The sequence below is a fragment of the Podarcis liolepis genome (assembly GCF_965112155.1).
Source record: "Podarcis liolepis genome assembly, chromosome: 17".
Taxonomy (NCBI): Eukaryota; Metazoa; Chordata; class Lepidosauria; order Squamata; family Lacertidae; genus Podarcis; species Podarcis liolepis.
In genome coordinates, this window is record NC_139571.1 from 39679121 (window position 1) to 39967478 (window position 288358).

Consider the following 288358-nt stretch of genomic DNA (forward strand, 5'->3'; position numbering starts at 1 on the left):
TCAGTTTCAGTTTATTGGTTAGTTTTTCTAATAAAGCTGTTTCCCATACTATTTGGTACCATTGGTCCATGCTTACTCCTGACAGGTCTCTCCAGAGAAAAGGATGCTTCTGAGATCTCTATAGCTGCACTGGAAGAAACAGGGGGATGGCAAAAGGGCTTGTGCTTGTACAGTGGTACCTCAGGTTACAGATGCTTCAGGTTACAGACTCCACCAACCCAGACATAGTACCTCGGGTTAAGAACTTTGCTTCAGGATGAGAACAGAAATCGTGTGGTGGCTTCAGGAGACCCCATTAGCTAAAGTGGTACCGTACCTCAGGTTAAGAACAGTTTCAGGTTAAGAACGGATTTCCGGAACGAATTAAGTTCTTAACCCGAGGTACCACCGTACCTGGAAACTGCAATTAATCCAGAATGCGGCAGCTAGACTGGTGACTGGGAGTGGCTGCCGGGACCACATAACACCGGTCCTGAGAGATCTGCATTGGCTCCCAGTACGTTTCCGAGCACAATTCAAAGTGTTGGTGCTGATCTTTAAAGCCCTAAACAGCCTCGGTCCAGTATACCTGAAGGAGCATCTCCACACTCATTGTTCAGCCCGGACACTGAGGTCCAGCGCCGAGGGCCTTCTGGCGGTTCCCTCATTGCGAGAAGTGAGGTTACAGGGAACCAGGCAGAGGGCCTTCTCGGTAGTGGCGCCCGCCCTGTGGAACACCCTCCCTTCAGATGTCAAGGAAATAAGCAGCTATCTTCTCTTTAAAAGACATCTGAAGGCAGCCCTGTTTAGGGAAGCTTTTAATGTTTAATAGGTTATTGTATTTTAGTGTTTTGTTGGAAGCCGCCCAGAGTGGCTGGGGAAAGTCAGTCAGATGGGCGGGGTATAAATAATAAATTATTGTTATTATTATCACTAAACTATGGCTTAGCAGTACTTCCCAAACAGGCCACAAGGCTTTGCTTGCTTTCAGTGACATCGTTGTGTGGCCTAAGACTTTGGCTGCTTAAGACTGTGACATCATCTCTTGCCTGGGTTTTCTCCAGCTGGGCGGGATCAGCTACAACCACATCAGCACCATACATTTAAAGCAGTATCATACTACTTTAACCGCCAGGGCTTGCCCCAAAGAATCCTATTGATTGCTAAGGTTGCTGAGAGTTGCTAGGAGACCCCTACTGCCCTCACAGAGCTACGATTTTCAGAGTGGTCTAACAAGCAATTTTGTGCACCAATGCAAAACCATTTTCAGTGCAGTTCATTCTGGCTGCTTTTCACAGTGGCTGCAACAAGTGTCACTAAGTGGTGGGGATGGGAAAGGAACAGAAGAAAACAAAATGCCAGTTCGCAGGCCACTAATTATCAAGAGCTTACAAGTTCACGTTGTCAGCCTTCCTCTGATCCTTGGATTCCTCTGATCCTTGGTATATAAATTTAATAAAGAGTAATGATTACATGGAGACATTTCAAGAAAGGAATCAACCTTTTATCACTTGAAGCACTGCTAGGATCTCTCAGTCGGTAGAGCACGAGGCTTTTAATCCCAGGGATATGGGTCCGAGCCCCACGGTGGACGAAATATTCCTGCATTGCAAGGGGGTTGGACTAGATTATTATTGCTTTGGGTTTGATTTTATATGCTGTGGTCTTGTTTGTGAACCGCCTCGAGACCTCCGGGTATAGGGCGGTGTATAAATTGAATAAATTAAAAATAAATAAAATAATAATAGATAATCCTCATGGTCCCTTCCAACTCTACAATTCTGTGATTCAGCACAGACAAGATCAGATATGCTAAGCCTCAGCATAAACTCTCATTTATCTCAATGTTTGACTTTTGCCAATGTTGTCCAGTCCATCAGCAAATCCTCACCAACCTTTCACTTGACAAGCTGTAGATATTTCTGTTTCCGAGAAACATTCTTTTGATCTTTATTTGGCACAGATGTATATTTCCCCCTGTTACATAGTTAACATTTGGGACACTCAAATCCGTGTCTTAATCCCAGTTTTAAAACATATTTTCCAACACTTTTTGATCCTGAATTACCTAGTGACTTATATAATTCTTCTAATCATATTTTTACACTGAATTTCTTGCTGCAAGATTATGGAAAAAAGAAAATTAAGAGAATAACAGATACTCTCTCCATGTCTATTAATAAATAAATAATAAATAACAAGATGTTTATTATCATAATAAATTACAAGATGAAAAAATATTTTTTTATAATTCCAGTGGCACTTTAAAGATCAACTAAATACAAGCTTTCAAGGTATGAGCTTTCATGCATAATACACATTTCGTCAGATACTGTTTATTAATAGCCCATTCACATTTATCAAGAGTCATTTTATTGACTGCATTTCTCAAAACACTTCCTTGTTCTGGTGAAAGGGGGAAAAATAAAGACAACTGCATATGTAGGATCATCTTACAGAATTCAGGAAGCTGTGCTAATTACCTGAGAACATAATTTGACCCAAACTATAAGAAAGCATTTACATTCATTTGCTTCAATGTGCCACCCTCCGCTATTTCAGAAAGCAGCTTATGGAAATTGAATATGCTAGTGAAGAATTAGAAGACATACTATACAAATCTTGTAACTTTATCATAGAGATTAAATGATCAGTTTGTTCTTTGATCACTGTCCCCTTCACAGGAAATTCTTTAGTGGTTTCTGACTTCCATAGTCATGGATACAAAACCTTATGTAACGGAGTCTTGCAAAGCTTCTATTACACAACCTTCACAACCCCATTAAGTAATTTTTTTACAGAATTACTACAGGGTACTGGTTATTCAAATGCTGTTTAAACATTTTAACAATGAAAACCTGCATTGGTAGTGAGCCGTTCTGTATTTTTTAGCACGTACACACCCATTGAGTAGAACCAAATTCTTGTTTTTTTGGATGCTTTGTCTGTGGACTATTAAACTTGAAGTGAACTCATGCATTCTAACTACGGGTACTTACTGTGTTTTCTACCCTGCATGCTTCAAGGACTACGATCCCTCTCCCTGTTTGTGGAAACACTCATTTATTTATAAATATATTTATATACCGCTGTATCATTAAAAATGCATTAAAGTTATTTACAGCAATAAAACAAAAAACTGTACCATAAAATCCATTAAAAAGTTTAAACAGATGTCAATTCAATTAACCATAGTCAAAGGATGCATTTTTAATTGCCTGGAGGAATAGAAAAGATTTTGGCATGTGCTTTAAAGTTGACACCAAAGGAGCCTGCAGATCTCTATTGGCAGAGCACTCTTGCATTTGCTTCCATAGAATCGTAGTTTTAAAAATCCACTTGCAGCTTTTGATTATGTAATTACATTTCACCAATATCTGTGTGCCAATGTAAAAGCTGCTGCAGTGGATCCTCACCTTCTCACCCATCTGCCCAAATTTTAAAGCTAAAGGTAACTATTAGGTGAAATATTTGGGGATGGGGTGGGGAGACTATTCCATATCCATTTATTTAAAAAATAATAATTCAGGATTTCTCTAAAGCCAACCACTGCTGTAGCTGGTCTCTGCTTGGCCAAGGTGCTCACCTTGCTGCTGCAGTCTATTCTCTCCCCTCCCCACAAAAAAAGTGTTGTGCAAGTAAGGAATGGCTGAAGACTGCTGCCCCAGATATCATTTTCATATATATATATCAAAATAAACATCAAAATAAAAAGGTTCTTTCGAACCTTCAGACCTTCCCTCCCTCCCTGGGTACCATTTTCAATGAAAATAAATTCTTTTATCTTTTACCGTTATCTGTTATATTTTCATACTATCCAAAGATCTTTTCACATTACAAATTTCCAGTGATTTTAACTGTTTACAGTGGTCTTTTAAATATGTTAAAAAGTTAGTCCCGTCTTTAAAAAATACTTGATCTTCCTGGTTTCTGATCTTTCCCGTCAGTTTAGCCATCTCCGCATCCTCCATTAAGTCTGCCATTCTTCTCTGGTCGGCACCTCTCCTTCTTTCCATCTCTGGGCTAGAAGCATTCTTGCAGCTGTTGTGGCATACATGAACAGTCCTGCTGCCCCACATATCAAACAGTGTACTCACTTGCGCTCTCTTTTTTCCTGCTGCCCAAGCAAGAGCCCATACTTCTAATTGCAGTGGGTTCAAAGTGAGGACAATGAATGCCTCCATCTGGATGACTGCTGCGATTGGGATGGTGAGCAGTAACTTCTCCCTTGCCCTAGAGCTTGCAGGGAAATTAGGAGGGCTGTTGCAGAATTAAAGAAATCTTTCTCAAATATCTCAGTCAATCTGCATATGATGGAAAACAAAATCACTGAAAAACACGTCTCCACCCCCATCATTCAGCCCGGACACTGAGGTCCAGCTCCGAGGGCCTTCTGGCGGTTCCCACTCTGCGAGATGTGAGGTTACAGGGAACCAGGCAGAGGGCCTTCTCGGTAGTGGCGCCCACCCTGTGGAACGTCCTCCCGTCAGATGTCAAGGAAATAAACAACTATCTGACTTTTAGAAGATATCTGAAGGTAGCCCTTAGGGAAGTTTTTTATGTTTGATGTTTTATTGTGTTTTTAATATTCTGTTGGGAGCCGCCCAGAGTGGCTGGGGAAACCCAGCCAGGTGGGTGGGGTAAAAATACATTATTATTTTAATGCGATGCACAGATGGGCCACTCCTGCCACCTGCAGTTTCTCTGGCAATCCAAACCTTAAAAAAAAAGTTTGAAAGTGCTTCCTGATTTAGCCCCTTTGTAGTGAAATATATTTGAATTATCCATTTGATTAAACTGATTGACCGCAGAAGCCTATGCATATTTACTTAGATTTTTACTGGGTCCAGTGGAGCTTACAAACAGATTGTGCTGTACATAGAAAGCCCCCTAGACACACTGGAACTGATTTCTGACAAAACATGCAAGGGATTGCACTGTTAGTGTTGTGACCCTATTTATTAGTTTAGGCTTTAATTGATGCCCGGTCATCTGGAAGTAAGCCCATTTAATAAGTGTAGGATTGCACTGTTGGCCACATTATTTTCTATTCTATCAACACACATGATAAAAATGTATTTCATCTGCCCTGGCAAAGACAAGTGCAAACCATTAACAAAACAGAATATCAAGTAGAATAAAATGGACTTACCAAGTGTCACTGCTTGCAGTATTTAAGCCTGTTAGCCCAATCTTCTGGTCGAGCAATCAGTAGTACAGCTGTTGAACTATAATGATCCCCACACATTGTCAAGAGCAGCCAAAGGGGTTGTCTTCTCTCATATTCCTCATTGTATTAAGTGAAATGATCACAGGGATACAATTTTGCTAGCATAGCTTTTTATTTAAGTAACTGCAGAGTTAATAAAATCTGGCTTTCCAAAATGTTATTCCATTTAGAATGCTTAATTTAAATAAAAAAACGCCATTTACAATCCCAACCACATTTAAGAAGTCTACAAGGCAGCTGTTTAAAAATAATTTCAATCTTAAAAACAACCAAGCACAAAAAGCTACCAGCACAGAGTAGCCCTACTCATGTCAACTCATTGCCATAATCATGGTACATAATCAAAGTCTTGTTTCTAAACGGAAGTTCATTTTGCAGCAAAATCCTAGGAGTGTTTGCTTGGAGGTTAAGTCCGACTGTATTTACTGGGGCTTATGCCTTAGGAAGTATGCGTAACATTGCCGTTCTAGATCCCTTGCATGAATTGTAGTCAGGGATCCGGTCTTTTCAACAGAAGGCTCTCTGAATGGTGATTGATAGTGATTGGCAAGACAGATTGTTTCAACATATGGCAAAAAGATATTTCTAAATATATCTGGCAAGGGGAAAAACCGAGAATAAAATATAAAATATTGATAGCTGCAAAAGAAAGAGTTTTTTCCCTGGTGGATATGAAGAATCCTGTCTTTGTTGGTTGAAGCCTCTAACCTAACTAAGACAAGCCGCTGCATTAACATAGGAACAAGTGTTGTTCCCGAAAGACAGTCAGTGCAAAGCATGGGGAGTAAAATTACAGTTTCTATTTAACCTCAGAAAAATGAAGCTTATGAAAGCTTCACGCTGAGCTTTCAATTCTATTATGAACTTAGATGAAAATATTTTCAGGTTTGTCAAGACACCTTGAATCTGACAATTACGGGCTTCTAATAGCTTCAGATTCACATTCCTATTTTTAAAATACTTAAAAATCCAGGGGCGAGGTCATGCCCTAACCTCCCAACCTAGGTATCAAGGCCGGCTTAAGTCTGTGCATCCAAGAGTTCGCTGCTTATTTCCAAAACCACAGTAGTACTGTACACATATGAACCAGCAAGAGTTATCTGGTATCTTTGGATCAGAGCATCTGGCAGTTTCCATGAAGATTCTTTCTGGTTTGGTATGACTGAGGCACCCAGTGTGGTATTGTCTCTTCCTACCACCCAGGGAGACAGGAATCACGTGGGTTAGATTTCAACACTAGCGCAAATGGAGCACAGCAGTTTAAGCGCCTGCATGTAGGACCTCAAACAGAATCAACCATATGTCAGCCGCTTGTGAGATAGATGTGCCGTGGATACGGTTATAAGGAAAAAACCGCTCCTTTTCCCAGATGGGGTACCCAAGGGCCTGTATGATGCACCTTAAGTAGGTTCCTATTGGAAGGAGAAAATAACAGAGGCCAACCAGAGAATATTGAGAAGAAAAGCAGCTAGTAAGCATGATCTTTATTATACTGTTGCAACAGGATGCTCACAACCACATGCTGGAGTCAGGAGGGGAACACCGAACAATGGTGTGCAAGCCCTTATACAGTCATACCTCAGGTTGAATGTGCTTCAGGTTGAGCACTTTCGGGTTGCACTCCGCGGCAACCCGGAAGTAACAGAGTGCGTTACTTCCGGGTTTCGCCGCTCGCACATATGCAGACGCTCAAAATGATGTCACGCGCTTGCGCGAAAGCAGCAAAACGCGACCCGCGCAGATGCGCCTTACGTTCCATTCAGGATGCGAATGGGGCTCTGGAATGTATCCCGTTTGCATCCCAAGGTACCACTGTATAGACTTTTGAAATGCAAAAGTAGCTCAAGACCACCCTCCAAAACATCACACATACATCACTGAAGGGGGCAGTCTACAACAGAAATCCTGTTTGGCAGGATACTGATAATGGTCACTGATTGCTTTACCTGGACTGCCTGGCCATTCCTTTTGAGATGCTAAATACTTAGTTCCTGAATCCAGGTCACAAGCTCACCCTATTCATACACAAATACGCCCTGAAGACAGGATTTGTGAGCAAAGAGACAATGGGGAGGCTTGCCCATTTCCTTTCTCACTGCAGATAATATTTGAGGTTACTGGAAGAGTCAAAATGGCATCAGGATCGTTTTCCTGTACTATTTCAGACACGTGGTTTATAGATTTATATACTTGGCCTTTTGGCTAAGATCAAGTGTAATGTGTGTAATAAAATAAACATTCATAAATGTACAAGGCAAACACATACAGAAGTCCTTAGAATTCCCATAACAATACTTTTGTTTCATCAAAGAAGACAGCATATTCATTGCTACGTGTTCAGTGTTTTGTTCTCTGTTTAGTGTGAAGGAGACATCCAACTGTGGAATCCACACAAGCACACAATGTCTGGGGAGGCAGGGAAAAGGAAAAGTGGCTGAGGCTAGGACAACGCATGTGCTGTAGCACTTTCCCCAAAGGGTGTCTCCATGGAGGGAAACATCTCTAGTTTATAGTGCTTCACGGTCAAACGCATGGCTGCCATACAGATTTATTTGTGGGATATGTTTGTGGGAAAGGCTTTCTTTATGATGCACTGCCATCTGGTGTTCATGATATGAAATTGGACATCACCCTCCCTAGAGGGAGCTGCAACATAGCTGTAATATAGATATGCAATTACATGCAGCAGCCAGGGCTAAAATAGAAGACTCTGTTTGAGGGGAAACCAGGGAAAGAAGTGGGGGGGCCCTGACTCAATGTTCCAATCTAGGTCACACGATCCCTGCTTTCCCGGGCGGTAGGAAGACAGAATTTTGAATTCTGGTGCTGGAGGAGACTCTTGAGAGTCCCATGGACTGCAAGAAGATCAAACCTCTCCATTCTTAAGGAAATCAGCCCTGAGTGCTCACTGGAAGGACAGATCCCGAAGCTGAGGCTCCAAGACTTTGGCCACCTCATGAGAAGAGAAGAATCCCTGGAAAAGACCCTGATGTTGGGAAAGCTGGAGGGCACAAGGAGAAGGGGACGACAGAGGACAAGATGGTTGGATAGTGTTCTTGAAGCTACCAGCATGAGTTTGACCAAGCTGCAGAAGGCAGTGGAAGACAGGAGTGCCTGGCGTGCTCTGGTCCAGGGGGTCACGAAGAGTCGGACACGACTAAATAACAACAAAGTAAGACAGAAGCCCTGTATATTTCACAAGAAAGGGAGAATGAGTAGCACTGGCTTGCCCCTGCAGTCTCCACAATACTAAAAAATGCTTTAGCACATCTGAACCTGAGACAAGGCATGCTGTTCAATTCCCTTGAACTCTTTGCAATCATGATCTGCTATCCTAAAGCAATGAGTGGATAATCTGCCTCTCCAGATGTAACTGATCAGCATCTTCCAAAATCAGATGACTGGGCATGCACGCTGGGGCTGATCAGAGTAGAGAAGCACCTTCTTGGTTGTTTCCCTGCTGGCAGCCTAGAAGAAGACATTCTCTGTAATAGATGAGCTGTGGAATTCCCTCCCCACTGAGGGGCATCTGTGCCACCATATGCTGAAGACAAACCTCTGTACTCCAGCCTGACACCCAAGATACATTTTTTAAGGACCTATCCTATTATCCTAGACAGCATCTTAAAAAGCAGAGACATCACCTTGTCAACAAAGGTCTGTATAGTTAAAGCTATGGTTTTCCCAGTAGTGATGTATGGAAGTGAGAGCTGGACCATAAAGAAGACTGATCGCCAAAGAATTGATGCTTTTGAATTCTGGTGCTGGAGGAGACTCTTGAGAGTCCCATGGACTGCAAGAAGATCAAACCTCTCCATTCTGAAGGAAATCAGCCCTGAGTGCTCACTGGAAGGACAGATCCTGAAGGACAGATCCTTTCCAGTACTTTGTCCACCTCATGAGAAGAGAAGACTCCCTGGAAAAGACCCTGATGTTGGGAAAGATGGAGGGCACAAGGAGAAGGGGATGGCAGAGGACAAGATAGTTGGATAGTGTTCTCGAAGCTACCAGCATGAGTTTGACCAAACTGATTTTAATGTTTTATTTTTATATTATGCCACCTGATGATACACTGGGCGAGGAATTTGGGGCATAATACCCAATGTTTTGATTGGGAAAGTTTATGAAAATGGATTAAAAAAATTCGGCATGTTGTACGTTGAAAAAATATTACATGAAATTGATGTATAGGTGCTATTTGACTCCTACTAAACTAGCAAAAATGTATAAAACAAGAACGAACATTTGTCGGAAAGGTAAAGAACAAGAAGGTACCTTTTATCGTATGTGGTGGACGTGTAAAGTTATAAAAGCATTCTGGTAAATGATATATAATGAAACGAAAATAATGTTTAAAATAACTTTTATAAGGAAACCAGAAGCTTTTTTTATTAGGGATCGTAGGTACAGAGATTCCAAAGGAGCAGAAAAGACTTCTTATGTACACAACAACTGCCGCACGGATGCTTTTGCCCAGAGATGGAAAGAAGATAAAAGTCCTTACTAGAGAAGAATGGCAAATTAAGCTGTTGGACTATGCCGAAATGGCAAAACGGACCGGAAAACTTAGAAACCAAGCAGACAAAAGTTTCAAGAAAGAATGGGAAAGAAATATAACTTATTTAAGAGACCACTGTAAGCAAATGGAAACATCAGCAGGATTTTAACAAAACTTGTAATGTTGGATAATATGGATAGACCTAAAATATGGATGATGAAATAATATGCAGTTGAAAATGATAACAGGACCCATGGAGGGGATGGTGAGAAGTCTGGAGATTCATAGTTTTTATTTGATGTATACTTGTAAGAATTATAACTCACTGAGAGAAGCAAAAGCTACAGGGAACCAGGAAGAGGGCCTTCTTGGTAGTGGCGCCCGCCCTGTGGAACCCCCTCCCATCAGATGTCAAAGAGATAAGCAACTACCTGACATTTAGAAGGCACCTGAAGGCAGCCCTGTTTAGGTAAGTTTTTAACATGTGACATTTTAATGTATTTTTAATCTCTTGTTGGAAGCCTTCCTACACCCCTGGCTTCACCTCCTCCCAATCTTCAGGACGTTAAAGACTGTTCTCACACCATCAAAAAACCTAACAAGAGAAATGGAAGGGGAAGGAACAGAGGCAGGAAGGGTAACCATGGTAGATCACTAACTCCTTGATACATTTTTGTCTTCCGGATGAATTTCCCATACACACATACAGGGGTTCTGTCAAATAAAATAAGGCAAGTTGTCTTTACTGTACTTTGCTTCTGGCTGATGCAAGCTAGTTGAATAGGGCTCCTTGTACTTTGGCTTCGAAGCATGCACACGATTTCTATCAGATAATTGCCTGTTGGACCAAAAGATTATTTACTTTCCGCATCTTGCTAGGCGGTGGGATGTTCACACCTCCTGCAGGTCTTTTAGTAGCTGATTTGGGAGTTCCACATTCATCCCTCTTCAATGACTGCAAAAAAATATGAAATAAATGTTGCTTAAACTCTGTTAAACAATAATGCAATTCTTCAGTAAGTTCTCTGTTGCCTCTTTCTACATTGGAAACAGCAGCTAACAGAAAGAGTCCTACAGCCCTACCGAGCAAAAGCTCCACCCTGATACTTCCAAGAGATGTTCAGTATTTCAAAGGTAGCCCCAAAGGTGGGGCTACCTTTGAAGATGACCCAGAAACTGCAACTAATCCAGAATCCAGCTAGATTGGTGAATGGGAGCGGCCGCAGAGGCCACATAACACAGGTCTTGAAAGACCTACATTGGCTCCCAGTACGTTTCCAAGCACAATTCAAAGTGTTGATGCTGACCTTTAAAGCCCTAAATGGCCTTGGCTCAGTATACCTGAAGGAGCGTCTCCACCCCCATCATTCAGCCCGGACGCTGCGGTCCAGCACCGAGGGCCTTCTGGAGGTTCCCTCACTGCGAGATGTGAGGTTACAGGGAACCAGGCAGAGGGCCTTCTCGGTAGTGGCGCCCGCCCTGCGGAACGCCCTCCCATCAGATGTCAAGGAAATAAACAACTATCTAACTTTATTTTATTTGTATATATTGCTTGTTTTATGTTGCTATGGCCGTTGGCTAATGCGAATAAAGTTTATCTTATCTTATCTATCTAACTTTAGCAGCCTTGTTTAGGGAAGTTTTTAATGACTAATGTTTTAATGTATTTTTAATCTCTTGTTGGAAGCTGCCCAGAGTGGCTATGGAAACCCAGCCAGACGGGCGGGGTGTAAGTAATTATTTATTATTATTATTATTTTCTGAAAGTCCCCAGGGGCAGTAAAAAGAAATGCTGCAAGCATCAAGGTTGCTGGTCCACATACATTTGCAGCCCACAGTTGATAAATGAGTGATCCATAACCAAGAGTATGTTCAGTCCACCCTTGAGAATTTGTAGAAAGTGTGGCACTTATATTTAGTGCTCCAGCACTTGTAAAATAGAACCAGTAGCTGCTTTTCACAGGTTTCTAAGGAGCCAATGCACACCCAGTGATGTTTCAGGGACATAGTCAACTTTTGCATTCCACATATTCTGAACAGTTAAGCAAGTCTTGCTGGCACTGCTATGCTCTCCCCTGACAACCTTATTGTTCTGTACAAGCTCTGTCCTTGGGTGGTGTAATAATGATTGGGGTTACTCGTGCGTAAGTTGCCAGCACTCCTGGCTAGGTTGGCTGGTTAAACCTTTTCTGTCTGGACAGCCCTCCACTTTGTGGCTGTTTCAGTCGCTAGCAGAATCCGTCAGTGGGCGTTTCTTAAACCTCTTCCAGCATAAAAGCTGTTTGACGCCAAGTCTCCTCCTACTCTCCCTGCGCGGAAGTCTTCTGCGCAGGAAGGGTGTGGGTAGCGGAGGACCCGTGCTCTCCTCGCTGGTCTCCGGCGAGGAGTCCTGGAGCCCTCTCGCCGATTCCCCCATCTGCCCCCCTTTATCCCTGGTGTTACGCTGATTTCCTTCCCCAGCTGATGAGCTGCCTCTCTCCTTGCTGGGCCCTTCTCCAGCATCACTTGGGAGCCTTGCCTCCGCCTTTGGCTCCGATGTCAGTTCCCTGACATCCGGCAAGGATCAACATTGGAGTGCACCTCCAGGGGTGAAGCAGCACTGAAATGACCTCCCCAGGGCACAGACCTGGGCAGTGTGTCTGGAGGTCCTGGGCTGCCCAGACAACAAGACCCCGGAAGTCAGTGTGACGTTAATATATATGAGAGAGTGCTGGAGGGGAAATAGTTAAATAGGTTGCACAGACAGGACCCAGGGGGATGGAGTCAGTGGGTCTATCAAACTAGTTCTGGGAGGAGTTTGTTGGGAGTTGTTGGTGGGCAGTTGGTTGGTTTTAGTGGGTTGGCTGGTTGGGAAAGGCAGTTGGAGAAACAGCTGGTAATAGAGAGACAGTTAGGGCAGTGGGTTCTTGAGTGTGGGGAGGCAGAAGAGATAGAGAGAGGAAAATAGGACTAAGAAAGTAAAGAGCAACAACGTTTGGAATGCTGTAAAAGTTTTGTTTGTGTCTGACATAAAACACACACTTCTTTATTAATTGAAAAGCTGACTGAGACTGAAGTGATTTTACCAGGGAGAACCTGGTTGGTGGCAGCGGATTAGTGGTGTACAGGTCAATAGTCCGTGAGAATGACCAGGGACTCCGTACGAACGCCACAGTCAGTCCCCACGGCGAGGAAAAAAATGGGGGGAAAGTGCCCCAGAGGCCGTCTGCTCTCCACACATGGCGGCGGCAGCAGCATCACCACATCCCTGCTGTCAAACTTGCCTCTTCCCACCAGGCACAGGGAAAAAGAAACACTCCTGCAAGGCTGAGAAAGAACGCCATCATAGGCTAACATTCAAGCCCTCCATTGATTATTTTGTGGGGGAAATGTAATGGTTCTGTGCTGCAAGGAAAACGAAAGCTTGCAAATCTAGACCCAACCGATCGTTATACAGACAAGACACACGATCATGGCATGGTCTGCGATGTATATTGAACATCTGCTGTCATTCGGATGGGGGACTAGACTGCTGGATCATGTGTTCCTTCTCCCTCAGTTGTAAACACTGGTGATGAACCACATTTTATGCTAGCCAGAATTAGCTCTGAATTTGTAACTAGCTTCAAATGCTGGCTAGATCCTAGCTTAAGTGACTAACTTTGCAACAGCAACCAGACGAAAGTGAGAGAACACCAAAGAGAACATGGCAGAGTCAATAAGGCACAGTCATTATTTAGTAAAGAATTTAGTAAACAACACATCCCAAACACGGCGGTCACATTTTTATCAAATAAATAATGTGCTGCATTAAGTGACTCACATGCAAAACTTACAATTTTGGGTTGATCTTTCTTAATTTTGTGATGCTGCAACTGAAGGGCCATGGAGTCCAGAAACCTCTGATTATTAACAAGGAAGTGTGAGTTGTTTTCCTTCTCCCAGTCTTCAGTATCTTTCTTCAGTTCCTCCCCCAACTAGTTTTGGCAAATAAGTTTTTTAAAAATAAAAAATAATACTATTTAATAAAAATCTCAATGCAGTTCACCTAAAAATGTAACATTTCCTAAAAACTAAATTAAAAGGGAAATAAAAATAAAGCACAACTTTATATAATTGTTATTATTAATTATTATTATTATTATTATTTATTATTTATACCCCGCCCATCTGGCTGGGCTTCCCCAGCCACTCTGGGCGGCTTCCATAGAAACCAAAAATACAGTAAAATATCACACGTTAAAAACTTCCCTGAACAGGGCTGCCTTAAGATGTCTTCTGAATGTCAGGTAGTTGTTTATCGCTTTGACATCTGCTGGAAGGGCGTTCCACAGGGCGGGCGCCACTACCGAGAAGGCCCTCTGCCTGGTTACCTGTAGCTTTGCTTCTCGCAATGAGGGAACCGCCAGAAGGCCCTCGGCGCTGGACCTCAGCGTCCAGGCAGAATGATGGGGGTGGAGACGCTCCTTCAGGTATACTGGACCGAGGCCGTTTAGGGCTTTAAAGGTCAGCACCAACACTTTGAATTGTGCTCCGGAAACGTACTGGGAGCCAATGTAGGTCTTTCAAGACCGGTGTTATATGGTCTCGGCGGCCGCCCCCAGTCACCAGTCTAGCTGCCGCATTCTGGATTAGTTGTAGTTTCCGAGTCACCTTCAAAGGTAGCCCCACGTAGAGTGCATTGCAGTAGTCCAAGCGGGAGATAACTAGAGCATGCACCACTCTGGCGAGACAGTCCGCAAGCAGATAGGGTCTCAGCCTACGTACCAGATGGAGCTGGTAAACAGCTGCCCTGGACACAGATTTGACCTGTGCCTCCATGGACAGCTGTGAGTCCAAAATGACTCCCAGGCTGCGCACCTGGTCCTTCAGGGGCACAGTTACCCCATTCAGGACCAGGGAATCCTCCACACCTGCCCGCCTCCTGTCCCCCAAAAACAGTACTTCTGTCTTGTCAGGATATCATAATAAAAACTAAGCAGTGTACAAAACAAAAATAAAATAAATCTTAAAAGAGGCAGGAAAGCTTGAGTGAAGCTTGAATAACTCTTGAGCAAGTCCGTTTTCACAAGGCATTCGGAGGTCATTACTGTTTCCATCTCACAAATTACCCAAGGGAGGGCACTCCAGTGTGTGTGCTATCACAGAGAAGGCCAACTTGTCACAATTCACAGGTCATGGAATGACCAGCAGCATCTCCTCTGAAGAGCTAAACAATATGCTCAGTCTATACCAGGAAGGTGGTTTGGACTTAAAATTTCAACCTTGAACTGACAATCAGTTTAGTCAATTTCAGAAAGACTTTAAACTTCACACTGCCACTATTCAAGGCCCTCTTCCAACTCCGTTTGCAGCTGAACAATTCACTTTCCTCTACAATATTAGAGACGTTAGCTAGATCAGCCAAGAAACGATCAAGCATGCTAAGAACCTGGAGTCATTTGGACCTCAAATTTGAGGTGTCATCAGTGTGCTTTCCAGAGGCAACTTTATATGCACAGAAAATACTTCCAAAGTTTATGAGATGAAAGCATTATCTACATGTTAGAACTGCTTTGCCAAGGAGTGTTAGTCAACAAGGGATTACATCTATTGTTTTACTTAGGTGTGCTCATGTGGATCAGGCACCAAATTTCACCCCAAATGGATGGAAACTACACAAAAATGGCCCTGGGACTTACCTTTAACAATTGTTTTTGAAGCTTTGATCTTTCCCTTTCCTCTTTGAGTAAGGTACCCCCTCTGTTTAGAAGTCTGCTTGGATCTGTTGATTTTTTCTGAATACAGAAGGAAAACAGGTTACACATTGTTTACCTATAGTACATGGGTGGACGAGTCTAAAAGCCCAGGAGACAAATTTTGCACAGCCCTCTAGTGGCTATGGTGGCTCATTCACCAGAAGTAATGTATTTAGCATTAACTCTGGAAGCGTTTACACTCGATTCTGACCAAACTAAGCCTCCTAGAGCAAAAACCTGAAGCAGACATTCAGAAGAATCTTGCCATTCCGGGTAAGATTGTGGCTCTTGTTCTAGTACAAGCCCAGGCAGATAAAAGATTATCCTTTCAAAGTACCAAGTATGGGGGTATTTGTGGCTCAGTGGCATATGTCAGTTCCTTTGAAGTCAAGCAAATAACATTGCACAGCTGCTTTATGCATTTATCAGCGAATGATGGGTGGGCTGGTATCATCCTAGTATCCTTGTGTCTATACAGTATAGAAGCTGTACGTTTCTGAGTTGTGTCAAATGGTCACTTTTGAACAAGTGCACTGTTCCGTTGGCTAGCTTTCGCTCATTTGCTCCGTTTGGTGTATTTGCCTACAATTTGGGAGTCTTAATCCACCCTGCAGGGGCCCCATGCCTGCTCATTTCATCCACTTCTGTGGAAGGGAAGCAATACAGTTTTAGATTTCCATTATAATCATAAATGGTCACCCAATCTCTGCTTCAAAACCTCCAAGTACAGAGTGAACAGGTAGAGGTGGGGTGGGTGGCAGTTTCGTTTTTAACAGATCAGTGGTACCTTGGTTTAAGAAAAGCTTAGTTTATGAACAACTTGAATTAAGAACGCTGCAAACCCGGAAGTAGGTGTTTTGGTTTGTGAACTTTGCCTTGGAATAAGAACATGTTCTGCTTCCTGTTGAGTGTGTTCCATTTGTAAATTGAGTCCCCCGCTGCTATGGGAAAGCACGCCTTGGTATAAGAACGCTTTGGTTTTAGACCGGACTTCTGGAAAGGATTAAGTTTGTAAACCAAGGTACCACTGTATCTTGGTCCCAAATAATGAGATGAGTTGGAAAGACCAAAGAGCAGCTCCAAAACAGATTGGGCTCCTACCCAAAGCTTCAGATACGAGTCGAATCTTGTGTCTGGTGCTCACCTAGATTTTACCCATATCTAAAAACAGCTTCATGTTTCCCTCTCTGCAGTGAGATAACATAAGCATTCAGTACTTCTGACCTCCAGTTCACCCAAACGCTCCCCGATGGCATTCCATTTGTGAACATTATCATATAGGTGTTTGTTTTTCTCATAAACCTCTTTTATTCTCAAAAGTTCTTCATCGTGTTGACTCAACAACTCTTCAGAGAAATTATCTAAAGCAAGAAAACAAGAGTTAAGGTTTCATTAGGCACATGGCATGACTCTGCAACTAGAAGATGAGGATCAAATAGCGACTAAGCACTTTCACTGTGACCCAGCTCTAGAAGATTTAACAGAATTTTGCCTCATCAACCAGACATTCCATTTTTTAAATTAAATTATGACAAAAAATAGTTTTACCTGTCTTTAGTCATAAGTAGACACAAAATACAGATTTGTATTTGAAAGATATAAGATGTAAGGAATTACCACTTAAAAAGGGCTGAAACGCAGCTCTTTGTTCCTCAGAATAAAAGCATTTCCCCCAGAAATCATGAAGTTCTTGCCTGACTCTGAAAGTAATTTGTTTTAAACTTTCCTTCTTCAGCACTTCCAGGTTCTCCAACTCCTCTTCCCACTAATGAAAACAAAACAAGTGTCTCATGGTTATTGCATTTGGCAATGGAGATCTTGCTTTCACTATTTCCAGACAATTACTCAGACTTCTCCATGACTACAAATTTGTTACAGCAAAGGCTGTAGCAGTGACGTACGTAGACTGGGGATATTCCTGAAATTGGAGTAATCTGATCTGACTGTCAGTTTGACACCAAGAGGCATTCACGTAGAATACAATTAACTCTTTAGAACTTTTTTTTAAAATGGCCATTTCCCCCACACTTTAAATTTAATGCTTCCATGTCAGCTGAGCTTAGAAGAAGGCCACACGCTCAAAATACATTAGAGCAAGATGTTAGCTCCAGACAGTAAAATGAGAAGGCTCCTTCATTATCCAATTTAAGGTACTACTACTTAACTTTAAAGCCCTAAATAGCTTTGGGTTCAAATGCCTGAAAGTGTGCCTTTTCCTGCCTATGTCTTCTCTGGGCAACTTTTCTTTTAACCCAGCAGGTATTTTAAATGAAGCTTGATTCTATAGCTTTAAGCAAGTACATACATCTCATATTAATGTATCTGAAGAAGAAATATTTTAAATAAACACATGCAGCTGCTATTTCAGAAGCTTCAAAATTAAAATACGACTCACTGCAGGTGAGAGACACAAAACTGTTGAGGGTCTAGCATCAAAGCAGATCCAGTGAAGCAAAACAGACGGTAAAGTCAGTAAATATCAACATCTGGGGGGGAAAACACTGGGTAGTAATCAAGTAAGTTTTACTCAGACTAGACTCACTGAAATTAATGCGCACGACTTAAGCTAGGTCCATTAATTTCAATAGGAGTGCCTTTTACCAGCTATAGCTGGTATGTCAACTACAGGGAAAGTCTGGCCATGGTGATTCATGCAGTGATGACCTCAAGACTTGATTACTGCAATGTGCCCTATGTGGGGCTACTCTTGGACCTGGAGGCTCCAGCTGCTGCAAAACACTATGTCTAGACTGTTGATGGGGAATGTCTATCACCGGGATGTAACTTTAGTGCTCCAAGGTTTGCATGGACTGCCTGAATACTACACAACCAAGTTCAAGGTTCTTGTATTAATTTACAAGGCCCTTAACAATGTGGGTCCAGGATACCACAGGTACTGCCTAATCCCATATATCCTCGCCTGATCATCAAGGACTTGGGCAGAGTCAATGTTAGTGGTAACCCCATGGCTCAGATTCGTGGCTTGTATCCACCAGGAGCTGTGAATTCAGTATTGTGGACCCAATTTTGTGGAATTCCCTTCCAGTTGAGGTCAGGCAGGCCCCCTCCCTGATCTTCCAGAGCCTACAGAAGACTTTTTAAAAATCCGGCACAAATTTAAACTGAAGTCTGATTCTGTAGTTTTAAGCGACTCTTACCTTTCTGTATTGTAAATTACATAAGAGACCATTGTAGTCAGCCTATTATTAATGAACAGTGCCATCAGAATTCTGATTCTATTACCATTTTTATTGCTTCAGAAATAGGGCATCTGCTTGCCAACATTGTGAGTTGCTCCTGCTTCTCTTGTGGCTGTTGAAGTCTGTCCCACAAAACTTGCACCTCTTTCACCAGAGCATCTCTGCTGGCAATTAGAGAGTCTTTCTTGACCTGCAACTACAAAGGCACATCTACATCAGTTCATACAAAACAGCCATATGGAAAAGGCAGCAACAAGGTATGTGAACTGTACCATATAGTCTCAAGAGCAAGTCAAGCCAGATGTAACACTGCATCATCAGCTTCTCAGGAAAAGTGCATGCCAACACTCCATCTTGATCACGGTACCAAAATTAAGCAATGAAGTATTGTGATTACCAGTTCTATAAAGTGGGGAGGTGGTCCGGGGTGGATTGGGCGGGGGGAGAGAATGTTGGTGTTTTCAATTTAACTTGCAGCTTGGAAGCTTAACTGAACATTGAATTACTGTTGGAGTAGAACACACTTTAGCCTGGATATAATTACACCAAGACTCTTGAGTTTGGAAAAAGATGGAAGCTAAGTTTATTGAAGGAAATACACATACAGTCGTACCTTGAAAGTTGAACAGCCTAGTTCTCGAACGTTTTGGCTCATGAACAATCAAAACCCAAAGTGACTGTCCTGGTTTTTGAATGTTCTTTTGGAAGCCGAACGTCCAATGGGGCTTCCGATTGGCTGCAGGAGTTTCCTGCAGCCAATGAGAAGCCACGTTTTGGTTTTCAAATGTTTCAGAAGTTGTATGGACTTCTGGAACGGATTCCGTTTGACTTCCAAGGTACAGTGGTACCTTGGTTAGAAATGCTTTGGGTTACAAACACTTCAGGTTACAAACTCTGCTAACCCAGAAGTAGTACCTTGGGTTGAGAACTTTGCCCTAGGATGAGAACAGAAATTGCACGCCGGCGGAGTGGTGGGAGGCCCCATTAGCAAACGTGCGCCTCAGGTTAAGAACAGACCTCTGGAACGAATTACGTTTGTAACCCGAGGTACCACTGTAGAACTGTATAGGGAAGATGCAAGGATGTTTCCTTTCCCGGCGATGATGTAGAAAAAGAAGGAAATGAGGTCAGAAACCCTAAAAATATGTCTAACACATGATGGAAGGTCAGTACAGGTTAAAGGACAGTCTAGGCAACTTGGAGGTTCTTCCTTCTATCTACAGTGGTGCCCCGCAAGACGAATGCCTCGCAAGACGGAAAACTCGCTAGACGAAAGAGTTTTCTGTTTTGGAGGTGCATCGCAAAACGAATCTCCTATGGGCTTGCTTCGCAAGACGATAATGTCTTGCGAGTTCCTGCGGGTTTTTTCCCCTCCCCCCTTTTTCTAAGCCGCTAAGCCGCTTATCAGCTGATCCGATAAGCCGATAAAAGCGCTAATCCGTCAATGGGCTTGCTTCGCAAGACGAAAAAACCGCTAGACGAAGAGAATCACAGAACGGATTCTTTTCATCTTGCGAGGCACCACTGTACTCTTTCCCATGGAGACAAATCAGCCTCCAGTTCAAACCGAGTTGCATTCCAACAGGGAACCTGTGCTCCACCGTCTCATTTCAAATGGCTGAAGGCAGGGAGTGGGAAGTTAGAATAGAGATGGAACCCTCATTCACTATTACACTGCATGGCCCACACATATCACCTTGCAGCATTATTAGCTACAGAAGACCCATTGGCCCGACTATAAGAAAGCACTTATACCTCCATATTGGAGGCCTTTATTGCACTTTGCAAGCCATGGTTACAAATGGCACACCTGTTGCATTTGCCCAACATCATTTAAGGACCATATTGGTTCTGGTATTCATGTGGGCTAAACAATCTGAACAGCAGCCTCATTCATGTGAATACATCTTTTTTACATTCAAAAGACCAACCTGATGAACAAGCAATTCGAGATCCTCAAGGTTTTTCTTTGTAAGGCAAATGCATTCTTCTTCATCGCTCAACATATCACTTTCCAGTGTCCCATCTGGTGTGTGTCCAATTTCTTTATTATACTGCCTGACCTTTCCCCTTAGTTTAAAAAACTCTTTCAATCTTTGCTCCTAAACAAATAAAATGATTTAAATAGTCAGATCAAACAGCTTTCAAATGTAATGCTGTCATGAGGTCTCAGATATAAAGAACATCTAAAAATCATGTTTAACCCAACAAAACAGATTGACAATATTCTTGACACTGTCCAACTTTAAGTGCAACACAGGAATATCAAACTAGTTTCACCTGCTCAACAAAAAATGAACAGATTCGTTTATTGATTAAGGCTATTTGCTAATTCGGGATAACCAGAATGAATCTCTGATGTGAATTAAATGCAATTTTTCTAGAACAGGCATTCGAAAGCAATTTGCCAGGAGATTAGAAGAAAGCAGCATGCTTAGTAGGCATGTGGAAGCTCCCTATAATTCATTCCAGACTGGCTAAGAAGTAAGTTGAATCACTCCTCCTCTCCCAATGGAAAATATTTATTTCAGAGTGAATTCAAGTTTTAGGGTTTCCATATGGAATTTCCCAGACATATCCGTAATACTGTAGCTGCAAGCAATGTCTGGGTGTGAATTGGAGAAATGTCTGGGAAAATCCGCACACATGGCAGCAGTGTCATTTTGAAGATCTTCCTCAGAAATAGCTTCAATTTCTTTGTGATTTTGCAAAAACAAAACTCTACAACTCTTCTGTCTGGATTATCACTTTGTAAAATGTGGCAACCCTATCTTCACTTCTAACTTTTACACATCTAGAGGCCCCAACAGCAGGTCTCCTGGCTGCAAAAGTAACCATTTAGGGGCTGACTAGAGGGGAGGGGGAAAGTGTAAGTTGCTGAGAATTCTTCTTACATTTTAATTCAAACCAGAGAAATATTCAGAAGCTATACAATGCCTCCATTTGTGGCTCATACCTGGGTCCAAGCCCAGCAAGCCTTATCAGAACCTCTGATTTTTACTATATATTGGGTATATAAATTCAAGAAATAAAAATAAATGCAATGTTTCTGTTTAAATAATGCAAAGGGGGAGGGGTCAGTACTACACCTTCACTTTCAAGAGCTGCCGAACATGTTTGTCTAATTCTTCCAGCTGCAAACAACTTGGAACACTGCCGGTCGGTATGTAGTATGGAGTAGCGTAAAGCTCTGAACATAGTCTCTGCTCCTCTAGCTGCAGCTGTTTCAACTTCGTCAGCCTCTCTTGTTTTTCTTTAAGAGCGCCTTCTAAAGCCAGACGAAACTCTTTTTCTAACTGGATGATGGATAAGCCATCACCAACCTGTAAAGAGTCACAAAGGGTTAGGTGCAGAAATGTACAGATGTCCCCCTCTCTTACACGGGGGTTACATTTTGGTCCCTGCACGCATAACTGAAATCATGTAAAGTGGGGAGCCCCCTCTAAGCCTTTTCAAATGCCATCTCTGCCGCTCTCTTGAGGCATCAGGCATAAGCCTGCATTTTATTAATGTTTGATCAGGACTTGTATATTAGAGAGAGCCTAAAAGATTTTCAAATGTTTCAATGCCAGGCAGAGAAAACCTTGGCCATTCTCCTAAGACAAGGGGCCCCCTTTTTGATTGATAGCAGAAAACAATTCTCAAAGTCATAAAAGCTGAAATTACAGACTAAAAGCAGGACATTGACCCTACATGTTACAGAAGATAACAAAGGCAGAGATAAATATAATTAGGAATGGGCAAATAGTAAAATGATACCATGGGCCTCTCTTAAAACCTTGAGCTGTATTTTCTAAGGCCAGAGGTAAATGGGAGAAAAAACATCTAGCTGGGAAGTCTTTTTAAAGCATCTAGCTGGGAAGTCTTTTTAAAGCTGTTTCTTCCTTAAACAGATAATGGGAAAAGCAGCTTGCTAAAGGGGGGGGGATGTGAACTGAAGAGCCTTCTTTTGAAACTGTTTTAAACTGAGTCCTTTTCTTTCTTTCTCTCTCTACTTTAAAAAGGCCTTATTCCTTTTAAGAGGCTATCTGTGTTGTGTATTAAATATGTTGGCTTAAATGTAATTATGCAAAGGATTTAACAAATGCTAGAAGAGTTGTATTTATCTTGAAATTAAGTCAGCCACCAGTCCAGCCTCTTGCCAGACAAGAAGACGCCATCAAATGCTGTCCTGATATATTAGCTGCCAGACATTTGTTTAGAAACCTTCAAATGAAGGATATCTTTCAATGTTGATGTGAAACTCAAGATCCTTGACATATGTTTAAGATAAAAATTTAAGATTAACCATTTGTTTTAGAAGGCAATAGGGCAGGGAGGGCAAGAGGTGAGCTGGTAATTAAGATTCCTTGTTGAGACACATGTAAGATATATTACTACTTATTTGTCATTTATAGATGTAACAATATATAGCTGTTTGTGTTCCTTATAAGGACAGAAGGATATGGGTGTATCTTTTTGTGATTGGTTATAGCAATCAGCCAATAGGAAATCCAACCAGGCTGATTGGACAGAGGCAGCCCAAGGAGGAGCAAAGGGGGCTGGATTAAGGGAATATAAGTGCTGGCCATAATGGCAGGAGGCCAGGCCAGAGCTTGGTAACCATATACCACTGTGCCTCTCATTTATTTGTCTGACAAATAAATAATTATTTTAAATTCTCTATTGCTGCGTTGAATATTTCATTCCAGCTAAGCGTTAACCACAAGCAGGGTGCTACATTTTATGGTGCCCTGTGACTCGGATAAGTGGTCTGCTGGAACGCAGCCCCTTCGCTCTACTGAGCAGGGTACAAGAGAGAGGATCTCTAAACTGCTTACCCAAGCGCGCACTGGTAAATTTTTCCAGGGGGAACGCAGAAGTCTCGTCTGTCTGATACCCTGCTCACTGGCGGCGACGGACCGGGGGGAAACGGAACCAACCAGGGGTAAGTGCACAAAGGGATTTTTGGCCCTCCAATTAATTGGGAGGAAGAGAAGTCTTGATCAAACTTCTGCGTCTCAGTAAGTGGGAACTGAGTACGCTAGGTGGTTGGGTATATCAGATGGTGGTCTGGTGGGGGAAAAGGGGAAGTTGGGAGGTAGTGTGTGGTGAAGTATCCAGCGCATTGTATGTGTGAGAAAGTACAGAGCAATCTGTAGCTGACCTGAGTGTGGAGTGGGTAGTACTTCGGTTCCCAGTGAGGCGACTCCATCTGGGCAAGAAACCCCACGAAGCGTGTGTGTGAGTGACTGAGTGGATACTTCACAGGGCCATACAATGGGAGTTGGGGGTTCAAAAGGGGAAAATACACCTCTTGAATGTATGTTAAATAATTTTAAGAAAGCCTTCTCAGGGGCGTATGGAGTCAAAATGACGCCAGAGCGCCTGAGAACGTTATGTGAATTAGAGTGGCCAAAGCAAAATACTGGATGGCCATCTCAGGGAACTTTTGATATAAATTTAGTAAGCAAACTTTGGTCTAACATCGCCAAAGAAATTGGAGGGTGCCCAGAACAATTTTCATATATAGATTCCTGGCTGAGCACATTAAATAAAAATCCTCCATGGATAAGGGAATGCAAAGTCCAACGATGCAAATTATTGGCTGTAAAAGCCGAAGCCAGGAAAGGAATCTTGCCAAATAAACTCAAACCCATTTTTGAGGGACCAGAGGAAGAGCTGCTTCCACCTCCACCCTATGCTCCACATCGAAGGGAGCCTAATCCAAACACTCCACCAGTTGTAACCCCAAGGCAAGAAAGTGGAATGAATAATGGGGCTGGAGTCACAGAACTTGATTCCTTGATAGATTATGATAAATATCTTCAGGAGGCATTGGAGGCCTATAATAAAGCCCAAGCAGAAGTGGTTATTCCATCTGTGAGTCCCAGTAGAACTCCATCTACAGTCTCTTTTAGTGAAACAACTGATTGCCTACCCCAAACTCCTGTACATCCAAGTCCTAGAGAATTATTACAGAAGTTACAGGGAGACCTTAATCGGTCAGCAAGCAATACAGCCAGGCGTATAAAGCTGCTAAAAGAACGCCTTGGGACAAATACCATCCCCTATGATTTGAGGCCCCTAGAGCAAAGCGAAGAGAAAGATCACGTAGTAGCCCCTCTCAGAAGAGTATTTGATGCACTTGAGGAGCCTGTGCTGGTTAACGGGCTACCTGGACCAAGGCCACCTCGAACTTCGACCCTGCAATATATTCCATTCACGACTACAGATCTGATGAATTGGAAAACACACACCCCATCTTTCGCAGAAAAACCTCAGGCTATGATGGACTTGGTGACTTCAATAATAAATACTCATAGTCCTACTTGGACAGATTGCCGCCAGCTCCTGAATACTCTGTTCACCACTGAGGAAAGGAGAGACATAATTGAAAAGGCACAGATATATTTGCGTGAGCAGGCCAGAGTGGGAAATATTTTTAATATTGACCGTCATCTCCAAGACAACTTTCCCTTGGAAGATCCTAATTGGGATCCAAACAATGTAATTCACCTGGCCAGACTTACCACCTACCGCCAGACGCTTGTGCAAGGTATCCGCAGGGCATGCCAGAAGCCCACTAATATGTCTAAAGTCTCAGAAGTAGAACAGAAACCAAATGAGAGTCCAGGAGACTTTTTAGAGAGGCTGCAAGAAGCCTATCGTATATGGACTCCTTTTGACCCTGAAGCCCCTGAAAACAGCAGAATGATTACTGCTACATTTGTGGCCCAGTGCGCTTCTGACATTCGTAAGAAAATTCAGAAATCAGAAGGATGGGAAGGGATGCTGATGAGCCAAATTATGGCCATTGCACGCCGAGTTTATCGGAATAGGGATGAGGCTGAGAAACAAGAGAAGAAGAAGTGGCAGAAGGAAAAGATGGTAATGCTAGCCACAGCAGTAAAGCAAGACTACCGCCCCTTAAATGGAGGAAGAGGGCGGGGAAGGAATCCACCACTGGGAAGGAATCAATGTGCAAATTGCAAGAAGGAGGGTCATTGGAAGCGGGAGTGTCCTGAACCCCTGAGGTTGGAAGAAGTACGCCCAGGCCCAGGCCCAGGCCCAGGCTCCGGCCCAAGAAACCAGGGACGGGGACGGGGAATGATTCGAGATGGAAGATATCAGAGACCTGGGCAAGGACGGAGTAGGGACAATGTCATTGGACTGGCAGAGGAGGATTTTACCCAAGACTAGGAAAGACCGGACTCCATAAAGTTAGGCTTCCAGGAGCCCACGGTCACGATCCAATTAGGAAGCCATTTAATAGACTTTATGATTGATACTGGGGCTGAATACTCAGTACTCCCAGAACTATTGCAGAAAAAGGCATCCAAAAGTGTAGTCATTAAAAGTGCCACTGGTCAGTCAGCTAAGAGGTCTTTCCTCCAACCTTTGGAATGCCAGATTGGGGGACATCGTTTAACCCATCAGTTTTTGTATATACCTGAGTGTCCAATACCTCTCTTAGGTAGAGATATGCTGTCCAAATTGCAGGCCCAAATCACCTTCACTCCTCGAGGTCCAGAAATGAAACTGCCATCAAAGGCAGCAGGAATAATTTCCCTCTCAGTACCTAAGGAACAATCATGGCGCCTAATGTCAGCCCTGCAAGTCCAACCTACATTGGATACAGAGTTAAACAAGCTCCTCCGAACTCTACAGGTGCCACCAGGAGTATGGGCCGAAAATAGCCCACCAGGAATGGCCAAGAATATAGCTCCAATTGTAGTAACCTTAAAACCTATGGCTATCCCTGTATCTGTAAAGCAATATCCTTTACCCCGGCGAGCAGCAGAGGGCATCCAGAAACATTTGGACCGCCTATTAAAATATGGTCTGCTTAAGCCCTGCCAATCAGAATGGAACACACCCCTTTTGCCTGTTCGAAAACCTGGGACAGATGAATACAGGCCAGTGCAGGACTTGAGGCTCGTAAACCAGGCTATCGAGACCTTGCACCCAAATGTACCAAACCCATACACCCTGCTGAGTTTGATCCCACCAGAAGCAACATTTTTTACTGTATTGGACTTGAAAGATGCATTCTTCTGTTGCCGGCTGGCACCACAGAGCCAACCTATATTTGCCTTCCAGTGGGAAGACCCTTTAACAGGAACAAAAGGCCAGCTAACTTGGACGAGATTGCCCCAGGGATTCAAAAATTCCCCAACTTTATTTGGCACTGCCTTGGCGAAGGATCTAACAAGTTACCCCTCAATACCTGGAGAAAAGGTGGTTCTGCAATATGTAGATGACCTTATACTAGCAGCAAAGGATTTTGATACCTGTAAAGAAGGTACAGAGGAACTGCTCCACTTGCTCTGGCAAGCTGGCTACCGAGTTTCCCAGAAAAAGGCACAGTTATGTTTAGAAAAGGTCAAATATTTGGGCTTTGACATCTCACACCAACAACGAGCATTGAGGCCAGAGAGGAAAGAAGCTATTTGCCTTATCAAGGAACCTACCACAAGGAAACAACTTAGAGGATTCCTGGGAACAGCAGGGTTTTGTAGACTATGGATACCTGATTTCAGCAGTCTGGCCAAACCCTTACATGAAAGCACTCGAGGTGCAGAAAAGGACCCATTTGTATGGGGACCTGAGCAGCAACAAGCCTTTTTAGTTATCAAACAACGACTTATGGAGGCCCCAGCCCTTGGACTGCCTAATTCGGAAAAACCCTTTCAGCTGTATGTACATGAACAGAATGGGATTGCAGCGGCAGTCCTGACCCAGAGATTAGGAAGTTGGAACCGTCCAGTAGCTTATTTGTCAAAACAATTGGACTCAGTAGCAAAAGGATGGCCTCCATGCCTAAGGGCAGTAGCGGCCACTGCAAGCCTTGTCAAAGAAGCTGATAAATTTACCTTCGGCCAGACGATGTATGTGAATGTACCTCATGCTGTTCTGACACTCATGGAATATAAGGGTAGTTATTGGCTAACGAACCCAAGGATGGCTAGGTACCAAGGCCTATTGTGTGAAAATCCCAGGATTCATCTACGAGTAGTGAATATGCTCAATCCAGCGACTTTGCTGCCCCTACCAGAGGTAGATGATGAAGAATCACATGATTGTCTCCAAATAATGGATGAAGTTTATTCCAGTAGACCCGATCTGAAAGATGAACCATTGAAAAATCCAGATGTTGTATATTATACTGATGGTAGCAGTTACCTGCATGAAGGTGCCAGACGAGCAGGATATGCTGTGGTCACCAATGAGGAAGTTGTGGAAGCTGAAGCTTTGCCTGCTGGCACCTCAGCACAAAAAGCTGAACTTATAGGTTTAACTAGAGCTCTGCAATTGGCAGCCGGATGTAAGGCAAACATCTATACTGATTCTAAATATGCCTTCTTAACCCTGCATGCACATGGTGCTCTATGGAAAGAAAGAGGTCTAATAGGAGCCCACGGGAAGGCCTTGAAATATGGACCTGAAGTAGAAATCCTGTTAGAAGCAGTATGGGCTCCAGAACAGATTGCTGTAATGCACTGCAAAGGTCATGGACGAGGAAGGGATCCAATAACCAGAGGAAATCATGCTGCTGACAAAGCAGCCCGAGAGGCAGCCCAAAAGCCTGTGGGAGGATTTATAGCAGCCCTCATACCAGAGGTAGCTCCAGAAGAAGTTAAACCTCACTATACCCCAGAAGAGAGGAAGTGGGCTGAACAGGAAGGAGCAGTTGTGAAGGACGGTTGGATGATCCTGCCAGACAATAGGATTTATGTACCTCATCATCTAGCAGGCACAATTGTAAGAAATTATCATGAATCTACTCACCTTGGCGGTACTGCAACCAGAGAAAGTCTCAGTCGGAAGTTGTATATTATTAACCTATCACAATTAGCAACTTGCATTTCACAGAAATGTGTTCTTTGTGCTAAAAACAATCCCAGGCAGGGACCGGTACAACCTCCTGGAATCCAACATGTGGGATATGTCCCCATGGAAAGCCTAATTGTGGACTTCACAGAGCTGGTCCCTTCTAAGGGATTCAAGTATCTCCTTGTGTTTGTAGATACTCTTACCGGATGGGTTGAAGCTTTTCCCACCCGAACTGAAAAGGCACGAGAGGTAACTAAGAGACTCCTCACTGAATTGATCCCGAGGTTTGGATTACCTAGATGCATTGGAAGTGACAATGGGCCAGCGTTCATTGATCAAGTAGTACAAGAAGTATGTCGAGTCCTACAAGTGAAATGGAGACTGCATGCAGCCTATAGGCCTCAGAGTTCAGGGAAAACTGAAAGAATGAATCGGACTCTGAAAACCCAATTGGCAAAATTAACCCAGGAAACGGGATTGGGATGGGTAGATGTGTTACCCATAACACTGTTTCGTGTTCGGTGTGCACCCACAAAAAGACTTAAGTTGTCACCTTTTGAGCTCCTGTATGGGAGACCGCCCTCCTTTGTTCAGGATATTCCAGCTGATCTTAAACAAATAGGAGACCATGTGACACAGGGACAAGTGCAATCTCTCTCCCGTGTTTTTGTTTCTCTTAACAGGTGGGTCCTCGAGCGCACGCCGTGCAGCATTGCCGAGCCGATTCATCAGTTCCAGGCTGGCGATAGCGTATGGGTGAAAGAGTGGAAACGTGATCCACTTGCACCTAAGTGGCGTGGACCTTACACCGTCTTGCTCTCTACTCCAACAGCGGTGAAGGTAGCTGAGGTGACCCCCTGGATTCATCACTCCCGTTTGAAGAAGTCCGAAGGCAGTTGGACGTGCAAAGGTGACCCCTCTAATCCTCTTAAACTGACTCTCTCCAAAAACCCCTGTATCTAGCCCTACCGGGAACGGGCTAGGTCACGGGCAACATTAGACGACCGGCCTGCTGCAGCCACAACCTGGAAGCTGGCTGACCTGCGCACGCCTGAAGCTTGAGGAGCATCTGAACCAGCGATTGTGAAAGGAAAGATTCTCTTATACAATTAATTGACTGCCCACCCCCTTGTGGAACAATTATCAGAGATATTACTCATTGGGGATCCTCGGGATATATGTTTTGGTCTTGGTGGTTCCCCATTTCTGTCACTGGGGGAATTATATTGGGACTAATATTTATTTGCTATCACTATAAGGTAATCTTTTGTGGAAGGAATGCATATGCTAGACATCAACATGATTCTATTATTAATCCTGATCCCTTGGGAAGGGGAAGGGTCCTTGAATCTGGCCAAATTGACTAAATATGGATTCCACCATGACCACAATATGTGGGTAGGTTTAGCTGAAATGGTAGCCAATGTTGCAAATAGGACCAATTGCCTTGTTTGCTCTCTTGGGCCAGATGATTCAGAGGGAGGTATGCCCTTATTACCGATACCATTAGATGCCATTGGTATGGTAAGCGAAATACCACACCAAACAGAAGTACAGAATTTCCCCGGATGGAACTCAACTAAACCATTACGAGTTATACCTGTACAAGGGGAATTCTGTGTACATAAATCATCAGATGCAGCTGATTCTACCATGATAGGCTCTTCTCATTGTCACTATACTTGGGATAATATTAAGAATACCTGGGCACACGATACTACCTATCGAACTCGGGATGCCTTGCCCTGTGCACCTCCTTTTATTCATGCATGGAAAGTGGTATGGAACATAACTGTGACAGAAAAAGGCAATCTAACATACTGCACTGTGAACTCTCTACCTCTTTTGCTATTTCGCCTTCTGTACTCCACGTACCAAAGACCTCAGACACGATGGTTGTGGTGGATATGTGGAGAATGGGCATACAAGAAACTCCCCTCCAAATGGAGTGGGACTTGTTTCCTGGGATGGGTATTACCACCAATGTGGATTATGCCTACTAATTTGCCCAAGCGTACACGAAGAAACGCTGATATTTCTCATATAGCAGGAGGAAGTACCCAAAGTTGGAGCGGTACTGATGATTGGCCACCAGAGCGCATTATAGCCTATTATGATCCTGCCTCCTGGAATCCTGGTGAGCTCATACAAGGGGCACGGGATCCTATTTATAATCTAAACAGAATAATTCGATTGCAAGCAGTAGTGGAACTTGTAACCAATGCAACGGCCCGGAGTTTGAGACTTATTGCACAACAATTGGATGAAAGTAGAGCCGCCATTTTGCAGCTGAAAATGGGAATGGATTATGTACTTGCCAAGCAGGGAGGCCTATGTGGAGTCTTGAACTTGACAGGGAATGCCTGTTGCTTTAACATTTCAGATAATGGTGAGGCAATCCGTGTGTTGGCCACAAAAATGGAGAATATAGCACATGTCCCAGTACAAACATGGGAAGGATGGGATATGGGATGGCTCACCAATTGGTTACCTAATGTCACAGGACTCAAAGGGATACTATTGTCTTGCTTGTTTTTCTTGACAGTAGTGGTAATGGTTTTATGTATGATGCCATGTATCATTTCATGTTTTAGAAGTACAATTAGCAAGATGGTTTCAAATGAAACTCTACCTCATATCATGGCCCTATACAGAGCTTTACCTCAGGAATATGATGAAGGTCAAGCTATCAAGGACACTTGGGACGAAGGTCCTTGAGCTTGAAAGGGGGGAATGAGGCATCAGGCATAAGCCTGCATTTTATTAATGTTTGATCAGGACTTGTATATTAGAGAGAGCCTAAAAGATTTTCAAATGTTTCAATGCCAGGCAGAGAAAACCTTGGCCATTCTCCTAAGACAAGGGGCCCCCTTTTTGATTGATAGCAGAAAACAATTCTCAAAGTCATAAAAGCTGAAATTACAGACTAAAAGCAGGACATTGACCCTACATGTTACAGAAGATAACAAAGGCAGAGATAAATATAATTAGGAATGGGCAAATAGTAAAATGATACCATGGGCCTCTCTTAAAACCTTGAGCTGTATTTTCTAAGGCCAGAGGTAAATGGGAGAAAAAACATCTAGCTGGGAAGTCTTTTTAAAGCATCTAGCTGGGAAGTCTTTTTAAAGCTGTTTCTTCCTTAAACAGATAATGGGAAAAGCAGCTTGCTAAAGGGGGGGGATGTGAACTGAAGAGCCTTCTTTTGAAACTGTTTTAAACTGAGTCCTTTTCTTTCTTTCTCTCTCTACTTTAAAAAGGCCTTATTCCTTTTAAGAGGCTATCTGTGTTGTGTATTAAATATGTTGGCTTAAATGTAATTATGCAAAGGATTTAACAAATGCTAGAAGAGTTGTATTTATCTTGAAATTAAGTCAGCCACCAGTCCAGCCTCTTGCCAGACAAGAAGACGCCATCAAATGCTGTCCTGATATATTAGCTGCCAGACATTTGTTTAGAAACCTTCAAATGAAGGATATCTTTCAATGTTGATGTGAAACTCAAGATCCTTGACATATGTTTAAGATAAAAATTTAAGATTAACCATTTGTTTTAGAAGGCAATAGGGCAGGGAGGGCAAGAGGTGAGCTGGTAATTAAGATTCCTTGTTGAGACACATGTAAGATATATTACTACTTATTTGTCATTTATAGATGTAACAATATATAGCTGTTTGTGTTCCTTATAAGGACAGAAGGATATGGGTGTATCTTTTTGTGATTGGTTATAGCAATCAGCCAATAGGAAATCCAACCAGGCTGATTGGACAGAGGCAGCCCAAGGAGGAGCAAAGGGGGCTGGATTAAGGGAATATAAGTGCTGGCCATAATGGCAGGAGGCCAGGCCAGAGCTTGGTAACCATATACCACTGTGCCTCTCATTTATTTGTCTGACAAATAAATAATTATTTTAAATTCTCTATTGCTGCGTTGAATATTTCATTCCAGCTAAGCGTTAACCACAAGCAGGGTGCTACACTCTCTTCAATCCACACAAAATATACTGTATCCAAAAACACCCACAACTATAATTGAAACTTTGGGGCTGGCAGGAGGCTGGAGGACATGCAGGAAATTGCTGCTGCTGCGTTACCCCGCACATCAGCTGTGGGTAGGCGGGGAGGCTGAGCAGCGTAAACAAAGCCCTGCTGCACCTCCAGTCTCTTTGGGGCTTCCTATGCTCTCACTGACATCCTCTTTGGTTTCCAGGGAGGGTCTCCTTGTGAGCCACACGGACTCTCCAGCTCTCTCTCGCCATTTCCAGGTTTGAATCAAATCATTTAATTATTTCCTGGTGCCATGCATAAGTGGAAGGATGCCTGTATTGACACTACAGTGAGTGGCAGTACTGAGCAAAGATCACATTTTGACAGGTCTGTACCGAAACAGAATTTGTATTTGAACAGTAACCTTCCAGTCAGCTGCCAGACCAAATATTTAAAGCCTTAATTCATTACAGCAGTAAAAAGCAGCTCTGAAGAATCACATTAATTACAATTATGCCCGTCAGAGGGCTCTAGAGATTCCAAGTGTTCAATAGAAACCTTACACGTGCAAAGCAAGAGCTCCACATTTTCAAATGCAATGGTAATTACAGAAAACAGTGCTGAGAATAAAAACTCATCATGGTGGCAGATATCAGCCCATTGTCGTTAACATTGTAATTGTATACAAGTCTAATCAGATGTAAGCACCATTGAACTTAATGAGGGTTGCTCCCTGGTATATCAAGTATAGGACTGCAACCTAAGTGACATCTTTGTGCTTTGTTATCCGGAATAAGCAGCAGTGAAGCAACTTGCCTGGTAGGGGTCCAGCTTGAGTTCATATCTCACGATATTCAGCTGAGACTTCTGTATTTCAATGTCATTTTCAATTTTTTCTTTCAAATTGCTTTCTTCCTCAATCATTTCATTCAACAGAGTCTATCCAAAAACCCATACAACAGTAGTGTGAGTACAGTTCCTTATCAGATTTATTAACTGTCAAATTAAAGCATTGCACCCATAGCTAAATTAAGAATTTGTGCCACATTAATGTTCTGCATTTTAAAATACACAGCACTCAAGTCTGTAACAGAAGAAGTGTTTCTGACATATAAACTACAATCTCCCAAACTCAGTAACTGGAGTGTGGTCTGGTAGGGTTCCTGAACCTTCCTGTATTTGAATTATTAGCTGGCTGGCTTTAAACCATGTTTACACACAGCTACTTGTCAGTAGCAAATAACCCCCTCCCAGCCATCAGGAAAACGGGGGATAGAAGTTTCTATAAAATGAGTAGTAATCAAATTCTTTCTTCACATTCCTTTTCATCGACTGATGTGTTTCAGATAACTATCAGCGGACAGCTTGGCTTTTACCTTTTGTAAATACTATAAGGTTGATCGAAAAATGGAGATAATTGATATTTAACCAGGTGCTTTGGGAGCTGGACCATATTTTCTTAAGTCTCTGCATTTAGCCCTACCCATTTTATACTTAGGAAGAGACCAGTCATTGACTGTCTAAGTAAGCCCTTTACATCTTTGCTGCAGGGGTCTCCAAAATCAAGTAGAAACTGTGCATTGGATCAATTGTTGTAAACAATTGAAGAGAACAAAATAAACTGTCACTTCTGCAGAAATAAAAGCCAACTGCTGCAACCCATGTAAGTTTTGCAATGCAAGTTAGTGAGCATTATTTTGTCAGCAAAGATATGAAGGCCTGCAACTTAATCGAAAGATTCAGGATCTGCTAGCTCAAGAACCAGCGTCCCTCCAGATGTTGCTGAAATACAGCTCCCTTCATTCCTTGGGAGAGCTGGGTCATAGTGTCAGGAAGGAGGGTGTCAATGTAAAGACTCACATGGTAAATAGCACAGAACAAAACAGATTTACCTCCCAGCAACAGTCTGAGCACCGGACCTAGAAATTGGAATTTCCTCCCCAAAACTCACACCGCTGCTTTAAAGCAACAAAATATTATTTGGAATAAAACACAGAGGGCCCTAAAACCCATTAATATATAAACTGACAAACAAAATTAAGTCAACTGTTTAAGAGCATTTGGAGTACAAATCACACACACTGCTCCATACCTCAATGTGCGCCTTAGCTGTCTGCATGCGCTCCAGCTGCAGTTCTCTGCCGATACCCATTTCGTTCCATAAGTCTACAAGCTTTCCAAAAGCTTGGGTCACGCTATTCACTAGGGAGGAGGCCAAAACCTCACTGTACAATAATAAAATAGAAAATGGCACATGAGAAACTCCAAGCCTTGCTTTCATTCTATCACGATTTTGTTCCGTTTCCTACATCGGCATCTGTTCGACCATATTACATGACTTGTGCTTCAGAAACGTTCCCTTTATAAGTTTCTGATCTGCCCGGAATGCAGCTGGTTAGTTTCGAACACAGCTCCTGAAAGGTTTAGGATCAGTGTTTTCCCTTCTCCTAGATGGGCTACCTTCCCAGGTTGACGAGCCCCACCTGCCCCTCACTTCCCCCGACAGCAGGTGCAGAAACTCCCTTCTTGCCCATTGGCCTCACTCTTGGTCTTGTCAACGCAATCCACTGGATCCTGTCTTTGAATGCAGGGCAGCTCCTAACTCAATGAGGGTTTGAGACTCAGCGGCTGCCCTCGTCTGGTTTAGGCAGCCAGTCAAAGTCGTTCCTGGGACATGGCCCCCCCATCGCATGCTGACAGCTTGTAGGAGCCACAGGTGAGAGCTGAGTGCAGGGTGGGGACCAAAGGCGGAGAAACGACCCCCAAAGGCGCACAACATGTTCCCATCCTTCCCTAACACTTCATCATTACCTTCCCTGAATTTGTCTAGTCCTGATTTGAAGTCACCAAAGTCAGTGGCCACCACCGCAGTCCTGTGGCAGGGAGTTCCACAGCCTCACTGCACAATTCAAAGCTTTCTTTTTTATTATAATTTTAAAAAGTTCTTTATTACAAAACAATTTACATCAAACATAGACAATAACAATAAACATACACAAACCACTAACTAGCAACATATCCTTTGACATTAGACACACTTTAACTTCCGACTCACCTCATTGTGCTTTTTACACCAAATTATTCTATATGCACTTCTTTATTATTACTCTCTTCCGTTACTTACCAAAATAAATTATTGTTATTAAAGTTTCCTTACCCTTCAAGATGCAATCTAAACCTGTCAGGAGCACTGCATTATCACAGTGCTTTTAAAAGATATTCTTTGAATATTGTCCAATCTTTACTTTCTGATTTGATTTTCCTCTTATTCTCCCAGTCATTTTCCCAAGTTCTAAATATTCTATCATCTTCGCTTGCCAGTCAGTTTTTGTGGGGATTAAATCGCCTTTCCAGTTTTTAGCTATTAAAATCCTAGCGGCTGCGGTTGCATACATAAAAAGTGTTCTTAGGCTTTTTGGTATTTCAATCAACATAATGATGATGATAATAATAATAATAATAATAATAATATATTATTATAAAAAGTGTTCTTAGGCTTTTTGGTAATTCAGTCAACATAATAATAATAATAATATATATATTATTATAAAAAGTGTTCTTAGGCTTTTTGGTAATTCAGTCAACATAATAATAATAATAATAATAATAATAATATATATTATTATAAAAAGTGTTCTTAGGCTTTTTGGTAATTCAGTCAACATAATTAATGCCTAACAGAAAGGCGTCGGGATTTTTTTTTTGAAAGGAGAATTAAACAATCTTTTTAGCTTTCTTCCTTTCGCCCTGAATCTCCCAGCCTTCAGCTTCGGGTCCCCTTGAGGCCCTCGGCTTCCCTCCTTCCCTCAGTTTCCCCTCTCACCTTTCCCTCGCCGGCTTCGCCATCACCGGTAATTAAAATAACGAAGAATTCCGAATAAGGAACCGCCGCCAAAATTCAAAACAAACGGCGAAGGAACCGCCTAGCAACAGGCTCTCGCCACCGCGCCTCTTGATTGGACGTCGGACTGAGCAATCAACAAGCCACCTCCGGTTCCCATTGGCCACGGCGAAGGGCGTTTCTTTCCCTCCCTCCGTGCGCCTCTATTGGAGCTCACGGAAGCTTGGCAAAGCGCTGATTGGCCACACTAAAAGCCAATCAATCAGCAAGAGAGGGAAAGGGGATGGTCCGCTCCGCACGGTGGAAGGCGGTGACGTAATGGGTGTGGGCAAAGCGCTGATTGGCCGCCCTCAAAGCTAAACAGCGAGGGAGGGAAAGGGGATGTAGGTGCCGAGGTGGAAGGCGGAGACGCAAAGGGGCGCAGAAGCGTGATTGGCAGAAGGCGACGTCACTCATGTAAATCCCGCTGAGTTCAACGGGGTTTGGTCAGGGAAAGGCTGTATAGATCAGAGCTGAATTTGGGTAGAAGGTTCGATCCCCCAGTAGGGCGGAGAGAGCACCCCTGTGTGACGTCTTAGGGAGTCAGTGCGGACCAACAAGGGTTTGACTGGGGATAAGGCAGCCTCCCATAGCTGTCAACTTGCAGATTTGAAAATAAGGGACCAGCAGCCTCGAAAATAAGGGACCAGCAGCCAAAATAAGGGATTTTGGCTTGGCTTATACAGAAATCCGGCACTGATGGAGCCCTGCTGCTTTGGCTGCCACTGACTGTGTTTTGCAGGGAGTTGGACTAGATGATCCTAAGGGTCTACAACTCCCACCAAAGAAGAGGGGCAGACAAAACGGATGAACGACGTCGAGATGGCAAAGCTTCCAGGCAGAATTAGAAACCAGGAAGAGGACCTCTTTAATAAAGAATGGGGAAAGCTTATAATTTATTGGAAAAGCTATTGCAAACAGTCACATAAAATTGGTAGGATTGACAGAAAACTTGTAGTAAAAATTTGAACTATGGATGGACAAATGATTTATAAAAGTATGAGTTATGAAAGGGGTGCTGAGGGGGAAATCACTACATTAAGATGCTGCACTGGCTGGAGGGGATGCTAAGCAGCACGTCGGGGATGCCATCCTCTTGGAGCGAGGAGTTCCATTGGCCCTTTCCCGCTCGAGAGAGAGGAAGAGGGACTCTCGCCCAGGCCACCCAGAGCCCGGCATGAGGCGGTTGCGGTGGCCGCTGAAGCGCCGCCCTTCTGCGTCCCTCCCCTCCTCTTCCTCCTCCCTAAGGCTGCCTCCGCTGCTGCTGCCTCCGGCTTCCCCTGGCAGTGCGGCGGAAGTCTCGCAAGAGAGGGGCTGCTGCCACCCGTCTCCTCATGACGCGCCCAAGGGGGAAAAGGGAGAGACGGAGACACGGTAGCTCTTGAGGCAGAGGACCCCAGGCTGCTGCTTCCCTCCCAAGCTGGGCGAGCATGGAACCCGGGAAATTTAAGGGACATCATCAATCCGGGACAGCAGCGGGAAATGGCGCTGGGATAAGGGAGTTTCCCACCAAATAAGGGACGGTTGACAGCTATGCAGCCTCCCGTGTTCCTTATTTTCCTGTGCCATTTTTAAGATCGCAGGGTTTTTACCTGTAAGTAAAATCCCATAATTAAAATGGGCTCCCTTCCTACCCAGATGCTTACCCAGGGGGTTGGACTAGATGACCCTCGGGGTCCCTTCCAACTCTACAGTTTGTACATTTGCAAAGCTAAGCAGAGTCCGGTATGGTTTGAGGTGGGAACCGCGCGTGTTGAGATTCCCGCCTTGCGGGAGCGGGGGTTGGACTAGATGATCCTCTGGGGTCCCTTCCAAAACCTACAATTCTTATTAGTTTGAATGGAACTCCCTTCGAATTGTAGCCTGGGGACTTCCACCCCCACACCGACCGGCACACCGTAATTTTCTGTGCAAACCATAGCTGTCAACCGTCCCTTATTTGGTGGGAAACTCCCTTATCCCAGCGCCATTTCCCGCTGCTGTCCCTTATTGATGATGTCCCCTAAATTTCCCGGGTTTCATGCTTGCACGGCTCGGGAGGGAAGCAGCGGCTCGGGGTCCTCCTCGAGAGAGAGCGTGCGCGCGCATGAGCTGCCGCATCTTTGTCTCTCCCTTTTCCCCCTCAGGGGCGCATCGTGAGGAGACGGGTGGCGGCGGGCGGGTGGACGGGCAGCCCCTCTCTTGCGAGACTTCCGCCGCACTGCCAGGGGAAGCCGGAGGCGGCAGCGGCTGAGGAGGCGGCCTGAGGGAGGAGGAAGAGGAGGGGATGGGGAGGGACGCAGAAGGGCGACGCTTCAGCAGCCACGGCGGCGCAGCAACCGCCTCATGCTGGGCTGGTGGGCGAGAGTCTCTCTCCCTCCCTCCCTCTTTCTCTAACCAGGAAGGGCCGATGGAACTCTTCGCTCCAAGATGACGGCAGCCCCGACGTGCTCCTTAGCATCCCCTCCAGCCAGTGCAGCATCTTAATGTAGTGATTTCCCCCTCTGCACCCCTTTCATAACTCTATTTTTATAAATCATTTGTCCATCCATAGTTCAAATTTTTACTACAGGTTTTCTGTCAATCCTACCAATCTTTACAATAGCTTTTCCAATAAATTATAAACTTTCCCCATTCATTATTAAAGAGGTCCTCTTCCTGGTTTCTAATTCTGCCTGTAAGCTTTGCCATCTCGACGTCGTTCATCAGTTTTGTCTGCCCCTCTTCTCTGGTCGGAGTTGTAGACCCGTAGGATCATCTACTCCAACCCCCTGCAAAACACAGTCAGGGGCAGCCAAAGCAGAATGGCTCAACCAGTGCCAGATTTCTGTATAAGCTAAGCCAAAATCCCTTATTTTGGCTGCTGATCCCTTATTTTCGAGGCTGCTGGTCCCTTATTTTCAAATCTGTAAGTTGACAGCTATGGTGCAAACCGGTCCCTCCCTTAGGGCGGTTTGTCAGGTACGCGTTTTATTATGCATTTTGTGTTCTCATTTTGCATCCCCCCGCCCCGTGTTGTGAGCCATAGCCTGCAGCTTTACCCTCGAGTAAGCCCCATGATCGGACTCGCCTTTGCTTTGGGGAGAAGGCAACTTCCCGCGCCTCTCTTTCGCGGAAGAGAAAAGCAGGAAGTAAAATAAACAGGAGCGACCATGTGCCGTAGAAAAAAAGGGGTGGATGGGGGGGGCCTCGTTGCAACTTGGGAAGAAAACTGCAACAGGCTGCGTCTCTAGGGATCGTCCGCCCCGTCGCTGGGACCCAGGATCACAGATCCAAAGTCGGGAACTTTGAATTTAGGCAGCGTAAAAGTGACAGCCGGGAGAGAGGAGACGCAGCGCCTCCCCATCCCCTGCGCGAGGCATAGATTGCGCCGCTGAGTGCTTTGGAAACACACGATGGAAGGGCGCAAAAGTCTTTGTCTCCTTTGGGTGCTAATTTCTCCGGGTCGGATGAGATCCTGCAGGGCGTGGAGCCTCGCCATACTCCTGGGTCTCACAGTGCAAGTAGCCTTTGGGGCTTTCCTGATAAATGTGGACGTGTCACAGACCGAAAGGGAATTGAAGCACTTTTGGAAAAGCACAGGATATTGGTAAGACAGGAACTATATTTTGTTGTTTAGTTGTCTCCGACTCTTCGTGACCCCCTGGACCAGAGCACGCCAGGCACCCCTGTCCTCCACTGCCTCCCGCAGTTTGGTCAAACTCATGCTGGCAGCTTCGAGAACACTGTCCCACCATCTCGTCCTCTGTCGTCCCCTTCTCCTTGTGCCCTCCATCTTTCCCAACATCAGGGTCTTTTCCAGGGAGTCTTCTCTTCTCATGAGGTGGTCAAAATATTGGAGCCTCAGCTTCAGGATCTGTCCTTCCAGTGAGCACTCAGGGCTGATTTCCTTCAGAATGGAGAGGTTTGATCTTCTTGCAGTCCATGGGACTCTCAAGAGTCTCCTCCAGCACCAGAATTCAAAAGCATCCATTCTTCGGCGATCAGCCTTCCTTATGGTCCAGCTCTCACCTCCATACATCACTACTGGGAAAACCACAGCTTTAACTATACAGACCTTTGTTCGCAAGGTGATGTCTCTGCTTTTTAAGATGCTGTCTAGGAGCTATATTTACTAACGATCAAAAGAAGTCCACTTTATGCAGGGCACAAGCAGTATGCAGCACGTGGTTTTGTTTTGCTCTTGCAAATTTATTTGCTGCAACTCTACTCCATTTTTCCTCCCTTAGCAGCTCAAGGCAACACAACACGGTTCCCTCCCCCTTTGTTTTATCCTCCCAACATCTCTGTGAGGTAGGATAGGTTGAGAGATAGTGACTGTCCCAGGGAGGTTCCTGACCAAGTGGGATTTGAATCCTGATTCCTACCCGCTGTCGTAGACCAACAGTCTTAATCAGTGCATCACTCGTTTTCACGCTCATCATTTCCCCGAGTGATACAGCATTTCAGGGGATCAGCTTCTTAGAAGTCAGAGAGCATTGGAGATTAGCACTATATATCTCTGCGTGTTTTCAAACATGCGCAGGGCATTAGGGAGCAGCAGCACCAGTCTCGGCTCACCAAAAAGCAATAATAATAATAATAATAATAATAATAATAATTTATTATTTATACCCCGCCCATCTGGCTGGGCCTCCCCAGCCACTCTGGGCGGCTTCCATAGAAACCAAAAATACAGTAAAATATCACACGTTAAAAACTTCCCTGAACAGGGCTGCCTTAAGATGTCTTCTGAATGTCAGGTAGTTGTTTATCGCTTTGACATCTGCTGGAAGGGCGTTCCACAGGGCGGGCGCCACTACCGAGAAGGCCCTCTGCCTGGTTCCCTGTAGCTTTGCTTCTCGCAATTGTGCTTTTTGTGCTTGCATACACCCCTTGCAAAACTCAGATTCTAGGTGACAATAGTATATTGCAGAGCTTTCCAAACCGTGTGTTGCGACACATTAGTGTGTCAGCTGCAGTGTGTAGATGTGTCATGTGAACGCTCTCCACGCTCCTCCTGGGGCTGGAAAGGACTTAGTTTAAACTCCAGTTTACTAGTAAAACTGAATTAAAGGTAAAGGGACCCCTGACTATTAGGTCCAGTTGTGACCGACTCTGGGGTTGCGGCGCTCATCTCGCTTTATTGGCCGAGGGAGCCGGCATACAGCTTCCGAGTCATGTGGCCAGCATGACTAAGCTGCTTCTGGCGAACCAGAGCAGCGCACGGAAACGCCGGTTACCTTCCTGCCGGAGCGGTACCTATTTATCTACTTGCACTTTGATGTGCTTTTGAACTGCTAGGTTGGCAGGAGCAGGGACCGAGCAACGGGAGCTCACCCCGTCATGGGGATTCGAACCGCTGACCTTCTGATCAGCAAGTCCTAGGCTCTGTGGTTTAACCCACAGCGCCACCTGCGTCCCTATAAAACTGAATTACTGTGTCGCAAAATGATGCACGTCTAAAGTGAGTGACAACAACATGAAAAGTTTGGTAAGCTCTGATATATTGGCTATAAAAAGGTAAAGGGCCCCTGACAGTTAAGTCCAGTCAGATGATCTGATCGGCAAGCCCAAGAGGCTCAGTGGTTTAGACCACAGCGCCACCCGCGTCCCGCATACTGACTATGCTAGCAAGCAATTTCTTTGCAGTATTCCCTGCCCCTGCGAATGCTGTGTGTACCTTAGCTAGTACTCACCAGCCATCAAAAGCCACTTGTGCATCTTTTATTTTATTTTTTAAATTAGTTTTTATTGAGGATTTTGTTGTGTTACAAAACAAATAAGCAGGCCTGGGAAGAAACCTTACCCCATGAATTCAGTTGGCAAACCCAAGCTGTTCACTGAGCCAATTCAATAAACTGTAACTACTTGGATTTTGAAGCAAATATACACAAGCTTTCTAACCGCATACACAGCTCCTTCTTGCTAGTTGTAATTAAACCAAGAGTCTTAAATTAATCATAGTTTCCTGTTCCATAAGAACAAGCCAGAATATTAAACCAATACAGTGGTGCCCCGCAAGACGAATGCCTCGCAAGACGAAAAACTCGCTAGACGAAAGGGTTTTGCGGTTTTTGAGCTGCTTCGCAAGACGAATTTCCCTATGGGCTTGCTTCGCAAGATGAAAACGTCTTGCGTTTTTTGCAAGTTTGTTTCCTTTTTCTTAACACCGTTAATACAGTTGCGACTTGACTTCGAGGAGCAACTCAGAGAACGCGGTGTGATAGCCTTTTTTGAGGTTTTTGGCGATTTTTGAAGCTTTTCCAAAACTTTCCCGACACCGTGCTTCGCAAGACGAAAAATTCGCTAGACGAAAAAACTCGCGGAATGAATTAATTTCGTCTTGCGAGGCACCACTGTATTTGGTTGTACAAAATGGGAAGCTATCATTAATGGAAAGACTTCCTGGTTCATTTGCTGGCTGCATGAAGGCTCCAAACACAGCCCCCCCCCCATTGCAACCCTCACTTGCAACATAGGGATAATACTGACCCACCTAGCAAGGGTGTTGGAAGGATTGCTGAAATAATATATGTGAAGGCATCAATAAACATTAATAAAGCTTTACAATTTCTTTTGGCCTCTAATCTATCTAATGTGTCAATTATATTCCTAATATTATCTTTCATATGTCTCCCAGGCAGAAATCCTGCCTGGTCTTTATGTATATATTCTATTAAGACCTTTTTCAATCTATTAGCCAAAATATTTGCAAATATTTTATAGACAGCATTAAGTAATCAGATTGCTCTATAATTCTTAACATCCGATCTACCCTGCTCTGGTTTCGGTATCAGGTTTATATATGCATCTTTCCAGGTTTCAGGTGCTTTCTCCCCTATTACTATCTTATTACATACATCTGCCAGCGGATGGATTAACCAATCTTTCAAAGTTTTATAATATTTGCCAGACAAACCATCTGGTCCTGGGGCTTTGCCTAATTGCATTTGGTTTATTGCTGTCTCAACTTCCTGTCTTGTAATCATGTCATTCAGTAAGGATGTTTTATCTCTGGGAATTTTCTGCACTTCATTTACCTTAAGAAACTGCTCAATTTTGTCCATATCTTCTTTACCTCTTTTATACAGTTGTTTGAAATATTTCCGAAAGCATTTCCTTATATCTGCAGGGTTTTCCACAGATTTTCCATCAGATACAATATTTGTAATAGTATTTTGTTTCTGCCTCTTTTTTAATTGCCAGGCCAACAATTTTCCACACTTATTTGCAGATTCAAAATTTCTCTCTTTCATTAATTTTATTTTCCATTCTATTTCTTGATTTATAATTAGAGAAATTGAGTCGGCAAAGCTTTAATTTCTTTTTGTATTTGTTGGTTTTTTGGCTTTGATATTAAACTCTTTTCTTTCTCTTTTATTCTAATTAATACTACTTTCCTCATCTTTTCAGTCCTCCTCTGCCACACAGGAAAGCAGATTTATTTGATCTCAGTAAGGACCAAATAATTAACCTGGCTTATATTTCTTCTGTGCCACACAATGGCATCGAGCAAATTCGAATCCACTGGCTCCTGGAACTTATTCAAGTCAGGTAAGTTAAATTCTGTCTTTCTTTCTTTTTTGCCAAAGTTGTTGAGCTTTTTCGGCAAAATCACCAGGGAAAAAAATGCCGTTTCTGAGCTGTTTTTATGGAAAGACAACACTCCTAACATGAGCTACCGTACGTCCGGATTTTCCCAGAATTCCCCCCCCCCCAAAAAAAATCTGTCCAGACACTGCTGCCGACTGCAGTATTCCGGATATGTATGGCAACCCTACTATAGTCTTAGTTAAACTGGACTGACCTGGTAAATTGCGTGAAGAGGAGATGGTGGAACTATTCCATCTTTGGAGGGAACGCTTAGGTGGAAGGGTATTTTAAAAAGGATTTAACTTTAACCCTTCAAATAAATCCACCGAAGGTACCAGTCATCCTGGCTGGACACAAATGGGATGGGATTTCAAATTTTTAAGGGTTCTAAATGGTGTGCCTTGGGAGCTTATTAATATAAAAATGAGTAGTTTCCACGAGGCTTCATTGGTTCTCTGCTATACTTCAAGGCTTTTCACATGCCTTAGGGTTGTATGCAACACGCAAGGGCTCCGTGGCAGAGAACCATAAGCGTTTTTGACAGTAAGGTTTATTCTGATAGAAACCTGACCACGTGCTGTCTGTTAGAGACCTCTTCTAACCATAGCTGTCAACCGTCCCTTATTTGGTGGGAAACTCCCTTATCCCAGCACCGTGTCCCGCTGCTGTCCCTTATTGATGATGTCCCTTAAATTTCCCGGGTTTCAAAGGAAGCAGCTCCTCTCCCTCCCTCCCTGCTGGCCAGGGAGGAGGGAGGCTCCAACTGTGTTGCTTGGCTGCGTTGCTCACCCAATAAGGAATCTAAGAACGACTGGGGGGTGGAGCTTGCATGCCTTGTGCCGATCAAATCGGCCGGGTTGCCTGGGGACTCGCCATTGCTCAGCGCTTCCCAGCGGAGAGGTGACGGTGGTTTTCCTTGCTGCATCCCCTTTGCCGGGTTGCTGTGCTGTGGGAACCACCGCTTGAGGCTTCATTTGGCTGCTGGCTGGGCTTTCTGCCTTTGGCTCGGAGGGGCTCAGAAGCTGAACATACCTGTGCCTGGAAAATCCCTTATTTTGGCTGCTGATCCCTTATTTTCAAATCTATTCTTCTAACGGTATTGTTTTTCAATGGTATCAAAGATACTTCGTTTTCAATGATATTCATGCATGGTATGTGTCAGGGAACTGCCATCGGAAGGACGGGAGGTGGAAGGGCTCACACAGGTTGGGAGAGACTCAGCAGCGGAAGAGGGAACCAGCAGGGGGAGACGAGGTGATCCGAGGGAAAGTGAGCAGGAGGGATGGCTCAGGGACACTTCCAGCGAGGGTAGTGGGGAGGTTTCAGGACCTCCTGTAGGGACACCCACCCCTCGCCGGAAACTGTCACGCAGAGAGTCCAGAAGACGTGTTTCCGTTAAGGAGCTTTTATGTTGGAAGAGATTTCGAAAGCAACCACTTTCGGAATCTGCCAGCGACTGACGGAGCCATGCTTAAGGGGCTCCGTTACAGACAGAGGTTTGCGGACTTGAGCAAACTCTGAGGGATTTGGATTTTACGCACAAGCAGCTCATCATCCCATCACAGTATGGCATGACAAAGAATGATTATCGCTTGGCTCCCATTCATATGGGATGCAAAGAGGAATCCAGCTTTGCAACTTCTTGCTCAGTTCCACCCTACATTCTGGAAGAATGTGATCTCTTCATAGCATTCAAGAACATAACATGACAACAATACTCTTAAATGTTTTATATTTTCTGCCAAAGTGTACTTTTTTGTTATTGTTGATAAGTCCATCTGAAGGTCAGTTGCTGCCAAGAATACAATACATTATATATTTTTTAAAAATATTAAAAGCACAAAGCACATAGCAGCAGCTCGCTTAGAAAATAACTCCACATCAAGAAATGAACTTGCATATATATGGGCGGCAATCGTTTACTATGCAATGAGCAAAACAAAACCTTTTCATTGTTAATTTTTGCCAAATTCTAAGTAATATTATGATTTGAAAAAGTTCTCCAGTTTAATGTGTATTTAAAAAGCTTTGTCAATACTCTGATTCCAGATTAATTTAGTAACGTTGGTAACACTGATAAATCATTATGTATATTATGGAATAGTTTCCAGGGCTTAAACTGGTTATATAGACAGTGGGCTACTTATTTTGGAGGGTTAAATAGAGGGGATTTAGAACACAAAATATAAGAAATAGCCGAGTTAGTACATTGCAAACTGAAATGTGCTGACCTTACATGTTTTAAGAGGCTGTACTACAGATTACCTGGTGGTGGTTTTGTTGCACACTTGAGTGTTCCTGCAAGTTAAAATAACAACAGCATTCTTCACATGCTCTATTCTGAGGTATTCTAGTTGACTAAGCTAGAACCATTGAATTGTATTCAGCATCGTGCTAAGTAAATAGTTCCATCAGTGCAAGGCTTTCTCATTGTACAATAGAACGTTCCCTCTTCTCCTCCCCTCGTACGCCCCCTAAATCTGTTCTAGGGGTTTTCCCCAACCCTCCAAAGTAGAAAGAGGATAGGAGGAGTCATTGACAGGCACTGCTAAATCCACAAGAAGGCTTTTCAGTGGTTTGTTTAAGGCCGGCAGAACCGAGAGAAGAGCACAAATTTACAGATTGTTCAGAGTCCACAAAGTGCGGATGGCCTGGGTAGCTCCCACCTGCTTCTCCCAACTTCCAAGACCAGGATATACCGTATTTTTTCGTGTATTTAACCCAAAATAAAGAAATTAAGTTGTTTAGCTTTTTTTGGGGGGTGGGGGAGGTCACTTCCAATCTGAAACCATACCTGACCCTGCTTAGCTTTGCAAATTTGCTAGCAGTTGTACTGCTGTACCACCAGGAGGATAGGAGGCAAAGCTCTGCTTCTTAATCTGAGATATGTGGGAACAGGCTGCACTAGCTCAGGATTGAGGAGAAGGCACTTTGCACATGCCTGGAGGCACACTTTTTAATTATTACATCACATATTTCAGACCTCAGTCCTGGTATTCAAAACAAATTCCAGAGTAAGGTAAAGGTAAAGGGACCCCTGACCAGTAGGTCCAGTCGTGGCCGACTCTGGGGTTGCGGCGCTCATCTCGCTTTATTGGCCAAGGGAGCCGGCGTACAGCTTCTGGGTCATGTGGCCAGCATGACTAAGCCGCTTCTGGCGAACCAGAGCAGCACACGGAAACGCCGTTTACCTTCCCGCCGGAGCAGTAGCTATTTATCTAGTTGCACTTTGATGTGTTTTTGAACTGCTAGGCTAGCAGGAGCAGGGACCGAACAATGGGAGCTCACCCCGTCACGGGGATTCGAACCGCCGACCTTCTGATCGGCAAGCCCTATGCTCTGTCTTTTAACCCTCAGCGCCACCCGTGCTGGTTTCTTAGAAGCTCCAAATAGTTTGAGGCACCGACAGATCTGATTTATATCTACTGAGCTAGAATACCTTCAACCTCCACATATCATTCTCTGGTGGAGGAAAAAACCCTCCCCTTCACCCATAGGCGTACATAGAAGAGTGAGATGGGAGGGCGAGACCATTATCTTTATCAGTGCTGGTCCATGCTAGTTCAGTACTGCTGCACTGGTAAAATCAAGTGTGTAGTTTGTTCAGGTTCCATTATCTTATGTGTGCATGTCTCAGTGAGGGATGAGCACTATTTGGATTTGTGTCTGATTCCAGAGTATCTTGGTCCATCTCCTAAAATGCCACATGTTTAAAATATCCATCTTGGCAGGAGACTTGCAAGCGTTTTGCATCACAGTGAGCAAAGAGAGCCCAGTGAAGCTATGATCTATGGCAGAGGTTTTCAACCTTTTTGAGTCCATGGCTCCCTTAGCCAACTACATTCCCTCTGCCGGTACCCCTGTGGGGCTCAGGAGCCCAGTTATGTCACCCATTGCCTGCAGAGCCAGCAGCCTCTCACCCTTTTTAGAACACCCTTGTGGAGTGTTCCTTCAACCTCCTCCCCTCTCCTCTCCCCTCTCCTTGGGAGTCCTCTGGGCAGCCGCTGCTGCTGCCCCTGGTCTCTGAGCTGCCCCCACCCCTTGCCCCAAAGAGTTGCCTACCAGAGGCACCATTCGCCTGAGGAGCTGGTAGCCAGGGCTGTTGCAACAAACTGCTATGCAAGCCTTGGGGAGGCAGAGAGGTGAGAGGGCAGCAGAGGAGGGAGGGAAGGAAAGAGAGACAAAGGCCAGTGTTGCACCCCTGACCATCATTCAAGGCACCCCAGGGTGCCACGGCTCACTGGTTGACAACCACTGATCTATGAGGTTATCTGTTTGATAAAACCTGCTTCCTCCCAGCAAGAAGTTTCGTCAAGGATAGCTCTCAGAACAAAACAGCCTTGCAGTGAAATAAATGTAATCTTGAGGGACCACTATGTCTTGGGTCGGATATAACAATAAACAATGGCATGTCACTATGATTCTGAATCAAGGTTGGTTGCCAAACTAGGATCTGAAACCACACCTTGATCCTGTTTGTTTGCACTTGGAATGAACCGGTTTCCTGAGCTGGTGCAGAACAGAAAATTGGTTTTGTAGATGGAGGAAGAGAAGCACTTCCTGGAGCACATTCCAGGCACGCTAAACAATGGTGTAATGTTATGTCTGAACTGGCGCTATGTATGTTTACTGACCCAGCTTTTAAGATTAAAATACATTGGGTTGCATTTGTAGTACTGGGTATCCATTAAAGTTGAACACTTTGAAAGGGGTCCCATATTTCGCACTGTGCTTCAAGGAGGGCTCCAGGTCTCGGTGTGTTGAAGACCACAACCTATTTGCAGTGAATGCAGAAATCCTCAGCTGCCAGTAGAGGACCGCAGACTATACAACTGAATTGTCCATTAAAACTTCCCTCTCTCTTGCAAACTGGACAGCACTGTGCACGCTGTGAAACAGCAATTCGTGCTTGTCTTTGCTTGCGCTTCCCAAGTAGCCCCCTCTTTCCAGGGAAGCTATCACAGAGGGATTGCAGCAAGCTAGAAGGATGCTGATCTGCAGTTCCTGGTGGTCTTTCAGTGTGTCTTTTAAGGCGCTAACACCAGCTGTGTCCAAAAACGGAATGGAAGAGCAGTCTATGACGACAGCCTGGAAGTCGCTGTGTTTATTAACCAAGCGTGAAGTCGTATCTCCCTGCTCAAATCCCTTTTCAAGACTCTGTTGCCCTTTCCTCTTGGCTTTATTCCGTTTGGCCATTTCCACCGCAGGATCCAGCCCCGTCCTGTTGTGGAGGCACTTCAGGAAGAAATCCTTATTTGCATAATAAAGCGGGGCTTCGAATCGGAATATCTTGACCCTTGGCACAGGAAGGAGGTTCTTGTATTCCCCGTCGTCTTCGTAGAAGACAGTGCTCCCAATCTGCCCCAGCAAGGCAGCGCGAGGGCGCTGGGTGCGGCCGATGACGCACAGGATGGAGAAAACTGCCCCAACCAGGAGCCCCAATTCGGTGCTGATCAAGGCAGAGGAGAGCATGGTGACGCACCACACCAGGGCATCCGTTCGGTCCAGGCGGTAGCGCTGGGGGACGTCCCTGAATTTCCGAAGGGCTCCTCTCAGGCTGACGATGATGATGCACGCCAGAACGCACTTCTGCAAGTTGAAGAAGAGGGGCGCAAAGAAAAGCAGCACCAGCAACACAACCACGGCGCTCACGACACTGGACACCTGGGTCTGGCACCCGGTCGATGCTTTGACCAGGGTTTTCGCCAGCGCCGCGCTGGTGGCAAAGCAGTGGAAGAAAGCCGGGATGATGTTGCAGAAGCCGATGGCAAACATTTCCTGGTTGGCCCTGACGGTGTAGGCGTACTTCTTGGCAAACATTTCCGAGAGCGAAACGGTGAAGGCGAAGCCGACGATGGCGAGAGGGAAGGCGTCGAGGGCGACTCTCTGCATGAGGCGTAAACTGGGCACCTGGGGAGGGATAAATCCGGTGGGGATTTCGCCCGACACGCTGGAGGCGTAGACTTCGTTCAGGCGCCCGTAGTGGGAAACCAAGGTTGCCGCCACAATCACCACCAGCTCCGTGGGAAGAGGGACTTTGAGCCTGTGCTTATACCTGTCTCCCAGTTCCTTGGCGGTCACCAGCACAGCGATGCAGATGGCGCTCGTGACCACATCGCAGAGGTTGGCTTGGGTGATGTTGCGGAAGATGTTGACCCAGGTGGTTATCAAGATCCCGTATCCCTGGGCACGGGGGATTTTTACCCCAATGAGATACTTCACTTGAGCTGTTAAAATGGTTACGGAAGCGCCGGTTGCGAACCCGTCTAGTACGGGTTCGGAAAGATACATCGAGACGAAGCCTAAGCGGAAAATCCCCATCAGTACCTGCGAGGGGAAAAACGAGAGAAAGCGTAAGACACAGCTGTGGCTTTGGTTAAGGACAGGAGGCTGCCCCTGCCCCCCCCCCCCATTTAAGCACAAAACTAAAGACCAAGAAGGAGGGAAGGGGAGATCTATGGAGCCGAGAGTAAAAACCCAGCAGCAGTAGCAGAAGGGAGTGGAAAAAGAAGGAAGACAAGGAACAGTGATGGAAAAATCCCTTCCAAGGTGGCATTCCTGCCTCTTCTCTTTTGCCATGCATTGAGCAGCTGGCAATATAACCTGCAGAGGAGATGGCAGGAAGGAGACAACTGGAGAGGGTTGTCTCAGCCCCCAAGGTGTATTCTCCGAAAGATTTTACTTCCTGCCAGAGGAGAGATGGGCAGAGACAACCCACACAGCATCTTATTTCATCCCTACAGGAGAACGAGAACAAGTGTAAGGTGCAACAGTGGCTTTGGTTAATGGCAGGACGCTGCCCCTGCCTCTGGCATTTCACCTCCCCTTCTCTGTCTTGTACAGAAAAAAATGGAGTTCTGTAAGCAATATCTGCGGTGGCAAGCCTAGACCACCTCATTTTTTAGCGCAATTTTGCAGCTATACTCATACGTGAGAGACAGGTTTTGGGAGTAAATCTCAAGAAAAAATTCATACCCGCTGCCTTGCGGGACATCAACTTTGGTCAATGGGTAGATCACTGCCAGTTTGCAGTCTCTTGGGAGTTGGACAAGGCTGATGTATACAGTACACTGGCTTCAGCAAATTGAGCAGTTGAGACCGATGGTGGCTCCAATGGTCAAGAAGGCAGTTTCTATATGTACTGTAGAAGGAAGTGAGAGGCAGATGGGGCTCATCAACCTGGGAAGGTAGCCCATCTAGGAGAAGGAAAACAGATCCCAAACCTCTGTTGCCTTGTGGGATATCTTTGGGAGAAGAAAAGTCTAAGGAGTATACCCTACACAACTAGGGAGTGGAGTTCCTAAGGGTTGAATGGCATATTGTACACCTCCTTCTGACAACTCCTGCAGCCAAGCTAGTGCCCAACTTATTGCTCTTCTTTTCTTTGGACCCCATCAGTGAGTCTGAGGGGGGTCTTGTTGTCTGGGCAGCCCAGGGCCTCCGACACACTACCCGGGCTTGCATGCCAGGGATGCCACTTCAGTGCCGCTAACACAACGGTTTGACTTCACCCCTGGAGGCACTCCCTGTTGTGTTTCGAGACAGATGCCAACAATGACAAAGAAATACAGTGGTGCCTCGCAAGACGAAATTAATTCGTTCCGCAAGTTTTTTCTTCTTGCGAGTTTTTCGTCTTGCGAAGCACGGTTTCCCATAGGAATGCATTGAAAATCAATTAATGCGTTCCTAGGGAAACCGCCTTCAGACCAGGTCCGGGGACAGTCTGTCCCCCGACCTCTTCTGAAGGCTGGGGGGGGGGAACAAGGGCTTTTCTTCCCACCCCCAGCCTTCAGAAGGCTGTTCTGAAGGCTGGCGGTGGGAAGAAAAGCCCTTCCCACCTCCCGCCCCGCAAGCTCTGGGGACAGGAGGGCTTTGCTGCCGACCGCCAGCATTTTAAAAGCCCCTGCTGTCCCGGGGCGATTTTAAAATGCTGGCGGGCGGGAGCGAAGCCTCCGCTGTCCCGGGGAGATTTTAAAATGCTGGGGGTCGGCAGCGAACGCTTCGCTCCCGCCCGCCAGCATTTTAAGATCGCTCGGGGCAGTGGAGAAGTCTCCGCTGTCCCGGGAAGGCAGGCGGGGGGGAGCAAAGACTTTTGCCCCCCGCCGGCCTTCAGAAGAGGTCCAGGACCTCTTCTGAAGGCCGGCTGTGGGCGAAAGTCTTTGCTCCCGACTGCCAGCAATTTAAAACAGGTCCCCGGAGATTTCCCTATGGGCTTTCGTCTTGCGAAGCAAGCCCATAGGGAAATTCGTCTTGCGAAGCGCCTCCAAAACAGAAAACCCTTTCGTCTTGCGGGTTTTCCGTCTTGCGAGGCATTCGTCTTGCGGAGTACCACTGTACATGGGGCCATCTGCAGAGAAAGGACATGCTTTACCACTAGGCTACGACTCTTCCCCAAATGTGTTTTCTGGTTTTATGCTGTCTCCTTGAATTTGTTGTGCTTCTGGATTTTTACTGGCTTTGGATACTTGTCTAGTTTGAACTGTAGCCTGTGATGGTTGTTCTGATTTTGCCAGCCTCTTTGGGCAGGGTGGATGCCACCGGGGCATAGTTTGGAGGTGCCAGGAGGGCCGTGGCCCTGGGTGCACAGTTTTTGTGGGGGTGCAAACCAGACACCCACAGCACAGCCTGAAGCTCCTGTCCATCCACCAAGGAGTGCATCGGCCAGTCGGGCCCCCCCCTCCCTGTGTGGATAGGCAGGTGGCTCAACATGGCCCCGCTTTGCTCTGGTGAAGGTTGGGTCACGTAGAGGGCTGGACTGGTGCCCCCTCACTGGGCACGCATCCGCACCCCGCCTGCCCATCTGCCCCGGGCACCGATAACTGCTGCTATACCACTGGGGTGATGGAGGATTAAATAAACACACATACAGTGGTGCCTCGCAAGACGAAAAGAATCCGTTCTGTGATTCTCTTCGTCTAGCGGTTTTTTTGTCTTGCGAAGCAAGCCCATTGAAGGATTAGCGGATTAGCGCTATTAGCGGCTTTTAGAGGCTTTTAGCGGCTTATCTGCTGATCGGATCAGCTGATAAGCGGCTTAGCGCTATTAGTGCTATTAGTGGCTTTTAGCGGCTTATCTGCTGATCGGATCAGCTGATAAGCGGCTTAGCGCTATTAGCGGCTTTTAGTGGCTTATCTGCTGATCGGATCAGCTGATAAGCGGCTTAGCGGCTTAGAAAAAGGGGGGGAAAGGGGAAAAAACCCAGCAGGAACTCGCAAGACATTGTCGTCTTGCGAAGCAAGCCCATAGGAGATTCGTTTTGCGAAGCACCTCCAAAACGGAAAACTCTTTCGTCTAGCGAGTTTTCCGTCTTCCGAGGCATTTGTCTTGCGGGGCACCACTGTACAGTGGAACCTCTATTTGCGACCATAATCCGTTCCAGAGGTCCGTCCAGAGGTTGAAATGGGTCGCTGGTAGAGGCGCCATTGTGCGCAGGCAGCGATTGCCCGCTCCTGCGCATGCGCAAACGGCGATTGCCGCTCCTGCGCATGCTCAAACAGCAGCAAACCTGCCAGTTACTTCCAGGTTTGCCGTGGTCGCGACTTGGAACAACCATAAGAAGAGGCGGTGGTAAGTACATACTGTAACTGAGACCTAAAGGGCAGGTGAAGACGTTACCTGATAGATGCCAGCCATCAAGGTCACCGCTGTCGCTACCCCAATGGCATAGCAGTCTTTCCCACATTCGGTGCTCATCACGTCAAGGGTAACATTGTAAAGCGTAACATTCAAGGGGCCTTCCTGAGAGTCGTCGTCGAGGTCGAATCCTGCCAGCAGCAGTTCTCTGTCCACCACCTGCCCGACCAGTAGGCTTAATAAGCTGAAGATGCCAACGGACACGTGTCGCGAGGTGCCCATGAGGAAGTAGATGATGTTGGCAAAGAAGGAGGTGTAAAGGCTATAAATGGGCTTCAGACCTGCCAGCAGGGAGTAGGCGATCGCTTGAGGGACTAAAATGATTCCGATCACCAGGCCGGACATGACGTCCCCCCAAACATACTCTTTGCAGTTGTATTTGGGAAGCCATTGCAGCACAGGGAAGAAGTCCGTGGCTGCCCTTTTCACCCGTTTTGTGCTGCAGGAACAGTTTTTTCTCAGTTGGCTTTTCAGCATGTCTGTCTTCCTCATCTTGACCGGAGTCTTTCTTTCCATGTAAAGCTGGAAAGGAGATCCGTTTTCCAGTCCGCCCGTCTCCATTTCCTTCTCCATTCTAGGTCTGTGTTAATCAGTTCCTGGGATGTAAACAGATTAACATTTGAATGGTCTGGTCGTGAAGCACATTTTCTGTTTCTCTTATCATACTGCAATCAAGCTAATGTATAGTTTAGCATGGAGTTGGTGTTTTTGGAAAAAGAAAATATTATTATTACTATTACTGTGTATACACTATTCCATCACAAAGATTCTGGGCTATTTAAATTAATCATAGAGTCATAAAATCAGTGCTTTTTTCCTGGTGGTACACATACCCCTAAACATTTTGTGAATCTACGTTTGGCCTCATTGAGGGGCAGTATTTCAATATGAGTAGGAAAATGAGAGCACTCCTAAACATTGTTTTAGAAAAAAAGCACTGCATAGAGTTAGAAGGGACCATGAGGGTCATCTAGTCCAGTGTTTCCCAACCTTGGGCCTCCAGCTGTTTTTGGACTACAATTCCCATCATCCTTGACCACTGGTCTTCCTAGCAAGGGTTGATGGGAGTTGTAGTCCAAAAACAGCTGGAGGCCCAAGGTTGGGGAACACTGATCTAGTCCAACCCCCTGAATGTTTTGCCCAACGCGGGGCTCGAACCCACAACCTTAAGATTTAAGAATCTCATGTTCTACCGACTATTTGCTTGCCTGGCCCTGCATATGCTGCTCCCTGTGGCTTTTCCTGTTGCACGCCTGCCCCGTCCTTTCGCCTGCTTGGCAAACGAGCCTTCTGCTTTGGTAAGTCTCGAAACCTTATCCCAAGAGCACTGTGAAAAGGGGGAGCTGTTTAGGTCAGGGGTCAGCAACTTTGGGCCACAAGCGGCCCACGGGGGTCATTTAACCGGCCCCCGAGCCACTCCCGAACTGAGCCGCCCGCTTGGCGAGTCCACGTTGTGCTAAACCGGCGCAGCTCGGTGCAGGAACTCGCTTCTGTGGTGCCGGAAATCGCACATGCGCAGACGCCAGAAATCATATCTACGTAGACGCCGGAAACTGCGGGCGCGATTCGGCCCACGGAGGGATCTCTGCTGGAGTGAACCGGCCCAGGCGAGGTAAACCTTGCCAACCCCTGGTTTAGGTGCTGTATCATACGGCTACTCCTTCCCTTCTTTTTGTGTGCTGTGCTCAAATCATTACTAGTGAACAGTGTGTGGCATGAAGTGGGGGGCTCAAACACCTGCCATTAGGGGCGGCTGGAGACATTACCTGTGGGGCTGGGGCTGCCTCTGCTATGTGGTCTCATAGCATGAGGATACGGGGTGCTGTGTGTCTTGGGGTCAGGGAAGTGTCCTTGTGAGTTCATGGCTTCTATCTTGCGGGGTGTGGGCTGTGCTTCTGCCACATCAAGCATTATGCTATTTTCCGCTTGTGTTTCTCCCCACTCTCTCCTCCTGGGCTATTGTGGCGCTGTGGTCTAAACCACTGAGCCTCTTGGGCTTGCCGATCAGAAGGTCGGCGGTTTGAATCCCCGCAAGGGGGTGAGCTCCCCTTGCTCTGACCCAGCTCCTGCCAACCTAGCAGTTTGAAAGCACACCAGTGCGAGTAGATAAATAGGTACCGCTGCGGCAGGAAGGTAAATGGCGTTTCCGTGCGCTCTGGTTTCTGTCACGGTGTTCCGTTGCACCAGAAGCGGTTTAGTTATGTTGGCCACATGACCCAGAAAGCTGTCTGTGGACAAACGCCGGCTCCCTCAGCCTGAATGCGAGATGAGTGCCGCAACCCGTAGTCATCTTTGACTGGACTTAACCGTCCAAGAGTCCTTTATCTTTTACCAGTGAAGTGCTGGCATCTCTTTCCTCACTAAAATTTCTCTATAGGATTGCTCATTTAAACAAACAGCCCAATTAAAACAGCAAACAGATTTATTGCTGCAGCATATACAGAAGTTTCCAAAACAGATAGAAGATTATGGTTAGTGCTTAAAGCAGCGCTGTACATCCTTTTCTATATTACATGTCCAGTTGAAATAGAAAGTCTACCAGCAGGGGCTGCTAGAGGAAAACGAAACCAGCTTTAGGGCTTTATAGGTTCACCTCACAGCGCCTTTAAACAAGGAATCATGCTCATTTTAAAAAAGACAAAGCATCTGTGCCTTGCTTTTTGTTACTAGAGATCTAAATCTATTTCTATCTGCAGGTCTTTTTTTATAGGAAGTCTCCCTCTCAACGAAGCTCCCACCATTCAGGATTTTAGTTCTTCAAATTCAGTTGCCAGCCCAGAAACTGCTTGCAACCCAGTCTTACAATTTCATTGCTCTGTGGGCTTGGCATGGGATATAGGGATATAGGGAGGCACCTGGAATTAGGAAAGATTCCCCCCCCCCAACTGCAACGAGACCCCAGCCCCATCTCATCCCATCATTTTTATACAGTCAAGTCTGAAATGTTGTTATATCTGGGACTGAGAACATTAGGTAGTCTCCAATGTTAGTCCTACTCAGAGTAGACCCGTTGAAATGAATGGCCATGACTTAGTCCCTTAATTCTAGTGGGTCTACTCTGAGTAGGATTAGCACGGATTGCTACTGCATGATTGCCAAACTGGTGAAAGATCTAACACAGTCACCTGTCTATTGCTACTCCGACTGGGAACTACTATTATTTTATGTATACCAGGCATGTCTACTAGTCGATTGTGATCTACTAGTCGATCGCGGGGCATCCCTGTTCGATTGCGTCATCCTGAGCGATCACCCCAAAAAAAGAAAGCTCAACAACTTTGGATCTCCTCCCCCCAAAAATCTCAACAACTTTGGTCAATCCAATGGGTTGATCACTGCCAGTTTTTTTTTATAGTGGGAGTAGATCGCAGTCTCTTGGGAGCTGGACATGCCTGATGTATACAGTACACTGGCTCCAGCAAATTGAGCAGCTGAGACCGATGGTGGCTCCAATGGTCATAGAATCATAGAATCATAGAGTTGGAAGAGACCCCAAGGGCCATCGAGTCCAACCCCCTGCCAAGCAGGAAACACCATCAGAGCACTCCTGACATATGGTTGTCAAGCCTCTGCTTGAAGACCTCCAAAGGAGGAGACTCCACCACACTCCTTGGCAGCAAATTCCACTGTCAAACAGCTCTTACTGTCAGGAAGTTCTTCCTAATGGTGGAATCTTCTTTCTTGTAGTTTGGATCCATTGCTCCGTGTCCGCTTCTCTGGAGCAGCAGAAAACAACCTTTCTCCCTCCTCTATGTGACATCCTTTTATATATTTGAACATGGCTATCATATCACCCCTTAACCTCCTCTTCTCCAGGCTAAACATGCCCAGCTCCCTTAGCCGTTCCTCATAAGGCATCGTTTCCAGGCCTTTGACCATTTTGGTTGCCCTCCTCTGGACACGTTCCAGTTTGTCAGTGTCCTTCTTGAACTGTGGTGCCCAGAACTGGACACAGTACTCCAGGTGAGGTCTGACCAGAGCAGAATACAGTGGCACTATTACTTCCCTTGATCTAGATGCTATACTCCTATTGATGCAGCAGTTTCTGTACCTGCTGTCGGGGGAAGTGAGGGGCAGATGGGGCTCATCAACCTGGGAAGGTAGCCCATATAGGAGAACGAAAACCCATCTCAAACCTCCATTGCCTTGTGGGATATCTCTGGGAGAAGAGAAGTCTAAGAAATAAACCCTACACAAATCTGGAGTGGAGTCTCTAAGACTGTTGGATGGTGCCTTGTAGGCCTCCTTCCAGCAACTCCTGAAACCAAGCTGGTGCCAAGTTTGATTAGACCCACAAAGGTGCCCTCCATTGTCGCTTGAGGAAAAGAAAGAGTGAGATGGGTGCACTGTACACTGTGGGTGTCAAGATATATATGTCTATATTAAGTATCGTGTCTTAATGGATATATTTAGTTATTCCTCTGTAGCTGTGGTGGTTAGATGTAAGAGAGGTCTCTTCTTAAGGATTGTAAGGACTGTTCACATAATATTTTGAGAGGTGTCATTAGGTGTCTTTTCTGAATGAACATTGTGCTGTCAGAGAGCAATATCTCAGTACAGTGGTACCTCGGGTTACATACGCTTCAGGTTACATACGCTTCAGGTTACAGACTCCGCTAACCCAGAAATAGTGCTTCAGGTTAAGAACTTTGCTTCAGGATGAGAACAGAAATCGTGCTCCAGCAGCGCGGCAGCAGCGGGAGGCCCCATTAGCTGAAGTGGTGCTTCAGGTTAAGAACAGTTTCAGGTTAAGAACGGAACTCCAGAACGAATTAAGTACTTAACCCGAGGTACCACTGTAATTATGTAAATAAGCCTACTAGGAGGTAAGTCACATATAACTTTGTAGGTCACAGAACAGGGTAGTTAACAGGGAATATTACACACACACACACACACACACACACACACATTTTAGCTATTAGCAGCTCTCCCATAATGCATCAAAGCTTAAGGGGAATATTATTTCAGTAAATCAGAGGTTTCAATTTGAGACTCTGAGCAAGACTATAGTTGTTAAAGGTTAAAGAACACTCCTTTTATAGCGTTTTGTTGAAATTTCCGCTTCAAACAACCCGTCTTTTACTTTGTTTAGCCATAAAGGATGTTTATTGCTTTCTGTGAGATGGTACAGCACTGCTTAATGATTTTCTTGGAAGCAGAAATGTACCCAAGTAAACTAGTTAAAGAATCAGGGCAATTAAAAAAAACTCTGAGAAGTTCCCTTGACCTGACCTGCTCCCTCTTTGTCCTGTTTTTGTGTGCTGAATGCTAACTACCAAGTCAAATGTCAGGAAACTGGTAGCATGTAACAGCATTCCAGCTGGCAGAAAATTATTTAAAAGGAAGCCGCTTAGAAGGCTGGAACTTTCAGGTAAGGCTTAGAATACTAACAGTGTTAGGATAACATATCAGTCTTTAAAGAAAAAGTATCATCTTAATGAAAGGGACGCTGGTGGCGTTGTGGGTTAAAAGACAGAGCCTAGGGCCTGGCGATAGGAAGGTTGGCGGTTCGAATCCCCGCGACGGGGTGAGCTCCCATTGCTCGGTCCCTGCTCCTGCCAACCTAGCAGTTCGACAGCATGTCAAAGTGCAAGTAGATAAATAGGTACCGCTCCGGCGGGAAGGTAAATGGTGTTTCCGTGCGCTGCTCTGGTTCCCCAGAAGCGGCTTAGTCATGCTGGCCACATGACCCGGAAGCTGTACGCCGGCTCCCTTGGCCAATAAAGTGAGATGAGCACCGCAATCCCAGAGTCAGCAACGACTGGACCAAATGGTCAGGGGTCCCTTTACCTTTTATCCAAACATGTAAAATATTGTGTTTTAATCTGGTTTTTAGCTTATCGTTGATTTTTTTCGGGGGGTGGGGAGATGATTTAAATATAGTGGTACCTTGGGTTACAGACGCTTCAGGTTACAGACTCTGCTAACCCAGAAATAGTACCTCGGGTTAAGAACTTTGCTTCAGGATGAGAACAGAAATCGTGCAACAGCGGCGCGGCAGCAGCGGGAGGCCGCATTAGCTAAAGTGGTGCTTCAGGGGGTAAGAACAGTTTCAGGTTAAGAACGGACCTCCAGAATGAATTAAGTTCTTAACCCGAGGTACCACTGAAGCTTTTACTTTTTTTTACTGATAATTTTATTTTTTTAATAATAATAAATTTTATTTATATCCCGCCCTCCCCAGCCGAAGCAAATAGTGCAATACTCTTTTTGTAAACCGCTTTGAGGTTTTATTATAATCCAGCTGTATATAAAGCTTGTGAAATAAATAATAAAGTAAAATAATGAAAAATGGAACAAAGCACACTTTTATAGTGTCTTGTTTGACCCATTTTCTCATCACAGACATTCAGTTGCCACCTTGGGCTGACTCAGTCTGATGTCGTCCTAGGCACAAAATGAACCCATTGAAAGGAAATAAGGCCTAAAGGTTTAGAGTGTGAGCGGTGAGCTAGGAAGTAGCCGGGACAGGGTCTCAACTCATCCACGAGCGCACTAGTGCTTCAGGCAACCTGTTCTCCCCACCTCAGTTTCCACATCTGCTGTGTGGGGATAATATTAATTTAGAACATTTTTTAATCTGACTTTTCAGAAGCTCAAGGCAGCTTACAATCATTAAAAACAGAATGAAAACATACACGCATCATGCTAATAAATATGAAGCCATTTCAAATGTCCCTGTGCTTCCAGGCAGACAAATAAATTAATAATGCCAGGAGATCTCCACTCAATAAATCAGTTTAACACAATCACCTAAAGGCTTGCGGGCGGATACTTCTTGCAGAAGGTAATCCCATGGTCATGAGGCCACGACTGAACAGGCCGCCCTCCTTGCCGCAAATGACTGCACCTTCCAGGCTGTGGGAACAGAGAGAAGGGCCCTTAAAAATGTTTTCATTGAACCATATAACCATATTACTTTACAAGGTTATTGCCATCCAGCATTGCCGAGGTCCACATCTGTGGGGAGTCGATCTTTCAATGGGTTGTATCCAGAGTAGCGCTTGGATTTCCGCTTGCTCAACGGAGCGTCCCCTCTCCCTCCTCCCCATGCGTTTCCCCTAGATCTGTTCTAGGGGTTCCCGCAACCCTCCAGAGCAGATCACGAAGGGAGTGTGGTGTGCACAGTGAGAGAGGGAGGGGTGTTCTGTTGCACAAGTCTGAATCATTGTGCTAGCAGTGTTTCATAGAATCATAGAATCATAGAGTTGGAAGAGACCACAAGGGCCATCGAGTCCAACCCCCTGCCAAGCAGGAAACACCATCAGAGCACTCCTGACATATGGCTGTCAAGCCTCTGCTTAAAGACCTCCAAAGTAGGAGACTCCACCACACTCCTTGGCAGCAAATTCCACTGTCGAACAGCTCTTACTGTCAGGAAGTTCTTCCTAATGTTTAGGTGGAATCTTCTTTCTTGTAGTTTGGATCCATTGCTCCGTGTCCGCTTCTCTGGAGCAGCAGAAAACAACCTTTCTCCCTCCTCCATGTGACATCCTTTTATATATTTGAACATGGCTATCATATCACCCCTTAACCTCCTCTTCTCCAGGCTAAACATGCCCAGCTCCCTTAGCCGTTCCTCATAAGGCATCGTTTCCAGGCCTTTGACCATTTTGGTTGCCCTCCTCTGGACACGTTCCAGTTTGTCAGTGTCCTCCTTGAACTGTGGTGCCCAGAACTGGACACCACAGTTTCTCAAACCTGGGTCTCCAGCTGCTTTTGGACTATAGTTCCCATCATCCCTGACCACTGGTCTTGCTAGCTTGGGATGACGGGAGTTGTAATCCAAAAACAGCTGGAGACCCAAGTTTGGGAAACACCGTAAAGGAACAAGTTCATTGACTACTGCCTTATGCGTTGCCATTCCCTGCCTGTTAAGATTCAGCAGGCACCTTCCTTGCCTTCTTCTAGACCTCTCCTAAACCCTTTTACTTATTTATCTCAGCAAGCCTATGCAAACATACAATTTAGTTTACATATACTTGTTTTTAAGTTTTACTGATTTTAGCTGTTTATTATTTGACACTGATGCAAACCACTGAGAGATATTTTTTTTAAAAAAAACACCAAGCCACTTGCAAATTCTTCTAAAGAAGTTAAATACTTGGAACACCCAGAAAAAGTGCTGCATGAATGCCTACTGTCCTAACCAAAGCTGGTTTTCACGCGCCACAAAGAGAGTGCCGAAAGCATTTTGCAGAGAGGAAATGGCATGAGCAAGCACCTTGTGGAATTGAAATTAGTGGCACTATAAACAGTTCTCTCAAACGGGGGCAAGACTGGCTCTGATCGCTAATGACCTGATCAGAGGGATATTCTCTTATTTCAAAGCTACCGTCTTCATCCTCCCCAAAAAGAGCTAAGCCACACATCCTGCAAAAACAAATCAAACCCACCAGCGTTTGACACTGGAAGCACGCTGAAACCTATGGTACCTTCTTGAATGAATGAATATATATATACTATACTATACTATACTATATATATATAAACAAAATATTATATATTATATTATATATTTTATATATTATATATATATATATATATATATATATATATATATATATATATATATATATATATATATAATGCCATTCCCCTTTTCACCTGTGATATCACACAGACATTTAAGCTCTTGCAATGTGAAAGAAGAATATGCTTTTCTTACCTACCTTGGTCAGCAATGCATGTGAAGCAAGTAACAAATGAGAATCACACCTGCCTTCCACAATCTCTGCACCCAGGCAGGTGGATGCTGAGGAGGGAGGTGAATACGCTTTAATACTTGTGGGCTGTACCGTAAGCCGTGCTAGGTAAATATTGAGTGGCGTAAACAAAGGACCACAAAGTACAATCCGAAACCTCCTGTGTTTCCACTCGCCCTGTTCCCAACTATAAACCATTTGACCTCAACTGTTTACTTGTTCACTTTTCAGTGGCAAACATTAGACAAGCTATAATCCTTTAAAGTGTAGCCTGTGTAATAATTGATCCGAGAAACCTTGTCTCTGACAGTAGCAATAACTTAAAGGAGGACTCAGTACAGCTTGTTTTGTTTGGCAGTGGGACTTTTTTTGCAAAATCCAACTATATGTCTTTTTATGGGTGGCTTAATGTATAACTGGAACTATCAGAAACTCTGATGTGTTTAATTTACAAAGATCAGATTATTGTATATTGGCAATGCGGACTACAGGGCAAAACTGGGTGTGCTAAATGCTGAGATAAGGCTTCATTTACTATGAGCTAATAGTACACTAATAGCTAAATGAGCATACTTTTTATACAATAAGGAACTGACGTGACATTCTTTGGCTCCAGGACTAATGGTACCCAGTTGGATCTTGACTTGCTGTTACATGAATGGAAGGGCTCCTTCTGTTTGTGGAAGAGACTCTGATCTAGCAGAGGCTCCTGCTGGAGGAATTAAGAGACAGGCAAGTGTCACCAGTTCTCTCTGCCTCTTCCCCCCTCCCTGGTGCTGTTCCAGTGCGTCCCCCAACCCTTTGGAGCAGCATTAAAGGGGGCTATAGGTGGAAGGAAGAATAAGTGAAAGTTGCCTTCCTCCTCCGTCCAAAAAGGTGTTGCATGAGTGAAAGCGCTGAGCAAATCCTGGATCCAACCCACTGCTTGTCAAAAATAATTTAAAAAAAAACCAGGCAAGAGGTAGCAGTCTGGCTGGCCTCAGGAAGTTGGATGTGTGTACAGTGGTACCTCGGGTTACAGATGCTTCAGGTTACAGATGCTTATGGTTACAGACTCCGCTAACCCAGAAATAGCACCTCGGGTTAAGAACTTTGCTTCAGGATGAGAACAGAAATCGCACCACAGTGGCGGCAGGGAGAAGCCGCATTAGCTAGAGTGGTACTTCAGGTTAAGAACAGTTTCAGGTTAAGAATGGACCTCCAGAACGAATTCTTAACCTGAGGTACCACTGTATTCTGCAAAGCCAGGAGGAAATACAGTCATACCTTGGGAGTCGAACGTTTTTACTCCCGAACGCCGCAAATCCGGAAGTGAGTGTTCCGGTTTGTGAACGTTCTTTGGAACCTGAACATCCAGTGTGGCTTCCAGTTGGCTGCAGGAACTTCCTGCAGCCAACCGGAAGCGGCACTTTGGTTTCTGAATGTTTGGGAAGTGGAACAGACTTCCAGAACAGATTCTGTTCGACTTCCGAGGTACAACTGTATACGTTTTGGAAGTGGAATGGACTTCCAGAACAGATTCCGTTCGCGACTGTATGGCTATCTTGCTGTAGGATTGGCACTGCTAATTCCCTGCTTTAAAATATAAATTAGTGGATTCTCAAGTTATGGCTTCTGAATCAATTTTCAAGTATTCTTTAATGGGAATAATAAAGGAAAAGGGGAGAGGGAGCTTTCTTCGAGGTTTCCATCACATGTTGAAGAGAAAACCCTTAGCTCTAAATAAGGATAGCTCTAAATGTTGTTGTTGTTGTTGTTGTTTAGTCGTTTAGTCGTGTCCGACTCTTCGTGACCCCATGGACCAGAGCACGCCAGGCACCTCTGTCCTCCACTACCTCCCGCAGGTCTAAATAGCTCTAAATAGGGATCTGCATTAAAAAAAACCCAGCTTGTCCATTTGCCAGTGCAAGTGGCTGCAGCAAACTAGAAAGAACCTCTTGTGTGCAGGCCCCACCTCACCCTCCCTGGTGCACTTACCGTATTTTTTGCACCATAACACTCACTTTTTTCCTCCTAGAAAGTAAGGGGAAATGTCTGTGCGTGTTATGGAGCGAATGCCTGCGGGTGGCGGGGGGGGGATCTGCTGCAGTCGTGAGCAGAGGATCCATGATTCCCCTTCCTTCCCTCCTCCGTGGTTACAAAGCATGGATCCACATGGATCCTCAGGATTTTTGCATTGGGCTACTCCAAACTCACTGTCAGATCACATGTCTGTGGCCACAGCATGAACCACAAAAATCATATATCCACTATTTCATTTAGAATATTTTTTCCCCTTGTTTTCCTCCTCTAAAAACTACGTGCGTGTTATGGTCTGGTGTGTGTTATAGAACGAAAAATATGGTAGTCTGTGCTGAATTGCAATCCAAGAAGAAAAGTGCAACAGCTGAGTTTAAAACAGGGCTGCCAACTATTTAATTTAGAGGTGATGGTCTTCAATTTAAGGGAGGTTAAGAACCACTAATGTAAATCACATGGAACAAATTTTATGATGTCTCCTGTATATTTACTAGTGTTTGGAATTATATGCCTGCGCAATTGCCGGTACGTTTCTGTGAACACGCAAGCTTGCATCTGCTGTTTTTCTGTCTCAGGTTTCTCCTGCCGCTGGGGAGCCAAATTGCTCCTCAACCTTATAATTACGAATATAATAACGTAACGAGATGAACGGCAAAACATTAACTCGCCAGGTTGTATCAGACAAGATTCCTACTGACCCATGAGGTAATTGTCTAGCCATGCCCTTTTATCTGTTGTCTGCACGTATTTCATCTCTAGATGTTGATCACTGGCCATCCCGAGTGGGTCCAATGAGCGCTGGAGTCTAACAACATCGAGAGGGTAGCATGTTAGCTACCTCCAATCTAGACTTTGTGTTCCTGCCAAATTGGCCAAACGTACTATACTTTCCCGTGTATAACACGCCCCTGTGTATAAGACACCCCCTATTTTTGGGGACTCCAATTTCAGAAAATGGCCCAAAGTTGTTGAGCTTTTTGGGGGGAGGATTGGAGTTGTTGAGCTTCTTTTGTGGGTAAGGGTAAAGGTAAAGGTAAAGGGACCCCTGACCATTAGGTCCAGTTGTGGCCGACTCTGGGGTTGCGGTGCTCATCTTGCTTTACTGGCTGAGGGAGCCGCTGTACAGCTTCCGGGTCATGTGGCCAGCATGACTAAGCCACTTCTGGCGAACCAGAGCAGCGCATGGAAATGCCATTTACCTTCCCGCTGGAGCGGTATCTATTTATCTACTTGCACTTTGACATGCTTTCGAACTGCTAGGTTGGCAGGAGCAGGGACCAAGCAACGGGAACTCACCCCATCGCGGGGATTCAAACCGCCGACCTTCTGATCGGCAAGCCCTAGGCTCTGTGGTTTAACCCACAGCGCCACCCGCGTCCCTTCTTTTGTGGGGGAATGCAGTAAATCACTAATCGGACGGTTGCAATCGGTTGCGCCGCTCGATGACAATCGCTCGCATCTGCAACAAGCGTCTGCCAGATCGCCAACAACGGAAGTAAATAGCAAGCACAATTGCCACAGTGGCAGCCAATCCTCAGCAGCCCTTGACGCAGCAACCAATCACACACAGATTTATCCACAGCCAATGCAAATAAACCCTTGCCGCAGCCACCAATTGCACACCAAATTGACAATGACAATCAGTAGCTTGCAGCTGCAACCAATCACCCGTCACCCTTACCCACTACCCGTGTATAAGACTCCCCCAGTTTTTAAACCTTATTTTAGAGTGAAAAAACCTAGTCTTATACACGGAAAAGTACGGTATATTTGCGAGCCTCTTGCTTATGATGTTATTCCTTCACTGAACGCATTCATAAGCCATCTTATCTGGATGTCCCATTCAATGCAGGAGTAACCACAGAAGATGTCCTTGGGTGGACGTTCTGCTATATATTTCCACCGGTTTAGTACCACGAAAGGACAAGTCATAGCAAGGCTGGAAAACCCCGCTGCCAGCCAGGGCAGACATTACCAAACTAGATGGACCAATTGCCTCCTTCAGCAGTTTCATTTTTATATACCGTATTTTTCGCTCTATAGGACACACTTTTTCCCTCCTAAAAAGCAAGGGGGAAAGTGTGTGCATCCTGTGGAGCGAATGCAGGGGGGAGGCAGGCAGGAAAAGCCCCGAAGAGCCGCACACAAGCTCTGTGCGGCTCTTGCGGGCTTTTCCCCAGGAGGGAGAAGGGACTGACTGGCCGCATCAGTCCCTTCTCCCACCTCCTAGAAAAGCCCACAGGAGGCACACACCCTTTAAAGAGCGTGCGGCTTCTGTGGGCTTCTGTGGGAGGTGGGGGAATTCCCCCACCTCCTAGAAAAGCCTGCAGGAGCCGCACACCCTTTAAAGAGCGTGCCACTCTTGGGGGCTTTTCCCCGAGGAGGGACAAGGGACTGACTGGCTGCGTCAGTCCCTTCTCCCTCCTAGTAGAAAAGCCCACAGGAGCCGTGCGCTCCTTAAAGGGTGCGAGGCTCCTGTGGGCTTTTGCGGAAGATGAGGGAATTCCCCCACCTCCGGCAAAAGCAGGGAGAAGGTCTGGGAGCAGCGCACAGGCTGCCTGCAGCCTCTCCGCTGCTCCCAGAGCTGGGGGGGGGAGGGGGGGTCATATTTTTTTCCTTGATTTCCCCCTCTGAAAACTAGGTGCGCCCTATGGTCAGGTGCGCCCTATGGAGCGAAAAATACGGTACATAACTGGTGGAGCAAGGGACTCTTAATCTCAGGGTTGTTGGTTGAAGCCCCATGTTGGGCAAAAAGATTCCTGTGTTGCAGGGCTTTGGGCTAGACAGGATGACTTTTGTGGTCCTTTCAAACTTTGCAATTCTATGACTACAAGCCACTGCCATGGGGGTGGGGAGTCTATAGGGCCTCCCTAGATGCTGTTGGACTCCAACTCCCATCAGCCCCAGCCAGCATATTCCCATGCTCAGGGATGATGGGAGATGGAGTCTAGCAATATCTGGAGGGCCACAGGTTCCCCAGGAAGCGATACTGAAGTGAGCCGTCATTGAGAGTGCTGCGCCAATGCAGCAAAGTATTCTGCTGTGAAAAGCATGCTAACAAAAACAAGAGAACTTACCTGGAGTATGTCCAGGCCTATAAGAATAATGGATGTTAGTTTTTGCCCTGTGCATTGATGTACAACCCTGGAATCAAAGAATTGTAGCGTTGCAAGCGTCAGCTAGTCCAACACCCTGCAACGCAGGAATCTCAATGGAAAAATCCAGTAAGTCTAGCTGCCATAAATGGAATTTATTCCCAAGGTAAGTGTATATAAGATTGCCCCATCGTTGTAGTAATTAATTGTGGCATATATCATTTGTTAAATTCTTTGTCATTTTTATTTTTATAGATTTGTGGATGCCCAAATAAGCAATTTGAGCAGTGCTATTTAGATAAAGGCCAAACATATATAATTGAACTTTAAACCCACTCACTGGCTCACTTTTCCTCCATGTGATGCTTCCCTTAGCAGACGATGGTCATGGGTTCTGCTCGCTAGCTGTACAGTTTGTGTGTTCAGCTGGAGCCAATTTGCGGCTAGCTATGCTGGATTAAAAGGAACGCGGGTGGTGCTGTGGGTTAAACCACAGAGCCTAGGACTTGCCGATCAGAAGGTCGGCGGTTCAAATCCCCGCGATGGGGTGAGCTCCCGTTGCTCAGTCCCTGCTCCTGCCAACCTAGCAGTTCGAAAGCACGTCCAAGTACAAGTAGATAAATAGGTACCGCTCCAGCGGGAAGGTAAATGGCGTTTCTGTGCGCTGCTCTGGTTCGCCAGAAGCGGCTTAGTCATGCTGGCCACATGACCCAGAAGCTGTACACCGGCTCCCTTGGCCAATAAAGTGAGATTAGCGCCGCAACCCCAGAGTCGGCCACGACTGGACCTAATGGTCTGGGGTCCCTTTACCTTTACGCTGGATTAGCCCACAAATAACAAGAGGTGAGAGCAGCACCAAAGAGGTTTAAGCAGATGAGGTCACTGTGATGGAGAGTTCGTTAGCAAACTTTTTCAGCAGGGGGGCGGTCTACTGTCCCTCAGACCTGTGGGGGGCCGGACTATATTTTTTGGGGGGAATTGAACGAATTCCTATGCCCCACAAATAACCCAGAGATGCATTTTAAATAAAAAATTCTACTCATGTAAAAACAAGCCGATTCCTGGACCATCCGCGGGCCGGATTTAGAAGGTGATTGGGCCGGATCCGTCCCCCGGGCCTTAGTTTGCCAACCCATGGGATAGAGGTTAGGAAATAGGTAAGGAGGTAGGGAGTGAGAGGAGAGAGAGTTGGTTCTGAGTAGAAACATCCACTCTGAGGAATATATCACAAGCTAGAGAAAGGAGTCTCTGAGCTTAAGTGTGAAGGACCATGTGTGGTGTCCTGTAAGAGTAATATGCCAGGAATTAACTGGGAGGCTGAGGCTGAGCCAGGAGAAGTAGAAGCTGTGAGTCTACTTAGGTCTCATTCCAGTCAGGAGGGGAGAGAGTCTTCTACAAAAAGAGAAGACTCCCAAACCAGTTAAGAGGGGTGTGGTGATCCCTTGGGTCTGTTACTTGGAGTACCTCAGGAGTAGGGTTGTCTAAGGGGTGTGTAACTGAAAGAAAATACCACCTTGTTTAAGAACCAAAGTATTAAGGAGCAACAGCTGTGCAACAACTGAGAAAGAACTGAAGTGAAATAGCATTACAGTCATACCTCGGGTTGCAGACGCTTCAAGTTGCGTTTTTTCAGGTTACAAACCCGCCGAAACCCAGAAGTACCAGAACGGGTTACTTCCGGGTTTCGGGGGTTGCAAATGCGCAGAAGCGCTGAATCGCAATCCTGCTCGTGCGCAGACGCGCCGCTGCGAGTTGCGAATGTGCATCCCGCACGCATCATGTTCGCAACCCGAGCATCCATGTATAATCTGAAGTATCCTATGTTTTACCCACTTGTGTCATAAACTTCCTTTGTTTAATAAAATCTTTCTTGTTTATATGATCAAATCCTGCCTGAGACTCCACATGATTAAGTTTTCCCTCACACAAGTCCCCCACAAGGTAGTCTGGGGTAGTTTGTGGGAATCTGTGGAATTGGGGTTCTGTGAGGTGGGTGCATTATATTTAAGTGAGGGCAGGCTCAACAGCGCCGGGGGAGAAAGTGCCGTCGCACCTTCACAGCTACATATTCAGACCCTCCAAGTGTCCCTATTTTCCAGGGACAGTCCCAGATTTACAGAAGCCATCCCGGTTTCTGATTTGATCTCAGAATGCCCTGCTTTTTTCCTTAGGTCGTCCCTGTTTTCATCAGAGAAATGCTGGAGGGTGTGGAGTTATGCACCCCCGAGCCCAGGAGATAAGTAACTATGCAACCTTTAGAAGACAGCTGAAGGCAACCATGTATAGGGAAGATTTTTAAAAAATGTTTAATGTTTTGTTATGTTTTTATATACCGTATGTCGGAAGCCAGAGTGGCTGGGGCAACCCAGTCATATGGGCAGGGTATAAAATCTGGAATGATCTATCTTAAATGCTATAAATGCTTCCAACACGTGGGGATTCCCAAATCTCTGCTAGGAAGAGTGAGCGATTAAGTCACCGGGTGCCATTTCTGTGTCACTGTTAGCTATACTTGCCTCGCCGATTGATACGTGGTACCGTGACAATGCCTTCATTGATGGGTTCCATTTTCTCCGTGCTGCTTCAGAGTCCCCAGTAGACTTGGCCAGCATTTATTGGCCTTGCTGCTGCGCTTTAAAAACAAGAGACAGTTTATAAGGTGAGGAAATTGAATCTGGTCTGGATAAATCATGAGGAAGGAGTTTAAGAAACCGAGTCTTGAACTATGGCTATGTAAACTCTGCAGAAAAACAAATAAAAATCTCACATCTAGGCAAAGCAAATAATTCAACCGGTCTAAACTTTGTAAACCATAAATTGGGGGTTTCTTTTTTGTTTTGCATGATTTAGTCTACATTTCTCCTCTCTTTTGCTAGCTTTTATCTTAGTTTTGCAAATTATGTGATTGGCAAGCAAAGAGATTCATCTGCAAGGAAGCCTTTTAAAAAACATTTTAGAGACATAAAACCCAAATTCTGCTTTTTAAATAAGTCATGAAAACTAGAATAAGTTTACCCTGAAATTGAGTCTTTTTTGAAACAGCTTGTCCCAAACTGGCAGCATTCACAAGATGGGCAAGACAGGCCAGATTTGTAGGGAATCTTCCTTTCACTATCAATTTGTATATTTGTTTTCAATAATATCCAGAACTTCTATTACTTTGCCCCTTGAACCCATCTGAGGAAACAGTAGATGTTGCTTATATTGTACCTTAGGCCTTCTAAATGAATTGACTTCGGAATCTTGGTTCTAGTCCCAGTTCCTCTTAATATTGTATCCAAATCACATTTGACCCAGTAATTGTTAATATTTAATTAGTGAATCCATATTTATAATCCAACAGTTTCCTTTGCTTTTTAACCAAGAAAAGGGTTGGCAGACAAGTGAACTTACTGGTCAGATATTGTCAATTGATGATCTGGGCTGTGGTTTAATATTGTCAAATATTCAGTGAAGCCAAGAGTTCAGTTTACCATTTTTTTATTTAATTGTGACACAGTTTTGTTTTGTTTTAAGCAGGAACAGGGATAAGGGCTTCCGATTTGTTAGCCTTGCAGCACTCAGGGCCAAAACTAATAGCACAGCTCCTTCTGATCATCTATAAATAACTGGAGGTATCTCAAAACAGGCAGAAAAACAAAGAAAGGGAGGGGAAGGAACAGATGATGATGATGATGATGATGATGATAAGTGCTAAAGGTCAACGGTTTGAAATACAGTTCTGAGATGTTTGCTTTTGTGATGTTTAATGTGTGACCTTAAATTGTATCTTGTAGTTTGATATGTGGCTTGTAAACTACCGCATTTTTCGCTCCATAGGGCGCACCTGACCATAGGGCGCACCTAGTTTTCAGAGGGGGAAATCAAGGGGAAAAAATATGACACCCCCCCAGCTCTGGGAGCAGCGGACAGGCTGCAGGCAGCCAGTGCGATTCTCCCAGACCTTCTTCCTGCTTTTGCGGGAGGTGGGGGAATTCCCCCACCTCCTGCAAAAGCCCACAGTTTGGGGAGAAGGGGACAGAAGTGTGCAGCCTGTGCGCTTCTCCCAGAGCTTCTCCCTACTTTTGCAGAAGCCTGCAGAAGCCGTGCGCTCTTTAAAGTGCCTGCGCGGCTTCTCCTGGCTTTCCTGGGAGGTGGGGGAATTCCCTCACCTCTCGCAAAAGCCCGCAGAACCCGCGCAACGCCTTTAAAGAGCGTGCGGCTTCTCCTGGCTTTTCTGGGAGGTGGGGGGATTCCCTCACCTCTCGCCTGCCCCCCCTGCATTCGCTCCATAGGACACACACACACATTTTCCCTTGCTTTTTAGGAGGGGAAAAGTGTGTCCTATAGAGCGAAAAATACGGTACTTTGGCAAGACTTTCTTGAAAAGCAGTATACAAATTATACTACCTACATGCCTACATACAGTTCTGCATAGAAACATCACAGATGTAATTTCGTCATTTCAAATCTTTTGGCTCAGTGTGTGTGTGTGTGTGTGTGTGTGCGCGCGCGCGCGCGTGCGCACCTCCCATGAATGGATTTTTGGTTTTTACTTCAAGTTCCTTCAAAGCAGTGGCACTCTTAAATCCTACCACAAACCTGCTTGTTGGTGTTGTCATGGAGGGTGATATATTTCCTTTAGCATTTTTAAATCGGTTTGACATTATTTGTCGTTTTAGATTGGATACTTTCTTTGAGCAGTATCAGGAAAGTGGGTGAAAATAGGACAAGCTCTTAAAATTTAGTATCCACACTTCCCCCACCCTACTCAAATGCTTTCTTTTTCAATCCAAGAAGATACTGGGCTGTTGTTTTTTGGTGGAAGCTGGTAAAGCTATCTAGCACCTGTTACATTAATGTGGAACGATGCAAACATTCAGCCCAGATAATATTCAGAGCAGCAGTTCCTTTGCCAGCAAGCAGCACATAAAACAGAAATGCTATCCAGAGTTCACTTATAGACCTGTTCTAAAGGCATATAGATGCTACCCTAAGACCAGTATCTACTAGAAAATTAATATGTCAGTGTATGAAACTAAAGGAAGAAGAATCCATTTTATGTCATCCTGTGAAAGTCTAGAGTGAAATAAATGAATGCAATTAGAAAGCTATCCAGGCTGAAATTGCCTTATAAGCTTGCTATCAAAACTGGGTGATGTGTCACAGTTCAGCATTATCCTGATGCTCAGTTCAGATACAAATTCCCACGCCACCCGCTGCCCCGATACGGAGAGATGATTTATCTAATTTAGGACTGTGCTTTTTCAAGCCGGTTGGCTTTTGCTTCTGTCGCCTGTTTTTCTCCGTAAAAATCACGACAGTCTAGGACTTGAAATACATTTAACGCTCGCCCAGAAGCTCACTCACCTCCATCGAGCAGGGAGCTAATGATTCTTTTGTTTGCATCTCTCTCCTTTTGAAAGCTGCCTCTCACACAGCCTCATTCCTCCGGCACACACACTGCTGATGGAAGCTCCCAGGATCGGCTAACAGAGCAAGGCTGGCTCTGTTAGTGGGAAATCGCAGGCCTCGTATTTTAGCAGCTTGAAGGCTCTCATTGTTGTGCTCGCAGTTCCGTCCCTCGGATGCGCCCTCCTTATTCATAGGCATTTCACAACGGCGATCTTACAATATCGTCGGGCGTTCGGTGGGGAGAAACGGGGAATATGAGCAAATCCTGCGTGGAAAATTAAAACCACAACCTCCCCCCCCTGGCAGTTTGAGATTAAATGTGAGATCTTCCCTTTTGTAGCTTGACCTTTACTCCGTGATTTACTTTTAAAACTACGGGTGGAACAAGCTTTTTGTGTCTGTGCTACTTGCTTTTAGATTAAACATCAGACTGGTTTCCGTTGCCTGAAATGGGTGTGTGTGTGTGTGTTAGACAAGCTGTCAGGTCAGTTAGATTTCAGCACAGCTTAAGGAAAATCCTGCTGTGGTAACATTGTGCTCTTTGCTCATCCCGACGTTCTCCTGTTCCATCTCGCTCCCAAGGCCAGGTAATTCTAACACTGAGGCTTGTTTCTGCTTATCCAAACATCTTCTGATTTCAAAAATACTGGCTCCCAGGCCAGATCCATGGAGAGAGCCTGGGCTAAATCAGATGAATAAGTTTCAAAGATGGGAATGGAGCACGGTAGCATCTGGAGTTTTCTGACTTTTCAGACCCTTGTACTGGTTGCCTGAGATCACACCATTTTTGAGAGGCCACTCTGATCAGTGTTTCTCAAACTTGGGTCCCCAGCTGCAACTCCCATCATCCCTGACCGCTGGTCCTACTAGCTAGGGATGATGGGAGTTGTAGTCCAACAACAGCTGTTTGAGAAACACTGACTTGGATGCTAGTTGGCTGGCAACCCTAAGGCACTGACATTGCTTAATATACTACAATCGAGGGGAAAAGTGTCTGGAAGTTATTATATAGCAGCCCTGGATTTCATGGCTCCCAGCTTTTTAGAACCTGCCAGCTCTCGCCTAAAGAGCAGGGGAAGTTGAACATTGGAGGATGGATGGCGGCTAACAGATTGAGGTTGAATTCTGACAAGACAGAAGTACTGTTTTTGGGGGACAGGAGGTGGGCAGGTGTGGAGGATTCCCTGGTCCTGAATGGGGTAACTGTGCCCCTGAAGGACCAGGTGCACAGCCTGGGAGTCTTTTTGGACTCACAGCTGTCCATGGAGGCACAGGTTAAATCCGTGTCCAGGGCAGCTGTTTACCAGCTCCATCTGGTACGTAGGCTGAGACCCTATCTGCCCGCGGACTGCCTCGCCAGAGTGGTGCATGCTCTGGTTATCTCCCGCTTGGACTACTGCGATGCGCTCTACGTGGGGCTACCTTTGAAGGTGACCCGGAAACTACAACTAATCCAGAATGCGGCAGCTAGACTGGTGACTGGGAGCGGCCGCCGAGACCACATAACACCGGTCTTGAAAGACCTACACTGGCTCCCAGTACAGTGGTGCCTCGCAAGACGAAATTAATTCGTTCCGCAAGTCTCTTCGTCTTGCGAGTTTTTCGTCTTGCGATGCACGGTTTCCCATAGGAATGCATTGAAAATCAATTAATGCGTTCCTAGGGAAACCGCCTTCAGACCAGGTCCGGGGACAGTCTGTCCCCGGACCTCTTCTGAAGGCTGGGGGGGGGGGGGACAAGGGCTTTTCTTCCCACCCCCAGCATTTTAAAAAATCCCGGGACAGCAGAGGACTTCTCCGCTGTCCGGGCGATCTTAAAATGCTGGAGGGCGGCATTTTAAAATCGCCCCGGGACAGCGGAGGAGTTCTCCGCTGTCCGGGGCGATTTAAAAGCCCCTGGGAAGGCAGGCAGGGGGGACAAAGACTTTCGCCCCCCCGCCCGCCTTCAGAAGGTGTTCCAAAGCGGGGCGGCTGGGGCAGGTGTTCCCGCCCCCCCCCCGCTTCGGAGCAGCGTTACGAAGCGGGGTGGCTGGGGCAGGTGTTTCCGCCCCCCCGCCCCGCTTCGGAGCACCGGGAGAAGCGATCTCCCCGCAGCCCCTTGCTTCAAAAGAGGTCCGGGGGCAGCGGGAAGCGCTTCCCGCTGTCCCCGGACCTGGGGCTGCGGGGAGAAGATAGCTTCTCCCCGCCGCCCCATGCTTCAAAAGAGAAGACCCGCTGTCCCCGGGGCAAGCTTCGTTTTGCGAAGCAAGCCCATAGGGAAATTCGTCTTGCGAGGCAACTCGAAAACGAAAAAACCTTTCGTTTTGCGAGTTTTTCGTCTCGCGAGGCGTTCGTCTTGCGGGGTACCACTGTATGTTTCCGAGCACAATTCAAAGTGTTGGTGCTGACCTTTAAAGCCCTAAACGGCCTCGGTCCAGTATACCTGAAGGAGCGTCTCCACCCCCATCATTCTGCCCGGACACTGAGGTCCAGCTCCGAGGGCCTTCTGGCGGTTCCCTCACTGCGAGAAGCCAAGTTACAGGGAACCAGGCAGAGGGCCTTCTCGGTAGTGGCGCCCTCCCTGTGGAACGCCCTCCCACCAGATGTCAAAGAGAACAACAACTACCAGAGTTTTAGAAGACATCTGAAGGCAGCCCTGTTTAGGGAAGCTTTTAATGTTTGATGTATTACAGTATTTTAATATTTTTTTGGAAGCCGCCCAGAGTGGCTGGGGAGGCCCAGCCAGATGGGCGGGGTATAAATAATCAATTATTATTATTATTATTGGCTAGCACTTGTCATCCTTGGGCTGGATGCTGGACCCCGCAGAGAAGGCAACAAGGCAGGTCAGGGGTTGGTGGGCCATGGATAGCTCTGACAGAAGCTGAGAGTTGACTCAGCCTTTTCAAGATTCTGGTTCTAGGCTACCTTGCTCAGGTGCCACTCCCTGGTGGCTAACTTTAGGTTCTTAAAGGGCCAAGCCTCTGATCAGAGGATGGGCACTCCTGCTGGCATGCTCCCTGAACCGCAGGACCATTTAGGTCCATTTGGAGCCTCAGGGGTGGGTGCCTGTGGTGTCTGAACTCTGGCCCTACAGATATGGGAAGTTCTTCTGGGGGCGCATGTTGATGAGGCTGTGGTCCCCTGATCACCAGAAGCAAGCTCGGAGCCCTGCCCCTGGTCTGGCTCCATAGCTGGAGACTCTGCAGCCTCCAAGTCCAAGTCCTAACTGCAGATGACACCACCGCTGCTTGGTTTGGCTTAATGAAGCAAAATCCTTCTTTGTGAGGTGCTCTACGAGGTCCTGGAAAGCCTACCCTCGTTGTTTCCTACATGAACTGGACTTTCCTCAGCTCCCTGTAGCCGTTTCATCTGGCCGGGGAAAGGAGATATGCTGTAACAGGGCCAGCTTGTGAGCTTGTTGCATATACAGTCCATCTACACTGATATAATATTGTTGCTGTGATGCATAAAATATAATGTGCCTGCAGCTCCATCTCACATGCGGGATCAGATGCATGACATCCCTTTGTCCAAATACCAGTGCCGGTTCATTCTTCTATATATACGCATGATATTATAAAAATCCTCTCACAATAGATTTCTTGCATTGCCAAACTCAGTAAGATATTTTGATGTCCTCCACCTCCTTTTGTGATGGCAGCACGTGCTGTATTTGGCTGGCACAAAACTAAAGTTAAATTTTTTTTTGCTTGTTCGCTGTGTAAGTAAATATTTTAATAGTCCATAGGGGAGCATCTGGCAGAGACGCAGCTAACTAACCTCAGGGTACAGAACTGTTTTCTCCCCTCAAAGGTGTACTCTTCCTTGAATGAACAACTTGGAAGTTTTGCTTAGTTACCAAAAGTGGCTCCATGCGTAAAATCATCTATGATCATTTTCAGAAAACTGAGGTCATGTGGTTTGCTCATACAAAAATATTGCATTTAAGACAATATTTATTTCATTTGAATACCACCTTTCTGTCAAGGCACCCAAAGCAGTTTAAAATTTAAAGTAATAAGATAAATGATAACATGTAAAATTGGGGTGAAGGAAATCAGTCGGATTGGAGCATAACCTGATGCTGTCTGTACCTGCCTTCCTTCCACTCTTCCTCCTCCTCCACTGCGAGAAGCCAAGTTACAGGGAACCAGGCAGAGGGCCTTCTCGGTAGTGGCACCCACCAGATGTCAAAGAGAAAAACAACTACCAGACTTTTAGAAGACATTTGAAGGCAGCCCTGTATAGGGAAGCTTTTAATGTTTAATAGGTTATTGTATTTTAATATTCTGTTGGAAGCCGCCCAGAGTGGATGGGGAAACCCAGCCAGATGGGCGGGGTATAAATAATAAATTCTTCTTCTTCTTCTTCTTCTTCTTCTTCTTCTTCTTCTTCTTCTTCTTCTTCTTGACAGGAAAGTCATGCCTATGATCTTGGAAGTCTCATGGGTCATTTGCTCATGCAGGTTGTCATTTTATGAATATGCATGATTGCTCTGGCCCAAAGTCTTCGCATTTAATGGGGAATTGACTTGGTTTGCAATGGAGCTAATCAAATGTTTTCTGCAGGGAGGCCAATGGGACACTTCATTACAATTTCACCAACCTGGATAACTTCATGGATCTTCTTTGGGAAAACAAGCTACGTCCAGGTAAATCTAATCACTTGTTTTTTTATTAAAAAAATACTGCCAATTCTAAGCTCCGTTAAACAATGTATAGCTTAAGTTGTTTGGAGTTCTGTACAGTGCTTTGCTTTCTTTGAGAACAGCAGAAATTTAACACGCCAATGTTAAGTTAAACTTCCACCAACTTTAATGAGCAAGGGGCAAGGGCAAATTGTGAGTTTCTGCAATTTCTGCAATAATGTAAGCACTGAAGTGTAGGCTCCCAACTCAGCTGAATGGTGTCCTTTTACTTCGGAACTCAAGGGAAACGCATGGCTTGCCAGCAGTACATGTGAAAAGGATCTAGGGTTTTTTTTAGCTGAGAAGTTTAACATGAGTCAGCAGTGTAATGCAGCAGCAAAAACAGATAATGCTATTCACGACTGCATCAACAGAAGTATAGTGTTCCGATCAAAGGAAGGAATAGCTCTGCTTTATTCTGCCTTGGACACAGGAGTCCTGTGTCCAGCACTGGATGCGACAATAGAAGAAGGCTATTGACAAGATGGAGCATGTGCAGAGGAAGGCAACCAAGATGGTCAAGGATCTGGAAACTAAGCCTTAGGAAAAACAATTGAGGGAGTTGGGTATGTTTAGCCTGGAAAAGAGACTGAGAGGAGAGATAGTAGCAGTCTTCAAATATCTAAAGAGCTGGAGCAAGCTTGTTTTCTCCTGCTCTGGAGGGTAGGACCCAAAGCTTCAAGTTGCAAGAAGGGAGATTCCAAGTCAACATCAGGAAGAACTTTCTGACAGTAAGAGCCGTTCAACAGTGGAATGGTCTCTAGAAGGTGGTGAACTCTCCTTCCTTGGAAGTTTTTAATCCAAGTTCAGATGACCATCTGTCATGGATGCTTTAGTTAAGATTCCTGCATTGCAAGGGTTTGGACTTGATGACCCTTGGGTCCCTTCCAACTGTAGAATTCTATGCTGTCAGGGGCTGGACTGAGGAGGAATGGTGGGGACCCCCCCGGGCCCCTTCCTGACCTTCCCAAGAATAGGAGGACAGTATAGATTTAGAGTACACAGGTGGTGCTGTGGGTTAAACCACAGAGCCTAGGGCTTGCCGATCAGAAGGTCGGTGGTTCAAATCCCTGCGACGATGTGAGCTCCCGTTGCTCAGTCCCTGCTCCTGCCAACCTAGCAGTTCGAAAGCACGTCAAAGTGCAAGTAGATAAATAGGTACCACTCCGGCGGGAAGGTAAACAGCGTTTCCGTGAGCTGCTCTGGTTCACCAGAAGTGGCTTAGTCATGCGGGCCACATGACTTGGAAGCTTTACGCCGGCTCCCTCGGCCAATAAAGTGAGATGAGCGCCGCAACCCCAGAGTCGGTCACGACTGGACCTAATGGTCAGGGGTCCCTTTACCTTTACCTTATAGAACATTGGTTTGCAGAAGGCCATAGTACAGAGGCTGCAGAGGGGGAAAGCTGGGAAATATTTGGAGAGGAACAGCAGAAAGAAGAAGCACCGGGGGAGAGACAGCTGACAAACTCAATGCCTTTGGAAAGCTTTCCTGATACCCCCTCTCCCAGGACCAGGCGTGCATTGAGAGTAGTAGAACAGAGAGCTCAGAGGCAGAAAGCTCAGATCGGCCGGTGCAGGGATGACGTAGAATAGGAGAGACGGAGCAGGTTGGATTTCAGTCAGAGCAATGCCATTATTTCATAGAGACTGCGTTCCTTCGTCTCTCTCTGTGAATACTGAATAAATTATGTGGTAAGAACTCTTCTCGTTTATCTGCTTCTTGGCTGCCACCAGGGGAGGGATCTGATTCTCTGAAGCCTGACATATACTTATATCCTGCCCCTTCTCTCAAAGGAGCCCTAATCCACTGAGAGTATTTGTATGATCAAATGGAAAGGTGGCATGACTTGGACCCAAAGAGCCGTTTTAGATGCGCCCAATAGATTTGTGTACCTTTTTTAAAAAACCCTGATTGTCTGAACCCGCACCCTGTGCCTTTATCACCATTTGTTTAGCTCTTTCCTTTCTCTCTCTTCTTTGCAAACTGCCAAAGTCATGCAGAGAATGGCTGGGCCCTGCTGCCAGACTCCCCCATCGCCTACCCATGTTCACGGCCACATAGTTCTTTGGCTCTTGGCCATGGCGCCCAAGCGCACACCAACGGATGCTTGGCACTGCTGAATTCAAAAGCACTGAACAGGTTTGTGTGGGTTTTCCTCCCCCCTCAAACTCAGGATTCGAATTGATGGGAAGTCCCTCGGGATACTTCACTGACTTTGAAGATAAAAGGCAGGTGATACTATGGAAGGACCTGGTTACACAGTTGGCCGAAAGATATATAGGTGAGTTAACAAAATTTTGATTTGTCACCTCAGCATGTCCACAAACACGTCTTAAAGGGCAATGTCCAGGGGAAATGCTTTTTTTAAAAAAATAATCCTTGAACCTTTCTTTAAATGACCCTAAGTTAGTGTGCCTCATGGCTTATAATTTACTAAACTGTGTATGATTGCAGTTGGGTGGCCAAAAGAACATCAACAGGGGATTCCACAAGCAACTATAGTCGTACCTTGGAAGTCGAACGGAATCCGTTCTGGAAGTCCGTTGGACATCCAAAATGTTCGGAAACCAAAGTGCGACTTCTGATTAGCTGCAGGAAGCTCCTGCAGCCAATCGGAAGTCACGGAACCTGTGTCGGACGTTCGGCTTCCAAAAGAACGTTTGAAAAGCGAGTTTCGATCGTTCAAGAGCCAATTTGTTTGGGAGCCAAGGCATTTGAGATCTAAGGTATGACTGTATAGGACATCAAACTTCAAGGCAAGATTAGCAACTAGACGAGGATTGCTCTAGAGCAGGGTTTTACAAACTTGGGTTTCTGGATGTTTTTGGACTACAATTTCCATCATTCCTGACCATTGATCCTGCTAGCTATGGATGGTGGGATTTGTAGTCCAAAAACAGCTGGAGACCCAGGTTTGGAAAACCCTGCTCTAGGGCACCTTTTCATTTCTGTGGAAAGACATTGGCCCATGGGGAAATCAATTGGGGGATGGAACCAGAAAAAAAGTGGGGGAGTTTTTTCTTCCTGCCACCCCCTTTGCAACTTATCCTGTAAATCAACATCCAGCCCATACATTGGGCCCTGTCACAGAATACTAATCTGTGGAAGTGGCTTCTGTCCTGGATTGTGGGTGGGTGGGTGTGAATATGCCCCCTCAAGGCAGAAATTCCTCTTAAAGGAATAAGAGGTGGTTTGGGACAATAGCCTTTCCACTGAGATTTCTGTGTGTGGCTAAATGAAAGTCTACCGCTTAATATGACAAAGCTGTAATTAATGCAAATTGGATTTCCAGAACGTTATGGATTGAAGCATGTTTCTAAATGGAATTTTGAGACTTGGAACGAGCCAGATCACCATGACTTTGACAACGTATCCATGACAGTTAATGGTAAGCCTCTTTTGAATCCTCCCGGTTTTTAACTGTGAGCAGAGTGGTGAAAGTTCAGAGATCAGGGCTAATGAAAACAAGATAAAGAAATGTTCCGTTTTAAACCCTGTAAAAAGCTCAGCACAAATTGCCATCTCACAGAGATATTTTTTTAGTCATTCGAGCTCTTAAAAGCTAAATCAACACATGCAAATTACCGAACTGTAACTGGGTTACAGCAGGAATTTGCCTAGGAGAAACTAAGTAAATTATAGAAATGAAGTGTTTTATAGCAACACTGTGGTAATATTCTTTGCTTAGCCGTTTTTCAAAACATAAATCTTTTGACCTACCATGTTGCTGAGAATGGAACTATGGGTACCTCAGGTTGCTGTTGGCATCTGCCTCGAGAGACAATGGAGTGTGCCTTTGGGGGTGAAGTCAAACTGTTGCATTAGCAGCATCAATGAGTCCTCCTTGGCGCGCAAGCCTGGGCAGTGTAAGTTGAGGTCCTGAGCTGCCCAGTTGACAAGACCCACCACTTGGCCCCTGCGATGGGGTCCAAAGGAAAGCAGAGCAATACGTTTGGCACCAGCTTGGCTGCAGGAGTTGCAGGAAGGAGGCGTACAAGGCAACATCCAACCACCTTAGGGACTCCACTCCGAATCTTTGTCTTTTAGGTACCACAATACCCTTATTTGTGTTTGCGCTAGCAGACAAACACGTATACATGTATCCAGGCTCACTACAATTATGACGCGGTGGCGCTGTGGTCTAAACCACTGAGCCTCTTGGGCTTGCCAGTCAGAAGGTCAGCGGTTTGAATCTCCGCAACGGGGTGAGCTCCCGTTGCTTTGTCCCAGCTCCTGCCAACCTAGCAGTTCGAAAGCATGCCAGTGTAAGTAGATAAATAGGTACCACTGCAGCGGGAATTTAAACAGCATTTCCGTGCGCTCTGGTTTCCATCACGGTGTCCTGTTGCGCCAGAAGCGATTTAGTTATGCTGGCCACATGACCCGGAACGCTGTCTCTGGACAAACGCTGGCTCTGTCAGCCTGAAAGCGAGATGAGCACCGCAACCCCATACTTGCCTTTGACTGGACGTAACCATCCAGGGGCCCTTTACCTTTTACAGTTATTAGGGGTAGAAACACGCTTTAAGAATTCTGTGTGTCAGGATTACATTGCAGCTACTGGAATCTTCAATGGGTGTCTATAGCCCATATCATGAGATGCTCAGATAACTAGACCTCCTGCTTATCTAAACAGTCCATAATTTGTTGATTTTTGCAGAGTAAATGCGGTACGTTATGGCCTTCTTTGCCCTGTTTCACTCCAGTATGTTCTGAAGAAACGAGACATTTTCCTCTCCTTGGAGCTAGATATTACTACTGAAACACTAGGCCTATTGTTGACTGTTCAATTTTGCTCCTAGGATTTCTCAACTACTATGATGCTTGCTCTGAAGGTTTAAGACAAGCCAGTTCTCAGCTGAAATTTGGAGGTCCTGGAGACTCCTTCCACCCATTCCCAAAGTCCCCCATGTGCTGGAGCCTCCTGTGTCACTGCCACAATGGAACTAATTTCTTCACTGGAGAGACTGGCGTCCGGCTAGACTACATTGCCATGCATAAGAAGGTCAGCTCCCTGCTCAATTTGCTGTTGAAATGTGCCTGTCCCAAGTTAAGTGTTCACATTTAATTGCCTCTTGTGCACTAAAAACAAAACCACAACTTGCTACGTGGTGCAAAGATTCTGAATTGAATTCAAACGTTGACAACTTCTTCTTGCAACAGTTTGTTTTTTAATTCCACATAGCATCTGTACACCACTTTAGAAAATCCCAAGTGCTTCAATTACATGATCTTGTTGTTACCCTTGTTGGCGCTGTGGTCTACACCACTGAGCCTCTTGAGCTTGCCAATCAGAAGGTTGGTGGTTCGAATCCCCGCAACGGGGTGAGCTCCTGTTGCTCTGTCCCAGTTCCTGCCAACCTAGGAATTTGAAAGCACACCAGTGCAAGTAGATAAATAGGTACTACTGTGGAGGGAAGATAAACAGCATTTCCATGTGCTCTAGTTTCTGTCACGGTGTCCCATTGCACCAGAAGCGGTTTAATCCTGTTGGCCACATGACCCGGAAAACTGTCTGTGGACAAATGCCGGCTCCCTCGGTCTGAAAGCGAGATGAGCACCACACCCCATAGTTGCCTTTGACTGGACTTAACCACCCAGGGGTCCTTTACTTTTTTATAACTGCCTTGTGAAATAGGCTATCTATCAAATAAATAACAACCGCTCTTCCCACAGGGAGCTGGGCGGTCTCTGTACATCTTAGAACAAGAAACTGAAGCAGTGGGACAGATCCAGAAGCTCTTTCCCAGGTTCACCTCTGTGCCTGTATACAACGACGAGGCAGATCCGTTGGTGGGATGGTCAGTTCCGCAGCTGTGGAGAGCGGATGTCACCTATGCGGCCATGGTGGCTAAGGTAGACTTGAGCTGCATTGCTTTCCGCACCTCTACCTTCTTTTCTGTTGCCCTGGTACCCATCCTCATTTGTTTTATCTCTATAGGACTCTGTTTAAACATAGGTGCGATTTCTTTAACGTATCAGCTCTCCTGTCAAGGCCCACAGTTACCGTATTTTTCGCTCTATAAGACGCACCAGACCACAAGACACACCTAGTTTTTGGAGGAGGAAAACAAGAAAAAAAATATTCTGAATCTCAGAAGCCAGAACAGCAAGAGGGATTGCTGTGCAGTGAAAGCAGCAATCCCTCTTGCTGTTCTGGCTTCTGGGATAGCTGTGCAGCCTGCATTCGTTCCATAAGACGCACACACATTTCCCCTTACTTTTTAGGAGGGAAAAAGTGTGTCCTATAGAGCGAAAAATACGGTAATTCCTTCTTCTGCAGCAGCCTTTGAATTTCTCGGCCCAATGGTGTAGCTTATAAACAAATAACTTTTTTGGCAGGTGGAGAAAAAATCTGTGAAGCCTATGAATTTCTTGGTTCAATGAGGTATCTTATACAGTGGAACCTCGGTTGTCGAACGTAATCCCTTCTGGAAGACCATTTGACTTCTAAAACGTTTGACAACCGAGGTGCAAAAGCCATTGAAAAAATGGAGAATCGCGCCACAGAAGCCGTTTGACTTCCAAGGCACGTTAAAAAATGGAAGCATTCATTTCTGGGTGGTTGGCGTTCAGGTTCCAAATTGTTGGCTGCTGAAGTATTCAGCAACTGAGGTTCCACTGTAAACAAGAGCTTTGTTTTTTTTGGTGCAGGGAGGAAATATTCTTGCGAAGGTCTCAGAAAATACCACACGAATAGGCTGAGAATTCTTATTGGACAACTCCCTGGTCTACACGAAGGGCTCTACAGTCATACCTCGAGTTACAGCCGCTTCAGGTTGCTTTTTTTGGGTTACGGACTGCCAAAACCCAGAAGTACCGGAACGGGTTACTTCCGGGTTTCGGTGGTCGAGCATGCGCAGAAGCGCTAAATTGCACTTTGCGTATGCGCAGAAGCGCCAAATTGCAAGCCGTGTGTGCGTAGACGCGGGTTGCGAAAGTGGATCACATTCGCAACCCAAGTGTCCATTGTACTGGAGCTGAACAGGCACTCAATGGGTCTGATGAATATTATGTCAGTACCTCACAAATGGGAAGCGGGTGGCGCTGTGGGTAAAACCTCAGCGCCTAGGACTTGCCGATCGCATGGTCGGCAGTTCGAATCCCCGCGGCGGGGTGAGCTCCCATCGTTAAATCCCACCTCCTGCCCACCTAGCAGTTCGAAAGCACCCTTAAGTGCAAGTAGATAAATAGGTACCGCTTTATAGCGGGAAGGTAAACGGTGTTTCTGTGTGCTGCTCTGGTGCCGGTTCGCCAGAGCAGCTTCGTCACGCTGGCCACGTGACCCGGAAGTGTCTGCGGACAGCGCTGGCTCCCGGCCTCTAGAGTGAGATGAGCGCACAACCCTAGAGTCTGTCAAGACTGGCTCGTACGGGCAGGGGTACCTTTACCTTTACCTCAGAAATATCAATACGTATAGCATATGACTGGTGCACCATCTAATGGAGAGAATGGACACTTGCAGCTAGTGATTTTGCAATCACATTGATATTTAGGCCTCTGAGAGTTGCTTCTCTTCATCCTGTGATCTAATGACGAAAAATTCCACTGGTAAACTTAGCTTTAACTGTGGTATGTGACCTCTGGCTCAGTCCTAGGTGCCGCATCACCACTGAATTATGGGAGAATGTTGCTTTCTGTGAAGCACCCTCAGACCTGCTTATATAGGGCAGTATATAAATTCAATTCATCATCATCAAAAAGAGAGGCCAATTTGTTGAATCTTATACTTGCGCGTTGGAGATTTGTCATTTCCAGACTTTCTGGCAAGCACTGGGGGGGAGCAAGGGTCTCCTGGATGGGATCATTTGACTTAAGGATTACCGTATTTTGCGCCCCATAAGACGCTCCGGCCCATAAGACGCACCTAGTTTTTTTTGGGGGAAATAAAGAAAAAAAATTTTATTTCCCCCCCAGGTGCGGGGCTGGAAGAACCAGGTCGGGGAACAGTGGGAAGGCACGCTCTGCCTCCCCGCTGTCCCCCGAGCTTGTGGGGCTGGCGATGGGGAGAAGTGCACCAGTCCCGGGACTGCAGGCAGCTCTGCGCAACCCTCGGAGCCGGTCTCCCGAGGGTTGCGCAGAGCTTCCTGAAGCCTGGGGAGCGAGAGGGGTTGGTGCGCACCGACCCCCCTCGCTCTCCAGGCTTCAGCGAAAGCCTGCATTCGCCCCATAGGACGCAGGCACATTTCCCCTTCATTTTTGGAGGGGAAAAAGTGTGTCTTATGGGGCGAAAAATACGGTAGGTTCGGGGCCAGCCCAAGGCATTTTGGCACCCGAGGCAAACTGCAAAGTGGTGCTCCCCTCCCTACTAGGGAAGAAGGGGGTAAGTGAAGGTCTACATTGGGAAGACATGGGGAAGAAAGATTTACATCAGGATCTGCTGTCCTTATGGATCCTGCCACTTGAGGGGGATCGCCTGGCCTGGCCTTGTGGGTTAGGATATTCCTCTGCCACAATATCCAGCACATGGACTGCTGATTTCTGGCCTCACAAATGTCTCAATCCAGCCTTGGATGAGTTTGGTTCACACATTCCCCTGAAAGTCATTAAGGGTTGAGTGGGCAAGTGAGGAGAAATCAAGTCATCTACATGCATGTGTGAACTAGCCCTTACTTCACCTCTTTTAAGCCTCTTCACCCCTAAATTTCACCATCAAACCATGCTTGCCTGACTCCCCTAGTAGTAGTAGTAGTAGTAGTAGTAGTAGTAGTAGTAGTAATAATAATAATAATAATTTATTATTTCTACCCCGCCCATCTGGCTGAGTTTCCCCAGCCACTCTGGGCAGCTTCCAATCAAGTGTTAAAAACAATACAACATTAAATATTAAAAACTTCCCTAAACAGGGCTTCCTTCAGATGTCTTTTAAAAAGACGACAGCTGCTTATTTCCTTCACATCTGGTGGGAGGGCGTTCCACAGGGCGGGCGCCACTACCGAGAAGGCCCTCTGCCTGGCTCCCTGTAACCTCACTTCTTGCAATGAGGGAACCGCCAGAAGGCCCTCAGAGCTGGACCTCAGTGTCCGGGCTGAACGATGGGGGTGGAGATGCTCCTTCAGGCATACAGGACCGAAGACATTTAGGGCTTTAAAGGTCAGCACCAACACTTTGAATTGTGCTTGGAAATGTACTGGGAGCCAATGCAGATCTCTCAGGACCGGTGTTATGTGGTCCCGGCGGCCGCTCCCAGTCTAGCTTTCGTATTCTGGATTAATTGCGGTTTCCCGGTCACCTTCAAAGGTAGCCCCACGTAAAGCACATTGCAGTAGTCCAAGCGGGAGAAAACTAGATCATGCACCACTCTGGCGAGACAGTCCGTGGACAGGTAGGGTCTCATCCTGCGTACCAGATGGAGCTGGTAGACAGCCGCCCTGGACACAGAATTAACCTGCGCCTCCGTGGACAGCTGTGAGTCCAAAATGACTCCCAGGCTGCTCACCTGGTCCTTCAGGGGCACAGTTACCCCATTCAGGACCAGGGAGTCCTCCACACCTGCCCGCCCCCTGTCCCCCAAGAACAGTACTTCAGTCTTGTCAGGATTCAACCTCAATCTGTTAGCTGCCATCCATAGTTAACATCATGCGCAGGCCTTTTTGTCCTGAGTCCTTGAGCCGCTGGGAATATTCAGGCCTAGACAGAGTATCTCCATAGCACATTCCTGTTCTCCAGCTTTGTGAGGTTTATGGGTCAATGGAATTTACTTATTTTTCTTACTTCTTTTTTAATATTTTTGTTGACTTTGAGATGATAGGCAGTCAGCGCACTTGCCGACAACAAATATTGAGCAACAGCAAACTGACGTTAATTAACTTGGAGCTTCTTTGGCTCCCGGCTGAGGCGTCTCCAGAAGCATCACTCCAAAAAGAGACATTCGTTTCTGGATGTGTCAGACCAGTGGATAGTTTCTGAGTCGGCAATGTGACGTTTTATTTATTTGAACGAGCATATACTCCTTTCAAGTTTGTGAAGATCTACCAAAATATTTTAACGCAATAAAACCACAAAACACGATACAGCTGAGGTGGCTTATATCTCCTCCAACTGCCACCAGGGGGCCACTGAAGGACCATTTTTGGCCCTGAGAGGAAGGGAAGAGAGCAAAAAGACAGAAGGGCCTAGGGAGATGTTCAGTATCTCTAGCTCCTGGTTTTCCAGCTGAGATGGCTCCATTGAACACCTGCCACCAGAGGGCCATCTTGGCCTAATGGGAGGAAATATCAAGCTCTTTAAAAAAAGGAAATATTGTTTCATCTCTCTTTTCCCTTTAACGTAAACTGCTTTGTGCATGAGGCTCCCCTGAAAAGCGTTATAGTGGTACCTCGGGTTACATACGCTTCAGGTTACATACGCTTCAGGTTACAGACTCCGCTAACCCAGAAAGAGTGCTTCAGGTTAAGAACTTTGCTTCAGGATGAGAACAGAAATCGTGCAGTGGCGGCAGGAGGCCCCATTAGCTAAAGTAGTGCTTCAGGTTAAGAACAGTTTCAGGTTAAGAACAGACCTCTGGAACGAATTAAGTACTTAACCCGAGGTACCACTGTATACTGATACCTTAAATAAATAAATAAATGGAAGTCTAAAGCCACCAGAATGTCCCTGTCTGCACACCCTGTTGCGGCCGCCCTGTGCCCAGGTTACATTTACTAACTCACCGAGGTGCGAGAAGTAGGCGAGGAGACAGTCTGGCTGCCTTTTGCCGAGAGAGCATTTGATTCTCAGAATGTGCCCTTGTCTTTTACCCGTACAGTCATACCTTGGAAGTCGAACAGAATCCGTTCCGGAAGTCCATTCGACTTCCAAAATGTTCAAAAACCAAATCATGGTTCTGATTGGCTGAAGGAAGCTCCTACAGCCAATCGGTAGCCGCGGAAGCCCCATTGGATGTTTGGGTTCCAAAAGAATGTTTGCAAACCAGAACAATCTCTTCCGGGTTTGCGGCGTTCAGGAGCCAAAACGTCCGAGTTCCAGGGCATCCAGGATCCAAGGTACGACTGTATAAGCAAAGGAACGTCATTACAGTGGTACCTCGGGTTAAGTACTTAATTCGTTCCGGAGGTCCGTACTTAACCTGAAACTGTTCTTAACCTGAAGCACCACTTTAGCTCATGGGGCCTCCCGCTGCTGCCGTGCCGCTGGAGCACGATTTCTATTCTATTTTATTATTAAGTTTTTTTACAACACAAACACACACACACTCATAAGACTAAACAAAATAATAATAATAAACAAGCTGCGAAAAACAAAAACGTAAAAAGAAAAAGAAAAAACAATGTCAAAGTACAGTGGTACCTCGGGTTAAGTACTTAATTCGTTCCAGAGGTCCGTTCTGAAACTGTTCTTGACCTGAAGCACCACTTTAGCTAATGGGGCCTCCTGCTGCTGCCGTGCTGCCAGAGCACGATTTCTGTTCCCATCCTGAAGCAAAGTTCTTAACCTGAAGCACTCTTTCTGGGTTAGCGGAGTCTGTAACCTGAAGCATATGTAACCTGAGATACCACTGTAATTCCTGTGGTGAAAAATCAAACGCTGCACTTGGTGGCCTTCACTCCATGGCTGATTCAAGGGCCTGAACCCCATCTGCCAGGGATCCCACAAGAGAAATCAGTGGAGGAGACTCTTGGGTCATGACCTAAAGATTCCTGCGTTGCAGGGGGTTGGACTAGATGACCCTGGGGGTCCCTTTCCAACTCTTATGATTCTATTTCTGTCTACACAGTGTACCCCTAGGATTATTGTAATATTAAGGCCCCACCTGTCATGGCAGCCAGTTTCCTAGCATTCTTTATATGCTAATGTGCAGGAACTTGTCAGACTATAAGAGGATAGTTCGCTGTCCTGCTTTGGCTGAGCTTATCACCTATAATTCATATCTTTTGTCGTCTCAGCAAAAGAGGAGGGCAGTGGAGAGGGGGCTTAATCGGTGAAGGGTATAGGTTAATTTTATTTACGCATAGTAAACTAAGAGCGCTAGAAATTACCAAAAATGGTTTGTAACAATTTTGGTTGTACAGCTCCCCCCCGATCCTCACTGACTACTACTTGAACTCCTCAGTTTCCGATTTTTGAAAGCATCTTTCTGGAACTCCGTTCTGCTCCTTTCAACCCAACCTGCTGCTTTGTGTATTTTGTTACTGAGCGGTAATCCTTTTATATCTGATTAGTTACACCGCTGCAATCCTCCTCTTAAATTCCTAATTTTAGCAAGGCTTGGGAATTAGGTCAGCCAAAGCTACTAGAAAGGCTTTGGAAAGGATCCTGACGGCAAATTATTATGCTGCGTTTCTTGTTTTCAAGATGCGCACAGGACAGCTTCGCACATGGATTTAATTTCTTCCATAGCCAGACATAAACACCAGTGTCTTGTCCTCTGTACTGGGGTAAAATATCGGGGAGAAATGAGGCAGTTTAAAGAAAAAATGTGTTTGAAGATTCATGTACCTAAAAGTTGGGACAGTGTCTATCTCAGCATCTTTTGCAGGAACACAGAGAAGCCATAGAATGTGATCCTGGGTCCAGAATATAACTGAGAATTTCAGCTTTTATTTTTTAAAACAAGAAGAGCTCCCCAGTCCTTATGGTTACAGAGATGTACTTGAATATACATAGTGGACAATGCCTGCTGGAATCCCAGAAATCAAATGGGTTCTCCACCCCCATCGTTTAGCCCGGACACTGAGGTCCAGCTCCGAGGGCCTTCTGGCGGTTCCCTCATTGCGAGAAGTGAGGTTACAGGGAACCAGGCAGAGGGCCTTCTTGGTGGTGGCGCCTGCCCTGTGGAATGCCCTCCCATCAAATGTCAAGGAAATAAACAACTATCTGACTTTTAGAAGATATCTGAAGGCAGCCCTGTTTAGGGAAGTTTTTAATGTTTGATGTTTTATCGTGTTTTTAATATTCTGTTGGGAGCCGCCCAGAGTAGCTGGGGAAACCCAGCCAGGTGGGCGGGGTATAAATGATAAATAATAATTATTATTATTTCCACTGCTTAAAACTTTTACAGTGGTGGGAAGTACCAGAGGCAAAAAGGAGTGGGTCCAGAGGCAAAAAGCGGCTGTAGAGGAGGTGTGGACTGGGGCAGATCCCAAGTGCCGGGTTAAGAGGACGTCCCCAGGCCTGACGTTCCTCGTCCCTGGCTTAAAAGGGTGGATTGTCTGGGCTCTGCATCATCCCCCCCCACCAGCTAAAGCATAATGAATTTATGCCAGGTAGCACAACCAAAGAAACAGTTACTCAGAAAGAGAGAAATGCAAGGCTGTTGAATGCACACAGGTCACAAGGTACGGGCTACCTTGGTACAAAATGCAAATTAAGTGCAGGACACACGCCCCTGTTTGTGCTATACAGTGGTACCTTGGCTTATGTTACCTTCGGATAACGTAACTTTCGGGTAGCAAACGCGGCAAACTCGGAAGTGTATACTTCTGGGTTTTGCCATGTGTGCATGTGCAGAAGTGTTCTATCGTGCCATGCGCAGAAGCGGCGCCTCACCTTGAAGACTTTTCAGGGTACGTACAGACCCCCGGAATGAATTAAGTTCGTATCCAGAGGGTCCACTATATAATCATTGGAAAGGAAAAAGCAAAATTGAATTTTTGGCCTGCCTGGAGTTTGTTGGATCTCGACAACTCCTCAGGAAGTACAAGTCCCACCTATTGTATAGGTGGGGCTAACACAATAACAGGTTTATTTAAGCTTTAAAGATGCTGAACGGAACGGAACATTGTGCTCTGTTGAACATGGCACAAGCTTGCCAGACGGAACAATCCCCCCTCTTCCTCTCTTCCCATGTGCTGCTCTGGGGTCCTCCTGAACCACCACGCCTCAAGCCAATTTGGGCAGGGGGGGTGGAGGACAAAGGGGACACAGCCTTGCTGTGCAAGCGGAAGTCCTTGCGTAGAGTTTGTGCTGACTGGCAGGGCTTGTTTGGTGAGTCCCCTCCCACTGCCCCTTTCGGTAGTGGCGCCCACCCTGTGGAACGCCCTCCCTTCAGATGTGAAGGAAATAAGCAGCTATCCTATCTTTAAAAGACATCTGAAGGCAGCCCTGTTCAGGGAAGTTTTTAATATTTAACGCTGTATTGTTTTTAACACTTGATTGGGAACCACCCAGAGTGGCTGGGGAAACTCAGCCAGATGGGTGGGGTATAAATAATAAATTATTATTATATTATTATCTGGGGAAATTAATCCTGCGTCCAGTCAGGCTTCCCCTGTGCAGCTCTGTTCGGGGAGCTGACCTGGCAGGGAGCAGAGTCGCAGCGGTCCTGCATCCGTGTGAGATGAGGGATAAATCAAGTCCAAAGACAGATCGGTTCTTATCTCTAGAAGCGTTTATTTACAGAGCAATAAATCCATCAGAACATTCCGGCATCGCTGTGCTCTCCAAAAGCACACGCGCAGCTTCTGTGCCAAGCTGCTTGTTCAGTCAGAACCGAAAGCACTTCTCTGAACACACAGAGACTGTGACAGAAGTGCGTCAAGCTCCTCCCAGATACAGGACACCACGGAGTTTTAACCCTGTCAGTTCCAAACTCCACATATTATTCCTTCGCAGGTTATCGCCCAGCACCAAAACCTGCTCCTTGCTCGAGCCAACAACACCGTCAACTACACTTTGCTGAGCAACGACAATGCGTTTCTGAGCTACCACCCCTATCACTTCACGCAGAGGACCCTGACGGCGCGCTTTCAGATGAACAACACCAAACCACCGCATGTCCAGATGGTGAGGAAGCCAGTGCTCACGGTGATGGGCTTGCTGGCTCTCCTAGGTACAGCAAACCACTCGTCCTGTTTCCTGTTTGCAAGAGGAAAAGCAGGAGAGGCCTTTGTGGTGGCGGCGGCTGCGATGCGCTCTCCCATTGCTGGGGTCACCGCAGCTTACCTGGGCTTAGCTGGGGCAGAGTGGCGGCGAGGCCAGGATTGCATAAGATGCATATTAGTGCAACTGCACAGCGCTGACCATGGCCTCACCCTGCCCCTCACCTCTCCCACCACAGGAGCCACCGCTGCTTCAAAAGTCATTTTTACAAAAGAGGATATATGTGCGTGTTACTGGCCACCCAATGTTAACCAAACGGGGGGCACAAACCTGTTACCCTACTTCCCAGTGACATTTGGCGAATTTTTCCATAGAGGAGCAGTTAGGGCCAGAAGCGCCACCTTGCAAGGGCAATTGGGGTGTGTGTGTGAGCATCGTGCCTCCTTCCCTAAGTTTGGCAGAAGGAGGAGGAGGAGGAGTTTGGATTTGATATCCCGCTTTATCACTACCCTAACAATCGGCTAACAATCTCAACAAACACTCTGTGAAGTGAGTGAGGCTGAGAGACTTCAGAGAAGTGTGGCTAGCCCAAGGTCACCCAGCAGCTGCATGTGGAGGAGCGGGGAATCGAACCCAGTTCACCAGATTACGAGTCTACCGCTCTTAACCACTGCACCACACTGGCACACTGGCTCTCCCAGAAACTTCCCAGGCTTTGGGAAGGAGGCACTAGCCTTCTTCTTTTTTAATAAATATTTTTTAAATTAAGTTTTACAGTTTAAAATTCCCATAATCTACATAAGTTATAGAGAAACAAATGCCAAAAAGAGAAACCCCTTCTCCCCCCACCCCCAGACTTCCCTCAACTTCCCCTTTCTGGTTCTTTATACATTTAATACTTCTGCTTACAGTGGTACCTCGCAAGACGAATGCCTCGCAAGACGAAAAACGCGCAAGACGAAAGAGTTTTCCGTTTTTTGAGTTGTTCCGCAAGACGAATTTCCCTATGGGCTTGCTTCGCAAGACGAAACGTCTTGCGAGTTCTTGCGAGTTTGTTTCCTTTTTCTTAAAGCCGCTAAGCCGCTAATAGCCGTGCTTCGCAAGACGAAAAAACCGCAAGACGAAGAGACTCGCGGAACGGATTAATTCCGTCTTGCGAGGCACCACTGTACACTGTTTTATCACCATCTGTCTAAATACATTCCCATTATTATCATTTTGTATCTCCCCACTATAAATTCTTCTTATAATTAATTGTTTTCAAAAACATTATTCCTTGTCTTTTACCTTCATTTTCGTGGTCGTAAGTGTTTACTCAAACCCTGCTAGTGAGTCTATTTCTTTACAATATTTCTGTAGGTACAACAAATATAATTCCAAGTCTTTTTAAAAGTCTCTGTTGTCTTTATCTCTTAACCTTCCTGTAAGCCTCGCCATTTCTGCGTAATCCATCATGATGAAGGAGGCGCCAGGCTTCAATACTTTAATACACTAATTTTCCAGGAACATTTAGGGGACTAGTCTAGTCCACTGCCCACACGCCACCGCCTGCTTCCCAAGGGACTATCGCCTCTCATTTAGACCTGCTATTTGCACGGCTCCACAGAGGCGTCCAGTTAGCCCCTGTGAGAAAAGGGTGCTGTGCAAGCCGGGACTTGGGCCTGATCTAGCAGGACAGCAGCAAAAGGGCAGCTTGGGGAGAGGCGAGACAGCGGGTGGCTGGCTGCGAAAGTGGGTCTGCATTTGAGGTGCACGGTGGGGTGCAATAAAACAAGGCCAAGTTCAAAGTAAGATTCAGGTTTCTCTTCCTCTTGCGTAGGAGAGGAGCAAATCTCTGCCAACATCTCCAGCCAGGAATCGGAAGACCGTGACACTCTTGGAGTACTAGCCAGTGTGCACAGACCTCGAGAGCAGCCACCCGACAGCTGGCAGGCCTCTGTGTTGATCTATGCCAGCAAAGACAGTGAGCCATCTTCCAACGTCAGTGCTGTGACTCTAAACATAACCAATTACCCCAAACACAAAGGTATGGTTGTCACTGTGCTTGTTTTCCTGATGCGTCATTACGCGAAGGCGAGTGATTCTATGATTGTATACAGTGGTACCTTGGGTTACATACGCTTCAGGTTACAGACGCTTCAGGGTACAGACTCCGCTAACGCAGAAATAGTACCTCGGTTTAAGAACTTTGCTTCAGGATGAGAACAGAAATCGTGCTCCGGCGGTGCGGCAGCAGCAGGAGGCCCCATTAGCTTCAGGTGGTGCTTCAGGTTAAGAACAGTTTCAGGTTAAGAACGGACCTCCGGAATGAATTAAGTACTTAACCCGAGGTACCACTGTATTTACTGCAGCTATTGAGTGGCTCACCTTATTTTAAAAGGACAGCTGGCCTGGAATAGCCATTTCATGCAGCCTAAACCATTATGCCATGGTGGCATGACACAATCATATATTTTGATAGTAGCATTCTTTGGTTCCTCTCACAAAAATCAGGCTTTTTCCCTTGGTTTTCAGCTTCTAAAAAGCTTGCAATTGGATCCAGCTTCTTCTGGTCCTTACTTGGACTTCTTACAAGGCTATGGTGAATAAGAACACCGTATCTGAAAGCCTCGGTCTCTGGCCTGATGTTCAACTAACAATCAGAGTTTTAATGTTACGCTCCCTTTGTCTTCCCAAAGGACTTGTGTACATCACTTACTACTTGGATAACTACCTGACCAACCCGTATTTGCAGTGGAGGAAACTGGGAGCTCCAGATTTTCCTTCCCCGAAGCAACTGGAGCAGATAAGAGCTGCTGAGGTACGATGTGTTTGTTGTACATGCAGTCCTCACTGAGTTCAAAAGGGCTTGGTCCTGAGTTAAGTGTGGGCAGAATTGCAGCTATTCCTCCCCATCCCTCTATGTGTTTACTTGGAAGTAAGTCCTGCTGTTTCCAGTGAGGTATTCTCTCAGGTAAGTGGATAGGATCCCTCCCTTAGGAGGTATAGCTCATCATAAGCGTAAGGTTTTTTTGTGGGGGTCGAGAGGTAAAGCAGGCCTTTTCTCATTCCTGCAGAGGTCGTATCTACTCAGGGTCCCTCCAGACCTCTTTTTTTATTGCACTTTTATGACTATTTGTGCTCATGGTGCTATTGAGGTGGGCCCACATGACCGTGATTTCAATACAGTGGTGCCTTGCAAGACGAAAAGAATCCGTTCTGTGATTCTCTTCGTCTAGCAGTTTTTTCGTCTTGCAAAGCAAGCCCATTGACGGATTAGCGGATTAGCGCTATTAGCGCTTTTAGCGGCTTATCTGCTGATCGGATCAGCTGATAAGCGGCTTAGCGGCTTAGAAAAAGGGGGGGAGGGGAAAAAAACAGCAGGAACTCGCAAGACATTGTCGTCTTGCGAAGCAAGCCCATAGCAAATTCGTTTTGCAAAGCACCTCCAAAACGGAAAACTCTTTCGTCTAGCGAGTTTTCCGTCTTGCGAGGCATTCGTCTTGCGGGGCACCACTGTACTGTTTGTGCCTGGAAAATATTTGGGGCAGCCACACCGCTTCATCTCCAACCAGTGCCTATCCCATAACATCCTGCTGTAATCCCATAAATTTCCATACCCCAAATGCTTTGTCCCACCTTTTGTGGCCCTCTGGACAGCAATCATGTGGTAACACTGGGGAAGCATTGCATAGGAAATAATGAAGCAGAATAAGCCCCCCACCAGTGCGCTATTTCTGTGTCAATAGCAGGCTGCAGGATACGCTCACAGTTATGCAGGAGTCACAGTAATTCTCCTTTCCATAGGCTGAACCTTCTGCAAGAAATTCCTGGCCATCTTCTCCCTCACAGACTTCAACTACGTTCTCCTGGGTGGTATTTTTCCGGTTCCCTTACCTCAGACAGTTTGCGCTCCATCCTTGCTGATCACAAAGGCTGCCCTGCCAGATCAGACTGAGGCACACCAGATTCATCATTCTGTTTCCCACAGCAGCCAGCTAGATGCCTCTCTGTGCTCACAAGCAGCGTACGCCAATGGCAGCTATTCTTCTGTTGTTGGTCCCCCCAGCACTGGGCATTCGAAGGTACACTGCCCCTGTAAAAGGAAGTTCCATTTAGCTATTGAGTTGTTTCTGTCCTAACTCTGTTGCCATTCAGCTACATTGAGTGACCTTCAATTCTAGCAACGTGGGACAGCGACAATAACATTCCACAACATACATTATTTTGTAAGTTTCTATCATGCCTTGAGGGACAGAGGTGGTGCTGTGGGTTAAACCACAGAGCCTAGGGCTTCCTGATCAGAAGGTCAGCGGTTCGAATCCCCGCAACGGGGTGAGCTCCCATTGCTCAGTCCCTGCTCCTGCTAACCTAGCAGTTTGAAAGCACGTCAAAGTTCAAGTAGATAAATAGGTACCACTCCGGTGGGAAGGTAAATGGCATTTCTGTGCGCTGCTCTGGTTCACCAGAAGCGGCTTAGTCATGCTGACCACATGACCCGGAAGCTGTTTTGTGGAGTGGGAGAAGCAGAAGCTTGGGAGAGTCAGCACTCTCATCAAACTACAATTCCCAGAGTGCTTGGGGAGAAAGCCTCAGTCATTAAACTGGTATAGCACTGATATACATTTGTAGTGCGGTTAGGGCCTCAGAAGCATCCCCAAAATGAAGGACATGCCCCTTCCCCACCTTCAACCCCATACTTACCTACCACTCGTGCCTCTGGTATCCCCTTCCTTGTGAGTACCTCAGAAGTGAGGAGTTGGTAAAAATTTATGCCGTCCCTTTTATGCTGTCCAGATGTTCGCTTCCTGCTGGATCATCTTTTCTGTTGAGCTGACTCCACAGTACGCTGTCGGCGCTACATAAATATTTGTTGTAAGGCTATCCGAATGAGCAAGGCCAGTGGAAGGGCCTCCACTTTTGCGTTACTTTTGATCTTTAAGCCGCTTCTCCTTCGTAAGCACATACCTGCACACTGGGGGATCCCTGCCCCACTGATCCCCCTCAGGGAAATCTGAACCCTGCCCTGTGGGTATTTTTCTTATAAAAAATATGATGTGGTTGGGTTTTTTTGGGTTGTTTTGACTAAAAGAAGAACTGCAAGTTACCTCATTGCGCACATGCTCTCTAATGTAGGGTCAGGGAGAATTGCAGTGAGGCAGAAACAGGTGTTTTTTTCCCTTCTGCGCCTGCCAATTTTCCACTGTAAATCACAGCAGAAATCCACAGTGGGGATTTTCCGCCACGCCTCTCCAGTTTACTTTTGGTCCTGGATAATCTGAAATGGTCAGTAAGCTACACCATACATTTAAAGCACGCCAATGCCACGTTAACAGTCATGGTTCATCACCCCTCCACCCAAATAATCCTGGGAAACATAGTTTCCTCTCACAGAGCTACAGCTTGCAGACCTTTGGCATTCTACGGTTCCCAGAATTCTTTTTGGAGGCGGGAAGGCATGATGCTATAAATGTACTTTATATGTATGGTGCAATTGGCGTTTCCAAGTGGAAATCTGAAAGCATGGGAAAAGTACAAAGGGGAAACATGTTTTGAAAGGCGGCTGAATGAACAGTCTTAACATCCTGCTTCCCACATGGGCCAAATGGGTACCTCCAATAATCCCAAGAGCAAGTCACGAAGGCAATGGCCCTCCCTGCTGTTATTCCCCAGCACTGGCATTCAAGTAAAATATGCTAACCCCAGATCTCTCCTTCAAAACAACCCACTTCAGGTTTTGCGTTCTAACATGATGAGCTGTGGTTGTGCTCCATCCTATGCACACATTCCCTTCATGAAGGGGAAAAGTGTCCCAAAGAGGCACTTTTTGTTCAAAAGCGCTGTTGCACTTCTTCTGATCTTCTTTCAGAACGCTCCGAATGGCTAACTTGGGCACTGCTGAGTGATGTCCCATCCAAGCTGAGACTTGCTTACCTGTGCAAGTGGATCATGTGCCCTCTGGCCCCTGGACAATGTTTAGCATATCACCATGGTTAATACCAATAGGGTACTAAGCGGCTTAGGGACGCAGGTGGCGCTGTGGGTTAAACCACAGAGCCTAGGACTTGCCAATCAGAAGGTCAGCGGTTCGAATCCCCGCGACGGGGTGAGCTCCCGTTGCTCGGTCCCTGCTCCTGCCAACCTAGCAGTTCGAAAGCACGTCAAAGTGCAAGTAGATAAATAGGTACCGCTCTGCCGGGAATGTAAACGGCGTTTCCGTGCACTGCTCTGGTTCGCCAGAAGCGGCTTAGTCATGCTGGCCACATGACCCGGAAGCTGTACACCGGCTCCCTCATCCAATAAAGCGGGATGAGCTCCGCAACCCCAGAGTCGGTCACGACTGGACCTAATGGTCAGGGGTCCCTTTACCCTTTACCTCTACTAAGCGGCTTAGTCATGCTGGCCACATGACCCGGAAGCTGTCTGCGGACAAACGCCGGCTCCCTCGGCCTATAGAGCGAAATGAGCGCGCAACCCCAGAGTCGGTCACGACTGCACCTAATGGTCAGGGGTCCCTTTGCCTTTTTACTGTAGGGAGGTTTCTCCTCAGGGACCATTAAGCATTTTTATTTTATTTCATAGGACCCTGTGGTGAAAGGGCCATTTTCACTCCCACCAAAAGGCAGCTTGCTGCTGAAACAAGAGCTCCCAGTTCCATCCGTCTTCCTCGTCCACATCTGTGCAAAGGCTCTTGCTCCTCCCGATCAGGTAGGCACAACATCCTGTAGATGTGTGGAACCTCTAATCCAATTTGAAACAAACAATTTTCTTTGGTTCATTTGTTCTTCTGAGTCCAGCTTAGGGCAGTGGCGTAGTGTGGGGGGTGCAGGGGGGGGCCGGGCGCACCGGGCGCAACATCTGGGGGTTAGGGTTAGGGGGCGCAAATTACTTGCCTTGCCCCGGGTGCTGACAACCCACGCTACGCCACTGGCTTAGGGTGTTGGAGTTTGGGACCCATTTTGTTACAGGTAAATACTATTGGCTCAGTGCTTTTGTTATCATAAGCCACTCTTTATTAGCAAATCATATAAGATCACTCTTATTAATAATAATAATAATAATAATTTTATTATTTACACCCCACCCATCTGACTGGGTTAACCCAGCCACTCTGAGCAGCTTCCAACGTATATAAAAACATAATAAAACATATAAGCGAGTGTCTGTTGATTTTGTGTAAACCAATGTGCTTTTTTATTTATTTTTGGCTATGTGTAAGTGGTCAGCCCTACAGACGGCTGCCCTCTTCCCACATCCCACTACAAATACAGCCCCTTTAGAGAAGCTGTTGGCAGCCCTGACTGCAAGGAGAAGCACCCTCTGGTCAGCCACTCTGAAAGCAAGTCCAGTAATTACGGCCTATTCTTCCCTTAGACCATTTGCTTGCATCTCAGTTTTTCTGCTTCTGGCTGCAGGTGGCAGAGGCGGTTTTGGGGTAGCATGACTGGTGTGGTTCAGGGGGCTTTGGGACGGAATGAGAGAGGCGGGGGTCACCAAATTTTAGCATCACACAGGGCACCGCTGCAATTTGGGAGGCCATAGTCCGCCACTGGGTGTGGACACTCATGTGATGAAACACTCTCTCATGAGAAACCATGCCCACCCTTTATCTTTTTGTTTCCAGTTTATCAGCCATCCCTAGTGGCCTCATCATTTGGTCAATTCGATCCGTTTTTTAAAGCTCTCTTACATCTTGCTTTAGTGGGGGAAAATGCATAAAATAATGTAAAAAATAAATAAAAATAAACTCACTCTTTTGATACATGCCATGCTAACCCTAAGCTAATGTGTCTTGTCAGGTGAATGGTGTTCGCCTCATCCGTCTCACAAAGGGACAAGTTTTGGTCGTGTGGGATGACAGCTGTGTGAATTCAAAGTAGGTAACTCGCGCCTAAAGGAATGCAGAACTGTCTCGGCTTTAAATCCACCTTTTTCAAATTCTTTGTGTAAAGCAGTAGCTAAATAGCAAATGTTCATTTCACAAACTGTGAGGAATCAGACTGGAAAATCCAGAGGGCAATGGGTGAATATTGCTGAGCTCTGGGGCCATATGAATTGCTTCTTGCTCACCTCACTTGGAGTCTAATGGCCTAGCGCAAGGCAGGTGCTTTAGAATACCGTATTTTTCGCTCTATGGGACACACTTTTTCCCCTCCAAAAATTAAGGGGAAATGTGTGTGCGTCTTATGGAGCGAATGCTTCAGCAATAGCAATGCGAAGCCTCCGAAGTGCAGAGGGAGCGGTCCCTCTGCGCTCTGGAGGCTTTGTGTTGCTTTCGCTGAAGCCTGGAGAGCGAGAGGCATCGGCGCGCACCGACTCCTCTCACTCTCCAGGCTTCAGGGATAGCTGCCTGAAGCCTCCGGAGCGCAGCGGGAACTCGTGCTGCACTCCGGAGGCTTCAGGTTCCTCTTGCTGAAGCCGGGAAAGCAAGACTCCTGGCTTCAGCTGAGAGGGAGAGCTGCGCAGCGCCCCTTCAGCCAAGCGGGAGGAGAAATGGAAGGGGCTCCGTTTCTCCTGCCGCTTCGCTGAAGGGGCGCTGAGCAGAGAGGGGGAGATTTCCCCCCCCTTGTTTCCCCCCTCTAAAACAAGGTGTGTCCTATGGTCGGGTGCATCCTATAGAGCGAAAAATACGGTAAATAGGTTTGGAACAGTTGTCTTTAATTTCTACTTATTTTCCTCTGAAAAAATCACTTTTCCTTGCAGGGTTACAGCAATAAGCTTGCAAGTCTCTGTGATGTGTTTGTTTGTTTTTCTTCATAGGTGCCTGAAAAAATTTGAAGTGTTTTTCTCACAGGATGGAAAAACATTCCGCCAGATCAGTGTCAAAGACAGTATATTTACAGCATTGGTCTACAGCCCAGGTATCGTCCAGTCCTACAAATGTCCAGTGTCTTTCTTTATTTTTAATTTTAGAACAAAAGCAAATTAAGATCATTTCAATTCTTCCACACAACCTTTTTTAAAAAATTGGCAGCTTCGTTTTTTGAAGCAACCTTGAGGAACTGTAATGTGTCCTTGCTTGATAATGGAGTCTATATGCCACTGTTTATAGATTCAGGTTCCCAAACGCCACTGGTGTGAAGGAAGGAAGCTTTTAATATTTGATGAATTATTCTATTTTAATATTTTGCTGGAAGCCGCCCAGAGTGGCTGTGGAAACCCAGCCAGATGGGTGGGGTATTATTATTATTATTATTATTATTATTATTATATCATCATCATCATGGTTACCTTTGGTTGTAGAAGTTCTTCTGCTCAAGAGGAGCAGAATTTTATAGGAAGATTTAAGGTACATAGTGAGAAGTTCCACACAGGTTTATAAGGGGATGCTTTGTGTACACAGAAGGACCAAAGATTCAGTCTAGGGACCCAGCAATTTTAAAGGCAGACAGCTCTTTTAAAAATTATTTTTCATTCTTGTCAAAACAAAAAAGGTCTTCAATTACTACCACAAAGTACAATTACTTGGTTCCTGGCTTATCTGAACATTTGGCTGCAGAGATAAGCATCTACTTTAAAAACACACACCAAAATATAGGCATTTTGTCAATGTAGATCCCCCCCCCCGTCTTTCTCAGTGTAACCAAGATGTTCAACTAACTATTTGTGTTGGACTTTCTCTACAGAAACAACAGTCTCAGGGTTTTTCAAAGTGCGAGCTGTGGATTACTGGGGCAGAGCGGGGCCATTTTCTCTCCCGGTGTACTACAATGAAGCATCTTAAGAAAGGCCAAGAGCACCTCAAAGGCAAGCCAGAACGTACAGAATTAGGCTTGCACTTTGTCAGGCTACAAGTCCTTAAAGCAGTGGTTCTTCATACTCTTTAAGAAATTTCCCCTTACGATGCTCAGAACAACTCGACTTCCAGGGCGTCAGAGGAGAAATGAGGAGAGCGACTGGAAGCCACTCCAGAGCACCAAAAGTTTCATTTTCAAGAGATAATTTTGAAAAATAAAGTAGCACCCTAAGGCAGGCAACAGAACTGCTTCTCCCCACAATCCAAGGGGCGCCAGCTGCTGATGTAAGCACTTGTTCAAGCCCCTGCAGTAACTAGTTTCGAGAGTTAAATGGATTAGAAAAAAAGAAAAGTGAATCGGCTGGAACAGGAGTTGGCAAACTACGGTCCGCAGGCTGGATCTGGCCCAATTGCCCTCTGGATCCAGCCCGTGAACGGTTCCATTTTCCCCCCAAATTTTTTCGGGCGCCATTTTTTTGCAACCCTCCCCAAACTACATCTCCCAGCATGCTCCAAGGTTGCTCAGACCTCCATGATGCTGGCCAATCCGAAGCCTTAGCAACCTCAGGCCTCCCCTCCATTGGCCAGTTTCACGCAAGCCGGCAGCCAATGGTGACCCTTCCCAAGACCTGCTGCGAGGAGGGAGGAGGAAGATGAGGAAGACTCTTCTGTGCTGCTTGGCGGTGGCACATTAGCAGCATGGTCATGGACACCCCGGGGTAGGGGCACTTCCTGGTGGGGTGGATGTGGCCCCTCCATGCAAGCCAAGATCCAGTGCTGGCGGGGCTCCCCCTCCCCAGTCCAGCCCAGCCCGCTCCATCTGAACGTGGTAAGTGGAGGTATCTCAACCGCTCTGTCTGCAAGGGAAGGCGTGTATGCATGCTCGCGCAGGGTCTGGCCCACCACAAATTCTGAGGGACAGTGAACTGGCCCCCCGCAGAAAAAGTTTGCTGACCCCTGGGCTGGAAGAAGAAGAAGAAGAGTTTGGATTTGATATCCCACTTTATCACTCCCCTTCAGGAGTCTCAAAGCGGCTAACATTCTCCTTTCCCTTCCTCCCCCACAACAAACACTCTGTGAGGTGAGTGGGGCTGAGAGACTTCAGAGAAGTGTGACTGGCCCAAGGTCACCCAGCAGCTGCAGGTGGAGGAACAGAGACGCGAACCCGGTTCCCCAGATTACAAGTCTATTGCTCTTAACCACACCACCACACTGGCTCTCACACTGGAAGAATAGCATGCTGGGAAAAGTGCTCAGGAATGGGAAGATGCCAAGTGCCAATCTTTTGAAGAATTTGGTTTTAGAAGTAGATTTGTATTTTCTATGCTTGCGCAAAACAAAAAGTTGATTGAAGGTACTCGTCTTGAGCTTGGATGCTACATGCAATTTTTGGAATCTCTCATTTGAATAAAGATCTGCTATATATTTCGGAAGGTTCTTTGTCTCTTTGTTTGTTCTGTGTGCGATTGGATACCTAACATAGCATAACCAAATTTTGCATGACGGCTCCTAAGATCAGGGAGCAGGTTTTTTTCTCTACGCTTGCATAGTTTGGACACCATTTTGAATCCAGATGATGGAATGAAACTCAAAACTGCACTGAATCGTTTTAGTTTCTTAGCATTCTTGAGCAATGCTGGGCACTTTCCACTAGATTTAAGTAAATAAGACATTGCATCTCTTTGACAAGGGAGAGTGTCCATGGCGGTTGCTGATATAGGTGCTCTCCCCACATGGATGGGGCAGCATACCTGTGCCATTTTGTGCTCTTTTAGATGCGGCAGCCATTTTGTAACTGGTATCCACAGCACTTTTTCGAAATTCAAAGTACCCATTGCCCAGCTCTCCCAAAGTAGATGGCTTGTTTTTGAGCTTAAAAAACTAAATAAAAGGAGGGCTTTCAATCTCTTTGTGTTTGGTAGACGAAAGATGAAAGCCACAACGTTCCCGAATTGCTCACAGATGTCTCCAACCCCACACATTTGCCCATGTGAACACAACATGAGGAAGCAGTTTAAAAGATTACTTAAAAACATTTATTGACAAACATCAACACAGTTCTTTTGAGTTCAGACAAGCGAGGTGTGTAGCACCCAAGTGCCTTAAAATAAAAACAACAAGCCAACACTTAGATGTGTTTGAGGAAAAGCTCTAATCCAAACACTACATGGACAACTTCAAGGTGCAGAGATCAGGCCTCGGCTCCAACTCTGAAGGAGTCTTGATTTAACAGGCCCCTGTGGAGAGAAGCAAGAACAGCGCACATTAGACCTTGCATTGTCATAACCACGGTGCAAACTAGAACATTTTGCATTGTTATATATTTCAAGGCATGGTTGAGCTCCAGTTTTATTTATTAGCTGCCTCAGAAACCTCCATGCGGAAACCACTCACACATATACACACAAGTGCAATGGTGGAACAAATGCTTTCAACACACACAAAACATCCAAGCAAAGCTGCTTTGAGAGAGAACAATTGCAAGTGAAGGGAGGGAGTGCGTAACTTTTCCCTAATAACTCTTTTCCTGCTCCAAGCGGAAAGTGGAAGCGAGTGGGTGAACACTTGCCTAGAGCTCCCCTTAATCTTGAAGCTGGTCTGGCTTCTCAACTTGTACATGTGTACAAATATTATTTTTTAAGTGTAGAGCTTGTCTCTGAGATTTTGCTTTGAAGCCTCTCCTCATCACTACGTAGCAAAGACTGAATTGAAATTCTGGTTTCAAAACTGCCACCTCCCAGCTATGGATCGAACTCAAAGTGGACAAGTTCCAGGACCAAGCTAGGCAGACCGTGGACTGGAGAAAAACTGCCCCAGCTGAGGAGCAAGCAGCAAGAGCTTTAGAAGGCCTTTGTGCAGAAGGGCTGGCCTTTGGGGCCACTTGACTGACCACTCAGGCAGGCTAGTGTTGCAGCCTAGATGCTGCCCCCAAAAGTCCTGAAGTAGCCATGTGTCCTACTGGACAGAGGGGCAGTCCTAGTCCCAGTTAAAGGTTTGAAAAACCCTGAGAAGGGAGGAGGGGACTGGAAGTGACCCATCAACTGAGCCTCTGGACAGCACAATCAGCAGGAGCACAGGTCCCTGCCTACCATGTTATGATGAGATGCATTTTTATTTAAATTATAGTAATTATTTCAATATATAAAGAAGCTGACGCCAATTCAGTGCAGATTTGTGCCTTTGTGATTCATTTCCTCTTTGTTGGCGATGCAAAACCCCGAGCGGGGCTTGCCACAGAAACATACTGCTGGCACATATTGGTGCCAGAACATACTGGTGCCCAAGGCAGCCTTCACAAAAGAATTCCCTCTTTTTTTATATGCCTTACAGCAGACGTGGCTAACCTGTGGTCCTCCACTTTTACTGGGCGCCAACACCTATCAGCCCCTGCCTACATGGTCAGTGGTCAAGGATGATGGGAGTTGCAGTCCAATGGTGTCCAAAGCACCAGTTTAGCCCAGTCCTACCTTACTCAGATGTCAAGCAGATACAGAACTACGCAAGTTTTGGAAGACATCTGAAGGCAGCCCAGAGTGGCTAGAGAATTGTTATCCTGCCAGAGACAACACCCATGTGAGCTTTTTGTAGATCAGCCAAGAGGGTCATGTGTCACTCCTTTAGGTCGTCTGGTCATAGAATAGAATCATAAGAGTTGGAAGAGACCACAAGGGCCATCGAGTCCAACCCCCTGCCAAGCAGGAAACACCATCAGAGCACTCCTGACATATGGTTGTCAAGCCTCTGCTTAAAGACCTCCAAAGTAGGAGACTCCACCACACTCCTTGGTAGCAAATTCCACTGTCGAACAGCTCTTACTGTCAGGAAGTTCTTCCTAATGTTTAGGTGGAATCTTCTTTCTTGTAGTTTGGATCCATTGCTCCGCGTCCGCTTCTCTGGAGCAGCAGAAAACAACCTTTCTCCCTCTATCTGACATCCTTTTATATATTTGAACATGGCTATCATATCACCCCTTAACCTCCTCCCATGACCAGATATTCTTGTAGGTTGGCTGTCCACACGACTGTTTCACAGATGGTACAGAACAACCCAAGCAACCTTGAACCTTCCCTCGTTCAAGAAAGGAGCAAAATAGTGTGTGTGTGTTTTTACATACCTGACTGTAGCACAGGTTGGAACTGGCCAGACATGCAGATTTCTTCCTGCTTCTGGCGCACAATGCGCTGAATGGCTGGAGGGAGACCACGGGGGTTGCGAGAGAAAATAAGGGAGTAGCCGTCATCGCAGGAGCCATCCTCTTTCAGACTGCGGCAGGCATAGGTGATGGCATAGTTGTCGTAGTCTGTGTCAATCACCCAGTAGTTGTCACCTGAAACCATAACAGTGGTATGTTGTCACCTGAAGCCATACCAAAGTGTTCTGCAGCCAGGGCTGGCTTCAGGCATCATTCCCTCCCACCCCAACTCTGAGTGATGGGAGAATGAAAGCGGGCATCTGTGTGCAATGCTGATGTTGACTATCCGAGCTTGGCTGCATGTTCTTTGCTACTGCATAAGTAGCAGCCATGCCAGTTCAGAACTGTTACGGCTCCCTCCTGGCAGATGGAGAAAGCTACAAAGGTTTGAGGTTAAACCGTAGGAAAGGAAAATCAGTGGATCAGAGTTCTCCTGTGGTTTTATCTCTGGCTACAATCGCTCTACGAGTCTTTGCTAACACTTGGGAGGGGGAGAAGAAGGGAACATTAGCTCCCAGAAGACAAAATAAGATACAAAGCAGACACTTCAGCAGAGCTGGTTGAATTTCTTCAGATTTTAAGAGTGTGTTTCTTAGTGTGTCTGCTCATTGGGAATTTACAAAGCAAAAGCTTCTTTGAGGACTATAGCCAGGGCTTTTTTTCAGCTGGAACTCACCAGAACTCAGTTCCGGCACCTCTCAGGTGGGCCCCATTGCCATTGTAAGAGAACGAGGGAGGTGTTCATGGTGAGTTCTGGCACCTCTTTTTCTAGAAAAATAGCACTGACTATAGTCAAAGGGTGGGATATAAATCTCAGAGGTGGGATTCAATGAATGAGTCCTGTCAGCGAATTGGATCTGGTAGAGGGTGTTGAGAGAACCCCTGGAACAAACAGCATTGTGGTAGGAGAAGGGGGGGGGGTAGTCTGTCTGGCAAGCCAAAATGCTTGTGTTGATGGAACAGTCAACTTGGTGCAATGTTGAATTCCTCAGAGAGCTGAGGCAACATATCCTCTTTGCTCTGGTGAGTATGAAAGGTATATTGTGGGCTCCTCCCAGGTGACCTGAAGTGCAGGGCTTTTCTAGTTGGGGTACCCAAGATCTGGAAGGGAGGTCCACATAGCCCCATTGCTGAGTTCTATTCTTAATTTGTGTTTTAATTGTGTTCTTGATTTCCCCCCATAACTGTTCGTTTTGTTCTTATTACAAGCCACTCTGAATATTTTATATTAAGGTGAGACATATTTCAATAAAGAAATCTAAGCAGTGAAGGAAGGGCTTCCACACTGCTAAGATAACGTCAAAAGGGGCCACAGACATCCAGCTGCCTCATTTGGGATACAGAATGAGGCACAACTCTTTGACATCCCCCTTTTCTCCACATTCTCACCCACGAGCAACAAGGGATATCTTGCTCACCTCCGCTTGACAAATAGCTTGCCAGGCCTTGATAATTCATGAACATTTTAGCTGGAGTGGTGGGGTCAGGCACCGAGTACTGGGCGGCCATGTCAGCGCAGATCACCCAGAACCTGAAACAGGAAGACAGGAAGAGGAAGTCTCGTTAATTGGAGCCAGCTCTAGCTTTAGTCAGAGTGAGGCAGCTGCCTCAGACAGCTGATCCTAGAGACGTTGTGGGAGCCAAATCAGGTCTCTCAACTGCTCCCTTTTGTTGGAGGCCAGAGCTCTGTGTGCCTGCAAAGCTACTTTGCTGCCCTCAAGAGTGGTGGTGTGAAAAAGACTCTATGAATCAAAAGTGGAGACTCTATATGTACTTTTCTTTCTTGTTCGTCTGTTTTTTTTACACAAGACAATCTTTAATAAAAACTAATTCTTAAAAAGGAGAGTGGTGGTGCACGCTGTCTCATTGCCAGTATTGAAGTAGGATTCATCTGCTTCTGAACATGACACCCAGATCAGTATCCTGCTCAGCTCTCATCTGATTCTGCATTGCTATCCTAACCCTTCAGGCCTCTTCCTGCCCACCATTCCCGTATCCTACTTGCCTCCATGCGCATTCCAATCCTACTTGCTTGGTCTACTCTTACAACAGAGCCGGGGAAATCTATGGACATCCAGATGTTGTTCAACTTCAACTTTCAGTAGCCTTAACCCTTGACCATGTTGACTAGGGCTGATCAGAGTTGGGAGTCCAACATGTAGAAGACCACAGATTCCTCCACCCCTGCCTTGCGTAACCATCTTTTGCCTCTCTCTAATAATCTGAATCCAATTTACCCCATCACCAAAATGCTTTTGACCGTATCTCTGGTCTAGTGTATCTCTTCCTGTCTCCTCTCACTGTGTGACTTTTCAGAAGCCGATCTTTCGTTGGCTGTGTAAGGACTTAAATCCTTCCCTTGAGAGGCCCACATCCTGAAATGCGGCCATTCGAGAATCATGTAGACCACACAATGACATTTGGTCCATCGTACGGCAAAATCAAAGTGAGATTATGAAGCATTGACCTTATAGGCTTTCTGATTATGTAGCAAATCAGATTTGGGTATGTGATAACATCACCAGTCTAACCAGAGGAAGGACACTGTTTCTTGCACTATCTATGAATGGATGAACATTTTTGCCCCAATTTGCAGGTCCCCATACTCAACAACTGGTGGAATTGGAGCTTACATTTTGCAGGAGGTGGGGATTCTTTTGCAAAGGCACCTTCACCCCACTTTGACTCAGCCCTACAACCTAGTAGTTGCCACAACACATCTTGATCACAGGAACAGAATACGATGTCAGTAGGAGCAGGTGACCAGGAATACAAGGAAGCCAACTTGAGGTCACCCCGTGACTTACCCGAAAAGCTTCACTCTGCCTTTGGAAGATGCAATCATAGTGCCGTCCTCCTCAATGGTATATTCAGCTGAGATGTTATCTTGTAGAAACAGGCCTTCTGGGTCTTTCTTGGCCAGCGCATACCATTTGCCTGCATACTAAAATGCAAAGGACACTGAAAGTTACCAGGAAGGACAGTGACCACATGGCACCAGGCTGGAGTATTAATTGAAGCTGAGTTACCAGGCATTGCCTGAAAGTTCAAAGCAAGCAGACTTCTATAATCCAAATCCAAATTTCAAACAGTTAAGCATTGGTTCATGTATAAAGCCTAATTCTGGAGCCCTTCCAAGTAGCTGATGTGGCAACATCTGAAGACCAAGGCTCAGTTTATCAGCAGGATCTGCACCGCTTGAGGCTGCAGGTGGGAGACATCACTGGCCCTGCCTGTGTGGTCACCTTTCTGCATATGTTGCCACCAATGACATTGAAACAGCTCCAATACCTTTGCATGCGAGTGGCATGTGTACTAATCCTAACATGACAAGCTGAGGGAAGCATGTTTGGAAGCAGAGACTGAAGCCCAAAAATTGAGAAACACTCAAGGACAGCTAGCAAATTGGAAAGGACGTTTCAGAAACTTACTTGTCATTCCCATCACATTTATACAGTTGTGAGTTTGGTGTGTGTGCGTTAAACTAAGCACCAGACTCTTCTATCCCTGGATCCAGCAAGGGTTAAAAGCTAATCAAACCTTCGAATTCCAGGAAATAGACATACTAGCCTCCTGGTGAGGTATAAAGAGACCAAAGGAAGAGGTTCTGTGCAAGACAGCACAGCAAATGGGTGGGGCCCCAGCCTCAACTCTCAGATAGTGAGGAGGAATAAAGCAAAAGTTTAGAGCTAAAATTTGGCTGCTTGTGAGCTAGAAGCTGGAAGCAAAAGCAGCCAGTTGGAAAGCCAGAGAGGCAAAGCACGATGCTTGATGTTTGTTTGGATCCAAGGCTGCGACTATGAGAGAAACAAGACCCTTATGGGGTGTTGATACAGTGAACCCCTCCACTGTAGGCTCAAGTTGTATATATTTGTAAATAAACCATATATCACAAAGACACCACAGTCTCCACAGTGCCTCATTTCCCAAAAGAAACATGAACCGTGGGAATCTTTCACCGCTTGGAGATTGGGGTGGCTTGCATCAACACCTTTGCAAATGAACTGCATTACACGAGCTCACTGTCACCCTTCATGTTAGAAAGTATTCATAGTTACCCTCTTGGGGTCAAAGTCTTCCTTCACAGAAAAAGATTCCACTGCACACGAAGGCTGCGCCGAGGAGTAATCGATAATGGAGATGATCGTCACCAGGAATGTGTACTGAGCGTATTTCATTCTGTGGAGCAACGCAGTTTGTTCAGCACTGGTTAGAAACCTGGTCAGGGTGGCGCTGAATTTTGGCGTCACACAGGGATCACTGAAATTTGAGATCCCAAGGTCTGCCACTATTGGCGGTGGGTTCAAGGGTGGAACTGGAGACATCCAAATCCTAGGAAATGCATTTAACTAAGGGTTCTTGGCACACTGTGAGTTCTATCCGCAGTAAGGTCTTATGCCAATAGCGAATTCATTTCCCAAAGTGCCAAAACGGCGCCATCCTTTCCCAACAGAGAAGTATAAGCAAGCTCAGGGGAACTTCAGGGATCTCAGAAGTCCAAAAATACTTAGGGGCAAAAAAAATCTAAGGGGATAACAACACAAATCGCTGCCATCTACAATGAGAGAAGCTAAATTATAGAGACTGACTCATCTGCATTTAGCCAGCAGAGATGGCTACTTGAATGTATCAAGCAACCAAATAACTGTCTCACAAGTGATGTCTGTTTACTTTATTGGCTTACACATCATTTATAGTTTGCAAATATTCTGCTGCAAATGTCTCTTGTGCTCCCTTTGCCTCGTTGATTTAATTATGCTTTCCAGTTACTTTCCTTGAAACTTGACATTCCTGAAACCCTTGAAGCCCAATTTCATGCATGTTTACTCCAAAGAACGCTCAATTGAGTTAAATGGACCATAGGTTTACTGCCTTGATGTACGTCCTCATTGCTGGTCAACATCCAGAACCCCAGTCCAGCGACTACTGTGTGCAAGTTGTTACTGAGTTCTAGTTCTCACTAAGGTGGTCAAGCTGTGTCTAGCCTGTGCTGGTTCAATCCGCAGGTGGGGACTTATATGATAGAATGCTCCTCCATAGGAAATCCAGCCAGATGGGCAGGGTATAAATAATAAAATTATTATTATTATTAATGTCCCTGCTTCGTCTTAACGAAACTGAGTCCTAGGCATGCTCTTCCCCCTCTAGCCTCTCATTCCGGATCCCTCCTAAGCAAATGAAGTCTGTGCCAAGGGGGTCAGCTCCACATCTGGGCTTGTCTGGTGCATTGCTCAGCAATGTGCAGGACCCTCCTTGAGTGGAGAGCCAGAGGGGGAGGAGAGCCAGCAGGACTGGGACTGTCTGCACAAACACTGTGACTCTCAGCTTCTAATCTTTCCTGGAGGGCCCTCCTTCTCCTGAACGCCCTTGATCACTCAAATCTCCTGCTTCTATCAGCTCCCAGCTCATCCTTTCGGCTTACTGCTCTTCAATGTCCCACCACCAAGAGCCAGGTTCTAAGGTGTCCTCCTGGGAGGGGGTTGTCTTGGGAGGCAGCCCCCCAGAAGTCTTCTTCATCCAGCCAGTCAGAGCCCTTCTTGGAGGTCTCTTGGGCTGCCGGCTCCCACCACTCCCCCTCATCCAGCTGGTCCATGACAAGGCCTGGCTGTGCATTTTCCATCTCTTCCGTCCAGGAAGTTTCCCTAATCCTACAAGGTGATCTGCCTGCAGTAGTCTGCTACGTGTGTCCATCTCCTTGCCTTGAGCGTTAACAGGCAAGGCAGCTGCCACATGGTTGATCAAGCTGTGAGTATTAAGCAGGAGAGGGAGGTCAAGCTAACCTAAAGTTGAGAGGAATCAGATTTCCAGAATCCAAACCATAAGCAATGAAGCGATAGGTTGGGTGTAACATCCAATTCTATCCCCTAGAAACCTTCCAAAGGATTTGGAACAAAATGACAAAAAGGATTTGGAACAGAATTGGACAAAATGACAGGAAGGATTCGAAACCTGAGGGACCAGAGATTTGCAGAAGATTGGAAGAAGTATGCGAATTATTTGAAGAGCAACTGTAATCAACAAATTACGCTAGTAGGACTACGAGAAGTTTTGTAAGGAGAAATATGCGAAGTGTTACAAAGTAGAAAAAGATAGAGATATTGGTTATGAGTTTGAAATGTAATAGGGAAGATAAGAAATGCATACTGAGAGATTAGATTGGAAAATTTTCAGACAGGATTGATGGAAGTCAAAAATTTGAATAAGATGTAAAAGTATGTTTAATTACTGTTGAAAATGATATGTTAAAAAAACTAATAAAAATTATATAAAAGAAACCTTCCAAAGGATTGATGTGGCATTGCTGAAGGTTAGTAAAGGTAGAGAGGTAAAGGACCTCTGGACGGTTAAGTCCAGTCAAAGGCAACTATGGGGTTATGGCGCTCATCTTGTTTTCAGGCTGAGGGAGCCAGCGTTTGTCCACAGACAGCTTTCCGGGTCATGTGGCCAGCAGGACTAAACCACTTCTGCTGCAACGGGACACTGTGACGAGTGCCAGAGCGCACGGAAACACCGTTTACCTTCCCACCACAGTGATACCTATTTATCTACTTGCACTGGCGTGCTTTTGAACTGCTAGGTTGGCAGGAGCTGGGACAGAGCAACAGGAGCTCACCCCATCACAGGGATTCAAACCGCTGACCTTCTGATCAGTAAGCCCAAGAGGCTCTGTGGTTTAGACCATAGCACTACCCACGTCCCTTGAGGGTTAGAGTACCTAGTCAGCAGACTCAAATGCTGAAGCTTTCCTGGACTCTAACGTGTCAGGATAAAGTTGAAGTAACCGAAATCCCATTACTGGCCTAACTATGTACAGTAATTGCCGTTCTTCAGGTGTTATTGTTAGCAATCTGGAAACAGCCACTTTGCAGTGACCCCCCCTCATATCCCTCCAGACAACACATGTATCAGGTCGAACTTGTTAAACCAAAGGGTGGACATCTTTTAGCCAACACCTTGCTATGAAATTCAGGTATCTGATCTGCACCGTAGTCGAAACCTTATGGAAGCCCATCAAAAGCATCTTACACCATCTGTGTAGTGGATCACACCACTTTACACGGAAGCTGGGCTTCGCCATCAGAGATTGTATTAAAAACTGGCCAAAGGCAACAAAAAACTAATTATCTATGTAAATAACGAATGCATCTCAGTAGATGGAATAAGAAGACACCTCAACGAACCAGGAATAAAATGACACAAAATTGCATCTTCTACAGCTATTGAAAGACCTACCTGATGGATTGTTGAGTCTTCTTGAACTTATTCCAAGCAATTTGTCCTTGTTGCTCTGAAGGGGCCTGACTATGGATAGCACTGTGCAGGCTGCCTTTAAATAAGGTGTTTGGAAAGGCACTAATTGGCTCTTTGTCTCCTGGACCTGAGTAAGATGCTTAAAGATGGATAATCCATTATGTAAACAACTTCACTAGTAATCCCCACACTGGACCATCAGCTGTTACCAAACACACATTGCTTTTACCTAATCCAAGAAAGCATCCCAACCGATGAGCCTAAATAGCCAAAGCAGCAGCACCTCTTCCATGTCCAGCCCTCTGTCTCCTCTGAAGCACATGGCCTGCTAAATTAGAATCTCATGCATCCTAAGATGCACTGGAACTTTCCTCCAGAAATCTCAAATATAGATATCTAAATAAAGACAACTATATATATCTAGGGGTGCCAACTTTGTTCTGGCAAAATACGGGACGGGGCAGTTGGGGGGGGGGAATATCAGTTTTGTGCTTCAAAAGCAATCCATTAGAATCTATTACAGCCTAACGAGTTGGACCCTCTGGAATTTGTCACATGCAGAGACATGAATTTGTTAATCTGTCTGTACGTGGCCACCCAGAGATTAAATGCATGACCTTTCACACACCTTTTCAAACACACAAATCTGGAAAGCATCCCTAACTTGGCAGAGAGAGAGAGAGAGAGAGAGAGAGAGAACCTGAAGCACAGAACAAAACAGTATCAATACAGGATGTAGCATTTTGCACTGAAATAAGGGACAATCCTGTCTTATACAGGACAAGTGGCAACTCTACCTGAAGTCTCCAGATGTTTCTCTGTCCAGGCCCAAACTCACATGCTTAACTTCAGCAAAGAAACACTGAATCGCGTCCCTTTAGATCATTTTTTATAACTTGTTGCCTGAAACCAAGAAGATTTTAAAACTTGCATATATTTTGCATGCACACAACTCAGTGGGAGCTCCATCCCCGAGTGACAGTATTTAAATTCTAAGGACCTCAGAGCAGGGGGCTATCTACCGTATTTTTCGCCCCATAAGACGCACCGGCCCATAGGATGCACCTAGTTTTTTGGGGGGAAATAAAGGGAAAAATTTTTTATTTCCCCCCGAGGTGCGCTGCGCTAATCCCAAAGCTTGGGGCGTGCGGAGCTCAGCGCACCCCAAGCTTCTGGGTGCCGGCAAGCTCTCCGCTAGCCCTGGGAGAGCTGCGTCTCCCACAGCTAGCGGATAGCTTCCTGAAGCCTGGAGAGCGAGAGGGGTCGGTGCGTACCGACCCCCCTCGCTCTCCAGGCTTCAGCGAAAGCCTGCATTCGCCCCATAAGACGCACACACATTTCCCCTTCATTTTTGGAGGGGGAAAAGTGTGTCTTATAGGGCGAAAAATACGGTATCTATCATCTATCTATCTATATTTATTTATTTAATCAATCAATCAATCAATCAATCAATCAATCAATCAATTAATTTGTGTACCATCCTTCATCCGTAGATCTCAGGGTGGTTCACAACATAAAAATACAAGGTAAAATCTCAAAATCTTCATTGCAAAGCACCAAAAACTTGGAGGTTACCATGTTCTTGTTTAATCCAGTAGTTTACTATTTCTAGTATAATTATTTTGAAAGCCTATTAACAGAAACACAGATTAAGACCAAAATAGTCTAACTAAGCAGCGGAGTACTAGTTCATGAGAATTCTGCGTAAGATATTTGGCCAAGTTCAACAATCCTCATTTCTTTGGCTGAGCTCATCTGCTTGCATGCATTGTACTCAAATAATATATACACACATCAGTGGTCTGTGTCATGAAGGGTTGGGTTTTTTTGCCGTTGACTGCCTCCTTGGCTGTTGTGTTGGGATGGGTATCAAGCAGCTGGTGGACTGTTTGAATGCGCACTGATCCTTATCCTCAGTGCTGTGTGAACCCCTGATTACTTTGCTCTAATCGATAAAGTTGTGGCCTGTTTTTAAATACCCACACACAAATATATATGCACACAACAAACTTACATTTGTTTTATACTAGTTTATCTGCTGTGGTTTACCCAAACAACTCTGGAAACTGTAGATGCAGTTTTTTCTTATAACAATTGTATTAAAGTTCCCTAGCCCCCTTGCAGAATTAGAGCTTCCTGTGCAGATATGCCCCAGAGAGTAGACCACTCAATCTTATTCCCCTCAGGGACGGAACAATGCCTTTCCGGAAGTTTCCCCTTCCAACCGGAATGCAGAGAAATGGCCTTCAAGAACCACTCTTTACCGGTTTCAAAGGAAGCTCAACATCTGTCTCTGAGGGCTAATCCACAAGCCACTAGATTGTCATTAAAAGGTCATGGCTTGTACCAGACTTTGGAGATCAGCAGCGACCCTGGGTGGAAACGCACTCCGCTGCCTCACCCATCCCAGACACAGTATCAAGATAAGCTCTCTTAGTTCAAGCACAGCGCATTACATAAGGCCTTGCCACACTCATGAACGCTCGCTCTTCTTGACCCTTCAGTCAACTCTGAATGGTGGTGATCCTCTTGGCATTTCCTTTAGTGACAATATGCAGCCTTCAAGTTACTTTTCATGAGACCAGACCATGACCTCTTCAATCCTAGCCTCCAAATTTGGCAACATATTTACAGCAAGGATCCCCATTAGGAGTTGAACAAGGGCTGAAAGGTCAGGGGGTGGGATGGAAGGATCTGTCCATTTCTGTCCTCTCGGTTTCTCAGTTTCCCCACACTTAAATTCAGTTATCCAGAGCCCCTACTGCTCTTCCCCCTTGGTCTCTCTGCCTGTTCATCTGCCTTTTCTGAATGTACAAACAGTGACAAGAGGGATGAGTTGCAGCAGAATCTTGAGCATGCCTTGCATGCGCCCTCTGGACTGTTGTATGCATTGGGCCCAGAGGAGAGAGGAGGCAAAAGAATAGGAAAGAGTGGCAGCAACAAGAAAGATATTTGGGGTAGGGGTGCTGCTGAGGATATCTTGCCTCAAAACTAGAACCAGTACTCTTTACAAAGGCTCATTTGCTGACATAATTTATGGAACCACTTCTTTTTTATTTTTATTTTATTTCAAAACCAAAAAGAAACAAAATACAAACATCAAATTCAAAATGCATATTCGTTTTCTAACATAAGCCTATTACATAAAGGTAAATGGACCCCTGACCATTAGGTCCAGTCGTGACCGACTCTGGGGTTGCACGCTCATCTCGCTCTATAGGCCGAGGGAGCCGGCATTCAGCTTCCGGGTCATGTGGCCAGCATGACTACCCCGCTTCTGGAAAACCAGAGCAGCGCACAGAAATGCCGTTTACCTTCCCACCAGAGTGGTACCTGTTTATCTACTTGCATTTTGAGGTGCTTTCGAACTGCTAGGTTGGCAGGAGCAGGGACCGAGCAACGGGAGCTCACCCTGTCACGGGGATTCGAACTGCCGACCTTCTGATCGGCAAGTCCTAGGCTCCCAACAAGCCTATTACATAGATTACCTAAATTAAAATATACATGATTACTCTAGGCTTCCCTTTGCTGTATGTAAATACATCGCAGTTAGGAAATTTATATTATAAATAGTATTATAGATTCTCACATGCCCCCCACTCCCCTTCACCCATGTGTGATATCAATATTTTATTTCTTCCATCTTGTTGTGTTGTTATAATTGCCACTTCTTTATTTCATGGGTAAATATAGGTATGGGAACACAGGGCAATACTTTCAGATGACCTGCTTATTGAGCATTTATCCTGATCTGTTTGCTGGGACATGAGATAATGGACTTGATTTCCAGACACAAGTCCGTGATTTGAAGCTCCATGTTGGAGTGGGTTTTGTTTTGTTTTTGTCCGGGCTCTTTCCCTGGGAAGCCCCACATGTGAAAAATCTGATTGCCATTTGTGGTTTTTCCAGGAAACGCTTGGTGTTTGGATGCAGAGTGTTAAAGCCTGGAGCTGTGCCTAAAAATGAGGCACATGGACATGCCCAATGTTGTGCATGAATAGCTGTCACTTGACCATTTGCTGGAGGAAACCTTTTATACTGGGGCTGGCTAAGAACTGAGGTAGGATGAAATCTACCGTATTTTTCGCCCCATAGGACGCACTTTTCCCCTCCAAAAATGAAGGGGAAATGTGTGTGCGTCCTATGGGGCGAATGCAGGCTTTCGCTGAAGCCTGGAGAGCGAGAGGCATCGGTGCGCACCGACCCCTCTCGCTCTCCAGGCTTCAGGAAGCTATCCGCAAGCCTTGCAAGCCCGGCGGGAGTTCCCGCGGGCTCACAAGGCTTGCGGGCAGCAGCCTGCAGCCCCTGCGAGTGTCTGCAAGCCTTGCGCGCCCGGCAGGAGGTCCCGTCGGGTGCGCGAGGCTTGGGGTGGCAGCCTGTCGCCCGAAGCACGGGGAGCCCTGAGCATTGCTTTTTTTAACTGTGGGACGGAGGCATACAAATAAAAAATGATGAAATGATGATAAATGTTCCTGCAGTAAATCTTTTTCTACACAGCATGGCTGCAAGCTTTTGAGTGCAGGTAACATGAATGGGTCGCAATATGCAAGGGTACATATCATCACGTTCCTTACTGCAGAAAGTTTGATATTCTGATGAAGTAAGCCTATTGCACGGGACATGGGTGGCGCTGTGGGTTAAAACACAGAGCCTATGACTTGCCGATCAGAAGGTCGGCGGTTCGAATCCCTGCGACGGGGTGAGCTCCCGTTGCTCGGTCCCTGCTCCTGCCAACCTAGCAGTTTGAAAGAACATCAAAGTGCAAGTAGATAAATAGGTACCACTCCGGTGGGAAGGTAAACGGCATTTCCGTGCACTGCTCTGGTTTGCCAGAAGCGGCTTAGTCATGCTGGCCACATGACCCGGAAGCTGTACGCCGGCTCCCTCGGCCAATAAAGCGAGATGAGCGCCGCAACCCCAGAGTCAGTCACGACTGGACCTAATGGTCAGGGGTCCCTTTCCCCTTTACTTTAATCCTATTGCACAAGATCTCACAGGCAACGTTGATTTCACAAGCTGATTTTGCTGATGGTATGTGATTGGATCCCACCCCAAAATAGCAGCAGCCACAGCTTCACAAACACAGTTACTCTTTGGGTTGCATACATTCAACCCAGAAAGCATCTCTTGAGCTAGTTGATTAAGCTCACGGCATGACCGCTCCTTCCGGGCCATGTGTCTGAGTTCTTTACAGAGCTCCATGAGTTGTCAGCCTGCTATTGGTAAGCTAAGCTTGCTTCTGTCTTTATTGAGGCTGGATTTAAAAAGCTAAGGAGTGAAACTGTCAAAGGCTAAAGAATTCCATCCTCAGCACGTGTCGCCGGAGAGAGGATGCCCTTGGCCAGATGTCTACTTGTGCTAATGGATGCCACTTCAGACACAGTTCACAGAGAGTCTAGACCAGAGAAGCTGACAGGGCTGCCACAGGACAAATGTATTTTGTAGCAGAAGGTTTGATTTAAGGAGCAGCCATTGTCCAAAACTGACATGTAGCATGTTGTTGTTGTTTAGTTGTTTAGTCGTGTCCGACTCTTCGTGACCCCATGGACCAGAGCACGCCAGGCACTCCTGTCTTCCACTGCTTCCCGCAGTTTGGTCAAACTCATGCTGGTAGCTTCGAGAACACTGTCCCACCATCTCGTCCTCTGTCCTCCCCTTCTCCTTGTGCCCTCCATCTTTACCAACATCAGGGTCTTTTCCAGGGAGTCTTCTCTTCTCATGAGGTGGCCAAAGTCTTGGAGCCTCAGCTTCAGGATCTGTCCTTCCAGTGAGCAGTCAGGGCTGATTTCCTTCAGAATGGAGAGGTATGATCTTCTTCTAGTCCATGGGACTCTCAAGAGTCTCTTCCAGCACCAGAATTCAAAAGTATCAATTCTTCAGCGATCAGCCTTCTTTATGGTACAGCTTTCACTTCCATACATCACTACTGGGAAAACCATAGCATGTAGCATCCCCTCCAACATTTCTCCAATGAAAATGGGGACATGGCTGTCCTATTCCATGCCCCCCAACATTTCTCCAATGAAAATAGGGACGTCCTAAGGAAAAGTGGGTCATTCCAGGATCAAATCAGAAACCAGGACAGCTTCTGTAAATCCAGGAGTGCCCCTGGAAAATAAGGACACTTAGAGGGTCTGCATGTAGAATGTCAAAGATACCTTTTCCACGATCATTTAGGGTGGTGGTTTTAGGGCTTGACACACTGGGCAACTGCCTGGGACTCCTCACTTTAGGCAGCCCAAAAATCTTGTACGAAACCCTGCCTGCCCCCCGTACAGCCTGTTCTTAGGCCTTTTTTCCCTGCACATGCACAAACTTCCCAGTTCTCTCAGCACACCAGGAGGAGGAAGCCGCCATTTTCTTTTATTACACGGTGAAGGGAGAAGAAATTCACGATTTCACAGGGATTGTTTCACAACAAAATCTCAGCAGAGCGGAGAAAATGTTGTCTTTCAGTCTTTTCTGCTGGCTGAAGAAGATCTCATTGAGAAAACATTCCCAGAGCTGTGTGTGAGAGAGTAACACAGACTTTACTAGATGAAACATCAGAAGACGCCATTCTTGATCCAAAAGACAAATCTTGCATAGAATTCTTTGAAGTTGTGGTGGACGAAACAATTGCTCACCTAAATGACAGATTTAAGCAGTTAAAGGATAAGCATGGATTCATATTTCATGTTAAATGTATGGCTAAAATAGGAGGTGGTGACCTTACAAAGAGTTGCAAAAATCATCTTTGTACCTTAAATGCTGTGCACCCAGGGGCGGGGCTAGCTGCCTGCGGGGGTGGGGCGAGCACCCCAGGGGGGCGCCACCCGCAGCAAGCATCCCGGGGGGGGCAGCAATGTCACCCCCCCTCAGGGATGACACCCAGGGCGGCCAGCACTCACTGCACCCCCCTTCCTCCACCACTGAACATTCAGTAGAGTTGCTCACTGAAATCAAGTGGGGTGTTTTAGGTTATATAATCAACCTCACCAGAAATGTGCAGCTTGGGCAGCCTTTCAGGCATAATACTTACAGGTACCGTGGGAATAAGTACTACATGTAAATTGGGGTAGTTTAATAATCAACATATCTACCCCAATTTACAACTAGTACTTCACAGTGTTTGCACTGTACTTGAAAGTGAGAGGTTGTTTTCAAGAATTTTTCAAATTCTTTTTGTTTATGACTCTCATTCATGTACTTAAAGTGTGGTGTTGATATAACGTATTAAGCAATGTTTGCCACTCCACTTGTAATAGAAGCTAACCACTGTGAATGTGTTACGATATATCCAGTGCTTTTTTCCTAGGGGTACGCATCACCCTAAACATTTTGTGAATCTACGTTTGGCCTCATTGAGGGGCAGTATTTCAATATGAGCAGGAAAATGAGAGCACCCCAAACATTTTTTTTCAAAGAAAAAAAGCACTGGATATATTTCTCCATACTTCCATGTACAGTGGTACCTCAGGTCGCAAACACCTCGGGTTACAAAGTCCGCTAACCCGGAAGTAGTACCTCGGGCTGAGAACTTTGCCCCAGGATGAGAATGGAAATTACACAGCGGTGGAGTGGCGGTGGCAGCGGGAGGCCCCATTAGTGAAAGTGCACCTCAGGTGAAGAAAGGTTTCGGGTTAAGAACAGACCTCCAGAACGAATTAAGTTCGTAACCCGAGGTACCACTGTATAGATTAAAGCAAAATCGCATGCCTGTCTTGCTTTCATACCTAGAAGGGTTCCCAAATGACTCTCTTCCACAGAGCCTCCCAAATCCCAGGGCCACCATGAAGGTGGGGGAATGCATCTTGTTTCTACCTCATGTGTGTGTAAATACATGCAGGGCCGTCTTTACCCGGGGGTGCAAGGGGTGCGGGGCACCTGGGCACTGAATTCTGGGGGACTCCAGGCGCCCACCACTGAAGCCGCCTAAGCTCTTAACTATCTACCTGTTAAGAAACAAGAAATAATTTTGATCAAGCTAGAAAAGCAAAATACATGTATACCTAGCTATTACCGAAATGTATATCTACTGTTTCACTAAAGGACTTTTGACTTTGTGCACTCATTTACCAAAGACGCACAGCACCAGCGGCGGCGCTTGTCATTCACAACGGCGCCATGCATGCAAAATTTGGGGGCTAAGCTAAATTTGGGGGCATTGGGCAGATCTTTGCACCCCAGCGGCGCACATGCTAAAGACAGCGCTGAATCCATGCCTATGTACACTACAGCATCATGACACATTTTGTCATTTTTCATACTGGAGCTGGTGGGATGCATTTAGAAATGTGCACCATCTTTACCATCTGTTCAGCACTTCAAGGTACAACATATTAAATACTCGGCACAGGTTTAAACTATTGATTATTTGTTTCATAAAATTTATACACTACTTGGTTGTTGTTGATGTTGTTGTTGTTTTAAGCACTCAGAGTGGTTTACAAAAAAGACAAAACCATAAAATCAGGAAAAATGTAGAGCGATAATATAGAGCAATCATGTTTTTCTGTTACCTCTTTAAACAAAGGTCCGAACACTGTCTTTGCTGTAATTCAGAATGAACAAGGAAGGTGCTCTCTCTCTCTCTTTCTCTCTCTCTCTCTCTCTCTCTCTCTCTCTCTCTCTCACACACACACACACACACACACTCACACACACTCATAAGCACCCCCAGTGTCACCAAGATTATGGCTATTACAGTGATACCTCGGCTTAAGTACTTAATTCGTTCCGGAGGTCCGTACTTATCCTGAAACTGTTCTTAACCTGAAGCACCACTTTAGCTAATGGGGCCTCCTGATGTTGCCGCTCCGCCACCACATGATTTCTGTTCTCATCCTGAAGCAAAGTTCTTAACCTGAAGCACTATTTCTGGGTTAGTGGAGTCTGTAACCTGAAGTGTATGTAACTTGAGGTACCACTGTATTACAATACACAGGTCACAATTCCCTGATCAACATATACATAGTCTATTGCTGCCTGGAACACCTCCCCAATGTGCTACAAGGTCATTTTGACAGACACAGCAGCTTCTTGGACCAGTCATTGTACTATGGTGCCATCCAATGGCCAGGTCAAGAAATGAAAGACTGTGAACAAGACACTGTTCTTATTCTGGGTGCAATGTATGAGAATCATTCCTAAGCAAGAAGTTTCACCTATGAGCCTTTAAGCCTCTCTTTCTGTGCACATGTATGAATATGAATATGGAATGGGTTGCACAGGAGCATGATTTTAAATTGACTGTGCATGCTATATAATGTAGATTTTGCAATTGCATAACTTCACCTTTTGAACGTGGATGTATCTCCCACCCCAATGAACAGTTGCAACTGACCCAGGCAAGAGCCTGCATGGGCTGGAGAGTGTTGGGTGGAAGGTGCTTAATTTTTTTCTGAAGCCACAAGCATGGACTTGAAGAAGTCCTAAGGAACTGGGAATCCGGCTTCCAAAAAATGCATCCATGTTCTTTGGTTGCTTATCCAAAGTGGATCAAACTTCTAGGCCAGAAATGACTCGAAACATTTTGGTGCTTTGGGCAGCAAATCCAAATTAGTGCCCCCACTAGAAGCTGGCGAGAATATAATAATAAACTAAAAAACTGTCAGTTTGCATTTTTATGCTCCCCAAGTACGTCAGCCTGAGGTGAGCCACTTCACCTCTGTCTAATGGAAAGGCTAGCTGCTTAGCCAATTGGAAAAATACAAGGTTGTATATACCGTAATGCTTGTCCTACTCAGAGTAGACCCATTGAAATTAACAGACATAATTAACTTAGGCTGCTTACTATTTAAGTAAGCCTATTCTGAGTAAAACCTAGTTGGAGACAAACCATTATGTCCAACAAATATTTCCTCTTGTTGACTGTCTGTACCAGTCTGTTTATGGAATATATATACCTTATTTGATTTCAGGTTTCCTACATGTCCCTTCTGAGAGGAGGAATAATAAGATATTCACCTGGTTAGCTAAGGATTAGAAGGGAGCGGTGTGTGTTTAATTAGGTTTTGGAGAGCTTATTTGACTCTTAAGGACCACTATCAGGAGAGAAAAAATATCACATACATACACAACTTTGAAAATGAGGAAGAGAAGAAGGGCAGTGTGTTGCAGAAAGCTGTTCCTTCTAAATATGAAAATATAATAACTGATCTTACATCTGCGAAGAGGGGGCTGGGAATTATTTGCGGCTTTGGGACAGGTCATCTAATCTGTTTGCTTGAGAAGATCTGCCCTTCCACATACTCAGCTTGTCGGTGGATAATTACCCCTCACAGATCATTGTCTCCATGTTTTACACTGAGACAATTGTCGTGAAAGGGTAACACCCAGAATCAAAGGAACGGTGACATGAGCATTAACGCAGGTGAAGTTGAAAGATTCCTGGACACCCACCCAGATTTTGCTAGGCAGTATTTTGAGAAGAAAATGGGAAATGGCACCCCGGTTGCCACGACAAATAGCCACCAACGCTTGGAAGAGTTCACTGGGCTGGGCCAGGAGGAGGAGAGCGAAGCGTTTTTTGAGCTGATCCAAGATATGCAGGAAAGCATCAACATGGAGAAGGTCGTCTTCAAGACCCTACGGAGAATCAGTGCCCTGATCCATGCCGACCGGTGCAGCCTCTTCATGTTCAGGCAGCGAAATGGGACCCCTGAGCTTGCAACCCGGCTGTTCAACATCCATAAGGAGAGTGCACTAGAAGAATGCTTGGTAGACCCAGACTGCGAAATTGTCTTCCCTTTAGACATTGGTGTCGTGGGGCATGTGGCGCAGACCAAGAAGACCGTGAACATCCCAGATGTTGGTGAGGTAAGGCTGCCAGTTTGTTTGCCAGTTTGTTTCTGGAACCAATTCAAGGTGCTCTCATTAGTACTACTTAAAGACCTAAACGCCTTAGGCTAGGGTTACCAGACATCCCCATTTCCCGGGGACAGTCCCCGGATTTGCAAATAAGTCCCCAGACAAATTCCATCTCCGGATTTCATCTAGTGTCCCAGGGAAATGCAGTCTCAGCAGCCCGGAGCAGTTGGCTCTGGCTGGCTTCAGGAGCTGCTTGGAAGTCCCCATATGATGGTGGTGCAGGGTCTCTAAGATGCAGCTTCCGGGCTGCTTCCACCTTCCCTGACCCCAGCAACTACGCTGGGAAGGGAGGCTCCATGCTGCCTATCGGAGCAGCCTCCCAACTCCTACTTGAGTGCAAGCAGGAGTGGGGCAGGGATCTCTCCCTTCCCAGCCGAGGGATCCCTGCCCCCTCCTGCTTGCATGCAAGTAAGAATGGGATTGGGGCTGCTACGATGGCCTCGCCGCCACCACTCTCGGCCCTCCTTCTCCGCCTTCCATGCCTGACCCACTGCGCACCGCTTCCCCACCACCACTGAAGAACCAACAACTCAGGGGCTGCCCAGGTTCATGGAGAAAGGAGATAGAAGTCTCGGAGGAAGGGGAAATGTGGCGGTTGAGGTCAAGGCGGTGGCCACCCCTCTGCCACTGCCATCACTGAAGCATCAATGTCCCAAATGTGTAGTATTGATTGATTGATTGATTGATTGATTGATTGATTGATTGTGTCCCCGGATTCATTGAAAAAAATCTGGTAACCTTACCTTAGGCCCCAAATATCTGGAAGTCCACCTCCTTCCCTACAGTCCTTCTTGGGTGTTAAGTTCAGCAGAGGGAGCCCTCTTGGTACTTCTACCATCCTCAGATGGTAGAAGTGCCTGGACGAGGGCATTCTCTGTGGCATCTCCTAGGCTATGGAATTCCTTCCCCACGGAGGTGTGACTGGCACCTTCATGGTATAATTTCTGATATATGCTGAGAATGGACCACTGTCCCCTGGCCATTGATACCTGATATATGTGTTTTCAGGATCCACCCTCTTCTTGTTAACTGTGATTTGTCTTAACTGTTTTAACATTTAATTTTAAGTTGTTGTGAGCTGTTGTGAGTCCTGCTAGTTAAAGGCAGGTAATAAACTGAATCATTATCATCATCATTATGTATCATTTGTTGCTCCGTTGGTGGTAGGCCAATGGATAAGACTGTACTATTATTTATATTCGAAAAGAGTTATTAATCGGAAATCTCGACAGGCCATCAGTGCTATCTAGGATTACTTCACTGTTAAGCAATTTTTTATTTTCGTTTTAAAAAAACTCGGTCATTTGCTCATCGCAGATCTATAGGTAGAATAACCAAATAGTCTATCCCACAAATAACCAAAAGCCTATATAACCATGGTATCTTTGTGTTCCCCTTTTCTCCAGTCAGTGGAATGTTCTGGGCCAACATTACTGTATAAACTTCCTTTGGAGAAGAGAGCAGTCTAGGATTACAGGGTCCACAAGACATTATTTACAAGTGTAGAGTTAGAAGAGGAGTTACAGGGGCACAGACACAAGTATACACAAAGGCAGCACTAGCATGCTGCAGTAGCATAACAACGCACCCTTCAATATGCCTCAGATGAAAATAGGAACATTTTCATCCGAGGACTGTTGGAGGTATGTCTGCCCTCTGTGTTTTTAAGCTGTTCTTATATTTATCTGTAAGCTACCTTGAGACCCTGTCTGGGGGGAAAGGTGAGGTACAAATAAATATATAGCAATAATAACAATAATAAATACACAGAATGAAATAAGACTATCCCCTCTGTCTAATACACCCCCTCACCCCCCCTCACAGCCCTTCGCCTCCCTCCGCTCTGGCACCTAGGGCTGACTGCCACCCTCGACTCCCGCCGGCCCTCTTCCTTTGAATCAATTGCACCTCCAGCCCTCCTTTCACCCCACAAGGAGCCCTCATGCTTCCTTCCCAGTGCCCCTGCCAGTGGTTCCCCCAGCCAGCGGCCCCTGACCACTGGCTGGGAAAAATCAGGGCACCCTGGGATCAAGGCAGAAGCTGTAACAGTTTTACTCATTCCAGGGCCATTCCAGCAAAATCAGGACTGTTGGAGGATATGTTACAACCACCATAGAATTGCAAACACTGCCTCTTTCCAGAAACATCTAAGCCAGCCTGCCTTCCAGCTTCAGGGAGACGGGTGGCGCTGTGGTCTAAACCACTGAACCTCTTGGGTTTGCCGATCGGAAGGTTGGCGGTTCGAATCTCCATGACGGAGTGAGCTCCCGTTGCTCTGTCCCAGCTCCTGCCAACCTAGCAGTTCAAAAGCACACCAGTGCAAGTAGATAAATAGGTACTGCTCTGGCAGGAAGGTAAACAGCGTTTCCATGCACTCTGCTTTCCATCATGGTGTCCCCTTGTGCCAGAAGCGGTTTAGTCATGCTGGCCACATGACCTGGATAAATGCTAGCACCCTCGGCCTGAAGCAAGATGAGCACCACAACCTCATAGTCGCCTTTGACTGGACTTAACCATCCAGGGGTCCTTTAACTTTTTTTAAAAAAAACCTTTTTACTGTTCAACTCTTTCACCTTTCAGTTTGCATTCAGACAAAATTTGTTTGAGCCCCCACCTCACCCAGCAGGTAGGTGTGACCTGAATTCTTGATCCCATGAATAATCAATCAGCTGTCTGCCTGAGAAAAGAAGCTTCAAAATAGGACAGTAGGGTTGTACCAGGTCAAAGATCTGTTGTGATTTCAGTATAATTTACTTAGAATCATAGAATCATAGAGTTGGAAGAGACCACAAGGGCCATCGAGTCCAACCCCCTGCCAAGCATATGTATATGTTCTGTGATGAATGGAATGTAGAAAGACTAGCCTATCTCAGACATCTCTACAGCTAGATGGGTTAGTTCAAACTTATAGCCTGCTTAATTTTGTAGTTAATTTTGTAATTATGCCACATCTGCCCTGGAGGGTCCCTCAACCTTCTGGAGTGGATTTAGGAGGTGGGGGCTGCAAGAGGGAGGGGGAATCACTCAAAATTGCTTACCTACTGTTCTGTTGATGAGAGCCTTACTATCAGCTAAGCGACACTGTCGGATATAACTGAAGGTTTTTGAAATAAGTGAAAATCCAGTATTACTGGAGCTCATTTCTAAGACTTTGTAAGCTTTCAGAAAACCGTTGTGATGGGCAAGTTAGACTTGTTCAATTTGCTGTGTGTTTTTCTGCTTCTTTTAAGGTATTTGTGCATCATGTCATTTCTATCTTATTCATTTTGAAAAACCTAAAATATAACTGTTTGTAAAAAAAAAATATTGTAATTTTTAATTAAAATCAACAGTGTGACCATTTTAGTACTTTTGTTGATGAACTCACCGAATACACCACAAGGAACATCCTTGCAACCCCAATCATGAATGGTAAAGATGTGGTTGCTGTGATCATGGCAGTGAATAAAGTCGGAGGTCCATTCTTCAGCAGCGCAGATGAAAGTGTAAGTGTGAATACAACTTGTTAGGGAGAATCTCCTTGCCCATTAACACTGCCTATAAGCATTATAGCATCGCCACACCTTGTTGAACTGATTGAAGCTTTCTTAATGTTCCCAGATTTTCCTGAAGTACCTCAATTTTGCCTCTTTGAACCTGAAAATTTATCATCTTAGCTACCTTCACAATTGTGAAACTCGAAGAGGTCAGGTAAGGAAAAAAATATTTCTGAACGCAAGGTGTCTTTCCCCCACTCGACCTAAACCTTCTTTAGATAAATAGCAACTGCTGTTTCTGCCCCTAATTTGCCTGGTCTTCTTCTCCTACTCTTGCTTGTCTGAGGATGAGGGCCAATATTTTTTTAAGTCAAAAGCTGACATATTTATTTCCTGCACACATACCCAGTTTGAAATTTCAAACAGTGCTCTTGGAATCTGCTCTGTTGTCGAATCAACTAACATGTCGATTTGCTGTTCTGCAGGTTTTGCTGTGGTCAGCCAATAAGGTATTTGAGGAACTGACTGACATTGAAAGGCAATTCCACAAATCATTTTACACAGTGAGAGCATATTTGAATTGTGACAGGTATTCTGTAGGCCTTCTGGATATGAGCAAAGAAAAGGTAAGCTAAGTTTCTAAGATTTTTTAGTAAGAGTGGTAGAGAGCATGCTTTGCATGGAAAAGGAATCTAGTCCAGTCCTTGGCATCTCCAAAATTGTATTCAATGTATATACCTTCTTCTTCTTCCCTTCTTCTTCTTCTTTTGTAATAATGTCAAACCTGGACATATTTAAATCATGGGAGGCATTCACTTTTTGTTTTGTTTTTTGTCTTCATATGGCCAAAACTGACTTTCTGTAATAATATTTATCTCCCTTTCCAGGAATTCTTTGATTTGTGGCCAGTTCTAATGGGTGAAATTCCCCCTTACTCAGGACCTCGGACTCCAGATGGCAGAGTAGGTCTTTAAACTGACAATAAATATCTTGTTTCACCACTTGGTCACTTGGTCCAAAGCAGACGACCCCATGACAGGCAAAGCAAGGTCAACCGGAAAGAGGGCGGGCGGGCAGGTGATCCGATGCACTCTGCAAAGAGAAAGAGAAACCAGAGTGCACCAATATTTATAGACTATGGTCCCACCCACCCAATTTGCAACATACAATTTGCCCCAGCAACCTGGTTACCCAATCATGATGCCAGGCAACAACTATTAACCTGCCTGGCAACAAGAGGCCTGGCTTGGTGGCCCACACGGCAACACGTGCTCTCATTTATTGGAGAGCACGCTTTGCTATGAATTCCCATTTCTGTTCTATTTGTAGGAGATCATCTTTTATAAAGTCATTGATTATATCTTACATGGAAAGGAGGAAATCAAAGTCATCCCGTAAGTAAAAAAGAAATGACCTCATGGGCAATGCAAAACTATTTAAGGTACAGGAGCCTTGTTCTCTTTTTCATCTGGCCACTTTATTTGCAAAATATATTTGTAAGACAACATTAGGAACTCTTATTGAATCATACCCCACAACTGTCACCATTTTTTCCACACAAGAGAACAGCAGCCATTTGGGGTTCTGCAATTTCTCTGTGAAAAGAACACGGGGGGGGGGGGGCTGCGATCTCATGTGGGTTGTGTGACTCGCCCATGAACATGGCCCAGAAAACATGCAACCCGGTTTTTGGCCTGGACATGTTGGAGGGTATGAAATGTTAGAAGGGAAAGTATCAGGAGGCTGGGATTGCAGTAAAGTTCTTTAAGCATTTCAGCACGAGTAATTTAAGTGTGTTCTGTTTGTAGCCAATCCTAATTTGATCAACGTTTTTGTGCATTTTCCTTTCCATTTAGAAATCCTAAGCCAGATCACTGGGCATTGGTTAGTGGCCTTCCAACATACGTTGCAGAAACTGGTTTCGTAAGTATTTACATTAGCATATTTCCATGCTTCATCAAGACAACGTTGGCCAAGAGCTAAAGAACCATGGGATGACTTCCATGTGACCAAAAGAGCTTTGGACTGGTTCTTCTCAAGTAGCCCCTGCACTGTGCCGCATAGCAAGTAGCCATCTTGAAATGAAGGATAGTTTCAAAAGTAGTTTGTGCTATGACCTGGAGGTTGTGCAAGATCTTGGGTGGTCTTCGTAGGATGGCTTTGGATCAGATGACTTAAATAATTCTACTTTAGATTTAATTAACAGCATGTAAAAAATACAGATGGAAACTAAACATTTCTGCATATTTTTTTTTAAGATTTGCAACATTATGGATGCAGCTTCGGATGAGATGTTTACATTTCAGGTACTGTAAGTGTGTGATGGTTTTCATTGCTGCCTCCTGTATAATGTTGCGAGCCTCCATCCATAGTTCTTCAGGCACTCTGTCCACCAAATCTAAATCCTTAAACCTGTTCCTCACTTCCACTGTGTATTCATAGGGATTTGATTTAGATTGTATCTTACTGGCCCATTAGTTTTTCCTACTTTCTTCAGTTTAAGCTTGAATTTTGCTATAAGAAGCTGATGATCTGAGCCACGGTCAGCTCCAGGTCTTATTTTTGCTGCCTGTATAGAGCTTCTCCATCTTTGGCTGCAGAGAATATAATCAATCTGATTTCGATGCTGCCCATCTGGTGATGTCCATGTGTAGAGTCGTCTCTTGTGTTGTTGGAAAAAGAGTGTTTGTGATGACCAGCTTGTTCTCTTGGCAGAACTCTATTAGCCTTTGCCCTGCTTCATTTTGGTGCTCTGGTCCATGGGGTCACGAAGAGTTGGACACGACTAAATGACTAAACAACAACAACAAAGTGTGTGATTGCAGCTGTTCATGAGGGGTCCCCCATTGGTGTATCTTGGGAAGAAGGAATGAATGCTAAATCCATTTAAGTTTGTGATGCAGAGCTATGCTTCTAGCTTAAATATGGTACTGTCCATACGACATCCTCCTTTACCTTGGGTGAATAATAATATCACTATTATATTGGGACAATGTGCAATTTATAGTGACACATACTTCGTATGTTGCTTTAAGGAAAGTCCTGTTGATGAATCAGGGTGGATCATCAAAAATGTTCTCTCCATGCCAATAGTCAACAAAAAGGAAGAGATTGTTGGTGTTGCTACCTTTTACAACAGAAAAGATGGGAAGCCCTTTGATGAACAGGATGAAACACTAATGGAGGTGGGTTTCTTTATTGGAGCTGGAATTGAAAACAGATGTTCTTTTGCCCCATCTTTTTGTGCCTGCCAAACAGCCGTGTCACTCTTATGATAATATTTTATTCTCTTGTTAATTATGCTGTTTTAAATGTGCATTTTATATTTGACTTCACTTAGCAATTTTTGTGTGGGTTTTTTTAAAAAAAGTTTTTTGTTAACTTTGTTTGTGTTAAATATGTATTCTGCAGTTGACCTCCTTTGTAATGTTTCCTTTTGAAATCTTTAAGATAATATTTTAGTTTTCCATTAATTATGTTGCTTTGACAGATTGGTTTGTTGATATTTTATTGGTGTTTTAATATGCTGTAAACCGCTTTGAGATTTTTCTTAAAAATATAAACCGGTGTAGAAATGAAATGAATAATAATAATAATAAAAGACAGTTGATTGCAAAATACTAACACAATTCTGCAATAAACCAACAGAGTTACCGTAATCTTGTACTAGCCTTAGGTTCCTACTCCATGCAGTATGCAAATAAATAGTTACCTGATGTATCGAGCTAGCCTCCATTTCTTAAATGTTGGTCTCCCACTTCTTTTTATGCTACTTCCATCAGTACCCAACTCTGCTACAAACCCATTTTACCTTCAAGTTGTACCGTATGTCTCTCTCACACCTTTAGGCCACTCTTGAACTGGCTTTCTGTACCCTACCGTGCTCATTTAAACCTCCCCCTTGACTTGAGATAGTTACTGATTCTCCCCAGCTATTGTATCATCTTTTGCTTTCTCCGGCTCCTCTTCTCTTTGATTGTCTACAATTAAACCTTGTTCCAAATCCATGGTTTTATGTGCATTTCCCTTAGCTTCTTCTGCATATCATCTTCAAAAAGTCATCAAAATAGCCTTCATCTGTTGGGATATGAGAGCTCGCCAGCTGCGTGATAGCAGCACATTGTTTACATCATGTGATTCTTATGATGTTACTGAGCGTGAGACAGGACGTCCTACGCTGCTCTCAAGGTTGTGTTCTCAGTGTAACTTGAGACCTTCCTGTCGTTGTTTTCTCATCAACCAGGAGCCCTCAATATGTGTTTGGACTGAGTTCCTGAACAACATCTGGAGAGCACTGGGTTGGCAAAAGCTGCTCTAAAGCTTTATCTCTTTCTTCTTTGATTTATCATTCAGAGGCAGATTTAGGGCTGCAAAACCAGTTCCACCATACAGGGTACAGGAGCCAAGGGGGCATCTTCCTGCCTTCTTCCCAAAGGCTAGTAAATGCTGGGCTTTGGGAAGAAGGCCTGAGGGCTCTGACAGGGTCCTCGGGTCCGCCTGTCTCCTTCCCAACGCCTAGGTAACGCTCACCTAGCTTTGGGAAGGAAGCAAGAGGGCTCTAGGACCCTGCGCCTCCCTCCCAAAGCCTAGTGAGCCCTCACCAGGCTGTGAGAAAGCAGCTTTGGGTTGGTGGTGGTGGGGGAGCATCAAATTTTGGCCTCGCACATATTACCAAGGTCCACCTCTGTATCATTCCCTCCAGTAATGGGCTTGTAGTTGTTCTTTTTAATTTGCTGCTGTTTTTTTTAAAAGATTTTTGTTTTTAAAATCATGATATTGCTAGTGTGTTTTTAACCTGTGGTGTTAGCCACCTCGGCCATTTCCTTGACTGTAAAAAGTCAGAATAAAAATCCTAATAATAGTTAATAAACATGTACGTATCACCACCGTATTAGTACTGTTCTTTAAGAGACATCACTGAGATCTGGGAGAAGGAGAAGGGCCAACTCCTGTGCAGCTGTAATAATAATAATAATAATAATAATAATAATAATAATAATAATAATAATAATTTTTATTTATACCCCGCCCTCCCCAGCCAAGGCCGGGCTCAGGGCAGCTAACAAGCAATAATAATAATAATAAATAGTAACTTTTGTTTTATTTCCCAAGTCCTTGACACAGTTCCTTGGCTGGTCTGTGCTCAATACGGATACCTATGATAAGATGAACAAGCTGGAGAATCGAAAGGATATCGCACAGGACATGGTGCTCTACCACGTGCAATGCGACAAGAATGAAATACAAGCAATACTGGTATGGTTTTTAAAACCCTTGGTTTTTTCCCCTCACTCCAAAACCACTTGTTAATATTTTAAACATTCAAATCCAGGCTTCTCCCCATTTCGAATGTTGCCAATCAGTTGAAATTAGTGTTCTAGGACCACCACCACCCAATTTTTTTTACTTTACTCATATTTTTGGGGAAACCAGTGTTGCTTTCATCATGTCACAAAAACTGGCAACACTGAAATAGAAACTCACACATCCATGAGCCCTGATATCTTGCAACCACATGACAAATATCCAAGTAACACACAAATATGTGTAATAAAGGCCCGACAGATTTTTGTTTTCGTTTTTTCACTGGAAAGCAGCATCAGAAGTCTGCGGTTTTGAGCAGAGTAGGGGGAAGTGGAAATGGCTGCCCCTTTCATGTTGGCCATTCTCCTAATTAAATCATCCCCACAAACCGCTTTGCCCCCCAGCCACCTGGGTTCTAGATCATAGCTGTCAACCGTCCCTTATTTGGCAGGAAACCCCCTTATCTATGCCAGCGCCGTTTCCCGCTGCTGTCCCGGATTGATGATGTCCCTTAAATTTCCCAGGTTTCATGCTCGCCCGGCTCGGGAGGGAAGCAGTGGCTCAGGGTCCTCTGCCTCCAGAGAGCTAGAGCGTCTCTGTCTCTCCCTTTCCCCCCTCAGGGGCGCATCGTGAGGAGACGGGTGGCGGCGGGCGGGTGGGCAGTCCCTCTCTTGCAAGACTTCTGCCGTGCTGCCAGGGGAAGCCAGAGGCGGCGGCGGCTGAGGAGGCGGCCTGAGGGAGGAGGAAGAGGAGGGGATGGGGAGGGACACAAAAGGGTGGCGCTTCAGCGGCTGCCGCAGCGCCACAACCGCCTCATGCCGGGCTGGCGGGCAGCGTGGGTGAGAGTCTCTCCCCCTCCCTCTCTCGGGCGGGGAAGGGCCGATGGAACTCCTCGCTCCAAGACGACAGCATCCCTGACGTGCTGCTTAGCATCCCCTCCAGCCAGTGCAGCATCTTAATGTAGTGATTTCCCCCTCTGCATCCCTTTCATAACTCTATATTTATAAATCACTTGTCCATCCATAGTTCAAATTTTTACTACAGGTTTTCTGTCAATCCTACCAGTGTCTGTAACTCTTTACAGTAGCTTTTCAAATAAATTATAAATTTCCCCCATTCTTTATTAAAGAGGTCCTCTTCCTGGTTTCTAATTCTGCCTGAAAGCTTTGCCATCTCCACGTCGTTCATCAGTTTTGTCTGCCCCTCTTCTTTGGCGGGAGTTGTAGACCCTTAGGATCATCTAGTCCAACCCCCTGCAAAACACAGTCAGTCCCAGCCAAAGCAGAATGGCTCCATCAGTGCCGGATTTCTGTAGAAGCTAAGCCAAAATCCCTTATTTTGGCTGCTGGTCCCTTATTTTCAAATCTGTAAGTTGACAGCTATGTTCTAGATGCATATTTACCTTTCCCTAGAACCCTGACATGGGGAAGGCATCTTGGGTGGCCAATTTTGAGTGAGAAAATGGTTGGTGGAGAAAGGGATAAACAACAAGCCCTCCTTCCCTGCTATTCCTCCATTCAAAGTGTACAGGCTTATGAGGCTGCTTTTCAATTATGTGTAATATACTCCTTGAAAAGAATATTTGCTTCAATACTGCAGACGGAAGGATTGAATATACTTCCCAAGTAGGGACGAGGAAGACATGTAGAGGGAGAGAGGGCACTTTTGTAATAATTTGGATGTTTAAATTGCTTTTAAAGGGTTATGTAAGTTTGCATGAGGAAGAGTTGTCAAGTCTCACTCTTTAAAGTACAGTATGCACCCATATATATATATATATATATATATATATATATATATATATATATGCACAAAGAAAGTTGGTCTCTGTGACTGTGTACACATTTCCATTTACTACAGCTCCACTGCCCTCCCACTGCTGTGGACAGATTAAGTTTGAAGCTGTGGACACATGATGTTAGCCGCAACCCATATTTATCCTGTTGTTTCTTGAGAACTTATGTCTTATGTGTTTTCCCTCACACCATCTGATTTGAAAATGTAAGCCACATTCACTTCACAGTTCAGCTGAGGTGTGTACATTTGAGACAGCTGCTGCACATGCTCAGTGGGCTACTTCCTGAGTCAGAGTTCAGGGAGTCTTACAGGCACAGGGAAAACTAATGTGTCCATTAGCCTTTGCATGAGTGGTATTTCAGACACTTGTCAGTAGGTGCCAGAATGACATTTGCTCAGCAGCCTCACACACCCTGTCACCAGTAGCATCCTTGTAGCATTAGATCTGCCTTAGGCACCAAAACGTCTTGGCCCATCTCTGAGTGTTGTCAGCCATAATTCAGCTTGTACATGTCTCCACAGCCGACACGACAGAAACTTGGGAAAGAGGTTGCTGAGTGTGATGAGGAAGAGTTGACTGCAGTTCTAGTGAGTGTCCACATGGCTTGTTCTGGGTTAATACCCTTCTTTTGAAATTTCACAGTTAAACTTTCTCCCCTGCCAAAGTCATACAACACAGATTATAATATAACCAGGGGAAACATCTCCCCCAGCAGAGCTGGGTGTGCAAGGCGTATCAGCAGAGTCCAATATCAAAGAATATGATCGATACTATTGGGGTGGACAATAAATGGCAAAAGTGGTGTTGTCTCCCGGCCCAGCTCCTGGCATCTGGTCAATTTTTATGGTGCAGCTTTTACATGTAAAAAAGCAAAATTGATTTTTAGTGTGTGATTCCCCCAACCAGCTCTGTCAGCAGAAGGACTTCTGCTTGCTTCCTCCTCTCAAAAAACCCTCAAAAATTGGCTTGGGGGATCTGGAAGAATCCCCAAAACACTGTGGGGGGAGAGGGGAGGGTGTGTTGTTCTGTCTTGCAAGATTGAACATTATGCAGATGGAATGATTGGAAGAACGCAACACTGAACTCCATCTGTAAAAAAAGAATAGAAGGGAGGGAAAGTTGTTCCTTACTTTAATGCTACTTCTTGGTTAAGTGTTGGTTTTACTATCAATCTTTTTCACTCACTTGGAGGTTGTGTTGTGTAGAAAACCGCACACTTTGGGCTCCTAAGAATACAGGGTAACTAAACTTTCAGTAGCTACTTCAATTGCTGCCGTCTCTGAATAAACCAAAAGTGGTACTGACACAAAATCTTAAAACAGGAAAGCGGAATGAGTGATATTGCTTAGATCCCAAGACCAGTTTGACTCAGGCTATTAGTATTGTATCTAATCTCAGGCTATCTTAGTATTGTATATATTTATTAATGAAATTGGTGCAACAAACGTTATTTGGGCAACCCCATAACAAAGTTCTCTCGGCAGCCTACAATAAATATCCATTGGCCAAAAGAGAAGAGAATCTTTGGCAATTGATTTAGCTCCTTTGTATAAGCAAAATTTGGCTCCCATCACAGCAGTAAGCAGCGCCAACACAAATATTATTGTGTCAATCACATATGGGCACATAAAAATAATTAGCCCAGCAGCTGCAGTTCGGGAGATCTTTGAGAAATTCTTGGTACTTAGTCAGTGGGACTTGCACCACTTCAACCAATGCTGCAACTCTCCCCCTGCTCCAGAAAGAACAACTTCCAGATCCTGCACAATTTGAGATCTACGCTTTCCACTTTTCTGATTTGGAATGGACTGAACTCGACCTTGTGAAATGTGGCATTCAGATGTATTATGAACTTGGAGTGGTGAAAAAATTCCAGATTCCACAGGAGGTAAGTGACCACTTTAATCTGTAGGCTAATTCTCTCAGTTGTCCACATGAGGATATTGTATACTACATATATTTTCCTTTGACCTGTTGTTTGTCTGTAACATATTTTGGTCCCTTGACTATTAAATCCTAATTGAATGACTGGCATCTACCCACTTCTCCCAAGCTCCAGAAAATCCATCAGACAGCAGCAGCAGCAAACTGCATGAGGAACCCACACTCTGGTAGAGACTTGCAGCCATTTGGAGGCTGCGATTCTTTCCTCTGAGACCTGATTTGCCCCAAAATTTTGCAATTAGAACATCTGAGGTCTAGGGAAAACTTGTATATACTTTCCCCTCTCCTTAGTAATGTTCATTTAATTTATTGCAATGAAAGCTTAGCAGGCAGATTCCAAAAATACAGTGGTGCCTCGCAAGACGAAATTAATCCGTTCCGCGAGTCTCTTCGTCTTGCGGTTTTTTCGTCTTGCAAAGCACGGCTATTAGCAGCTTAGCGGCTATTAACGGCTTAGCGGCTTTAAGAAAAAGGAAACAAACTCGCAAGAACTCGCAAGACGTTATGTCTTGCGAAGCAAGCGCATAGGGAAATTCGTCTTGCGGAACGACTCCAAAAATGGAAAACTCTTTCGTCTTGCGCGTTTTTCGTCTTGCGAGGTACCACTGTACTCCAGAAAGTGAGCCAGCGGTTGGTTGGTTGGTTGGTTTGTTTGTTAACCCCCATCCACCCCTTATATTTTATGACAACTATCTCATCTGTTTCTGAGTGCAGAGTTTTCAAAACCTGTGCTTACTAAAGTTCTGTTTTCCCAGGTCCTGGTGAGGTTCATATATTCCGTCAGCAAGGGTTACAGAAGGATCACCTATCACAACTGGCGCCATGGCTTCAACGTTGCACAAACCATGTTCACACTTCTCATGGTATCTCGGTCTTTACTGATGTTTTTCCTTCCCAAGATGCTCTTTCAGCTGAGATCAACTGCCCTTTCTTTACATGACTTTTATCCTACCATCGCCTTGACTTAGACTGCCTTTGTCCTTAAATGAACAAAGAATAAGTCTTACTAAAGGAAGAGTTATCAGCCTTTTCTGAGACTGTTTGTCTGTTTTTGCAGAATTTTAATCCCACTCTTCAGCCCCAAAAGCTCCCAATGTGGGAGCTTAGAGCCCCTACTGTCAGGTTTACACAGTGCTTCTTCCCCCCCCCCAAAAAATGTTTAGGGGTACTTTCATTTTCCTACTCATATTAAAATACTGCCCCTCAACGAGGCCAAACTTAGATTCATAAAATGTTTTGGGGTATGCGTACCCCTGCGTTCCCCAGGGGAAAAAGCACTGGGTTTACAAACTAAAGGACACACACACAACACAAAAGGAAAGTGGGTTGTGTCTTTTTTGTGAGGGGTGGGGAATAAGCAAACTCCGGTGCAAGTTCTTGGTTACAAGGTCTTCTAATGGCTTGAGAGCAGTACATGTGAAAAGGATCTAGGAGTCTTGGTTGACCACAAACTTGACATGAGCCATCAGTGTGACGCGGCAGCTAAAAAAGCCAATGCAATTCTGGGCTGCATCAATAGGAGTATAGCATCTAGATCAAGGGAAGCAATAGTGCCACTGTATTCTGCTCTGGTCAGACCTCACCTGGAGTACTGTGTCCAGTTCTGGGCACCACAATTCAAGAAGGACACTGACAAACTGGAACGTGTCCAGAGGAGGGCAACCAAAATGGTCAAAGGCCTGGAAACGATGCCTTATGAGGAACGGCTAAGGGAGCTGGGCATGTTTAGCCTGGAGAAGAGGAGGTTAAGGTGTGATATGATAGCCATGTTCAAATATATAAAAGGATGTCACATAGAGGAGGGAGAAAGGTTGTTTTCTGCTGCTCCAGAGAAGCGGACACGGAGCAATGGATCCAAACTACAAGAAAGAAGATTCCACCTAAACATTAGGAAGAACTTCCTGACAGTAAGAGCTGTTCGACAGTGGAATTTGCTGCCAAGGAGTGTGGTGGAGTCTCCTCCTTTGGAGGTCTTTAAGCAGAGGCTTGACAACCATATGTCAGGAGTGCTCTGATGGTGTTTCCTGCTTGGCAGGGGGTTGGACTCGATGGCCCTTGTGGTCTCTTCCAACTCTATGATTCTGTGATTCTATAATGATCAATTAGGGTAGAAAAGTTCAAGGTGCAAAAGTTGCTGGTCTCTCAGCTGTTATGAGTGGTCCTGTATCTGTGCTTCCCCTTTAACATCTGCAGCAGCTTCTAGCTAATGTTTTCTGCCTTTGCTGTCCTATCTATGAAGCACTTAAGAACTCAGAAGGGTCTGTGGAATAAGTTTATACAGCCAGTGGAATCAAGCAGTAAAAAAATTCCTGAGCTATATACTACTTCACACCACAGGTGGAGGGATTAAGGATTGTATATTTGAATGCTTTTCACTTTAAATGCATCTTGCATTCCAAGGTCAAATTTTAGTTCTGTATCTGCCTAGTAGAATAGGTTTTGTGACTACTAGTAAGTAGCAATGCCAAGTGAATTTTCTACTAGAAGCACTAATCAAAACCTGTGATCCTTACACGGTGTAGACAGGCAATCTGAAACAGTACTACACAGATCTTGAAGCGCTTGCAATGGTGACTGCGGCTTTGTGTCATGATATTGACCATCGAGGGACCAACAATCTTTATCAGATGAAGTAGGTTCTATTGTGCTGGTGTTTGATGTGCGCGAGGTTTTTAAAGTATGCAAAGTCTAGCCAGCTTTCAAAGAATTTTAAATATTTGTGTTAATTCTTTACTGTCTGCAGTTTTAGATATGATTTTATTCTTCCTAATTGATATGCCTTTCTGTTGATTTTTGTTGTTGTAAATTGTTGTAAACCTCTCTGGAATTAACAATGAAGCATAGTCTGAAAGTGTGTTGAGAAGAATACATCTATCATAGCTCAAGGGCACAGTTTCAGCTGGCCAGATGGAAGGAGGTGAAGTGTAGGTGGGTTCCCACAAGGCAATACACAGTTATAACAGCAAAGAACCTTTATTGAGCTAACAGAACTGGACAACAGGGGCAAAGCAACTGCTTATATACATTTCTGAAGGCCTGGGCCACTCCCAACGTTATCGGCTGTCTAAACTTCCAATCTGCGAATCACGACTCAGAGTTTAAGGGCCAATGGCAGAGGCCCAAATCCTGAAATGTTCTGTGATAGGATACCATGTATCAAATCAGAACACAGGAGCTCAGAATCCTTAGTCCGGACTCAAGCTCAGGCAAACACAGACCACTGAATACATAACAGGAGGGGTGGGGAGATTGTTCAGCTGCTGTTCTGTGGGTTCTCCAATTTGGGAGGGGAAACCCCATTGCTCAAGCAGAAGTCCTTGCACGGGCTTCCATGGACAGTATTCTGGCTCTTTGTACATAACTTTCACCGTCAAGCTCTTCTTGAAAAGAGCTTAAACTCACAGTTTAAGAAACGAAAATATCTGGTTGCTATTTTTGTTTTGTTTCTCCAGTCCAAAAATAACATTTTGCATGCTAAGCTTTGCTTTTTGTTTCTAACTATCCCCTTTCAATTTTGTCCTTCGGAAATATTTCCTAATAGATCACAACACGCGTTAGCCAAACTTCATGGTTCATCCATTCTAGAGAGACACCACTTGGAATTTGGCAAGTTTCTACTCTCAGAAGAGGTTCGTGGTCCATACTTTTCATACCGCATATTAGGAGAAATGCTGATTAGATTTCGCATAGGTTTTTTTGTTTTTTAAACTACAGACTGATGTGGAAATAAGGAGAGCTGAGCTTAACAGCGGGGAAGTGAGAAACCGAGAGAAACCAAAACTGACAGATTTCTCTCTATGTGAGACAAAGTATTAGGGGGAAAGATGTAGATATCCAAAATGATGCATGACAGACGAATTCTAAATAAAAAATTCCTTCCAGTAGCACCTTAAAGACCAACTAAGTTAGTTCTTGGTATGAGCTTTCGTGTGCATGCACACTTCTTCAGATACACTGAAACAGAAGTTGCCAGATCCTTCTATATAGTGAGAAGGTGGGGAGGGGTATTACTCAGAAGGGTGGTGGGAATGGGAGATTGGCAGATAGCTGAGATGAGCCTGTTGACGACTCTTAATGACTGCAATAGGTCTTACAGGAAAAGGCAAGGGGTGAGAAGGTGAGAAATGGCCTAGTCATGTATAATGAGATAAGAATCCAATGTCTCTGTTCAGACCAGGTCTCTCCATAGTTTTAATTTGAATTTTAGATGAATTCTAGTCTTCCACTCTGATTTATGCATTCCCCCCTCTTTAGTCTCTGAACATTTACCAGAACCTTAACCGGAGGCAATTTGAACACGTGAATCACTTGATGGATATTGCCATTATAGCTACGGACTTAGCATTGTACTTCAAGTAAGTTATTAATAGATTTGCTACGGAAATTCAAAATGGTGGATGTTTTCCTTCAAAGTATTCATTTATATTCTTATGGAGAAGGAAGCAGAACAAACTGAGGGATATAGGATTGGCCTCCACCCTGGCATCGTATCTCAAGTGCCCACACAGTCTATTTAGGAGATACACTACAGTTCTTTTTCTTCCAGGGACAATTGCCCCCCGGCTGTTGCTGGCAAAACAACACACACAACACAAAAAGGGAATGGGAGGGGTGGAAGAGTGATTGCTGAGGCAAAGCAGCAGAGCCACACAGTTCTTTGTATAGAAAGTGGTTTATTTGCTTTGGTTCAAGTTAAAGCCAAGGATAGGAAGACAACTCTTAAAAACTTCCTACGTGCATGCATTTAGCCTGCAGAAAATATCCCGTTGGCTTTCCATTTTAGAGACAATCTGGTCTGGTCTACAACAACAAAGCATATAAAAACAAACAGCAGTAAAACACTGCCATTTACTGCCTTTGAGTAATAGCCAATGTGGTGTAGTGGTTAAGAGCGGTAGACTCGTAATCTGGTGAACCGGGTTCGATTCCCTGCTCCTCCACCTGCAGCTGCTGGGTGACCTTGGGCCAGTCACACTTCTCTGAAGTCTCTCAGTCCCACTCACCTCACAGAGTGTTTGTTGTGGGGGAGGAAGGGAAAGGAGAATGTTAGCTGCTTTGAGACTCCGTAGGGTAGTGATAAAGCGGGATATCAAATCCAAACTCTAATAATAATAATAATAATAATAATAATAATAATAATAATAATTTATTATTTATACCTCACCCATCTGGCTGGGTTTCCCCAGCTACTCTGGGCGGCTTCCAACAAAGTATTAAAATACAGTGGTCTGTTAAACATTAAAAGCTTCCCTAAACAGGGCTGCCTTCAGATGTCTTCTAAAAGTCTGGTAGTTGTTCTTCTCTTTGACATCTGGTGGGAGGGCGTTCCACAGGGCGGGTGCCACTACCGAGAAGGCCCTCTGCCTGGTTCCTTGTAACTTGGCTTCTCGCAATGAGGCAACCGCCAGAAGGCCCTCTGCGCTAGACCTCAGTGTCCAGGCAGAACGATGGGGGTGGAGACGCTCCTTCAGGTATACTGGACCGAGGCTGTTTAGGGCTTTAAAGGTCAGCACCAACACTTTGAATTGTGCTCGGAAACGTACTGGGAGCCAATGTAGGTCTTTCAAGACCAGTGTTATGTGGTCTCGGCAGCCAAATAGTGGCTGAGTAGTGTCCAGATAAGATCTCTGTCCAATGCTAGGACAGTCCCAGGGACAAAACCTTATCTAATACAGTGAAGGGAGTTTTATCTCATAGGTTCTTTCTCATTCTTCTGATCTTTGTGAGTGTATCTTGGAAGAAAGGCGAGAGATAAGGAGAAAATGTGGTATATGAGCTAACTATGGCTATACCCACTGCTTCCCCACCCTCCATAAAAATGAGGTGCCAATATTTGTATACTGATAAAAGTGCCACCAGCACAAAATGGCTCCCCTAGACAGCAAAAACTAATGGCAATCCATACCTGTGAGTATCATCACAAAATATGCACAGGCTTTATCTAAGGGAAGTGAGATAAGCCCATAAGGAAATTCTTTTGGAGGACACCACTTACACGCCCTCTTTACTTACTCAAGGATGTTACTCATCTTCCAGAAGTAACTTGAGTGATTAAAAAAACACACCTTGAAGAGCTTTTGCTCTTAGTATTGGGCTATCGAAAGGTGATATGAATTCATATCAAGGCATAGAAAGGGTTTAACCTTTCATTTCCTATCTGCAACCTTGTTTTGTTTTTTAAAGAAAGAGGACCATGTTTCAGAAGATTGTCGATGAATCCAAAACCTACAACAGTGAGAGAGAGTGGGTTGAATATTTGTCCTTGGAAACAACAAAAAAAGAGATTATCATGTAAGTGATTTTTTTTATCAAATCGAAACAAAAATGGTTTGCCTGAACAAATGAGTGACACTGAGCAACCATGATACCTGTTTCATATGCTAAATATTTATGCTGAGGTAAGCTGTTCAGTGACATCCTGAGATGTTGCAAATTAACAGGCTGAAAGGAAAACAGCACGCTGTTGCGTGAGAAGAACAAAGGAACATTTATTGTCTTCGCTGGCCAGACAGACAGGCTCAGTGGATTAGCATCCAGCAGGACTGAGCACCCTCTGAAGAAGGGGGCTTCCTAATAGACTTTCCCCTTATCTGTTAAGACTATACATATGCATGGAGTACCTTCCAATCATTTGGGAATAACGCCCTACTAATGATTCCATATGGGACGCGGGTGGCGCTGTGGGTTAAAGCCTCAGCGCCTAGGGCCTGCCGATCGAAAGGTCGGCGGTTCGAATCCCCGCGGCGGGGTGCGCTCCCGCTGCTCGGTCCCAGCGCCTGCCAACCTAGCAGTTCGAAAGCACCCCCGGGTGCAAGTAGATAAATAGGTACCGCTTACCAGCGGGAAGGTAAACGGCGTTCCGTGTGCTGCGCTGGCTCGCCAGATGCAGCTTTGTCACGCTGGCCACGTGACCCGGAAGTGTCTCCGGACAGCGCTGGCCCCCGGCCTATAGATGTGAGATGGGCGCACAAACCCCAGAGTCTGTCAAGACTGGCCCGTTCGGGCAGGGGTACCTTTACCTTTACCTTTAATGATTCCATATAAGGACTCTGGTTAATTGCATATTAATTAAGCAAGCAAACAAAGGGCTCTCTGAGCACCTTCAGGCAGCATGTGGGCCTCTTCTGTATTTTGCATACACTTTGGTATGTGGTAACAAGATAAGGAATAAGGCCATTCCTGGTACCTTAAGGACAGAATGTCTCCTGATACAATAGGGCAACTCTTTGGTGCAAGATTAGCTGCAGGTCTCTAATTGCCACAATGGAAGGGCAGATGATGCTCTTGAGACCACATAATTGGTGCTTGCTACAGCAATAGATCATGGGGGGAGGGGGCAGGATCCCAGGAAAATACATTATTATGCTTTGGACCACAATCCCCCCACAGATGCCCTGACAAAGGAGCATCGGTATTGAATCCTTGTGGTAAGGACCTCCGATTTTTTTCAGGAACTAAAGCACAACTTAAACCCAATTTTGTTCATTGGGTTTGTTGGCATTATTATTTACATCTGCTTAAAGAGAACAAGGCGTTTGCTGTTTCATCTTCAGCCATGATCCATCTGTGCTGATTCAGCTGTTCCAGCTGTTCCCTTGAATCTGAAAAAAACAGATTGAGGATACTCCACAAGGTGTCTAAATCTACTCTCCAAAGCTTTTAACGGTTCCCTCCCACTAGGGCCCATGCTCAGAGCAGAGTGTGCTTCTCAGTAATTGAAACCAATTGGATTAGATGAGCCATTTTAGCAGCAGCTAAGGAACCAGGAGCCCTTTAGGAATGGGGATTAAAAATGGAAGCTTTAAAGACATGGGCAGCATGGCTAGCTGCTATATTAGCAACTACACTGCGTGCACGCACACACACACACACACACACACACACACACACACACAGGAATAGCACATATATATAGGGTGGGTTTTGAGGCATGAAAGGAAATAACTGTGCCAGTGTTCCGCAGTGCATCTTATACATTAGATGCCTAGGCATAAAAGCTCACCCCCTGTCTATGCTACTAAGTCTTTTATAGGAACTATAAACCCAGGATTAAGGAGATTTGACTACAAGGTCAAAAGAAGCAATCGTGTTATCTAGACATATGACAGGCTTGCCGCAGCCAACTGTACCATCCCAACTAAATTTAATAAATATGATTTCAGGATAAATTCTGGGGTATAGGGCAGAATCAAGGATTTTTGCCGCCTGAGGCAAAGGACAAGATGGCTTCCCCTCTCCACTTCATGCACAGAAACCATCTGGACTGGTAGTTGAGTACAGTGGTACCTCGGGTTAAGGAATTCGTTCCAGAGGTCCATACTTAACCTGAAACTGTTCTTAACCTGAAGCAGCACTTTAGCTAATGGGGCCTCCTGCTGCCGCCGCGCCGCCGGAGCACGATTTCTGTTCTCATCCTGAAGCAAAGGTCTTAACCTGAAGCACTATTTCTGGGTTAGCGGAGTATGTAACCTGAAGCGTATGTAACCTGAAGCGTATGTAACCCGAGGTACCACTGTATTATCGTTTCAACACTGGTCATGGGATAGTTTCCTTCACAGCAGCTGAGGCAGCAGTCTTGTTTGGGAAATGAGGGTAGACCGGGCCATCATCATAGGTCCTCCGACGGAGAGGAAAGGCTGGGGAGCTTCAGAGAACTGGTCCGGGTGCTGCTGCCACTGCCTGCTAATATTGGCTCTCTCAGGTGGGGCTGGTCCTGTTGGTGTAAAACAACACCAGGACAAAGTAGTTTCTGCAGCCAGGAGAAACAGACTTCTACACTCAAGTCTCCACTCTTTCTCCCTGCCAAACCCCACATTTCTCAGACTGATTCCACTCTGCCAGACCTCCTTGATGCCTTCTTAATGCTGTAACTGGGACTGCTTTTAAGATTGCTCGTAAGTTTAACATGTGCAAAATACAGCAGCAAATTGCTGCCCAGGACAGGGGGAACGGAACTTCTATTACCTGTCTTAACTGCACTGACTCTCTGTTTCTCTTCTGCCCCCCCCCCTTTTTCTATAGGGCTATGATGATGACTGCCTGTGACTTATCTGCTATCACGAAACCCTGGGAAATACAGAGTAAGGTCAGGTGCCCGGTGCAGAGTATCCATTCTTTAATGCATAGACTAAGAGCACATGACTGGGTGGTACTGTGGGTTAAACCACAGAGCCTAGGACTTGCCGATCAGAGGTTTGGCGGTTCGAATCCCCGCGACGGGGTGAGCTCCCGTTGCTTGGTCCCTGCTCCTGCCAACCTAGCAGTTCAAAAGCACGTCAAAGAGCAAGTAGATAAATAGGTACTTGCGTGGATATCATTCCTTTTAGTGTTCCTATCAATACAATTCAAAGGGGAGGCAGCCTATAAGATTTAACAAGCATATATATTTAATTTGAAAGCGTGTGAAAAAGTGTTCCGGGTCTAGTAGCAGAACCCAGAAGATGTAAGGAATTCTTTCCATGCATCAGTAGAGATTGGATTTTTAAAAATATGATTAACTTCAACGAAAGCTGGAAACAAAAAAGTTTGGGGAAAGAAGTAACCACTGAAACATGTTCCCCACCCTAATTATTCTAAAAGTGAGCACTGATAGCAGTAAGGGAATTTATTATCCAGTTTGTAAGCTGTCATGCTGGCCACATGACTCGGAAAAACTGTCTGCAGACAAATGTTAGCTCCCTCTGCCAGTAAAGCGAGATGAGCGCTGCAACCCCAGAGTCGTTCGCGACTGGACTTCACTGTCAGGAGTCCTTTATCTTTTTATGCAAGCTGCTAAACTGCAAATGCCCCAAAGCTTAGGCATTTGTTTTTCCTGGATACAGGTGGCACTACTTGTAGCAGCTGAATTCTGGGAACAAGGAGATATGGAAAGAAATGTACTTCAGCAACAACCTATTGTAAGTTCTCTCCCTACACTTCTTATTATTTTCAAAGTTGATGTAAAAAAAAGAAAAAAGAAATCAGAGTGACTATATATGGAATAATCCAATAAAGGGAAAGTGGATAAATAATGCTATCAAGGATAACCCTCCCCCATATAATTACAAACTAACAATGTAAAACCAAAACCAAATCAGTAACATGGAAACCCATCATGGGAAAGGGTGTAGCTTTCTGAAATACTGCTTAACATGGCACTTTCAAAACTGGATGAGGGTGACTGCATAAGGCAACTGTCTCTCCTTGTTTTGCATTCCAGCATATTTTAAAGGGGGGGCATTCTTGTTAAAACTCATTGCACCCTTTACGATTTATGATTTACTCATAAGATCCATGAGATCTTGCTTAAAATGGCAGACTCCCACAATTTAACAAGCCACTCCTGAATTTTTGAGTGCTGTCTATGTAGAAAGACTGGGCCATTATAAAGAGATTTAGTGGTTCTTAACTGATTGGTGATGTGGTATGTTGTATTGTATTATTTATGCAAATTGATTTTCTCTGGAGTTAAAGATCTGACTGGGAAAAACCTTGTTATGTTGAGCTCGTATTTTGCACAATTTGTATACGGTGTCTGTTTGATAATAGTGGTTTGTTATGCCTAATAAAGGATAACAAGCCACTCACATAGCTGTGCCATTTCCTTCTCCTCTCCCCCAATAATAATAATAATAATAATAATAATAATAATAATAATAAATACTTGACAGAAAGTAGTGCATCCTTGCTGCAACAACCAAATGAAGCAATAATTTCTCTTTGCCTTTTGGAGAATCTTTCAATATATTCATAGAAAATGTTTGGACTCTACACAAATTCTGCAACCCCAAATCATTTTGGGACTGTGTGTGTGTGGATATTTCTTAAAACCTGTTCCAACCTTAGTAGAAAAAATAGTGCAGAGTGCATTGTCTCTATTCATTTTCAGCAGGGAACAGGCAATGGCACAGCCGGGGGTAGACTTGTCAAAACATGAACATCACACCAGAATCATGATTTGAGTCCTTCCATGTGGGATAGCCGTCCTTCCCCCACGCCCCACTTAACCATAAGAAGATGAGGAAAATGAGGGGTGGAGGATCCCCAGCCCTGTTTTAGTGGGAGCCAAATCACAAAAATTTAGTCCCCACAGCATGATAATCCTCCCAGTGCAATACCAGAGCAGGAAACAGTAGCCACCAAATTATATATGAAATAGTAAAGGAGTACATTAAGAGACAGGGATGCGGGTGGCGCTGTGGGTTAAAACACAGAGCCTAGGGCTTGCCGATCAGAAGGTCGGCGGTTCGAATCCCCGCGACGGGGTGAGCTCCCATTGCTCAGTCCCTGCTCCTGCTAACCTAGCAGCTTGAAAACACATCAAAGTGCAAGTAGATAAATAGGTGCCGCTCTGGCAGGAAGGTAAACGGCGTTTCCGTGCACTGCTCTGGTTCACCAGATGCGGCTTAGTCATGCTGGCCACATGACCCGGAAGCTGTACGCCGGCTCCCTCGGCCAGTAAAGCAAGATGAGTTCCGCAACCCCAGAGTCGGTCACGACTGGACCTAATGGTCAGGGGTCCCTTTACCTTTACCCTTTACACCACCTTTACATTAAGAGACATCACTTCATTGACATTGTACAGAATCCTCCTTTACAGAGGACAGATCTCTGTTTGAAGGTGTCCTTCATTTGAAGCTGCCCTGTCTAAGTCTGGTTTAAAGATAAGGAACCATAAAAAGGACAGCAGCCGCCCTGAAAGTGCCTATCAGCATTTTGTAGCCCCTAGGAAGCAGGTGAACAGGTATTCAAGTTACCCAGTGCCTTCTGTACTGTGGTGAGATGAATTTCTATTTAAATTACAATGATTATTTCTAAATTTCCACCTAATGCATATAAACCACCGTATGCAAATTGGTGCCTTCCCTTTTTTTGGTGATGCAAATCCTCTTTTTTGGCAGTGAATACCTGAGTGCTGATCTTGCCCTCTTTCCAACAGTCTTGCTGATTACAGCCCATTTATTTTGACCCACAAAAATTAAAGGAAGCCACTAAGAATAGTGTGCACTTTTATCTGTAGAACACAGTCCTGGCTTCAGTTTCTTGGCCAGGACATTATTACTAGAGCGCAACAGAGACCAAAACAAGTGATTATAATAATTTTTAAAGTTATTGCTGTTTTCCCCCCCTAGCCTATGATGGACAGAAGGAAAGCTGCTGAGCTTCCAAAACTTCAAGTTGGTTTCATTGACTTCGTATGCACCTTTGTTTATAAGGTAAGAAGTTAGTACTCAATATCTACGAGGCCCTTAAACTCTAGCTACTGGTAGTAAAGGTAAATAATTTTTAATTAGAGCTAACATTTTCAAATGTTTTAAAATAATGACACAATTTAGGAAACTAGGATTGCTTCTGCACTAGATGTTTCCTCAACAATTACCATACTTTGTTCACTCACATATTATTGTTGCATTCTAGTACTTTCTGTGTTGTCCTCCCCATTTTTTCCAGGCCTGATTTGTGGCAAATTTTTGCAATGCAACCCAGTTATAGGTAATTTTTCTAAAAAGGTAAGGGACCAGTGAAAGGTTAAATCCAGTCAAAGGCGACTATGGGGTTGTGGCACTCATCTTGCTTTCAGGCTGAGGGAGCCGGTGTTTATCCACAGACAGCTTTTTCTGGGTCATGTGGCCAGCAGGACTAAACCGCTTCTGGTGCAATGGGACATAGTGACAGAAACCAGAGTGCATGGAAATGCCGTTTACCTTCTCGCCACAGCCGTACCTATTTATCTACTTGAACTGGCATGCTTTCGAACTGCTGGGTTGGCAGGAGCTGGGACAGAGCAACGGGAGTTTATCCCATCATGGGGATTCGAACTGCCAACCTTCCAATCGGCAAGCCCAAGAGGCTCAGTGGCTTAGACCACAGCGCCACCCGTGTCCCAGTTATAGAACTACCATGTGTACTATGGATAGGCAAGTTGCTATTGATTCTCTTAAGGGATTCTTAAAGGCTATCCTGAGATTAAGAATCTCATGCTCTACCAACTGAGCTATGAACATATTTAGTAACAGAGCAATGGCTACATAACTTCTTACCTCTCAACTGTCCCTCTCAGCTTGCTCTGGATGAGCTCACTAAGGAACACACCTATGCTGTTAATTTTCTTGAAAACAATCTACCACTTGGTTTAACAAGAAAGTTGGATTGATGTTGTGAATTGTATTTGAAATGTTAAAATATGATCTTTCCCACAGACATTTCTTAGCTACAGACTTACCACTGAAACTGATAACCATTTTAGAAAATGGATGTATTACAGATCTTTTTATTATGGGTAATTCATTTTTAATCTGCAAGAAGAAACAAAAGTGCAGCAATAAATATTTAAACATCACCTACATTTTTAGTGATTGGTTTAAAGAGACAAGACAGCCAGAAAACTGAAAATGCTTTGGGTTTCTGCTGCTACTGCCTTTTTTTGTTTGCACCAGGAATTTACACGGTTCCATTCAGAAATTCAGCCAATGTATGACAGACTACTGAATAACAGAAACGAGTGGAAAGCCTTGGCAGATGAGTATGACGAGAAAATGAAAGCTTTAGAGGAAAAACAAAAGAAAGAAGAAGAGAAAATGGCTGCCAGTAGAGGTTAGAAAACAAATTCCATTTAAAATGTATCTGAAAAGGCTAATTTCCTCCATTTCTTTCCAGCTCCTGCTTTATATAAGCCCCATCTAAAATTCTTGTGTGCTTATTACTGGATGCTGGATAAAACTAAGTAACTAGATACATACCACCCAACTTTTTCAGGGGGGAAAACAAGATGCGCTCCCAGGTGAGTCGCATGACCTGTGCTGCAATCTCATGTGGAAAAAACGGGGTGTCCCTTTTTTCTGGGACACTTGGTGGATATGTAGCTATCAAGGAGTCCTACCTGAGGCAGCTTAATTAGCATATCAACAGAGCAAGAGCATAATTTTGTTTAGGTGTTAAACATGAACTACTAGTTCACACCCAACCCTCTTCAGTCCTGAATTGATTTTCATATGCCCTAGTTTCAAACACCTAATATACTGCACTGGTCAACAAAATATTTTGTTCAACATTAAAAGCCACCTGCCAAAGATATCCCCCACTCAGCAAGAGCTGCCCCTTTCTCGCCCCAGCTCCTGCAATCTCAAAGCAATCTCTTATCATAGCTGTCAACTTTCAGATTTAATAATAATAATAATAATAATAATAATAATAATAATAATAATATCTTTATTGTCATTGCCCCCTCTCGGGGACAACGAAATTACTTGGCTGCTCCATCCACCCAGGTAGGGCACTCCACACAAAATCAAAACAACTATAAAAACACTAATTAAAACAATACAGTATAATACAGCAAGGAAGATTAGATGACTTTCAAAGTCCAGGCTTCCCATTCAGGGCCGAGATCGCTCTGGAGAAGAAGCTGTTCTTAAGACGGCTCATTCTTGTCTTCATCGTCCTGTATCTCCATCCCGACGGCAGGAGCTCGAAGAGACAGTGACCAGGATGCGATGGATCTTTTACTATGTCCAGTGCCTTCCTATGGCACCTTGTGGCATAAATCTGCTCTAAGGTGGAGAGTGGGCAGCCAACAATGCTCTCTGCTGCCTTAACAACTCTGCACAACCCTTATTTAAAAATAAGAGATCAGTAGCCTCGAAAATAAGGGATCAACAGCCTCACCTGTCCCGGGGACAGTCTATGGGATATCTAACAATCCGGGATAGCAGTGGGAAGCAGCGGGAAACGGTGCTGGAATAAGGGAATTTCCTGCAAAATAAGGGAAGGTTGACAGCTATGTCTCTTATGCAGAAATTAAGTAGGTTGTGCTTCATAGCCACACAGCTTTAAAAAAATGATCCTCCTAAAGCAGCTCACCCTAATAGTGGCTGTTTTTTATTCCCGTAGGAATGATGTCAACCTGCAATGGGGAAAGCGTCTCCCCGTCTCCAACTTGTTGCATAATTTAAGTCAACAAAGGTCTGTTTCAGGGATCATGCATCATCTGGCCTGGATTTGCCACAACCAGCAGTAGACCAAGAGTCACAGACATCTTGGCTGCCCGATGACTGCACCAGTATAATATATGTTATATAATATGTGTGTTACACTTTGTTTTTATGTGTACAGTGAAAATATATATAGCTAAAAAGAAATGCCATCAAACATTCTCAGAGTCATTCCCTAGAACATGGTGTATGTGTTAATATCTATCTATCTGATGGGAATTGGTAGGAAGATATATTCATTATGTTTAATCCTCTAGAGACCCACATGTGTAAGTTAACAAAAACAGCTGGATGATTTTAAAACATGAGGCTAGCACGCAGAGAGCCCCAACAGAGGTGTTCTAAGTCTCATAGTTAGGCAGTTAATGAACAGGAATAGGCTATGAAACCTTATTTATTCTGTGTGAAGCCGGTGACTCCCTTTTTCCACTTTTTCCAATGGAACAGACCAAAGACCGCAAAGTAAGTTTAAAATGTTTTATTTACAATTTCTAGGTCTCAGACACACATTTTTCTTATGTGGTTGCAATGGAATAATGCAAGTAAAATACTCCTAGTTGAAATTCAGCAAAGTTAGCTTCAGGCTGTTGTCTGAAGCAGGGAGGTCTTGAGAGACACATCCTACTTCCATGACTGCATCGTGGAGAGGGAGAAAGAGAAACGGGGATGGACGGGGACAGGAAGCAGGCTTTACTTCCTCCCTCTCAAGAGAAGAGGGGGGCATAACCTCACTGAGCCTACTCTAGTAATTGGAACTCTTTGTTCCTTAACCCTTTCATATACAAACTAGCAAACGTGCAGGGCTTTTATTCAGCTGGAAACCACCAGAACTCAGTTCTGGCACCTCTCAGGTGGGCCCCATTGCCATTATAAGAGAACAAGGGTGGTGTTGACGGTGACTGCTGGCACCTCTTTTTCTAGAAAAATAGCACTGCAAATATGTATTGTTAGGGTTGACTGCTAAAATTTCCCACACTATTTACAATATAGGTATGTATATCAGTACAGTCTGTCAGGGAACTGCCATCAGAGGCAAGAGGAGAGGTAAGATGCTCCAATGATGCAGGGGAGGGAACTAGCAAGGAGAGAGAGAGAGCTTCCGCTGGGGAAGGAAATCCAGGGGACACCAGGGAGAAAGGGGAGGCTGAGACTACTGTGGAGGGGAGGCTCCGAGACTCTTCCAGTGAAATCAGCGGAGAGAGCACAGGACCTCCGCTTGGCACGCCCACGCTGCGCAGAAGGCTTCCGCACAGAGAATCTAGGAGGAGACTTGGAGTCAAAGAATTTCTATGTTGGAGGAAGTTTAGGAGACGCCCACTCACGGATTCTGCCAGTGACTAAGACAGTTGCGTTGCAAGGGCTGTCAAACCAGGGAAAGGTTTAGCTATACGACTAGCTTGGAGCAGTTTGCAGTTTACGCACAAGCAACCCCAATTCCCATTACACAATCATACCTTGGAAGTCGAACGGAATCCGTTCCAGAAGTCCGTTCAACTTCCAAAACATTCAAAAACCAAAGCACGGCTTCTGATTTGCTGCAGGAACAGAAGGTCGGCGGTTCAAATCTCCGCGACGGGGTGAGCTCTTGTTGCTCAGTCCCTGCTCCTGCCAACCTAGCAGTTCGAAAGCACGTCAAAGTGCAAGTAGATAAATAGGTAGTGCTCCGGCGGGAAGGTAAATGGCATTTCCGTGTGCTGCTCTGGTTCACCAGAAGCGGCTTAGTCATGCTGGCCACATGACTCGGAAGCTGTACGCTGGCTCCCTTGGCCAGTAAAGCGAGATGAGCGCCACAACCCAAGAGTCAGCCACGACTGGACCTAATGGTCAGGGGTCCCTTTACCTTTACCTATACTTTAACAACCAGCCAGCAATTCTGGATCTCATCCTTGTAAATCCAAATGCCGTATCCTCACCTTCCCCATCAGGGAAAAAAGGGTGAATGAAGATCTGCAACAGGAACAAGGGGGGTGGAATTAATTTCTACATCAGGACCTGCTGCCCCTGTGGATCCTGCCATCTCCACCTGATGCAGTTTCCCTGACCTCACCTTGCCTGCTGAGTGAGACTGCCCTGCCACAGGGTTTTGTCAATAAACGCTCTCCCGCTTCCTTCTTACACACAGAATGCTGTAGTTGTTATATTGCAGAAATTTAGTAACACCAACAACAACTACTGTACTTTGATTTTTTGGAGTGGTTAATTTTTTACCTCTCAGTAGCTTTTTGCTGTTAACAGCCCTGAAGACAGATTTAATGCTGAGCTTTCAAAAGCATGTCAGATTTATTTTACAGATGTATTAAAGATGTCAAAACACATTCTTTTTCTCTCTGGTGTTTATTATATGTAGAAGAACCACAGAAAATAATAGTTTTTAATAGGATGAATATATATGATAGCTCCCTTTCGATCTGCAAAACAGTCACAGTAGTGAACAAGCAATGTTTTAGTCACCGGAAAAGTGACCAAGAACCTGCTTTCTTTAGCAATAAAGACACTGTAGCAATTGGTCAGGCCAGTCAAATGACCACGGAGCAACAGAGAAATAAAGCAAGAAAGTTTAAATTGTTTGCCGGCAGCAAGCAATGGCACGGAGGAAGAAGTTCCAAAGTCCGGAACCCTCCCAACAGGGGAGGCTTCCCTTTATACATTCTTGAATCAGGTCTTTATCCAGTCAAAAGTTACAGCATTACATATACTCTGACAGATGCAATAGATTCTGCTTAGAGACAAGAACTGCTTTTCCTGGAGATTGTGTTCCAGACAGATACATTAGCTTCTTCCTAGAGACTGGGCACGAGGAGTTGGACATTACCCTTCCGTGTCCTTATTTGGTAATCCTTATCAGCCTATCTCTGTGTTTCTCAGGGTAGTGGGTGTCTGAGTGTATTTACTGCATATGAGGGCCTGGCCTTAGATCAACAAAAATGGCTTCCTTGCTTAACATTTTAACTCTCAAAATGGCTTCCCTGAGCACGTTGCCACAACACCATAAGGGCCCACTTCCATGTTGGTGATGCGTATCTGTGATGTTTTACATTTCCCTCTTTAAAAGCATTGCGACATGTTACATTCCTTAGCTTCAGGGCTCAGTTCTGGCACCTCTCAGGTTGGCACCATTGCCATTGTAAGAGAACAAGGGAAGCATCCATGGTGCGTTCTGGCACCTCTTTTTCTAGAAAAATAGCACTGCTTAGCTTAATTTCTTGAGGTGAGTTTGTTGGACAGAAGCATCAATGACCTGAGAAAGATGATGGGGCAGCTCTTCCCCAACCTTCCCCAAGGGAAGACAGGAGTGTGGGAGCCCAGACCAGGGAGCACACATACCATTACCTTCTGACATAAACATCAATTTGTTCTAGTATTTTAGAATTGTAAACCAGCTCATGTGCCTTAGCATGAATGAATCATAGAATCATAGAGTTGAAAGAGACCACAAGGGCCATCGAGTCCAACCCCCTGCCAAGCAGGAAAAACCGTCAGAGCACTCCTGACATATGGTTGTCAAGCCTCTGCTTAAAGACCTCCAAAGAAGGAGACTCCACCACACTCCTTGGCAGCAAATTCCACTGTTGAACAGCTCTTATTGTCAGGAAGTTCTTCCTAATGTTTAGGTGGAATCTTCTTTCCTAATGTTTAGGTGGAATGAATGTGCCATCTATTTCAAGCTAACTTTGTCCATAGCTTAGGAAGCACAGGACGTGCAAAAATCTTAGTAGGGTGAAGAAAAAACAATACACGGGCCATGCAATGTGAAAACTCCAGAAACAAAACAAAACACCTCCAATGGATATGTTTGTAGGGGACCAGAGACAGAGGCTGGGTTCTTCTGGCTTTGGGAGTTTTAAGGTTTTGGGATGCTTGCTAGCCCAAATTGCCCTCCCTCCCTGGGGATCTTTGTGTTTTAAACTTGACTTCTGACACCATGACATGCAAGGTCCAGCCAGGAAGAGTCGGAATAATCTCCAGGAAACTCCTAACAGCACTCAGATACAATCTTTTAGTGCCACCTATGTTTTAAACTATATATCATGGGGGAAGGGGGAACTAAACTGCGAGATGCTTTCCTCTGATTTCAGACAAATGGAAATGCAAAGTCCCGAGAGATTCTTTTTCCAGCATTTCCATTTTCCGTTTGCATAATTGACTTTGGATACCTGGCATGCTCTGTGGTCGCTGTAAACAAATTGCTGAATTTACATGCACTGTATCATCAGCTCACTCCCTGTAGGAAGGTCAGGCCTACCTAGGCAGCAAAGTGAGAGCAGGTTAGGGATAAAGCCTGTTGAGATGGGATGGAGGCAGTCTGAGGAAGAGTCTGGCTGTACCTCTTGCCATGAAATATGGAAAATCACTGAAACCAAGCAAAAAATACCATTGTATTACTACTTTATTGATAAAATCATTTCTATACTGTCTTTGATTCCAAGGTTTAGCAGAGCAGTTTACAGCAGTTAAAATACTAAAAATAAGATAACATTAAAACCAAAAAAGTCAATATCATCACCATCTAGAAACAGTAGAAATTATGGGCCAGTTAAATTAACAATGCTTTTAAGAAGGAAAGAGATTTATAGAAGTCATAAATGAATGAGCTTTGCAATATTGTAAAGGAAGAGTTTGAAATCTTAGGGCAAGGAGTAGATTGGTGTTATTTTAGTCATTTAGTCGTGTCCACCTCTTGGTGACCCCCTGGACCAGAGCACGCCAGGCACTCCTGTCTTCCACTGCCTCCCGCAGATTGGTCAAACTCATGCTGGTAGCTTCGAGAACACTGTCCCACCATCTCATCCTCTGTCGTCCCCTTCTCCTTGTGCCCTCCATCTTTCCCAACATCAGGGTCTTTTCTAGGGAGTCTTCTCTTCTCATGAGGTGGCCAAAGTATTGGAGCCTCAGCTTCATGATCTGTCCTTCCAGTGATCACTCAGGGCTGAATTCCTTCAGAATGGAGAGGTTTGATCTTCTTGCAGTCCATGGGACCCTCAAGAGTCTCCTCCAGCACCAGAATTCAAAAGCATCAATTCTTCGGCGAGGAGTAGATTACATGTTGTTATTTGTCATAATGGTCAACTGATTAGAAAAAGTTCCAATGAACTAAATGATTAGGACAAGTATTTCCAGTATTTACACATATTTACACCTGAGTTTAGTTGAAGGGAATACAGAATATTGCACACTAAGGTGGCAATGTGAAAATACCCTTACTCTAACAGTGGGTGCATCTGAGGGTAGCAGTCTAGGTTGGGGGATGAAGGGGAGATTCTGGGCCACACAGTTCTGCTACCCAAGGCTTCACTCCCCACACCACAACATCTGCATGTGTTAGTGCCAATTGTGAATAAAAATATCCTATTAAAGGCATGAAACTCGATTGGGCAGTCCCGCAGAGGGGTATGTGAAGTCTTCTCCATTTAAAGGCAAACCACATTTGAACCTAAAATAAAGTGGTTTGTTGATGGTGTTAGAGATTTGTGAGGGGGACCCTCCTAAATCCCAGAAATTAATAAATAGTAAGATTTTGTCCATTTGGGAGGTGAAGAGAGAAATGCAAGCCAATATACCTGAGGCAAGTATTACACACACACGCACACATACAGATAGAGCAAGGGGGGAAATGGCTGGTGTGAAAATCTTTGGGGATTTTCTTTTGCACAAGGGATGCACGTCACAAGCCCTCTTTTCTTTATCTGAGCTTCAGAATGTGCACTAAGATTACTTTGAGTTTTGCATTGGACAATATCAAGATTACTGAGTGTGCTGAAAGGAGGGCAGACAACACTAAATCAGAAACTAATAGCATATTTGTGCCAAACATGTAGAAATTAGCCATAGGAATGAGTAAAGCAGCAAAATACGTAATGCCAAAGAACAGAGAGAACAACAAAGACTTCATGACGTTGAGATAGACCTGAGTGCTGAGGTCCTTAATGGCAGAGCCACTCTTTCTTAGATTCCTTATGTGCCTCCAAAGAGAGATGAGGAAAAGCACGGATGCCGTTACGCTCAGGATGAAACTCATGCACATAGAACAGAACTGGAGAATTCTAAAAGCAAATAATGGGTCTTTGCAACCCTTGCTGAGACTGGCATTCTGTGTCAGAGTTCCGGAGAGATTACAGAGCTTCTGATTTTCAAAAAAAAGAATGATTGGAGGAACAGAGAAGAGCATGAGAGCTATGATCACCATTCCGAGCAGTCTAGATACAAGCACATCGATCCTTAGCTTCAGCCAGAGGAACAGGTGATGGGGGAAGTTGGTGACCTTCACACAGTAGAAAATATCAAGCCATGTGGCACACCAGAAGCTAACACTGCTGAGAAACAACCAGAAATATGCACCAATGTCTTTTGTAAAAGTACGCGTATAGTTCTCTGGAAGGCTGTTGTACAGAATATTATTCATCATGACGGTCAGCTGTAGCATAATTCTGGAGGTGCTCAAACCGGTCAAGAGGACGTCGCAAGGGGCCATCTTCCTGTTTTGGAGCCATCGGTGCCCATTCACAACTAGGATAAATCCATTTCCTAAAAAGGCAACAGCGCTCTCAATTGCTAAAATGATCTGGAAAAAGATACCAAATGGAGTAGTTATGCCCATTGTTGTTACTCTCCACAGGAAAAGCCTGAATGGAAGAAGTATCAGAGTGTAATTCTCCTGGTTTGTTTTGGATGTCCAGCAGTGGCAACTCTGGAGACTTGGGCTTTTAAAATGATGAGATCATGGTGTGGAAAGAAATGCAAATCTCAGAAGGATTCTGTTACTAATGACAGAACCAGGTATCATGTTATTCACATATACTTGGATTTCGACATATGCTGACATTTCAATGATCAACCAATCTCTGTCAGTTTGGGTTGGTAGGTTGTAGACTTTCTCTGTGAGGGAAAGAATTGCCTGGGGATGAAATGTTTCTCCCTTGGTGCAGAGAGGTTTATGACCTGACACGCTACAGCTGACTCTGTTTATGTGAGGGTTACATTACAGGAATAGCACATAAAGCCAAAATACCATATAGTCAAAACACTCTCACCCTGCAACTTCGAACGTTCTCCCAAGGTGAGTGTAATGGCAGGTAGGAAGTTGTTTTCTTTTGCAAGATCCACCTCCTCCTTTGGGTCCAAACACCTAAAGCTGAATTTGCTTAAGTTAAATGTGCATAATTTGCAAGTTGGTCATACGGCAATTACTTGGGGCAGAATGAAAATTGACTACACACAGAGAGAGCAACTTGATTAATATGAGTGCAGGAGATGGGCAGAGTGGTTAGCGGGCTGACAGGCAAGGCAATCTATTTGACCTATGCAGAAATCTTTTCCAAAGGACTTAATAAGTCAAAACAAAACAGAACAAAACACCTCCAATGGATATGTTTGTAGGGGACCAGAGACAGAGACTGGGTTCGTCTGGCTTTGGGAGTTTTAAGGTTTTGGGATGCTTGCAAGCCCAAACTGCCCTCCCTCCCTGGGGAACATTGCATTTTAAACTTGACTTCTGACACCATGACATGCAAGGTCCAGCCAGGAAGAGTCGGAAGAAACTCCAGGAAACTCCTAACAGCACTCAGATACAATCTTCCAGTGCCACCTATGTTTTAAACTATATATCATGGGGGAAGGGGGAACCAAACTGCGAGATGCTTTCCTCTGATTTCAGGCAAATGGAAATGCAAAGTCCCGAGAGATTCTTTTACAGCATTTCCATTTTCCGTTTGCATAATTGACTTTGGATACCTGGCATGCTCTGTGGTCGCTGTAAACAAATTGCTGAATTTACATGCACTGTATCATCAGCTCACTCCCTGTAGGAAGGTCAGGCCTACCTAGGCAGCAAAGTGAGATCTGGTTAGGGATAAAGCCTGTTGAGATGGGATGGAGGCAGTCTGAGGAAGAGTCTGGCTGTACCTCTTGCCATGAAATATGGAAAATCATGGGGGGCCGCTAGGGGCGCATTGGAAGATGGCCGACAATACCATCTCTCTGGCTCACACGAGGTAATTAAGAGGCTGATATGGGAGTATGCAGCCTCTCTTGTTACCCCAAGGGAATGGGGAACACTGCCTCGCCTGCGGTTGCCATAAATCAGCCCCGGATTCGAAAAAAGGGGGTGAGGGCACTAGGCGCACAGCCCTTGTGTGGGACAGCTCTCCCTGACGCTGTCTCTGATCGCGCGGCCTGGTTGCAGGAGGTCAAAATAAACAATTAGAGAGAAGCAAATGCACATATTTTGAGTGAAGATCGGGAGTTAAGACTGCTAATTAAAGTGACCTCTGGGAAGTGGAGCGACCGGCTGGATTCAACAACATATTAAGAAGAAGATACATCAAAGGGTCGGTATGTCGGAACGGGACTGAAAGGGGGGGGGGACTTTTCTTTTTTTAATCTTATGTGAGTACCTAACAATCCTCCCCCCAAGAAGAATCGTTGCAATTTCTGATTACAAGCAGGATGATTAAGAACTGTGTGGAAATAAATCACTAATCAAAGGCATGGCTTGTGGAATATCTGGAAAGGAATGAAAGGCCTTTGTGACGCAGTTATAAAAAGAGACTTGTCAGGGCAGGCCTGTCTACAGGATTTATGATCAAGGGGGAGGAGACCATGGCTTGTTATTATATCAGACTGTGAGTTTGACCTGGCAGTACCCCCTTAGAAGATTGAGGAGAGACTGACAGACCTGCAAGGATTAATGGGCAGACTTTATGAATGTTTTGTACGGAAGTGCGGAGATGGGTCTGTCTGTTTGAATATGGCTCTTGGAGAAATGAAAAATCCACACAGGATATAACAACGATTGTTTTCAACCCGCTTGTGGAGCCTATCAGAGGTCACAAAGAAAGGAATATATGACAACAAGAAGATGAGGAAAATAATAAAGAGAAGATTGAACAGAACTGTGAATACTATTTGGACAGAACTCTGAACATTAAAGCAGCAGCAAGAGAGATGTTTGGATCTCTTTCTGAGCTCTAAGCATGGGTACCCCCAACAAAAATTTATAAATTTGGCTGTGTAATTTGGAACTAATGTGATTTGATTGGTTTGTTAATAAAAATTACATTTAAAAAAAATATGGAAAATCACTGAAACCAAGCAAAAAATACCATTGTATTACTACTTTATTGATAAAATCATTTCTATACTGTTTTTCATTCCAGGGTTTACCAGAGCAGTTTACAGCAGTTAAAATACTGAAAATAGGATAACATTAAAACCAAAAAAGTCAATATCATCACTATCTAGAAACACTAGAGATTATGGGCCAGTTAAATTAACAATGCTTTTAAGAAGGAAAGAGATTTATAGAAGTCATAAATGAATGAGCTTTGCAATATTGTAAAGGAAGAGTTTGAAATCTCAGGGCAAGGAGTATATTGGTGTTATTTTAGTCATTTAGTCGTGTCCGCCTCTTGGTGACCCCCTGGACCAGAGCACGCCAGGCACTCCTGTTTTCCACTGCCTCCCGCAGATTGGTCAAACTCATGCTGGTAGCTTCGAGAACACTGTCCCACCATCTCATCCTCTGTCGTCGCCTTCTCCTTGTGCCCTCCATCTTTCCCAACATCAGGGTCTTTTCTAGGGAGTCTTCTCTTCTCATGAGGCGGCCAAAGTATTGGAGCCTCAGCTTCACGATCTGTCCTTCCAGTGAGCACTCAGGGCTTCAGAATGGATAGGTTTGATCTTCTTGCAGCCCATGGGACTCTCAAGAGTCTCCTCCAGTACCATAATTCAAAAGCATCAATTCTTCGGCGAGGAGTAGATTACATGTTGTTATTTGTCATAATGGTCAACTGATTAGAAAAAGTTCAATGAACTAAATGATTAGGACAAGCATTTCCAGTATTTACACATATTTACACCTCAGTTTAGTTGAAGGGAATACAGAATATTGCACACTAAGGTGACAGTGTGAAAATACCCTTACTCTAACAGTGGGTGCCCCTTTCAGCCTATCTGAGGGTAGCAGTCTAGGTTGGGGGATGAAGGGGAGATTCTGGGCCACACAGCTCTGCATCCCAAGGCTTCACTCCCCACACCACAACATCCGCACCTGTTAGTGCCAACTGTGAATACAAATATCCTATTAAAGGCATGAATCTGGATTGGGCAGTCCAGCAGAGGGGTATGTGCGGTCTTCTCCATTCCAAAGCAAACCACATTTGAACCTAAATAAAGTAGTTTGTTGATGGTGTTAGAGATTTGTGAGGGGGACCCTCCTAAACCCCAGAAATTAATAAATGGTAGGATCTTGTCTATTTGGGATGGGAAGGGAGAAATACAAGCCAATACACCTGAGGCAAGTATTACACACACACACACACACACACACACACACACACACACACACATGCATATACATATACAGATAGATCGAGAGGGAGAATGGCTGGAATGAAAATCTTTGGGGATTTTCTTTTGCACAAGGGATGCGTGTCACAAGCCCTCTTCTCTTTATCTGAGCTTCAGAATGTGCACTAAGATTACTTTGAGTTTTGCATTGGACAATATCAAGATTACTGAGTGTGCTGAAAGGAGGGCAGACAGCACTAAATCAGAAACTAATAGCATATTTGTGCCAGACATGTAGAAATTAGCCATACGAATGAGTAAAGCAGCAAAATACGTAATGCCAAAGAACAGAGAGAACAACAAAGACTTCATGACGTTGAGATAGACCTGAGTGCTGAGGTCCTTAATGGCAGAGCCACTCTTTCTTAGATTCCTTATGTGCCTCCAAAGAGAGATGAGGAAAAGCACGGATGCCGTTACGCTCAGGATGAAACTCATGCACATAGAACAGAACTGTAGAATTCTAAAAGCAAATAATGGGTCTTTGCAACCCTTGCTGAGACTGGCATTCTGTGTCAGAGTTCCGGAGAGATTACAGAGCTTCTTATTTTCAAAAAAAAGAATGGTTGGAGGAACAGAGAAGAGCATGAGAGCTATGATCACCATTCCGAGCAGTCTAGATACAAGCACATCGATCCTTTGCTTCAGCCAGAGGAACAGGTGATGGGGGAAGTTGGTGACCTTCACACAGTAGAAAATATCAAGCCATGTGGCACACCAGAAGCTAACACTGCTGAGAAACAACCAGAAATATGCGCCAATGTCTTTTGTAAAAGTACGCGCATAGTTCTCTGGAAGGCTGTTGTACAGAATATTATTCATCATGACGGTCAGCTGTAGCATAATTCTGGAGGTGCTCAAACCGGTCAAGAGGACGTCGCAAGGGGCTATCTTCCTGTTTTGGAGCCATCGGTGCCCATTCACAACTAGGATAAATCCATTTCCTAAAAAGGCAACTGCGCTCTCAATTGCTAAAATGGTCTGGAAAAAGATACCAAATGGAGTAGTTATGCCCATTGTTGTTACTCTCCACAGGAAAAGCCTGAATGGAAGAAGTATCAGAGTGTAATTCTCCTGGTTTGTTTTGGATGTTCAGCAGTGGCAACTCTGGAGACTTGGGCTTTTAAAATAATAGGATCATGGTGTGGAAAGAAATGCAAATCTCAGAAGGATTCTGTTACTAATGACAGAACCAGGTATCGTGTTATTCACATATACTTGGATTTCGACATGTGCAGAGATTTCAATGATCAACCAATCTCTGTCACTTTGGGTGGGTAGGTTGTAGACTTTCTCTGTGAATGAAGGAACTGCCTGGGGATGAAATGTTTCTCCCTTTGTGCAGAGAGGTTTGCGACCTGACACGCTACAGCTGACTCTGTTTATGTGAGGGTTACATTCCAGGAATAGCACATAAAGCCAAAATAGCATATAGTCAAAACACTCTCACCCTGCAACTTCGAACACTCTCCCAAGGTGGGTGTAATGGCAGGTGGGAAGTTTTTTTCTTTTGCAAGATCCACCTTCTCCTTTGGGGCCAAACACCTAAAGCTGAATTTGCTTAAGTTAAATGTGCATAATTTGCAAGTTGGTCATACGGCAGTTACTTGGGGCAGAATGAAAACTGACTACACACAGAGAGAGCAACTTGATTAATATGGGTGCAGGAGATGGGCAGAGTGGTTAGCGGGCTGACAGGTAAGGCAGTCTATTTGACCTATGCAGAAATCTCTTCCAAAGGACTTAATAAGTCAAAACAAAACAGAACAAAACAAAACACCTCCAATGGATATATTTGTAGGGGACCAGAGACAGAGACTGGGTTCTTCTGGCTTTGGGAGTTTTAAGGTTTTGGGATGCTTGCTAGCCCAAACTGCCCTCCCTCCCTGGGGAACTTTGCATTTTAAACTTGACTTCTGACACCATGACATGCAAGGTCCAGCCAGGAAGAGTCGGAAGAAACTCCAGGAAACTCCTAACAGCACTCAGATACAATCTTCCAGTGCCACCTATGTTTTAAACTATATATCATGGGGGAAGGGGGAACCAAACTGCGAGATGCTTTCCTCTGATTTCAGACAAATGGAAATGCAAAGTCCCGAGAGATTCTTTTACAGCATTTCCATTTTTCGTTTGCATAATTGACTTTGGATACATGGCATGCTCTGTGGTCGCTGTAAACAAATTGCTGAATTTACATGCACTGTATCATCAGCTCACTCCCTGTAGGAAGGTCAGGCCTACCTAGGCAGCAAAGTGAGATCTGGTTAGGGATAAAGCCTGTTGAGATGGGATGGAGGCAGTCTGAGGAAGAGTCTGGCTGTACCTCTTGCCATGAAATATGGAAAATCACAGGGGGCCGCTAGGGGCGCATTGGAAGATGGCTGACAATACCATCTCTCTGGCTCACACGAGGTAATTAAGAGGCTGATATGGGAGTATGCAGCCTCCCTTGTTACCCCAAGGGAATGGGGAACACTGCCTCGCCTGCGGTTGCCATAAATCAGCCCCGGATTCGAAAAAAGGGGGTGAGGGCACTAGGCGTACAGCCCTTGTGTGGGACAGCTCTCCCTGACGCTGTCTCTGATCGCGCGGCCTGGTTGCAGGAGGTCAAAATAAACAATTAGAGAGAAGCAAATGCACATATTTTGAGTGAAGATCGGGAGTTAAGACTGCTAATTAAAGTGACCTCTGTGAAGTGGAGCGACCGGCTGTATTCAACAACATATTAAGAAGAAGATACATCAAAGGGTTGGTATGTCGGAACGGGACTGAAAGGAGGGGGGGTTTTCTTTTTTTTATCTTATGTGAGTACCTAACAATCCTCCCCCCAAGAAGAATCGTTGCAATTTCTGATTACAAGCAGGATGATAAAGAACTGTGTGGAAATAAATCACTAATCAAAGGCATGGCTTGTGGAATATCTGGAAAGGAATGAAAGGCCTTTGTGACGCAGTTATAAAAAGAGACTTGTCAGGGCAGGCCTGTCTACAGGATTTATGATCAAGGGGGAGGAGACCATGGCTTGTTATTATATCAGACTGTGAGTTTGACCTGGCAGTACCCCCTTAGAAGATTGAGGAGAGACTGACAGACCTGCAAGGATTAACGGGCAGACTTTATGAATGTTTTGTACGGAAGTGCGGAGATGGGTCTGTCTGTTTGAATATGGCTCTTGGAGAAATGAAAAATCCACACAGGATATAACAACGTTTGTTTTCAACCCGCTTGTGGAGCCTATCACAGGTCACAAAGAAAGGAATATATGACAACAACAAGAAGATGAGGAAAATAATAAAGAGAAGATTGAACAGAACTGTGAATACTATTTGGACAGAACTGTGAACATTAAAGCAGCAGCAAGAGAGATGTTTGGATCTCTTTCTGAGCTCGAAGCGTGGGTACCCCCAACAAAAATTTTAAAATTTGGCTGTGTAATTTGGAACTAATGTGATTTGATTGGTTTGTTAATAAAAATAAATTTTAAAAAAATATGGAAAATCACTGAAACCAAGCAAAAAATACCATTGTATTACTACTTTATTGATAAAATCACTTCTATACTGTTTTTCATTCCAGGGTTTACCAGAGCAGTTTACAGCAGTTAAAATACTGAAAATATGATAACATTAAAACCAAAAAAGTCAATATCATCACTATCTAGAAACACTAGAGATTATGGGCCAGTTAAATTAACAATGCTTTTAAGAAGGAAAGAGATTTATAGAAGTCATAAATGAATGAACTTTGCAATATTGTAAAGGAAGAGTTTGAAATCTCAGGTCAAGGAGTAGATTGGTGTTATTTTAGTCATTTAGTCGTGTCCGCCTCTTGGTGACCCCCTGGACCAGAGCACGCCAGGCACTCCTGTCTTCCACTGCCTCCCGCAGTTTGGTCAAACTCATGCTGGTAGCTTCGAGAACACTGTCCTACCATCTCATCCTCTGTCGTCCCCTTCTCCTTGCACCCTCCATCTTTCCCAACATCAGGGTCTTTTCCAGGGAGTCTTCTCTTCTCATGAGGTGGCCAAAGTATTGGAGCCGCAGCTTCAGAATCTGTCCTTCCAGTTAGCACTCAGGGCTGAATTCTTTAAGAATGGATACGTTTGATCTTCTTGCAATCCATGGGACTCTCAAGAGTCTCCTCCAGCACCAGAATTCAAAACCATCAATTCTTTGGCGAGGAGTAGATTACATGTTGTTATTTGTCATAATGGTCAACTGATTAGAAAAAAATCCAATGAACTAAATGATTAGGACAAGTATTTCCAGTATTTACACATATTTACACCTCAGTTTAGTTGAAGGGAATACAGAATATTGCACACTAAGGTGACAATGTGAAAATACCCTTACTCTAACAGTGGGTGCCCCTTTCAGCCTATCTGAGGGTAGCAGTCTAGGTTGGGGGATGAAGGGGAGATTCTGGGCCACACAGCTCTGCATCCCAAGGCTTCACTCCCCACACCACAACATCTGTTAGTGCCAAATGTGAATACAAATATCCTATAAAAGGAATGAATCTGGATTGGGCAGTCCGGCAGAGGGGTATGTGCAGTCTTCTCCATTCCAAAGCAAACCACATTTGAACCTAAATAGAGTAGTTTGTTGATGGTGTTAGAGATTTGTGAGGGGGACCCTCCTAAACCACAGAAATTAATAAATGGTAGGATCTTGTCTATTTGGGATGGGAAGGGAGAAATACAAGCCAATACACCTGAGGCAAGTATTACACACACACACACACACACACACACACACATGCATATACATATACAGATAGATCGAGAGGGAGAATGGCTGGAATGAAAATCTTTGGGGATTTTCTTTTGCACAAGGGATGCGTGTCACAAGCCCTCTTCTCTTTATCTGAGCTTCAGAATGTGCACTAAGATTACTTTGAGTTTTGCATTGGACAATATCAAGATTACTGAGTGTGCTGAAAGGAGGGCAGACAACACTAAATCAGAAACTAATAGCATATTTGTGCCAGACATGTAGAAATTAGCCATACGAATGAGTAAAGCAGCAAAATACGTAATGCCAAAGAACAGAGAGAACAACAAAGACTTCATGACGTTGAGATAGACCTGAGTGCTGAGGTCCTTAATGGCAGAGCCACTCTTTCTTAGATTTCTTATGTGCCTCCTAAGAGAGATGAGGAAAAGCACGGATGCCGTTACGCTCAGGATGAAACTCATGCACATAGAACAGTACTGTAGAATTCTAAAAGCAAATAATGGGTCTTTGCAAACCTTGCTGAGGCTGGAATTCTGTGTCAGAGTTCCTGAGAGATTACAGAGCTTCTTATTTTCAAAATAAAGAATGGTTGGGGGAACAGAGAAGAGCATGAGAGCTATGATCACCATTCCGATCAGTCTAGATACAAGCACATCGATCCTTAGCTTCAGCCAGAGGAACAGGTGATGGGGGAAGTTGGTGACCTTCACACAGTAGAAAATATCAAGCCATGTGGCACACCAGAGGCTAACATTGCTGAGAAAAAACCAGAAAAATGCACCAATCTCTCTTGTAAAAGTACGCGCATAGTTCTCTGGAAGGCTGTTGTACAGAATATTATTTATCAAGATGGTCAGCTGCAGCATAATTCTGGAGGTGCTCAAACCGGTCAAGAGGACGTCGCAAGGGGCCATCTTCCTGTTTTGGAGCCATCGGTGCCCATTCACAACTATGATAAATCCATTTCCTAAAAAGGCTACAGCAGACTCAATTGCTAAAATGGTCTGGAAAAAGATACCAAATGGAGTAGTTATGCCCATTGTTGTTACTTTCGACGAGAAAAGCCTGAATGGAAGAAGTATCAGAGTGTAATTCTCCTGGTTTGTTTTGGATGTCCAGCAGTGGCAACTCTGGAGACTTGGGCTTTTAAAATGATGAGATCATGGTGTGGAAAGAAATTCAAATCTCAGAAGGATTCTGTTACTAATGACAGAACCAGGTATCATGTTATTCTCATATGCTGAGATTTCAATGATCAACCAATCTCTGTCAGTTTGGGTGGGTATACATTTTTTTTGCAGGGGTATCAATTTTTCAATGCTTGGACTCTAGGTAATTCTGTTCCACTATAAGTGACCTCCCAACTTGTGATAATGTGAAATGTTAAACCTCATGGATAGGATAATCTACTGAACTACAGTAGAAGAGCAACTAAATCAATGAGGTATTTGTGAGATGCTTTTGGGCTGCGTCATGGGGACAAATCTTAGGTGAGCCATGGATTGAAGCCTTGGGAGTCAAGGGAACCAAAGGGGAAACCAGGACTGAGAGCAAGTAAGAAGTCAGGACCAAAAAAAAAAAGAAAAAGAAAAAGTGCCAATTAGGGCGAAGGGCTATCTAGGAAGCAGGACTGAAGAGTAAGCCAGATGTCAGGGCTGAACGGCAACAAAAGAATACAGGAAAGTCAGGTTCACAGGTCAGTCCCAGGCCTGTGGATATTAAGCTGCTTAGGCAGCTCTTGGAAGTAACTCAGAACCTGGAGCATTCACACACTAACCCAAAGCTTCTCTGTTCAAACCTCCACAGGTTTCTGTATATGTAAAGGTAAAGGTACCCCTGCCCGTACGGGCCAGTCTTGACAGACTCTAGGGTTGTGTGCTCATCTCACTCTATAGGTGTGGGAGCCATGAAGTCATGGCAAAGGCTTGTAGCGCCACCTGGTGCCTCGCTGACCTCGGTGACCTGCATGTCCGTGCCTTGCAGTGTATTAAGTGCATAACCTTATATGGCAATGGGTGGGTTAAAGCCATGACCGGATGTAGGTAACGTGAGACATTGGCAAACGGCCATGCGAGAGGAGAGAACAAAGGATAATAAAAGATACCGGAGAGGAGAGAAGTTCGAAAGGAGCTGCTCATACCATCCTGAAAATATTGCTGGCTCTCTGTGTCTTTATTTTATGCTGAGCACCGTTGTGACGGCTGGCTTCCGTCATATAGGCCGGGAGCCAGCGCTGTCCGCAGACACTTCCAGGTCATGTGGCCAGTGTGACAAGCTGCATCTGGTGGGCCAGTGCAGCACACAGAATGCCGTTTACCTTCCCGCTGGTTAGCGGTCCCTATTTATCTACTTGCACCCAGGGGTGCTTTCGAACTGCTAGGTTGGCAGGCGCTGGGACCGAACGACGGGAGCGCACCCCGCCGCGGGGATTCGAACCGCCGACCATGCGATCGGCAAGTCCTAGGCGCTGAGGTTTTACCCACAGCGCCACCCACGTCCCGCTGAGTGAATATATGAATATATACATATTCTGTATATGTACTGTCTCACAATTCTCAATACAGCTCCTTGGGTTGGCCTCATCCATTAGGGAAAAAAGAACCTGCCCAAGAATGACATGGGATGAAGCAGCTGCTTTGGGTGGCACCTGAGAGAAATGGCACAGATGAGGAAGAGGAGGAGGGAGCTGATGCCCCACTGCTGCTTTACGTGGTGGGATTTCCATAGCCACTGTCTGAAGTGGTGGTGGCAGCATGTCAAGGCAAGAGTCAGGGGGATGTCAGAAAAAAAACAGCCGGTGCCAGTGAAGTTAACTCTTTATGCAAGGAAACAGAACAGCTAAGGCCTAGTGAGCCCAGCAACTCTTCCCCAATGCCCAAGTGAAATAGTTGCGGGGAGTGAAGGTCCCTGCCCTCCCACAACTCTCCAAGTCTCCTCCTTGCCAGCAACTTACCCAAGGAACAGGAATATTCTCTGTCTTTCTATCTGTGCTCCACCCTCTTCATACCTCCATGGGTTCTGGGAGACCAGAGGGTGTGGGATGTGAAACACAGAGCAGTCAAATACAACATTCCTAGAGTGGACATAAAAGAGGATGTCTGGACCAGCCAGTCGGAACTTCCTGTTTCCTCCTGGGCTGGGACAAACTTCCTCTACATGTGACCAGATGTGGGTGTGACCTCACCTATGCAGGTAAGAAAATAGCACAGTGGAGGTAGCCATCTCTCTGACTCCATTCCTCGAAGAAGCAAAAATCTTCATAGCCTGAGATGCTCTCTTGGCTTGCAGCCAAGAGAGGACAAAGGAACTATCTCCTTATGGGATAGATTCCAGGTGTATATATTTTGTAACTTAAGTCTGCCTCCTGGGATCCATTTGTGAACAGAATGTGAGTAAACTGTTTTATATACTTTTATACAAGACTGTGTCGCGTCTATTTCTTTTATGAGGGAATAAAAGGGGAATTACCAGGAAACTTATTCTACAGGCTTAAACAAGCCTGGCAAAGATGTTATCCGCTGTACAAGTTTAAAAAGGGGAATGTGAATCTGCTAAATTGTAGAACTTGTTAACACAAGTTGGGAAGGATATAATTAAACAATATATCCTCTCCTGCCTCCCTGATCATTCCCACAAAGGAGAGGGGAGCTGGTCACAGCAGGAGGGGGAGACTCCCTGGCTTCTTTAGCGGCCAGACTTACTGCTGCCACTTGACCCTCTCCTCCCCAGCCTCCTCTTCTGCCTCTCATTCAGGATTACTGTTTCCCACAGTCTCTTCCTGCTCACTAAACCCTGTTACCTCTTCAGCTTTCAACACCTCCTCCTTCTACTTTGCTCCCTCTTCTCCTTCTGACCACACATTGTCATCCCACTACCAATCCCCTGGCTCTAAGCTGTCTTCCCTTTGGGGTTCCCTTACAGGTTCCCCTGCTAGTGCCTCACATCACTTCTCGGCATCCAGGCTGTCACTGACAAAGCAGGGCATCCTATTAAAGGCATGAATCTGGATTGGGCATTCCAGTAGATGGTATGTGCAGGTTTTTTTTCCATTCCAAGGCAAACCACCTTTGAACCTAAAATAGAGAAGATTGTTCATAAAAAGATTGTGGCTGGCATCTGTCTGTCTTGAGAGAGAGAATGAACTGCGCCTTTTGAAGTGGGGGGCGAGGTGAAGCCAAAATGCTATGTCAGCAGCACCGAAGTGACCCCCTGGGGTGCATAAGCTGGGGTGTGGGTTAGAGATCCAGGGAGGGCGCAACCATCCCTGCACTCCCCATGGACTTGCAATATCTCATAGAACCAGAGTTGGAAGGGACCACGAGGGTTATCTAGTCCAACCCCTGCAATTCAGGAATCTTTTTGCCCAAAGTTGGGCTTGAACCCACAATCCTGAGATTAAGAGTTTCGTGCTCTACCAACTGAGCTATCAATATTTTTGTCATACAATAAATAATACAGCTACATAAGAGCAAATGATTTGTTTGTTTTGTTTGTTTTTTAATTGTGTTTATTTACAACACACACTTGTCAAACTAAACGTGAAAACAGTAGTACAGAATCAAAAGAAAAACAACAGCAAAACACAAAACCAAAAATACAAATAAAACATGATAAAGTATGACAACTTTATATTATTTGTTTTGTATATATAGACACACACCATATTTCAGTTCTTCTTTTCTTCTAATTGGCTTATTTTTGGTAAATTGTCTCCTTTTTAGTTTATTATTGCCCCTTTTTCTTTCTGTTTTTAATTTAAGTACCATAAATTATTCTGCAGAAGTTAATCGAAACAAGTCCAAGTATTAATTTGAGGGCACTGCTTTTTAAGATATTCTCTATATTTTACCCATTGTTTTTGGAATTTTTGCTTGGTTTGACCCCTAATTGCCTCTGTCATTCTAGCCAATTCAATATGATCAAATAATTTGTCTTGCCATTCTTTTTTTTTTTTTTTGTCGGGATTATTTCTCTTTTTCAATTTTTGGCAATTAGTGTTCTTGCCGCTCCTGCGGCTTACAGCAATATTTTCTTATTTTCTCTGGCAATATCTGTGTCTAGTATCCCCAATAAAAAAGCTTCTGTTTTCATAACAAAGTTTTGTTTAAACATTTTCTTTAACTCTTCATACACTATATCCCAGAAGCCTTTGATTTTATCACATCTCCACCACATATGTATGAGTGTTCCCTACCTGCAACACAGATTTGATTTTGTTTTATACATTTTACATATTTTGGTTGGTGTTAAATACCGTCTGTAAAACATCTTTATTAAATTTTCCCTTATCGCTTCACAAGCTGTAAATTTTCAACTCTCTTTCCATAATTCTTTCCATGATGATAATTCAATAGTTTTACCTATATCTATAGCCCATCTAATCATACCTCTTTTACCTGTTCATCCTTCACCTCCCACTCCAGTAATGTTTCATAAATTTTAGAAATAATCTTGGTGTTATTTTGTAATAACTCTTTATCTAGTAATGAGATTACCTCTGTAAAGCCTCTTTTCTTGTCTGCCTTGAACACTTCATTTAGTTGGTGATACTGAATCCACCCTGTTAGATGATGTCTTATTTCCTCATAGTCTTTTAATATCAGCTTATTATTATTTTTATTTTAATAAATCCTTATTTGTAGTCCAATTTAGTTGCATATTTTTCTTTTTTACCATTATTGCTTCTAAGGGTGAAATCCACCAGGGTGCCTTTTGTTCTAGTGGTTCTTTGTATTTACCCATACTCTGTATATCAATTTTCTTATTATATGATTAGTAAATCCCCTGTGGACTTTCACCTTTTTGTATCCCATAACCCATAGTGGTTATTAAACCCTTCTAGGTCCAACAATATCCACTTTTAACCAATTTAAACAAACCGAATCGTAATACAACTTTAGGTCAGATAATGCCAATCTACCTCTGTATATTTTATCTATTAAAAGTTTATATTTAATTCTTGGTTTTTTATGCTGCCAAATAAATTTTGATAGGTCTTTTTGCCATAATTTGAAACAGCCCTCCCCTCCAATGATTGGTATGATTTGAAATAAAAACATCATTTTAGGCAACACATTCATTTTTCCTACTGATATCCTGCCACAAAGTTCCAGTTACAGATAGGTAGCCGTGTTGGTCTGCCATAGTCAAAATAAAAAAATTCCTTCCAGTAGCACCTTAAAGACCAACTAAGTTAGTTCTTGGTATGAGCTTTCGTGTGCATGCACACTTCTTCAGGTATCTGAAGAATCTTTAAGGTGCTACTGGAAGGAATTTTTTTATTCTGCCACAAAGTGAAAGTCTTAACTTATTCCAGATTTCCAAATCTCTTGTGACCTCTTTCCAAATTTTTGTATAGTTGTCTTTAAATAGGTTACAGTGGTACCTTGGGTTAAGAGGTCTGTTCTTAACCTGAAACCATTCTTAACCTGAGGTACTACTTCAGCTAATGGGGCCTCCCGCTGCTGCTACTGCTGCTGCTGCACCGCTGCCGTGTGATTTCTGCTCTCATCCTGGGGCAAAGTTCTTAACCCGAGGTACTACTTCCAGGTTAGCAGAGTCTGTAACCCAAAGTGTCTGTAACCTGAGGTGTTTGTAACCTGAAGTATCACTGTACTATTTTGGTATGTCAGCCAGATTCCCAGTTTTGTTTACTATTGCCAATCCTGATATCTTTGTAATTCTTCTTTTTCCTGCATAGTCATATTTTTTGCTAACATATTGGTCTTGTTTTTCTTTAACTTGAGTCCTGCTACTTTCCCAGTGTGGTGTAGTGGTTAAGAGTGGTAGTCTCGTAATCTGGGGAACCGGGTTCGCGTCTCCGCTCCTCCACATGCAGCTGCTGGGTGACCTTGGGCCAGTCACACTTCTCTGAAGTCTCTCAGCCCCACTCACCTCACAGAGTGTTTGTTGTGGGGAAGGAAGGGAAAGGAGAATGTTAGCCGCTTTGAGACTCCTGAAGGGGAGTGAAAGGTGGGATATCAAATCCAAACTCCTCCTCCTCCTCCTCTTCTTCTTCTTCTTCTTCCCGAATTCAAGAATTTTTTCTATTATTTGTGGCACACTTTCTTCTGGGTTTTCGGTTGTTAATATCAGTTCATCTGTGAAGGCCTTTATTTTATGTGATTTTTTTCTCAACTGTTACGCCTTTTATCTTTGTGTCTTTCCTTATTACAATCACTAGGCGTGATTGTACCATGATAAATAATACCGTGATAAATAATAAGGGTGAAAGAGGGCAGCCTTGCCTGGTCCCCTTATCTGCATAAGAGCAAATGAATAAACATACATATATCTAGCTCTGAATTAGAATGTTGAGATAATAGCTCACTAAGTCATGTAAGTCATCATCCCAAAGGATGACCGATCATGGATCATAGAAATCGTCAACCAACTTCTGATCTATAAGTAGGTTTTTCCCTGTTCGTTGATGTTCCTCACCAGCAAATGAATATATATTCAAGGCAAGTGCTGACTCCAGGCATTGACTTAAACTGCTCTAAGGAAATGTTCTGAAGATCTATACTAAATGAATGAATTTATAATTAAAAATGGAAGAATGAATAAATATTTTATTTCCCCCTTACTCATTACCAATATTGCTGTTAGTAATGAGTGGAAGGATCTGTGTAAATAATGATCAAAGGTTGGATTTCTAGGCAGGAATAAAACTCAGGGCAGGTTTAGGAGGAACAGACAAGTATAAAAGGGGGGGGGAGGTTTTTCTTGGATACAAGGAATGCGTGTCCACAGCCCTCTTCACTTTATGATGCCACATTTCTGATGTTTAGTATGCGCAATAAGATTTCTTTCAGTTTGGGATTGGACAATATTAAGATTATGGTATGTGCTGAAGGGATTGCAGACAGCACTACTGTCAAACTGAAACCGTCATATGCTGCATACCTGAAATAACCGCTTACAGGAATGATTAAAGTGGCAAAATATGTAATGTCAACGAACAGAGAGAACAACAAAGACTTCATGAGATTGAGATAGACCTGAGTGCTGAGATCCTTAATGACAGAGCAACTCTTTTTCATATTCTTTCTGTGCCTCCAAAGAGAGATGAGCAAAACCATGGATGCCGATACGCTGAGGATGAAACTCATGCATATAGAAAAGAACTGTAGAGTATTAAAAACAAAGAATGGGTTGTGGCAAACCTTGCTGAGACTGGCATTCCTTGTCAGAGTTCCTGAGAGATTGCAGGCCTTCTTAGCTTCAAAATAAAGAATGGTTGGATGAGCAGAGAAGAACATGAGAGATATTATCACCATTCCAAGCAGTCTGGGTGCAAGTACATCGATCCTTAGCTTCAGCCAGAGGAACAGGTGATGCGGGAAGTTGGTGACCTTCACACAGTAGAAGACATTGAGCCATGTGGCACACCAGAGGCTGACGTTGCTGAGAAATATCCAGAGAAATGTGCCAATATCCTGTCCATAGGTACGCATACCACTTTCTGCAGAGTTGAGGTACAGAATATTAATTGTCAGGATGGTCAGCTGCAGCATAATTCTGGAGGTGCTCAAACCGGTCAAGAGAAAGTCACAAGGGGCCACCTTCCTGTTTTGGAGCCATCGGTGCCCATTCACAACAAGGATAAATCCATTTGCTAAAAAGGCAACAGCAGACTCAATTGCTAGAATGGTCTGCAAAGAGATAACAAGTGGAGTAGTTATGCCCATTGTCGTTAATTTCTGCCAAAAATGCCTCAGTGGAAGAAGTATCAGCGGGTAATTCTCCTGGTCTCTTTTGGATGTCCAGCAGTGGAAACTCTGGAGACTTGGGCTTTCTATAATGATGAGATCATGATGTGGAAACAATGCAAATCTCAGTAGGATTCAGTTACTAATGAGAGAACCAGGTGTCATGTTGTTCAGGTACTGAGACTTCAATGATCAACCAGTTTGGGGTGGGGTTTTTGCTGTGGGTTTAAATTTTACAGTGCTTGGACTCTTGGTAATTCTGTTTCAACATAAGTAACCTCCCAACGTCTGATATTTTGAACTTGCACTTGTGAGATGCTGTTGGGGTTGCATCATGGGCAGGCATGTGGGGCCAGCCATAGTAGAAGGGGAAGTAATAGTAGCAGTGATAATAATAATAACAATAACAATAACAATAACAATAATAATAATAATAATAATAATAATAATAATAATAATAATAATATCATTAATCTCACTCCACATATTACTAGGTTGCCCCAGCTAATCTGAATGGCTTCCAACAAAAATACAGAGGAAAAAGAAAAGGAAAAACATATTGAGCATTAAACGCTTCCCGAAAGAGGGCTGCCTTCAGATGTCTACAAAAAGCTATATAGTTCTTTAACTCTTTAACATCTGCCAGGAAGGTGCGCCACAGTTTGGCTTCACCTCCCAAAAAGGCCTTCTGCCTGGTTCATTGTAATTTCACTTCTTGCAGTGAGGGAACTACCAGGAGGCCCTCGGAAGTAGACCTCAGTTTCCAGGCTGAATGATGATGATGGAGATGCTCCTTCAGATATACAGGATGAAAGCCTTTTAGGGCTTTAAAGGCCAACAGCAATACTTTGAATTGTGCTCAGAAACATCCTGGGAGCCAGTGTAGATCTTTTAGGACCGGCGTTATGTTGAAGCCTTGGGTGTTAACGGAACCTAAGGGGAAACCAGGAGTCAAGGCTGGGGAGCGAGCTAGAAGTCAGGACCATAAATGGCATTTAGGGCCCAGGCATATCTTGGGAGCAGGACTGAAGAGTAAGGAAGACATATTCGCTGAATGGCAACAAAAGGATACAAGAACAACCATGGCATAGGATCAGTCCAAGCCTAGGAATAGTAAGCTGCTTAGGCAGCTTTTGGACGTAACACAGAACTAAGCATTCACACACTAACCCAAAGCTTCTCTGTTCAAACCTCCATAGATTTCTGTATATCACTAAATTATGAATTTATAACTAAAAGAAGAAGGGATAAAAAATATTTTATTCCCACCCCTACTTATCACCAATATCCCTGTCAGTAATGATTTACAGGTAGAAGTGTCTGAGTAAATTATTACTGAGCGGTGGATTCCCAGGCAGTTACATACCTTAGGGCAGGATTAGGAGGAGAGAAAGTTGATATGTTCGATTAGAAGAAAAACCATTGCTGACATTTTCTTAATAACGATAATTAGAGAATCCCTTTTGGACTTTTCATGTGAAAAGGAAAAGGAATTTATTTGAGACATTTGGGTCAGAAGACCAGGAAAATGTTGCCTAACAGAAAAAAGCTCAGTCGGATATCATTCTAGAGAGAATGTTTTTTTTGAGGAAACTCTTTTATGTAACTGACAGGTGGAAAGTCCTTTTACTTTTCTTCTTTCTTCTCTGAATATTTTGTAGCCTTTGCTTCATGTAGGTAGTGGGTGGAGAGGCAGGGAAGAGAAGACCTCCCTGGGTGAGAGAAGGGCAGAAGAAAGGAAAGCTCCCAGGTCAGAGCTGGGAGGGTCCACCACGATCTGTGTAAGACAAGAGTTAAGACTTACTTTGGAGAGGACTCTATATTTTCTTTTCTTTATTTTTCTCTGTTTTTCTTTTCCATAGATTCCTTTTTTATGTGATTGTATTGTGAAAAACAGCAGACAGTACTTCGGAGGAAAGTTAGAGAGGTAGGGAGGGAGAGAATCTTGTCTTCTTGGATTCAAGGGGTGCATATCCACAGCCCTCTTCTCTTTAGGTAGCACTTCGTCTGATGTGTAGAATGTGCATTAAGATTTCTTTCAGTTTGGGATTGGACAATATTAAGATCAAGGTGTGTGCTGAGGGGACTGCAGACAGCACAATCTCAAAAAGTAATTGGCCACTTGTCCCATAACTGAAAAATCGAACCACAGGAATGAGTAAAGAAACAAAATACGTAATGTCAACGAGCAGAGAGAACAACATAGACTTCATGACATTGTGATAGACCTGAGTGCTGAGGTCCTTAATGACAGAGCCACTCTTTTTTAGATTCTTTCTGTGCCTCCAAAGAGAGATGAGCAAAACCATGGATGCCGCTACACTGAGGATGAAACTCATGCATAAAGAACATAACTGTGGAGTTGTGAAAACGAAGAGAGGGTCATAGCAAACCTTGCTGAGACTGGCATTCTGTGTCAGAGTTCCTGAGAGATTGCAGAGCTTCTTGTTTTCAAAATAAAGAATGGTTGGAGGAACAGAGAACAGCATGAGAGCTATTATCACCATTCCAAGCAGTCTGGGTGCAAGTACATCGATCCTTAGCTTCAGCCAGAGGAACAGGTGATGGGGGAAGTTGGTGACCTTCACACAGTAGAAGATATTGAGCCATGTGGCACACCAGAGGCTAACATGGCTGGAAAACATCCAGCAAAATGAGCCAATATCCATCATAAAACTATGCATATATTTCTCCAGAAGGCTGTAGTACAAAATATTATTGATCATGACCGTCAGCTGCAGCATAATTCTGGAGGTGCTCAATCCGGTCAAGAGGAAGTCGCAAGGGGCCATCTTCCTGTTTTGGAGCCATTTCTGTCCTTTCACAGCTATGATAAATCCGTTTCCTAAAAAGGCAGCAGTGAACTCAATTGCTAAAACGATCTGGAAAAGGATACCAAATGGAGTAGTTATGCCCATTGCTGTTACTTTCTGCCAAATATGCCTGAGTGGAAGAAGTATCAGAGTGTAATTCTCCTGGTTTCTTCTGGATGTCCAGCAGTGGAAACTCTGGAGACTTGGGCTTTTTAAAATGATGAGACCATGGTGTGGAAAGAAATGCAAATCTCAGAAGGTTTCTGTTACTAATGACCGAAACTGGTATCATGTTATTCACTTATCCTTGGATTTTGACATATACTGTGATTTCAATGATCAACCAGTCTCTGTCAGTTTGGGGTGGTTTTTTTTTAATGGTTTTTACCGGGGTATCAATTGTACAATGCTTGGACTCTAGGTAATTCTGTTTCACCATAAGCAACCTTGCAACTTGTGATAATGTTAAATGTGAAATAGCATGCACATCGGCACAGCAAGCCGATCGGACACCTGGGGTGGTGCGCCTGGGGGTGGGCCAGCCGTCCATAGGGCGGGGCAAGCCAGGGCAAGATGCTCCATGGGGCCTCCGAGCAGCCTGCCTGCCTCCTCCCACTCAGCCGCCCTACAGCTGAGGGGGAGGCGGTGGGCAGACCATTTAGGGCAGAGCGGAGCCTGCTGGTCCCCAAGCCACCGCGTCACTCCCAAAAGAGATGTGTGACTTGGGTGCGCTGCTGGCCCAGTGATGAGTGACGCCCGGCATTTTGTCACACACACCCCTTAGTGGTGACACCCGGGACTGACCACCCCTGGCACACCTCCCTACTTCCGCCCCTGAGCCGGCAAACTCATGGATAGGATATGCTATGGTGAAAAATGAGAAACGCACCTCAGAATCTGTTTCACTTCCGAGTCGTGTTCAAAAATGGAAGCGTTTACTTCCAGGTTTTCAGTGTTTGGCTTCTGAAACGATCAGCATCCGAGATGCTCAAAAACTGAGGTTCCACTGTACAGTGGTGCCTCGCAAGACGAAATTAATCCGTTTCGCGAGTCTCTTCGTCTTGCAGTTTTTTCGTCTTGTGAAGCACGGCTATTAGCAGCTTAGCGGCTATTAGCGGCTTAGCGGCTATTAACGGCTTAGCGGCTTTAAGAAAAAGGAAACAAACTCACAAGAACTCACAAGACGTTTTGTCTTGCGAAGCAAGCCCATAAGGGAAATTCGTCTTGTGGAAAGACTCAAAAACCGCAAAACCCTTTCGTCTAGCGAGTTTTTCGTCTTGCGAGGCATTCGTCTTGCGGGGCACCACTGTAATTCTGTTTCACCATAAGTGACCTCCCAACTTGTGATAATGTGAAATGTTAAACCTCGTGGATAGGATAATCTACTGAACTACAGTAGAAGAGCAACAAAGTCAATGAGGTATTTGTGAGATGCTTTGGGGCTGCGTCATGGGGACAAATCTTAGGTGAGCCATGGATTGAAGCCTTGGGAGTCAAGGGAACCAAAGGGGAAACCAGGACTGAGAGCAAGTAAGAAGTCAGGACCAAAAACAACAACAACAAAAAGCACCAGGACCAAAAAAACCCACCCCATTTAGGGCCAAGGGATATCTAGGAAGCAGGACTGAAGAGTAAGCCAGATGTCAGGGCTGACCGGCAACAAAAGGATACAGGAACATCAGGTTCACAGGTCAGTCCCAGGCCTGGGGATATTAAGCTTCTTAGGCAGTTCTTGGAACTAACACAGAACCTGGAGCGTTCACACACTTACCCAAAGCTTCTCTGTTCAAACCTCCATAGGTTTCTGTATATGAACTGCCTCACAGTTCTCAAGACAGCTCTTTGGGTTGGCCTCACCCATTAGGGAAAACAGAGCTGGCACAACAATGACATGGGATGAAGCAGCTGCTTTGGGCGACACCTGAGAGAAATGGCACCGAGGAGGAGGAGGAGGAGGAGGAGGGAGCTGCTGCCCCACTGATGCTTTACGTGGTGGGATTGCCACTGTCTGAAGTGGTGGTGGCAGCATGTCAAGGCAGGAGACGGGGAAGTCAGAAATAAAACAGCCGGTGCCAGTGAAGTTAACTCTTTATTCAAGGAAACAGAACAGCTCAGGCCTAGTGAGCCCAGCAACTCTTCCCCAATGCCCAAATGAAGCAGTTGCGGGGAGTGCAGGTCCCTGCCTTCCCTCAGCTCTCCAATCTCCTCCTTCCCAGGGTCTTTCCCAAGGAACCTGAGAATCCTCTGCCTTGTTCTTCTCTGCTCCATGCTCTTCATACCTCCCTGGGTTCTGGGAGACCAGAAGAAGCTAGTCACAGCAGGAGGGGGAGACTCCCTGGCTTCTTTAGCGGCCTGACTTACTGCTGCCTCTTGACCATCTCCTTTCCAGCCTCCTCTTCTGCCTCTCATTCAGGATTACTGTTTCCCACAGCCTCTTCCTGCTCACTAAACCCTGTTACCTCTTCAGCTTCCAACACCTCCTCCTTCTACTTTGCTCCCTCTTCTCCTTCTGACCACACATTGTCATCCCACCACCAATCCCCTGGCTCTAAGCTGTCTTCCCTTTGGGGTTCCCTTACAGGTTCCCCTGCTAGTGCCTCACATCACTTCTCTGCATCCAGGCTGTCACTGACAAAGCAGGGCATCCTATTAAAGGCATGAATCTGGATTGGGCATTCCAGTAGAGGGTATGTGCAGTTTCTTTCCATTCCAAGGCAAACCACCTTTGAACCTAAAATAGAGAAGATTGTTCATAAAAAGAATGTGGCTGGCATCTGTCTGTCTCGAAAGAGAATGGACTGCGCCTTTTGAAGTGGGGGGCGAGGTGAAGTCAAAACGCTACGTTAGCAGCACCGAAGTGACGCACTGGGGTGCATAAGCTGGGGTGTGGGTTAGAGATCCAGGGAGGGCGCAACCATCTCGTGCTCTACCAACTGAGCTATCAATTTTTTTCATAAAAAGAAATAAAACAGCAGCTGCATAAGAGCTAATGAATAAGCATACATTTATCTCGGCTTAAATTAGAATGTAGAAATAATAGCTCACTAAGTCAAGTGTACAATATCCATCTTTCCACATACTAAACACTTCTTCTTCTTCTTCTTCTTCTTCTTCTTCTTCTTCTTCTTCTTCTTCTTCTTCTTCTTCTTCTTCTTCTTCATAAATGGAAGAATGAATAAATATTTTATCCCCCCCCCTACTCATTAGTAATGATTGACAAGTGGAAGCAGCTGTATAAATAATGATAGGTTGGATTTCTAGGAAGGAATAAACCTTAAGGCAGGTTTCGCAGGAGCAGCTAGTATATTTCAGACAAATATTAAAGAGATGGGAGGAGTTTTGGTGTGTTTTTTTGATACAAGAAATGCGTGTTCACAGCCCTCTTCTTTTTATGAAGCCACATGTCTGATGTTTAGTATGCGCAATAAGATTTCTTTCAGTTTGGGATTGGACAATATTAAGCTTAAGGTATGTGCTGAAGGGATTGCAGACAGCATTATCACAAAACCTAAACTGCCATGAGATTCCTTCTGTGCCTCCAAAGAGAGATGAGCAAAACCATGGATGCCGTTACACTGAGAATGAAATTCATGCATAAAGAACATAACTGTAGAGTTCTAAAGATGAAGAATGGTTTTTGGCAAACTTTGCTGAGACTGGCATTCCTTGTCAGAGTTCCAGAGAGATTGCAGAGCTTCTTGTTTTCAAAATAAAGAATGGTTGGAGGAACAGAGAACAGCATGAGAGCTATTATCACCATTCCGAGCAGTCTGGGTGCAAGTACATCGATCCTTAGCTTCAGCCAGAGGAGCAGGTTGTGGGGAAAGTTGGTGACCTTCACACAGTAGAAGATATTGAGCCATGCGGCACACCAGAGGCTGACGTTGCTGAGAAATATCCAGAGAAATGTGCCAATATCTCGTCCATATACACGCATATAGCTCTCTGCAGAGTTGCAGTACAGAATTTTATTTGTCAGCATGGTCAGCTGCAACATAATTCTGGAGGTGCTCAAACCAGTCAAGAGAAAGTCGCAAGGGGCCATCTTCCTGTTTTGGAGCCTTCGGTGCCCATTCACAACTAGGATAAATCCATTTGCTAAAAAGGCAACAGCGGACTCAATTGCTAGAATGGTCTGCAAAGAGATAGCAAGTGGAGTAGTTATGCCCATTGTTGTTAATTTCTGCCAAAAAAGCCTCAGTGGAAGAAGTATCAGCGGGTAATTCTCCTGGTCTCTTTTGGATGTCCAGCAGTGGAAACTCTGGAGACTTGGGCTTTTTATAATAATGAGATCATGCTGTGGAAACAATGCAAATCTCAGTAGGATTCAGTTACTAATGAGAGAACCAGGTGTCATGTTGTTCAGGTACTGAGACTTCAATGAGCAACCAGTTTGGGGTGTTGTTGTTTTTTGCTGTGTGTATACATTTTACAGTGCTTGAAATCTAGGTAATTCTGTTTCACCACAAGTAACCACTCAATTTCTGATAAATTGGTCACATTCCTCCCTGTCATTGTATTACGTTGTATTATGTTGTATTATGAAAAACAGCAGACAGTACATCGGAGGAAAGTTAGAGAGAGAGAGAGAGAGAGAGAGAGGGAGGGAGGGAGGGAGGGAGGGAGGGAGAGAATCTTGTCTTCTTGGATTCAAGGGGTACATATCCACAGCCCTCTTCTCTTTATGTAGCACTTCGTCTGATGTGTAGAATGTGCATTAAGATTTCTTTCAGTCTTGGATTGGACAATATTAAGATCATGGTATGTGCTGAAGGGATTGCAGAGAGCACAAACTCAAGAGCTAATCGGCCATTTGTGCCATAACGCAATAAACCGCCTACAGGAATGATTAAAGCAGCAAAGTACGTAATGTCAATGAGCAGAGAGAACAACAAAGACTTCATGACATTGAGACAGACCTGAGTGCTGAGGTCCTTAATGAGAGAGCCACTCTTTCTTAGATTCTTTCTGTGCCTCCAAAGAGAGATAAGCAAAACCATGGATGCCGCTACACTGAGGATGAAACTCATGCATATAGAACATAACTGTAGAGTTCTAAAAATGAAGAATGGGTTTTGGCAAACCTTGCTGAGACTGGCATTCCTTGTCAGAGTTCCAGAGAGATTGCAGAGCTTCTTGTTTTCAAAATGAAGAATGGTTGGATGAACAGAGAAAAGCATGAGAGTTATTATCACCATTCCGAGCAGTCTGGGTGCAAGTACATTGATCCTTAGCTTCAGCCAGAGGAAGAGGCGATGGGGGAAGTTGGTGACCTTCACACAGTAGAAGATGTTGAGCCATGCGGCACACCAGAGGCTGACGTTGCTGAGAAATATCCAGAAAAATGTGCCAATATCTCGTCCATATGCACGCATATTGCTCTCTGCAGAGTTGCAGTATAGAATTATATTTGTCAGCATGATTAGCTGCAACATAATTCTGGAGGTGCTCAAACCGGTCAAGAGAAAGTCGCAAGGGGCCATCTTCCTGTTTTGGAGCCATCGGTGCCCATTCACAACTAGGATAAATCCATTTCCTAAAAAGGCAACAGTGGACTCAATTGCTAAAATGGTCTGCAAAGAGATAGCAAGTGGAGTAGTTATGCCCATTGTTGTTAATTTCTGTCAAAAATGCCTCAGTGGAAGAAGTATCAGTGTGTAATTCTCCTGGTCTCTTTTGGATGTCCAGCAGTGGAAACTCTGGAGACTTGGGCTTTTTAAAATGATGAAATCATGATGTGGAAAAAATGCAAATCTCAGTAGAGTTCAGTTACTAATGAGAGAACCAGGTGACATGTTGTTCAGGTACTGAGACTTCAATGAGCAACCAGTTTGGGGGGGCGGGTTTGTTGTGGGTTTAAATTTTACAGTGCTTGAACTCTTGGTAATTCTGTTTCAACATAAGTAACCTCCCAACTTCTGATATTTTGAACTTGCACTTGTGAGATGCTGTTGGGGTTGCATCATGGGCAGGCATGTGGGGCCAGCCATAGTAGAAGGGGAAGTAATAGCAGTAGAAGTAGTAGTAATAGTAGAAATGCAACTGGACTTCTCCGCGACCCTTCCCCTCTGCAGGGAGTGGTGCATGCTCTAGTTATCTCCCGCTTGGACTACTGCAACGCACTCTACGTGGGGCTACCTTTGAAGGTGACCCGGAAACTGCAATTAACCCAGAATGCGGCAGCTAGACTGGTGACTGCGAGTGGCCGCCGGGACCCCATAACACTGGTTATGAGAGATCTGCATTGGCTCCCAGTACGTTTCCGAGCACAATTCAAAGTGTTGGTGCTAACCTTTAAAGCCCTAAACAGCCTCGGTCCTGTATACCTGAAGGAGCGTCTCCACCCCCATCGTTCAGCCCAACACTGAGATCCTGCGCCGAGGGCCTTCTGGCGGTTCCCTCATTGCGAGAAGTAAGGTTACAGGGAACCAGGCAGAGGGCCTTCTCGGTAGTGGCGCCTGCCCTGTGGAACGCCCTCCCAGCAGATGTCAAGGCAATAAACAACTATTTTACTTTTAAAAGACAACTGAAGGCAGCCCTCTTTAGGGAAGTTTTTAATGTCTGATGCTGTACTGTTTTTAATATTCAGTTGGAAGCCGCCCAGAGTGGCTGGGGAAACCCAGCCAGATGGGCGGGGTATAAATAATGATAATGATAATGATAATGATAATGATAATGATATCATCTTTAATCTCACTCCACATATCACTAGGTTGCCCCAGCTAATCTGAATGGCTTCCAACAAAAATACAGAGGAAAAAGAAAAGGAAAAACATATTGAGCATTAAACGCTTCCCGAAAGAGGGCTGCCTTCAGATGTCTACAAAAAGCTATATAGTTCTTTAACTCTTTAACATCTGCCAGGAAGGTGCGCCATAGTTTGGGTTCACCTCCCAAAAAGGCCTTCTGCCTGGTTCATTGTAATTTCACTTCTTGTAGTGAGGGAACTACCAGGAGGCCCTCGGAAGTAGACCTCAGTTTCCAGGCTGAATGATGATGATGGAGATGCTCCTTCAGATATACAGGATGAAAGCCTTTTAGGGCTTTAAAGGTCAACAGCAATACTTTGAATTGTGCTCAGAAACATCCTGGGAGCCAGTGTAGATCTTTTAGGACCGGCGTTATGTTGAAGCCTTGGGTGTTAACGGAACCTAAGGGAAAACCAGGAGTCAAGGCTGGGGAGCGAGCTAGAAGTCAGGACCATAAATGGCATTTAGGGCCCAGGCATATCTTGGGAGCAGGACTGAAGAGTAAGGAAGACATATTCGCTGAATGGCAACAAAAGGATACAAGAACAACCATGGCATAGGATCAGTCCAAGCCTAGGGATAGTAAACTGCTTAGGCAGCTTTTGGACGTAACACAGAACTAAGCATTCACACACTAACCAAAAGCTTCTCTGTTCAAACCTCCATAGATTTCTGTATATCACTAAATTAATGAATTTATAACTAAAAGAAGAAGGGATAAAAAAATATTTTATTCCCACCCCTACTTATCGCCCATATCCCTGTCAGTAATGATTTACAGGTAGAAGTGTCTGAGTAAATTATTACTGAGCGGTGGATTCCCAGGCAGGGACATGCCTTAGGGCAGGATTAGGAGGAGAGAAAGTTGATATGTTCGATTAGAAACAAACAACATTGCTGACATTTTCTTAATTACGATAATTAGAGAATCCCTTTTGGACATTTCATGTGAAAAGCAAAAGGAATTAATTTGAGACATTTGGGTCAGAAGACCAGGAAAATGTTGCCTAACAGAAAGAAGTTCAGTCGGATATCATTCTAGAGAGAATGTTTTTTTTTGAGGAAACTCTTTTATGTAACTGACAGGTGGAAAGTTCTTTTACTTTTCTTCTTTTCTTCTTTCTTCTCTGAATATTTTGTAGCCTTTGCTTCATGTAGGTAGTGGGTGGAGAGGCAGGGAAGAGAAGACCTCCCTGGGTGAGAGAAGGGCAGAAGAAAGGAAAGCTCTCAGGTCAGAGCTGGGAGGGTCCACCACGATCTGTGTAAGACAAGAGTTGAGACCTACTTTTGAGAGGACTCTATATTTTCTTTTCTTTATTTTTCTCTGTTTTTCTTTTCCATAGATTCCTTTTTTATGTGATTGTATTGTGAAAAACAGCAGACAGTACATCGGAGGAAAGTTAGAGAGGTAGGGCGGGAGAGAATCTTGTCTTCTTGGATTCAAGGGGTGCATGTCCACACCCCTCTTCTCTTTATGTAGCACTTCGTCTGAGGTGTAGAATGTGCATTAAGATTTCTTTCAGTTTGGGATTGGACAATATTAAGATCATGGTGTGTGCTGAGGGGACTGCAGACAGCACAATGTCAAAAAGTAATTGGCCACTTGTCCCATAACTGAAAAATCGAACCACAGGAATGAGTAAAGAAACAAAATACGTAATGTCAACAAGCAGAGAGAACAACATAGACTTCATGACATTGTGATAGACCTGAGTGCTGAGGTCCTTAATGACAGAGCCACTCTTTTTTAGATTCTTTCTGTGCCTCCAAAGAGAGATGAGCAAAACCATGGATGCCGCTACACTGAGGATGAAACTCATGCATAGAGAACATAACTGTGGAGTTGTGAAAACGAAGAGAGGGTCGTAGCAAACCTTGCTGAGACTGGCATTCTGTGTCAGAGTTCCTGAGAGATTGCAGAGCTTCTTGTTTTCAAAATAAAGAATGGTTGGAGGAACAGAGAAGAGCATGAGAGCTATTACCACCATTCCGAGCAGTCTGGGTGCAAGTACATCAATCCTTAGCTTCAGCCAGAGGAACAGGTGATGGGGGAAGTTGGTGACCTTCACACAGTAGAAGATATTGAGCCATGTGGCACACCAGAGGCTAACATGGCTGGAAAACATCCAGCAAAATGAGCCAATATCCATCGTAAAACTATGCATATATTTCTCCAGAAGGCTGTAGTACAAAATATTATTGATCATGACCGTCAGCTGCACTATAATTCTGGAGATGCTCAAACTGGTCAAGAGGCAGTCGCAAGGGGCCATCTTCCTGTTTTGGATCCATTTCTGTCCTTTCACAGCTATGATAAATCCATTTCCTAAAAAGGCAGCAGTGAACTCAATTGCTAAAACGATCTGGAAAAAGATACCAAATGGAGTAGTTATGCCCATTGCTGTTACTTTCTGCCAACTATGCCTGAGTGGAAGAAGTATCAGAGTGGAGTTCTCCTGGTCTCTTTTGGATGTCCAGCAGTGGAAACTCTGTAGACTTGGGCTTTTTAAAATGATGAGATCATGATGTGGAAAGAAATGCAAATCTCAGAAGGTTTCTGTTACTAATGACCGAAACAGGTATCATGTTATTCACTTATACTTGGATTTTGACATATAGTGAGATTTCAATGATCAACCAATCTCTGTCTGTTTGGGGTGGTTTTTGTTGTTGTTGATTTTTTACCGGGGTATCAAATCAAATTTTATTAAACGGTCACAGACCAGATTAACTCGTACAGCTAGTCAGCGAAGCATAGCACCGGAAAAAACAAAGGACAATTTCAATACAGATTAGGCCATAACAGCAATTTAAAATTAGACAACATACATAGAATTAAGTATTTGCCTTCGCCTGCATATTGACATTGGGAAGCTCTTGTTTCCTGCGCCTAATAGCGGCTACACAGAATTTGGCCACATTGACCGTAATTTCAGGAACCTTATCTTCTATCAAGGCTCTCATACGTTGGAGTTCTGGTTCATTTTTACGCTTTTGTAGAACTGGGGCAATAAAGGTCAGGCGTAGATCCTCGTAGTAACTACAGTGCAGCAATACATGCAGACTTGTTTCCACTTCCGATGAGCCACGTGGGCAAATGCGTGACGCATATGGTTTGCCCTCATATCTGCCTAGCAACAGGGCAGAGGGCAGAACGTTAAATCTGGCCAGGGTAAAGGAGTGTCTGTACTTAGGTATTTGTAAATCAGCCAGATAATTTGCGGGTGAGAACCCTCTCCCAAAGTCTCTAATTGTGGCATATTTATCCATTTTGCCCATATGACATTGCAGCTCTATGTCCCTAATGCGTTGGAGCACTTGACTTCTGGCGACCGGGGTATCAATTTTACAATGCTTGGATGCTAGGTAAATCTGTTTCACCATCAGCAACCTTGCAACTTGTGATAATGTTAAATGTGAAATAGCATGCACCTCGGCAGAGCAAGCCGATCGGGCACCTGGGGTGGTGCGCCTGGGGGTGGGCCAGCCGCCCATAGGGCGGGGCAAGCCAGGACAGGATGCTCCATGGGGCCTCTGAGGAGTCTGCCTGCCTCCTCCCACTCAGCCGCCCTACAGCTGAGGGGGAGGCGGTGGGCAGACCATTTAGGGCAGAGTGGAGCCTGCTGGCCCCAAAGCCACTGCGTCACTCCCAAAAGAGATGTGCCTGGGTGTGCTGCAGGCCCAGCGATGAGTGACGCCTGGCATTTTGCCACCCCCCCTTAGTGGTGACACCTGGGACTGCCCCAGCACACCTCCCTACCTCCGCCCCTGAGCCTGCAAACTCACGGATAGGATATGCTACGGAGAAAAATGAGAAACGCACCTCAGAATCTGTTTGACATCCAAGTTGTGTTCGAAAACGGAAGCATTTACTTCTGGGTTTTCAGCGTTTGGCTTCTGAAACGATCAGCAGCCAGGATACTCGAAAACCGAGGTTCCACTGTAATTCTGTTTCACCATAAGTGAGCTCCCAACTTGTGATAATATGAAATGTTAAACCTTGTGGACAGGATAATCTACTGAACTACAGTAGAAGAGCAACTAAATCAATGAGGTATTTGTGAGATGCTTTGGGGCTGCGTCATGGGGACAAATCTTAGGTGAGCCATGGATTGAAGCCTTGGGAGCCAAGGGAACCAAAGGGGAAACCAGGACTGAGAGCAAGTAAGAAGTCAGGACCAATAAAGAAAAGGGGATTTAGGGCCAAGGGATATCTAGGAAGCAGGACTGAAGAGTAAGCCAGATGTCAGGATTGAACAGCAACAAAAGGATACAAGAACGTCAGGTTCACAGGTCAGTCCCGGGCCTGGAGATATTAACCTGCTTAGGCAGCTCTTCGAACTAACACAGAACATGGAGCATTCACACACTTGCCCAAAGCTTCTCTGTTCAAACCTCCATAGGTTTCTGTATAGAGCCAGTGTGGTGTAGTGGTTAAGAGCGGTAGACACGTAATCTGGGGAACTGGGTTCGCATCTCCGCTCCTCCACATGCAGCTGCTGGGTGACCTTGGGCCAGTCACACTTCTCTGAAGTCTCTCAGCCCCACTCACCTCACAGAGTGTTTGTTGTGGGGGAGGAAGGGAAAGGAGATTGTTAGCTGCTTTGAGACTCCTTAAAGGGAGTGAAAGGCAGGATATCAAACCAAACTCTTCTTCTATATGAACTGTCTCACAGTTCTCAAGGCAGCTCTTTGGGTTGGCCTCATCCATTAGGGAAAACAGAGCTGGCACAACAATGACATGGGATGAAGCAGCTGCTTTGGGTGGCACCTGAGAGAAATGGCACCGAGGAGGAAGAGGAGGAGGGAGCTGCTGCCCCACTGCTGCTTTACGTGGTGTCAAGGCAGGAGACAGGGGGAAGTCAGAAATAAAACAGCTGGTGCCCTTGAAGTTAACTCTTTATTCAAGGAAACAGAACAGCTCAGGCCTAGTGAGCCCAGCAACTCTTTTCTAATGCCCAAGTGAAACAGTTGCGGGGAGTGAAGATCCCTGCCTTCCCTCAGCTCTCCAATCCCCTCCTTCCCAGGGTTTTTCCCAGGGAACCTGAGAATCCTCTACCTTGTTCTTCTCTGCTCCACCCTCTTCATACCTCCCTGGGTTCTGGGAGACCAGAGGGAGCTGGTCACAGCAGGAGGGGGAGACTCCCTGGCTTCTTTAGCGGCCTGACTTACTGCTGCCTCTTGACCAGCGGCGTAGCGTGGGGGGTGCAGGGGGGCCGGCCGCACTGGGCGCAACATCTGGGGGTTAGGGGGCGCAAATCCACGGGTTAGGGGGCACAAATCCACGGGTTAGGGGGCGCAAATTACTTGCCTTGCCCCGGGTGCTGACAACCCACGCTACGCCACTGCTCTTGACCCTCTCCTCTCCAGCCTCCTCTTCTCCCTCTGGTTCAGGATTACTCTTTCCCACAGCCTCTTCCTGCTCACTAAACCCTGTTACTTCTTCAGCTTTCAACACCTCCTCCTTCTACTTTGCTCCCTGTTCTCCTTCTGACCACACATAGTCATACCACCACCAATCCCCTGGCTCTAAGTTGTCTTCCCTTTGGGGTTCCCTTGGAGGTTCCCCTGCTAGTGCCTCACATCACTTTTCTGATTCCAGGCTGTCCCTGACAAAGCAAGGCATCCTATTAAAGGCATGAATCTGGATGGGGCATTCCAGTAGAGGGTATGTCTCCTAAAATAGAGAAGATGGTTCATAAAAAGAATGTGGCTGCCATCTGTCTGTCTTGAGAGAGAGAATGGACTGCATCTTTTGAAGTGGGGGGAGAGGTGAAGTCAAAACGCTACGTTAGCAGCACCGAAGTGACGCACTGGGGTGCATAAGCTGGGGTGTGGGTCAGAGATCCAGGGAGGGCGCAACCATCTCGTGCTCTACCAACTGAGCTATCAATTTCTTTTCATAAAAAGAGATAAAACAGCAGCTGCATAAGAGCTAATGAATAAACATACATGTATCTAGGCTTGAATTACAATGTAGAAATAATAGCTCACTAAGTCAGATGTACAATATCCATCTTTCCACATACAAAAACAATTCTTCTTCTTCTTCTTCTTCTTCTTCTTCTTCTTCTTCTTCTTCTTCTTCTTCTTCTTCTTCTTCAGAAATGGTATGCGAGACATCATGACAATCCCAAATGTTGTTAATAGAGGTTCCTTTCTGGTATTTGATGACCAATCATGGATCATAGAAATCGTCAAGCATTTCTGATCTATAAGTAGGTTTTTCCCTGTTCCTTGATGTTCCTCACCAATAAATAAATATATATTCAGGCAAATTGCTGACTCAAGGCATTGACTTAAACTGCTCTAAAAAAATGTTCTGAAGATCTATACAAATGAATGCATTTGTTAATAAATCGAAGAATGAATAAATATTTTATTCCTCCCCTACTCATTAGTCATGATTGACAAAAGGAAGCAGCTGTGTAAATAATGATAGGTTGGATTTCTAGGCAGGAATAAACCTCAGGGCAGGTTTCGCAGGAGCAGCTAGTATATCTCAGACAAATATTAAAGAGATGGGGGGAGTTTTGGTGTTGTTTTTTTGATACAAGAAATGCGTGTTCACAGCCCTCTTCTCTTTATGAAGCCACATGTCTGATGTTTAGTATGCGCAATAAGATTTCTTTCAGTTTGGGATTGGACAATATTAAGATTATGGTATGTGCTGAAGGGATTGCAGACAGTATTATCACAAAACCTAAACTGCCATATGTGCCATACCTGAAAAAATGGCCTATAGGAATGATTACAGCAGCAAAATACGTAATGTCAATGAGCAGCGAGAACAACATAGACTTCATGACATTGAGATAGACCTGAGTGCTGAGGTCCTTAATGACAGAGCCACGCTTTCTGAGATTCCTTCTGTGCCTCCAAAGAGAGATGAGCAAAACCATGGATGCTGCTACACTAAGGGTGAAACTCATGCATAAAGAACATAACTGTAGAGTTCTAAAAATGAAGAATGGGTTTTGGCAAACCTTGCTGAGACTGGCATTCCTTGTCAGAGTTCCAGAGAGATTGCAGGCCTTCTTAGCTTCAAAATGAAGAATGGTTGGATGAACAGAGAAAAGCATGAGAGTTATTATCACCATTCCAAGCAGTCTGGGTGCCAGTACATTGATCCTTAGCTTCAGCCAGAGGAACAGGTTGTGGGGAAAGTTGGTGACCTTCACACAGTAGAAGACATTGAGCCATGCGGCACACCAAAGGCTGACGTTGCTGAGAAATATCCAGAGAAATGTGACAATATCTCGTCCATATGCACGCATATTGCTCTCTGCAGCATTGCAGTATAGAATTATATTTGTCAGCATGGTTAGCTGCAACATAATTCTGGAGGTGCTCAAACCGGTCAAGAGAAAGTCGCAAGGGGCCATCTTCCTGTTTTGGAGCCATCGGTGCCCATTCACAACTAGGATAAATCCATTTGCTAAAAAGGCAACAGCGGACTCAATTGCTAGAATGGTCTGCAAAGAGATAGCAAGTGGAGTAGTTATGCCCATTGTTGTTAATTTCTGCCAAAAATGCCTCAGTGGAAGAAGTATCAGCGGGTAATTCTCCTGGTCTTTTGGATGTCCAGCACTGGAAACTCTGTAGACTTGGGCTTTTTAAAATGATGAGATCATGATGTGGAAAGAAATGCAAATCTCAGAAGGTTTCTGTTACTAATGACCGAAACAGGTATCATGTTATTCACTTATACTTGGATTTTGACATATAGTGAGATTTCAATGATCAACCAATCTCTGTCTGTTTGGGGTGGTTTTTGTTGTTGTTGATTTTTTACCGGGGTATCAATTTTACAATGCTTAGACGCTAGGTAATTCTGTTTCACCATCAGCAACCTTGCAACTTGTGATAATGTTAAATGTGAAATAGCATGCACCTCGGCAGAGCAAGCCGATCGGGCACCTGGGGTGGTGCGCCTGGGGTTGGGCCAGCCGCCCATAGGGCGGGGCAAGCCAGGACAGGATGCTCCATGGGGCCTCCAAGGAGTCTGTCTGCCTTCTCCCACTCAGCCGCCCTACAGCTGAGGGGGAGGCGGTGGGCAGACCATTTAGGGCAGAGTGGAGCCTGCTGGCCCCAAAGCCACTGCGTCACTCCCAAAAGAGATGTGCCTGGGTGTGCTGCAGGCCCAGCGATGAGTGACGCCTGGCATTTTGCCACCACCCCCCCTTAGTGGGGGGGGGGTGACACCCGGGACGGACTGCCCCAGCACGCCTCCCTACCTCCACCCCTGAGCCTGCAAACTCATGGATAGGATATGCTATGGAGAAAAATGAGAAACGCACCTCAGAATCTGTTTGACATCCGAGTTGTGTTCGAAAACGGAAGCATTTACCTCCGGGTTTTCAGCGTGCTGACTCAAGGCATTGACTTAAACTGCTCTAAAAAATGTTCTGAAGATCTATACAAAATGAATGCATTTGTTAATAAATCGAAGAATGATTTATTGTCTAGGCAGGAATAAACCTCAGGGCAGGTTTCGCAGGAGCAGCTAGTATATCTCAGACAACTATTAAAGAGATGGGGGGAGTTTTGGTGTTGTTTTTTTGATACAAGAAATGCGTGTCCACAGCCCTCTTCTCTTTATGAAGCCACATGTCTGATGTTTAATATGCGCAATAAGATTTCTTTCAGTTTGGGATTGGACAATATTAAGATTATGGTATGTGCTGAAGGGATTGCAGACAGCATTATCACAAAACCTAAATTGCCATATGTGCCATACCTGAAAAAATCGCCTACAGGAATGATTAAAGCAGGAAAGTACGTAATATCAACGAGCAGAGAGAACAAAAAAGACTTCATGACATTGAGATAGACCTGAGTGCTGAGGTCCTTAATGAGAGAGCCACTCTTTCTGAGATTCCTTCTGTGCCTCCAAAGAGAGATGAGCAAAACCATGGATGCCGTTACACTGAGAATGAAATTCATGCATAAAGAACATAACTGTAGAGTTCTAAAGATGAAGAATGGTTTTTGGCAAACTTTGCTGAAACTGGCATTCCTTGTCAGAGTTCCAGAGAGATTGCAGAGCTTCCTGTTTTCAAAATGAAGAATGGTTGGAGGAACAGAGAACAGCATGAGAGTTATTATCACCATTCCAAGCAGTCTGGGTGCAAGTACATTGATCCTTAGCTTCAGCCAGAGGAACAGGTTGTGGGGAAAGTTGGTGACCTTCACACAGTAGAAGATATTGAGCCATGCAGCACACCAGAGGCTGACGTTGCTGAGAAATATCCAGAGAAATGTGCCAATATCTCGTCCATATGCACGCATATTGCTCTCTGCAGAGTTGCAGTACAGAATTTTATTTGTCAGGATGGTCAGCTGCAGCATAATTCTGGAGGTGCACAAACCGGTCAAGAGAAAGTCGCAAGGGGCCATCTTCCTGTTTTGGAGCCATCGGTGCCCATTCACAACTAGGATAAATCCATTTGCTAAAAAGGCAACAGCGGACTCAATTGCTAGAATGGTCTGCAAAGAGATAGCAAGTGGAGTAGTTATGCCCATTGTTGTTAATTTCTGCCAAAAATGCCTCAGTGGAAGAAGTATCAGCGGGTAATTCTCCTGGTCTCTTTTGGATGTCCAGCAGTGGAAACTCTGGAGACTTGGGCTTTTTAAAATGATTAAATCATGATGTGGAAACAATGCAAATCTCAGTAGGATTCTATTACTAATGAGAGAACCAGGTGTCATGTTGTTCAGGTACTGAGACTTCAATGAGCAACCAGTTTGGGGTGGGGGTTTTGTTGTTTTTTGCTGTGTGTATAAATTTAACAGTGCTTGAAATCTAGGTAATTCTGTTTCACCAGAAGTAACCACTCAATTTCTGATAAATTGGTCACATTCCTCCCTGTCCTTGTATTATGTTGTATTATGAAAAACAGCAGACAGTACATCGGAGGAAAGTTAGAGAGAGAGAGAGAGAGAGAGAGAGAGAGAGGGAGGGAGAGGGAGGGAGAGAATCTTGTCTTCTTGGATTCAAGGGGTACATATCCACAGCCCTCTTCTCCTTATGTAGCACTTTGTATGATGTGTAGAATGTGCATTAAGATTTCTTTCAGTCTTGGATTGGACAATATTAAGATCATGGTATGTGCTGAAGGGGCTGCAGAGAGCACAACCTCAAGAGCTAATCGGCCATTTGTGCCATAACTGACTAAACCGCCTACAGGAATGATTAAAGCAGCAAAGTACGTAATGTCAATGAGCAGAGAGAACAACAAAGACTTCATGACATTGAGACAGACCTGAGTGCTGAGGTCCTTAATGAGAGAGCCACTCTTTCTTAGATTCCTTCTGTGCCTCCACAGAGAGATGAGGAAAACCATGGATGCCGCTACACTGAGGATGAAACTCATGCATAAAGAACAGAAATATAGAATTCTAAAAACAAAGAATTGGTCGTGGCAAACCTTGCTGAGACTGGCATTGTGTGTCAGAGTTCCTGAGAGATTGCAGAGCTTCTTGTTTTCAAAATGAAGAATGGTTGAAGGAACAGAGAAGAAGAGCATGAGAGCTATTATCACCATTCCAAGCAATCTGGGTGCAAGTACATTGATCCTTAGCTTCAGCCAGAGGAAGAGGCGATGGGGGAAGTTGGTGACCTTCACACAGTAGAAAATGTTGAGCCATGTGGCACACCAGAGGCTAACTTGGCTGAAAAATAACCAGAAAAATGTGCCAATATCTCGTGAAAAAGTACCTGTGTAGTTCTCTGGAAGGCTGTTGTACAGAATATTATTTATCATGATGGTCAGCTGCAACAGAATTCTGGAGGTGCTCAAACTGGTCAGGAGGAAGTCGCAAGGGGCCATCTTCCTGTTTTGGAGCCATCGGTGCCCATTCACAACTATGATAAATCCATTTCCTAAAAAGGCAACAGCAGACTCAATTGCTAAAAAGGTCCGGAAAATGATAGCAAATGGAGTACTTATGCCCATTGTTGTTACTCTCCACAAAAAAAACCTGAATGGAAGAAGTATCAATGTGTAATTCTCCTGGTTTCTTTCGGATGTCCAGCAGTGGAAACTCTGGAGACTTGGGCTTTTTAAAATGATAAAATCATGATGTGGAAAAAATGCAAATCTCAGTAGGATTCAGTTACTAATGACAGAACCAGGTGTCATGATGTTCACGTACTGAGACTTCAATGAGCAACCATTCTCTATCAGTTTCGGGTGGGTTTTTTTTGTTTTGGGTATAAATTTTACAGTGCTTGGTAGTAATTCTGTTTCACCATAAGTAACCTCTCAATTTCTGATATTTTGGTTACATTCCTTCCTGTCGCTTGCAAAAAATAACAGAGTGGTCTTTCCGGTGGAGAGTATCCAGAAATTATCCCAAGTTCACTACAATGAGAACACTCACAACTTATGGACAAATTGCTTACAGACCTAGACTTTGTTTGAATAAATATGACAATATCCTGAATGTCTTTATACAAAATGCAGCAGGCTATTAATATTTTCATATGTATTATGATACCAATATCAAATTTGTATAAGAATGTATGAGTTAGGGTATTTTTCGTATATTGCATATATTCATGTATCGTTTCTTTCAACACATTCTTGTGCCTTTTATTTTTATTTTCTTCTTTGAATCACTTTTTTTCTTTATAATTGAAAGTTTTTCAATAAAATGTTAATATCAAAAGTCCCCCCACTGTGATTTTATCATGCTGTCCCCTTAATGTGAGCCTCCTACTCATTTGATCTTATTTAACAACTCTTATCATATTCGCAATCACAGTATTTTTCAAAATTGGGATAAAATAGGAATTGTAGCTCTCTTCATCCTCACCTCGCCAATACCCTCCCTCTTTGTTCTGCCAGTTTCTTCAGGCTCCATTGGGCAAATTGTGCACTAAATATTACTCAACATATGTGCCCCTCCTATTCACACCTTTTGTCTCCACGGTGGCTAATGTTTTTGCTACAATGATGTTCCTGGGCTGCCATGTTAAGTGTGAAACAGCCTACAACCCCATGGATAGGAAATGCTACTGAACTACTGTAGAAGAGCAGATGGGTCAATGAAGTATTTGTGAGATGTTGTTGGGGTTGCCTCAGGGCAGGCATTTGAGGTGAGCCATAGTAGAAGCAGTAGTAGTAGCAGCAGCAGTAATCATCATCATCAATTTCTTATATCCTGCCCTTCTCTTTGGTTTCCCCAGCCACTCTGAATGGCTTCCCTTTACAGAGCAAAAGAAAAAGAAAAACTCATTGAGCATTAAAAGCTTCCCAAAACAGGGCTACCTTCAGATGTCTACAAAAAGTTATATTGTTCTTTTCTCTTCAAAATCTGTTGGGAGGATGTTCCACAGGGTGGGTGCGACTACCATAAAGGCCTTCTGCCTAGTTCATTTTAATTTCACTTCTTGCAGTGAGGAAGATTCCTTTGCTACATGTAGGTAGTAGATGGAGAGACAGGGAAGGGAAGTTCTCCCTAGATGAGAGAAGAGGAGAAGAAAGGAAAGCTCCCAGGTCAGAGCTGGGAGGGTCCACCACTTTCTTTTCTTTCTTTTTCTCTGTTTTTCTTTTAACAAAGATTCCTTTTTTATGATATTGTATTATGAAGATCTTATTATTATTTTTTAAAAAGGAGCAGCAGGCAGTACATCTGAGGCTGGGGGGGGGGCGGAGGGAGAGGGGGAGAATATTGTCTTCTCGTATGCTAGGGTTGTATGTCCACAGCCCTCTTCTCTTTATTTAGCCCTTTGTCTGAGGTGTAGAATGTGCATTAAGATTTCCTTCAGTTTTGGATTGGACAATATTAAGCTCATGGTATGTGCTGAAGGGGCTGCAGAGAGCACAATCTCAAAAACTAATCGACCATTTGTGCCATTCCTGTACAGACTAAACATAGGAATGATTAAAGAAACAAAATAAGTAACGTTGAAGAACAGAGAGAACAGCAAAGACTTCATGACATTGAGATAGACCTGAGTGCTGAGGTCCTTAATGACAGAGCCACTCTTTCTGAGATTCTTTCTGTGCCTCCAAAGAGAGATAAGCAAAACCATGGATGCCGTTACACTGAGAATGAAACTCATGCATAAAGAACATAACTGTACAGTTCTAAAAACAAAGAATGGATCATGGCAAACCATGCTGAGACTGGCATTCCATGTCAGAGTTCCTGAGAGATTGCAGGCCTTCTTGTTTTCAAAATAAAGAATGGTTGGATGAACAGAGAAGAGCATGAGAGCTATTACCACCATTCCGAGCAGCCTGGGTCCAAGTACATCAATCCTTAGTTTCAGCCAGAGGAACAGGTGGTGGGGGAAGTTGGTGATCTTCACACAGTAGAAGATATTGAGCCATGTGGCATACCAGAGGCTGACATGGCTGAGAAACATCCACAGAAATGTGCAAATCTGATCATAAATACGCATATAGCTCAATGGAGAGTTGTAGTACAGAAGGTAACTCACCATGACCGTCACCTGCTGCATAATTCTCGAGATGCTCAAACTGGTCAAGAGGAAGTCGCAAGGGGCCATCTTCCTGTTTTGGAGCCATCGGTGCCCATTCACAACTAGGATAAATCCATTTGCTAAAAAGGAAACAGCGGACTCAATTGCTAAAATGGTCTGGAAAAATATAGCAAATGGAGTAGTTATGCCCATTGTTGTTACTCTTCCACAAGAAAAGAAGTATCAGAGTGTAATTCTCCTGGTCTCTTTTGGATCTCCAGCAGTGGAAACTCTGGAGACTTGGGCTTTTAAAATGATGAGATCATGGTGCGGAAAGAAATGCAAATCTCAGAAGGATTCTGTTACTAATGACAGCACCCCCACCATGTAAATCAGAAGTAGGGCAGCCTTTTGGTCTTCTGCCTGCCCATCACCTCCTCCTTCCTTGCCCACCCATTCCCTCGCTTGTTTGCCTTCCTTCTTCCCCCACCCACCTGCTCTTCATTTTTGCCTTTGGTGCCCCCTCCACTCAGATCCATATTTATCTGTTGCCTTTATACTCCACCTGTTAATCTCAGGAGCTCAAGGTGGTGTCCATATCTTCTACCCCTTATCATTTAATCCCCACAACATTCCTGTGAGGTAGGTTTAGGCAGAGAGAGAGAGAAAGATATTATCCCAAGGTCACCCAATGAGCTTCATGGCTAAGTGGGGTCTCCCAGGCCCAGGCCCATCCCTGCAGCCACTACGCAACATTGACTCTTTGGTGTCACGTCATCCCTGATCATTGGCCATGCTGACTGGGGGCTGTTGAGTGCTTGGAGTACAAAAGGAGCAAAGGTCCTAATCAGCTTGCATGGTGTGGGGGCAAGGATGATGCTGACACATGATGTGGTTCACCTCAGATGCAAAAATGTCCTGGGCTGGCCCTGAGGATACATAGCTATGCCTGCAATTCCCCAAACGGATTCTGAATTATGATTGCAATCAGAATTTGGGAACCTCGGCTATTAAACAGTTTCCTTGTGTGAAGCCAGCTGCAGCTGTTCCCAACTATGCTCAGTCCAAAAATGATCAGAGAAATAGTATGGAGGGGGTAGTGTAATTTGGGGGTATAAGGGTATTAGACTAGTTTTCTAATATCTGTCTGAGAGGGAATCTGTGGGTTTGTAATAGGTTGTCCTACAAAAAGAGAGGATGGGTGGGGGGGGGGAGAGAGATGCAAATCTTAATAGCTTTCTCTTACAAATGACACAGCCATGCATCATGTATATGCCAAGGACCATATTGCAATTTGCATGGTGACATTGACTGTAATTATTTATCACCTTCTGTCACAGTGGGATTTACCAAGCCCTGATCACTGGTTACTGACTCAGATAATAGATTTAAAATGTATGTTTTATGAAAATCACCTGAGTGATATTTTTGTGTGTGTTGTTGTTGCTGTATCATTTTATGTAGGCAGCAAACCATTGTAAAAAAAAGAAAAGAAAAAAGCCGCCTTCTACAGCTTTAAGACACAATACATTACTTAAACAAGAACCTCTGATGTGAAAACACAGAAGGCAAACAAACAATAGGCTTATTCCTGTGGACTGTATATCCTAACCTGCTTTGGACTTTGTGGGGAAGGACAGATAAGGAAGCAAAGAAATAAGAAATAGAAAAGAAAAGAAAAGAAAATGACTATGAATTGTCTTTTACCAAATCCATAAACCTATAACAGGGTCATATTTCAGTGGCAGAGAATGGCTTTGTACTTGGAAGATCTTAGGTTCAATCCCTATCATCTGTAAAACAAAAACAAAAACCCACAACACAAGCTTCACAGATAGCAGAGTCTTTGCCTGAAACCTTGCAGAGACACTGCCAGAAAGAGTCAACCGCAGTGGACCTGCTGGACTATTAGTAGAAGGTAGCATCTCATGTTTGGCTGTGGATCAACAAGGTCTTCTGCACCTTTGGAGAATTTTAATCAAGGCCTCTTTCACATCTCTGTTCTTCAGACTGTATATAATTGGATTAAACAAGGGAATGACAATGTTATAAAACAGAGAGATTGTTTTGTCCTGACCAGGGGAGTGGCTCAACTCAGGTCTCATGTACATTAATATGGCGCTGCCATAGAAAAGCACCACCACTGATACATGAGAGACGCAAGCAGAGAATGTTTTGTGCTGTCCTTGGCAGGTTGAATTTTCAAGAGGGAAGCCGGGACGTGGATGTAAGTCATCGAGATAAAGGAGATGGGGATAAGCAAGGTTAAAATGCATCCCACTGAAGTGACCTTTTCAACAACCTTGGTATCGGCACAGGCCAACTTCAGCAATGCTGGCATTTCACTCTGTTTAAGACAAGGGTTAAGATCTGCTTTTGAGAGAACTTTGCATTTTCTTTTCTTTATTTTTCTGTTTTTCTTTTTACTTAGATTCCATTTTCATGTTATCGTATTATGAAATACAGCAGACAGTACATCTGAGGCAAGTTTTATATAGAGAGAGGGAGGGAAGGAGGGAAAGAATCTTGTCTTCTTGGATGCAAGGGATGCATGTCCACAGCCTTCTTCTCTTTAGGTAGCCCTTCGTCTGATGTGTAGAATGTGCATTAAGATTTCTTTCAGTTTGGGATTGGACAATATTAAGCTCATTGTATGTGCTGAAGGGACTGCAGACAGCACAATATCAGAAACTAATTGGCCATCTGTGCCATACCAGAACAAATTTGCCGTAGGAATGATTACAGCAGCAAAATATGTAATGTCAATGAGCAGTGAGAACAACAAAGACTTCATAACATTGAGGTAGACCTGAGTGCTGAGGTCCTTAATGGCAGAGCCACTCTTTCTTAGATTCCTTATGTGCCTCCAAAGAGAGATGAGTAAAACCATGGATGCCATTACGCTGAGGATGAAACTCATGCATAAAAAACATATATGTAGAGTTCTAAAAAGGAAGTATGAGTCGTTGCAAACCTTGTTGAGACTGGCATTCCATGCCAGAGTTCCTGAGAGATTGCAGGCCTTCTTGTTTTCAAAATAAAGAATGGTTGGATGAACAGAGAAGAGCATGAGAGCTATTATTACCATTCCAAGCAGTCTGGGTGCAAGTACATCGATCCTTAGCTTCAGCCAGAGGAACAGGTGATCAGGGAAGTTGGTCACCTTCACACAGTAGAAAATGTTGAGCCATGTGGCACACCAGAGGCTAACATTGCTGAAAAATAACCAGAAAAATGTGCCCATCTCCTGTGTCAAAGTACCAGAATAGTTCTGTGGAAGGCTGATGTACAGAATATTATTTATCATGATGGTCAGCTGCAACACAATTCTGGAGGTGCTCAAACTGGTCAAGAGGAAGTCGCAAGGGGCCATCTTCCAGTTTTGGAGCCATCGGTGCCCATTCACAACTATGATAAATCCATTTCCTAAAAAGGCAACAGTAGACTCAATTGCAAAAAAGGTCTGGAAAAGGATGCCAAATAGAGTGGTTATGCCCATTGTTGTTACTTTCTGCCAAAAATGCCTGAGTGGAAGAAGTATCAGCGTACGATTCTCCTGGTTTCTTTCAGATGTCCAGCATTGGAAACTCTGGAGACGGGCTTTTAAAATGATGAGATCATGGTGTGGAAAGAAATGGAAATCTCAGAAGGATTCTGTTACTAATGACTGCACCCCCACCATGCAAATAATCTGCAGGGCAGCCTTTTGGTCTTCTGCCTGCCCATCACCTCCTCCTTCCTTGCCCACCCATTCCCTTGCTTGTTTGCCTTCCATCTTCTCCCACCCACCTGCTGCTTCATTTTTGCCTTTGGCGCCTCCTCCACTCGGATCCATATTTGTTTATTGCCTTTATACTTCACCTGTTAATCCCAGGAGCTCAAGGTGGTGTCCATATCTTCTACCCCTTATCATTTAATCCCCACAACATTCCTGTGAGGTAGGTTTAGGCAGAGAGAGAGAGAGAGAGAGAGAGAGAGAGAGAGAGAGAGAGAGATATTATCCCAAGGTCACCCAATGAGTGTCATGGCTAAGTGGGGATTTTAGTTCTGGTCTCCTAGGTCCACGTCCATCACTCCAGCCACTACCCAACATTGACTGTTTGGTGTCACATCATCCCTGATCAATGGCCATGCTGCCTGGGGGCTGTTGAGTACTTAGTGTACAAAAGGGGCAAAGGTCCTACTCAGCTTGCATGGTGTGGTGGCACGGACGATGCTGACACATGTTGTGGTTCACCTGAGATGCAAAAATGTCCTGGGTTGGCCCTGAGGATACATAGCTATGCCTGCAATTCCCCAAACTGATTCTGAATTATGATTGCAATCAAAATTTGGGCACCTCAGCTATTAAACAGTTTCCTTGTGTGAAGCCAGCTGCAGCTGTTCCCAACTATGCTCAGTCCATTTCCTCTAGGAAAGTCAATGGGCACACTTCCAAAAATGATCAGAGAAATAGTATGGCGGGTGTAGTGTAATTTGGGGGTATAAGGGTATTAGACTAGTTTTCTAATATCTGTCTGAGAGGGAATCTGAGGGTTTATAACAGGTTGTCCTACAAAAAGAGAGGTTGGGTCGGAGGGAGAGGGGGATGCAAATCTCAATAGCTTTCTCTTACAAATGACACAGCCATGCATCATGTATATGCCAAGGACCATATTGCAATTTGCATGGTGAAATTGACTGTAATTATTTATCACCTTCTGTCACAGTGGGATTTACCAAGCCCTGATCACTGGTTACTGACTCAGATAATAGATTTAAAATGTATGTTTTATGAAAATCAACTGAGCCATATTCTGCGTAATGATCTGTACCCGATTTTTTGTGTGTTGTTGTTGCTGTATCATTTTATGTAGGCAGCAAACCAATGTAAAAAAAGAAAAGAAAAAAACCTTCTTCTACAGCTTTAAAACACAACACATTACTTAACCAAGAACCTCTGATGTGAAGACACAGAAGGCAAACAAACAATAGGCTTATTCCTGTGGACTGTATATTCTAACCTGCTTTGGACTTTGTGGGGAAGGACAGGTAAGGAAGCAAAGAAATAAGAAATAGAAAAGAAAAGAAAAGAAAAGAAAAGAAAAGAAAAGAAAATGACTATGAATTGTCTTTTTATGTGGTACCATCAACCACAATCAGCACTTCGATCAGATGTTCTACATTCTTTTTTCCCTTTTTAAAAAATCAATGTTATTTCTACACCCTGAAAGGAGTTAAGGCTTTATGAACATTCAAAGTGAATATTCACAAGCCTCCAAGGAGCCTTTTGCTTCCCCTACTCCAGGCCAAGGAAACTTACCTTGTGGCATGTGGTACAAATCACTCTCACCTCCTGGCAGAGTGTCTGTTCCCACTGGAGACTGGGAATGCAACTACCAGCTCCAGAATCCCCCAAAGGAAAACAGAGAATATGCAATCCCATTGCATTCCCTGAGAGATAATCCACCATTGAGCAGGAACTGGCACACACAGCATTAGTTCTCTGCTAGAAATTCTTGGACTGGTGGCCTCAGTCCCCAGTGAGAAATGATGCTCAGCTGTGGGCTGTGAGTGCCTCCTGCCACTTCTGCCTTTGTCCCAAGGCATGTTTCTTCACCTTGGGGTAGGAGAAGGGAGAGGAAGGGACAGTTTGCAGGACTGGGGGAAGACACAACAGCTCAGAAATAAGAAAGAACAATGGCAGTTAAAGTAAGAGAGCCAGTGTGGTGAAGTGGTCAGAGTGTCAGACGAGGACTTGGGAGACCAGGTTTCAGATCATTCGGTGACCTTGGGCCAGTCACTGCCTCTCAATCTAAGCTACCTCATAAGGTTGTTGTGAGGATTAAATGAGGATGGGAAGAAAACCATGTATGCCACCTGCTCAGACTGTGAAGAGAAGGCTCAGGACAAGCAAAAAACATCTCAGATCCATGCTTTCTAGATGTGAGACAAGCAAAGTGTGAACGAGCCCTGAGTGAGGTCCTGGCCCTAACTTGCAATTTCTTAAACTATGTTCTCATTTGGTTATGATATATGGTTTCTTTACACATGTACAGTATACATAGCATTACAATACAGGAATGTCTTGCCTCCTCCAGGAGCGCAGCATTGGATTCAAACAGGCACTATCTTGCACTCTGCTTGTCACCTAATTTCTCTCTCTGCTCCTCGTCCACATAGCTTTCTAACTCTGTTGCTTCATTCCTAACTTCCATTTTAAACTCTAACCTTTCCTAACACACTAAAACACTGCAGTTGTCTTTTACACCACACCCTTAGTTGAGGGTATATGCTGGAAGCCTCCCAGAGTTCCTGGGGCAACCCAGTCAGATTGGTGGGGTACAAATATGATGATGATGATGAAACCCACTCATCTGCAAATGGGATTGTTTTATTATCCTTTGTGTCGCTTAAATGGCTCTACCCCAGACTAATAACTCAAATGAAAATTATCTAACTTAATGAGCTTTTACACTTGGTCAAATAAAGGATTAACAAGGTCCGGCGCATGGCTTAGATACACATTGGGTCTGACTTAAATACACACATGAGTCAAGCTATCACCTCCAAGGAAATTAGCTTTGATGCCCCAAAACTTCATTTAACCCATAAACATAAAGTGAAGTGGGTGGCACTGTGGCCTAAACCACCAAGCCACTTGGGGTTGTTGATCATAAGGTCAGCAGTTCGAATCTGCGTGACAGGTTGAGCTCCAGTTGCTTTGTCCCAACTGCTGCCAACCTAGCTGTTTGGAGCATACCAGCGTGAGTAGATGAATAGGTACCATTGCAGTGGGAAGGTAAGTGGTTTTCCAGGCGCTCTGGCACTCGTCACAGTGTTCCGTGCGCCAGAAGCAGTTTAGTCATGCTGGCCACATGACCCAGAAAAAGCTGTCTGCAGACAAACGCCGGCTCCCTTGGCTGGTTACCATTATCTTCAACAAATCCATAAACCTATAACAGGGTCATATTTCAGTGGCAGAGAAAAGGCTTTGTACTTGGAAGATCTTAGGTTCAATCCCTATCATCCATAAAACAAAAACAAAAACCCACAAGTATCACAGATAGCAAAGTCCTTGCCTGAAACCTTGCAGAGACACTGCCAGAAAGAATCAACCACAGTGGAGCTGCTGGACTATTACTATAAGGTTTAAAAATGGTCAGGGACCCTGACCTGGTAAGTCCAGTGAGTGGTGACTATGGGGTTGCGGTGCTCATCTCTCTTTCAGGCCAGGGGAGCCAGCCTTTGTCCATAGACAGCTTTCCGGGTCATGTGGCCAGCATGACTAAACTGCTTCTGGCACAACAGAACACCTGACGGAAACCAGAGTACATGGAAATGCTGCTTACCTTTCCACCACAGCAGTACCTATTTATCTACTTGCACTGGTGTGCTTTCGAAGTGCTAGGTTTGCATCTCATGTTTGACTGAGGATCAACAAGGTCTTCTGCACCTTCGGAGAATTTTAATCAAGGCCTCTTTCACATCTCTGTTCTTCAGACTGTATATAATTGGATTAAACAATGGAATGACAATGCTATAAAACAGAGAGATCATTTTGTCCTGACCAGGGGAGTGGCTGGACTCAGGTCTCATGTACATAAATATGGCGCTGCCATAGAAAAGCACCACCACTGATATGTGAGAGACACATGTAGAGAATGCTTTGTGCTGTCCTTGGGCAGATTGGATTTTCAAGACGGAAGCCAGGATGCGGATGTAAGTCATCAAGATAAAGGAGATGGGGATAAGCAAGGTGAAAATGCATCCCACCGAAGTGACCTTTTCAACAACCTTGGTATCGGCACAGGCCAACTTCAGCAATGCTGGCATTTCACAGAAAAAGTGATCAATCAGATTGGGACCACAGAATGGCAACCGCCAGGTGAGGACTGTGTGTGCCACTGGCAATAAAAGGCCACTCATCCAGGTTGCCACAGCCAGCTTCATGCATACTCTCTTGTTCATGAGGAACGTGTAGTGCAGTGGGTGGCATATTGCCACATACCTATCATACGCCATCACTGCCAGGAGGATGCACTCAGTCGTGGCCAAGACCAGGAAGACATACATCTGTACAGCACAACCAGCCAATGAGATGGTTTGTCTTGGGCTCTGTAGGTTCACCAACATCTGGGGGACTGTGCTGGATGTATAGCAGATGTCCACAAAGGCAAGGTGGCTCAGGAAGAAGTACATGGGCGTGTGGAGTCGGGGGTCTAGCCAGATGAGCATCAGTATCATTGAGTTGCCCACCAGAGTGATGGTGTAGGTCACAGAAAAAAGCCCAAACAACAAAAGACGGATCTTCAAGCTCTTAGAGAGACCAAGCAGGAAGAATTCGGCCACAAATGTTTGGTTCCTCATAGCAGCTTCCTAGTCTCATTTCCTATACAAAAGAAGGAGATGAAACCTGTCACCTGGGCTTGTGTGTCTGAAGTGGAGAATACTACTCACTCTCAGTGCTACAAACATGAAATGGGTTGATATCTGAGATGACTCCTGTTCTGTCTTAGTTTGGATTAAATAAACTTACAAATATCGTTTATCTCTACATGTTCCATTATCTTTTCCCCTTGATAGAGTTGGGACAGTTTCCCTCCAGCAATGTTTCTTTGTGTGGGGTGGTGGCATCCTTGATGACTGTGAGTGGGCAAATTTCTTTCTGTGGAGAGTCTCACCATGGCAATAAGCATCTGTGTAGGCTTTTCTTAATCACATTTAAAAATGTCAAGGAAACCCCACTTTTGTCTCGTCATCTCAATTAAGCCAAACCCTCCCACCACCACCACTGCCCCACCAAAATATCAGACATCCACCCCCCCCTAGAAGCAGCTGAATATCTCACCACCGTCATTTACTGGGATAAATGGTCTCAAGAAGGGAGAAGATGCCTTTATAATCAACAGAAACTTCCTTAGCCCTGAAGCAGAAGAAAATAAACCTGTTAAGAATGTATGGGTAAGAATAATAATAATAATATATTAAGTATGCACTAGAGGTGTGGCTTACAACTAAAATCCATTTCACATGCCTCCTAAATAAACGCTTTGTTAAAATGTTTTGAGGGCAACACACACACAAATCCTGATTTCTGAGACACTGGTGTCCCCTTCCATTCCATTTGCTCTTCTAGCTTTCAAACCTTGATGGAGTTACCTTACCCTTCCACTCCTCCCGCAGCCCCCCCTTGCTAGGATGGGACCCAGAGCACACCCCTAATCCTCCCCTGTATGTATCTGATGCATTCTCAGTGAGCTGGTTAACTTGTGTTTGAGCTGTAGCATTTTAGACCACAGGTGAGGGCTTGCATAACTGAATGCTCCTCTATAGTATTTATTCATTTTTTAGTAAATAAATTCCCACACAAATAAAACTTGCATGTCAGGGAGAAGTCTAGGCTAGAACCCCAACCTCTAGGGTGAGCTATTAATCACCCATTCATATTTATCACTCCCCTTCTCCCCAGAATCTTCATTCATGTTAACTTCTGGAAATCTAAAAAAGCGGAATATTTTGGTTCCTCCACACAGTCTAGTTTCCTTTAACAAGGAGGAGAAGGAGAAGGAGGAGGAGGAGGAGGAGGAGGAGGAGGAGGAGGAGGAGGAGGAGGAGAAGATGCTATTGTGATATCTATTCAACTCTGAACACTCTAATACAGTGGACTAGAGACTCAGACACTGATCTGCAGTAATATGTTAATGAAATATGCCCTTTGGAGAAAGCCTTGAAGTACAAATAGCATTACCATTCCATATTGCTTCCGCTTTTGTCTCCTTTTGGATGCTGTCTCCTAATCAGAGTTATGGACATTGGGACATCTAATACCATGGAAGGATTTGGTCCAGAGATGTTCTTCATAGCAGAAGTTCCCATACTGTGGTCTGCAAGCTTCATTCAAGTGGTCTGTGAAGAACCATTTGAATTATATAAAAGTCCATGAATTCAGATTGTAATACAATAGAATGCAATGTAAGAAATAATACAATTCAATAGCATGCAGCATCTAGCGCTGATCTCATTGCAACTGCTTCAACCGGCAGAAAACAAAATCATCAAGATCCTCAGCAACTTTCAAATGGTCCGTGGAAGGGAGAGCATAATGATTAATGTGTGCGGGTGGTGGTGGGGATATTTGGTAAAAAGAGGGAGAACAAATATCTGGCATGCATCTTTTAGATAAAATATTACATCTTTCAGAAGAGTTACTGTTCAATTCTATACTCAAAAGTAAGTCACACTAAGTTCAAGGAAGTTCCTCTTAAACAGGGAAGTGAATATATGCTTGCTGCCAACATATATACATGAAAATACATTTTGATCATGCTCTGTTAATATAGCTATTGTCAGTGCTTTTTCTGGGGGGACACGGGGGTGCACATACCCCTAAACATTTTGTGAATCTAAGTTTGGCCTCATTGAGGGGCAGTATTTCAATATGAGTAGGGGGGAAATGAGAGTACCCCTAAACATTTTTTTTAGATAAAAAAAAGCACTGGCTATTGTTATATAATAGCTATGTGTCTTTAGCACATTAGAGTTTGCTTATCTGTTGCCAGTTTTGTATTGTTTTATTGCTGCTTATTCAGTCTATAGTTAGTGATTCGAGTTGATTGCCACAATCACATGTTGGTTGAAAATCAGGACCTGTATGGTTTAGCAAATAAACAAATCACCGTTTTAGCAAACAAGCAGTGTTAAAACTCACTCACCTGTTGATTTTCAGCATTGTTGTAAGGATTATTCAGTCTTCCCTGCATACACAGTCTCTTACTCCCTTCAGAAAAATAAAGCATCACTAGATGTTGCACTGCCCACTTTTAAATCTTTGTTGATCTGGGGAGGTGCCGAAGCTCAATTGGGAGAAGACATGATTTGTGTACAGAAGGATCCAGGTTCTATTTCCACTTAAAAAGAACTCAATGAATACGCTGTTTCCAACTTGAACTCCCTTGACCATTGCAATGCTGGCTGGAGTGAATGGGAATTGTAGTCTAAAGCATTTGGAAGACAAGTTGGGGAAAGCTTTTGCAGATAATATGGGGTTAGAATATATCTTTTGTGAAACATTTTATATTTCAATGAATTTTCTGCTGTCTAGTCTAGGTAGGTAGGAAGAGCTTAAAAGGTAAAGGTAAAGGGACCTCTGACCATTAGGTCCAGTCGTGGACGACTCTGGGGTTGCGGCGCTCATCTCGCTTTATTGGCCGAGAGAGCCGGCGTACAGCTTCCGAGTCATGTGGCCAGCATGACTAAGCCGGTTCTGGCGAATCAGAGCAGTGCAAAGAAACGCCGTTTACCTTCCCACCGGAGCGGTACCTATTTGTCTACTTGAACTGGTGTGCTTTCAAACTGCTAGGTTGGCAGGAGCAGGGACTGAGCAACGGGAGCTCAGCCCGCCACGGGGATTCGAACCGTTGACCTTCTGATCAGCAAGTCCTAGACTCTGTGGTTTAACCCACAGCGCCACCTATGTCCCACAGGAAGAGCTTAGCCCTTTCCTAATAGATTCCTTTAGCGTTCTCTACTGCTCTTTCCCTCTGGGTTGATTTTGAATGGAATATCAAGCAGTCTTTGAGCTATGAGAGAAAGGTAAAGGTAAAGGTAAAGGTAAAGGGACCTGTGACCATTAGGTCCAGTCATGGCCGACTCTGGGGTTGCGGTGCTCAACTCGCTTTATTGGCCGAGGGAGCCAGCGTACAGCTTCCAGGTCATGTGGCCAGCATGACTAAGCCGCTTCTGGAGAACCAGAGCAGCGCATGGAAATGCCGTTTACCTTCCTGCTGGAGCGGTACCTATTTATCTACTTGCACTTTGACATGCTTTCGAACGGGCAGGTGGACAGGAGCAGGGACCGAGCAACGGGAGCTCACCCCGTCACGGGGATTCGAACCGCTGACCTTCTAATCAGCAAGTCCTAGGTTCTGTGGTTTAACTCACAGCACCACCCGCGTCCCATGGGAGAAAGGTAGAATCATAGAATTGTAGAATTGCATGGGACTATGGGGGCCATCTAGTCCAACCCTCTCAATGCAGGAATATTTGCCCAACATGGGGTTTGAACTCATGACTCTGAGATTAAGAGTCTGCCATCAGAACCACAGTTCAGTCCTGAGCTACTGTATATACTGTTACAAAAGTAGGGTGCCTCCCACACTCTCTGCCAAACAGTGGCAAGAATTCATGGGGTTCCAGACACTCACCCAGGGTCTGTGTTCCTCTGGAGAACTGAGACACAGCGGAGACTGTCGTAGCTTTAAAAAATATGGTTTATTCACCTATTTACACATTTGGTCTGCACGGAGGGAGTACAGATCTTACAGCATGGTCATTTCAAGAGGGACTTTTCCCTCACAGCAGTGAAGCCCTGGAGTCAAAGGCATCTCTCTCAGGCCAGCCTTCAGCCAGCCTGCCCAAGATGGATCCCAGTCTGTCTTCCTCCTTTTTCATCACAGAACCCCTTGCTACCAGACTCCCTTTTCCTGTCACCTCAAACACACAGTTATCTTGGCAACCTTCCAACACCCCTCCCCCCAGTCTCTGTTCACACCTTAGGACTGTTGGGATACTGCCAGGGAGACAAAGGCCATCATGATCCCACGTCGATTCAGGGACAATCCATCGATCTCCCGTAGATACAGTATCAGTCAAGTAGCGACACGAGCTTCAGAAATAGCTTGCCACATTCCAGAGCTGGTGCACGCTCTATCAGCAGAGTTCGCACAGCGAAAGATGCACTCAGGAGAGCATATTTACGACTTTATTCAGTGTTGGTCAGAACAAAGAAAAAACATGACTGCCTGTCTGCAAGTCCGAGACACAGAGAGAGAAACAAAAGCAAATACAAAAGCATAAACTTCCTGTAAACAGGAAATACGCAGGCTGTGACACAACAACCTGCTCCCTTTTAAGGTGGAACGGAAATATCCTAACAAGGACAGGGAGGGGAAGGACAATTCCCTTGCATTGCCAATGGCCCTCAATTGTTTCTTAATGGCCCTAGCTTGGCCAGGTCATTTTGCATAGGCTAATCCAGGAATTCCCCTACAGCTTATATTTCCTCCTTCAGACCCCAAATAATCAAAATCCTACTATTTATTAATTTCTAGGGTTTAGGGGGTCCCCCCAATCTATAACAATACTATTATTTTAATAATTGAGTGCCTGAGGATCCAGCTGTGGGAGAAAATCTCATTAAATTCAGTATACCTTACCTCTGAATAGACACGTATAGGATTGCTCTGTTACTACAAGGTGCTACAACTGTATTGCAGTTTTCACCAGTAACAAACTGCCCTTAAACATGTTCACTCTGAAGTATATCCCACTGAGTTTAATTGAACTGAAAACATCTCAGTAGCAAAACATGCAATCTTTGTGTTAATGAAAGAAAGTAGGCTCCACGAATCTTCCAGCTGGGGAGATACACTATTTGGAGTTTTTGGAACTGGAAGCCAGCAATGACCCTTGCTCTTAAATCTACATTTCTTCCAAGAGAGAAAAATGGTGGGCTTACCTGAGAGAGAATAAAGTCTGTAAAGTGTTTCTAAGTCCCTCCTAGGAGAATGAGGTCTTAGGTAGGGTGTTAAAGATATGTTTAATATGCATAAAATGTAATGTTTGTATGTGTTGTGCTTGAAAAGATTTTGCAATGTGGCAGGAGAGGTTGAATATTTCCATCTCAGTCTTTAGGCTAATTGATGAGTCATCCCGGAAACCCGAGCTGCAGATCTGTCACAGCAGAAAGTGTTGTCCTGAGTTGCAGGCACATAGACATTATGATTGGGAGAAGGTGTGCGTAAATGATAAGGTCAGAAAGAGGTGAAAGGTGCACTGTCTCGCTAACTATTCACAAAACCAAAACCTAATAACACAGACATCCTGGCATTACTAAGACAATTAAAGTGTAGCATGGTAAAAATAAAATAAAAGTGATGTGTCAATTGCAGAGTTGGTACATATAAGCACATGTGGTGGGGCTGCTCAAAGGTGACTAAATTTTGGAATAAGTTGTTCACTGATATCACTTTGATAACTAAACATACTGTGACTCCACTTTTCCACCTGGTTCTTTTGAATCTGTATATGGAAGCAGAAGAGGATTTGAAAAGCAAATAATTTAGCTCCCATCATTTAACAACAGCCCAGGACTCCATTGCCAAATCCTGGAAGACCTGTGATCTTAACAATTTGGATTGCTAGTACTGCAGGCTTTGGCAAATTGCCCTCCCTGAAAAGATTTCTCATAAACTAAAAGTATCTAATGAACAGTGACTGAGTAATCCCCCCCCCCAATATGGCATATTTTTATTTGTTAAATGAATATTGAGGTGCACAGTCATTCAGTGTCACCAGCATATGCTAACATCTGACAAATTTAAGACTTTATAGAACCTTTATTCCCAGTAGTGATGGAACTCACAGGTGGATAATACTTTTGTTTTTATATATCTTTATGATTTCTAAAGGGAATTTTTGTATGAGTTAATACTTTACCATCCCTTTTAAGCTATGCTGTATCTTTGTACTTTTGTCTTTCCAGGGTGTGACATGTTTATTATTATTATTATTATTATTATTATTATTATTATTATTATTATTAGTTTTCCCCCCTTTTAGCTAGGTTTAAACAAATTCACTAAAATCTTGATTATTATTATTTTTAATGTTGCAGTGCAGTCCAGAGAGATAAAATGAAACCTCTTGATGCAAGATTTTCTTTAATTGCTTGACAACCGTAGCAGAAATAACATTATGGCAAAGTACATCTACTTTTGTAGCAACTTATATTTGTTACAATAGCATACAACAGCATGAACTTAAAAAAAGTATTGATTCTTTTTGATTCCACTCTGGAATCAATTTCTCAATCAACAAAGCTTGTGCTGTGACAGAATTTTGACCAAGGCCCCTTTCATGTCTTTGTTCCTCAGGCTGTATATCATGGGATTGAACATGGGGGTGAATATGCTATAGAAGAGAGAGACTATTTTGTCCAAATCTGCGGAGTGACTAGACTCTGGCCTCATGTACATAAATATGGCGCTGCCATAGAAAAGCACCACCACTGATATGTGAGAGACACAAGTAGAGAATGCTTTGTGCTGGCCTTGGGCAGATTGGATTTTCAAGACGGAAGCAAGGATGCGGATGTAAGTCATCAAGATAAAGGAGATGGGGATAAGCAAGGTGAAAATGCATCCCACCGAAGTGACCTTTTCAACCATCTTGGTATCGGCACAGGCCAACTTCAGCAATGCTGGCATTTCACAGAAAAAGTGATCAATCAGATTGGGACCACAGAATGGCAACCGCCAGGTGAGGACTGTGTGTGCCACTGGGAATAAAAGGCCACTCATCCAGGTTGCCACGGCTAGCTTCATGCATACTCTCTTGTTCATGAGGAACGTGTAGTGCAGTGGGTGGCATATTGCCACATACCTGTCATACGCCATCACTGCCAGGAGGATGCACTCAGTAATAGCCAGGGTCAGAAAAATGTGCATCTGAACGGCACAGCCAACCAACGAGATGGTTTGTCTTGGGCTCTGTAGGTTCACCAACATCTGGGGGACTGTGCTGGATGTATAGCAGATGTCCACAAAGGCAAGGTGGCTCAGGAAGAAGTACATGGGCGTGTGGAGTCGGGGGTCCAGCCAGATGAGCATCAGTATCATTGAGTTGCCCACCAGAGTGATGGTGTAGGTCACAGAAAAAAGCCCAAACAACAAAAGACGGATCTTCAAGCTCTTAGAGAGACCAAGCAGGAGGAATTCGGCCACAAATGTTTGGTTCCTCATAGCAGCTTCCTAGTCTCATTTCCTATACAAAAGAAGGAGATGAAACCTGTCACCTGGGCTTGTGTGTCTGAAGTGGAGAATATTACTCACTCTCAGTGCTACAAACATGAAATGGGTTGATATCTGAGATGATTCCTGTTCTGTCTTAGTTTGGATTAAATAAACTTACAAAATATCATTTATTTCTACATGTACCATTATCTTTTCCCCTTAATAATAGAGTTGGGACAATCGTTTCCCCCCCCCCCAGCAATTTTTCTTTTTTGGGGGGTGGGTGTCCCTGATCATTGGGATTGGGCAAATTTCTTTCTGGCCTGTGGAGAGCTTCACCATGGCAATAAGCATCTAGGTACGCGGGTGGTGCTGGACTTGCCAATCAGAAGGTCGACGGTTCGACTCTACACGACGGGATGAGCTCCCATTGTTCTGTCCCTGCTCCTGCCAGCCTAGCAGTTCGAAAGCACAAAGTGCAAGTAGATAAATAGGTACCGCTCCAGCGGGAAGGTAAACGGCGCTTCCGTGCACTGCTCTGGTTCGCCAGAAGCGGCTTAGTCATGCTGGCCACATGATCCGGAAGCTGTAAGCCAGCCCCCTCGGCCAATAAAGCGAGATGAGCGCCGCAACCCCAGAGTCGGTCATGAGTGGACCTAATGGTCAGGGGTCCCTTTACCTTTACCTAGGCTTTTCTTAATCACATCTAAAAATAAGAAGGATTTCTCATGATGCCCTTACAGTCTCATTTCTGAACAAAAAGAATAGCATGATGCTTGCATTTAAATGAAGGGAATGAAAAGTATTGGTCATACTTATCATCAATAGACAATAGCTCTCCCCCATGGGTGCATGTGTTACGATATAGAAGCAATGCGGCCGCGAGCTGCTAGCTTGAAAGCAAAACATAATGGGAATGTTGGGACTGTTCTGTGGGAAACAGAGGGACAGTCTATTCACAGTGCGAAGCACCGGAATTAGCTCAGAGTGTAATATGAGCTGTACAGGAAGTACGGGAGGAGTTTGTCTCTCTGCTGTTGGAGTTTGAAGAGAGCAGACGTGTTTTCTGTAACGCTGCAAAGACAGAAATAAAGGCATGTAAATACGTTTCTGTCTATCTCTTTCCCCTGCCCGGGGGGGGGGGCAGGAAAGAGGGGGGGGGTTCTTCTCATGCTGAGAAGGATCGCCTATCGCGACCTAGCCTGTATCCTGCTGGGGAATGCAGACAGGGAGGTCAACCGGAGATCAAGCCGGGTGCCTGGAGAGTGGCCGTTTTCTCCTGAAGGCAGGCTTGAATCCCAACAGCATGAACATGTTAAGGAGGTGGTAGAGTCATACCTTTAACCCTGCGTGAGATGCTGTATGTCTGGTCTTGGAGCTTGATGCATCAGGTGAAGTGTCTGCAGAAGGGAGACTACATGGGTAGAATTAGCTCCATGCTATTTGGAGCACTGCATTATCAGAGTTCCCAACTGCATGGAAGATACACACATAGGCTTCCCTTTGCATACATCATTCTGAACATATGGGGCAAGTGGAACATGTTAGTTCAGGGATGGCACCAGCAGGCACTTCTTCACTTCTTCCAGCACATGTAATAATGCAAATGCGGAGGAGATCATCTAATGAAGAGGGATCATACCTGTAAGAGATCTTTTGCTCTATTGTAAACATACACAAGGTATAGGATGCAGTACAAGTTGCAATACCCAAGGAGGATTGGCTTGTTCACCTGTAATGACAAAAATATAATCCACTGTTATCACTGTTTACACCTAGTGCTTTCAAGAGCAGGTGATGCTGGAAATTAATTTGAACTGGGCTTCAAAGCAACGCAGCCCCACACCCTGGCTCTCATTTCTGGAATGAGAGAGAGATTAATAGAGAGAGATAGAAATGGCTGATAGTTATCCAGAGCTGGATGGAAAAGCAGGCTTCTCAATCACACAGAAAGAGGTCTGACATGTAAAATGGTATGTGTGTAGGCTTTGTTCAGACACTGAACATTTTGGGGGGCAGGGAGGAATTAAAACATTCATTATTTTGAGAATATAATTGTTATGTTCTCACTATAGAGAATGAAGGACAAATGTAGAAGCCTTTTAAGGACTTACCTTTTCTTGGCACCTTTCTTGATACCATCATAAGAACTGCTCTGAAGGACTAAGGTATGTACGTGTCTGACCCCACTTTCTGTTCCCAACATAAGCAGGATACTATCAGGTTCTCAAAAGCAATGCAGAGTGATGCCCACCCCTGTCTGTTCCCAACACTGCTTCCATACAAGAAGTCCATTTAGGTATAATGGCTCATAGATATTGATAGGACTGTCTACCATGAATTTGTCTATTTGCTTAAAAGCAGTCTTCCCCAACTTGGTGCCCTTCAGATATTTTGGATTACAAACTCCGTAGCCCCAACTAGCATGGGTAACGGTCAGGGCTGATGGGAGTTGGAGTCCAACAACATCTGAAGCACTCCAGTTTTGTGAAAGCTGGTTTAATGTTGTCTACTTCAGCTGCCGTCATCACCACATCCCATGGCAGTAAATTAAGTTAATTATCTATTTTGTAAAGAAATGTGCTCTTGTGTCTGCCTTGAACCTGTTGCAAATCAGCTTATGACTTAGACCTTTTTAAAAGGTAAAGGTAAAGGACCCCTGACAGTTAAGTCCAGTCGCGAACGACTCTGGGGTTGCGGCGCTCATCTTGCTTTAGTGGCCGAGGGAGCCGGTGTAGAGTTTCTGGGTCATGTGGCCAGCATGACTAAGCCGCTTCTGGTGAAACCAGAGCAGCGCATGGAAACGGCGTTTACCTTCCCGCCGGAGTGGTACCTATTTATCTACTTGCACTGGCATGCTTTCGAACTGCTAGGTTGGCAGGAGCAGGGACTGAACAACGGGAGCTCACCCCATCGCGGGGATTCGAACTGCCGACCTTCCGATCGGCAAGCCCAAGGCTCAGTGGTTTACACCACAGCGCCACCCACGTCCGTGCCTTTTAAATTGCTATTATTTCAGACACAAAATGGCAAACACAATTTATTAGTTTTCTGTGGTTCATTAACATTATATATTAAAGCAAAACCATTGAAAATATTTTTTAAGTGTACACTCCATTCAGGAGTACACTGGGGAAAGTTATAAGCACAGTCAGAAAAGAAATGAAAACACTGAAGGAAGTGGTTGGCTTGGAAAATGCAGTATCTAAAATTACCATTGATACACCAACATGGAAACAGCGAAACAAAATCTGTGGTCCCAAGCGGAGCACATTTCCCCTGGTTTCCCCCGATTTAGCAGATTATTCCTGCATCAGGTAAACTCAAATTTATAGAGGGAGAGCATCAAGATGTGCAGTGTTTGAGGGTAATGTCGTGCAAACTATGTTTTTGTGCAGTAAATTCTGATATGGACAAACCCCAAGTATAAGACAGGGATTTTAAAATACACTGTTATGCACAGATACTTATGAATGGGTCTCACTGGACCCAGTGGGACTTGCTTTCCAGTAACTGTGTATACAATTGCATGGCATGCAACAAAGAGGAATAGACATATTTTTTTTACTAAAACTCTCTGCGTTAACTCTACTGTGTTGATGAAAAACAACGCTGTTGGTAAGCAGGATATAAATATCATGAACAGAATATAGTATAAACAAAACTCTGCCGTATGACATTAAATACACGAGCATACACAGAGAATGAGTGTATCACTCTGCTTTGAAAGTTATAATGCTCATGATGTTAGGGTCACAGTGCATGAGAGACCACCCTGAATGTGGGATAAAGCTAAAGCCATTATAGAATCAATTTTTTAGAATTAGCTGTTCAGAAACATTTCGTGAAACTTGGAGCAAAGGTCAAATGGGACAAATGTTTATTAGTCTAAGACTATTTAAATGCATACAATTAGACATTCTTATACAAGATTCTAACATATATAACACAGCGTTGCATTGATCTCCCATTCTTGCTATTTTTGATCCTTAAGTTTCCCCTGTTGCTGCCGCAGTCTAACATGTCACCAGTAATTTTTGTGGGATATACTTTATGTATAAAGCTTACGTGTAATATTTGAGATTTATTAAATGACAAAAGAGGTAGAGAGAGAATAACAAATAACAAGAGAGAAAAGGAACTTGCATCCCACCAAAATGTTTCCTCTTGCCTTTCTGGTTTGCAGTAACAGCCCAACAGCAAATAGTATGTGTTTAATAGTTTCCTGGCCCATTCCCTTTGAAAAAAAGGAAAGAACCTCTGCACAAGGGAACAATCAGAAGTGGAGAAGCAATTGGGGGGGGGGGAGGAAGTGCCCAGCCCTTTCCCTGCCCATCATTCCTCCACTTCAATTGACTCCTAATAACCCCCCCCCCCAGCCTTATGGAGGGATTTGGAGATGGGGAAGTGGAGACAGCGTTGGCCGGTTCGCAAGAGTCCTTTGGTCCCACTACCTCTTCCTGTCTGCATTTCATGAAATCAGGCAGCCTGTGTTTGGTCCTAGACAGTGTTTTTTTTCTAGGGGGACGCAGGGGTACACATACCCCTAAACATTTTGTGAGTCTAAGTTTGGCCTCATTGAGGGGCAGTATTTCAATGAGAGTGGGACACGGGTGGCACTTTGGGTTAAACCGCAGAGCCTAGGACTTGCCGATCAGAAGGTTGGCGGTTCAAATCCCACGACGGGGTGAGCTCCCGTTGCTCGGTCCCTGCTCCTGCCAACCTAGCAGTTTGAAAGCACGTCAAAGTGCAAGTAGATAAATAGGTACCGCTCTGGCGGGAAGGTAAACAGCTTTTCCGTGCGCTGCTCTGGTTCGCCAAAAGTGGCTTAGTCATGCTGGTCACAACCCGGAAGCTGTACACCGGCTCCTTCAGCCAATAAAGGGAGATGAGCGCCGCAACCCCAGAATCGGTCACAACTGGACCTAATGGTCAGGGGTCCCTTTACCTTTACCTATTTCAGTGAGAGTACCCCTAAACATTTTTTTAAGGGAAAAAAGCACTGGTCCTAGGAAAGTTGTTTACCTGGATATGTCAGACATAGGATGCTAGGATGGCACCACTCCAGGGTGAGAGACATCATCTGAGATGCAGCTATTATCAGGTCAGTTTAGCTCACAGGATGTTCCAGGAAATGAAGTAGAAGATGCTATATACACCCATTCCTTACTGAACCTTTTTATTTGAAACAGAAATAGCTATTTGCTACAAAATTCCTCAGAGGTCTTGTCCCAAACTCCCTTTTAAAGTATTTTTGAACTGAGCACCAAATCCCACGATATGTATGTTCCCTAGTGCAATATTGCTTGTCTGAGTATTAAGGAGGTAATCAGATAGGGAGGAGTATCACAGAATTGCAGAGTTGGAAGGGGTCCCAGGATCCACCCCACCTCCCTGCAGTGCAGGCATCTCAACACATGGTCCCTCGTCCGATTTGAAACCATACTGGACCTTGCGTGGCTTTGCAAATGTGCTAGCCGTTTTATTGCTGCACTGTTAGGAGGTCCATGATGTCATCTGGACACTTAACAAGCTCAGAAAATTTTGGGGTGGTCAGCGTTGGTTCTCCTTGTAGTCTTCTGTTCCTTGAGCTTTTAACAAATAATTTGGTCAAAGCTTCCAATCGTTATTGCTGCAAGAAATGAGCAAGATTTTGGGTTTGGTCAAGTGATTATTCAGCACAAGGTTTCTAGAAGAATAGTCCAAAGCTAGTTAAATGAAACATGGGTTCTCATGTTATTGTTTTAAAGTGGGTTTCCGGTAGGAAAACTAGTTATTATAATATAATAAATTATTCTAAGAGAACATATTATGTTTAATACTGTTTTTATTATCTGTTCTTGGTTTTTGGAATACCGTGTCCAATTCTGGGCACCACAATTTAAGAAGGATGTTGACAGGCTGGAACGTGTGGAGAGGAGGGAAACCAAGATGATCAAGGGTCTGGAAATTAAGCCTTACTAGGAGCACTTGTAACAGCTGCATATGTTTACCCTGGAAAAGAGGAGACTGGGAGGAGATAGGATAGCCATCTTCAAATATTTCAAGGGTTGTCACATGGAAGAGGGAGCAAGCTTGTTTTTTCCTGCTCTGGAGGGTAGGACTCAAACCAATGGCTTCAAGCAACATGAAAGGAGACTTCCTGAGAGTAAGAGCTGTTCAACAGTGGAACGGTCTCCTTCACGAGGGTGTGGACTCTCCTTCCTTGGAGGTTTTTAATCAGATGTTGGATGGCCAGTCTGATTGGTTCTAGAACAATAGGATCCAAAATGCAGCAGTCTGATTGGTCCTAGAACAATAGGATTCAGAATGCAGCAGTCTGATTGGTCCTAGAACAATGCAGCAGTATGATTGGTCTGCAGGAGCCACCCAATTCGGCTCCAGATGGAAGTGAATCCACAACCTGATTGGCCTACAGGAGAATTCCGGAATTAGCCAACACGTGCAGCCCATTGTGTAAATAATGTATATAAAGCAGATACCTTGAGGAGACATTCATTCCTCCTCACCACTATGAGTTGAATAAAGAGCATGAAATCCACTCTCGACTCTGAGTGTATTTCACTGGCGACGAAGGTGGGATCCCGCTGAGCTGACTGCCACACACAGCACTGTAGCACCGCCACCTGCCGCACCGCTGCCTCGCACCGTGTATCCAGGCTTCAGCTCCGGGACACAAGGAACTCAGAATGGCAACCGACAGCAGCTTCTTGCCCTTCAACCCAGCATCCGGAGACTGGAAAGCGTACGCCTCCTGTTTCAGCTTCCTCCTAGAACCCAAAGGGGTCACCGACGAAGAAGATGCCAAGAAGAGGGTGATATTCTTCAGTGTCTGCAGAGAGGAGACATTTGAAATCGCCCGGGCTCTCCTTGCACCTGAAGACGTCACTACTGTTCCATGCAAAACAATAATGGAACGGCTGAAGGGGCACTTTTCACTGCAGCCGTCAGTGGTGACTCGTTGAAATGCCTTCTACGCAAAGCGGCAAGCCCCTGGGGAAACCATAACTGGGTTTGTGACCTCTCTGCGCCAAGCGGTCCTGTTCTGCAACTTCTCAGAGTTGGAGAACATGCTTCATGACCGCCTCGTTGGTGGCCTGAAGGATGAGAAGCTGCAACGATGCCTCTACGCTAAGAAGGACCTAACGTTCCAGGTTGCTCTGGAGAAGGCCCTGGCAACAGAAGCTGCTGAGAGGTTGAAGCAAGAGGCACGGCCGAGCCTGCCATCCCAACCGAGGGTCCACCACGAAGACCTCACCGATGACTCAGGATCTGACAGGGAGGAGGTGCACCGAGTACAGCAGCGCACTCAAGCAGCGCACAGACCACAGCTGCCTCAACAAGAAGGAGGGAACTGCACAAGCTGCAGGGAGAGTCACGAGAGGAGGACCTGCCGTTTCCGCAACGCAGAGTGCAGGCAGTGCAGAAAATTGGGACACATCGCCCTGGTGTGTCGGGCTCAGCCCACCCGACGCCAGGCATCCGATGACCGATCCAAGAGCCCCAGGTCCCGGGGCCCATCACACCAAGGCAACTCAACAGAGCTCACGGACTTCCAGGTATACCAGTTGCCCCACCCCAACGTAGAGAAAATTTATGTAGAGGTACAGATAGAGGGGGCCCCGTGCCGCATGGAGCTTGACACGGGTTCAACTCTATCCATAATCTCGGCAAGGACCTTAAGGAAACTGTGTCCTAGTGGGGGTCCCAAACTCAGGCCGGCCCCATTCACCCTCCGGGACTTCCAGAAACATAAGGTTCCCCACAATGGGGGTGGGGACCTTCAGGGTGCAATATCGAGAGCGGAAGCGGCAACTGGACTTGCTTGTGGTCAACGGCCCCTACATTAGCTTACTGGGATTGGCATGGTTTGGACCACTGGGGCTAGCCGTCACCGGGGTGAACCGCACTAGCTTACAAGTGAACGTGGATGCCATATGCAAGGAATTTCTGGGGGTTTTCGGTGGGGAATTGGGACAGTATACGGGGGCCCCCACTGCTTTACAGCTTGACCCCGCAGTACGACCTGGCAGGCTCAAGGCCCACAGGGTCCCGTTTGCCCTGAAACCCCGTATAGACGAGGAATTGGACCGGCTCGTGGAGCAAGGAGTGCTGGAGCCGGTGCCTAATGCCCCCTGGGAAACCCCAACTGTCAGACCCATCAAGCCTAATGGTTCAGTCCGCATCTGCGCAGACTACAAATGTACCATAAACAAGGCCCTCACGGCCCACGCATACCCAGTGCCAGTGGTCAGCCATGTCCTTGCCACCCTGGCTGGGTCAAAAAATTTTGGCAAGCTGGATTTGGCCCAAGCATATCAACAGCTGCCAGTAGATGAGGCCACAGCAGAGGCACAGACGATTGTGATGCACAGAGGAGTGTTCAGGGTAAAGCGGACGCAATTCGGTGTCAGCGTGGCACCAGGCATATTCCAGAATCTAATGGACTCTCTCCTTAATGGGATTCCTGGCCTCACTCCCTTCTTCGATGATGTGTTGATTGCTGGGCCCACGCCAGAGGAGTTTGAGGACCGCCTCCGCACCGTTCTGCACCGTTTCCAGACGGCGGGTCTCAAGGTGAAGAGGGGAAAATGTCTACTAGAAGTGCCTCAGGTGGACTTTCTGGGATTTATGGTGGACGCAGAAGGGATCCACCTGACTGGGGACAAGGTATGGGCCATTTGTGATGCCCCAGCGCCCAAGAGCAAGATTGAACTTCTTGGGACTATTGAACTTTTACCATTCCTTCCTTCCCCACAAGGCGGTGGTAGCGGATCCCCTACACAGACTCCTGGACAAGCGGGCCCCTTGGGTGTGGGGCCAGCGCCAGGAGGCCGCATTCCAGGCAGTCAAGGACTTGCTTGTCTCAAACTCAGTCTTGGCACACTTCGACGGGAGGCTGCCAGTGGTGCTAGCATGCGATGCCTTGCCCTATGGCATCGGCACTGTCCTGGGACACCAACTCCCGGATGGAAGAGAGGTGCCAGTGGCATACTTTCCCAGACACTCAATGCAACCAAGCGGAACTACTCGCAAATCGACAAGGAGGGTCCGGCAATCGTGAAGGGAGTAAAAAAATTCCATGATTTCTTGTACGGGCGGCCCTTTACCGTGGTGACTGACCGCAAGCCATTGCTTGGCTTGTTTGCCCCCAAAAAGCAGATCCCCCAAATGCTGTCTCCTTGTGTCCTCAGGTGGTCAATTTTCCTTGCCAGCTACCAGTATGCACTGATTCATCGCCCTGGGAAGGTGATGGGCCACGCGGACGCTCTCAGCAGGCTACCACTACTGGAAACAGACCCCGACCCAGCACCCGCACAAGAGGTTATGAGCCTGGAGCTGCTTCCCGACCGCCTCATTCAGGCACAAGAAGTTGCACACCATTCCAAGAAAGATAGGGTCATCTCCCGGATCCTGGACTGGGTGTGGAGGGGATGGCCCAGCAGCAGCCCTGGGCCAGAATTTGCCGGCTACACAACCCGCAAACATGAACTGTCGGCCCACAAGGTGTGCCTGTTATGGGGAAGCAGGATCGTTGTTCCCCAGCCCCTCTGCAAAAGGGTCCTCACAGCCCTACACGAGACACACCCAGGGGTAATGAGAATGAAGGCCCTTGCCAGGAGTTATGTGTGGTGGCCGGGAATCGACGGAGAGATAGAGGCCTGGGTCAAACACTGCCAGGCCTGCCAAGAATCCTGCCCAGATCCCCCAAGGGCCCCACTCCAGTCCTGGGAGCCCGCCCAAGCGCCATGGTCACGCCTGCATGTGGATTTCACTGGTGCCTTTCAGGGGAAAACATTCTTCATAGTGGTGGACTCCTACACCAAATGGCTGGAAGTCGCACTGGTACCGTCCACTTCCATATCTGCAGCCATCCGGGTACTACGCAGGCAGTTTGCAACCCACTGGCTCCCTGACACTCTCATCTCAGACAACGGAACCTCATTTATGTCAGGAGAATTCCAAACCTTCACAGCGCAGAACGCCATCCGCCAGATCTGCTCGGCACCACTCCACCCTGCCACCACTGGCTAAGCAGAACGCATGGTGCGGACCACCAAGGACACCCTTCGCCGCATGACGCAAGTGGATTGGGAGTAGCGCCTTGCCACATTCCTTCTAGCACAGCACAGCACCCCCAGCTCAATGACTGGCCGGAGCCCCGCTGAGCTACTAATGGGTTGGCGCCTTGCAATCAGATTGGACCGCCTTCACCCCGATAGAGCTCAGGATGAGGTAGTGGTGGGGGAAGGCAGGAACCCCCGGACCTTCGAGGCCCAGGACCCAGTGTACGCAAAGAATTTTGGGGCAGGCCCAGCATGGGTACCCGCCACAGTCACCAGGGTCACTGGCCCAGTGTCGTACGAGGTGCTAACAGATGGGGGGCAATGCTGGCGCCGCCACTGCGACCAGATACGGCGACGATTCCCGGGAGAAACCCAGGAGGAGGACAGGTCAGAGGAGTCCCAAGGGAACAGCGGGGCAGTGAGGCCCATAGAGCAGGAGGGGCCAGCAGGAGAGGCAGAATCAGTAAATACAGAGAGGACCCGTGAGGCCGAAAGGACACCAGAACCACGACTGAGCGAGCCGGTTGCACCAGACCAAACAACCCCATCACAGCCAGCATCCTTGGAACACGAGCCAGAACCTGGAGCCCGGACCAGGGAACACCCCAGGCCGCAACGCACACGTAGGCCGCCGGCATACCTTGAGGACTATGAATGCGACCTCCCGGGCAGGACTGGAACTGAGAGGGGAGGGGTGTTATGTGCTGAGTTGAATAGGATCCAAAATGCAGCAGTCTGATTGGTCCTAGAACAATAGGATTCAGAATGCTGCTGTCTGATTGGTTCTAGAACAATGCAGCAGTATGATTGGTCTTCAGGAGCCACCCAATCCGGCTCCAGATGGAAATGAATCCACAACCTGATTGGCCTATAGGAGAATTCTGGAATTAGCCAATCAAGTGCAGCCCATTATGTAAATAATGTATATAAAGCAGATACTTTGAGGGGACATTCATTCCTCCTCACCACTATGAGCTGAATAAAGAGCATGAAATCCACTCTTTACTCTGAGTATATTTCATATTGGTTGATATGCTCCTTTCTTTTGTGGGAGGGAAAGATGTGAGCACACTTTCACTTTATGTGGTTTTTGCTTAAGTGAACAAAATGAGACTGGAAGGGGTCTCTGGGTAGAGGAATGTTTCAGCAACAGACGCTGTGGCTTCCTTGAACAGAGACTCTTTATTCTGAAAATAGTTAATACAGTTTATCTTATGTTTATGGACTTCCTGGATTCTGAAAGTTATTTGTAAAAGAATAACACAACCTTCACGCTGACATGGTAGCTACCTGATTTTGCCTGTTACACAACTTCCTCTTGGTAGCCTCCATTGGTACAATCCAGGCACAATTTCCCCACATGATATGCTGATGGTTTAAACTTTAAAGAGTCTCTAATACTCCTTACCCCTTCATGGATCACTGCCTTGTCGTGGTGAAGGGGCTTGAATAACCCCAGGAAGCTATGAGCCATGCCGTGCAGGGCCACCCAAGACAGACAGGTCATAGCCAAGAGTTTAGACTAAATGTGACCCTCCTGGAGAAGGAACTGGCAAACCACTCCAGTATTTTGCCAAGAAAACTCCATGGACATAAGAAAGGAGAAGCTTTGAGAAGAAAGTGAGAGTTTCCAAGGCATGCTCTGGTTCATGGGGTCATGGAGAGTCGAACACCACTAAGACGACTAAACAACAACAAATCCTCCTTAACTTCTCAGTTGGCAACAAGCTACTTCCACATTTGCCTCAAATGTTGGTTTAGATTAGACTAAAGTCTATTACACAATGCCCAGGGAATTCAAAAGTTTTATCAGAAAGTTACTTTGGAATGGGATCTCTGAGGCTTCTTTAAAGCAGCAGGATGTTTACATCAAAAATCAGGAACAAGAAATCCCTCAGAAATGTTGGCAAAACCCTCCGTAGATGCAATCTAGTCATGTTCTTCTTCCTGCCCCTGTGGATTAATAATTTGTTCCTGGTCCCCATTTGGATGGGCCCAGAAGGAAATGTAAACATACTGTTTTAGGAGTCACTGCTGACATGCTTTTCTAGGTTCATAATTGCCAGAGTAATTTCGAGGCAGAGGCTTTCTATGGTCTTGATGGATGCCATCAATAGTACAAATCCAAGAAGGGGAAACAACTTGGCAATTTCTTTCAAGCCTCTGTAATCTGGGTACGTAATGAGAAAGCCAAAGTTTACCTTTCATTTAAAAAATGCGAATAACTGAAAACACCTCTTTCTGTGTGCTGCATTCTCCATAAAACTTACTGTAGCCTCGGGATGGCTTGAGACCAATGGCTTTCAGTTTCCCATCCAAGGTCTTCTACAAAACCGACCTAATCAAGAATAGGATGTAGCTGTTTGAACTATAGATAGGCTAGTGGATTGCTGTTTCTCATTCATTCAAGTCGGTATGTGTTTTACTTTTCCAGTATAATGATAGTGCCTTAAGCAATTTTAGCTCAGCTGCTAATTTGTGAGTGCTACTTTAACACAGTCTCAGAATCTTATTCTTCTGCAGCTCCCATTTGGTTTCAGCTACAACTCCTCTGTCCAGAGACAATTCTGGATTATGTCAATTTTATTGTATGTCTCTACCAATATGCCTTAAAACAGACCTCACCTCCTGTCTGTAAAAGAGTAAGTGTTGTTGTTGTTTAGTCATTTAGTCGTGTCCGACTCTTCGTGACCCCATGGACCAGAGCACGCCAGGCACTCCTATCTTCCACTGTCTTCCGCTGTTTGGTCAAACTCATGCTGGTAGCTTCGAGAACACTGTCCCACCATCTTGTCCTGTCGTCCCCTTCTCCTTGTGCTTCATCTTTCCCAACATCAGGGTCTTTTCCAGGGAGTCTTCTCTTCTCATGCGGTGGCCAAAGTATTGGAGCCTCAGCTTCACAATCTGTCATTCCAGTGAGCACTCAGGGTTGATTTCCTTAAGAATGGAGAGGTCTGATCTTCTTGCTGTCCATGGGACTCTCAAGAGTCTCCTCCAGCACCATAATTCAAAAGCATCAATTCTTTGGCGATCAGCCTTCTTTATGGTCCAGCTCTCACTTCCATACATCACTACTGGGAAAACCATGGCTTTTACTAAACAGACCTTTGTTGGCAAGGTGATGTCTCTGCTTTTTAAGATGCTGTCTAGGTTTGTCATTGCTTTTCTCCCAAGGAGCAGGCATCTTTTAATTTTGTGACTGCTGTCACCACCTGCAATGTTCATGGAGCCCAAGAAAGTAAAATCTCTCACTGCCTCCATTTCTTCCCCTTCTATTTGCCAGGAGGTGATGGGCCCAGTGGCCATGATCTTCGTTTTTTTGATGTTGAGCTTCAGACCATATTTTGCACTCTCCTCTTTCTCCTAATTCCTCCTCACTTTCTGCCATCAAGGTTGTGTCATCTGCATATCTGAGCTTGTTGATATTTCTTCCGGCAATCTTAATTCTGGCTAGGGATTCATCCAGCCCAGCCTTTCGCATGATGAATTCTGCATATAAGTTAAATAAGCAGGGAGACAATATACAGCCTTGCCGTACTCCTTTCCCAATTTTGAACCAATCAGTTGTTCCATATCCAGTTCTAACTGTAGCTTCTTGTCCCACATAGAGATTTCTCAGGAGCCAGATGAGGTGATCAGGCACTCCCATTTCTTTAAGAACTTGCCATAGTTTGCTGTGGTTGACACAGTCAAAGGCTTTTGCATAGTTAATGAAGCAGAAGTAGATGTCTTTCTGGAACTTTCTAGCTTTCTCCATAATCCAGCGCATGTTTGCAATTTGGTCTCTGCTTCCTCTGCCTCTTCTAAATCCAGCTTGCACTTCTGGGAGTTCTCGGTCCACATACTGCTTGAGCCTTCTTTGTAGAATTTTAAGCATAACCTTGCTAGCGTGTGAAATGAGTGCAATTGTGCGGTAGTTGGAGCATTCTTTGGCACTGCCCTTCTTTGGAATTGGGATGTAGACTGATCTTCTCCAGTCCTCTGGCCACTGCTGAGTTTTCCAAACTTGCTGGCATATTGAGCGTAGCACCTCAACAGCATCATCTTTTATAATTTTAAATAGTTCAGCCGGAATACCATCACTTCCACTGGCCTTGTTATTTGCAGTGCTTTCTAAGGCCCATTTGACTTCACTCTCCAGGATGTCTGGCTCAAGGTCAGCAACCACACTACCTGGGGTGTACGAGCCATCCATATCTTTCTGGTATAATTCCTCTGTGTATTCTTGCCACCTCTTCTTGATGTCTTCTGCTTCTGTTAGGTCCTTACCACTTTTGTCCTTTATAATGGTAATGTTTGTACAAAATGTTCCTTTCATATCTTGAATTTTCTTGAACAGATCTCTGGTTCTTCCCATTTCTGTTGTTTCCCTCTATTTCTTTGCATTTCTCGTTTAAGAAGGCCTTCTTGTCTCTCCTTGCTATTTTTTGGAAATCTGCATTCAATCTCCTGTATCTTTCACTATCTCCCTCACATTTTGCTTGCCTTCTCTCCCCCGCTATTTGTAAGGCCTCGTTGGACAGCCACTTTGCTTTCTTGCATTTCCTTTTCATTGGGATGGTTTTCGTTGCTGCCTCCTGTATAATGTTGCGAGCCTCCACCCATAGTTCTTCAGGCACTCTGTCCAGCAAATCTAAATCCTTAAACCTGTTCCTCACTTCCACTGTGTATTCATAAGGGATTTGATTTAGATTGTATCTTACCGGCCCAGTGGTTTTTCCTACTTTCTTCAGTTTAAGCTTGAATTTTGCTATAAGAAGCTGATGATCTGAGCCACAGTCAGCTCCAGGTCTTGTTTTTGCTGACTGTATAGAGCTTTCCCATCTTTGGCTGCAGAGAATATAATCAATCTGATTTCGATGCTGCCCATCTGGTGATGTCCATGTGTACAGTCGTCTCTTGTGTTGTTAGAAAAGCGTGTTTGTGATGACCAGCTTGTTCTCTTGACAGAACTCTATTAGCCTTTGCCCTGCTTCATTTTGATCTCCAAGACCAAACTTGCCAGTTGTTCCTTTTATCTCTTGATTCCCTACTTTAGCATTCCAATCCCCTATAATGAGAGGAACATCCTTCTTTGGTGTCATTTCTAGAAGGTGTTGTAAGTCTTCATAGAATTGGTCAATTTTAGTTTCTTCAGCCCCACTAGTTGGTGCATAAAGTTGAATTACAGTGATGTTAAAATGTCTGCCTTAGATTCGTATTGAGATCATTCATTGCATCCCAGTACAGCTTTCGCCACTCTTTTGTTGACTATGAGGGCCACTCCATTTCTTTTACGGGATTCTTGCCCACAGTAGTAGATATGATGGTCATCCGAACTGAATTCGCCCATTCCCATCCATTTTAGTTCACTGATGCCCAGGATGTCAATATTTATTCTTGCCATCTCATTTTTGACCACATCCAACTTACCCAGGTTCATGGTTCTTACATTCCAGGTTCCTATGCAATATTTTTCTTTACAGCATTGGACTTTCCTTTCGCTTCCAGGCATATCCGCAACTGAGCGACCTTTCAGCTTTGGCCCAGCTGCTTCATCAGCTTTGAATCTACTTATACTTGTCCTCCGCTCTTCCTCAGTAGCATGTTGGACACCTTCCGACCTGAGGGGCTCATCTTCCAGTGTCATAACTTTTATATGCCTGTTGTCTTTGTCCATGGAGTTTTCTTGGCAGGGATACTGGAGTGGCTTGCCGGTTCCTGCTCCAGGTGGATCACGTTTGGTCAAAACTCTCCACTATGACCTGTCCATCTTGGGTGGCCCTGCACGGCATAGCTCATAGCTTCTCTGAGTTATTTAAGCCCCTTCGCAACGGCAAGGCAGTGATCCATGAAGGGGAAGAGTAAGTGAGGTATCTTCTTTTAACTTGATGTATAGCCTGTAGTAGAGGCAGACCATACATTTGCCTGGTGGAATATGAGGGAGGCATTATTACTCCATGCTGAGTTCATTTATTAAATTTCTGGTAGACAACATTTGCTGTAGCATCTCTTCGATGCTACAGCAATGATTCGGAATTTTGATGTGATGCTACAGAACATGTTTAGATCATATTTATTTGGATTTCGACCCACCCCACCCCCCGCAGGTTGGAGTTCTGTTTCTGTTTTCCTTAGATTTCCATCCTAGACACAGGATTTATTTTTATTTTTGCCTGTTTTGGGTGGGGGGTAGAAGAAGAAGAAGATTTTGGATTTGATATCCCGCCTTTCACTCCCTTTAAGGAGTCTCAAAGCGGCTAACATTCTCCTTTCCCTTCCTCCCCCACAACAAACACTCTGTGAGGTGAGTGGGGCTGAGAGACTTCAAAGAAGTGTGACTGGCCCGAGGTCACCCAGCAGCTGCATGTGGAGGAGCGGAGACGCGAACCCGGTTCCCCAGATTATGAGTCTAACGCTCTTAACCACTACACCACACTGGCTCTGGGTCTGAACATGGCCAATTCTTCTTCTATGAAATTGTATTTTGCAGTGCCCACAATGACATCTTAGATTCCCAAATGTTTCCTGAGGCCCACAAGGGCTGGGGACCCCTGCTGTATGCTGTCATATTTTACATGGTGCCTGTTTCCTCCTCTGCAGTGTCAGGAAAAGTTGAGGAATCAAACAGAAGTGACAGAATTTATCCTCTTGGGTCTTTCCAGCAGCCCAAAGATGCGCATTGTTCTCTTTGGGGTTTTCTCTGTGGTCTACAGCATCACACTAGCTGGCAATGGGATTTTCTTGATGCTTATTTGGCTGGATTCTCAACTCCACACACCCATGTATTTCTTCTTGAGCCACCTCTCGTTTGTGGACATCTGGTACACAACCAGTACTGTTCCTCAGATGCTGTCGAATCTCTGGAGCCCAAAGAAGACCATCTCATTTGCTGGCTGTGGGGCTCAGATCTACCTCTTCCTGGGCCTTGCCATCACGGAATGTGTGCTCCTTGCTGTGATGGCCTACGACCGGTTTGTAGCAATATGTCACCCTCTGCGCTACACACTCATCATGAACCCTAGAGTTTGTGTCATGTTGGCGGTGTCATCTTGGATGTGTGGCTTCCTCCTTGCCATGGTGCACACAGTTCAGACTCTACAGATGCCTTACTGTGGCCCAAATGTCATTGACCACTTCTACTGTGACATATTGGCTCTGCTGAAACTGGTCTGTGCTGACACTCGACTCAACGAAATCATTGTGTTTGTGGTTGGTGTCCTCATTCTTCTGTGCCCCTTCTCCTTCATACTCACCACATACGTCCGCATCCTAGCAGCCATCTTGAAGATCCGTTCTGCCGAAGGCAGGCGCAAGGCTTTCTCCACATGTGCGTCCCACATGGCTGTGGTGGCACTGTTTTATGGAACTGCTATGTTCATGTACATGAGGCCTGGTTCAAGCCACTCTGCAGAGCACGACAAAATGATCTCCTTGTTCTATAGCGTTGTCACTCCCATGTTCAACCCCATGATTTATAGTCTAAGGAATAAGGAAGTAAAGGGGGCATTGGTGAAAGCGCTACAGAGGTGCAAACCCTCTCACGGAGCATGACATGTTATTGAGGGTTAGGGTTAGTTGCCCGTGGTGACAAGGTGTGAGATGCTCTGTGCATTACTTTACTTGGAGGACTCCAATGGCTTGTAAAACATAATGTTTGAGCAGATGGCCTGTGGCCAACGGTGGTCCCTCCAGATGCAGGGGGGGGGCAAGTGTAATCAGATTGCACAGTCCCACCAGTTGGAAAATACAAAATGACAGCTGGATGGAAAAGCGCTGAAAATATGGAAAAAGGACAGAGGAGAATACAGAGTTTAGGGACAAATATCTGAAAAGTCTGCCTGGAGAGGAAGGTAAATGTAGGGTAAAGTCATGCATATGCTGTCTCTCTACAGCAGGCATCCTCAAACTCGGCCCTCCAGATGTTTTGGGACTACAACTCCCATCATCCTTAACTAACAATACCAGTGGTCAGGGATGATGGGAATGGTAGTCCCAAAACATCTGGAGGGCCAAGTTTGAGGATGCCTGCTCTATAGGTTTACATTATAATCCTGTTTAAGAGGAGCATGCATTCCACTTTATCTTAGCATCCAAGGAGGAAAAGATCAGCTGATCTGCTGCTGTGATCCTGGCCTTATTCCACATCATCTTTCGCACTCCAGCTAGACATGACTGGTGTCTACATAATGGAAAGAATTCTGTATCAGTGCTCGATTATCTTAAAGGTACAACACAACTTATGTAAGCAGATCCATGTGCATAAATGTTTATAAAGATAAATCAACGAATGCTTGAAAAAAGGACAAATGCCTTTGCCTTGGTTGCCCAAGGGGCCTGGTAGGAATTTTTTCCATTTGGCAAATTGGCACCAGCCTCTTGGTTTTTCACCTACCTCATAGCAAATCGTCACAACTTTTCTGGTGTTGGCGGTTAGGCATTGGAATATGTGTGGTGTGTTGGAGGGGAGGTTGTGGCCATCACCTACCCCTCACCTTTTGGGTATTCCATTAAAGGGATCCAGCGGTTGTGGATCCTATCCGATGCACTGCTGGTGGCTAGGGCCTTGGCACGACCCCGGTGACATCAGGGGAAGCTTCCAGTTGCATTTGCATCAACAAATAGGAATGGTGGGAGAGGATATAATAATAATAATAATAATAATAATAATAATAATAATAATAATAATAATAATAATAATTTATTATTTGTACCCCGCCCATCTGGCTGGGTTTCCCCAGCCACTCTGGGCGGCTTCCACAGAAACCAAAAAACACTAAAATATCATACATTAAAAGCTTCCCTGAATAGGGCCGCCTTAAGATGTCTTCTGAATGTCAGGTAGTTGTCCATTACCTTGACATCCGATGGGAGGGCATTCCACAGGGCGGGCGCCACCACCGAAAAGGCCCTCTGCCTGGTTCCCTGTAGCTTCGCTTCTCGCAATGAGGGAACCGCCAGAAGGCCCTCGGTGCTGGACCTCAGTGTCCGGGCAGAACGATGGGGGTGGAGACGCTCCTTCAGGTATACTGGGCCGAAGCTGTTTAGGGCTTTAAAGGTCAACACCAGCACTTTGAATTGTGCTCGGAAACGTACTGGGAGCCAATGTAGGTCTTTCAAGACCGGTGTTATGTGGTCTCGGCGGCCGCCCCCAGTCACCAGTCTAGCTGCCGCATTCTGGATTAGCTGTAGTTTCCGAGTCACCTTCAAAGGTAGCCCCACGTAGAGCGCATTGCAGTAGTCCAAGCGGGAGATAACTAGAGCATGCACCACTCTGGCCAGACAGTCCGCGGGGAGGTAGGGTCTCAGCCTGCGTACCAGGTGGAGTTGGTAGACAGCTGCCCTGGATACAGAATTTACCTGCGCCTCCATGGACAGCTGTGAGTCCAAAATGACTCCCAGGCTACGCACCTGGTCCTATTGATAAGAAAGATTAGAAATTGTTCCTATATGCAACAATAGCGGCGAGGTTACTGCTGGCTCTGGTGTGGAAACAACAACAATTGCCAACAGTAGAAGAGTGGCAGTACAAGGTCATGGAATATGTGGAAATAGCCAAATTAACGGGGGAAATTTGACAACAGGGCGATGAAACATTTCGAAAAGAATAGGGGAAATTTATGTTATACATAGGATAAGGGGAAACAGTGAAATCAGTAGACCTCATAATGGGAATTAAAAGAAACTTTATTGGATGTTAATGACAATATGAATTAAAACGTAAAATACAATGAAGGTAACTAATTGTACCTGTAAATGAATATAGACAAACAAGACGTGTACATACAGAAATATTTATTTGTATATAGACACTGTACGGATAAAGTTGAAAGAAGAACAACAATATACAAAATCGATAAAGATAATGCCAAAAACTTAGAGATGACATTAAAAAGCCGGAAGAAGGGAAGTCAGCTCTTAGGAGTAAATGTAAATGTAAATTAATGTGTATATGTATAGTATGTAATCATAAAACCAATAAAGGTTATCTTCAAAACAACAACAACAACAATACCACTCACATGCTGTAACCAATAAAGTTGTGGCCATATTTAGCCCATTAACCTAAAATACATGTTTCCTTGTGTCTTTTTTTCTCTAAGCAGGTGGCGGGTCCTCAACTCACAAATATAATAAACACTATCTTAGCCATGAAACTAACAGAGAGTCTTTCATCAAATTACTCTTTTTCAACCTAACCTATCTCATACATTTGTGGAAGTAAAAGAGCATACAGTGGTACCTCGGGTTAAGAACTTAACTCGTTTTGGAGGTCCGTTCTTAACCTGAAACTGTTCTTAACCACTTTAGCTAATGGGGCCTCCCACTGCCGCCGCGCCACCAGAATACGATTTCTGTTCTCATCCTGAAGCAAAGTTCTTAACCCGAGGTACTATTTCTGGGCTAGCAGAGTCTGTAACCTGAAGCGTCTGTAACCTGTGGTACCACTGTACTATGTACTATGTTCTAAGAGGAAGTGTAAAGTAACATTGGGGTGGATAAATACATACATACATACATACATACATACATACATACATACATACATACATAGTTTTCCCCTTAAAATATTTGTGGGTGGTTGTTTTTTTTTTAAAAAAAACTATTCATAAACTGTACATAGCTTGTAATTTAGGCTGCCTACACTCTATAACAGAGCTTTCCAAACTGTGTGTTGTGACACGCTAGTGTGTTGGCCGCAGTGTGTAGTTGTGTGGCTCTGCTCTATACCTATAAAGCACGTTTAAAAGAATTCTGGGCCCTTGGTTAAGGATTTCTGGGAAATGTAATTTTTTGAGGGTTGAACTACAGTGCCCAGAATTCATTGAGGGAATGAACGTGCTTTAAATGCGCTCCTTCAAGAGGAGTGTAATCCATCCAGAACTGGACACAATCCACTCATCTAGACAGCAGAACTGACCAGTAACAATGACTTTGTCTTATCTGGATTGACCTTCAGTTTGTTGACTCTCATCCAGTCCATCACCAGGACCAGGCACTAATCTGGAACATCCACCACTATACTTGCTTGGGCTGTAAAGGAGAAGCAGAGTAGCATGTCAACATCAAACTGTTGACATCACACTCTAGGGGCACCATCTCGCCCTCAGGATTGTGGGTGCCCACCGCCGCAATGCCTGGAGTTGGCTGCTATGTCACACCCCCAAATGTCAAATGACCCTAGTCAGTGGTTTCATGTACACGTGAAACAGCCCAGAGAATAACACTGGAGCTCCACAGGGCCATGCAGTAGCTCTCAAGAACCACCTCCAGGAGGTGACTGCAAAGCCGTATCTCCTACTCCCAACTCAGATTATCTCCCAGAACAAGGTTGCCATATTTCATACAGTGAAAATCCGGACAGAAATGTTGTTGAGCTTTTTTGGGGAGGGGCACCAGACACACACTCCTCCTCCAACATAGCTCATCATATAGGGTGACCAAGGCAGTCTCAGTACCAATCATACCTGTATGCTGATTAAAATGCTTAGAAAATCAGTCTTATTCAAGAATGTCAATAGCTGGTTAGCAACTACTCACTCAAGAACCTTGGGACCATTTGCGACCAGCCTATAGTGTGTCCCCCCTGCCCTGCCAAGTCTTCTGGTCCAAGAAGGATTTTTTAAAGAAGTAGTCTTACTGCCTGATTATTTCAAAGGCCTGGGAGCACTCCTGCTCTAAGAGAGGCATTAGTTATCTGCTTGGTCCAGCTGGCAGTCCACTCTCTAATAACAGCTGGTGGGCAACTCCATTAAGGCCCCTGCTGAGGCCTGGTCTAAGACATTTTGCTGCCTGAGACCAATGACAAGACTGTGCTCTCCTCCCATTCCATGTACAGTAGCTGAGTTGAGTCTTTCTTGGACATTGGTGGTGTCCTCATTTTGCCTAATGGTTGGGCTGTCCCTGCTCTCCCTTCTTGTGGTTTCATCTTTTAACTGGATGAAGACTTATCAGCCTTTCAAACAGAGGACTGTCCTCCATAAAGTAAGGTGTGTGGCCACCCAAGCAGCCAGTCAGGGGCCACAGCATCAGGAGTGGTGACAAGATGTTGAGCAAACGTTGCTGGGAAGAAGAAGAAGGAAGAAAAAGACTGGGATCCATCTTGGGCTGGCTGGCTGAAGGCGGGCTGCACTGCTGTGGCAGACAAGCCCCTCTTGAAATGACCGTGCTGTAAGATCTGGACTCCCTCCATGTAGGCTGAAGGTGTAAATAGGTGAATAAACCATATTTCTTAAAACTATGACAGTCTCCGCCATGTCTCCAAAGGAACAAAGACCTGGGGTGTGCCACCACTCAGCAGAGAGAGGGGGAGGCACCCAACTTTTGCAATACTATTTAGATTTTTAAATTGCTTTCATTTTTTAACATTTGCCAAGGAAGCTCATAACTAATGACCCTAATCCGATTCAGTATTGGGTGGGTGTTAAACACCAGGCAGAGTAAGTAGACCCTGAGAACTCTGTATAATGGATTGAACTGTATTACGGATTGAATGTGATATGGGGCAAATATTGCAGTGGACCGACACTGATGATGCCTTAGGTCAGCCATTGGTGAGAAGATGATTTAATACATCAGTACCATCAAGTTACATCAAAGAGAGCTTCCCTGCATGAAGAAGGAATGGGGACAGTGCTTCAGAGTTACTCTACATGAACACAACTGAAGATAACATGGCTCAACATTTTTGGGGTCTTCCTAAAAAAAAGCTCGATAACGCATTCTTACTTTTTGAAAAATGGCAACTGTTTACAGTGGTACGTCAGGTTAAGTACTTAATTCATTCCGGAGGTCAATTCTTAACCTGAAACTGTTCTTAACCTGAAGCACCACTTTAGCTAATGGGGCCTCCTGCTGCTGCTGTGCCGCCGCTACGCAATTTCTGTTCTCATCCTGAAGCAAAGTTCTTAACCAGAGGTACTATTTCTGGGTTGGCGGAGTCTGTAACCTGAAGCATATGTAACATGAGGTACCACTGTACAATAGATATTCAAGGCAAAATGTGTCTATTAGCGACACATCCTAGTTTTCAAACTAAACTTCTGATGTAGTTCATTAGTGCATCTTACTTCATTAAATGCGGCACAAATGTCGCACAGAGAATTTCTCAGGTATATTTGTAACAAGTCACAAAGGGTTCAATTAAGGAAACAACTTTTCCACAATGCTATGAAGCCAACCGTAATAAGAAGCTGCAGTGGGCTTTGTTAACAGAGAGTAAGTGAAGTTGTTCATCCACAAGCCATTAATTATTTTTTCGTTAAATCACCAGTGTGTGTTGTGGCTAATTACACTAAAATGAGTCCTTATTTTCTTTATTTTATCTTCCCGTTATAACTGCCCTAAAGATCTCATTTCGGAAAAGCAGGATTTGAATATTTATCATCTCCACGGGCTTTGGGCATGTCTTGAAAACATAGCACATGAGTGCAGTGCCCATTTGGTGTGGGGAACAAGGGCAAGGTAATTGGTCCCAATTCTATTCTACTGTCACCACCAAAGAACCACCAGTTCTTTGCCCTCTCCATTCATGCCCAATTTGCACCAATGGCCACAATGCCCATAATAAGAAAGCAATGGCAATGGAAGCAGAAAACAGTGCCCCAAATAATTTTTTCTGTATTGTTGTGGCCCATTCCCATAACTCTCCAGAAAAATAAAAACACCCTGTTTTCCCAAGCCATTCCTATTGAAAATAGCCTTCAGAGAGGACAAAGAAAATCCACTGATCCTCCAAACAGCCTTTATAATTATAAAATTACAATAAAATTATATAAAATATGTGTCAGTTTTCATAAACTAATTATATCTATATCTACCTATCTATAAAACTGCAGCCTAAATAGATTGTGCTAAGCATTTGATATTTCTCTCTCTGCCATCAGTAACTGAACTGGAAAGCAAACTATATGGAAATGCCGTAACATCAAACCAATCAACTATATTAGACGCCAGAGAGAAGACACAGATACAAAAAGATTGTTCCAATTTAGATGCCTTTTATTTATTGTTGACAAAACAAAGTACCTACATTTATAAATATGACATTTCTTTATTACCGAAACTATGTAACATAATTTGATAAGATTTTCCAGGCGGGTAAACCGTGTTGGTCTCTTGCAGCAAAAACAGAACAACTAAGACTAACAAATGCCATATTAAACGTAGTAGCCATTAAGGTGCCTTAAGATTCTTTGGTAATTTAATACAACTCAACAAAATACACTTTTAAAATATTGCAGTTGGCTAATTGATAGTTGAGGATATTACCCTAAACAAAACATCAACAAATGTGAACAGGGTGTTGTTGTTTTTAAAAAAGTTTATATCAAATGTGAACTTCTGAAGCAGTATCAAATTCTAATTCTGAAGTGTTCCCAAATGCTGAATTTATGCAAGATTTCAGTTTAGCTCTTCTCTATAGCTTGGAAAGGGGGGAGGAGCAGGAAAAAAGCCTTCCTCTTGAACACCTTCCTGAGGAGCTCTCATTTTATGTAGAAAATCCCTAATGGAGAAGTGATAAAAATTCTATCACCTCATATTTTACCGGGGAGAAGTCACACATGAAATGTCACCTGTAGACTGACCCTGAGCTTTAGCTGCAGGCGATCTGAAATTTTGGAGGACCCCCAGTGCTTGTTTCTTGAGTTTAGGTTTCCTTGCAATAAAGGTGACTGCTTGTGCTGAAGATAAGATGGAGAATGCTGCCACACACATGAAAAACCCAGTGTTGGAAAGTGGAATATTAAAATTAATTACACACCACGCGACGTAGTATAAAACATAGAGAATCAGGAGGCACATCAAGGTTTTGCTGGCATTTCTGTGAGCACTCAGATTGGATACTCCAGATCCTGTCATGGTCCTCTTCATTTTCTGGACATGTTTCCAAATACCCTGAAGAAGTTGTATTAAATGGAAGGATGTGACAACAAGGGGCCAAGTAGTGTCCATTAAAGTTAAGAACAGCTTCCCAGGAATGTTCTCGTAGGGGCGGGAAAAGGACTTTGAATGATTGCTGGTGAGATTGGCTGAAGTTTCAAGAAACGTGTTACGGAAAACTTGGTAAACTGCCAGCAGACTAAACCCAAAAGTTAGCCCAAAGCTGAAGCATATTAGCTGAAACGTATACTTAATGCACTTTGTCTTCATCCACAGCAAGAAGGGCTGTTGGGTATTCATCATCTCCAGGTTGTAGTATACAAATAATGAAGTAGTAATCCAGAAATTACTGTGGTTACCGAAGAGGAAAAACAGCCAAAACACTAGCATGAAGAACCCCGTGAAGATGAGCTCTCCAAAGCAGAAAAACGAAAACACGCCTGTGGCTGAGGTGCCCTGTACACAGAGGCTGGACAGTCCGAGTGAGAGCAGGATTTGATCATTAGGAGTCAGGGCAATGCCTTTAGCCCAACTGACAAGATTCACTGCTACAATAAACGCGCTGGCAGCTGTTCCCACAAGGGACTGGCACACATAGATGATGAGGAGAAAAATGGCAGAGACAGACGGCATGTTTGCCCCCTTACTTGGGTAACTGGTCCTCTTCTACCTGGTGCCTTCGAGTATGCCAGTTGTACTGCCAGTATTCTGCGACAGCTGAATGGGGGTCCAAGCGAAGAAGCAAATAATGTTGGTGGAGATATTTGAAGAGAAGCTGCACTTATTTCCATCAGAAGCACGACAGATGCAAATATCTGAGCTATTCCGATTTCTATTTATTTTGCTTAGCCTTTGAAACCATTTTCTGTTTCTGGCTGCGAAATAAAAACAAAGCGGGATGCGGCAGCCCTTGTTCTGCTTTGTTGTGTACTGTCATTCACTCATGCTGTGTACGTAATAAATGTAACTTCTTGATGTGATACTGGAATGCTGTCCCTGCCTTGAGGAGATTAAGGACAGAAGCCCTTATAAACAAATACAGATCAGCTTGGAATTCTTCTTGAGTGACTGCCCAGTTAGAACATCTTTAAAGGGCTAAATACAGACTCTGCTTTGTTAATAGTTAATAGTCTCATGCATAAAGTGACAAGTGCATGTAGGTTCCGCTTGCTGAACTGTTGTAAACAAAAATTGCCCTTTTCCCTTATGGGGTATCCAAGAGCCCATATAGAGTCCTTACATAGGTTCCCTATTGGTAGGAGAGGCCAACCAGAGAATATTGAGAAGCAAAGCAGCTAGCAAGCTTGATCTTTATTGATCTGTTGCAACAGGGTGCTCCCCTCATCCGCAGGAGAGAGGAGGAACCCAGAAAAATGGTGTGCAAGGCCTTATAAAGACTTTTGAAATTCCCACCCTGTAGATCAAGACCACCCCCAGAAACATCATACATACATCACAGAAGGGGTGTAACCTAAGACCACCCCTCAGATACATCACACCTACATCACAGAAAAGGCTGTCTAAAACAGAAATTTGAATATTGTTTTTCTCCTGTTGTTGTTTATCTCCTGTCTGGCAGGTTACTTGATTGGATTTCCTGGGGAGCCTGGCCAGTCTTTTGTAATGATAAATACTTAGTTCCTGGGCCAGGTCACAGGCTCACACCCTATTCATATCTAAAATGTGCCCTTAAGACAGGATTTGTGAGGAAAGAGACAATGGGAGGTTTCCCACTTTGACCTTGCAGAGAAAACATTGGCTCAGTTTAGGAATCAAAATGGTTCCAGGTTGGCCTTCCTGTGCTGATCTATGTACGTGCTTGGTTAGTACATTTATGAACATTTCCATATATCTAAGACCATAAAATTCCTATCACAGAACACAATGCATTCCCAGAAAATGGTACCTTAGGCAAGCATTTACCTCACAGGTTGGCAATTTCCATTATTTCCAATGGAAACATTTCTGATCCATGATTTGTCAAAATCTCTCTCTTTCCCCCAACCACCCCAATGATTTCTTCCTGAAATGGCTGCAGCCAACCAAGTTTGGGTATAATCCTTTGTGTTTGGAAAACTGAATTTGTGAATAACGAGCTTTCTGATAGCAGGACCTGTGTATCACTGTTCTGATAGCGCAACCTGCGTGACCATTTCTTTTGGTCAAATTCCCTTCTTTAATCTTTCAGCCTTACTCTCTTCCTGCATTATAGCTGCAACCCTGTTTTCGGCACTTTCCCCAACTTCAACCATCTTGTAAAACCTCTCCACAAAAGCAGAAAAATAATTTCATTAACCATAGAGTATGTTGAAGTTAGGGATGCAGGTGGCGCTGTGGGTTAAACCACAGAGCCTAGGACTTGCCGATCAGAAGGTCGGCGGTTTGAATCCCCATGACGGGGTGAGCTCCCGTTGCTCGGTCCCTGCTCCTGCCAACCTAGCAGTTCGAAAGCACGTCAAAGTGCAAGTAGATAAATACGTACCACTCTGGCGAGAAGGTAAACGGCGTCTCCGTGCGCTGCTCTGGTTCGCCAGAAGTGGCTTAGTCATGCTGGCCACAAGACCCGGAAGCTGTATGCCAGCTCCCTCAGCCAATAAAGCGAGATGAGTGCCACAACCCCAGAGTCAGTTATGACTGGACCTAATGGTCAGGGGTCCCTTTCCCTTTACTGTGTTGAAGTCAAACTGTCAGCTTTTACAAGGTGTGCACCTGAACCCACTTGTATTCAGCACTCCCATGTATTTCTACACACACTATCAGGAGGTTTAGAACCTTTTGCTGGAATTAAGACATGTGTCTGTTACGAATGTATGTTTACCCTTAACCCTTAGCTCAGCTCCAGCATCTCTCAGGTGGACGCCATTGCCATGGAAAGATATCGTTGGAAATGAAGGTGCTGCTTTCAGACAGCAAAGTTACAAATATCAGCATATTTTATGAAAGCGAAGGGAGTATTTTTGCATAAGTGATTGCCATTATAGCCTTTTTCTTTGTACCATTGTTTATTTCCTACAAGTTCCTGTCTGTTTGCTGTTTTGTTAACCTTGTCCAGTTTGTAGTTGAAAGGACAAACCTAGTGAGAAATGACTAAGTGGTTATCTTGTTTGTTTCCTGAATCCGAAGGTTAACTTTGGTAGAAGATTCTATCCAGCATTGTCTTTCTAGAAAAAAACCGGGTACTAGAATTCACCATTAACACTTCCCTTGTTCTCTTAGAATTGAGTCTGGCAGGGGGGGAAAGCCCTGATTCTATTGTATATGTGAAACCCATTTTTTTTACAGGATGTGATCATTAAAGTTCAATACTAACACCAGATTAGCCTGCTGATCTTTCTTTAAAGTACTAAGAAGTCAAGATATTTCACACATGCCTACAAGGTCACATTTAAGATAAAAAATTTAAAATATGTCAAAACTGTAATCTCTTTTTCCATCAACTTATCCCAACTTTATTAATGTCGTCATCTACAGAAATAATCTGTAGAAAAAGTCTAGACTGACAAATACCAATAGTCAGCTTCCTGATGTTTAATTCCCCTAGTTTCCATTTTCCTTAGGAAATGTAATTCGAGACATTCCTGCTATTGGCCGGCTAATTAAACACCCTGCTTTAATTATCCAAATAATCAAAACAACTTCCCTCGCAAACACAATAAACTTATTAAGTCATTAGATAAATATGTTTTCAGCTTGATTAATAATGGTAATACTGTTGAACAAACATTCTTCAAAATCAACAAATAAAAAAAGAGTCATGCATCATTGTTTGCTAAGCCAGATGCAAAGATGATATTTAGCACCTCTGTAGAATTTGCAAATATGACAACAAGACAGATGATACAGACTTAGTAATAGAATCCTTCCAGGTGTGATTTGCATCTGAAGAGAATCAACAACTGAAAATAGCTCCTTCCTCTCTCTACAAGCATTTCTGTTATAGATAGAAGGCGGAAAGATTGAGCTCTACGCTGGTCATATAAAGGGAAGCATCAGCAGCTGACAGGGCTAATATTCAACATTATAGTGGAAGAAACGCTTATATTACGTGCTCAGAAATATGCCAACCTCATATGAATTGTTCGGCTTCATTCTTCTTGTTATTGAAACCCTCATAGGAATGGTGGGAAATGGATTTATTGCTATCGTTAACTTCATTGACTGGCATAGAAGCAGAAAACTTTCCCCAGCTGACATGATCCTGAGCTGTCTTGGCTTGTTCAGATTTCTATTTCATGAAGTTGTGATACAGTCGGCAATATTCAACCTCTTTTTCATGGACGCTGTTCGATTAACGGACGTAAAAATGGCAGGCTACAGCGGCTGGACATTTGTTACTACTACTGACCTTTGGTTTGCCACTTGGCTCAGTGTCTTGTACTGTGTAAAAATTGCTAACTTCTCCCACCCTCTCTTCCTGCTAATGAAGCGGAGATTCCCTGGGCTGGTGCCTTGGCTGCTTCTGGGGACTGTGGGCTTCTCTGCAATCACCACCACTGTGGCAGTAATAGGCAGTAGCAAAATGACTAAATGTAATCTATTTGAATCATTCCCAAGCAATAACAGTGATTCGGAAATTAAAATGTCTAACGACTGTTGGTATGTTGCCCTTCTATATACCGCTCCAAATTTACTTCCCTTCATGATATTTTTGTCCTCGTCCATCTTATTACTAACCTCTCTGTGGAGACACAAAAACCTTCTACAAAGCAGTGCTAGGGATGCCAGCACAGAGGTTCACCAGAATGCCATCAAAGCCCTGGCTTCTTTCCTCATTCTCTATGTATCTAGCTTTCTCATGGAAATTTTGAGCATACTCTTCTACTGGATAGGCATTACAGATGCTTGGGCACTCATACTTATTTTAAATGTGATAGCTTCATATTCCTCTGGCCATGCTGTTATCCTGATCTTCATGAATCCCAGACTGAAACAGAAATCAATAAGGATACTCCATCAACTAAAATGTTGAATGAAGCCATCATCTTAAGGGTCACCAAGACATTATGGAAGTGACTGTTAGGATATTTCCGTTGCACCTTAAGAAGGGAGCAGGTTGTTGTGTCACAGCCTGCCTATTTCCTGTTCACAGGATGTTTCTGTTTTTGTATATAGCTTTTGTTTTCTCTCTCTGCGCCTGGACATCGAAGCAAGCAGTCATGTTTTTTTCTTTGTTCTGACCAACGCTGAATAAAGTTGTAAATAATGCTCTCCTGAGTTCATCTTTCGCTGTGCGAACTCTGCTGAAAGAGCGTGCACAAGCCCTGGAATGTGGCAAGCTATTTCTGAGGCTTGCGTCGCTAATTAACTGATACTGTATCTACGGGAGATCGATGGACCGTCCGGAATCGACATGGAGGCATGATGGCCTTTGTCTACCTGGCAGTATCCCAACAGTGACATCCCCTCACAAGAACAATACTATCTGTGTAAGTGTGTGTGTGTGTGTGAGCGCGCATACATATGCACTGAGGATATAGTCTACCAGACATTCTCCTGCACAAGACTGCCTGGCCATTGAAAGGAAGTTCATTGAAAGGAAGTTCATTCAACTAAAATGTTGAATGAAGCCATCATCTTAAGGGTCACCAAGACTGCCTGGCCATTGTAAGGAAGTTTGCACAGGAGAACTTCCTGCTGGGTATGCCCTTTTCTGCATTTTACTCTCTTTGCTTAATGATTTATTATTATGTCAAAATTTAACGACGATTGTTCTGCCAAAGGGGGTTCCTTCCCCATTCCCCCACCAGTGGAGTAAGTGCCTCAGAGAAAGCAAGCAGCATTGACATGGGAATGAACCGAGTAAGCTAAAACTGGGGGACCCAGCACCTGGCACCTAAAATTGGATAAAGATGTGTTAAGGAAGGCAAATAATGGGGTAATTTTCTATGAGTCAGTAGAGATTACTCACGCCCCACAATGCAGCTGTAGGCATTTTGTGACTGTCTTATCTTTGTTACTGGGCACATTTGGTAATTAACTGTCTGTATAAAAGCACTCAGTTTACAAAATGACACGTGGGTCCTGATAGGAGACTGCAGGAGTTGTTGAAGGCTGTCTCTTGGAACTGTGGATTTGAGTGAAGACTTTCTGAAGAGATCGCCTAAGAAAGAACTTGGAAAACCGTCAGACATCAGAACTCAGAAAACTCCATCAGTTGCAAGGCTCTTAAAAAACTGAATTTGGACTTAGCTGTGAACCTTAACACAGCAAGGACTTTGATGCAAAAGGCCCTCTCTGGGCTCAGAGAGAGAAGGCATCATGAAACCTGTATAAAGTGTATAAATTGAGTATGTGTTTTGTGTGTACGAAGTAAAACAACTTTGCTTAAAACAATTGTTTTGTGTTGGTGAGTTTAATCACTTAACTAAAGCATCTGTGGGGCATACAAAGATAGCAAGATTTACAGCAGGAAAAAACACACGCACCTCAACAAGCTGGTGCCAGTCATGCTTCCCTGGGGAGAGCATCCTTTAAGTGAGAGAGCAGAACTGAAACACACTGCTCTTGTGTCTCCCCTCCCCAAACGACAAATGGAGGATGTGGCACAGGGAGAGGAGTTTCTTCATGTCTGGAGACACCGTTATTGTGAGATGTGTATGCTGTTGTGCATGCACAGAAGGCAGCCATTGAATTAGAGTTGTGAGGGTTGCCAGTGTGGACCGACAAAGTGCATCACTTTGAGATATCTCTGTCCCCTGTTGGGTCTGTGCATCAGCAGAAAAATGTGACTTGAAAGGCAGTGGCGAGAATGACCTCACTGCATTTCAAGCCACTAATGTGTATGTCACAACCTAAGTCTGAGAAATGTGCTGTCAAAATTGGAATCTCTTTTTCCAACAACTTATCCCAACTTTATTAATATCATCATCTACAGAAATAAGCTGTAGAAAAAGTCCAGACTGACAAATACCAATACTCAGCTTCGTGATGTTTAATTCCCCTAGTTACCATTTTCCTTAGGAAATGTAAATCTAGGCATTCCTGCTATTGGCCGGCTAATTCAACACCCTGCTTTAATTATCCAAATAATCAAAACAACTTCCCACACAAACACAATAAACATACTAAATTATTAGATAAATATGTTTTCAGCTGGATTAAAAATAGTAACACTATCAAATAAACTTTCTTCAAAATCAGCAAATCAAAAAAGAGTCATGCATCACTGTTTCCTAAGCCAGATGCAAAGGTGACATTTACCACCTCTGTAGAATTTGCAAATATGACAACAAGACAGATGATACAGACTTAGTAATAGAATCCTTCCAGGTGTGATTTGCATCTGAAGAGAATCAACAACTGAAAATAGCTCCTTCCTCTCTCTACAAGCATTTCTGTTATAGATAAAAGGCGGAAAGATTGAGCTCTACACTGGTCATATAAAGGGAAGCATCAACAGCAGACAGGGCTAATATTCAACATTATAGTGGAAGAAACGCTCTTATTACGTGCTCAGAAATATGCCAACCTCATATGAATTGCTCAGCTTCATTCTTCTTGTAATTGAAACCCTCATAGGAATGGTGGGAAATGGATTTATTGCTATCGGTAACTTCATTGACTGGCATAGAAGCAGAAAACTTTCCCCAGCTGACATGATCCTGAGCTGTCTTGGCTTGTTCAGATTTCTATTTCATGAAGTTGTGATACAGTCGGCAATATTCAGGCTCTTTTTCTTGGACGCTGTTCGATTAACGGACGTAAAAATGGCACGCTACAGCAGCTGGATATTTGTTACTACTACTGACCTTTGGTTTGCCGCTTTGCTCAGTGTTTTGTACTGTGTAAAAATTGCTAATTTCTCCCACCCTCTCTTCCTGCAGATGAAGCGGAGATTCCCTGGGCTGGTGCCTTGGCTGCTTCTGGGGACTGTGGGCTTCTCTGCAATCACCACCACTGTGGCAATAATAGGCAGTAGCAAAATGACTAAATGTAATCAATTTGAATCATTCCCAAGCAATAACAATGACTCGGGAATTAAAATGCCTAACGATTGTTGGTATATTGCCCTTCTATATACCGCTCCAAATTTCCTTCCCTTCATGATATTTTTGTCCTCGTCCATCTTATTACTAACTTCTCTGTGGAGACACAAAAACCTTCTACAAAGCTGTGCTAGGGATGCCAGTACAGAGGTTCACCTGAATGCCATCAAAGCCCTGGCTTCTTTCTTCATTCTCTACATATCTAGCTTTCTCATGGAAATTCTGGGCATACTCAACAACTGGATAGGCATTACAGATGCTTGGGCACTCATACTTATTTTAAATGTGATAGCTTCATATTCCTCTGGCCATGCTGTTATCCTGATCTTCATGAATCCCAGACTGAAACAGAAATCAATAAGGATACTCCATCAACTAAAATGTTGGATGAAGCCTTCATCTTAAGGGTCACCAAGACCTTATGGAAGTGACATCCCCTCGCAAGAACAACACCATCTGTGTAAGAGTGTGTGTGTGTGTGTGTGTGTGTGTGTGTGTGTGCATACATATGCACTAAGGATACAGTCTACCGGATATTCTCCTGCACAAGGCTGCCTGGCCATTGTGACTTCCGGGTTAGCGCGATCGGCTAATGGCGGATTCCCTCTGAGCTTCGGAGGGAATCGGCTCCGCAGGATCGGGTCTTGCCGCTGCGGCAACGCGGGGACCCTCAAAAATCACAGGCGGTGATGCCTGTGAGCGTGGTGACTCGGCGGGCACCATTTGCGGGCCCCCGAGCTGCGAAGGAGCCTTTTTAAAGGCTTCGGAATGGGGACGGGGTGAGCGGCGCGGTGCTGAGAGTCAACTGCTTCTCCTGTGGAGTGAAGCCGCACTGCCGTTGTCGGAGAGCGCTGACTTCTTCTTGTGAGCAATTGGACTTTAAAGTAACAACCCGTGAGTAGTACGAAAATTGGAATTGTAAAGAAATTTTTTATGAATTAGGCACGATCGGGGAAGGTGTAAACAGGAAGTCCGCCTCCCCCCCCCCTTGTAAATAATTTAAAGCAAGGACCTGCTAACTAAGGTCGAGTGAACCCTTTCCCCCCCTTTTTTGGTAAAAGACTTTAATTTCACGGTTTGGCAGTTTAAGAAATCTTACTGGAGAATAAAGAACTAATTTTGGGAGCTGATGTGCCACCCCCCGGACCCGGGAGTGCTCTGTGAGAAAGCCTGCTGATGAGGTTCTGAAGAGTTTGACAGCTGTCAAATTAGCTGTCAAGACAGAAAAAGAGAATTTTGTTTCTGTTGCTTCTGCTCGTTATATTTGTTACAGTTTTCCTACAATTTGTTGAAAACAAGGAAGAGCTGATACAAACTAACTTGATTTTTGGATTTGAACTGGAAGGAATATCAAGGAACCAAAATCCCTCTAGAGGGGGTTCTGGGACATTACAAGAATGGCTGGAGGAGGGAAAATTCAGGCTGAGCTGGACAGAGTTTTTGTTCTCTTGGGAAAGTTACAAGGCCAAATTGATGTTTTGGCTACAAATGTTACAACTCTGGACTTAACAGTAAACAACATTATTGAATTTGATAAGGATTTGAATCAAGAAGTCTATTCAATTGGACAAAAAGAGAAACTTGAGAGCTTTGAGAATTTGGAGAAGGAGATATATGTTGTCCCTGAAGAAAAGGGTGGAGGAGCTGTAATTTTGCAGATGACAAAGGAGAGCTTGAGGCCAGACATGATGGCAACAAAGGAAAATAAAAACTTGATGTGGAAAATCTGGCCTGAATTGGAGATTGAATAATGAAGAGATCTCCTTATGTGAAGATCTGAAGACCTAAGGATTACAAACTTGCTTAAGGTGGAAGTTGGAGCTTTGGGGACATTTGGACTTGAAAGGAGTAAGAAACAAGATTTGGGCTCCACTTTTAAGTATGGAGGCCTGGCTGGAAGAAACATAGATCCCGTTGGGTCAGAGCTTCTCCGAGATTTGGTGTTCAATATTAAGGACTATCAGAAAAAACGGCAGAGAGGAATTGAGAGAGAATTAAGAGCCTCGGATGTGAGATCTCCAGGCTGATAGCAGATTAAGACTGATAGACATTTATTGGGGACTGAAACTGGGAAAGGGGAGGGTGGAGTTCGGGAATCCAAAGGGTACATAATTATAACTTGTTTGGTTTTTATTTTGTTCTGTTATTTGTATGAAAATTGGGAAATTCGTGGAAGTGAATTTGGATCGACTTTAGAAAAAATGTTTTAAGAATGAGTATTGATGTATAAGTATGGATCTTTAAGTTTGGATAAGGTAAAATTGGTTTTTTTAAATGAACTAAATTAAATGAAAATAAGGTTAGCAAAAATAAATTGAGGAAATGGATGAAAGAGAAAAAGTAAAATAATATGTTAAATTAAATTATTAAGTTAAAGTTGAGAAATAAGTAATAAGGATTTGCTGAGCTAATAATTTGAATTGGAATACAAGAAGGGAAGGTGTGAGGAGGTCTGAGAAATAAGTTAAAACAAATAAGTAATTGAAACTTTATGTGTTTTTAATTGTTTTTAAGTTTTATATTTTTGTATGTTTGTTATACTTTTTTTCTTTTTTGTTGTGGTTGTTTATTTTTGTTTTTGTTTCATTATAGAAAATGCTAATAAAGATATATTTTAAAAAAAGGCTGCCTGGCCATTGTAAGGAAGTTTGCACAGGAGAACTTCCTGCTGGGTATCCCCTTTTCTGCATTTTACTCTGTTTGCTTAATGATTTATTAGTATGTCAAAATTTAACGACGATTGTTCTGCCAAATGGGGTTCCTTCCCTGTTCTGTGCTTTGATTTCAGATATCGATATTAACCTTCTCTTAATTATTTACACAGAATTGTGGGGTAGCTGCTGTATGAGCCAACAGTGCTGTGGAAAAGTTGCTTCTACCTCCTTCTTTGAATGCTCAGTTCACCAGTGGAGTAAATGCCTCAGAGAGAGCAAGCAGCATTGAAATGGGAATGGACTGAGTAAGGTAGAAATGGGGGACCCAGCACCTGGCACCTAAAATTGGATATAGATGTGTTAAGGAAGGAAGTTAATGGGTTAATTCTCTATGAGTCAAATGGGCACATTTGAGTTACTGGGCACATTTGGTAATTAACTTTCTGTATAAAAGGGCGCAATTTACAACATACTGTGTGGGTCATAATAACAGTTATTGTTGAAAGCTATCTTTTGGAACTGTGGATTTGAGTGAAGACTTTCTGAAGAGATCGCCTAAGAAAGAACTTGGAAAACCGTCAGACATCAGAACTCAGAAAACTCCATCAGTTGCAAGGCTCTGAAAAAACTGAATTTGGACCTAGCTGTGAACCTTAACACAGCAAGGACTTTGAAGCAAAATGCCCTCTCTGGGCTCAGAGAGAGAAGGCATCATGTAACCTTTATAAAGTGTATATGTATAAATAGATTTTGTGTTTTCTGTGCACAAAGTAAAACAACTTTCCTTAAACAACTGTTTTGTGTTAGTCAGTTTAACTACTTGACTGAAGCATCTGTGGGGCATACAAAGATAGCAAGATTTACAGCAGAAAAAAAACACACGCACCCCAACAAGCTGGTGCCAGGCATGCCTCCCTGGGGAGAGCATTCTGTAAGTGAGAGAGCAGCACTGAAAAACACTGCTCTTGTGTCTCCCCTCCCCAAATGACAAATGGAGTAGGTGGCACTAGGAGAGGAGTTTGCTTCATATCTGGAGACACTGTTAATGTGAGATGTGTATGCTGTATGTGTATGTGAGAAGGCAGCCATTGAATTAGAGTTGTGAGGGTTGCCAGTGTGGACCGACAAAGTGCATCACTTTGAGATATCTCTGTCCCCTGTTGGGTCTGTGCATCAGCAGAAAAATGTGACTTGAAAGGCAGTGGCGAGAATGACCTCACTGCATTTCAAGCCACTAATGTGTATGTCACAACCTAAGTCTGAGAAATGTGCTGTCAAAATTGGAATCTCTTTTTCCATCAACTTATCCCAACTTTATTAATATCATCATCTACAGAAATAAGCTGTAGAAAAAGTCCAGAATGACAAATTCAAATACTCAGCTTCCTTTTGTTTAATTCCCCTAGTTTCCATTTTCCTTAGGAAATATAATTCTAGACATTCCTGCTACTGGCCGGCTAATTAAGCACCCTGCTTTAATTATCCAAATAATCAAATCAGCCTCCCACACAAACACAATAAACATACTAAATTATTAGATGAATATGTTTTCAGCTGGATTAAAAATAGTAACACTATCGAACAAACATTCTTCAAAATCAACAAATCAAAAAAGAGTCATGCATCACTGCTTCCTAAGCCAGATGCAAAGGTGACATTTAGCACCTCTGTAGAATTTGCAAATATGACAACAGAACAGATGATACAGATTTAGTAATAGAATCCTTCCAGGTGTGATTTGCATCTGAAGAGAATCAACAACTGAAAATAGCTCCTTCCTCTCTCTACAAGCATTTCTGTTATAGATAGAAGGCGGAAAGATTGAGCTCTACACTGGTCATATAAAGGGAAGCATCGGCAGCAGACAGGGCTAATATTCAACATTATAGTGGAAGAAACGCTCTTATTACCTGCTCAGAAATATGCCAACCTCATATGAATTGTTTGGCTTCATTCTTCTTGTAATTGAAACCCTCATAGGAATGGTGGGAAATGGATTTATTGCTATCGTTAACTTCATTGACTGGCATAGAAGCAGAAAACTTTCCCCAGCTGACATGATCCTAAGCTGTCTTGGCTTGTTCAGATTTCTATTTCATGAAGTTGTGATACAGTCGGCAATATTCAACCTCTTTTTCAAGGATGCTGTTCGACCAACGGACGTAAGAATGGCAGGCTACAGCAGCTGGACATTTGTTACTACTACTGACCTTTGGTTTGCCACTTGGCTCAGTGTCTTGTACTGTGTAAAAATTGCTAACTTCTCCCACCCTCTCTTCCTGCAAATGAAGCGGAGATTCCCTGGGCTGGTGCCTTGGCTGCTTCTGGGGACTGTGGGCTTCTCTGCAATCACCACCACTGTGGCAGTAATAGGCAGTAGCAAAATGACTAAATGTAATCTATTTGAATCATTCCCAAGCAATAACAGTGACTCAAGAATTAAAATGTCTAACGACTGTTGGTATGTTTCCCTTCTATATACCGCTCCAAATTTCCTTCCCTTCATGATATTTCTGTCCTCGTCCATCTTATTACTAACTTCTCTGTGGAGACACAAAAACCTTCTACAAAGCTGTGCTAGGGATGCCAGCACAGAAGTTCACCTGAATGCCATCAAAGCCCTGGCTTCTTTCTCCATTCTCTACATATCTAGCTTTATCATGGAAATTTTGAGCATACTCAACTACTGGATAGGCATTGCAGATGTTTGGGTACTCATACTTATTTTAAATGTGTTAGCTTCATATTCCTCTGGCCATGCTGTTATCCTGATCTTCATGAATCCCAGACTGAAACAGAAATCAATAAGGATACTCCATCAACTAAAATGTTGAATGAAGCCATCATCTTAAGGGTCACCAAGACCTTATGGAAGTGACATCCCCTCCCAAGAACAATACTATCTGTGTAAGCGTGTGTGTGCATACATATGCACTGAGGATACAGTCTACCGGATATTCTCCTGCACAAGGCTGCCTGGCCATTGTAAGGATGTTTGCACAAAACCTCCTGCTGGGTATGCCCTGTTCTGCATTTTACTCTGTTTGCTTAATGATTTATTACTATGTCAAAATTTAACGACACTTGTTCCGTCAAAGGGAGTTCCTTCCCTGTTCTGTGCTTTAATTTCAGATATTGATATTAACCTTCTCCTAATTATTTCTACAGCAGCGTGGGGTGACTGCTGTATGAGCCAACAGTGTGGTGGAAAAGTTGGTTCTACCTCTTTCTTTGAATGCTCAGTTCACCAGGGGAGTAAATGCCTCAGAGAGAGCAAGCAGCATTGAAATGGGAATAGACCGAGTAAGCTAACAATGGGGGGCCCAGCACCCGGCACCTAAAATTGGATATAGATGTGTTAAGGAAGGAAGTTAATGGGTTAATCCTCTATGAGTCAAATGGGCACATTTGAGTTACTGCGCACATTTGGTAATTAACTTTCTGTATAAAAGGGCACAGTTTACACCTTATTGTATGGGTCATGATAGATGGAATCTTTGAAGGCTATCTTTTGGAACTGTGGATTTGAGGGAAGCCCTTTTGAAGAGACCGTCTAAGAAAGAAGTTGAAAACTGTCAAACATCAGAACTCAGAAAACTCTTATCAGTTGCAAGGCTCTTAAAAAACTGAATTTGGACTTAGCTGTGAACCTTAACACAGCAAGGACTTTGAAGCAAAATGCCCTCTCTGGGCTCAGAGAGAGAAGGCATCATGTAACCTTTATAAAGTGTATATGTATAAATAGATATTGTGTTTTGTGTGTACCAAGTAAAACAACTTTCCTTAAACAACTCTTTTGTGTTGGTGAATTTAACAACTTGACTGAAGCATCTGTGGGGCATACAAAGATAACAAGATTTGCAGGAGGAAGAAAAACACACACCCCAACAAGCTGGTGCCAGGCATGTCTCCCTTGGGAGAGCATTCTGTAAGTGAGAGAGCAGCACTGAGACACACCGCTCTTGTGTCTCCCCTCCCCAAACAACAAATGAAAACATCCCTGTCCCTTCTCTGGTCTGTGCATCAACAGAAAAATGTGCCTTGAAATGCAGGAAGAGAATAACCTTGCTGTATTTCAAGCCACTGACGTGTATGTCATAACCCAACTCTGAGAAATGCGGAGGGGAAAAGGGGAGGGAGAGGGAGAGCACTGAGTCGATCTCTGACAGGAACTTATAGTCCTGCCTCTCTCTATAAAAATCTGTTGGGGAACCAAGAGGTAAGAGACATATTATGGTGTTTAATGTTAAACTCTCACCTGTCTTCTGCTGTATATTTCCAAATAAGAAAATACCAGCAAGCCCCCACTGACTTAATTTCGGAGCTGAACTACCAAATCACTGGAGCCTCTGAAGTGTCTCACTGCTTGGATACTTTGCGTGTTTTTAATAGTATATTTCTGATTAAAATACCTATTGCAAAGTCATTGCAAATCCCTGGTGCCTTTCTCACTCTCTCTCTCTCTCTTTTCCCCAAACAAAACTGAACCCAAGGGGCTCTCAGAATGAGGAATGTGGCAAAAACAAAATAAACACTAGACCTCATTATCATGCACAATAAAAGGTTACTATCATCATCATCATCATCATCATCATCATCCTCATTTGTATATCACCCTTCATCCGAAGATCACAGGGCAGTTCACAACATAAGAATACAAAATGGAAATATAAAATACATAATAAAACAAAACATATCAATAACCCTCCTTCCATTGACACATTTAAGGGCAACAGAATGTTAATCAGCCAAATGCCTGGTTGAAGAGAAACACTTTCACCTGGCGTCTAAAGATATGTAATGAAGGGACCAGGAGAGCCTTCTGCGGGAGAGCATTCCACAAACAGGGAGCCACCACAGAAAAGGCCCATTCCTCTTTTCCCACCCTCCAGACCTCTTGTTGAGGCAAATGAAGATGGGCATCAGGTGACGATCACAGAGTTTAGGTCGGTTCACATGAGGAGAGGTGATCCTTGAGGTATTACACCCCTGAGACATTTAAGGCCTTCCTCCAAGGTCTTACTCCTAGCCGACCTGGAATTTAGGAGCAACAGCTACAGACCCGAGGCAAGGCATTCTGCAAGTTGGAAGAGGGGCTGGCATCCATCACAGACACCAACTGCCTGTGCTGTGTGCCCCTTACCCAGCCTGCCCCACTTCCCACACCATACCTCCCCCTATCCCAAACCACTGTAATTAGGTCCCCCTTCTTCTCCCCAGCTATTGCCACACATCCCCCCAACTGCCCTCCAATTTAATTATCTATTGGTTAAAACCAGTTAAAAAAATTTAAAACATTTTTAAGGATGAAGAAGGGACAATTATCGGGGTTCAAATCAATTGGCAAGGTGAAAAAATAATAATTGTCGGGATCTATGCACCTAATGGAAATAAAAATGATTTTTATAAAAACTTGGAAGAATTATTACTGGAATATATGGACCAAAAGATAATTCTGATGGGAGATATGAATGGGGTAGTTTCAATAGAAATGGACAGATTGAGAGATAGTGGAACAAAAGAAGGTAAACTACCCAAATCATTTTTTGAATTGGTCAGAAATTGTAATTTAATAGATATTTGGAGGTTAAGATTTCCACTGAAAAGACAATTTACATTTTACTCAGAACCAAATCAGTCGATGTCGAGAATTGACCAAATTTGGATCTCAGGTGAGCTAACCCCAAGAGTTCTTCAAGTGGAAATCGAGCCACAAATTATGGAAAAGGAACAAAAGTTAATCCAAAAACCTAGCAATACGAAAATTAGACAAAGTATTAAGGCCTTGCAAACCCAATTTGCAATGTTAATCAATAAAGAGGTGGAATGGAACATTCAAAAATTGAGACAAAAGAATTTTGAATTTGCAAATAAATCAGGAAAATGGCTTGCCTGGCAGATTAAGAAAAGAAAAGAACAAAGTACAATAAATAAAATTATAGTGAAAGAGGGAGAGATTACCAGTCCTAAAGGTATTAGGAAAGGATTTTTGGATTTCTATAGTCAACTGTATAGGAATAAAGAGAAGAACAATATGAGGAAAATAGATATTTAAAAGAGAAAGAGGTGTTAAAGATTTCGACAGAAGTAAGGGAGTGGCTGAATACCCCGATAGAAAACGAGGAGATCAAGGTGGTCATAACAGAGTTGAAAAATGGGAAAGCCCCAGGACCAGATGGTTTTACGGCAAGGTATTACAAAGAGCTGAGGCTAGCCCTGATGACACCACTAAAAGAAGTAATGAATAATATCCTAAAAGAAAGAGAGATCCCAGAGACTTGGAAGGATGCATATATAACCTTTATTCCAAAAGAGGATACAGATCCAACACAAGTAAAGAATTACACACCGATCTCTTTATTAAATACGGATTATAAAATTTTTGCAGGAATAATGGCAAAGAGATTAAAAAAGGTACTACAAGGAATTATTCATGAAGACCAAGCGGGTTTCCTTCCTGGAAATCTTGGCGATAGTTTTATTTCGGATGGGCATGAAAGGCATTGGTAAGCAATTTTTTCTTTTCAATTTGATTCTTGCATATTCCTCTGGCCATGCAGTTATCCTGCTCTTCATTAATCCCAAACTGAAACAAGAATCAATCAAGATGCTACATCAACTAAAATGCTAATTGAAGCCACTGCCTCAAATTCTACCAAGACTGTATGGAAGTGGCTTCTTCTTCTTCTGCAATGACAATGCTGCCTGCCTGCCTGTGGGTGTACATGTGACACATATGCACTGAGGACAGTCTTGCAGATGTTCCTCTGCACAAGACTGCCAAGCCATTGTATAGAGGTTTGCACAGGAGAACTTCCATCTTGGTGTGCCCTTTTCTGCATTTTTGATACCATATTTACTCTGTTTGCTTAATGATTTATTATTATAACAAAACTGGACGATGAGTGTTCTGCCAAAGGATGTTCCTTCGCTGTTCTTTGCTTTGATTTCAGTTATCGATATCAACCTTCTTCTGACTATTTCTACAGCAGCATGGGGTGGCTGCTGTATGAGCCAACAGTGCTGTGGAAAAGTTGGTTCTACCTCTTTCTTTGAATGCTCAGTTCGCCAGTGGAGTAAGTGCCTCAGAGAGAGCAAGCAGCATTGAAATGGGAATGGACCGTGTAAGCTAAAAATGGGGGACACAGCCCCTGGCACCTAAAATTGGATAAAGGTGTGTTAAGGAAGGCAGTTAGTGGGTTAATTCTCTATGAGTCAAATGGGCACATTTGAGTTACTGGGCACATTTGGTAATTAACTTTCTGTATAAAAGGGCGCAATTTACAACATACTGTGTATGATTACATGATAGCAGGAATTGTTGAAGGCTATCTTTTGGAACTGTGAATTTGAGTGAAGACTTTCTGAAGAGATCGCCTAAGAAAGAACTTGGAAAACCGTCAGACATCAGAACTCAGAAAACTCCATCAGTTGCAAGGCTCTTAGAAAACTGAATTTGGACTTAGCTGTGAACTGTAACACAGCAAGGACTTTGAAGCAAAATGCCCTCTCTGGGCTCAGAGAGAGAAGGCATCATGTAACCTTTATAAAGTGTATATGTATAAATAGTGTGTTTTGTGTGCACAAAGTAAAACAACTTTCCTTAAACAACTGTTTTGTGTTAGTGAGTTTAACCACTTGACTGAAGCATCTGTGGGGCATACAAAGATAGCAAGATTTACAGCAGGAAAAAACACACACACCCCAACAAGCTGGTGTCAGGCATGCCTCCCTGGGGAGAGCATTCTTTAAGTGAGAGAGCAGCACTGAAACACACTGCTCTTGTGTCTCCCCTCCCCAAACGACAAATGGAGGAGGTGGCACAAGGAGAGGAGTTTGCTTCATATCTGGAGACAAAGTTAATGTGAGATGTGTATGCTGTTGTTCATGCACAGAAGGCAGCCATTGAATTAGAGTTGTGAGTGTTGCCGGTGTGGAGTGACAAAGTGCATCACTTGGAAATGTCTCTGTCCCCTGTCGGGTCTGTGCATCTGCAGAAAAATGTGACTTGAAAGGCAGTGGCGAGAATGACCTTGCTGCATTTCAAGCCACTAATAATAATAATAATAATAATAATAATAATAATAATCATAATAATTTGTTATTTGTGCCCCACCCATCTGGCTGGGTTTCCCCAGCCACTCTGGGCAGCTTCCATAGAAACCAAAAAAACACTAAAATATCATACATTAAAAACCTCCATGAACAGGGCTGCCTTAAGATGTCTTCTGAATGTCAGGTAGTTGTTTATCATTTTGACATCTGATGGGAGGGCGTTCCACAGGGCGGGCACCACTACCGAAAAGGCCCTCTGCCTGGTTCCCTGTAGCTTTGCTTCTCGCAATGAGGGAACCGCCAGAAGGCCCTCGGCGCTGGACCTCAGCATCAGGGCAGAATGATGGGGGTGGAGACACTCCTTCAGGTATACTAATGTGTATGTCATAACCTAAGTCTGAGAAATGTGGTGTCAAAATTGGAATCTCTTTTTCCATCAACTTATCCCAACTTTATTAATATCATCATCTACAGAAATAAGCTGTAGAAAAAGTCCAGAATGCCAAATACCAATACTCAGCTTCCTTTTGTTTAATTCCCCTAGTTTCCATTTTCCTTAGGAAATGTAATTCTAGACGTTCCTGCTACTGGCCGGCTAATTAAGCACCCTGCTTTAATTATCCAAATTATTAAATCAACATCCCACACAAACACAATAAACATACTAAATTATTAGATAAATCTGTTTTCAGCTGGATTAAAATTAGTAACACTATCGAACAAACATTCTTCAAAATCAACAAATCAAAAAAGAGTCATGCATCATTGTTTGCTAAGCCAGATGCAAAGATGATATTTAGCACCTCTGTAGAATTTGCAAATATGACAACAGGACAGAAGATACAGATTTAGTAATAGAATCTTTCCAGGTATGATTTGCATCTGAAGAGAATCAGCAACTGAAAATAGCTCCTTCCTCTCTCTACAAGCATTTCTGTTATAGATAGAAGGCGGAAAGATTGAGCTCTACACTGGTCATATAGAGGGAAGCATCAGCAGCTGACAGGGCTGATATTCAACATTATAGTGGAAGAAACGCTCTTATTACCAGCTCAGAAATATGCCAACCTCATATGAATTGTTCGGCTTCATTCTTCTTGTTATTGAAACCCTCATAGGAATGGTGGGAAATGGATTTATTGCTATCGTTAACTTCATTGACTGGCATAGAAGCAGAAAACTTTCCCCAGCTGACATGATCCTGAGCTGTCTTGGCTTGTTCAGATTTCTATTTCATGAACTTGTGATACAGTCGGCAATATTAAACCTCTTTTTCAAGGATGCTGTTCGACCAACAGACGTAAGTATAGCAGTCTACAGCAGCTGGACATTTGTTACTACTACTGACCTTTGGTTTGCCACTTGGCTCAGTGTCTTGTACTGTGTAAAAATTGCTAACTTCTCCCACCCTCTCTTCCTGCAAATGAAGCGGAGATTTCCGAGGCTGGTGCCTTGGCTGCTTCTGGAAACGGTGGGTTTTTCTGCAATCACCACCACTGTGGCAATAATAGGCAGTAGCAAAATGACTAAATGTAATCTATTTGAATCATTCCCAAGCAATAACAGTGACTCGGGAATTAAAATGTCTAACGACTGTTGGTATGTTTCCCTTCTATATACTGCTCCAAATTTCCTTCCCTTCATGATATTTTTGTCCTCGTCCATCTTATTACTATCTTCTCTGTGGAGACACAAAAAACTTCTACAAAGCAGCGCTAGGGATGCCAGCACAGAGGTTCACCTGAATGCCATCAAAGCCCTGGCTTCTTTCTTCATTCTCTACATATCTAGCTTTCTAATGGAAATTCTGGGCATGCTGAGCAACTGGATAGGCATTACAGATGTTTGGGCACTCATACTTATTTTAAATGTGATAGCTTCATATTCCGCTGGCCATGCTGTTATCCTGATCTTCATGAATCCCAGACTGAAACAGAAATCAATAAGGATACTCCATCAACTAAAATGTTGGATGAAGCCATCATCTTAAAGGTCACCAAGACCTTATGGAAGTGACATCCCCTCCCAAGAACAATACTATCTGTGTAAGCGTGTGTGTGTGTGTGTGTGTGTGCGCGCGCATACATATGCACTGAGGATACAGTCTACCGGATATTCTCCTGCACAAGGCTGCCTGGCTATTGTAAGGAAGTTTGCACAGGAGAACTTCCTGCTGGGTATGCCCTTTTCTGCATTTTACTCTGTTTGCTTAATGATTTATTATTATGTCAAAATTTAACAACGATTGTTCTGCCAAATGGGGTTCCTTCCCTGTTCTGTGCTTTGATTTCAGATATCGATATTAACCTTCTCTTAATTATTTACACAGAATTGTGGGGTAGCTGCTGTATGAGCCAACAGTGCTGTGGAAAAGTTGCTTCTACCTCTTTCTTTGAATGCTCAGTTCACCAGTGCTGTAAATGCCTCAGAGAGAGCAAGCAGCATTGAAATGGGAATGGACCGAGTAAGGTAGAAATGGGGGACCCAGCACCTGGCACCTAAAATTGGATATAGATGTGTTAAGGAAGGCAGTTAATGGGTTAATTCTCTATGAGTCAGATGGGCACATTTGAGTTACTGGGCACATTTGGTAATTAACTTTCTGTATAAAAGGGCTCAGTTTACAACATACTGTCTGGGTCATAATAACAGTTATTGTTGAAGGCTATCTTTTGGAACTGTGGATTTGAGGTAAGACCTTTTGAAGAGATCGTCTAAGAAAGAAGTTGGAAAACTATCAGACATCAGAACTCAGAAAACTCCTATCAGTTGCAAGGCTGTTAAAAAATGGAATTTGGACTTAGCTGTGAACCTTAACACAGCAAGGACTTTGAAGCAAAATGCCCTCTCTGGGCTCGGAGAGAGAAGGCATCATGTAACCTGTATAAAGTGTGTAAATAAAGTGTGTGTTTTGTTTGTACCAAGAAAACAACTTTGCTTAAAACAATTGTTTTGTGTTTGTGAGCCTAACTACTTGATGGCAGCATCTGTGGGGCATACAAAGATAACAAGATTTACAAGAGGAAGAAAAACACACACCCCAACAAGCTGGTGCCAGACATGCCTCCCTGGGGAGAGCATTCTGTAAGTGAGAGAGCAGCACTGAGACACACCGCTCTTGTGTCTCCCCTCTCCAAACGACAAATGAAAACATCCCTGTCCCTTCTCTGGTCTGTGCATCAACAGAAAAATGTGCCTTGAAGTGCAGGGAGAGAATAACCTTGCTGTATTTCAAGCCACTCATGTATATGTCATAACCCAACTCTGAGAAATGCGGTGGGGAAAGGGGGAGGGAGAGGGAGAGCACTGAGTCGATCTCTGACAGGAACTTATAGTCCTGCCTCTCTCTATAAAAATCTGTTGGGGAACCAAGAGGTAAGAGACATATTATGGTGTTTAATGTTAAACTCTCACCTGTCTTCTGCTGTATATTTCCAAATAAGAAAATACCAGCAAGCCCTCACTGACTTAATTTCAGAGCTGAACTACCAAATCACTGGAGCCTCTGAAGTGTCTCACTGCTTGGATAATTTGTGTGTATTTAACAGTATATTTCTGATTAAAATACCTATTGCAAAGTCATTGCAAATCCCTGGTGCCTTTCTCACTCACTCACTCTCACTCTCTTTTCCCTAAACAAAACTGAACCCAAGGGGCTCTCAGAATGAGGAATGTGGCAAAAACAAAATAAACACTAGACCTCATTATCATGCACAATAAAAGGTTACTATCATCATCATCATCATCATCATCCTCATTTGTGTATCACCCTTCATCCGAAGATCACAGGGCAGTTCACAACATAAGAATACAAAATGGAAACATAAAATACATAATAAAACAAAACATACCAATAACCCTCCTTCCATTGACACATTTAATGGCAACAGAATGTTAATCAGCCAAATGCCTGGTTGGTGAGAAACACTTTCACCAGGCATCCAAAGATATGTAATGAAGGGCTAGGAGAGCCTTCTGCGGGAGAGCATTCCACAAACAGGGAGCCACCACAGAAAAGGCCCATTCCTGTTTTCCCACCCTCCAGACCTCTTGTTGAGGCACATGAAGATGGGCATTACGTGATGATCACAAAGTTTAGGTCAGCTCACATGAGGAGAGGTTATCCTTGAGGTATTACACCCCTGAGACATTTAAGGCCTTAGTCCAAGGTCTTACTCCTAGCCAACCTGGAATTTAGGAGCAACAGCTACAGATCCGAGGCAAGGAATTCTGCAAGTTGGAAGAGGGGCTGGCATCCATCACAGACACCAACTGCCTGTGCTGTGTGCCCCTTACCCAGCCTGCCCCACTTCCCACACCATAGCTCCCCCATCCCAAACCACTGTAATTAGGCCCCCCTCTTCTCCCCAGCTCCTCTCTTGCCACACATCCCCCCAACTGCCCTCCAATTTAATTATCTATTAGTTAAAACCAGTTTAAAAAAATTAAAACATTTTAGGCAATGGGAACAATAATAACAAACCTGAAACCAGCTGAACAATGTCCCAACCCAGATGCCTATTAAGCTGCCTCAGTTTTCAAAGCTGTAGTCAGTGTGGGCCCACCTTGCTAGGCCAGGTGGAAGAGGCCCGCGAGGCCGGGAGCAGGTCTCCCAAGACTCGTAGCCAAGATATATCAATACGTTAATAGTTATGAGGAAATTCTAGGAGAGCGCATATAAAGACTGAAGAGGGATGGCCTGAAACCCAACAGAGAGCCTGGGAGGGCTACATTTAGTCCCTGGGTCTGATATTCCTTATCCATGATCTAACCCAGCACCCTTAATTACAATTACCAGGGCAGGGGAGGCATTTTCTTTTTGACCTCAGGTAGCAAACTGTATTGGGCAGGTTTTGACTTCCCCTCTCCTTTACACGTCTGTAAAATCTCTCTACACTTCCTGATGTTTAATTCCACCAATTCCTGTTTACCAGGGAGTGTAATTGTAAACATCCCTCCGTTGGCCTGACAAATATAACACCCTGCTTTAATTATTCAACCAATTAGAACAATTTGACATAGAAACTAAGTCAACTTATTGAACCTTTGAAGAAGACGAAAAGTATGTTTTTGGATGGATTGGAAATGTGGATACTGGTGAACAACCATTAATCAAAATAAACAAATCATAAAAGAATCACATATCCTTGTTTGTTAAGCCAGATGCAAAGATGATATTTAGCAACTCTGTAGAATTTGCAAATATGATCTCAGAAGAGATATTACAGATTCAGCATTTGACTCCTACCAGGTGTAATTTGCATCTGAACAGAATCAACAAATGAAACTATCTCCCTCCTCTCTCTACAAGTTTTCCTCTCACAACGAGAGGGCGGAGAAGAATGAGGCTGAGGAGAGGCTGGCGCCGCCGCAAAAGTCTGCTGAACACGCAGCAGTAGACCTTGCAGATATTTCACATTACGGTGGAGGAAACACTTTCATTTCATGCTCAGAAAGATGCCTACCTTACTTCAATTGTTCGGCTTTGTTCTTCTTGTTATTGAAACCCTCATAGGAATGGTGGGAAATGGATTTATTGTTATCGTTAACGGCATTGAGTGGTTTAGAAGCAGGAAACTATCCCCAGCTGACATGATCCTGAGCTGTCTTGGCTTCTTCAGATTTCTATTTCATGCAGTTGTCGTACACTATGCAATTTCTATCCTCTTTTTCATGAAGACTGATCAATTCAAGCACCTACAAGTGGCACATTACATCTCATGGTCATTTATCAATACAGCTGTTCTTTGGCTTGGCACATGGCTCAGTGTCTTGTACTGTGTAAAAATCGCTAACTTCTCCCACCCTCTCTTCCTCCAAATGAAGCGGAGATTCCCTGGGCTGGTGCCTTGGCTGCTGCTAGCAACAGTGGTCTTCTCTGCAATCATCACCATTGCCACAGGTACATCCAATGCCAAGGTTTCTAAATGTAATTCTTTTGAATCACTTGTGACCAATAATAGTGTCTCGGAAAATGAAATTCTCAACTCCTGTAAGTATCTTCTCCTTCTATATGTTGTTCCGAATTTCCTTCCCTTCATGATATTTTTGTCCTCGTCCATCTTACTACTCACTTCTCTGTGGCGGCACAAAAAGTTACTACAAAACAATGCAAAGGATGTCAGCACAGAAGCTCACCGGAATGCCATCAAAGCTCTGGCTTCTTTCTGCATTCTCTACGTAGCTAGCTTTTTTGTGGAAATTTTGGCGATAGTTTTATTTCGGATGGGCATGAAAGGCATTGGTAAGCAATTTTTTCTTTTCAATTTGATTATTGCATATTCTTCTGGCCATGCAGTTATCCTGCTCTTCATTAATCCCAAACTGAAACAAGAATCAATCAAGATGCTACATCAACTAAAATGCTAATTGAAGCCACCGTCTCAAATTCTACCAAGACTGTATGGAAGTGGCTTCTTCTTCTGCAATGACAATGCTGCCTGCCTGCCTGCCTGCCTGCCTGTGGGTGTACATGTGACACATATGCACTGAGGACAGTCTTGCAGATGTTCCTCTGCACAAGACAGCCAAGCCATTGTATAGAGGTTTGCACAGGAGAACTTCCATCTTGGTGTGTCCTTTTCTGCATTTTTGATACCTTATTCACTCTGTTTGCTTAATGATTTTTTATTATATCAAAACTGGACAGCGAGTGTTCTGCTAAAGGAGGTTCCTTCGCTGTTCTTTGCTTTGATTTCAGATATCGATGTCAACCTTCTTCTGATTATTTCTACAGCAGCATGGGGTGGCTGCTCTATGAGCCAACAGTGCTGTGGAAAAGTTGGTTCTACCTCTTTCTTTGAATGCTCAGTTCACCAGTGGAGTAAGTGCCTCAGAGAGAGCAAGCAGCATTGAAATGGGAATTGACCGAGTAAGCTAAAAATGGAGGGCCCAGCACCTGGCACCTAAAATTGGATATAGATGTGTTAAGGAAGGCAGTTAATGGGTTAATTCTCTATGAGTCAGATGGGCACATTTGAGTTACTGGGCACATTTGGTAATTAACTTTCTGTATAAAAGGGCGCAGTTTACAACATACTGTGTATGATTACATGATAGCAGGAATTGTTGAAGGCTATCTTTTGGAACTGTGAATTTGAGTGAAGACCTTTTGAAGAGATCGTCTAAGAAAGAAGTTGGAAAACTATCAGACATCAGAACTCAAAAACTCCATCAGTTGCAAGGCTCTTAAAAAACTGAATTTGGACTTAGCTGTGAACCTTAACACAGCAAGGACTTTGAAGCAAAATGCCCTCTCTGGGCTCAGAGAGAAAAGGCATCGTGTAACCTGTATAAAGTGTATAAATAGAGTGTGTGTTTTGTGTGCACCAAGTAAAACAACTTTGCTTAAAACAATTGTTTTGTGTTTGTGAGCTTAACTACTTGACAGAAGCATCTGTGGGGCATACAAAGATAACAAGATTTACAGGAGGAAGAAAAACACACACACCCACAAGCTGGTGCCAGGCATGCCTCCCTGGGGAGGGCATTCTTTAAGTGAGAGAGCAGCACTGAGACACACTGCTCTTGTGTCTCCCCTCCCCAAACGACAAATGGAGGAGGTGGCACAAGGAGAGGAGTTTCTTCATGTCTGGAGACACCGTTAATGTGAGATGTGTTACCAGCTGACCACCTCTGCCCAACTGGCCAGTTTTGGAAACCAGATGTTGAGAACTAGCTCCTCATCAGAAATCTGAACATCTTACAATAACAAGCCCCTGGAGAACCGTCCTTGTGTTGGCTCCAGCACCACTTCACCCACATGCAGTGCACCAAAAAATGCAGTGGAATAAGCTGCCGAAAAGAGTCTTGCCTCATAAGTGGACCAGCAAACAATTCTTAACTTGCTGCGCAAAGGACAAATGTGACCGGCTTCCTACCTGGCGACATAGGTGGCTGCAATCTGCCCTAACCCTCCAGAGCCTTGCACACTACAAACTTTGCACAAGGATCTCTAGAATAAAAGGATTTACAGAAAAATGAAATGGCAGAAGACTGAATTCTAATGGACTTCACAGCACGACCCATGTACCACAATTGAGCCAAATACTGCAACACCTGATGCATGGATGGTGATAAAGTATTGTCAATTGTCAAGTGCTGCAATTGAAACACTAAGAAGTCCATCCAGGCCTTCTTATAAGCCCTCAAAGTGGAAGGAGAAACAGAAGCTACTACTTCCTGAAGGACTAGCTGCTGCCAAGGTTCCAAAGCTGAACCGGGAAATATTTTGGAAGCTGCTGGGCTTCCGGAGACAGCGATCTGAAGTGCTCCATCTGAAAATGGGATAGGGCATCAGCAATATCATTAGTAGCACCAGGAATAAATCAAGTAGAAAACACAAGATTGAACCTGAGGCACCACAGCACAAACATACGCAAAAGGGCAGAGACTCTGCTAGAGCATGACAACTGCCTTGCCAAAATGCTCATCATGGCCTGATTATCAGATCAAAAACAGACCCACTGGTCCTTGAACTCCATGCTCCAGATGTGCACTGCTACTACAATAGGGAAAAACTCAAGAAACATTAAATCACGGGTAGTGGCTCTGCCCTGCCAGTGCTCAGGCCATGGCTGTATACACCAATGGCCACAGAAGTAAAGCCTGAATCCCAAGGATCGAGCTGCGTCCGAATGGACCAGGAAATCAAAGTGTAGGTTCAAAGTATCCTGCCACAGTGGTACCCCATTGAACTCCCTTGGGAATTCCAGCCACATCTCAAGGTCTGCCCTGACCTCGGCAGGCAATCACACCCGATGATGGGGTTTTCGCAGGCCTACAGAAAGTCTGGGGCAACCCGGAGCGACCACCCTGCAGGCAAAATTTAAATGGCCTAATAGGGACTGAATCTGCCTCAAGGTAACCTTCTCCTGTGGCAAAAACTCCAAAACAATGTCACAGAGGGCCACCAATTTTTCCTCAGCCAATGAGGAAAACTGTGCCACAGTATCCAACTGGATTCCAAGGTAAGGCAGCCTCATGACTGGACCTTCAGTTTGATCAGCCGCCAATGGAATACCCAATTCCGAGGTTAAATCATTAAATGCATGCAATAATAGCAAGCATTAGTCAGAATTGGCTGCAGAGCTTAATAAAAAATCATCAAGGTAATGGATCATGCCCCTTGAACCAGTCTTGGCACGCAAGGCCTAGTCCAAAAATGTACTGAAGGCTTCAAAAGCTGCACAGGATATTGAGCAGCCCATAGGCATGGCCTTATCCACATAAGAAGCTCCATCCAACTGGAACCCAAGCAACTTAAAATAATGTGTGTGAACAGGAAGTAAGCGGAATGCAGATTCCACGTCACACTTCACCAAAAATGCATCCTTCCCAAAGCTCCTGATCAACTTGACCGCCTGATAAAGGTGGCATACTTGACAGAACATAACTCAGGAGGAATAGCATCATTTACAGATGAACCCTTTGGGTAAGATAAATTGTGAATTAAGCAAAATTCCCCTGGAGTCTTCTTGGGTACCAAACCCAAAGGGGAAAGGTGCAAGTCAGGGTAAGGAAGGCACTTACCGTATTTTTTGCCCTATAGGACGCACTTTTCCCCCTCCAAAAATGAAGGGGAAATGTGTATGTGTCCTATGGGGCAAATGCAGACTTTCGCTGAAGCCTGGAGAGCGAGAGGCGTCGGTGCGCACCGACCCCTCTTGCTCTCCAGGCTTCAGGAAGCTATCCACAAGCCTTGCGAGCCCGGTGGGAGCTCCTCCTGAGCTCGCAAGGCTTGCGGGCAGCAGCCTGCAGCCTGAAGCATGGGGCACGCTCCAGAGCACGCCCCGTGCTCCGTGCAGATGTCCGCAAGCCTTGAGAGTCCGGCAGGAGTTCCCCCCAGGTTCGCAAGGCTTGCAGGCAACAGCCTGTTCTGGGGGCTGGGGTCGAGGGAAGCTCGGGTCTCACTGCAACACATGCCCTCTTTTAGGGAGGACACGATTTAGTACACATGCTCATACTGTTTGTAATGTGGAACAATCATAGGGAGACAGCATGGAATATGCTTAAAGTGCCTTAAAGGGAAATGGGGTGAAGGAAACTAAGTGTTTTTATTGGATTGGAAATTTAAACTTAATGGAATGTATGGAAATGTGCATTGTCAATTTCCATACATTCCATTAAGTTTATAAAATGGTAGGGAATCTATTGGCACATGGCCAGTTAATTTGGGGGAATATCCCTGCTGGTCCTTTCTGCACAGAAAAGAAAATACTCTGGACTGCTTTTTAACTCACTGTTTCATGTTGTTTTTGGCTATTCGTGAGACAGTGCAGGCTCTTGCTTGCACTAATTCCACCAATTCCTATTTACCAGGGAGTGTAATTGTAAACATTCCTCCATTGGCCTGACAAATATAAATCCCTGCTTCAATTATTCAACCAATTAGAACAACTTCACATAGAAACCAAGTAAACTTCCTGAACCTTTGAAGGAAAAAGTATGTTTCTGGGTGGATTGGAAATGTTGATACGGGTGGGAAAATATCAATAAAAATAAACATATCATAAAAGAATCACATATCCTTGTTTGTCAAACCAGATGCAAAGATGATATTTAGCACCTCTGTAGAATTTGCAAATATGATCTCAGAAGAGATATTACAGATTCAGCATTTGAGTCCTACCGGGTGTAATTTGCATCTGAACAGAATCAACAAATGAAAATATTTCCCTCCTCTCTCTACAAGTTTTTCTGTTCTAGGGAGAAGGCAGGAGTAGACCTTGCAGATATTTCACATTACGGTGGAGGAGACACTTTCATTTCATGCTCAGAAAGATGCCTACCTTACTTCAATTGTTCGGCTTTGTTCTTCTTGTTATTGAAACCCTCATAGGAATGGTGGGAAATGGATTTATTGTTATCGTTAACGGCATTGAGTGGTTTAGAAGCAGGAAACTATCCCCAGCTGACATGATCCTGAGCTGTCTTGGCTTCTTCAGATTTCTATTTCATGCAGTTGTCATACAGTATGCAATTTCTATTCTCTTTTTCATGAAGACTGATCAATTCAAGCACCTAAAAGTGGCATATTACACCTCATGGTTATTTATTAATACAGCTGATCTTTGGCTTGGCACTTGGCTCAGTGTCTTGTACTGTGTAAAAATCGCTAACTTCTCCCACCCTCTCTTCCTCCAAATGAAGCGGAGATTCCCTGGGCTGGTGCCTTGGCTGCTTCTGGGGACAGTGGTCTTCTCTGCAATCAGCACCGTTGGAACAGGTACATCCAAAGCCAATGTTTCTAAATGCAATTCTTTTGAATCACTTCTGACCAATAATAGTGACTCGGAAAATGAAATTTTCAACTCCTGTAAGTATCTTCTCCTTCTATATGTTGTTCCGAATTTCCTTCCCTTCATGATATTTTTGTCCTCGTCCATCTTACTACTCACTTCTCTGTGGCAGCACAAAAAGTTACTACAAAACAGTGCAAAGGATGTCAGCACAGAAGCTCACTGGAATGCCATCAAAGCTCTGGCTTCTTTCTGCATTCTCTACATAGTAAGCTTTATTGTCGAACTGTTGTTGATAGTTTTGTTTGCGATGGGCATGAAAGGCATTGGGAATCTTTTTTTCCTTTTAAATGTGATTCTTGCATATTCCTCTGGCCATGCAGTTATCCTGCTCTTCATTAATCCCAAACTGAAACAAGAATCAGTCAAGATGCTACATCAACTAAAATGCTAATTGAAGCCACCATCTCAAATTCTACCAAGACTGTATAGAAGTGGCTTCTTCTTTTGCAAGAAGATTGCTTCCTGCCTGTCTGCGTGTAACACACATGCACTGAGGACAGTCTAGCAGATGTTCCTCTGCACAAGACTGCCAAGCCATTGTATAGAGGTTTGCACAGGAGAATTTTCTGCTGCTTGTGCCCTTTTCTGGGGGTTTTTGATACCACATTCACTCTGTTTGCTTAATGGAACAGCAATTATTCGGTCAAAGGAATTTCCTTCCCATTTCTGTGTTTTGCTTTCATATATCCATATTAACCTACTCTTTACACAGAATTGTGACTTGGCTGCTGTTTGAGACAACAGAGGTGTGAAGATGTTGGTGTTTCTTAATGGCTGTGTCTATTTCCTTGAACGGTCAGTTCACCTGTGAAATATGTGCCTCAGAGAGAGCAAGCTGCATTGAAATGCGAGAGGACAGAGTGAGCTAAAAGTGGAGGATCCAGCCTTTTTGTGTGATGTTCTACCAGTAATAGGAGAGCACAGAGTGGATCTCTGAAAGGAGCTGGTGGTGCTGGCTTTGTCTCTGAAAATCTGGTGAGGGAGCCAAGAGATATGAGACATGTTAGAATGTTTAAAGATTAGCTTTCACCTGTCTCCTACCTGTATGCTTCTAAATCAGAAAATACCAGCAAGCCCCCACTGACTTCATTCCAAAGGAACTGAACCAAGAAAACACTAGAATCTCTGAAATGTCTCATGCTTGGATATTTTGTGTGTTTTTAACAGCATATTTCCAAATCAAATAGCAATTGTAAATCCCTAGTGCTTTTCTTTCCTTATTTACCCAAACAGATATGAATCCACGGGGCTCTCAGAGTGAGGAAAGTGGGGAGCATACAATGACCTCATTTTTCATGTGCAATTAAAGTCACAATATATCAATCTGTTGGTAGTTTTAAGTAATTGAAAACAATGTTATGAATCGGGTGGGCAGGAGAAACTCCTCAAAATATCTACATTCAGTGAAGGGTCAGTGTTTGTGGATTCCTGGACTAAGCAAGGGCTGGGAATAACACCAGCTAACTTTCTCATGGGGCCAGCCTGGTGACGGTGGGACTTTAAAAAACAATGCAGCTGATGGTCAGCCATGAGCCACTCAAGGGAAGGCATCAACCAGACAGAAAGCTCTGCCAGGTACAGAGGAAGGTTGCCAGGATAACCACAGGGAGAGCGGTTGTTGTCTTCCAAGAGTGGTTTTAAGAGCAGGGGTTTCTGGGGAGAAGAATCAGGAAGTGGGGAGAACTCCAGGTGGGGACTGAAGGGCAACTGCCATGCTGGCTGTTACACATGTGGGTGGTCCTTTGGGTGCCTCTGAATCCAGTGTTGGGAAGGCCAAACTTTAGATGTTAAATATTGGTGAAGAAACAATAATCAAAATATAGAAATCATAAAAGAATCACCTATCATTCTTTGTTAAGCCAGATGCAAAGAGGATATTTAGAACCACTGTCGAATTTGCAAATATGACAGCAGATAATATGATATAGATTTAGGAAGAGAATCTTTCCAGGTGTGATTTGCATCTGAGTAAAATGAACAACTGAAAATAGCTCGCTCCTCTCCCTGCAAATTGTTCTGGTCTTGAAAGAAGGCAGAAGTATTCTGCTCTCCACTGTTCATATACAAGGCAGCATAAGCACCAGACTGTGCTAATATTACACTGGAAGAAACACTTTTACTTCGGGCTGAGAAAGATGTCTACCTTATTTGAATTGTTCGGCTTCATTCTTCTGGTTATTGAAACCCTCATAGGAATGGTGGGAAATGGATTTATTGCTATTGTTAACTTCATTGACTGGCAGAGAAGCAGAAAACTGTCCCCAGCCGACATGATCCTGAGTTGTCTTAGCTTGTTCAGATTTGCATTTCATGCATTCGCGATACAGAATGCAATTTTTCTCCTCTTTTTCATAGATACTTTTCTGAAGAACGTACATATTGCATACACTGCCTCATGGCTATTTGTTAATACTGCTAACCTTTGGTTTGCCACCTGGCTCAGTGTTTTGTATTGTGTAAAGATTGCCACTTTCTCCCACCCTCTCTTCCTGCAAATGAAGCAGAGATTCCCTGGGCTGGTGCCTTGGCTGCTTCTGGGGACAGTGGTCTTCTCTGCAATCACTACCACCATCGAGACAATAATGACCATTAGACTCACGTCTGAATGCAAGACAATGGAATCACTTCTAAGCAATAACACTGACTCAGGAATGAAGACATTTAACTTTTGTAAGTATTCCACGCTTCTATTTGTTGTTCCAGAGTTCTTTCCCTTCCTGATATTTTTGTTCTCATCAATTTTACTACTAACTTCTCTGTGGAGGCACAAAAATCTTCTACAAAACAGTGCAAGGGATGTAAGCACAGAAGTTCACCTGAATGCCATCAAAGCTCTAGCTTCTTTCTCCATTCTCTACATATCTAGCTTTTTTGTGGATATATTGCAGTCGTACTTCTCTTGGATGGGCATGTCAGGCATTGGGATGAATACTTGGTTTACTGATGTTACTGCTGCATATTCCTCTGGCCATGCCATTATCCTGATCTTCCTTAATCCCAAACTGAAACAGGAATCAGTCAAGATGCTACATCAACTAAAATGCTGAATGACGCCACCATCTCAAAGGCTACCAAGACCTTATGGAAGTGACATCCTCAGAACAATGCTGCCTATCTCTCTGTTCGCTACCAATTCAGCCTTCTCTTTTGCAAGAACTATATTGTCTGCCTGTGGGTGAGCAGGTTCATGCATGTGCTGAGGACACAGTTTAGCAGAATTTCTGCTGCATAAGACTGCCAAGCCCTTGCAGACATAGAATCCTAGAATCCTAGAATTGTCAAGTTGGAAGGGACCCCGAAGCTCGTCTTGGCCACAGCTGTCCCTGGGTGGGTTCGAACCACCAGCCTTCTGGCTACCAGCCAGATGCACTCACCCATTGCTTCCCTTGAGCCATTGTGTCATTCTGCTGGGTATGCCCTTGAAGTTAGGTTGGTAGTTTTAAGGAAATTCTACTAGTTTTAAGGAAATTCTTTATTAAAAAAATAAGATTTAAAATAATGTTATAACTGGGGCGGGCCCTCCTCATAATCTCTACATTCAGTGAAGGGTCAGTGTTCATGGATTCCTGGACTAAGCAAGGAATAACACAGGCTATCTTTCTCATGGGGCCAGCCTGGTGATGGTGGGACATTGAAGAAACAATGCAGCTGATGGTCAGCCTGTAGTCCCTCAAAGGAAGGCATCAACCAGACAGAAGGCTCAGCCAGACACAGAGGAAGGTTACCAGGGTAAAATCGTTGCATGATGTCACCACAGGAAGAGGGGGTGTTGTCTTACAAGAGAGGTTTTGAGAGCAGGGGTTTCTGGGAAGAAGAATCAGGAAGTGGGGAGAACTCCAGGTGGGGACTGAAGGGCAGCTGCCATGTTGGCTGGTTGGAGCAGGCTGTTACACATGTGGGTGGTGCTTTGGATGCCTCTGAATCCAGTGCTGGGAAGGACATGGCCTTCTTGAGATGTTAATGCTATGAACTCCACTTCCATTAAAGACTTCAGGTGTAAACATGTGTGAATAAACCATATTTATAAGAGACTGCTGACTCCCTGTGCCCTTCCCCCACCCCCAAGAAAACACAAACACTGGTTAATTGCCAAGACCCCTGAAATCTCTTGCTACAGCTCAGCAGGGATTGGGGTGGCCCATAACAATAAAATTAAAGGAATAGCAAAACGAGGTGGATGACCAATGCCTGCTTTAACATTTTAGTTGTTTAATAATGTTTTAATCACTTTTCTTTTCTTTAATTATTTGGATGGTTTTGAATGGGTGTATATCTTTCATATATATGTGTATCTTGTATATCTTATATATCTTTGTATATCTTATGATATCAGTTTAATAATACAATCTTTCCAGGTGTGATTTGTATCTGAACGCAATAAACAATTGAAAATAGCTTGCTCCTCTCTTGACAAGTTTTTTCTGCTCTGGGCAGAAGGTAGAAGTATTGTGCTGTACACTGGTCATATAAATAAAGGGCAGCATCAGCGGCATCTTGTAATTATCCAAATAATTAGAACAACTTGCCTCACAAACACTGTAAACTTACTAAATCAGAAAGACTAAAGAAGATTTTACAGGATTTTATTCATCATGACCAATGTGGATTTCTGCCTAAAAGACAGTTAAGAGATAATATTAGAAACGTGTTAAATATGTGGGGGTACCTGGACTGCCACAATGAGAAGCAAACTGTGTTAATCTTTTTGGATGCAGAAAAGGCCTTTGACAATGTGAACTGGATGTTTTTGTTTAGAGATCTGCAAGAAATGAATTTTGGAGATAACCTTATTAAATGGGGAAAGTTTTAAAAAGAAACATCAATTACAGGCCTTTGCAGGTGATTTGATGATGGTTCTGGAAAACCCACTACAGGGAATAGATACTCTTATGGATAAACTCAGTGATTTTGGTATGTTACCAGGCTTTAAGGTTAACCACCAGATGATGAAAAAAAACAGGATTTCAATTTGAAAAAAGTAACATATTTAAATTTTACTATAACAACTATGAATTCTATGATGTTTCAAAAGAATTACAGTATGTTAAGACATGAAGTGGAATGAAAAAAGATATGTCAAGATGGGAGAAGCTAAAATGGACATTGCTGGGTAGAGTGAGACCTGTGGGACTTGGGTGGTATACAAATTCAATCAATCAATCAAAAATTACAGTAAAACCAGGGAACACTTAACAGTTGAAGGTTATAGATTTGAGTGGTTTTCACATCTAGTAGAGAGATATAAGTTCAATTTTAAAAACTTCTGGTATAGAACAAAGAAAGATTTTGATCTGTATAACTATTCACAGATGAACATGTTAAAATTTGTTGAAATTTGAAATGCAAGAAGAACAACTTAAAGAATGTGTGTTAAATGGGCAAAATATAATTAAAATATAGAGATGGAACAGTGGGGACATAAGGGTTAAAAATTAAACTATGTCATGGGGACATAAAGGGAACAGTGGGGACTAAAGGGTTAAAAATTAAACTATGTCATGATCTTAAACAGAATTTTTATAAAATGACATATTGTTGGTACAGTGGTGCCCCGCAAGACGAAATTAATTCGTTCCGCAATTTTTGCCTTCTAGCGAATTTTTCTTCTTGCGAAGCACGGTTTAACAAAGTCGCAAGACGTTTTCGTCTTGCGAAGCAAGCCCATAGGGGAATTCGTCTTGCGAGGCAAATCTCAAATGAAAAAACCTTTCGTCTAGCGAGTTTTTTGTCTTGCGAGGCATTCGTCTTGCGGGGCACCACTGTATTTCACTCCTGCAAAATAATTTAGAATGTAGAAAGATGTTTATATGCGTAAAGATGGCAAGATTCATCATTACCTATTGTCAGGCTTCGGGGAAATCAATTCCCTCCCAAGGGGCAGCCCAGAATCAGAGAGACGATGTGTTGGGTTGCAATAACGACAGACGAGTAGCAAGTGTCATGTGAGAGGCATCTCTCGAGCCAGCCCCGAGGAGACTCTTTTATTGAATATTACAACATTGCCACAGGTGCGCTCGTTGCTGATTGGTTGACACAAACACAAAGCAACTTGTTGCTGATTGGTTGACACAAACACAAAGCAACTTGTTGCTGATTGGTTAACACAAGTACAAAGCAAAGGTTACATATAGGCATTAATCACCAATAGATTAAAGGCTGGGAAAGGGAGCACAGAACTAGACAGGCATGAAACCTCCTAATTAAATTATAACTAATGATTGATATAGCAAGACTAAAACAATTACTAATGATTGATCATAACATGAAAGAATATAATAATCGCGTTCCGTAGATGTGGTAGGCTATGCATTAAGAACAGGTCAGAGTATAATGTTTTCATGAACTTAATATGAACTGAACATTCTAGGGAGATGAGGGAATGTCTTGGTATTTAGAACGGGTTGTGCAGCATGTGCAGAAGCAGAGAAAAGCTTAGAAGCAAGACTTCCCATCATGCCAGAGAAAAGCTTAGAAGCAAGACTTCCCATCATGCCACAGTCATGTGCAGAAGCAGAGCTTTCCTTCAACGATAAGCATTCTTACCAAGCCATTTATTCAATAATTCACAGAGAACGACAAAAGAATGCAGCCTTCCTAAAAATAGAGTTGCTCCAACTGAGCTCCTCCCCCCCTCCCTTCCTAGTAACAACACTTCCCATTATGGTGGCCACCAGGGGCTAATTGTCTCTGAGTCCTTCATTCTTCAACTTTCAACACACACTGAGTTCTGGGAGAAGGGGGCTCAGAAATGCTCTCCAGTGATAACATGTCAGCTGGCTGCAGAACTGTCTTAAGCATATGCGGCACCGGGGTGCAATCTTTTTTTAGGAAATGTTCCCTTGAGTTGCCGGGTGCCTAGGGGGGTGGGAAAGCAGCAGAGGAGCCCAGAGCAACAAACCAGCCCGAGGCGTTGGCAACAGAGCGAAGCCTGGCGCCTCATGGTGTATGTAAGTAGTGTGCACTGGGCGGGCTTGCACCTGGTGTCACATTTTAATAACACACTTTAACATTATAAACTATGAGTGTAGATCTATCCAGAGTCCCTTCTATGATTCTATTATTTTGAAGCCCTCCCTTCCCCCTCTTTCTTCATTTCCCCCTTTGTATTTGCATTTATTTATCTTAGTTTCTTTTATCTTTTTGCACCATAAAAGATATTTGATATTAATTTTTGTATATTTTCTTTTAGGCTTTAATAAACTCTATTGGGGTGGAGGGGGAGGAAGCACTGACCACTCCCTTCACCCACTCAGCCAGTTCCCTGCTGGCCCTTTCAGTGAGTCACAAAGGGCAAGGATCTGGCACACATGTAGTAGATCTCACAATTCCAGTGATCCTGTCGCATTGGAAAGTATCCATTAGCACTGGACAAGCAGAGGCCCAAGCTACATCCGGTGGATCTGTATCAACTATTGCTGTTAGTTATAGTGCCAGCAGAAGATCTCTGATCTGACTCTTGCGCATTAATCAAACTTCTTTAACACAATAATAAGGAAAAATAAAAAAATTCCTTCCAGTAGCACCATAAAGACCAACTAAGTTAGTTCTTGGTATGAGCTTTCGTGTGCACACAGTGTATCTGAAGAAGTGTGCATGCACACGAAAGCTCATACCAAGAACTAACTTAGTTGGTCTTTATGGTGCTACTGGAAGGAATTTTTTTATTTTGACTATGGCAGACCAACACGGCTACCTATCTGTAACAATAATAAGGCTTTACTTGCAGGACTTAATTTTAAATGCTTACATTACAAAAGACATTGGTTTCTGACTCACAAACTGCCTCACTCTGGTGCCAGTGTGAGCCTTTAAACCTCTTTTACTAAAAAGTAGCTTTCCAATTAAAAATAAAATCAAAATATTATTTCTCCCTCTTCCTGCATACCAGCCAACACTCAATGACCAACCACCACGCGCCATTCTATGTGTGTCTGTGTGATGCAAGCAGCTACATCTGTATATATAAATGCTAGCAAAGACATATAGCTTCTCTCCCCACTGCCTTGTGATTTAACTCGTTATCCAGACATAAAACAAGGTAGCTTGCCACAGCCTTGAGTGGTCAAACACCAGCCATCTGGGAAAATACTGCCTACATTCTTGAATACAATGCAACTAAAATATAGCATTTAATGTAACATTAAACATAATCTCCACAAAAGCGTCCAAGTCAGGACAGATCTGAGTGATTCTGTCAGTGAAGTGCTGAGCAAATTGTTCATCGTGGGCCATCGTTTAGTCTAAATTCTCCTCACGTGGGCCAGAGACCCCTGACCACTCGAAGCATTAATTCATTTCATTCATTTATTAGACGTTAGTCACTTCTCATCCAAAGGTCTCCAAGTGACTTACAGCAATACACACACATATTGCCATAGGGAGGAAAGTGGGGGGAATAATATTATACATTAACATTTCACATATCATTTATATAAAAAAACCTCTAATAATAAACAAAGCGATACTCAGATTCCCTGCTTAACAAATAAACAAAATAACTAAACCCTCAAGTCCCCCTAGTCCAAAAATCATTCACATCAAACCATTTTATTTTTCTCCTTTAAACCTCTCCACCCCACCCAAAGTCTGGTGTCAAGGCCAGCTGTTATAAATCAGTGGTAGGTGGATCCAGTGACCTTCAGGGATGACTCCTCGTTCCTGACGCAATGGAGGCAGAGAAAAAAGATTTTTCTTCCCTCACTGCCACAGAATAGGTCTTCAAAGCGGATCTAGCCGGTGTTTGGTCAGACTCATTCCGAGTTTTCCACCAAATGTTGCTCTCATCACCATCTCACTTTATTGACCTCATTATCTACAGAAATAAACCACAGAAAAAGTCCATATTGGCACATATCATTGCACAGCTTCCTTGTTCTTAATTCCTCTGGTTTCCACTTTTTAAAGAAAATGTACTACTCTAAATATTTCACCTATTGGCCTGCATAATTAAACACCCTGCTTTACCTCTTTAACCAATTAGAACAATGTCCCTCACAGACACAATAAATTTTATTAAATCATTTGATAAACATCTCTGTTTTCAGATGGATTAAAAAGAAAAATACTGGTGAAAAACATTAATCAAAATATAGAAATGGTGAAAGAATCATCTATCATTGTTTGTTAAGCCAGATGCAAAGAGGATATTTAGCACCACTGTCGAATTTGCCAATATGACAGCAGATAATATATAGATTTAGGAATAGAATCTTTCCATGTGCAATTTGCATCTGAGCAAAATCAACAACTGAATATAGCTCGTTCCTCTCGCTGCAAATTGTTCTGGTCTCAAAAGAAGGCAGAAGTATTCTGCTCTTCACTGCTCATATACAAGGCAGCATAAGCACCAGACTCTGCTAATATTACACTGGAAGAAACACTTTTACTTCGGGCTCAGAAAGATGCCTACCTTATTTGAATTGTTCGGCTTCATTCTTCTGGTTATTGAAACCCTCATAGGAATGGTGGGAAATGGATTTATTGCTATCGTGAACTGCATTGACTGGCAGAGAAGCAGAAAACTGTCCCCAGCCGACATGATCCTGAGTTGTCTTAGCTTGTTCAGATTTGCATTTCATGCATTCGCGATACAGAATGCAATTTTTCTCCTCTTTTTCATAGATACTTTTCTGAAGAACGTACATATTGCATACACTGCCTCATGGCTATTTGTTAATACTGCTAACCTTTGGTTTGCCACTTGGCTCAGTGTTTTGTATTGTGTAAAGATTGCCACTTTCTCCCACCCTCTCTTCCTGCAAATGAAGCGGAGATTCCCTGGGCTGGTGCCTTGGCTGCTTCTGGGGACTGTGGTCTTCTCTGCAATCATCACCACCATCAAGGTAATAATGACCATTAGACTCATGTCTGAATGCAAGACAATTGAATCACTTCTAAGCAATAACACTGACTCAGGAATGAAGACATTTAACTTTTGTAAGTATTCCACGTTTCTATTTGTTGTTCCAGAGTTCTTTCCCTTCCTGATATTTTTGTTCTCATCAATTTTACTACTAACTTCTCTGTGGAGGCACAAAAATCTTCTACAAAACAGTGCAAGGGATGTAAGCACAAAAGTTCACCTGAATGCCATCAAAGCTCTAGCTTCTTTCTCCATTCTCTACATATCTAGCTTTTTTGTGGATATATTGCAGTTGTACTTCACTTGGATGGGCATGTCAGGCATTGGGATGAATATTTGGTTTACTGATGTTACTGCTGCATATTCCTCTGGCCATGCCATTATCCTGATCTTCCTTAATCCCAAACTGAAACAGGAATCAGTCAAGATGCTACATCAACTAAAATGCTGAATGACGCCACCATCTCAAAGGCTACCAAGACCTTATGGAAGTAGCATCCTCATTTGCAAGAACAATGCTGCCTATCTCTCTGTTCGCTACCAATTCTGCCTTCTCTTTTGCAATAACTGTATTGTCTGCCTGTGGGTGTGCAGGTGCATGCATGTGCTGAGGACACAGTTTAGCAGAAGTTCTGCTGCACAAGACTGTCAAGCCCTGGCAGACATAGAATCCTAGAATCCTAGAATTGTAGAGTTGGAAGGGACCCCGAAGCTCATCTTGGCCACAGCTGTCCCTGGGTGGGTTCGAACCACCAGCCTTTTGGCTAACAGCCAGATGCACTCACCCATTGCTTCCCTTGACCTATTGTGTCATTCTGCTGGGTATGCCCTTGAAGTTGGGTTGGCAGTTTTAAGGAAATTCTACTAGTTTTAAGGAAATTCTTTATTAAAAATGAAGATTTAAGATAATGTTATAAATGGGGCAGGCCCTCCTCATAATCTCTACATTCAGTGAAGGGTCAGTGTTCATGGACTCCTGGACTAAGCAAGGAATAACACCGGCTATCTTTCTTATCGGGCCAGCCTGGTGATGGTGGGACATTAAAGAAACAATGTAGCTGATGGTCAGCCATTAGCCCCTCAAGGGAAGGCATCAACCAGACAGAAGGCTCAGCCAGACACAGAGGGAGGTTGCCAGGATAACCACAGGGAGAGCGGTTGTCGTCTTACAAGAGAGGTTTTGAGAGCAGGAGTTTCTGGGAAGAAGAATCAGGAAGTGGGGAGAACTCCAGGTGGGGACTGAAGGGCAGCTGCCATGTTGGCTGGCTGGAGCAGGTTGATACACATGTGGGTGGTGCTTTGGATGCCTCTGAATCCAATGCTGGGAAGGACATGGCCTTCTTGAGATGTTAATGCTATGAACTCCACCTCCATTGAAGACTTCAGGTGTAAACATGTGTGAATAAACCATATTTATAAGACACTGCTGTCTCCCCTGTGACTTTCCCCCACCCCCAGGAAAACACAAACTCTGGTTAAGTTCCAAGACCCTTGAAATCTCTTGCTACAGCTCAGCAGAGATTGGGGTGGCCCATAACAATAAAATTAAAGGCATAGCAAAATGAGGTGGATGACCAATGCCTGCTTTAACATTTTAGTTGTTTAATAATGTTGTAATCACTTTTCTTTTTTTTAATTATTTGGATGGTTTTGAACGGGTGTATTCCTTGTATATCTTTCATATATGTGTGTATCTTGTATATTTTATATATCTTTGTATATCTTATGATATCAGTTTAATAATACAATCTTTCCAGATATGATTTGTATCTGAACGCAATAAACAATTGAAAATAGCTTGCTCCTCATCCTGGGAATTTTTGCTAAAAAATTTGGAATTAATGGATACGGGTCAATTCTTCCTAAATGGAATAAAAGTGATATATTCGGAACAGAGAGCAAAATTGATTGTGAATAATATAGTAATAGAAAACATTGAAATTACCAAAGGCACAAGAGAAAGGTGTCCTTTATCACCATTATTATTCATATCGGTACTGGAAGTCTTCTTAAGATCAATAAGGAAGAATGAGTTAATAAAAAGAATTTCAGTCGGTTGAAATGAATATAAAGTGAAAGCCTTTGCAATGCCTTGGTATTAACAATTGAAGAGCCAATTACAAGTGTTAAAGAAATATTAATCAAACTTATTTAACACAAGTAATAATAAGGCTTTACTTGCAGGACTTAGTTTTAAATGTTTACATTACAAAAGACATTGGTTTCTGTCTCACAAACTGCCTCACTCTGGTGCCAGTGTTAGCCTTTAAACCTCTTTTACTAAAAAGTAGCTTTCCAACTAAAAATAAAATCAAAATATTATTTCTCCCTCTTCCTCTTGCCGCATACCAGCCAACACTCAATGACTAACCACCACGCGCCATTCTATGTGTGTCTGTGTAATGCAAGCAGCTTCATCTGTATATATAAACGCTAGCAAAGACATATAGCTTCTCTCACCACTGCCTTGTGATATAACTCGTGATCCAGACGTACAAGAAGCCTTGAGTGGACAAACACCAGCCATCTGGGAAAATACTGCCTACATTCTTGAATACAATGCAACTAAAATGTAGCATTTTGTTGTTGTTCTTGTTTAGTCGTTTAGTCGTGTCCGACTCTTCGTGAACCCATGGACCAGAGCTCGCCAGGCACTTCTGTCTTCCACTGCCTCCCACAGTTTAGTCAAACTCAGATATCCTAGAATTGTAGAGTTGGAAGGGACCCCGAAGCTCGTCTTGGCCACAGCTGTCCCTGGGTGGGTTTGAACCACCAGCCTTCTGGCTAACAGCCAGATGCACTCACCCATTGCTCCCTTGACCCGTTGTGTCATTCTGGGGGGTAGGCCATTCTGCTGGGTATGCCCTTGAAGTTAGGTTGGTAGTTTTAAGGAAATTCTTTGTTAAAAAATGAAGATTTTAAATAATGTTATAAATGGGGGTGGGGCTCCTCATAATCTCTACATTCAGTGAAGGGTCGGTGTGATGGGCTGGGATTCGGACTCGGAGGCTGAACCTGAGGAATCCCAGCCTGCACAGGAGTCCCCGCCTCCAGAACCAGCTGAGCTGGGGCTGGAGCTTGAGCCTGAAGGGTCCTCGCCTGTGCTGGATCCTCAGGTGCAGGCACCAGCTGAGTCTGCTCTGGCTCCTGAGGTGATGGAGGACCCATTGCCTGCAGGTGCTCCACTCTCAGCCCCGTTAGGGGAAGAGGAGGTTGCCTCTGGGTCCGGTAACCCTCCAGCCTCTCCTGAGCTGTAGAGGCTCAGGACAGAGAGTCGGAGGGAACTAAGTTCCCGCAGGAGGAGTGCTCGCGTCCAGACCAGGAGAGGCGAGGCACCAGAGGATTGGGGCCGTCCTATGCCTCAGGGCAGATAAAAGCCGGCCAGCCCCAGTCCCAAGCTGCTGGAGCCACATTGTGGGTTGCTAGTTCCTGCCTGAACCCTGTCCTGCTTTCCTTCCTGAGCTCCTGACCTGCCCTGGCTCCCTGCTTGCAAGCCTGTTCCTGACTTCACCCGACACCCTGCCCCCAGCTTCAGCTACTACAGACTGCCTCCACGTTGCACCTTTGACCATGGATCGGATTTGGACCTCGCCTCTCGGGTAACCCATGGGACCAGCACAGTCAGTGTTCATGTATTCCTGGACTAAGCAAGGAATAACACCGGCTAACATTCTCATGGGGCCATCCTGATGATGGTGGGACATTGAAGAAACAATGCAGCTGATGGTCAGCCATTAGCCTCTCAAGGGAAGGCATCAACCAGACAGAAGGCTCAGCCAGACACAGAGGGAGGTTACCAGGGTAAGATTGGTGCATGATGTCACCACAGGAAGAGGGGTCTTACAAGAGAGGTTTTGAGAGCAGGGGTTTCTGGGAAGAAGAATCAGGAAGTGGGGAGAACTCCAGGTGGGGACGGAAGGGCAGCTGCCATGCTGGCTGGCTGGCTGGCTGGAGCTGTTACACATGTGGGTGGTGCTTTGGATGCCTCTGAATCCAGTGTTGGGAAGGACAATCTTGAGATGTTAAATACTGGTGAACATTAATCAAAATACAGAAATGGTAAAAGAATCATCTATCATTGTTTGTTAAGCCAGATGCAAAGAGGATATTTAGCACCACTGTCGAATTTGCAAATATGACAGCAGATAATATGATATAGATTTAGGAAGAGAATATTTCCAGGTGTGATTTGCATCTGAGTAAAATCGACCACTGAAAATAGCTCAGTCCTCTCCCTGCAAATAGTTCTGGTCTTGAAAGAAGGCAGACGTATTCTGCTCTCCACTGCTCATATACAAGGCAGCATAAGCACCAGACTGTGCTAATATTACACTGGAAGAAACACTTTTACTTCGGGCTCAGAAGGATGTCTACCTTATTAGAATTGTTTGGCTTCATTCTTCTGGTGATTGAAACCCTCATAGGAATGGTGGGAAATGGATTTATTGCTATCATTAACTTCGTTGACTGGTTTAGGAGCAGAAAACTATCCCCGGCTGACATGATCCTGAGTTGTCTTAGCTTGTTCAGATTTGCATTTCATGCAATTGGGATACAGAATACAATTCTTCTCCTTTTTTTCAGAGATATTTTTCAGATGAAGAACGTACATCTTGCATACAGTGCCTTGTGGCTATTTGTTAATACTGCTAACCTTTGGTTTGCCGCTTTGCTCAGTGTTTTGTACTGTGTAAAAATTGCTAACTTCTCCCACCCTCTCTTCCTGCAAATGAAGCGGAGATTCCCTGGGCTGGTGCCTTGGCTGCTTCTGGGGACTGTGGGCTTCTCTGCAATCATCACCACCATCAAGGTAATAATGGGCAATAGACTCATGTCTGAATGCAAGACATTTGAATCACTTCTAAGCAATAACACTGACTCAGGAATGAAGACATCTGACTTTTGTAAGCATTCCATCCTTCTATATGTTGTTCCAGATTTCCTTCCCTTCATGATATTTTTGTTCTCATCCATCTTACTACTGACTTCTCTGTGGAGGCACAAAAATCTTCTACAAAACAGTACAAGGGATGTCAGCACAGAAGTTCACCTGAATGCCATCAATGCTCTAGCTTCTTTCTCCATTCTCTATGTATCTAGCTTTTTTGTGGAAAGAATGTCAGTGTTCTTCTCTTGGAATGGCATGCAAGGCATTGGGATGGAACTTTTGCTTACTAATGTGGTTGTTGCATATTCCTCTGGCCATGCCATTATCCTGATCGTCATTAATCCCAAACTGAAACAGGAATCAGTCAAGATGCTACATCAACTAAAATGCTGAATGACACCACCATCTCAAAGACTACCAAGATGTTATGGAAGTGGCATCCCCATTTGCAAGAACAATGCTGCCTATCTCTCTGTTCGCTACCAATTCTGCCTTCTCTTTTGCAAGAACTATATTGTTTGCCTGTGGGTGAGCAGGTTCATGCATTTGCTGAGGACACAGTTTAGCAGAATATCTGCTGCATAAGACTGCCAAGCCCTTGCAGACATAGAATCCTAGAATCCTAGAATTGTCGAGTTGGAAGTGACCTTGAGAGGCATCAAGTCCAACTGGTTGCAGTACAGGAATCTTGTCCACAGCTGTCCCTGGGTGGGGTCGAACCACCAACCTCCTGGTTAACAGCCAGATGCTCTCACCGATTGGACTCACTGACCCATTGTGTCATTCTGTGGGATATGCCATTCTGCCAAGTATGCCCTTGAAGTCTGCATTTGTTTTTATACTCTGTTGCAATCGTTCTAGTACCGTGTACCCTTGAGCCCCTCTTATGCCCCAAATTATGTGTGCCCAGCGGCGCATGTGATTCAACATGACATCATAATTTCATGTTACAATGTGACGCCAGGGTGTCACATTACGTCATGTGCGCCACAGCGGCACCTGAGACCCCTGGAAGTTGTGTCCAAAGTTTCTTCTGGGGGAAACCGGAAGCCACACCGGAGGCCTTGCGAGGCCTCAGACACGATCTCTGAGGTCCCACAAGGCCTTCGATGCAAATTTTGGACACAACTTCCAGTTTCTCCCAAAAGTCACATTGGAGGCCTCGTGAAGCTCCGGACAATATCTCCAAGGCCCTGCAAGGCCTCGGATATGGATTCCAAGGCCCTATGAGGCCTCTGATTTGACTTTTGAGGCCCCACAAAGCATCCAAAGTTGCATCAAAGGCCCCACAGTTTGGGTGCTGAGCACCAGCCAAAAAAATGTTGTGGGTGTATGGGCCCACAACACCCCCTTTGTTTGCCCTAGAGTGCCCCCCAGAAAAAACCACTGGTGTTTACTATGTTTGCTTAATGATTTATGTGGAAACTGAACAGCAATCATTCCAGCAGTTAATGTTCCACTTCCACCATCTTTTGCTATCAGATAGCCATATTAACGTTCTTCAAATTATTTACACATTTTGAGGTGGCTGGTGTATGAATAATCAGAGCTGTAAAATTGTTGGCGTTTCTTAATGTCTATGACCCTTTCCTTAAATGGTCAATTCACTTGTGGAATATATGCCTCAAAGAGAGCAAGCAACATGGAAATGAGAATGGAAAGAGTGAGCTGAAAGTGGGGAATCCAGCCTTTGTGTGTGGTGAATCTTCAACTTGAACACCCCGGTTTTCTTCGGATGCTAAATATCATATTGGCATCTGGCATCTGGCTTGTTATAAGAATTTTAAGGTTATATATATATATTGTTCATAAATGTACCAAGCAAGCACATACATAAATGTATAGACCACATGTCTGAGACCCACAGAAAAAATCCTGAAACCATTTGTCTCTTCCAAATTGTCCTCAAATATTTCTCTGCATGGTCAAAGGAAATGGGGAACCTCCCCATTGTCTCTTTGCTCACAAATCCTGTCTCAAGGGCACAGTTAAGACATGAATAAAGTAAGCCTGTGACCTGGATTCAGGAATTGAGTAGTTATCATAACAAAAGAGTGGCCAGGATGCCCAGGTAATCCAATCAGGTAACCTGGCAGACAGGATAAAAACGCACTCAGATTTCTGTTGTAGTCCACCCCTTCTCTGATGTACTGGAGGGTTGGTCTTGCGCTACACCCCTTCTGTGGTGTATGTATGATGTATGGAGGGGTGGTCTTGGGCTCCAGAGTGGGCAGTTGAAAAGTCTATATAAGGGCTTGTGCTCATGGTTTGGTGTCCTCCTCCTCTGTCCTGCGTGTGGGGGGAGACCCTGTTGCAACAGCTTTAATCAAGATCAGGCTTACTAGCTGCTTTGCTTCTCAATATTCTCTGGTTGGCCTCTGTTATTTTCTCCTACCGATGGAGAACCTACAAAGGACTCTATAAGGGCTCTTGTTTACAGTGGTACCTTGGGTTACATACGCTTCAGGTTACAGACTCCGCTAACCCAGAAATATTACTTCGGGTTAAGAACTTTGCTTCAGGATGAGAACAGAAATCGTGCTGCGGTGGCACGTCAGCAGCGGGAGGCCCAATTAGCTAAAGTGGTGCTTCAGGTTAAGAACAGTTTCAGGTTAAGAACGGACCTCCAGAATGAATTAAGTACGTAACCAGAGGTACCACTGTACCTCATAAGGGAAAGGGAGCAGTTTTTGTTTACAACAGGCTTAACAAAGAATGATATCATTCTTTGTTAAGCCAGATGCCAATATGATATTTAGCACCACTGTGGATTTTGCAAATATCAGAAGAGATGATATTGAATTACTAAGAATGCTTCCAGGTGTTATTTGCATCTGAACAGAATCAACAAATAAAAATAGCTCCCTTCACCCTCTACCAGTGTGGTGTAGTGGTTAAGAGCGGTAGTCTCGTAATCTGGTTCGCGTCTCCACTCCTCCACACACAGCTGCTGGGTGACCTTGGGCCAGTCACACTTCTCTGAAGTCTCTCAGCCCCACTAACCTCACAGAGTGTTTGTTGTGGGGGAGGAAGGGAAAGGAGATTGTTAGCCGCTTTGAGACTCCTTCGGCTTGTGATAAAGCGGGATATCAAATTGAAATTCTTCCTGTTCTTCTTCTTCAGCTTCCCGACCTACACAGAAGGTTTCTACATTGCTCAAATAAATAAAGGGCAGCATCAGTAACAGACGGTGCAAATTTAACATACTACAGTGCGGAGAAACACTGTTATTTTGTACTTACAAAGATGTCTACCTTACTTGAATTGTTCAGCTTTGTCCTTCTCGTTTTTGTGACATTCACAGGAATGTTGGGAAATGGATTCATTGCTATCGCTAACTGCATTGACTGGTTTAGAAGCCGAAAACTATCCCCAGCCGACATAATCCTGAGTTGTCTTGGCTTGTTCAGATTTGCATTTCTTGCCATTGTGATACAGACGGCTATTTTTCTCCTCTTTTTCAAGGACACTTTTCAGAAGAGGGATGTATTTATTGCATTTGATGCCTCGTGGCTGTTTGTTAATACTGCTGACCTTTGGTTTGCCACTTGGCTCAGTGTTTTGTACTGCGTAAAAATTACAAACTTCTCCCACCCTCTCTTCCTGCAAATGAAGCGGAGATTCCCTGGACTGGTGCCTTGGCTGCTTCTGGGGACAGTGGTCTTCTCTGCAATCACCACCACTGTCACAATAACAGGCAGTACTGTCATGTCTAAATGTAGATTATTTGAATCACATCTAAGCAATAACAGTAATTTGGGAAATGTAATGCCTGACTTCTGTAAGTATCTCATCCATCTTTATATTGTTCCAGATTTCTTTTCCTTTGTGGTTTTTTTGTCCTCATCTGTCTTAGTGCTAATTTCCCTGTGGAGGCACAAAAATCTTCTACAAAACAGTGCAAGGGATGTCAGCACAGACGTTCACCTGAATGCCATCAAAGCTCTGGCTTCTTTCTCCATTCTCTATGTAACCAGTTTTTGTGTGGAGTTTTTGAACATAGTCCTGTCCTTTATGGACATTAAAGATGACTGGGTAACAATAAATTTGTTTAATGCGGTTGCTGCATATTCCTCTGGCCATGCCGTTATCTTGATCTTCATGAATCCTAAACTGAAACAGGAATCAATCAAGATGCTACATCAACTGCAATGCTGAATAAAGACACCATCTTAAAGGCTACCAGGACCTTATGGAAATGGCATCATCATTTGGAAGAACAATACAGTGGTACCTCGGGTTACAGATGCTTCAGGTTACAGACGCTTCAGGTAACAGACTCCGCTAACCCAGAAATAGTACCTCGGATTAAGAACTTTACTTCAGGATGAGAACAAAAGTCTCGCGGCGGCAGCACGAGGCCCCTTTAGCTAAAGTGGTACCTCAGGCTAAGAACAGTTTCAGGTTAAGAACGGACCTCCAGAACGAATTAGGTTCTTAACCTGAGGTACCACTATACTGCCTGTCTCTCTGTTGGCG

General features: G+C 44.4%; 8 protein-coding genes across 18 annotated transcripts; 3 read left to right on the plus strand and 5 right to left on the minus strand.

Annotated features, from left to right (window-relative positions):
* Positions 1-6661: 6661 nt before the first annotated feature.
* LOC310696383 (protein regulator of cytokinesis 1-like) lies at positions 6662-36344 on the minus strand. 3 transcript variants are annotated; one of them, XM_083481854.1, is made up of 11 exons: positions 36249-36344; positions 34518-34650; positions 33242-33364; positions 21714-21947; positions 20556-20726; positions 18668-18820; positions 17042-17189; positions 16649-16785; positions 15368-15463; positions 13523-13663; positions 6662-10662 (listed from the first exon to the last, which is right to left on the minus strand). In XM_083481854.1, the coding sequence occupies exons 1-11, from the start codon at positions 36269-36271 to the stop codon at positions 10534-10536; spliced, it is 1488 nt and encodes a 495-aa protein (XP_083337980.1). In that variant the 5' UTR covers positions 36272-36344; the 3' UTR covers positions 6662-10533. The 3 variants fall into 3 exon arrangements, with proteins under 3 accessions (XP_083337980.1, XP_083337981.1, XP_083337982.1); XM_083481855.1 differs by lacking the exon at positions 36249-36344 and adding an exon at positions 35583-35742; XM_083481856.1 differs by lacking the exon at positions 36249-36344 and adding an exon at positions 35237-35315.
* Positions 36345-39288: 2944 nt separating this feature from the next.
* Positions 39289-103287, plus strand: IDUA (alpha-L-iduronidase). Its single transcript, XM_083481796.1, has 14 exons — positions 39289-39873; positions 43680-43820; positions 77258-77340; positions 79553-79660; positions 80672-80767; positions 82182-82384; positions 83056-83235; positions 91933-92149; positions 93959-94165; positions 94818-94939; positions 98701-98826; positions 99918-99994; positions 100879-100979; positions 101745-103287. Exons 1-14 carry the CDS (start codon positions 39680-39682, stop codon positions 101840-101842), a joined length of 1953 nt encoding a protein of 650 aa, XP_083337922.1. The 5' UTR covers positions 39289-39679; the 3' UTR covers positions 101843-103287.
* Positions 45577-98305, minus strand: SLC26A1 (solute carrier family 26 member 1). 9 transcript variants are annotated; one of them, XM_083481761.1, is made up of 7 exons: positions 96823-98305; positions 96016-96214; positions 72664-72920; positions 69831-69946; positions 60249-60353; positions 53475-54088; positions 45577-50186 (listed from the first exon to the last, which is right to left on the minus strand). In XM_083481761.1, exons 6-7 carry the CDS (start codon positions 54063-54065, stop codon positions 48684-48686), a joined length of 2094 nt encoding a protein of 697 aa, XP_083337887.1. In that variant the 5' UTR covers positions 54066-54088; positions 60249-60353; positions 69831-69946; positions 72664-72920; positions 96016-96214; positions 96823-98305; the 3' UTR covers positions 45577-48683. The 9 variants fall into 9 exon arrangements, with proteins under 9 accessions (XP_083337887.1, XP_083337888.1, XP_083337891.1 ...); XM_083481762.1 differs by lacking the exons at positions 96016-96214; positions 96823-98305 and having other exon boundaries at positions 69831-69941; positions 72664-73794; XM_083481765.1 differs by lacking the exons at positions 60249-60353; positions 96016-96214; positions 96823-98305 and having other exon boundaries at positions 69831-69941; positions 72664-73794.
* Positions 103288-103867: 580 nt separating the features above from the next.
* Positions 103868-113369, minus strand: LOC310696160 (purpurin). Its single transcript, XM_083481285.1, has 6 exons — positions 113280-113369; positions 110105-110225; positions 108854-108990; positions 107465-107577; positions 105969-106181; positions 103868-104091 (listed from the first exon to the last, which is right to left on the minus strand). Exons 2-6 carry the CDS (start codon positions 110222-110224, stop codon positions 104081-104083), a joined length of 594 nt encoding a protein of 197 aa, XP_083337411.1. The 5' UTR covers position 110225; positions 113280-113369; the 3' UTR covers positions 103868-104080.
* Positions 113370-123635: 10266 nt separating this feature from the next.
* PDE6B (phosphodiesterase 6B) lies at positions 123636-151696 on the plus strand (the record flags this gene model as incomplete). Its single annotated transcript, XM_083482075.1, has 22 exons — positions 123636-124097; positions 127481-127633; positions 127749-127838; positions 128110-128250; positions 128512-128586; positions 128954-129018; positions 129481-129547; positions 129883-129930; positions 130660-130809; positions 132737-132880; positions 135248-135313; positions 136468-136614; positions 137426-137533; positions 139193-139302; positions 140212-140299; positions 140925-141025; positions 142854-142961; positions 145692-145755; positions 146492-146566; positions 148781-148864; positions 150086-150242; positions 151539-151696. 22 exons carry the CDS (start codon positions 123636-123638, stop codon positions 151598-151600), a joined length of 2565 nt encoding a protein of 854 aa, XP_083338201.1. The 3' UTR covers positions 151601-151696.
* A 54150-nt stretch (positions 151697-205846) lies between these two features.
* LOC310696671 (olfactory receptor 2G3-like) lies at positions 205847-214090 on the minus strand (the record flags this gene model as incomplete). Its single annotated transcript, XM_083482406.1, has 2 exons — positions 214043-214090; positions 205847-206728 (listed from the first exon to the last, which is right to left on the minus strand). Exon 2 carries the CDS (start codon positions 206654-206656, stop codon positions 205847-205849), a length of 810 nt encoding a protein of 269 aa, XP_083338532.1. The 5' UTR covers positions 206657-206728; positions 214043-214090.
* On the minus strand, positions 213266-219311 carry LOC310696436 (olfactory receptor 2A5-like). The gene is made up of 2 exons (XM_083481966.1): positions 219229-219311; positions 213266-214234 (listed from the first exon to the last, which is right to left on the minus strand). The coding sequence occupies exon 2, from the start codon at positions 214210-214212 to the stop codon at positions 213283-213285; it is 930 nt and encodes a 309-aa protein (XP_083338092.1). The 5' UTR covers positions 214213-214234; positions 219229-219311; the 3' UTR covers positions 213266-213282.
* A 3523-nt stretch (positions 219312-222834) lies between these two features.
* Positions 222835-231803, plus strand: LOC310696672 (olfactory receptor 2A12-like; the record flags this gene model as incomplete). The annotated part of the gene is made up of 2 exons (XM_083482407.1): positions 222835-222873; positions 230853-231803. The coding sequence occupies 2 exons, from the start codon at positions 222835-222837 to the stop codon at positions 231801-231803; spliced, it is 990 nt and encodes a 329-aa protein (XP_083338533.1).
* Positions 231804-288358: the final 56555 nt, after the last annotated feature.

Excerpts from the sequence above, each read along its gene's own strand:
- LOC310696383 (XM_083481854.1), bottom strand. The coding sequence starts at position 36,271 with ATGGCGAAGCCGGCGAGGGAAAG. Across the intron at positions 20,727-21,713 it reads GGCAGCTCTTGAAAGTGAAG|GAGCAAAGATTGAAAGAGTT; the intron begins GTGTAGTACTGA and ends TTATTTGTTTAG. Across the intron at positions 15,464-16,648 it reads AGCGTTTGGGTGAACTGGAG|AAAAAATCAACAGATCCAAG; the intron begins GTCAGAAGTACT and ends TTCTGTATTCAG.
- IDUA (XM_083481796.1), top strand. The coding sequence starts at position 39,680 with ATGGAAGGGCGCAAAAGTCTTTGTCTCCTTTGGGTGCTAATTTCTCCG. Across the intron at positions 39,874-43,679 it reads TGGAAAAGCACAGGATATTG|TCCTCCTCTGCCACACAGGA; the intron begins GTAAGACAGGAA and ends TCATCTTTTCAG. Across the intron at positions 98,827-99,917 it reads CTCTTGCTCCTCCCGATCAG|GTGAATGGTGTTCGCCTCAT; the intron begins GTAGGCACAACA and ends GTGTCTTGTCAG.
- SLC26A1 (XM_083481761.1), bottom strand. The coding sequence starts at position 54,065 with ATGGAGAAGGAAATGGAGACGGGCGGACTGGAAAACGGATCTCCTTTC. Across the intron at positions 50,187-53,474 it reads TGATGGCTGGCATCTATCAG|GTACTGATGGGGATTTTCCG; the intron begins GTAACGTCTTCA and ends TTCCCCTCGCAG.
- LOC310696160 (XM_083481285.1), bottom strand. The coding sequence starts at position 110,224 with ATGAAATACGCTCAGTACACATTCCTGGTGACGATCATCTCCATTATC. Across the intron at positions 108,991-110,104 it reads AAGACTTTGACCCCAAGAGG|TATGCAGGCAAATGGTATGC; the intron begins GTAACTATGAAT and ends TTTGCATTTTAG. Across the intron at positions 106,182-107,464 it reads AAGCTATTTGTCAAGCGGAG|GTGACAACTACTGGGTGATT; the intron begins GTGAGCAAGATA and ends TTATGGTTTCAG.
- LOC310696436 (XM_083481966.1), bottom strand. The coding sequence starts at position 214,212 with ATGAGGAACCAAACATTTGTGGCCGAATTCCTCCTGCTTGGTCTCTCT.